The 250,952-nt window shown below is 40.7% G+C and overlaps 2 protein-coding genes, 1 long non-coding RNA gene and 4 pseudogenes across 7 annotated transcripts; 2 read left to right on the top strand and 5 right to left on the bottom strand.

Annotated features, from left to right (window-relative positions):
- Positions 1-9,322: 9,322 nt before the first annotated feature.
- Positions 9,323-113,653, bottom strand: SERTAD2 (SERTA domain containing 2). 5 transcript variants are annotated; one of them, XM_039886990.1, is made up of 3 exons: positions 113,033-113,653; positions 99,578-99,675; positions 13,251-14,647 (listed from the first exon to the last, which is right to left on the bottom strand). In XM_039886990.1, exon 3 carries the CDS (start codon positions 14,641-14,643, stop codon positions 13,699-13,701), a length of 945 nt encoding a protein of 314 aa, XP_039742924.1. In that variant the 5' UTR covers positions 14,644-14,647; positions 99,578-99,675; positions 113,033-113,653; the 3' UTR covers positions 13,251-13,698. The 5 variants fall into 5 exon arrangements, with proteins under 5 accessions (XP_039742920.1, XP_039742924.1, XP_039742923.1 ...); XM_039886989.1 differs by lacking the exon at positions 99,578-99,675 and adding an exon at positions 87,459-87,662; XM_039886986.1 differs by lacking the exons at positions 99,578-99,675; positions 113,033-113,653 and adding an exon at positions 31,347-31,636 and having other exon boundaries at positions 9,323-14,647.
- Positions 54,500-54,970, top strand: LOC120622146 (ubiquitin-like; annotated as a pseudogene).
- On the bottom strand, positions 64,411-64,529 carry LOC120622222 (uncharacterized; annotated as a pseudogene).
- Positions 113,654-127,439: 13,786 nt separating the features above from the next.
- LOC120622094 (uncharacterized) lies at positions 127,440-128,538 on the bottom strand. The gene is made up of 2 exons (XM_039888119.1): positions 127,755-128,538; positions 127,440-127,560 (listed from the first exon to the last, which is right to left on the bottom strand). The coding sequence occupies exons 1-2, from the start codon at positions 128,330-128,332 to the stop codon at positions 127,509-127,511; spliced, it is 630 nt and encodes a 209-aa protein (XP_039744053.1). The 5' UTR covers positions 128,333-128,538; the 3' UTR covers positions 127,440-127,508.
- Positions 128,539-185,992: 57,454 nt separating this feature from the next.
- Positions 185,993-187,369, bottom strand: LOC120622093 (uncharacterized). The gene is made up of 3 exons (XR_005658421.1): positions 187,250-187,369; positions 186,951-187,055; positions 185,993-186,328 (listed from the first exon to the last, which is right to left on the bottom strand). It is a non-coding gene; the product is annotated as an uncharacterized LOC120622093 (long non-coding RNA).
- An 11,529-nt stretch (positions 187,370-198,898) lies between these two features.
- On the top strand, positions 198,899-199,017 carry LOC120622348 (uncharacterized; annotated as a pseudogene).
- Positions 199,018-206,615: 7,598 nt separating this feature from the next.
- On the bottom strand, positions 206,616-206,734 carry LOC120622356 (uncharacterized; annotated as a pseudogene).
- Positions 206,735-250,952: the final 44,218 nt, after the last annotated feature.

The following is a 250,952-nucleotide window of genomic DNA, read 5'->3' as shown; positions in this document are numbered from 1 at the left end:
TAGAAAAAATAAATGTAACAAAGAGCTGGTTCTTTGAGAAGGTAAATAAAATTGACAAACCTCTGGCTAGAGTCACCGAAAAAAAAAAAAGAGAAAGGACACAAATAAACAAAATCAGGGATGAAAGAGGGGAAATTATGACACACACTGCAGAAATACAAAGAATCATACAAGAATACTATGAAAAAGTATATAACACCAAATTTAATAACCTAGAAGAAATAGACAAGTACTTAGAAAGATACAACCTTCCTAGACTGAATCAAGAAGAACTGGAATATCTAAATAGACCGATCAGCAGTATGGAAATTGAAACAATCATCAAAAACCTACCAAAAAGCAAAAGTCCAGGACCAGATGACTTCGCCAGTGAATTCTACCAAACATTCAAAGAAGATTTAATACCTATTCTCCTCAAACTCTTCCAAAAAAATCAAAGAGGAGGCAATACTTCCTAACTCATTTTATGAATGATACCAAAACCTGGCAAAGAGAACATAAAAAGAGAAAACTACAGACCTATATCTCTCCTGAACACTGACGCAAAAATCCTAAATAAGATATTAGTGAAGCGAATACAGCAACATATTAAAAAGATTATACACCATGATCAAGTGGGCTTAATCCCAGAGGCACAGAGATGTTTTAACATATACCACGTAATGTGATACACCACGTAAACAAATTAAAAAATAAGAATCATATGATTCTATCAGTAGATGCAGAAAAAGCCTTTGACAAGATATAGCATCCACTTATGATCAAAACACTTAACAAAATTGGTACAGAAGCAAAGTACTTTAACATAATAAAGGCCATATATGACAAATCCTCAGCCAACATTATACTGAAAACTAAAAACCTTTCCTCTAAGACCAGGAACAAGACAAGGCTGTCCACTATCACCACTGTTATTCAATATATCATTGGAGGTCCTAGCGAGTGCAATCTGGCAAGAGAAAGATATAAAATGCATCCAAATAGGAAATGAAGAAGTCAAACTGTCACTATTTGCGGATGACATAATTCTCTATATAGAAAACCCTAAAGACTCCACAAGAACACTACTAGAAACAATAAGCAAATACAGTAAAGTTTCTGGATACAAAATTAATGTTCAAAAATCCACAGTGTTACTATACTCTAATAACGAATTGTCAGAAAAAGAAGTGGAAACAATAATTCCTTTTGCAATTGCAACTAAAAGAACAAAATACCTAGGAAAAAATTTAACAAACATGTGAAGGACATATATGATGAAAACTATAAGACCTTATTAAAAGAAACTGAAGAAGACACAAAGAAATAGACAGATATTCCAAGTTCTTGGATTGGAAGAATTAAGATAGTTAAAATGACCATATTACCTTAGGCATTATACAGATTTAATGCAATCTCCATCGAAATCCCATCAATATCTTTTTAAATAAACAGAACAAAAATCATCGGATTTATATGGAAGCACAAAAGACCTCGAATTGCCAAATCCATCCTGAGAAAAGAACAAGGCTGGAGGTATCACTCTGCCAACTTCAAATTATACTACAAAGTGATAATAATCAAAATGGCATGTATTGGCAGAAAAACAGATACACAGACCACTAGAATAGAATCGAGAGTCCAGAAATAAATTCATATATATATATGCAAATAATTTTCAACAAAAGAGCCAAAAACATACAATGGAGAAAGGAAAACCTCTTCAATAAATGGTGGTGGAAAAACTGGAAAGCCACCTGCAAAAGAATGAAACTAGACTGTTGTCTATCACCACACCAAAATTAACTCAAAAAGGATTAAGGACCTGAATATAAGACCTAAAACAATAAATCGCATAGAAGAAAACTTAGGAACTAAACACGCAATGCAATATATATATGCCTCACTGCTAAATTGTACACCTGAAATTTACTGGGTTTCGTTAACCAATGTCTCTGTAAAAAACAAACAAACAAACAAACAAGAAAACCTGTAAAGAAAAGAAAATAGCAAAGAGTAGCAGAGATGCTTATGGCTGGCAGGGTCGCTGATACACAACTGACACATCACTTCAGTTCGAGTTGGGTTTAGCCATAAATGATTTTGGTGCTAAATTTAAGAGAAAAAAATCTTTCAGTTTTTAAACTTATTTCAGTTTTTAAGCTCTATTGAGGTATAACTGATAAATAAAAGTTGTATTATATTTAAATTAACTAATTAATTAATTAATTGATTAATTACAGGGGCTCAATGGCAGATTTGAGCAGGCAGAAGAAAGGGTCATTTAACTTGAAGACAAAGCAATCAAAATTGTCCAGTCCACTGAGCAGAAAGAAAAAAGAATGAAGAAAAATGAACAGAACCTGAGGAACCTGAGGGATATCATCAAACATACCCACCAATTCATTAGTGAAGTGACAATAAATAAAAAGAAATAGAAAAAATATTTGAAGAAATAATGACCAAAAACATCCCAAACTTGATGAAAGACATAAGTGTACACATTCCAGAAACTCAACAAACTCCAAGGAGGATATAAACTCAAAGAGATCCACGCTAAGGCACATTATAATCACACCGTCAAAAGCCAAATACAAAGAATCTTAAAAGCAGTAAGAGAGAAGCAACTTGTCACTTGCAAGGGAGCCTCAATAATATTAACAGCTGATTTCTCAAAAGAAATCATGGCAGCCAGAGGGTAAAGGAATGACATATTTAGAGTGCTGAAAGAAAAATAATTATCAACTAAAAATTCTATATCTGCAAAAATCCTTTAAGAATGAAGGAGAAATTAAGATACTCCCAGATAAACAAAAGCTAAGGGTATACACTAAGGGTAGGGCACTAGTAGACCTGCCCTACAAGAAATGCTAAGGGGAGTTCTTCAGGCTGAAATGAAATGAAACTAGATAGTAACTTGAAGCCATATGAAGAAATAAAGATATTGGTAAAGGTTACTATACAGGTAAATATAAAAGTCAGTATTACTGTACTTTTGGTTTGTAACTCCTTTTTTCCTATATAATTTAAAGACAAATGCATTAAACAGTAATTATAAATCCATAACAATAACAATATGAAGGGGAAAGGATAAGTATATAGGAACAGAGTTTTTGTATACTATTGAAACTAAAGTTAGTATTATTCAAACTAGGTTATTACTTTAAGATGTTAATTGTAATCCCAAGGTAACCATTAAAAAAAAATACTTTAAAATATATGGAAAAGGAGAGCATCAAAATGTTACACTACAAAAACATCAATGAAATTTTTTAAAAGGCAGGAACTAAGAAAAACATATAAGACAAAGAAAACAAATAAGAGTAAATGGCAGAAGTTAAGTCTTATCAGTAATTACTTTAAATGTAAATGAATTAAATGCTCCAATTTAAAAGGCAGAAATTGGCAGAATGGAGTTAAAAAAACATATAATCCATCTATATATTTTCTACAAGAGACTCATTTTAAATACAGAGACACAAACAGGTTGAAAGTAAAAAGATGAAAAATGACAGTCCATGCAAATAGTAACCAAAAGAGAGCTGGGGGTGGAGATGGGGAAGGCTATATTATTATCAGACAAAATAGATTTTAATTGTTATATCAAGAAGATACAACAATTATAAACGTAATATGTACCTAACAGAGCCTCAAAACTTATGAAGAAAAAATTGACAGAATTGAAGGGAGAAACAGACAGTTCTACAACAAGAGTTGTAGACTTCAATATCCCACTTTCAATAATGGATAGAACAATAAGGAAATAGAGGACTTGAACGACACCAAAGCCAGGCACTATTCTGGGAGTCAACAACAGACAAAAAATCCATTCCCTTAGGGACCTTACAATAAATAAACAAGAATTTAAAAGAATACTGTGTAGTATATTAGGAGAAAAATTAAACATGAAACAGGGATTGTCAGAGGTTGCAAATTTTACTCAGTGGGGATGGGTAAGACCTTACTAAGAAAATGGCATCTGAATAAAGAGTAAAGAGAAGTTCTACTTACCCTCAATCACCATTTATTATAGTACTTCAAAAATGTGTGTTACTAGACAAACTCCCCATCTAGCTGGTGGATCTGATCTCCTTGTTGGTGGGGACTATCTCCAGCTCCTAGCACAAAGCTTACAGAAGGGCTGTTCAATGGGCTTACTGAACACACAAATATATAGACACACCTAGCACTGGTTCACGGGGTTACAGCAGCTTATAAATTGCTACTCAATCATTTACTAACATCTTTACCCTTGGCCTGCCATAACAAATTAGTTTTCATGTGGTCAGTCCTCCAAGTCAATGAGCTAGGAGAAAGGAGTGTTTGCTCACTAATCCAGAAATTGGGTATCTCCTTAAGTCAACCATTAACAAGGCAAAAAGTCTCTCGGAATGACTTGTTCTCAGAAACTCATTAATTTGCCCTTAACTCACATTTTACACATAGAAACAGAGGCCCATTAAGAGTCAAAATTCTAGTTAGACATGGGAGTGACTCCTGAAAGGTCACTCTGGCTCAGACCTACTTCTAACCAGGAAAAAAAACTGAGGAACCCTCTCCCTCCTGACCTGCACCAAGCTCATTTCCAGCTGCAGGGCATCTCTCTCTCTCCGAGCTGTATCCAGCTCTCCTTCCAACCGCTGCACCTCAGACTGCATCAATGCCAGCTGTTGCTGGGCCTCTCGGGCTGCCTGGGCCTCCCTCTGTGTGTTTCTCTGAGAAAAAAAAAATCAAACTGAAGTACAAACCTAATTTCCTGTCTCCTGGTTACCTCTGTTCCCAATTCACCCCCCTATACCCTAAAACCCAAGCTTCCTTTCTCTCTCTTTACATTTGACCTGGTTCCTCATTTGTTTAATCTCACTCTTTGCCCTTCCATGTATTTGATGCCCTGTAGGGAGCTAAAGCTCCCCAAATTCAAAAGAGTGCATGGAGGCCTGCTTGCATAAAAAAGAAAAGGCTGGTTCTGTGGAATTTCAGGAAGAAGAAGATTAAGTATAGCCTAAGGGAGTGTCGAAGGGAGTGTTAATTGAAGGGTCAATTGCACCTCCATCTTCAGGATGTTACTTTTGTGTTGTTTTGGGATACACAGAGGAACAGATTGTGTTTAAAAGGAGGAGAAGAAATAAACTCGGAGAGGCAGTGTGAGATCTGCTCTCCCTCCTGCACCCTGTCTGTCTTCTCTTTTTTCTCAGTCCCTGCTCCCCCATTCAGGTACCCGGTTTGACTTGGTCGGCTGGCTTCCGACAGAGTGGCGCCCGAACAGGGACCTGAAAACGGGGGGAAAAAGCAAGGACCCACCGCAAGAAGAGTGCACTCGAGATTGGCCAAAGAAGCCGTGGGCGGTGAAGGTGAGTACGCAGGAGTTTTTGTAAATATAGAAACTGTAAGAGAAAATATAATGGGCCAAGGAAATAGTCGACTGCTATTTGTACATATGCTTAAGAATATGCTTAGAGTTAGAGGAGCTAAAGTAGCTCAGCAACAGTTAATTAAGTTTTTGCAATTTATAGAAGAAGTTTGTCCCTGGTTCCCTGAGGAAGGGACAATTGATTTAGAGACATGGTTAAGAGTGGGTAAAAAGTTACGGGATTACTATGATGACCACGGACCTACTAAGGTTCCGGCAGATACTTTTGGGCTTTGGACTTTGATTAGAGATTCTTTAGACCCTAGGCATGAAAGAGATCAGATTAAAGAACAAATGTCACCTGTACTTAAAACAGAAAGTGTTCATGAGTATGACGAATCTGAGGCTGCTGGGGTTGTGCCTTCTGCTCCTCCAATGCCTCCCCCTCCTTTCAACTCCATTTTTACTGATGAACAAACTTTTACAGTTTGCTAATATGCAGTCATTTATCTTTCCTCGTGTAATTAAGACCACCCCGATACAGAATGCTCTTAATATATTTACTGATGGTTCCTCTAATGGAAAAGCCGTGTATGCTGTTGACAACCAAAATCCTATACAAACATCCCCTGCATCTGCTCAGATTGTAGAATTGCGGGCAGGTGCTGCAATTTTTCAAATATTCGCTCAACAACCCCTTAACCTATATACTGATAGTCAATACATTGCTAAAGCTTTAATTATATTGGAGACTGTACCTTATATTGCTACCCACAATTCTGAAGTGCATTCGTTATTGGCGCAAATTCAATTGGCTATGCACAACAGAAAAGAATTCTGCTATGTGACTCATATTCGAGCTCATACAAATCTCCCTGGTCCTTTGTCTAAAGCTAATGCACTTGTTGATGCAGCCACCCACCTATGTCTGCTTGCTAGTAATGTTGAACAAGCACGACAATCTCATGCTATACATCATCAAAATAGTTCTTATCTAAGAAAGCAATTTCATCTCACCAGAGAAGCAGCAAGACAAATTATAAAAAGTTGTCCCACTTGCCCTCAGTTTTTTCATGTTCCTCATTATGGTATTAATCCCCGTGGTTTGATACCGAATCAAATTTGGCAGATGGATGTAACCCACATTCCTGAATTTAGTAAATTAAAATATGTACATGTTACTGTAGATACATTTTCTGGATTCATTTTCGCTTCTGCTTTGACTGGTGAAGCCACTAAACATGTTATTGATCACTGCTTACGCTGCTTTGCAGCTATTGGATGTCCTCAAATTCTTAAGACAGACAATGGCTCTGGTTATACTAGTGCCGCTTTTAAAGCATTTTGCTCTCAGTTACATATTGAACATAAAACTGGTATTCCTTACAACCCACAAGGTCAAGGCATTGTAGAACGTGCCCATGGCTTTCTAAAGACTCAAGTTGAGAAAATAAAAAAGGGGGAGTTATACCCCTATTCTCCACAAAATTATTTAAATCATGCCTTATTCATTTTAAATTTTTTAAATTTGGATGCCAAAGGGCACTCTGCAGCTGAGCGCTTATGGCATCCCACTACTACTTTTAATTATGCCACTGTAAGATGGAAAGATCCGTTAACTGGACAATGGAATGGACCAGATCCTGTACTAATATGGGGGCGAGGGCATGTTTGTGTTTTTCCGCAGGGAGCTGACGGAGCACGCTGGTTGCCTGAACGACTAGTGCAGCATGCCGAAAATGAACATCGAGATTATTCTTCTGATGGGAATACTGATTAATCCAACAGTTTATGCCGCAGTGCATTGGGCTTACATCCCAGATCCTCCGGTACTACATCCAACTGTTTGGTCTGGGCCACAGATCCAGGTTTTTTCTAATAACTCTAAACTTTTAGGATTGCCATTAGCCATGGAACAGCAATATGTATATGATAATTTTAATTTTTCCGGATCAGCAATAGGACTACCTATTTGTTTTCTATTCAATTCTACTTCCCAACCTGGGTGTTTGAATATCACGGAGCAGCCTTAGCATAAGAAAGGAGCTGTTATGCTTGGGGCTCCTGATGGCAAAGCTGTCAGCAATAATGATACAATTCCGTTTGAACTTTGTCACTCGAAGAGGCATCTGCAAAAAGATTCAGTATGGTGGCATCGTTGTCATCAAGAGAATGTCACTTTGTATCCAGTAACAGGATTTAATGAAACTGTTTGGGACTTCTCTCGGCCTTATAACACTGAGACTGCTTTATCTGCTGGACTCTGGAAAACAAGCTCTGGCGCTTGGCAGATTCATATTTGGAAACTGGCTGCCGGACTTGTGTTAATAATTGTCAGCTGTCTAATTGTGTTACTCCTGTTAACATTTCTGTTCTTGTGCTTAGATAACCACCATTTATAATGGTTCCTGTTAACCTTACAGGCCCTTGGTTTGATGAATATGGGTTACAGGTTTTACAAAAAATTAACACGGCCTTAGGAAGATCTATAAGGGCTGTGGCTGTTGTTGTGGCAGGTATTCTTGTAGCCTTAAAAGAAGCTCCCGAACTACAAATAAATACTGGTCAAACAGTGTAAGAATTTATAAAGGGTTTAAAAGGTTTAGTCCCTACTTGGGGACCATTTACTCATTTATTAGGATTTGTTATCGTTCTAGCCTGTTTCATCTTGTGAAATGCGTAATACAAGCAGTGCGAGATGTTGGTTCCGAGATACATGCAATAAAGTTAAGAAATAAAAGTACCCCAATATAGTGGCTGGTAGTCAAAGACGGGTAAGGACTTCTTGGAAACTGGACAACCTAAGACAGGGCATGTATGATGGAATACATGTTCCAATGACGGGTAAGCTCCATGTTTCGCAGGAAGCCACCTAAGACAGGCACAGTCTACTATAAAGTAAAAAAGGGGGAATTGTAGGGAGCCAAAGCTCCCCAAATTCAAAAGAGTGCATGGTTTATCTCAGGAGGCCTGCTTGCATAAAAAAGAAAAGGCTGGTTCTGTTGAATTTCAGGAAGAAGATTAAGTATAGCCTAAGGGAGTGTCGAAGGGCGTGTCAAAGGGCGTGTCAAAGGAAGTGTCAATTGCACCTGGATCTTCAGGATGTTACTTTTGTGTTGTTTTGGAATGCAAATAGAAACAGATTGTGTTTAAAAGGAGGTTAAGAATTAAACTCGGGGAGGCAGTGTGAGATCTGCTCTCCCTCCTGCACCCTGTCTGTCTTCTCTTTTTTCTCAGTCCCCGCTCCCCCATTCAGGTACCCGGTTTGACTTGGTCGGCTGGCTTCCGACAGGTGTTCATTGGCTTATAGACATATTACCCTGATTTCTGCCTTCATCTTCACATGCTATTCTCCCTGTGTGCTTGTCTGTTTAGAAATGTCATTTTTTTAAAGGGCCCTAGTCATATTAGATTAGGGTCGACCCTAATAACCTCATTTTAACGTATCTCTGTAAAGACCCTATATCCAAATTAATGTCACATTCTGAGGTACTGGGGGTCAGGACTTACACAAGTCAACGCATGACACCTCTCCAACACTCCCACCTCCCATATTCCATTGCTGATTGAATGGAACCTTCATTTCCGAGGTCCCTCATAACCAGGCGATTCCTTCACCAGCTGGTGTGGTGGCCCAGAATCACCTGGACCAGGCGAGGCTGGCTCCCATGAACCCATAAAAGATGGCCCAGCTGCCAAGGAGGTTACACAGGACCATGTAGTAGAAGTGGAGGCTCAGCACAAGATCTGGTCACCAACCAAACCCTGGAAAAAAACAATGTTTAGAGAGAGTTGAAGGAGAGAAGTGAGAATGAGATCGAGGAGGACCCAAGACGGGGAGAACCAGGTGCTCCTGAGACCAAGGTGGTGGGATAAGGTCAACAGCGCCAACTCCAGCAGAGGCCATGGGTGGACTGTTCTGTAAAATGAGCAAATTGTGACATACGAGCAGGTTATGCTCTCTGGTCAGAATGAAACTGCAACACGCCACTCTCATCTTTTAACTGTTTATTGTATAATATAAAACTACAAAAGTAAGACTGCTCATTTCCATGTACATTTAATCTGTTCAATTGTTTAGATTACAGCCCAAACCTACATGTGAATACAGCCATCTGGGTTCCGATGTAACGTCTGTTAATATTGCATAGAAAAGGCACAGCTCTCAGGTCTGTGGGGAAAAGGCTATACCTCCTTTTTTTTAATTTAATTTTTTTTTTTTTTGACAAAAGCCCTCCTGAAAAACCATGCACCAACTATGTACATCTTTTGCAAAATCTTAAGTTGCTTGCTCGTATGGATTACACTTCTCTTCCAAACTTGTTATCCCCAAAAGATGTCCAAAATTTTTATTCACTTTGTCTGCAATAACATTTGCTCCTGGCTAATTTTCAAGAACCATTTAGACTCAAGAAATTCTTAGAAGCACTGAAAATAATTGTACACAAGCAGGATGCACACACCTCACTGTTGTAGGCAATTACAGGAAGTTAACCATTTATAGCCAGAACAGGTTAAATATGTTCTTTTCAATATTTTCAGAAAATGTATAAAGGCCCAATTTGTAACAGCAAGGTTTTGAAATTAAGACAATTCATGTAGAGAATAACAATCGCTGCACAAAGTAGAGTCTTAGGTTTTTTTTTTTTTTTTTTTTACATCTGTCACTTAAGAAGGCTGCCCTGCAGTATTCATAATTCATTGTTTACCACAAAGGTGGTTAATAAATTTAAGCTTTAAAAACGATCCGTAAGTTGATACTTTGGCTCTTTGGAGCTTATTTATTTAAGAAATTTTCCTTGATTGACCTCAGGGCAGTTGGGACACTCCAAGGGACTATGGCAATAAAAAGCTCAATTGATAAAGACACTCGAGGTGTATCGGAGGCTCTGGCTAGTTGTCACCCTTTGGTGTGAACAAGGGTGTCAGTGTGGTTGCCCCTTCTGTCATAAAGAGAAAGTGCTACTTAAAAACATTTAAAAATATCAACCCCTTGATGCTTGATTTTCTTAAAAATTTGGAGGTATTAAAACATTCCTCATCCATACCTTTTGCATATTTCAAATAGACCCATATTAGAGAAGAGAGTAAAAATGAATGTGGACTGTGCATACGATGAGAAGACCCAGGGGTCTGGCTTGGACCCCCTTTTAATACAGATTGACATTCCTACAAGAGAATACATTCCTACCATACATTCTGCACATGTTACGATCCAGATGTTGTTAGAGCTCCACAGTAAAATAAATATATTTACACAGAAAAAAAAGGAATAAATAACTTATGAAAAAAAAAATCACTTCAAATTCAAAGCTCTTATTATTCTGCTCTCATCTTGTCACTTCATTGCACATCACTGTCAATAATTGTCCTCTCCCAGCCCCACCCAGCACGTCTTTCTCATAAAGGCACCTCAAACTGCCTGCCTGACTCTGAATGCCACACGATGTCCTTTACAAAGGGGAAGGCACTGCTGCCAGGTGGCATCTGGAAGCACGTCCCACGCTCAAACTGGGAAGTGCAGATCACACACAGCCTCACATTCTTCTCTGTTGGGACATCACTTTGTAAAAATAAGACACAAGGTAACTTGAACACTCGATGGTTTTGTTCTTTTTAAAATGGGCCACTAATTTCCCATGTCTACCTCAGTAGACCTTGAACATCAAGAATTTATGGCAAGGGTGTCCAGAGTTAACAAGCATTTGCCTGCTGTTGGGGAGGGGGGTGCGCGGGGGAGCTGTTGTTTTGATTTTGAAGCCCAGCCTTAAAAATATGAGAGAGTCAGAGAACCACGTTTGGGCAACACTTCGCTGTGCTTATTTGAACTGTTGCCCAACATATGGGATTTGTTTAAACACACGATTTGCTAATCCAACCAAAGTACAGTTGTTCTAAGTTACTGTAAATCAGTTTTTAACAATGGCAAATCAACTGCCTTACCCTGTTATTGTTCGGAATAATCAACACTATTGTGTATGTATACATATGTATATGTGTGCAGCGTGTGGTGAGTTTGCCAGGTCCTCCAGTTATGAAAAGCATGGCGTCTGGGTGGACTTGTTCTCCATAGAAAAAGGAAGCTCTTAAAAAGGACAGGCACAGTGACACCAGAAGCATCTACAACAACCCTCACCTTAACTATATGGTCCCTGGTCCTACCAAAGGAAATGACACATCTGCAGCAGTAAGAGGTGTCCTGGTGGAGGCTGCTTGTAGGAGAACAAGTACAATTTGATCTGTTTCTCACTGCTCTACTGAGTTGATAGCCTTTAAAAACACATTCAAAGTATTGTGGAGGCAATGAATTAGAATCACTCAGATTTAATCATCATACACGAATCTTTTGATTAGATGAGCAGTTCCTTCATCACAAATCTATTTGTTTTGCCATGTGTATTACAAAAATAAAACTATCTGTGGCTTGTTTAAAGTGCCATTTTATAAAGCTGTCTTTTTTAATTGGCCAGAAAGACTCAATTTTATCCATGGCAAGAAGTGAGCAGAATTGGTGACTGAATATTGACATATGACTAACAACAAAGACGACGACAACACAAATCCCATAATTTAAAAATTCTTAAATAAATATAAAAGTTATTCCTAAAGAAGCCATCTGCATTTCAACAATATAAGTTGTAACCAGCTAAAGTACCATTGGGAGAAAGAAAAAAAAACCGAAAGGAAAAAGGCCATAAACAATTTCGGCAACAAGCATGATACATTGCAAACGTTTTAAAATTAAATGTACACCACTAGGAATAAAAAGCTACTTCTCAAGTGCCCGGGGCAGGGAGACTGGGGGCAGGGGGCAGGGGGCAGAGGGGTAGGCAAGGGGGAAGGAGAAGAAACATGCATAGAAAGTCCTGCCTGCGTATTTGGATAAAACAGCCTTGTAAAGTGTAGTTAAAGCAGTTGATTACAGAAAGCAACCAGATTGGAAGCCATGATGTAACGGGACCAACTCCAGGTTCAAGAGCTACAGATGTTACAAGAGTGCATCCCAGGCTGGGCCGAGGTGAGCAGAGCTCACTGTGGTGATCATGAAAAATGCCATTTTCAGCACTTAGCAATAGAGGGAACGAAAGCTCTAGGGAAGGAAGCTGGAAAAGACAATTGAGCAACATGACAGGTGCCTTCTGGGGGAGATTTTTTTCTTTATGAGCCCTAAGCACTGCATCAGGGTTTAGTTCCATGAAGAAGTTGGTTGCTTTTCATAAAATTTTGTTCGCATGTAAAATTTCAGGTCATAAAAATTATGCCAAAAAGGAAAGATGTGAGTTTTTGTTTAAAAAAATAAAAACAATTAAAAGCACGAACTTGGCGTAAATAGTATTCGGTAGCCTTCCCCTCGAGAGAGGGAACTAAAGAGAACCATCATTTAAACCCCGAGCTCCACAGCCACCTCCCGCCAACTGCTTAATGCAAGTTTGATGAGCAGACATGGCTCCGGCTTCTAGCTTTGGAAGTCACAGTGTTGGCGGGTGTTCATGCCAAGGGGTCAGTGCTTGTGAAATTTGGGTGTGATATCGCCTGGCCCTTTCTTAAAGCGCTGTGAGTGAGTGAGTGAGTGAGTGAGTGTGTGTGTGTGTGTGTGTATGTCTGCATTTGGGGACATCAACTGCAGATTTGATCCAATTTTCTCTTTGCACCAAACACATATAAAACATTACAATGCTATAAAAGTACAAGTGCAACTTGTACATCTGAAGTTTGCAGGAACTATGTGAGCAAATCCTATCAAAATAGCTATCTCATATGTATAAACAGCATTTGTTTTTAGAAAAACAATATCATAAACTGCAGAATCTGTACAAAAATATAAAATAAATTTGGGCAGCAGTTTCTAAACAGCCATGTAAATGCAACACTTACGAGGAGTAGTTAATGCCTCTAAAAAGGCTGAATTGCCAAGTCAACCTATACAGGGCGAAAATGCCAGAAAAAGTACTGAGATTATCTAAATAATATATATATTTTTCTTTTTTTTTTTTTACCTCTTGCAATAAAACTTATAGAAAAAATAGACAAATATGCACATGCAATTTACAGCTTTCCCAACTTATTCCTTGTGCTTCACTTGAACTGTTTATTTTTGCCATTTGATATAGCAATATTGTCTTCAAATGTAGTCCCTCCTACTCCAGGGTAGGTCTCTGAGGAACCACTCAAAAAAGCATATTAAAAGTGGTCATACTTGGATGAAGGCACTCCAACTCTGCTCAAAGCAAAAACTAGTGTGATCCTTTTGTAAAATGTTCTTTTTCTCTGAAAAAGGCAAGCAAGGGTGCATGCACAGTGCGGAGAGCTGTCAGGGCGCAGGGGCACTCGCAGAGCCTGGGTGGGCACAGTCACCGGGTCCCGAGCTCTTAGGACCCGACGAGCACCTCCATGATGTGGTCCAGCTCTGTGAGGTCCATTTTGAAAGGCTGACTCGGGGCGACGGGCTGGCTGCTGTAGGGAGCGAGAGTCTTGAGGAGGTCGTCCGCCGACACGGGGGCCATTTTGGAGGCCGTCCCCGACGCGGATGTGCAGGGGTCAAAATCATACATCGACGTATCAATGTCGGCAAACAGGATGTCGTCCAGGGTCAAGTCCGTCAGAAACCCCGTGGACGTGGTGATTTCAAAATTCCCAGGCAGAGAGTCCATCAGTTTCGGGTCGTCCGGGCGGCCCTCTGGCAGCCCCTCGGGTTTCTGAACGCTGGGCTCGCCGGCGCCCCCTTTCGCGCTGTCAGTCGCTGCCACTGCGGCCTCGGTGGAGGTAGATGTGGGACAGAGCTCCTCGATCTCGTCCAAGGCGGAGGAGAAGCTGTCCTTCTCCGGTGCGAGGGCTGGAGGTGAGAGTTTGGTGGGAGCCGCAGGCTGCACGGCCGGGGAAGTGCAAAAAGTGTCATCGTCGTCCTCGAGCAGCGAGGCCGGGGTGAGGCAGGCCTCCAGGGGCGTAGTGCTTCCGAGGTCGCAGGGGTGGGCCGGCGCGGGCGCGGCGGGGCTGAAGGCGGGCGGGGCCTCTCGGTAGCTGTCGCTCAGCGAGTCGCTGGGCTGGGAGGAGGGGGTGAACACGGGCCTCAGGCTGCCTTCCTGTTTGAGTTCCTCCTGGATCCGCCGCAACATGTTGTTGATTAAGACGGTCTTTTGCAAGCTGGGCTCTGTGAGGGGCCTGTGGTTGTAGAGTTTCATAAGGGAAATGTTGAAGATAGTCTGGCGCTGTAAGGTGTAAGACACCTTGGATGGACCGTCAGAGGGAGACAGGATTTTGCCTTCCAGCCCATCTTCATGCTCATCAAACTTCCGTTTTCCTCCTTTACCCAACATATATCTGCAAAGGAGAAAGGAAGGAAATGGAATTAATCACAGGAAAACTAATTGCTATCGTAAAAAAGATGCTGATTCAGAGTTCGGGACATGGAGTTCTGTTGGTTCCTTGCCCGGGCTTAGTCAGAACTGATGAATTAATTGGGGGAAGACCTTTTAGAATGAGAGAACGGGGGAATACACCTTTGTATGCCTGTGGAGCAATTTTTCTCACTAGGTAGTCTGGAGAATGTATTTCTTGAGAAATGTGTACGACCCAGACAAGTTAAACGTTACCATGGAAACCGTGATTTTGACTTTCTCAGCTCCTGTGCTTGCTTAATATCACCATGCAGGTTCAATTTCCCTCCCTCAAACAGATTTATTTTTAAAGCCCAAGAAAACACTTACAATGCTATGGCCTAGACAGATAAAGGTGTCATAGATTAGAGCTTTAACACATCTTGAACGTTTGAAAGAACCAAGTTGGAGGAGGGAGAACATGTATAATTTTGGTAGAACGGTGTGTGCTTTCAAAATGCCTCTTCCTTCCTCATTATGCATAGAGCCTTTCTGCCCGTTTGGTGACATGTGGTCAAGCCCTTGGCCTGTGTTAAATGACCACAGTGACTGAGCTGCCACCACATTTCAGTATAGAATCCAGAGGAGGAATGTGGATTTCCCAGCCCAAGTTTTTCCATGGCTCAATTTCATCATATACAGTTACGTCCGGATGCAACTGGATTAATTTGAAAGTAATTTACTCTGATTATAAGCATTGCTGTTTGGGTACTTGAAAACATTTTTTCATAACAAAATACTTACTGTGACTCCAGACATATATATGTATTTCGAAGAAATGTCAAACTCATATCTCAGATCTTGAGCATTTGGGCACGAGTTGAATTTTAACTCCTGCCCCACATTGCCTGATGCTCATAGCCTAGGCGGCCTCCTCACCTGCTCTCGCCTTAGTGAAAACTTTATTCTCCGCTGGCTGTACTTTCTGGAGAGTGGTCCTTCCTTTCGGAACATCCACTGTCTAAACAGAACAATTCCAAGCCATCGGCCTTTGCCTCATAGACCTCACTTTCTAACTGTTTAATCAGGATAGTTGTCCTTATGTAGTCCAGACCAGGAGACATGGCTCTAATTAAGCCAAGCTGGTGCTTGCTCTCTCACCCCCTTTACAACACCCACGGATACGTGGTAATCTTCTCCCTGATGCCACTCACTCTTCCTGATATCTTTATGTACAAGCAGGTGCTCTGTAGTTATTCAATTTTTCTTCTAACAGTGACTTGCCTTTTACTGAATTACTTCAGTTGATTTTGATAGCACCTCATTCAATCCCTTATTAACTCGTTCCACATCTATGCTGTCTTGGGCACTCCGCCAGGCAGTGGGAGCCCCACAGAGGAATAAAGCCTGGTCTTCAAGGGGCTCAGTAACTTCTACAACTCATTATTATTTTGAATGAGTTTCATCTCTTCCTAAAGCTAACCGTAATGAAACTTCACAGAACTTCCTTCCAATGCTCTGTGTGTGTGTGTGTGTGTGTGTGTGTGTGTGTTTCCTTTATAGGGGAGAACCAATGCTTTGTTAAAGAAAGCCACTCTGCACAGACATGCAGGTGGTCACAGAGCCTGGCACACAAATCCCACTTGGAGTGACTACCTTCATGTACCTTGGTCTCAAGTAGAGAAAGACAAAGACAGCTGCAACCCATCAATGTCAGAATCAGCTTGAGAATTTGTTAATGCTTATAAAAATGTGGACTTACTTGTATGAAACGCCTTCTCTCATTTTGTAAATATTAAGAAAATGGCTGTCAATCATTAGGACCAAAGACCAGCCCCATAATTAACTGTGCTTTGAGGCAAGGAAGGTATGATAGTAACAACTTGCTTATCTAATACCTCACATAAGAGAAATATTTCCTACTGCTTAGTGCTAAAAGTCTCATTTGTATATACACTTTGCACATAACATTTCCTATCTATCTAAAGTACCTGTGCCCATTTAAACTTGAGTGTGAATCAGAGAGGAAGTGATTTCATTTCACATTACAAAACACTTTCTACTTTATGCATTTAGATGTTACCGGGACAACTGTGTTTTGAAACAGGTAACCGTACTCACAATTATACTATTTGTATTTGCTTACAATTTAAGCGTTTAAATACTCACGTCCAGAAAAATTACACTTCTTGCCAAAGAGCTCACTAACTGCATTTAATTCTCATCTAAAGTTGTTAGAAGATCTATGTTACACGTTCTGTGATCAGACCCAGTACATTTAAACGTGTGTGAGAGAGTACACAAATGCATACATGTGACAGAGTGAAATGCTTGGCCTCTCTGACTCCATCTTGTTCAAGCCTGCTTTGTTCCCATGCCCTTCAGGCTAATAGCTTCTCCTTGGTCTTGCATACAGACATGTTCATCATTAGAGGGATTCTGCTTTTGGCTTGAGTTTTACAAAAATAGCCCCTTACCAGAAAGTGCCACTCCTGAGGAGACGAGGAAAGTATGTACTGTTTATCATAAATTTGCACTAACCTCCTGACTGGACTCACATCAACTACGGTCAACAGACTAAGTACAGTCTTCCTCAGACACCTACTGGGGCCCAGGTGACTGCCGTCCTCAATCACCTCCTGCCCCTCCAATTTCCAATTTCCTCTTCCCTGATGTAAAAGAAGCCTGAACTCTGTGCTTTCTTAAGATGGATCTGGGGCATCCTCTCAGCTGGCACTTTTTGGATCAATAAACCTGTCCTTACTCCAAACTCTGACATTTTGAATTTTGGCCTTTCAAAGTGTCGGGCACATGGACTCTGGATGGGTAACAGACACGCGCACACACACACGCTCACTCTAAAGCAGTATTTCTAAAAGTGTAGTCCATAGATGGTGCCAGTCTGTGAACTGTTACTGGTCCATGATGAGGTAAGTAGATACTCCATTATTTAAAAACTTTTATAGCAAATTTACAATTATATGTCTGTAAATCTAATAAAAATGAGGCTTCTATTTTTTACATCTTTCTACTTTTATTTCATTTCTCTGGTAATTTACTGAAGTATTTAGTCAATGAAGGAGGAATAAAACAAACAAGATGGTCCTTCATCACAGAAAGTTTTAGAAGCACTGTCTTAAAATGTAAACCAAATACACTAAAAACAAATTAGTAATAAGCTCATCGCCACTTTGAATTTTATCAGTTTTCTTGAGGAGAGGTAACACTTAGATAAAACAGTGTAGACTTTTTCTTTTGTTGATATAGAATTGTCTTTTAAAGACTTATTGCCAGAATGAACAACGAGACTTAATAACTCACATTTCTCTAGAAATAATCGCCGAATCTATAGGACTCAAATATTTAAAAAGCGTGCAGTACTATATGCATTTATCAGAATTCCCATAGCTGAAAAGAGATCTGTGGAGATGCTTTCAGAAAGATTTCAGTGTGAAAAGCACCTAATTTCCAATTAGAATGATCCAGCTGGTCATAGCTGTGTGATAACCCTAATGATTTAGGAAAAACCTGATTAAGACACTTGTAATGCTGTCTGGAAGGGGAAGGAGGAAGGCCCGTGTAAGCAAAATCTGTGAGCAGGAATAGCTAGACAGATCAAATCTTGGATGCTTTTCAAATGTGTAAATAAGGACCCATGACAGAGTATGTCTCAAAGCAGGTTTGCCTTCATTTCTCTATTTTATTTGATGAGGCAAAACTGGCTCTACACACCCATTAAGATTGCAAAATGCACACAATCTTGATTTGTAATCCTATTTCTATCTAAATTCTTATAGAAAGGAATAAAATGCAACATATTAAAATTCAGTCCACATTTTTACTTAAAAATTAAAAACACTTCAAAAAATTTTTAAAAAGTTAGTTTTCCTAAAGTTTGCTTACACACTGTTTAACATCAAGGCTTCCCACTGACTTTTTAGAAGAGGCCTCCAATTCCTAGAAGTGGGAGGCAGTGAGAAGAACTCACTCTCAGTTCAAATGAGAAAAGACAAGCCTCTCAAGAACCTGAGGGCAAGAAGCCAAACTGTGTCTCTGGGCCTGGAGCTCAGGCTGGCCAAAGCCAGAGTGGCAGTCTCCTCAGAAGGCTCTTTCCTCAGGCACTCTAACGAAATAACAACAGCTCTTTAAGCAAGCTATTGGAGAGGCACGTGACCTTTTAAAAGGCCTTACTAGGCTGCAGCTAGAAGATGAAGCAGAAGCTGGAGCTCATTACGGGCTTCCAGGTAACACAGGGAAGGGGGTGCTCTGCTGTTCCCATCTGAAAGGCCCCACGGCTGTGAACGACAACCCGGTTTCCAGGCCACCCGCAGGCTTGACACCCCACTTTGTCTCCTTCCTCATCCTGTGAAGACTCAAGCCCAAAGCCCATGTTTTCTACCTAATCTTTCAAAGACCCAAAAGAGACCCTGAGATTCAGGGCTGATTAGAGACCCCCCAATTGGAGGAGGGAGGTGGGTGCTCCCTCCCTTTTCTGCCCACCCAAAAGGGCCTAAAACTAACTACAGGCACTCTTGCATTCAATATTCACTGGCTCTTAATATAACGTTCGCAATAAGACATCCTCCCTTCCCCATTAAATTGTTAGAAACAAACTCAGAATTCTGATTTTCTTAACATAACTTTTTGCAACTATTAACTACAGCAAATCAAGTTTTGAAGGTAAGGAACAAAACCCATGGGTAGTAATAAAAATGAAAATTTCTCTTCCAGAGCTTTCCATGGAGTTTAATATCGAATGAAATTATATACCAAACCTGGCTTTCAGTTGTGCGGCTTTCATTAAGAAGGACCCAGTTGCCCTCAAAAGCTACAATCCCCCTTGGGCAGATGATCAAAAGTAACAAATGTCACTAGGAAAGTCCTCAGAAGAGAAAGGACTGGAGGAACAGGAGATGGCATTCCCTGACTATTTCGAGGTTTGCAGCTTCTGAGTGTCTCCCACAGTGAGGAATCTGAGAGGTTGTTACGGACTTGGATCAAGAGACTTCTGGAGTTAGGATGTGAGATTTATATTTAAGGTGGGATTGTCTCTCAGTGTCTGTTTCCCACCCCAGAGAAGCCCCATGAGGGCACAGACTATCTTTTTTGTTTACCTCTGTATCCTCAGGACAGGGCAGCCTTTGACACACTGAAGATGCTCCTTAAACACTCACTGAGTAAGTGAATGGTAAATGGAAAGAATGAGAAAACACACTGAAGGGCAGCCAGAGAAGAACTATAAACAAAGAGATGCATGTGTCTTTGACCCTGTGTGGGAACTGCGTATGGGAGGGAGGGTATGAGGAAGGGGAGAGGCGACAGCTGTACAGGGCAGACCTGGCTAAGGAAAAGCGCTAGGACCTGGAGCACAAAGGGTGGGCAGGGGAGTTTTGCTCAGAAACCTCCTGTGAATGCCTCTGTCTTTAGTTCTCGAATATGGGTGAGCATCACACACCTGGAGGGCATGTTAACACAGAATGCTGCCCCCCACCCCAAGACGCTCATTCAGCAGGTCTGGTGTGGGGCTCAACACGCTGCATTTCCGATTGAGTTTCCAGGTGATGCTGGTCTAGGGACCTCACTTCTGAGAACCATGACTTCCTTTTTTTCCCAAGTGGCCATTTCACGTTTAAGCCTGAGAATATCTTTACTCAATTAAGCTTGAGTCTGAAGTTCTTCTCTATTTGTGTCTAAGCAAGTAAGGGGGCGGGGGTGATGGTGGTGGGAAGAACAGCGTTTTTGTGATGGCAACTGACAAGTGACATTAAAAGAAAGACTACGCAGAATAAAGATGTCTTCAACTAAATTTGATAAAGCTCAGCTTCTCAGACTGACATTAGATCTCATAGGCTCAGTAGGGCCTAAATTCTTCTTGCTGTGATCTTAAGAGTGAATGAATGGCAGTGAGTCCTTATCTCAAGGTCCAGAAAGGAAATGAAATCGTAACTATGTTAAAAAAGTAACATTTCACAGCTTTTATATTTTTAAGGCATAAGGGGAAAAAAATGCTAACATTAAAAAAACAAGCAGCCAAAAAAGTTCTCTTTCAATGTTTTTCAACTAAATAATTAAGGTGTCTTTAAAAAAAAATTTAAACCCCTCTCCTTTAATGTTATTTGAACTGCCAAAATATGTTATAATTTTAAAATTGATAATAATAAATCTCCTTGTGCAAACTACCACGTCTGTCATCCCCACTGCGCTAACCTGCAGGCTCGCCACAGCCCTCGGTGGCCACTAGCGCTTTCTAGAGGCCCAGAGCCTGGTGGCCACTGACTGACAGTCCCCTGGCGGAGCTGTGATGCTCCTGTGGGAAGCATCACTGCTGGGGCTTGTGAGAGGCCTGAACTGGGAGCCTCTTTAGTCTGCCACCAAGGCTGCCTTTCTGGCTTTCTGACTCTGTGCTGGTCCAAAAAAGATGTAAATATTGTACTATGCTTTAATTCAATTCATCGCAAACAACAGTCATTACCCCAGACAGAAGGAAAAACCCTCCATCTCCTCCTACTCAGTATCTAGAGAATTCATGCTATGAAGTCTTTGAAAAGGGGTCAAAATTGATAGCTTGCTCCCAAAAGGGATCCTGTAAGTTATTACTTCAAAACTCCTCAAGGCCCAACTGGTTCCTACCTGTGTACATACTCAAGAGCTTGTTCCAACTTTCTTTCGGACTAGTAAATGACGACTAAAAATCCAGTGTCTTCCCTTCTCAGGAGTGTAGCAAGCTTCACAATGAGGTGACATGTTGTTTTAAAAGTCACTTAACATGGCAGAAGTAAGCCATGGTGTCTACAGCTGAGGAAGGGTGGTTACTAGTAGAGCACGAGGCTTCTGGGAAGCTGGTCACATTCTACGTCTTTACCTGGGTGTCGAAGACACTGGGGTTTACTTTGGGTTAAGTCATTGGCCTGTACACTTAGGATCTGTATGCTATACTTTAATAAAAAATGTTTTAAAACTGGTAAATAGCTCTCAAGAAAAAGGCTCCTAACTCAAGGGGAGCTTTAAGAAGCCACATCCCTCTCTCTTCAACTGCACTGTCCAATGTGACCATGGGTGTGATCACTGGTTGAAGAGTCCAGAAATGCCAACGATTCAGAACAATGATTCGTCGCCATGGATCTACCTCATCTGAAGAAAAAAGAAGCTAAAAGAAGATGTGTGACGAATGTCTTCAAAGAGGCTAGCGGAGGCTATTTCCTCACTCTGACATCCTGTGCTGCCCAACCCACAGCCCTTTAAGTGGAAACACACGCATTCTTTCAGTTTCTTTTGGGGGCAGTAGTAGGAGAAAGGAGTGCCCCTGGCAAAATTATTGTATGTGTGACACACTTCCAAGACCAAAAGACAGAGGCTGGCCAGAAATAGTTTTGTGACAACTTCTGAAACACAGTCTCATTCTCATTTCTCCTCTCTTCACCCCATACACTTGCCTTAAGATGCATTTTGGATCGTGCTTTTGAGGTGGTCCAAAAGCAGAGCCTGTGTTTCTAACAAAAGACACCTCCTACCAGCCACCAGCAGAGCTCTGAAAAATGATTCTTCTAATTGTTACACTGTCACACAGCAACTCCTAAGCAGGAAGGAAAAGCCTACTTCAATGGGGGGAAGTCACGTTTGCTTAGACAACTTTCTACACTGTTAAAATATTACACCTTAAACAACAAACAGGACTCAGAAATCTGATAATGTCTATGCTTTTAACACCCTCCCTCCTCCAAGTAACAACAAATCACACTAGGAGAACAAGAAGGCCACCCCTAAAATGACGTGGTTGGGGGTGGTGCTGGGAGGATCAGAGAGAAAGCTAAGAAACAGGCCAGTCCTCCAAGGGTTTGCTGTGCAGGGGTGCAGTAGCAGTGCGTCCCCCCAAGCGCCTGGGTGTCGATTTGGTGAGCCTCCCACAGAAGGGGCGGGGGAGCCAGCTCTCCCAAAGGCTGCCTTCAGACCCCAAAGTGACTGCCTCTGGCCTAGGGGAATGGCAGAAACAGGGACAAAAATTCCATTGGGGGAAAGCCTCTCTGCTTATTTACAGACAAGGGTAAGGACTCCCAGAAGACAAGGGGATGTTAGTAAAAGAACCCCTAAAGTTGCGCGGATCCGGGAAGCTTTTTTTTAAAAACCAAAAAAAAAAACAAAACAAAAAACCAAGCAAAAAACAAAAAACACCAAAGCTAAAGCTCATTCAGGATGAGGTCCCAGCAGCAACATCCATGCTAATTGGTAAGTAAGACAAAGCCTTCCCTAACAAATCAGCAATGTCATTATGAAGCCAGTCACTAGATGAAGCCAGTTAGACGCGCCCGGGCGCTATGCTGCAGCTGTAACCCGACACCACTGTTTGCGGCGGCGGCGCCTCCTCTGGCCTCCCCCCTGCGCAGGGGGCTCGGGGCCGCGGGGCACTGCGCTGGCTGCTTATTAATCATCAGACAATGACTTTCGAAGGAGACCAACGGGAACAATCCTTTTTGCTTTCTTGACAGCATCTTGAAGCCTGGAGATAAACTGAAATTCGGCCAAAAAGTCGACCTCTAAGTAAACTCAAAACAAAAACAGAACAAAAACAAAACAAAAACTTTCACTGTTTGGGGGAGTCTTCTAAAGTCCACATTTTAAGAAACTCTAGCTTTCTCCGAATTTTTACATACTTGTATTATATTGAAGACAGTTTCTGACACTATTGGTTTGTTAAATATAATCTTTTCTCTTAGAAAAAGAAAAAAAAAATAACGTTGACACCGAACTGCATTTAGTAAGCAAAACAGTCAAATTCTGGGAGATATTGTTTCAAGTAAATATTTTTTTGGAATAAATTATGGCTTGGTTAATAAACATCTGGAAAGAAAAATGGGCTTTTAAGAATGTAACTGTAATGTACTATAAAATGTTTCTAATATCTTGTCTTATTGGTTCTCCCAACAACTGGGAATTTGGGGTTTTAAACCAAACTTTTTACGAAGGTAGGGACACCAGTCACCGTCTTCCAAAGACAGTGGAAATGCTAACAATTTTAAAAACTTTACCTAAGGATTTTGGCTGAAAGCACCACACACTTAAAGACTGGGCAGAATTAATATGGTTTCTGAACTTAAGTTTAATGAAAACATACTCAATATGACATAACGCCTGGAATTTGCTTTAAAATACTCAAGGCAAAAACCTGGCTGTGTATATGAAACAAGGTTGACAAAATATTGATAACTGTCGACACTGGGTGATGAGTACAAAAGGGTGCACTGTACACTTTTCTTTGCTTTTGAGTATATCTGGAATTTTCCATAATAAAATTTTTTAAAAATACTACGCACCAATACATAAATTTTAAAAAATCAAATAAGCACAATAAATAATTTACATTCTCACCGAGAACTATTATATTAACTTGATAGGTTATTTTACACACAAGAAAACTATTTATGCTTTATGTAAACAAGCATGCCCAGTAGGAATCGGAACTCCTTTTAAGCTCTGAAAGACGGCACTCCACATCCAGCCACAAGGGGGCGAAGCGGAGCAATAAGGCACTCCTGATGTCTGATTATTCACTGCAATTTCTACCTACCGATCTTTCAGAGTATACACATTTCCAACACTGTTTCCAAATTCTGGTCTCCTCAGGACACTGCTAACCAAGCCAAGAGCCTTGCCAAGACCAAACTAAATTATATCATGCTATGGTTCAAATTCTGGAAATATTGTGTGTAGAAAAGCTTGTTGCTTGTAGATGAGAAACACTAATGTTTCAAAAACCATGGTTAAAATTCCTGGAGGATTTCTGAAGTGAGGGCATACACGTAACAACAAACATACAAACTCAAGTTATAAGATGTGGACTTGGAGGGGCCAACAGTTCAGAATTTCTACCGGGGGTCCTAAAGTGGATTCCCAGCCACACAATGAATCTTAAGGTAAGCACTAAGAATTTTCTAGTATAGAGGAGCCTTCAGTAACCCTACTTGCTTCTTAATAACCGGAAATTACCTCCATGCTGAACAGATATGGCTTCGGTCAGTTATTTGGGAAACTTCATAAAGACTACTGGGGAGGAGCCATTTAATAATAAAATGCAACAGTTAAACTGAGATAATGAAGCAAGTTACTGTTTAACAACTTGCTGGAATTCTTTCTATTCAAATTACAAATTCAGGTTCTATGATGTTGTATGTTCAGTGATAATGTTCATAAGAGAGGAACTACTGTTACCAGACTTTCCATTTGAAACTCGGTATATATGAACATATTATATTGTTTTATAAATAATATACTATAATCAGTTAAATGAAGATGCTACTTCATATTAATTTGATGTCAGGAACATATTTTTAGCTGAATCTAAAGCACCATTAACATTAAGGGAAGAAACTCTTAGATTTGAATTTCTTTCCCTTAAGATTATGGACCTATAAAGACTAGCCAGCCTCACCCCACCCCCATACCTGTGCATAATGAAAATATTTTTTCTCCAGCATTTATAATTGCTTGGATGAGATTCTGGTTCAACCCTTATGTAGCATCTTTTCCCCAAAGATACCTTGTTTTTCCCCTCACACTATAGAGACCTTTAATGAACAATGCTGGGGGGTGGGGGGTGGGGGAGGGATGGCTTAAGTAGAAATCAAATGCTTTGCCAAATGTATGTGAGCTTTTTATTTTTTAAAGGGGGCCATCAGATATATAAAAAGTCACATTGAAACAGGTAACTGTAATTTGTTAGAGCAAATCTGTAAAAAATAAAATTGTATATTAGTTAAAACAAAAGGTTTCCTTTTAGGTTTTGTTAGCCAAAACCTACTGGCCACTGAATAACAGATAAAAAGTATGTTACATCAGAAGTGTTTTTTATGGAAGTGTTTCTTAAAAACGTTATATATGATTCGTTTTTAATCGTTGCTTTCAAATTTGGAATGCTTTATTACTGTGAAAGATCACTTAAAAGAAGACATAAAATATTCCTCACAAACACAGAATATATTTCATCTTTTAACTTCCACATTCAGTCTAAAGAGAAAAACCAGAGAAATGTTATTTCTTTATTTACTTACTGAGTGAAACTAAACATTGAATTATATGCTCTAAATCTGGATTCCTTAAAAGAAAACTATATGTATGTCTATAATATGACATACAAATATAAAAATTTAAGGTATGTGATAATAGACATACTTAAGAGACTTGTAAAGGGGAGGAAATAACGCTTCTATTATGTAAATACTTGTTCCATTAAGCGACATACATATTCAGAATGTTTATTTTGGTTATTCCTATGAATTAGGCAGGTTAGCGATCAGGTTTTACAAAGCCAATTTAAACTTCATATCATATACTTGAAATAATTCACAAAATAGAAAAAGGAAATGAGGATACAAACTGAACTTGAGGGCTTAGTGAATGATAGATACTTTGCAAATGTGGTAGCCATTTGTTTTTATTTACTTTGGGGCTATTTTGACATCAAATGTATTTCTTCTAGAGTACTTCTATATATTGATAATTAATGACACATAGAACTTTACAAAAAGTCATTTAGTCAAATACAATAAAAATAGAGCACCACACTAAATGTAATAAATATTTATTTTCTAAGGAAGCCACCTCTTAATACTTCAACTTCAATGACCTTCAAAGATCTTTAAAGAGAGTCTGCCTCCAACCCACCCCACTAGCCACCCACTAAGATTCCGTTCATCCTGCCTATCTTACTTGAGGAATCCACATTTTGCAACAATCATTACCAGGTGAAATCTATTTTATATTTCTGGAGAAGGTAAAAATATTTTTAAAAAATCAATCTGTTTTAATAACTGCTCAGAAAAGACCATCACCAGGTTCATAATTGGTAGAGAGGCAGCGCAAAAATTTTTTCTTCGGCTGCAGACCAGGGCACTCAAATTCCTCTGCCAGCTCAGTTCTCTATGACAGCAGGGAAGACACAGAAGTACACACGTACATGGAGGGTCCCTCCTCAAAACAGGAAAGAAATCTGAAAAGCAAATCTGTATCATGTGTTATTATAAAATGGGATAACCAGTCGGGGAGGATCAGTTTAAAACAGTCGCCACCTCGTTATCTTGTTAGTGTGGCTAGAATTTTATGCAAACCTGTTCTGGTGTAGAGATGACCTTGGGACTTTCAGATTCCCCGAGTTTAACTCAGGCAACACTTCTATACACCAGGGTGGGGTACCCCAGCAGGCCTGCCCCAAGCCCCAAGAGCGTGCTGTGGAATGATAAGCAGCCGGAGAGGAGAGGAGAGCAAGGGGCTAAAGGTTGATGTGCAGAAAAGTGACGTTTCGATATTTAATTTTTTGATTATGGCATTTTCAAGTAGAACTTTTTAACTTTTGTTCGACGGGTTCACACAGCCAACTATAAACATGAGTGTGAGTTTGCGTGCACGTGTCTGTGTATATAAAATGTCCGTTAAGAGCCAGAAACCTTTTCTCTTCACTGTTCTATGTGAAACTCCTCAAAACTGAAATGCTTGCTTTAGCATCTTCTTTTCAGTTAACTGCCTATGAAGGTTTTTACAGGAAAAAATCTTAGAATTAAATAGTAACTCTGCAAAGCTACAGGTTTTCGCAGAGTGACAAAAAGATAGTAATACAGACATGAATTCATTCTAAGAACTTAGGTTTGCTGCTACCAGGAGTTACTAGAGAAACAAAGCTGCCTTTGGGCACCTAAAACTAGTCAGACCTGCTGTAGCAGTTGCACAGTCGGCTCCAGATCTGTGCTCCACTCTCCTCCCTCCAGCCCCCACCCCACGCATCCGCATAGCTCACTCCACTCAGGGCGGTGCCGAGCCAGGCACACTCACCCCTCGTTATGCCGTCCCTGCTCAGACGCAGGGCCAGCTCCGGACACACAGTGTGCAAGTGTGAGAGGAGGCCAGACAAGAGAGCAGCAGATGCCAACTCCACTCTAAACTGAAAGCTGCAGTGGGTGCAGAATACAGCTTATGTGATACTTGGTTTCTAAAATAGATAAATCAAATGTGGTGTTTGCTTCAGTGACTTCTGGCAGGTATTTCCAATTAAGTTCAGATGAGGGACAGAAGATCTTGAGAGGAGACAAACGAGCCCTTCTAGCATTAGAAGCCCTCAGACCACAAAGAGCAGAATTTCCAACAGGGAGTTTGCATTGTGGGTATACAGTGCTTGTTTAAATGATAAGCATCTGTTTTGTCCTATTAGAAATCATTTGTTTTTAAAGACATTGTGATGTTTTTATTTTTCAATTTTTATTTGTATTTCAAAGAAAATTTTTTGACAGCCAAGCATGTTTGGTCTCGTGATCTTCAAGAAACAAACAAACAAACAAAACAAGTTGTCTATTTATTACCCAGAATAGGAATGTTGTCTTATTGGCCTGACATATGCCATTCACAGATTCATACAAAGAATGAACTGCCACACAGAGCTCATGGAGAAAGACACTGCTCTACACAATGAGTGATGGGCGCTCCAGGGGACAGTTCTGTTCACAGGGTTTTCCAGCATCTGCACAGAGGGCAGAAGTTTGCCTTTAACACCAATTGTACTGGCCATTGGAGACAACACTTCTTTTTAAAAAGACTTGCCAACTTTGGTTACTAGCTGTTTCCTTCAAGAATATTAAAACTAAATTAAATATCCACACACTTAAGCAGGAGTCTGAGCTTGTGAGTTTCTGTCAATTGTTTAAGGAATGATTAACAGTGGGTAGAAAATATATGATTCGTGCATATGCAGTGGCCACAGCATTTTTAGATTTTCACGTTCTGCTGGTCAGTATAAATTAAAAGAAAGACCTATAAAGGTAGCTTTTCCCCTTACTGCAAAACCATTTTCACTTAAAACTGGAGTTTGCCTTATGGTGTCTTTAGCATACACCTGATCTTTGGACTCAGTAATCAGAGAGGGAGTAAGTCAGTTTCTTTCTCTCTCCACCCACACACCCTCTCTCTCCCTCGCCCTTGCCCAAAAACTAAAGTAACTATAGCTATCTCCTATAGGATATGCTATAATAGTAGAACTTTGCTGTAGCAGTTTAAAAAAGTTCTACAAGTGAATCAAAGTTCACATTCCTAAATACCATATTTATCTATACATATTTTTAATTCCTATATAATATTGACAAAGTCACCTTGATTTTTTCTGATGTAAACGAAATACAAGATAGAACTTCATGCTTTTACTAGTGTTCTTGAACAAGAAATCACAGAAAAAGAAACCTCTGAAAGTTTCTATTGTAGCTTTTACTCTTGTTAGCTACTAAAGTGTAAAATGTTTTGGCTGAGAGTAAATTTTTAGTATAATTTAATACTGATATTTTGTAATCTGCTACTTTATTAATAGAAAAAATATTTAAGTATTTGTATGTATATATGTATGTATCCTCAATCTCCCCTTATACCTTTTTGATCTGTTTTGTGTGTGTGTGCGCGTGCGTTCATGTTTCTGAAGTAGTGCTGTAACTTTTATTCTGCCGTTAGAGCGCTGTTTAAAAAACTGAATGCCAAAAGCTATCAGTTGCTATATAAATTTAAGTGAGTTTTAAAATAGCATAACATATACTATTTTATTATGCTCATTATTAATAATCAGAGCATGGCAACTGAGTAAAATTTATATTTTAGTTTCTGAATTAAATAAAACAGGTTTCAAGGGGGACGATTCAGCAAACAGCAGTCTAAAGATTTTCTAAATCTGAGTTAATATTCTTCTCTTAGTTCTTAAAGGGAAACAAGCTCGAGCAGCTGTTACCTAAGAAGCTGTGACACTCGCCTGACAATAAAACTGTTCCCTAGGACACCTCTTGTCTACACTTGGTTGGTGTTATAAAATGTGAGTCCTCTCTCCTACCTATGGTAATAAAGCAAGGAACAGAGGAACAGAGCAGAATGTTTAAAACAAACAAAAAAGCTGTCAAATCCATTTCAAAGGATTTCTCATTTGAGAGCAACATGGTTATACACATTTTAATTAGGAGAGGAAAGAAGTAAAAATTATTTTAAAGGGTGCCAAACTTGATGAATGACATAAACAACTTTACATTAACATATAATACCTCTAAGTCAATCAATGAAGCTAAAGGAAAACCTGCTAACATTTTTCTTTTTTTTCCCCACACAAAGAAATTGATAAAATGAAGAGGAAAGCAGAGGTCCATGAACAAGCTATTCTCGCTCCTGCCAGGAGCCGGGATCTTAGAATGGGTATTTTCATCCTCCTGCACACCCTAGCACACTCAAATCAGAATAGACTGCTATAAAAAGGGGGAGGAGTGGGAGGAGCTCTTGGGGTGAGACATGCCTTCTGGTTAGCTGAGCAACTATCCCCCACCCCCAACAGCAAAACAACCCCGAGCTTTCTCAGGTGGACTGTCCTCCAGGGGTTGAGTGGAGCCAAGAGCCCACTTCACTCTTGTCAGAGGTAGGTCCCTAATTATAAAAGGCTACTTTGAACATTTAAGGCCTCAGGGATCCCTATTGGCTACTACGACTTCCAGGCTCTCTACGCACGTTATGGATATTTCTTAACATACATTGGGAAATCAAAAAGCATATTTCATGAACAAAGCTTGAAAACATTTACGTACTACCTTTCTTAAGACTAACTGAGGCTGCTCAATTCGATTCAAATAAAAACTGCTATAGTTTGAGGCTGGATGTCTCACCCTGTTGATTGCCCTTCCCCATTCAGTGCCTGTAAAAACTTACTTTCCACCACCTGAAACATCCGGAAACTAAACCAGCTTTAAAGCAAAAAAGTTATTCTAAGGCAAACTATACCTAATCTTTTCGTGAAACTTGAGACTAAACCCAAAACTCTACTCCCATCTCAATCTATTATTATCGTTACTTCTGTTAAAAGTAAGACAGCTCATGACCAAGGAAAAAAATAAGAACAATTTGTAATTTTCTCTCGAAGCAATGGCCCTCTGACAGCACCCTCTGTCTTAATGGTACAAAGTCCAGGGTTTGAGACAGCTGGCTCCCCTCAGCCCCCTCCCTTTCAGTCATAGGCGGTCTCCACCAAGATGACTCGTAGATTTCTAACTTAAAAACCAATGAGACATTAAGCTTAATATACATATGTATTCAAAATCAATTCACTTGCGCACCGGCGAAAAGAGAGTAGAGAGGGATGTTTTTAAGCCCCAAATACAGAAAAACTCATAGAAACACATTACAGCAAGTTGGATGCAAACCCGGCCACGGAACTCAAAAGTGAAGCAGCCTTCGCGGCAGCAACCCGAGCCTTTAAAAAAAAAAGTCTCGCACATTCACAACAACACAACCGCCACAACACGCACACACATCCCAGCTGTAAAAGCGACAGCTCCGAGCTCCCTCGGCCCCACGGCTAGGCTCCAGTTAGCTCCCGACCCCCTCCTGACCCCGTCCGTGACTGCCGGTCCCTTGCCCTTCCCCCAGCAGATCTGCCCTCTTACGCTGGGGGGTGAGGGGGGGGGGTCCCCGGCCCTCGCCCCAGTGGTCCAAGGACGCCGGGCCGGGAAGCAGTGGGAAGGAGCACTCCTCCGGGTACCTGCTCCAGCCCAGGTCCCTCTCGCGGAGGGGTCCGCGACCCTCGCAGCCGCCCAGGGCCCTCCTCCGCCCTCCCGGTTCTCCCGGCTCTTGGCCGAGTCCCAACGCCGCCCCCCGCCCATCCGGAGCCCAGCGCATCCGAGGATCCCCTCCTGCCCGGTGCAGGGAGAACTTACCACATGCAGCTCCACCTGGGAACTAACGCATCAGGAGGGGTTTCTGCCCACTCCTCAAGCTACTCCCGCTCCATGCGGAGTCCCCCGCTCCGGGGGCCCGAGGGTGGCGCCGGGGAGCGGGCAGGAGGCGAGACCGAAGCTAAGAGTCCGCCGTCCTCTGCCTGTGCGCTCCGAGCATTATACAATGGTGGAGGCGGCGGCGGCAGGCAGCGGAGGAGGAAGCTGGAGGCGAGCGGAGGGGGCGCCCTGACCGAGCGAGCGGCAGCTCGTGCTCCAGCACTCGCCGTGCAGGAGTGACGTGCGGCCACCGAGCCTCCCGCGAGCTCCGGGCCCCGGGCACAGCAGGCCCCGCCCCCGCCGGCCCCGCCCCCTCCCCCGGCGGTCCCGGGAGGCGTGATAAACGCGGAGCGGGGCCCCGGCAGCCAGAGGAGCAGGAAGGGGCAGGCGGAGCACGCGAGACGGCGGTGGCAGTGCGGCCCACGGTTCCCTCTCCCGCCGGCGTGCCCTTAATTTTTTCTTAAGGTTTAAAGGGATGGAGAGAGGAAAGGAGACAGACACTTCGGCCAGGCAACCACTACTGACCACCAATAATCCCCCTCTAGAAAATACTCATGCAAATGACGGAGCGGCTAGTGACAAAGGCGGCGGCGAGTGCAGCGCGCGCACAGCCTGAGTCGCGCGACCGCAAATATGACAAGCATCTGAGCTATTCGGCAACTTGGGGCCGGTCAGCAGGGCGGGCAGGGTCCCGCGGGGGTGTGGTGGGGGCAAAAATACGACCCCGGGGCGCGGCGTCCACGTTACCCGCGGGGCTTTCGAGACTGGAATCCCGGGAGGGCGCGGGCAGCAGCGTCCGCAACTGGGACACTTCCATATACCCCCGTCTCAGGTCTCACGAGTGACCCACAAAGACATCCAATGGCAAGATGGGGGATCCAGCTGGAGCCCGGGATAGAAAATGCCCCGTGCGCGCGGTGGCCACAGCTCAGCACTCGAAATGGGTCACCAAGTCAGCAGTACTCTCCGAGCAGGACAGAAGTAACCGAGTTGCATCCCTTGGTAGCAGGCTGCGCCGCGGTGTAGACCCGGCACCCGGCACCCGGCCGCCGGCCCTGAAAAAGCCCACGCAGCTAGGGAAGCCAGGCCAGAGGGTCCGCCCTCTGCCCAGAAGTTTCAGGTTGGTAGCTTTTCCCCTCTCCTTAAGAAAGCTTCTACTCTAAACTACTTACATTTAGCAGGGATATACTAGGCTGCGTGTATGCCTAAATGGTGAAAATTTAAAAGCACAAGGAAAAGAAAGACAGCTCCCCTGGAAAATAAAAATTTTATTTTAAAAATTACATGAGCGTTCAGTGTAAAGACGTTATAGAAAGTAATTCAGTCGCCTTAAAAATCTGGCTGCCACTCCAATCAATGTCATCTCAGATCACTTCGGCATTTAATGGTCCACTATACTAGTTACATTGAAGGATAATAAAGCTTTAAGACCTAACATAAAGGTGATTATAAGTCGTTAACATCAAGACAAGTTTAGACCTATTCGAACTGTTCTGTAATGATTTGTTATCAATCAAATTGATGATCTTATTGAAATTAAACCTGTGCTAAATGTTGGTAGAAGAGACAATGTTTCTTGTTTTATCTTTAAGGGGAATGAAAAATGTTTTTACTGGATCCTCAGTATAATTAAAATCTTATACGGATTTTTCTTTAAGAATAACCAATGCCAAAAGCTAATTATTCGTAGATATCTTTGGAAAGTCTCATTATAATAGTGTTCCAAATTACACATATGGAAGTAGCGCTCAGGGCCGTCTGCAGGTCCTGCTCAGTTTGTGTCTGGGTGGCATAGCATTCAAACATTTTGCCGGGAAGCCAAGATATTTTTCATTTCCAGAGTTCTGCCTTTCAGAGAGACACTAACTACTAACAGTTTCCTAACCACCCACTCACTTATACTTTCCCCGCTCAATTTAAGGAAAAGCCATTGTAACAGAAGCTGCAATAATTTCTTCCTGTGATATCTTTGTAGCGGAGGCCAGAGGCTCTGTTAACTTTAAAATGAATTTAAACTGTTATTCATGAATTGAAGTTAGCAAGTTAGCTGCAGAATTTTCGTGACACATATTTTTCTCTGCAAATGGATTCTCACAAAAGAATTAAAAGCGAAGTGACAATATTTGTGTCTCCAGAGTGTACACGTGATTCTGCTAAAGCACATATTCTGTTCCTGCTTAGTCAAGGTCTGAGTTCTTAGGAAGCAACCTGTGTTTTGGGGTGAAATGATTTTCACCTTTCCACACTTTTGAAGGTTGTAACATCCCATCAATGCATGTGTTATACACGAGTCCCACTCTCCCCACTTTTAGATTCTGGCATCTTTCACCAAGAAGTCAAGCATGAAGTGGCAGCTTCAACAGCTGCTGATGTGGTCTAACACCAGGTGGTTAACACCGCCCCCCTCTCCCCACCCTCATGCCCAAGTCCCCACAGGGGTAACACAGGAATCTCGCCTGGCCCCAGGGATCCAAGTCCACCCGGATAAGGAAAGGCCCTCGCAGAACTTTTGAAGTCAACCTCCCTTCAGTATGCAATGGCATGATTAAATATATATATATATATATATATATATATATATATATATATATATATATATATATATATATATTCAATGGTATGATTTAATATTCATATTTGCTCATATATATACATGAGCAAATGAGCAAGAAATGTTTAGTGAACATGTAAGTGTGATTTTCACTCTCATTCTCTGGGACATTTAAAAGCTCTATTAAAATAGTCCTACTTTAGGATTTAGAGTTAGAGTTTCTCCCTCTCACTTTCACATATAAGAAATTAGGCCAGTCATCCACATTTAACTATGAGGAACATACCTGTTTAGGGAAAAAAGAAATATTGCTCTTCTAAGTATAGAATGGTGCCGGTAATTTTTTAAAATATTCATGAGTTTAATTTCAGAGAGGCACTTCTCAACACTGCTTTGTAGTTCTGGGTACTAGTTTGCACTTCAGTGCTTCTCTTGAAAGTTTCTGTGCCTTCACATCTTGCAAACTACTAGACTGCTGCACTAACTGAAGGCCACTTTTAGCACTTAATTAGCATGCACCAAAGAAATGACACAAGGACAAGCTGACTATATAAACTGAGAAACAAAGATTTTAAAATAGTGTTTAAACTTTAATTTTTCTTTCTCCTTTATTATATTTTATCTTTCTGGTTCCACTCGAAATATTGGTAATAATCATCCATCTATACACCTCGAAAATATTGGTCTTATGGCAAAAAAATATAAACATTTCAGTTATAAAACACATTGCATACAGCTGGCTGGGCTAAATAACCTTTTCATGGAAAATATAGAGATCCTAACTCAAATGTGTACTTCCCATTCACTGATAACTAAAAACTGTGAATAAATCTTCAATATAAAATTCTGGAAGTCACATCACCTAACTGATTATCAAGGAGTTGAGACAGGAGACAGTGATTTGGAAAACTAAGTACTCTCACGGACAAGTTCAGTACTTTTCAGCCACTAGCAAGTTAAGACTTCACTATACCACAAGTTAAATCATCTGCTTCTGCAAACTCTTCTTTATCGCTTTTTCCACTTGCTTTTGTCAGGTTTTTTTCCCCCTGCTTTCTTTCTGAAGCCATGCTTCACACAGTAGAACTTCAACTTCAGTGAAGGGCTGCTTTTGCGAAGTTTCCTGTATTGTTACTGGACTGCTTTGCAATGACGCCTCTGATGTTCTGAGACAGGGTCATTCTTCTGTTAGAGATATACCTTTATCTCTTTTAAAAATCTGACAAAATTAAATTCTAATTTGGAACAAAATCTTAATGATAATATTTGAAGAAAATGCTTTTAAAACCATTTTCTTTTTCCTAGCATTTTTGATTAGTCCCTTCTAACCATTACTAGAGAAGATGGCTTTTATATGGGCATTAGTTTCCTTCTAATTCCGTTGGCCACTATTTTCCGTTAAAATCCTCAGATAAACTTTGAGGTCCAATTTGGAGCAGCCCTCCTTAAAAGACTCTAGCTTTTGCTTTCACCCTCTCCTCAGCTGGAAAGCCAAGCCCCTTCCTGGTGACAATTCCAGTGTTTCCTTCCTGCCAGGTGCCACTCCACAAAGACTGCTGATCGTTTCTCAGAAACAACTCTTCTTGTCCCCCGTTCCCCACACAGCACTACCTCGCTGGTGGCCTCTGCATGTTGACTTTGCATTTCCTGTCTATAAACCATCCTCCCTTCTTGAGGAGTTCATTTTCTTCTCAAGACACTCAGCACTCCTGGTTTCCACAGAAAACTTCAATGGTGTGAGCAATCGCACAGCCACCAGGTCTTCCTTGTCCCTGGGAACCAGCTTGGTGAGATGAAGAGGCCTGGAGTAGGAGTTTAAAGATTCTGTACAAATAAATCACTTAACTAGGATTAGTTGTTGACGTTTTAGTTTCTTAATCTGCTATGTCACAGATTAAAGGTCAGCATTGGTTACAGTGAAGAGAGCATATGCTTTTGGTCAGGAGGTTTTGGATCTAGTGCCTCAGCTACAGCCAGCAGTGAGGCTGAATCAGACCCTGGACATCACAGGGGCTGCTTCTACAGCCCACAAAAGGAGGAGCTCGGAGTCTATGAAAAGTGACTACGATGGGGACTACCTTCTTCACGGAGGAGTTTTAGGGTTCAAATGAGATAATTTGCTCGTATTGGAAGAATATAAAATCAATCTCACATTTACGCATTCCTAAAAGAAAGGAGCAGTAATAATGATAGTAGAAATAATGATAATATGCTCCCTTCAATAGGATATGTTCTTTGAATTATTTTTCATTGAATTATTTTTTATATCCTAAAGACAGATTTGAGCAGTCCTATCCATATTCTCTTGGGTTTGTTACCCATTATGGTTCAAGTCACCTAGCTGTGACATCTGTAATACCGCTGGCCCCAATATTTGTATAGAAGCAGGACGGTTTACAAGGCATTTTCATATGGATTCACTTGTTTGCTCTTCATAACACCTTCCCTGTGACACTGGCAAGACAGGTACTACTTCCCATGTGTTACAGTGAGTAAACAGAGGCTTGGAGAAGGACCTGCCAATTGCACTCTTTATCAAGCTGACTCCCAGGGAGGTCTGCAAACAGCGAGATTTTTAACATTCATTGATATATTATGTGGAGTCCAGGAAAGTCTCAAGCGGAATGTCTTGAGAAGAGTATGAATTCCTCAAGAAGGGGAGGATGATTTATAGACAGGAATTAGAGAGTCAACATATAGAGGCCACCAGGACGGTAGTGCTGTACCAGAATCTGGATACCCCTTTGCTTCAAACCCTACACTAGAGTCATGAAATAACAACAATCCTATTTCTTACACATCGAATTCTAAGCCTGCCTGTCCTTGGCTTTGTTAGCATCACATTTTAAGCCACAGAATTAATAACCCACAACCACCACAGCAAAAAAAAAAAAAAAAAAATAGAACTCCTCACACCTTCTAGCACCTCACTCATCTCCAATATGGTTCATAAAACTGTCATTCTTGTCACCACTCTATCTCTAGCCTCTAGAACAGTACCTGAACACAGTAGCATTTGGTAAATATTCACTGAATGAATAAATGAAGGAATGTTAAAAAGTTTATAACAGCTTCCAAAACTCAAAGGGTTAATCTTTCCTGAAAAAATTTTCCTCTCATTACCTTTTCACTAAGCTCTGCATATGTGTGTATACATATGAATAACTATACAGTATTTGGGAACTTTCCTAAAGAGAGAGGTCACTGTGAGTGATATAATATTATACTTATAACTGCTTTTCAGCATTTCTAAAACATGCCTTTTGGGTTTAACATAGTTAAAAGAACTAATGGGCACTTGCAAAGTACTTACTGTTAAGAGTTAATCCATACAGCCTCACTATTGGGGGAACAACCTTGCAGATAAATAAATTATCACCATAATTCCACTATCCCAAACTTCATTATGAAGATTTTCTCTTCTTACTTAAAGAAATGAAAGTTTCAGTTAAATTACATTTAAATACAGAACAGCATTTGATAATTACAGGTGAAAAAAAAAAAAGATTTGCCTGTCCAACTTTTCAAGTGATTACTTGAACAGTTCAAATGACCATTTATTACCTTTGTCACCTTCATGCCCTCTTGGTCATGGAATATAAAAATATGCCAATAATCAAAAATGTTCTGAATATCATCGACCAGTATTAATTTCCAGGAAAACTTTGCAAAATAATGTCAGAAAAAAATAATTTTTTTAAAGTATTATTCTAATGCCAACTACCTTTTGTGTTTCAAAACCAAACAAATGTATCTGCTGGCTAGACTAAATTCTATTTTCTGCTCTGTGTATTCTCACGTCTATTATAGAAACTATCTAGGATTGTGTACCTTTAAATTACCTATGAGTAAAAAGGTCATTTAAGAGAAGAATGGTGATTTAAGGAATGCAAATTATATATTTCAACCAAATTTTTTTGAAGTCCTAGCTATAAAAATATGACTTTGAGAAATTAAAAAAATTTAAAGCTATTAATGTGTATGAATGCCCAGAAAATGCATCAAACTTCAGGCTATGAGGGATCATTAGAAAATAAATATGTGGACAGAGAACACAGTTTACATGTCAACATAGTATACAATTAAAAATGAATCAGCTCTTTGCCACTTTGAATTTTCACTGGTTTTCTGAAGGAGAGGGTGACACTTAAGTAAGATGGTGTAGGCTTTATCTTTTCTTTTAGTCACCTGTGTAGAACTGCTTTTTAAAAACCTGTTGCTGGAATAAACAAGACTTTTCCAAAATAATCCAACTGACCAATAATACTAATCCCTTGTTTAATATTGAAAAAAAAATATATTTTTTTAAATAAAGTAATTTTATATTTGAAATTTCAGAAATACACAGATTAAGTCAAGGAGGGAAAAACTAAAGCAAGCATCTTAGATAAACACCAACGTCAATTAAATATGCACTTGTGTATCCAGTCAATTGTTTTTCTAAACATGTTTAAATATTGAACAAAAGATTTAATCTTGCTAAGTGATATTTCTTTCAAAACTGATGACTTAGCGAAGTCTTGTTTGAGTTATATGAAACTCCTTAAATGGGCAATTATCAGAGAAACTGGCTTTTAAGGAGAAAATAATAGTGTGAATGAGCTATATGTAACTTCCCTTTTTAAAAACAGAAGTTGAATCTGTAACACCAAATTTAGAAAGGAGAGTGGAGGGCAGCAAATACCGCAAGAATATCATCTATAGCATAGACGCCCACTGCCATTCTGTTCTGTTACAAATAAATATACACTTTATGATCTTCTGTTTGCTCAAACAGTGAATGTATTTAATCATCCTTAAAGATGATTCTTTTCAAAGAAAACATACATGTAAAAAAGTCACATCAAATAAAAAATCTCACTTAAAAAGAGCCAGCTTTCCTGACTGACTACTGCGATTCGTTTGGCCTCATTACACAGCACAGCACAGTCTGTCCTGGGGCTGTGAATAAATAGCTTTTGTGGGAATAATATTGATAATTTCAACACCCTTTATATTGCCTTTTACCTTCCTTTAAGAAATTAAAGCCCAAATTACAAAAAGGTAGAAAAAAATTTTAATAAAGCAGGTATTTATTGTCAACCCACTTTGATTTGTTACCACTTTAGAACTGTTAGATATCAGGCTTTTAGTTTTAGTAATAAAAATTAACGGCTATAAAGAGAAAGACTCCAGAATTACTATTTTCATGTTACAGCCAAAAATGAAAAGTGAGAAAATTGAAACCTTTCTCAAAGTTCATGAGATGAAAAGATCAGAATTAATGGGGACCTATATCAATTATGGACAAGAAGAATACTTAATACTATATCAAAACCAATCCCCCTGCCCCTAAACTCATCAATAAATGAAATGCAATTCCAACTTAAATCTCATTTTTTCCCCATGGAACCTGGTAAAGCAAATCCAAAAATTCATCTGGTATAGCAAAGGGCAAAAGATAGCTGTAGTAAGTTTAAAGAACAAGATAGAGGATGTGTCCTTTCAGATATCAAGGCTTAATATACAGCTCTTGTAATTGAAACAGAATGGCGTTGGCATAGGGATAAATAAATAGTGCCACAGAACAGAATTGAGAGTACAGAAATAGACCCACGCATATATGGAAGCGTAAAATATGACAGAGGTGAGATTACAGATCAGTGAGAAAGAATACACCTTTCAATAAATGGCCAAAGGTCACCTAGTTACCTGTATGAAAAAAAAAATTAGGTACCTAATAGTTTTTCCAAAAAACGCATTTTAGGTGGACTGATATTAAAATGTTTATGGCCTCAGGATAAGAAATGTGTGATTCTTGTTTGTCTCCTAAGATTCATTCTCTACTTGCCTCTCCTTTACCCTGTGCCTTGAAATGTTGAGCCCTCCTTTGCCAAGTAGCTTCTAACTGGATTCAGCAAAAGGAAGACACCAGAAAGAGATCAGTGGGTCAGAAGAGAGAAGGCTGGGGTGTTGTTCCATGCTCCTTCCTGTTTGGGACTTGTTATGGCAGTATCCATCCCTCTACAACCACAGCTCCTGCAGGTGGCCCCTTCTCCAGGGCACCCACTCTCAAAGATTCTAGAAACACCTTTCTCCCCTTTCCCCTTTAGGCCTAAGGAAAGTAACAGCTTCCTACAATTATTGGTCTTCCATGCCTCAACTTTTGTCACATCTCTGTAAAAAGTCCCTTTATTAAAGTCCCTTTAGTTGAATCATTTAATGGAATTCTGATACCTGCTGAGACTTTGACTATTAAGAGGAAGACACCCAATACACAAACCATGTAGAAAAAGGTCAATAACTCTGATTACATTAAAAATAAACATCTACTAAACAAAAATAATATGAAAAAGATAAAGGCAAGCTAAAGACTGTCGAATGGTATATGTGATTCATATAATCAACAAGATTAGTAGTATTCGGAATTAATAAAGAACTCTGAATTGATTTTTTATAAGCCATATAAACCCAACAGAAAAATGGGTAAAAGAGGAAACTCAAATGTCTAACATGTGAAAAGATACTCAATCTTATCCATAATAAAAAAAAAAAGAACTACAAATTATAAAGAGATCATTCACAGCTGCTAGAGTGGCCACTTTGGAGGTAATCTGGCATCATCTTGTAAAGCTGAAGATGCATACACCCTGCCCACATACACGCAGCCTTTCTCATCGGGGTTCCATAAGAAAATAAGCCCTACAGAAAATTATTCTAGTGACTATTTCCTCAATCCTCCCAAGGATGGTATAAAGTTAAAAACCAGTGGTGTGCTAGTAAATGATTAACAACCAGCTGAGGGATGGGGAAAGGAGCACTTATCTGTAGCATTTGTTAATTTCTGTGGTGTAAATACCCCCACCAAGGCTGACTGATTTTAAGCCTCTCAACTGAACTCAAGAATTAGAAAGAGGTTCACACAATCTCAATGAGGAGCAAACAAGCATGGGTCTCTAGCTCCAGCCCAACACGTGAACCATTCTAGACTTACAGGACAGAAATTAATTCATTATATACAATGGAAGCTTTAGGATATTGAGGTTTAATTCTCTGAGGGAATTCTGGATGAGAAGGGTTAAGTCTAGAATCTAAACTTCTGTTTCTATCCCCCACGGAGTCATAGAATGATGTTTGTGGCAGCTTTGCTTGTAATAGCTAAAAACTAGAAACAACCTTAATGTTCATCAAGATGAGAATAAGCTGATACACTTGAAAACTACAGAGGGCGAGAAGTACTAAAAGTATCATATAGTACATATATGGTTAAATCTCAAAAACATAATGTTGAGTAAAATAAAGCAAGCTGTAAAATATGTACTGTATAATATCATTATATAAAATATTTTAAAACATGCAAAACATGCTATATCTTGTTTACAAATACATATGCATGAAATTATAGAATAAAAATATCAGCGATAAAAAACTTCAGGAAAGTGGTTCCCTCTGGTAAATGGAGAGGGGTACTGGAATCAGGGAGAATCACACAGGTGGTATCTATTTTACATACAGTGTTTAATTTCTTTAAAAAAAATAAATAAACATGTTGTAATAAATAATTTGAATTTATTGTTTTAGATTTCATCAGGTTAAAAAAATGTTTTTTCTTTCTTCCTATAGTTCCCATTATATAGAACTTCATAAGGTTTTTTCCTACAATTTCTAATATATGTTAATAAAGCATTGGATAATATTTGTATTTCATGCATTTCTCATTATTTCAGTAATAACTTATTTTTTTCACTCATTTTGATATACTGTCTTCTCTCTGTCTCTCTCCCTTCTCAACAGGAGACTATAAAATTCAATGATAATGCTAGAAAGCCCAGCTGATAGGGCAAGTTTTAGAAAATAATTGGTTTAAAGTCTATGTCTGGGGCATATTTCTCACCTGCCAGGCTAACTTCTATCTTGCTAGAAAGGATAAAAGCTTCCTCACAAAATATGGAAGGCTTCTTGTTACTTCCTTAAAATGCCAAATATCACATTTAGCACTAAAAAGTGAAATCTTGTTGATTAAAAAAAAAAAGAACAGAAACACACTTTCCCCATGAAATATCTTTCACTTGGTGTTCAGGTGACCCCTGACTGCTATACCAAATGCATTTTGATTCTTCCTTATTTCGTGTCTCTTGATGTAGGGATCATAGGAATAAAGCCCATATTGATCTTCCCTCTCTTGACCTCTGGGAAAGTGATGTTGCCTCAATGCATGGGTAGTGTGACTTTTTTTCAGAGATTGTCTTGAAGAAAGCCTATGTTTTAAATACACACTTTTCTGCGCTAGCAGGCATTCTAGCTAGGTGGTTCTAAATAAAGAACGCTAGTCAACAACAGGAAATAACTCCCACAGAAAAAAGGGGCAGAATACAAACTCTCACCAACTCTTGTACACAGTTCACAACGGCCTTTTGTTCCCTGCACATTAAGCCTGAAATCTTTACTTTTCAGAGCATGTTTGGGCCTTTGCAGAGCAATTAAACCTCTTTTCCTTTTGCTGGTGTCCTTGCCTTCTCTCTCTCAGAAATAGTTAACCTTACCACTAACTTCTTACTATGAAGTAGCAAATCATAAAACAGAAGTTTCTATTCCAAAACTTAACATCTTTTTCTTTTTAATATTTTTTTCCTTAATAGAGTTTCTCAAGGGAAAACAAATCAATTCTCAGTTTAAAACTCACTTTCTCTTCTAATACATATAATACCATGTAAACACATTCATATATGTTCTAAAGGAATATGTTCATTTGCAGTATATGTTTCTAAATCTATCCACAAAGATATATCATATCAACCCACAAATCTAGATTGATGGGTTATCAATACCTTACCAGTGACATTTCGGTAAATGAATGCAACCAGAAGATAAATTTATATTCTACTCGAAGGCTCCCATCTTGAATCTGTAGTGAAAAAGAGGAGGGGGGATCTAGACCCCAAGTTATCCAAATAGAAAGGCATCTGAATGATGGTTTTCAACGTCAAAGTGACTCCTACTGGAACAGACTGATGTCATTCAACTACAGTACAGCACAGGTACCCATGACAAGAAAAGGGGGCTGGGAAAACAGTCTCAACATGACTGCAGCCTGGTATTTCTTTCCTCTCCTATATACTCAGCCTAGTCCTGTCTACTGGCTCCTTCCTTCTGTCAATACATTACAGACTCAACTGTCTTCACTTTTAAAACAAGAAACAATCCTCCCAGGCTTCAACACTGCAGGAATGCTGGAGGCTACTCCTGTTTTTACCTTTCACAGCTTCAGTCCCTCCTACTTCCTCTGGCTTCTGCAGAACAACTACATTGACCACCCCCAGGGAAGAACGCCAGTGTCCCCTAAATGCCAAAGCCAGTAGACATTTCTCAGTTCCTCATATTACTCAGCCTCTCTTCAGCATTTCATGTTGATTGACATCACTGACCACCCCCGACCATTTCTTTCAGTAACTTTGGTTGAACTATATAGTATACTGGTTCTTACCTATCTGGCCACTTTGTTTTGTTTTGTTTGTTTGTTTTTTGCTGGCTTTTATTCCTCTACCCATCCTATAAACCTATAGATCTTGACTTTAAAAAATCACCTCCAGTTGCAATATGTTACCAGAGAGGGTTACAGAGGTGAGTGGAGGATGGGGAGGGTTGGTTAGGATATCAGAATCTTCAGGAAAATTTGGAGACACAAGTGCCAGTTGATAATCACTATCTAAACGTCTGTGCTCCTGTGGCTTTGTTTTTGCTCCCTCTTCTCTTCTGCTCATCCTATAAACTCTCTCTAGGCAACCTCACCCACTCTCAGGGCATCTATATGCTAATGATTCACAAATCATTAACCACATTCTAGATCTTTCTCTTTAAGCTTCGTATCTGACCTTTATATGGAGGGAGACCATATATCCCAGTTTGTCAGAGTCATTCCTAGTTTATGTTTGTCCTGGCATAATTATTAATACTACCCTGTTTCAATCTCAAAAGAGCTCCTGGTTTGAACAATAAAAGTATATATTTCTATCCCATTGCTTATTAGACATCTCCACTCTAATCATAAAGGCATCTCCCACTCACAGCACATCTGAAATTGTTGTAATCGTAACTTCCTTAAAATTTCCCCTCCTCCTGAATGCTTAAATACAGTTGTGGCACCAATAAGGTAGCCTGGTGTCTAAGCTGGAAATATAAGATACAAAGTATCTTCCTTCTCCCCTTCCCTCATATTTAATGAGACATTAAGTCCTGTCAATTTCCTCTCTTAAATGCCTTTCAAATATGCCCCCAACTCTCCATTTTTCCCATCACTGTCATAGTCAAGACTCTAATCATCTTCACTTTATTACAACAATCCATCTCCCTACTTCCAGTCGTGGATATTCTCCTCTAATCCATCTATATCGCCTACTGTGTGACAGGTAGCACTCTAGGTACTAGAAAAACAAAATGAACAAAAGATGCTCCCACCAAGTTCACATGGAAGACTAATTCATCACTGGGATGCAGTGGGGTTACATGGTGATTTAGGGACATGTGCTAGGTGACACTGGACACATACAGAGCCTGGTCAGTGTGAAAGTAGGCAGGGAAGTAGTAATGGATCTTATGGTAAATGGAAGTTGGTCAAGGTCATTAAAAGCAGAAAGAGCAGCAGAGATGGGGAGGTGAGAAATAGCATTGGACATGGGTGCAGATCTGAAGTGTAAATCACAGGCAGGGAATAGCACTACATAAGATTAGAGAGTTTGGCTTGGCAGGTCTAGGAAGGCCTTGTATCCCACATTAAAGGGTCTGGCTTTTATATTCTGAAGGCAGTAAGGAGGCACTAAACAATTTTTCATGGGGGAGTGACATGATCTGATTTTTACTTTATGATGTTAACTCCACACCTACTCCTGACAAAATAATCTTAAAACCTATTTAGAATAACTGACAAAGAAAAAAGTAAAATAAATTTTAAAAGAAGATATTAAAAAGTTATAATCATTAAATAGCTGGGTTCTGGTAAAAGAAAAACATAAATGTATCTGCACTGAAACACTTGAAACAGACCTTAGTATAAAAATTTAGTATATTCTTAATATGGCATCTTGATAATGTGAAAGAAAGGTATTTGCAATAGTTTATTATTTAAGGGGGAAATGGATGTTTGAGCCTTGCCTCATACAATATGATAAAACACTAGAGATTAAAGAATAAACTACATTTTTTAAAAAATGTAAGAACTAGAAATGACAGATGAATAAATGATCTTAGAGGTAGACAAGACCTTTCCAAACATAAAGCAAAAAACCATAAAGTTAAAACACATTACACTAAAAAACTATATATTAAGAAACACCACAAGCAAAATTAAAAGAAAAACGACAAACTAGTAAAAAAATCTGTAACACAGATAACAAAGATTTAGTAATCTTTCAACCTAAAGAGGTCTAATTAATCAATTAGGAAAAAAACAATACACACTTAGAAAACACTGAAACTAAATTAGAAAAATGGGCAAAGGGCATAAGCCGATTATCATCAAAGGAAGAAATGCTTGAAAATACAAATACAAATTCATCTAATCATAGCAATACAAATTAAAAAGAAACGTAACTGCCACATATTAAGCTAACTACAGATATGTTAAAGCTGGTAACACAGTGGATTGGGTTGTGTCATGGCCACTGATGAAGAGAGTATAGGTGACCCCTGAACAACACGACACAGGTTTGAACTGCGTTGGTCCACTTACACTCAGATTTTTGTTAAATAAATATGTCCAGTAGTGTAAATAAATTTTCTCTTCCTCATATGATTTTCTTAGTAATATTTCATTTTTTTCTCTTACTTTGTTAGACTACTGTATATAATACATATGTGTGTGTGTGTGTGTGTGTGTGTGTGTGTGTGTGTGTGTGTGTGTGTATATATATAAAACCTAGAAAATATGTTTTAATCAACTGTTTGTTTATATTATCAGTAAGGTTTTCAGTCAACAGTAGGCTATTGGGGGGTAGCATCATAGTGTAGTGGTTAGCACGTCTGCTTTAGACACAGAAGGTCCTGGGTTCACAACCCAGGTGGAGCCACGGACCATACCCAGGGTGCCCCAGGCCCCGGGTGCACACCCGAGCATGTGGGATGGGATGCCCTGCCTTCAGAGATCCCCCCTCCTAAGAGGAAAAGGCAACCTCCATAGGTCAGGGGTGGAAGTGGCAGGAGGAGGAATTAAAGAGGGGGAAAAAAACCCAGTAGGCTATTAGTAGTTAAGTTTTGGGGAAGTCAAAAGTTATATGCAGATTTTTGACCGCGGGGGTGGGAGGGTAGCACCCCCTAACACTTTGTTCAAGGGTCAAACTGCAAATGGATTCAAACTTGAGAAGGCAGGGTTTGGTCATGCGTATTAAAAAATTTTTTAAATATCCATATCCTGTAATGTGGTCATTTCATTTCTAGAACTTTATTCCACAGAGCTAATCAGAGCTGTGCATAAAAAATATATTTATTTAACAAATATTTATTGAATGCCTTCTGTGTCTTAGGTTCTAGAAGTTGAGAATGTGGCAGCAAACAAAACACACAAAAATCCCTGTTGTCATGACTCTTATGTTCTAGTGAAGGGAAAGAGAGAAAATAGAATAAATTAGTAAATTATATGGTATATTAGCAATTAAGCGCTATTGGGAAAAACAAAAGAGAGAAGGAGGATGGGGAATATGTGCTCGGGTGGTTATGTACGAGGTGGGGTGCATTTTTGAAGAAGTGGTTAGGAAAAACCTCACTGAGCAGACATTTGAGAGAAGACCTGAAGGAGGTGAGGACTCGAGACAAGCAGAAAAGTTTTCAGGGCACAGGGAACAGAAAATGCAAGCAGGCTCTGAGTAGGGAGCACGCCTGAGGGCTCAAGGATGTCTATGGAGGGGAGGAGTGGGTGAGGGGGAGAATGGTAGAAGAGGGGGTATGAGGATGGGCAGGGCAGGTTGATGCAATGACTTTGACTCTTACCTTGAGTCAGATGGGAAATGATTAGTGCAATACTCTTGATCCTGAATTGTATGCTCAAGACAGTGGCCAGTGATCATTTAAAAAAAAACAAAAGTAAGATCATGTCACTCCTCTCTCCAATGATGGTGATTGTGTTGTAATGACTGATTTGTTTAGTGTTGCTTGAATTTTTAAACTCTTTCGATGTGTCAGAAATTCTAATACTATTTGAAAATGTGCTGCTAACACTAAACGAATGAGGACTACTGGGTTGGTGTAATGGTTAAGAGCTTGAGCTTCACAGTTAAGGCAGATCTGCCACTCAGGAGCTTTCCACTCGCGACTCTTGGGTGTTTCTCAATCTATGATTCTTAACTGTAAAAATAGGGAAATACTATCCATCCCACAGTTCATAAAGGTTAAATAAGATAACGCATTTTTTTCCCCAAAGTGAAGGGTGCCACTGGTAGTACACGAAGTGATTTTACAAGGTACAAGGATCTGGCACCAAAGTATCATGTTGGGGAAGGAAGTGTTGTTTGAGGAGATGCAAAGGTTTCCCAGGAGGAAGAGGAAAACAGGATAATGTTTTGGTTTGAGACATTACTTGAGGTTTCTTGCTGTCTAGCCTCCTGTGCTGCTGGAGATGGCCGGGTAATGCAGTTCTGGCTAACTGGTTGTGAGAGGAAGCCTGCTAGAAGCCCTGGGAAAGAATTTTTCCTCCCTGATTAATAAGTGAGGGACATATAGGCATGCAGGGAGAGCTCTCTTTCTTCTTCCTGGCTGCAAGAATGTGGTACCTGCAGGTGTGGTAGCCATCTTGTGGGCATGATGTAGGAAGACTAAGACAGAAGTCCAACATGCTGAATGAAAGTGGTAGGGTAAAGGCTGAGGTGGAGCCTGGATCCTTGGCCTTATGGGTCTGTTTGTAACTATGGGTCAGGCGAGGTCCAAAAACTAGAGGCCACTGAATCACCTAGGGACTAGTTTGACCCCACATCCCTGGATGCCACCCAGCTCTGCATAAACGTTATCTCTGTGAGTGGGTCTTAAGAATCTGCATTTTATACTTCCCGGCTGTATTGGTTTCCTGTTCTACTGTAACAAATTACCAAAAACTCGGCAGCTTAAAATGATACCAATTTACTCTCTTACAGTTCTGGAGGTCAAAAGTCTAAAATCACAGTGTTGACAGGGCTCCATTACTTCTGGAGTCTTTAAGGAGAGTACGTTTCCTTGTCTTTTCCAGCTTCTAGAGGCCATGTGCACTCTGGCTTGTAGCCCTTTTTTCATTTTCAAAACACATTCCACCTCTGCTTCTGTCCTCCCATTTCCTTCTTCTGCCTTTGACATTTTTGCTTTCCTCTTATAGAGACCCTTGTAATTACATGGAGCCCAGGATAATAATTCAGGATAACCTCCCCATCTCAAGAGCCTTAATTTAATCGCATTCACAAAGTCTCTTTTACCATGTAGAGTAACATGGAGGGGAGGGACTGCTCTGACCACCACATCAGTTGATTACGAGACCAGTAATAATCATACATTTAAGCCACTGTTTGTTGGTTTTTCTGCAACCTGCAAGTAAAAGCACCTTAATAAATCATTTCCTGGTCAGAAGAACTTAACCCAGTAGTTCTCAATGGGAGCAGAGGTGGTGGAGGGATGGAGTATGGGGAAAAGGGTAGGGAAAAGCTATGTACATTATAGTTGTCTGGGATCTTTTTTTTTTTTTCCAAAATATAGATACCTTGGTCTTGCCCCAAACCTATGGAAATGGGATATCATATATGGATGAACAAACCTTTCTGAAAAATTCAGCTGCAGCCCCTGGCTAAAATCCACTGACTAACCCCCAAATACGCATTAGTTTACTTGTCTGTAAAATACTCTCTATATATCTTTCCTATTTCTCATGATCATATGAAGATAAAGGGAGGCAGCGTATGTGGAAGCATTTTATAATTGGCAACAAGCTATTTAAGTATCGCCGGTGATTATTAGAAGCAACTAATGCAGACAGTAAACGGTGGTGTTGGGCAAAACGATTCATCCAGAGAGACTCCAGTTATTGAGAACTAACAAAGCAAGTAAAAATAAATTTAGGAAAAAGAGGAAATCACAAAGACTGTGCTCCAAACCTCAAGCATTATCATGTATTTCCTAACTGTTTATCTTAAAGATGATTTAAAGTAATTTTGCGCCAAACCATAAATTGTAAATGGAAATTAGAGGAAAGAATGAATTAAAAGAGGCAAGTCATGATACTGGGGGGGAAAAAGCTATCAACTAGAAAGGGGTGGGAAGAAAAAATGTTGGTATAATTCATAAATATCTGTGCACCTCTATGTTCATGGCAGTGCTATTCACAATAGTCAAGATATGGAAACAACCTAAATGCCCATCAACAGATGCCTAAATAAATAAGTTATGGTTCATATATACAATAGATATTACTCAGCCATAAAAAATGAGATCCTACCATTCGCAATGACATACATGGACCTAGAGGTTATTATGCTGAGTGAAGTAAGTTAGACAGAAAAAGATAAATACCATATGACTTCACTTATATGTGGAATCTAAGGAACAAAAAGAACAAACTAATCAAAACACAGACTCGCAAATATAGAGGACAATCTGGTGACGGCCAGAGGGGAGGGGAGTTTGGGGGGCTGGGAGAATGGGATGAAAGGTTAAAGAAGTACCAATTAGTAGTTGATAGATGGTCACAGGGATGGGGAGCACGGCATAGGGAATGCAGCCAGCAGTAACATAATGGCTATGTTGAGAGCCAGAGGGGTGATAGAGTAATCGGGGGGATCGCTTCATAAATTATATAAATGTCTAACCAATATACTATATACTTGAAACTAATAATAAAACAAAATAAAGTGCTTAAAAGAGAAAAAATAGAATTCAAAAAACTGGTGATGTGAAATCATTTAAAGTAGGGGCAAATACCACCATGCCCTTCACCTGCCCTGCCTTGAGACTCTGTGTTCCAACAGAATACCTCGGCAATCTAAATGATCCTGAATCATGAAGAAAAGGTAGCATTATGTTCAGTGCTCTCTGTGGGAAAAAGGTAATACCAACAACAACCATGATCATATAGGAAAAAATGTGTATCAAACAAGTTTACATTAAACAAAGTTGGGTGCTTTAAGAGAAACTTCAAGTATCTTTAAAATGCACATGTACAGAATGCCTGTATGCCTGTATGTTACACAAATAATATGTAACTGTATAAACTATAGCTGTTGTAAATCTAGACATAAGTTCTGCTGATGTGAAGGAAATCCGCATCCATCATAAGAGCTCAATAAATCTATGTTGTTTGGGAAATCGAAATTGACATTGTCGCCTTCACGCCTTCATAGAGGATGGTGTGAGATCGTTCCATCAGCTGGCTGTGGAGTATATGCTAGCAATACCACACCTTTAAGTCTGTATAATTACTTATTTACACATTACACAGCACGTCAACATCATCATCTTATTTGCTCTCCACTCCCTAAAGCCCCAAGAGCCAGCTACTACTATTCTGTTTTACACTTAAGGAATTGAGGTTCCAAGAAAACTTTCTCAGGATGCCACAATGACCAAGCAGTAAAACCTAGATTCAAGATATAGTTTCCATTTTCAAATTTATGTTATTGCAAATACCATGCTTCACTTAACCAGCTAATAAAGACTCTTTGCCAAAGTATATTGCTGAAAACAAACTCACACGGGAACTTCCAGTATGGATGGTGATCTATCTATCTATCTATCTATCTATCTATCTATCTATCTATCTATCTATCTATCTATCTCAATTGTCCATCTACCTATTTACAAAGCAGTATGAATCAGAAACATTTTAATATACTTTTAAATATATCTTCTCTCTCTCTTTTTAATATGCCCACACGTGGGCTAAGTTTCTATAAAGAGCTTTAAATTTTATGACTGAATCTTAAATACTTAAATAAATAGAAAATGCTAAGATAAAAGCTAGTAAACAAAATCGTTAGCTCTAAAAACAAAAAGCTCAATGTGTACAGATTTACTAAGTACTTGGTTGCCATATGAAATGGTGCAGTTATTTTACTGGTGTATTTTACTTTTATTTATACTTCTAGCGGACTACTGTGCAGAGCTGAGAATGCCATGATTCATCAAGGCTTCCACACTCGGGCAGCTCGATGATGTGCCCATCAGATGTGAAGCTGCACTCTGCGTGATGCACATTCTCACCCTTCTGCCTCCACCACGTACTGTGTGTGACTCTAGCAAAGCATATTCATCCACCTCCGACCCACCCTCCCACCTGAAGGAGAGGCATGCCACGAAACTGAGGTAAATAAAAATGGATTACATAAAGGCACTCTTAGTCAGAAACCATTTTTCTTTCATTAACAGTAAGAAAGTCTTCACTATGAGCTAGTCCATTTTTATACCATTACCTTTTGTTCTCACAGAGAAACCAAAGTACAAAATACAGAGTATTTTGAGATTATTTAACATGTAATTAAGCAAACTACAGTCAACATTTTCCGACATACCTAAGAACACTAACTTTGGGGTCAAATAGTCCTGGAACGGACAGGGTTTCAAGTTCCAGCTTGACCATGTGTTGGCTATCTGACCTTAGGCAACTTGCTTGAGCTTCAATTTCCTCAACTGTAAAAAGGGACTAGAACCAGAACCTGAGGCATGGTGATATTGTGAGGGTTAAATGAGATTATGCATGTAAAGGAATTAGCATGGTCTCTGAAAATGATAGACAGGGTAGCTGTTTTTTTAATTAATAATAATTTCTTAATTATATAATGCTCATTATGTTCAATACTGTGCTGGTATTCACTGGTGTTGGAAGAAGAGCTCCCTTGCTCACCTCAACAGGCCCAGTCATTGCTGCCAACTGTGATGAATCTTATGTTAGGGCTTGGAGTACACATTACAGCACACTGGAGGCTGGATGGCGCTCCACTCACTTAAGGCATTAGGTCAGACTGGAGTAAAGGAAAAAGACGTTTTTACTGAATAAATAGCATCTGACTAGCATTCGAAATGTGTCTCTGTTCCTGCAATTCAATATAAAACCAACTCCACTTTTTTTTCTTTGCCTAACATTTACTGATTGTTCAGTGTGCCCTAGACAAGGCTTAAGAAAAGATTCTCTCACAAATAACTGAGAGTGTCAAACCTCTGGATTCTTAATTATTTGTGATTCCTTCCTCCTTGTCTCTTTGCTTTAATTATGTTCTGATGGGAAAATGCGTACATAACATAATATAATAAAGACTGGGTAGGATCAGCTACTTTCTTCAATGGCTTTAAAATGTAACAGGAGCAGCTAGCATGGCTCTTCCTACAATACTTGCTTTTTCTGCCTAAAAAATGCCAGTAATGTTTGGCATGTGAACCCAAAGACATAGAAAATGTATACAAAAATGTAAAAAGCTTTAAGCCTCATTAGAAGCAGACATATCCATGTTTCTTTAATATCCACTGTACCTCCGTGCAGCTCAACCTCAGATCTCAAATCTCAACCTCTTGAGTGACTCTGAAAAATAATGGTACTCATCACAGACACAAATATCTCCATTGGTCCATGCTTCTACCTGCCAGGCTGGTGGATTATGGGCTTGAACTGTATATCGGGATTAACATTTGGCTGTGAGTAAAGACATAGTGACTAATAGAGGCTAAATGACCAAAGGTTTATTTTTTCCCTCATAAAGTTAGCAGTCTGGGATTAGGCTGTCCAGGACTGGAAAGATAGTTGAAAGATACCTGTTCTACCAAACTCTTGGTTCCCAGGGTCATAAGAAGGCTGCTATCCACCAGTTAGTCATCCTCATTCCAGGTAAGAATAAAGTCAAAAGCCTTGTCTTCATGAGGCTTTATCCTTTTATTCAAGAACGATATCCTCCCCAGGGACATCTCATAGGCCATAATTGAGCTAGACCGTAGCCGCCTCATCTATAAGTATGTCGGAACATTAACTATGTGAGCATGGCGCAGAGCTATCCCAAATAAAATCAAGGTTCCCTTAAAAAAGAATGAGTGGGAGAAGATTCTGGGAAGATGGCAGAGTAGAAAGCACCAGGAATCTATCTCTCCACCTAGACAACAATTGCACTGGCGGAATCTGTCTGATATAATTACTTTGGAACTACGAAATCTGTTGAAAGCTTGCAACTTCTGGAGGGTGGGGCTGAGACCTGTATGGTAAATTGCAGTAAAATTTAATTATTTTCAGTTCTTAGTACATTAGCAACTACTCATTCCCCACCCCCAGCTGTGCACATGCTCCTGAAGCAGCTTGCAAGTACCTTGTGGGAACTGGGGGGAGGGGACGGGGGGCAGGACAGAGCAAAAAGGCCTTGTCCTCCAAATATTGTGGATCTGTGTCCTGATTGTTGCTTCTGCCCATAGAGGAAGAGGTGGGCAGGATTGTTGTTGCATCTCCCCCATTTTTGCAAGCCCCCCTCACCTGAAGTGACTTCTAGGTGATTTAAAGGGCCAGCCTATCTCCCCACTCCCTTTTATTTTTCACTTTTCCCCTTTGTAGGAGCCAGATATCAAAGACTAGGACATTAAAAAATAACTGCATTATTCAGGAAAAATAAGAAAGTGACCATGCATGCCAAGAGAAAAGCTCAGAAAAGACCCAAGAAGACTTTAAGTTTACACCTCAGGCTAAGACAGAGACATACTACAACAATTTAAAAAAAAAAAAACCACAATAAACAAAATATTACAAAAAAACCAGCAAACCCTGAGGGAGGGAGAAAATATTCGATTTTCAGAGTTACCACATTATTAGATTTAAGTGTCCAGTGTTCAACAACAACAACAAAAAAACAGTTAAGAAACAAGTATAGCCCATTCAAAGGGGTAAAAAAAATCAATAGAAACTGTTCTTGAAAAAGACTCAATGGCGATATACCAGACAAAGATTTTAAAATAGTTGTTTTAAAGATGCTCAAAGAACTAAAGGAAGATGAGAAAGTGAAAAAAAAAAGATGTCTGAACAAAATGAAAATATCAATAAAGAGATAGGAAACTTAAAAAGAAACCAAAAAGTTCTGGAGCTCAAAAGTGTAATAACTAAAATGAAAAAATTCACTAGAAGGAGTCAATGGCATATTTGAGCAGAAGAAAGAATTGGCAAACTTGAAGATAGGACAATGGAAATTATCAAGTCCCAGGAACAGAAAGGAAAACAACTGAAGAGCCTGAAGGACCTATGGGACAAGTGAACCAACATACCCCTCATGTCAGTCCCAGAAGAAGAGAGAGAGAAAGGGGCAGCGAGACTATTTTAAAAAATGATGACTGAAAATGTCCCAAATTTGAGGAAAGGCATGAATATGAACATTCACGAAGCTCAACGAACTCCATGTAAGATGAACTCAAAGAGACCTACACCAAGACACATTATAATAAAACTCTCAAAAGACAAAGAGAAAATCTTAAAGGCAGCGAGACAGAAGTGAATTGTCACATACAAGGAATCCTCGGTAAGATTATAAGCGGATTTCTTATGAGAAACTTTAGAGGCCCTAAGACAGCGGGCTGATATATTCAAAGCACTACAAAAAAGAAACTGTCAATCAAGAATCCTATATCTGGCAAAAGTGAGGACAAATTAAGACATTCCCAAATAGTTTTCTTCAAGGAGGCAGCTAAGCAGTCTCCTCAGCAGACGCAGAGATGCGGATCTTCATGACGACCCTGACGGGCAAGACCATCACACTAGATGTCCAGCCCAGTGACACCACTGAAAAGGCCAAAGGTAAAATCCAAGACAGGGCGGGCATCCCACCTGACCAGCAGCGTCTGACTTTGCAGGCAAACAGCTGGAGGATGGCCACACTCTCTCAGACTACACCATCCAGAAAGAGTGCACCCTGCACTTGGTGCTTCATCTGGTTGAAGCATCACTGAGCCCTCCCTCCGTCAGCGCGCCGGGAAGTGCGACTGAAACAAGATGATCTGCCGCAAGTGCTACTCGCGCCTGCGTCCCCGTGCTGTCAAATGCCTCAAGAAGTGTGGCCACACCAACAACCAATGCTCCAAGTAGGTGGTCAAATAAGGCCCCTCCACCGCCTCCTCAGCCAGCAGGGCGGCCACCTGCCCAAACTCCTTGGCCCGGGGGTCTCAGTAAAGTTTCCCTTTCATTGATTGGAGTTAAAAACCACCAGAGCATTCTCGAATAAACAAAAGCTGAGAGAGTTCACGATGATTAGGCCCGTCCTGCAAGAAGTGCCCCGGAGAGTCCTGAAAGATGAAAGAAAAAGGCACTAAACAGAAACTTAAAGTCATATGGAGAAATCAAGAATTCGATAAAGGTAAACACATAGACAATTATAAAAGCTAGTATTATTATAAAAATGGTTTTTAACTGTACTTTTGTTTTCTACATGATTTAAGAGACTAACAGATTTAAAGAAAAAAATTATTATTGGTGTAAAAGCTAGTTATTATTGTAATTTTGGTTTATACTCCAAATCTTGTTTTCTGTACAACTGAGACTAATACATTTAAAAAGATTATTAGTTTATGTTTTGGGTCACACAATGTATAAAGGTGTAATTCTGTCATATCAACCACCAAAAGGATTTGGGATAGAGTTATAAAGGAGCAGAGTTTTTATATGTTATTGAAGTTAGACTGGCATAAATTCAAATAGAGTGTTATACCTTTAGGATGTTTAATGTAATCCCTATGGTAACCACAAAGAAAATAGCTATAGAATATGCACAAAAAGAAATAAGAAGGGAATTTAAACATTTCATTATGAAAAATCAACACAGAAGAAAACAATAATACAGGATATGAGGGACAAAATAACTCTTAAGTCATATAGAAAATAGCATAATGACAGAAATGATTTCCTTCTTATCAGTAATTACTTTAAATTTGTTGCATTTCTATATATGAACAATGCACAATCTGAAAAAAAAATTATGAAAACAATTCCACTTACAATAGCATCAGAAAGAATAAAATACTTAGGAATTAACTTAATCAAGGAGGTAAAATACTTCCACAATGAAAGCTATGTAACATTGCTGACAAAAATTAAAGAGAATATACATAAATGGAAATACATCCCATGCTCATGGACTGGAAAACTTAATACTGTTAAAATGTCAATACTGCTCAAAGTGATCTACTGATACAATGCAATTCCTATCAAATCATAATGATGTTTTCTTGCAGAAATAAAAAAGCCATCCTAAAATTCATATGGAATCTCAAAGGACTCTGAATAGCCAATGCAATCTCAAAAAAGAACAAAACTGAAGGATTTATACTTCTGGATTTGAAAATTTACTACAAAGCTACACTAATCAAAACTGTGATATTGGCATAAAGACAGACATTGAATAGAATAAAACAGAGAGCCCAGAAATAAACCCTTGCACATATGATCAAATGATTTTTGACAAGGGTGTCAAGACCTTTCAATGGGGAAAGGACGATGTTTTTTTCAAGAAATGATGCTGGGAAAACTGGATTTCCACATGCTAAAGAATGAAGCTGGACCCTTATCTAACACCGTATATAAAAATTAAGTCATAATGAGCCAAGGTCCTAAATGTTAAGACCTAAAACAATGAAACTCTTAGATGAAAACATAGGACAAAAGCTTTATAACACTGGATTCGGCATTGATTTCTTGGACATAACACCAAATGCACAGGTAGCAAAAGAAAAAATAGACAAATTGGACTGTATGAAAATTTTAAAATTTTATGCTTCAAAAGACACTATCAACAGAGTAAAAAAGCGATCGACAGAATGGGAGAGAATATTTGCAAATCATATATCTGATAAGGGATTAATATCCAGAATATTTAGAGAACTCTGAAAATTCAACAATAACAGAAACAAACAACTTAATTCAAAAATTGGCCAAGGATTTGGACGGACATTACTCCAAAGAAGATATATAAATGGCCAACAAGCACATGAAAAGATGCTCAACATCACTAACCATTAGAGTAATCCAAATCAAAACTACAAAAGGATACCATCTCATACTCATTAGGATGGCTACTATCAAAACAATAGAAAACAGCAAGTGCTGATAAGGATGGGAAAAATACTGGAACCCTTGTCCACTGTTGGTGAGAATGTAAAATGGTACAGCCACTGTGAAAAACGGTATAGTGGTTCTTCAAAAAATTAAAAACAGAAATATAATATAATCCAACAATTTCAGTTCTGAATATATAACCCCCAAGAACTGAACGCAGGGTCCCAAGGAGATATTTGTACATCAACGTTCATAGCGGCATTATTCACAATAGCTAAAACGTGGAAGCAACCCAAGTATTCATCAACAGGTGAATGGATAAGCATATACATATTCATATATATATATATATATATATACACATATAATGGAAAATCATCTGGCTTTAAAAAGGAAGGAAATTTTGCGGTGTGCTACAACTTGGATGCTAACTGAAATAAGGCAATCATAAAAAGACAAATTCTATATGATTCCACTTATATGAAGTACTTAGAGTAGTCAACATCATAAAGAAAGTAAAATGGTAGCTGCCAGTGAGTGGAGATAGGGGACAATGGGGAGTTATTGTTTAATAGTATAGCATTTCAGTTTTACAAGATGAAAAGAATTATGAGGATAGATGGTAATGATGGTTGCACAACAGTATAAATGTATTTAATATCACTGCACTGTACACTTAAAGATGGTTGAGATGTTAAATGCTATGTTACATGTATTTTACCACCAAAATAACACAAAAATAAACCAAAAAACCAGAGTGAGGGAATAAGAGGAATAGATATAGCATAAATATATACCTACATCAGTAGAACTTGCCATAAGTGGTTAAGAGACTGCAGCTTAAATTTATGATTTCATTGCAGGAAAAAATGAATTAAAATGTCGATTGATTATTAACAACTGAAATGGTTTTATATTGATTGGTAATTGATAGTAATAACCATAATTGCATCTCGGACTTATTCACATAGCACTTTTCTCTGAGGATCTCCATGTTTTCGACACATATTAACTATTTCCACCAAGTGAAATGATGAATTTTCCAGAGAAAATATGCATATGGTAAAGGAAAGAAACATAAAATGTAAAACTACAGAATGAGCCCTGTGCTGAGTACTATGCTACATGTGTTGATTATGCTGCCTCGTTTTCTTTCTCTTCCCAGAGACCCTGTGAGGGATTCAGAAAGGTTAGGTAGGCTTTTAAAGGCTCTTCATGAGAAATGCAGTCTGAGTCTGGTTAGGTTCGCCAAAACTGAGTGTGCTAGACCAAACAGACTCTTCATTAAGCTGATACTCACCCTTTATCAAAGAGGTTTGCAACCATACCTCTTGTGAGTAGTATGTACAGTGAAACAACAACAAAAAAAGCTCAATGTTTAGGTCAATGTATTCAAGCTGCCAGTGCCAGACTAAAGGAGTAAGGGAGGGGGAGAAAGAGGGAAGGGAGTAAGAGGCGAAGCTTTAACCACTATGAAACAACTCCCAAAGAGTTAGATGAACTAAAACCATGACACCTAAAATATTATTCCCTTTAATTCAAATATAAGTTTACAGACGGAAAGCTTTGTCCCCAGAAAATTAAACTCTCAGAGAACATGTATGCAACATATTCAAGCTCAGAATATATTCAAACTCAGGAGGGTATCATCTAGCTATTAATTAACATTATAATTTGCTCCTGAACATATAGAGTTTCTAACGCAATCAGAGCTTTTTTCTAAATCTTTAATCGTTCTGTAGACTAAAAAAAAAAAGTAGTATTACAACATTATTACTAAGCAAAATACTAAAAATACTAAGACACAATGAAAGCTATTCTTCTCTGAGTACATATACAACTCCCATTGTTATTAAGAGAGTTAAGCACACACTCGTTTGGAGAAAAAAAGAAAAATACACAGTAATGCCTCAGAGCTATTATAAGTGATGCATTAGCTTCCTAAGACTATAGAAGAAAAGCAGAGACTGGTTAGATTTACAGGTTTCAAATACGTACACTTATTTATTTTGTGTTAATTTTAATTTAAATAATTACCCCATATGAAATGGTTACATCACTGAAGGATTAGATCATTACACTCTTTTCAAAAAAAGCAAAGATAAGTTTAAGAAGTTTAAATAATATACTAAATAAAGGTTCCCTTTTCTCAGCCGAGAAAACACGTGAGTTGAAATCAAGTATGGGGAGTTCTGGAGTCAGTTTCATAATTACTTATGACCCCACAAGTAGTTAGAATAAAAATTCTTTGTAGGAAATTTTATTTTATTTTTTTTTTGTAATTCACAATTATTTGGTTGAGTACATATTCACCACTAGCTATGCAGATTATAAGGTCTCAAAAGTAAATAAATACACCCTGTTTTGAGACCTTGGTCTTTCTTTGAAGAAGAATGGGTGTGGTAGTGGGGGGAAGGGAGGCCTTAAAGCTGGAAGAGGCCTGGGAAGCTCATCCAAGACTCATTTTAAGTAAGATAGATAAACAAACCAACATTGGTCCATTTACTGGAATATTTGCTTGGTGGCAATAATGAATACATTTCTTTTACTGTGATGTGTGTGTGCTGAGGAGGTTGATATGATTTTTAGTTGTATATTACCAAAATGGGTTTACAACACTTTTTATTTTAAAACCAATAAAAAATTTTTTTTAAGTAAAACTTCTTTCCCTCAATGGACAAAGACCTGGGCCCTCTAATGGCTTCATAGGAGTTGGTTTTTAAAAACTGCAAACTGATTGGGTGACATTTAATCTCTGAGATTAAAATCACTTAGTGAATATTGTATTGTTCCACTGTTCTCACTGTCATTTTGGCATTTGGGGCCTTACTCTGCTGCTTCTGCTGGTGCACTTACCAGCTAATGAAACCTAGCCCAGGAGCAGCTGCCTGAATCTATGTCAAACTGCATCTGGCAGCCATCTATCTTCCAGCCATCTAAATTCACCTCTGAAATCATACAAAAGCAGCGCAGAGATCCCTGCAGCCACACCAACACACCAGTCTTTGTTTCATCAAGGCTGTAAAGCAATTTTAGACCTTTTTTTTTTTTTTTTTTAATTTGCCATTTTTAAAGTGGCAGCTTTTGAAAGGAATGGGGGAAAGTTTTTTTTTTAAATAATGAGAATATCAAGTCTTAAAAATATCCTGTTAAAATTTGGTAGACCATCATTAGTACAGTTTTGGCTGAAATAGTAAATTTAAGGGCTTGCCAGTAGAGACACACTGGTGCCGACAGATTCCAGACAAGGAGGCGAGTCTGCTTAAAATTCTTGAGTTGTCACGGTTATTAAATACACTGTGCCACAAAACCTGCCAGTACTCAAGGTTTTCTCCATATCAGCTCTGCTAAATTATCAAAAATGCTGGTTTTAGCAGGAAAATTATTTACATGTGCATTCGAGAAATATTTTAAAGGGCCCTTACATGAGAGAGAAAAGTTTCTTGAAAGAGAAGAGATAGATAGACAGACAGACTTTTTTTAAGTGAACTTTTTTCCAAAAATTATTATTAGTTGGATCACTCTGTAACAACCGACTCTCTTCCTGCCCTCCTAATGATAATGACCTATACAAGAGAATACTTTTTTTTCACTGCAAAGGCTAAGGTTTGAGCCATTACGAAAGGAGTGTAACAAACGTGTACTAAAGCAGAGGTCCTCAACTCCCAGGCCGCAGACCTGTACAGGTCCCTGGCCTTTTGGGAACCTGGTCACACAGGAGGTGAGCAGCAGAGAGAGAGCGAAGCTTCATCTGTACTTGCAGCTGCTCCCCAGCGCTAGCATCACTGCCTCAGCTCCACCTCAGATCATCAGGCGTTAGATTCCCATAGGAATACTGGTCCCTGGTGTCCAAAAAGTTGGGGACCGCTGTTCTAAAGGTTCTATAAGGAAAGCCAAGTCATAAATGATGCCTAAAGCAAACTTAGTTCTTAGATCAGAAATAAGTGGGAAAAAAAAAGCTTTTTTCCTCCTTCATTTCCTCATTTTATTAATATATATAATCAATTTCATTTTAGACAATTTTACCTGCATCCTATACTTTCTTTTTATTGCAGAATTTGCATTTACTACTCCAACCTTTTTAGAGTGTGTGATTCAATAGCATTAAGTACATTAATATTGTTGTTCAACCACCACCATTATCCATTTCCAGAACTTTTTCATTATCCCAAAGAGAAATTATGTACCCATTAAACAGTAACTCTCCATTCCTTCCTGCCCCCTGCCTCTGATAACCTCTATTCTACATTCTGTCTTTATGAATTCGCCTATTTTAGGTAACTTCTATAAATTGAGTCATAAAATATTTGTTCTTTTGTGTCTGGCTTATTTCATTTAGTATGTTTTCCAGGTTCACCTATGTGTAGCATGTATTAGAAATCGTTTCTTCTTAAGTCTGAATAATATCCTTTTGTATGTATACACCACATTTTGTTTATCCATTCATCTGTTGATGGACATTTGGGTTGCTACGACCTTTTGGCTACCGTAAATAATGTTGCTATAAACATTGGTATACAAATATCTGTTTGAGTTCCTGCTTTCAATTCTTTTGGGTATGTACCTAGAAGTGGAATTGCTGAATCAAAATTCTATAACTTTTTGAGGAACCAAAGAGTTGCTTTTTAAAACAAATCTAATTTTGTTCTTGTAATGAGCCACAGATTAGTTTAATGACTAAAATTCTTCCTCTCTGATGTATGAAGGTCATCAGTTCCCTCCATATTGCTAAATTCAGTGGTCAATCTGTCCTTATCTTACCTGACTTGCAAAGTTGATCAGCTGACTACTTCCTCTTCCTTCAAAAAACACTTTGTTCACTTGGCTGCCAAGATCCTACACTCTTGGTTTTTTTCCTCTGTCACTGGTCATATCTTCTCAGTCTCTCTCAGCTGGTTCCTCTCCCTGTCCCTGACCTCTAAAGGGTCCCTGGGCCTCAGTCTTTGGACTTCTTCACAATATGTACTCCTCCCTTGGAGAGCTCCTCTAGTTTCATGGCTTTAAATATCATACAAATGCTGACAACTTGTAAATGTGTATCTCCACTCTGTATACCTTGCCTCTGAACTCCAGACTGGGACATCTAACTGCCTATTCAACACCTCCACTTAGATGTCTCAAATTCAACATGTGCTCCTCACCTTCTCCCCAAAGCTGCCCTGTCCCTGAAATTTTTCCATCTCAGTTAATGATAACACCATTTGTCAAAGTCCTCAGCTCCAAAGCCTTGGAGTCATCATTGATTCCTCTTCCCTTCATACCCAACATCCAATGTGGCAGCAAATCCTGTTGGCTCTGTCTTCAAAATCTAAATACAAATTGATCATATCTCATGACTCTACTGCTACCACCCCGGTCCAAATCACCATCACTTCCTGCTTGGAGTACTGAAAGAGCTTCTGAAGTACTGTTCCTTGCTTTTACCCTATTTTTCTACTGTATTCTCAACACAGTAGTCAGAGTGTCCTTTTTAAAATAAGTCAGGTTATGTCCCTTCTCCACTCAAAATCTCCCAATGCCTCCCCATTTTACTCAAAGCAGGACCCAAAGACTTGACAACACCCTAAAAAGCTCTACTTATTCTGGACTCTGGTTGTCCCTCTAACTTCATTACCAAACTACTCTCCCCTACCACTGGCTTCACTTCCTTACTAGTTGATGAACATGCTAGACAGCTTTCTACCTCAAAGCCTTTGCACTGGCTGTTCCTTCTGTCTGGAGCTCTCTTCCTTCATATACCTGCATGGTTTTTCTCCCATTTCCTTCAAGACTTTGCTCAAATGACACTGTCTCTTTGTCTTTAAACCTTGTTTAAAATTGTGAATTCTAATCCACTCAATCCTGCAGCCTTTTTCATATCCTCAACCCCTAAATACAGCTTTTAAAAAATTTTCCATAGCACTTACCACCTCCTAAAATACTGTATAATTTATGCATCATGTTTATTATCTTCTGCCGTAGTTAAACCGTAGGCTCCATGAAAGCAGGGATTCCCCCACCTCAATTTTGTTCACTGTTGTATTTCAGCACTTAGAGTGATGCTCAATAGTTTTTAAATGAATGGCTCAGGCGAAAAATGCCCTTTATTTTGGGACGTATTGTCAGTTATGTGTGCTTAATTTGGTTACATTCGAATGTTCAGCCTCTCTCACATATGCCAACCCACAAACATTTTGAAAGCAACTTCTATGAGTCTGGCATTGTACTGGCTGCTGGTGAAATACAGATATCCCTTCACTCGTGGAGTTCAAAGTCCAGTGGCGTTCTAAGGAGCCCACGATTTTTAAATTAAACTTTTCATTTTGAGATAATTGTATTTTCACATGCTGTTGTCAAAAACAATACCGAGAGATACTATGCACCCTTTACTCAGTTTTCCCCAAAGGTAACACCTTACAAAACTATAGCACAAGATATTGACATTGATATAGTCAAGATACAAAATTTTTCCATCACCAAACAGATCCCTGTGTTGCCTTTTTATAGCCTTACCCACTCCTCTCCTCTCCCTTAACCCCTAAAAACCATTAATCTCTTCTCAATTTCTACAATTTTATCACTTCAAGAATGTTATATACTTGGAATCATACAGTATACGATCTTTTGGGATTGGCTTTCTTCACTCAGCATAATTCAGCTGGGTTGTGGCTTGAATCATTAGTTCCATTTCGCTGCTGAGTAGTGCTGAACACACCATAGTTAGTTTAACCATTCACTCATTGAAGGATCTGAGTTGTTTCCAGTTTGGGGCGATTATGAATAAAGGTGCTATATACATTTGTGTACAGGTTTTTGTATGAACTTAAGTTTTCATTTTTCTGGGATAAATGCCCAGGTGTACAATTGGTGGGTCATGTGGCAGTGGGATGTTTAGTTTTTAAAGAATCTGCCAAGCTGTTTTTCGGTGTCTATAATATTTTACATTCCTATAAGCAATGTATCTATGACCCAGTTTCTCACCATCCTCATCATTTGGTGTTACTAATTTTTATTCTAGCCATTCTGATAGGTCCGTGTTTATCTCACTGTGCCTTTAATTTGCACTTCCCTAATCTAATGTTGGACATCATTTTGTTATCTGTATATCCTCTTTGGTGAAATGTCTCTTCATGTCTTTTACCTAATTGGATATATTTTTTTAGTGTTTAGTTTTGAGAGTTCTTTATATATTCTAGATACTAGCCATTTGTCAGATATGTGATTTGCAAATATTTTCTCCAAGTCTTTTTATCTTTTCAAGATAAGTCTTGCATAGAGCTAAATTTTCAACTTTGATGGTCTAATTTGTCAATTCTTCCTTTTATGGATCATGCTTTTTGTGTGTAATACTATTTATTTATTATTTGTTTGTTTGTTTATTTTTAGGCGAGGCGACGTATTTATTTATTTATTTATTTTTAGGTGAGGTGACCCTTGGTTGACCTCACAGAATGCAAGGACCTTGTCAGCTTACAATCTCTTATTTTTCAAAGTTTTCACGCCTACAGCACCTGGTCTTCCTAGGTGGTCTCCCATCCGAGTACTAACCAGGCCTGACCCTGCTTAGCTTCTGAGATCAGACGGGATTGGGCTTGTTCAGGGTAGCATGGCTGTAGACGACAATTTATTTTTTAATGGGCCTAGGTCTTAAATGAGTAAGAGTTTGCTAAGTTGAGAAATGAGAAAGAATATTCAAGGCTAACGTATCAGAATGGCAACACTCGCTATGATGCCAGTTGACTTAAAAATAAGAGAACTGGAGAACCGTTTGACAATCCTATACTTACAATAATGCTCTATTTGTATGTAACCATAAGTTCTATACTCTTTATAGGAAGGTAAGAATGAAGAGCAATTGTTCTATGGTTATAATTTTAAATATTTGAGGATTGGTTAATATAGACACTTTCTTTAAAAACGAAGAAATTATAAATGCCAACCACTCTGAGACAATATATAATTTCAGATACCAGATATGGAACTCAGAAAGAATTTTCCTATACAAATAATGTGGTGGTAATTAGATAAAGGTGAAGAGTATTGTGAATAGAGGGGCCTCTCCTTTATTTGACAGGATCATTTTTATGGACTGTTCTACTTAAATGAATTTTCCAGATAATTGATGAAGACTACCTCTTTCAGAGTGCCAAAATGTTTTTACTTTTAACCACAATGGAGGACTCTGGATCGCCATTACTAAATCTAAGTATTTTACTATGTGGTAATGTTATTAAATGAGCAGTGCCTCAGGGCTACCAAAGTTCACAGGACTGGTTGCCCCTATATCAAATTCCTCTGAACTGCCAGCTTAGCTTTCGCCTCGGCCTTTTATATGTCCATATTTGTTACTGGACAGTCTGCTCTCAATTTTTGCAGCTGTCAAGAGGCCTGTTTCTCACTACACTTCCTCCTAATCTGCAGTGGTTTGGGAAGACCTATAACTAAGCCAGTAAGGGTTCTGTCTAAATTAAGAGTAACAGGCGCTGAATGGGGACATGATTTCACTTACCTCTGAGCAGAATGCATGAGTGCGTGGCCATGTGATACCCATTTAATGCTGCTGAAAGGTCTGCACAGAGACTTCCAGCTTCTTTAGTAATAATATATATTCTTCTTTTTTTAGCAATAATTTTTAGTTGAGCCCATGAGTACCTTACCAAAAGCTAAATCTCTTATCTTTTTTTTGTAGCTCGGTGGCCATGTTACTATATTCTGGCAAACAGAATATAAGCTGAATGTTGTTTTCATGCCTGCTAATACAACATGCATTCTTTAGTCCATGGATCGAGGAATAATTTTGACTTTCAAGTCTTATTACTTCAGAAATACATTTCATAAGGCTATATCTGTCATAGACAGTGATTCTTCTGACGAATCTGGGCAAGGTAAATTAAAAACCTTCTGGAAAGGATTCGCCATTCTAGACGCCATTAAGAACATTCATGACTCATGAGAAGAGGTCAAAATATCAGCGTTAACAGGAGTTTGGAAGAAGTTGATTCCAATCCTCACGGATGATTTTGAGGGGTTCAAGACTTCAGTGGAGGAAGTAAATGCAGATGTAGTGGAAGTAGCAAGAGAACTAGAATTAGAAGTGAAGCCTGAAGATGTGACTGGACTGCTGCAATCTCATACTAAAACTCAAACAGATGAGTTGCTTCTTATGAATGAGCAGACAGTTGTTTCTTGAGATGGAATCTACTCTTGGTGAAGATGCTGTGAAAATTATTGAAAGGACAACAAAGGATTTAGAATATTACATCAATTTAGTTGATAAAGCAGCAGCAGGGTTGAGATGACTTCAATTCTGAAAGAATCTATACTGTGGGCAAGGTGTTATCAAACAACACTGCATGCTACAGAGAAATTGTTTGTGAAAAGAAGAGTCAATTGATATGGCAAATTTCACTGTTGTTTTAAGAATTGCCACAGCCACCCCCAACTTTCAGCAATCGTCACCTTGATCAGTCAGCAGCCATTAACCTAGAGGCAAGACCCTCCACCAGCAAAAAGATTATGACTCACTGAAGGCTCCGATGATGGTTAGCAGTTTTTAGAATAACATATTTTTTAATCAAGGTATGTACATTGTTTTTTTAGATATAATGCTATTGCACGCTTAACAGATACAGTGTAGTGTAGACATAGTTTTATATGCACTGAGAAACCAAAAAATTCATGTGACTTGCCTTATTGTGATACTTGCTATATTGTGTTGGTCTGAAATGGAACTCACAGTATCTCTGAGATATATCTGTAATTACAATATACTGTGATATGAGCTCCAAGGTAATGGTGTAACTGAATGAAAGAACAAAAGCTCCTAGACCTGGTCTGAGAACCAAGAGAGAAGAGAAAAGGGAAAGCAAGTAAGAAATGGCTGCCACTATCTAAGGAACTGCCTTCTCGGGGAACCTGGAAGGTTTATCACCATATCCCAGCACTAGCAAAGTATTTTATTACCTGGCTTATTCCAGGTAATAAAAACTGAATGAAGAGAGGTCATTCCTCTTCTTATGCAATGTGACCCAGTAACTAAGAGTTCACTTTTGTCTGCAAAATTACAAAACCACTGGATGTGATTGTTGTCTTTAGTCTCTGGGATTAATTGATCCTTTTCTGGGGATTCCTATGATCTGATATTTCTTAATTCTGCATTAAATGTAAGCATAAGAATTCATTTAATTTAATTCAACAAATAATTGAGTGCCCACAATGACAGAAATCTATTTTACTGGAAAATTTATACATTTCATGAGACTTATTTTCTAAAAAACAATGTCTGCCAAATAAACCTTGTAAGAAAGGCTAGGTTCTAGGAAGGTCCGGGTTGTTTTGTTTTGTTTCGTTTTTAACATATAGGAAAGAAGTCCTGAGAAGAAATAATCAAGAACTCCCTTGCCTAGGATGAGCCATCTAGGAATAACAATAAGAAAGAAGGACAGTATAGATAGAGAACTTGAACTCAGGACAGAAAAAACACTCATTAAAACAAATCAAAAAGAAAAGTAAATTGAGTATGGATAGTCACATTCGTTTTATATCTCTCTGGTAATTTGTGATGGCTTTATATATCATCCTCTGCAACATTAAATCTTAGAATTCAAATTTGCTTGGTGTTTATTTCTCACTACTTTATAAATACAGCCCCCTCCACATACAAACCCTCCTACTAGAGATTCAAAAAGAGAGAACATTAGAGAAAATACAAAGTTACAGCTATAATACATTTACTTACAGCATTTTGAACTATAAAAATATCACTGATGCACAGCTGTCAAATACAGCAAACTCTAAAAATGTAGAAGGCAAGCATGCATACAGGAAACAAGAGTGCAAACAATTCTCAACCATAATGGGTGTAACTATTGCTCTGTCACGCTTAATCCCTGGGATTCACAGCACTTAAAGAATTCCTGGTAGCTGAAACTGTACAACAAGCAGGAAGAACAACACTCCTGTCCTTACAACTGGCTCTTCTCTGGGCCAGTCAAAAAGTCTCCTACAATTCTGAGCATCATACCCTATCTAATCAAACCATCATAATTCCCTCAGAAAAGGAATCCTTAAAAAGTTTTTCTTAAGTCTGCCCTATCAGTCTATTAATTCCAAGTCTTTTGCCTGGAATAAAAATTCATACTTCAGAAGAAAGATTATCCAAACAGAAAGAAAGCATTCTTTATCCAAACAGAAAGAAACAACAAGCACATTACAAACTATGGAATGACTAAATACAGATAGAAATTAGAATTTGAAATTGAATTCCATCTATAATCCTGAAATTCTAATTTTGGTTGTTTTATCATTGTACATCTTTCCTCTATCCCCATCTCCTACACCAAGGAACCTTTTAAAAATACTATTAGAATGTAGAACTGACTGGTTTGGTTTCAAGTATTTTTTTCTATGTCTGGGAGGCTCATAAACAGTGAGGTAGGTGTGTCAAACGATGAAGAGCAAAAAGAAACTGAAGGAGGGAGCTGGTTTATGTCATTTGATTCTAAGATTTCATAAGCAAAACAGAAAACCTGCATAATCCATGAACAAAATAATCCGATAATGAATAATCAAGAAAAGATATGAATTTACCAAATATCCTAGTGATTACTAGAATTATACTTGATTTTAATTTTTTCCTTGGGCTTCTATTCAGTATTTGCTGAAAAGAAAATTAAGTAGTTCATCTTACAATTTGGATAAAATCAAAATTTTAAGACCACTTTCTTTAAGGACAAAATTATTCCTTATACATTTTTACCTTGCTTCATCATTTTCCTTCATCAAAATTCTGTCACTGACTAACACTACAAATAGTAGCACAGATTATTTATCCATGGGTTTGATAACTGTTAAAATTATACATCATCATTTGGTAGGTTTGTGATTTGGTCTCTGTATAGTTTTATTTTGGCAGATATTTGTTTATAACCTACAGTACTGAATAATACTTCCCAGCAAATGTGTACTATGAAAAGATGCTTTTAGCAAATGAAATCTACAAATGTCCAACGTATGTTTTTCAATATATTTAACTGACTTTTCCTGAAACTTATGTTATTGGTCTTGATCTCAAACTTTTCAACACTGGCTTCATATTATTTTTTTTTGTTCAAAACTGAAAACAAAGTACAGCACTTAATGTAGAAACTGTGGAGGTTTTTTTCCCAAATACTATTTTTCCATAAGTATAACTAATTATCCTTCACAGGAATCTTTCTAAAATAGTTGATTATGACTAAACTTGTAACAAACACTTGTTTAAATAAGTTTTATTGTAGTTAAATACTAGGTTTCTAAACAAGGCCATGTACCTCAAGTAGAGGACAATTATGGAGTTAGCTTTTTAGTTTTCGAAATCCCTTTTAACAGTGTACTATATAGTGTGTTTTAATTTTTTTTTATGGTGACATTGGTTAACAAAATCCAATGTTTCAGCTCTACACTTTAACAGTAAGGCGCAGTGTGTGTGTGTGTGTGTGTGTGTGTGTGTGTAGAGAGAGAGAGAGAGATTACACTGTGTGTTCACCTCTCATAGATTTCTTTTTGTAACCACATATTTGACCCCCTTTACCCTGTCTACCTCTCCCAACTCCCTTTCTCCCTACCTTCTGGTAACCACTAGCCTATTGTCCATGTCCATGAGTCTCTGTTTGTTTGTCCTGTTCACTTGTTGCTTTTAGGTTTATATCCCACATATAAGTGATATCATGGGATTTTTTTCTGCCTGGCTTATTTAGCTGAGCACAATTATCTCGAGGTCCATCCATGTTGTCGCAAATGGCAGTAATTCATCTCTACTTATAGCTGAGTTAATATTCCATTGTATATATGTACCACAGCCTCTTTATCCAATCTTCTATCGTAGGACACTATCGTGTGTTTTAAGGAGGCAAAAATGAATCAGACTCACAATACATTTAATCAATTCTATTGTTTTTTGCAAAGAATCGGTTTTTGTTTCATGGTTTTTTAAATATTATTTGCCTTTTTCCTATTTTATAGATTGATTTCTCTATATTATTTCCTTCCTTCTACTCAATTTGGGTTTAATTTGTCCTTCTTTTTCTAGTTTATCCAGGCAGAAACTTAAGTCATTGATTTTGGACCTTTTTTCTTTTCTAGTGTAAGCAATAAATTTCCCTCAAGCACTGCTTTAACTGCATCTCACAAATTTTGATATGTTATAACTTCATTTTCATTCAGTTAAAACCACATGTCCAACGTCTTTTGGATATATGAAAAAGAATGCTATTGAATATGCTTGGAGAAATATGAAGTTGGAGAGAAAGTAGAAGGGTTAGAAGGAGTTGAAGTAAAAATTACCAAAGTTTTAGAAAAGGTGATAAGTACAACTTCTGATGTACCCTACAAACAGTTTTCAAAACTTAAGGTAATAGGTGGTAGCAAAACAATTGCAATTACTAGGTGTTAGGGAAAGCAGAATGCAATTGTACAACACTGGAATTTGACCAGGCCATTAGGGTCAAAAAGTTAAATGTAAAAGGTGCTTCTGATTGCCTAGAGCATAAAGATGGCTGTTTTCCAATGCATTTAAACTAAACTTCTAATCGCCCTGACTTCAGTTTTCTTTTTTCTTAATTCTAAAAGTAATCAATCACACTTAGATAAGCGGTACAACTGGAAAAGAGAAAATATCCCAAAAAAGTATATATGAGAAAAATCTTTTGATTAGTAATTTTGAAGTAGTTTAATGTATGCATTAATAACTGTAGTTCTGTAAAAAGAATATACCAACATTTAGTTTATGTTTTCACAAGTATATGCCGACTGTCTCATAATTAAGTACGCAGAGCTCAAAACTGCCAACACTACAGAGAGCTTACACTGTTAACCATTATAGAAGAGGTTGAAAGATATTTGCTAATGACTACCATAAAAGGGACGTATGACTAAGAACAGAGAGGATGTATGACTAAAAAGTCCCACTACAGTTCTTTGAAAATTCCCTGAATAACTAGGCATGCCAAATGTGGTTTGTCATAAAATTATCTGATGCTAAAGTCTGTAGTCAGACAGACTACATGCTCTGTCTGTAGGATAAAGTACCAAAACAAGACCATCAATAAGTGAAAGTGTTGATCAAATTAAAGTGTAGCCCAGTGTTCAAATTGCTACTGTGCCTGACTAAACTAACTCTACAGGTAATTCATTCACTTCCTAGGGTGCTGGACCACAGCACGGTGACCAGGAACTCTGGGCCACTGCTGTCCTTTCTCGCACTTGAAAAAGTACAGAAAGTTTCTCACAGATCCTCAAACACTAGAATAATCCAAGTCAGCACACCATAGTCAACCTTTGGTAAACCGACCTTTTCACCCCAAAGGATTACCACGACTATACCTAAACTGCAGAAATTGAAAGAAAATCCTAGTACACATTTGGAAATACATCATACTTCTTTCATATGCACAACTGTCTCTGATATGCTGACATGACACAACTGATTTTCCAAAAGAATGTTACTTTACCCGCAAATAATAATTCCAAATTATAATAGTAATAGTTACCATTGTTATATAAAACAATGCCATTTAATCCTTTAATTCTGAGTTTGCATTACATAATTTTTCAGATGGGGATACACACTCAAGGTCACATGATTTAAGGTCAGATTGAAATTCAACTTTGGCTGACACCAAAACCCATGTTTATTTCACTATACTTCACTTTTTCTTGATATTTTTCTATTTGCTACCCACACTTGTGGGAGAGAATACATTGAGCAAGTACTGACTCAAATAGGGAAGTAGTTTTGAATGACTGCAGAAATGTAACACACAGCAGTGACTTTTCATGCCATTTAATTGAGGGTGTATATTTTTTTCTTCTCAGTTTTAATATTTTTGGTCTTCTCAGTATATGCTGCTATCTGGATCTCTAAACATGTTTATAACACTATATCAGATTTCAGTAATATATGGGTTTTTAATAAAATGTACAACTCCACCATGTATAAATCTTGCATCTTTAAGAACCTATGTTCTATGTATACAATAAAAAAAGGCAGTTCTTTATTCCGTTATACAGCTGTCTTTCATTTAATATAATTAATTCGAAAATGAAGGAACTTACTTTCCTCATTAGTATTTAAATATTTCCTCTGCCTAGTGATGACCGATGTACAGTGAGAAAACTGATTTAATAAAAAGACATTTTAATTTTCTGAAACAATAAATTACAAAGTGGCATTTTGCTCTATGAAAGAATGCAGAATCCAGCATAATTAAAAACATCAAGTATCATGATTACAGAGGACACCTGTTGCCTTTGTTGCATCTATTTCTTTTGTTCCGTAATAGCAGCCCACTTTTCTGTGAGAAACCCTGTCCCCTTTCTCTCAGTCCACCAGCTGATTCTACCCTCAATACCAAGGATGGACACATGACTTAGGCCTGGCCAATCAAAGCATTGCATTCTCCCATGCCACACTGATTGGTTCACAGATACATACATGTCCCAAGAGAGGCCAATGAGATTTAATGCCAAGACTTTTGCACAAAGTGCCCTCTTTTTGCTAAAGATGCTGAGGAGACGGTTGCTTCTGGCTGTCTTTACTATCACCTGGGGACAATATACTTCAGAAAGAAGACACCACAGGAGAAAACAATGAAGAAAATAAAATCTTACATATTCCTGATGCTATTATTTGAGTAGGTTCAGGATGAGAAGGTTGGTCTTACCAGCCTGTCCCTGTCATATGGTCTTACCCTGCTGCAGGCCATCCAGCTCCTCTTGACTCCTTGTTTCCAGTCTTCTTGATAATTCTGTGAACACCTGATACCATTTTTGGCTTAAGTAGAATAGAGTCAGTAGAGTCAATGTTTTTGCAACTAAGAACTCTAACTAGCCCAATGGGCAAACAATTTTAAGATCTTGGGGTGGAAAAGGCCTACCTAGAAAGATAGATCTGTTTACATAACAATCTAAAAATGGTAATACGATAAGGAAAAATAAGTATGTGAATATGCAATTCACAAAAGAATACCAGTTAATATATACATTTAAGAATATGTAAATTAATGAGAAGAAAAAAATGAAAAGAAAGTATTGGTCTCCCGAAACAACAAATCCTGAAAAGGCAAAAAACATTTCTGTGTTGTTTATTACTGGAACTTTAGCATACACTGGCAAATAGTACACACTCAGATATTTATTAAATAAACAAATGAATCAGTTTAGAAAAGAAAGCAATTCGGTATAATAAACAGACCTTCTCATGCACTGTAGTAGAAGCACATACTGGTACACAGATATTGGAGAGCAAGTTGGCAGTATCATATCATAAAAGGTTTTAACGTACATTCTGCTAGACTCAGCAAGCCCATACCTACAAATTTATCTTACTGGAAAAAATTTTTTAAAAGTATGCAAGATATAAGTGATGTTCCCAGCAGTACACTGCTTCCAAGAGGACTGATACAAAACAATACAAATGTCTGGCAATAAAGGTTTATTAAATAAATTACTTTATATCCATTCACATTGAAATACTATGCTGCTGTTTAAAAAGATAATATATTTTGACATGGAAAGAGGTCCATGACTGAAAACAACAGAAAGCAAAATAGCATCTACACTATGACTTTATTTAATAAAGTTATTTATTTCTATATATTCCCTGGGGGAGTCTAGAAGCTTATCCATTGAAATGATGCCAGTGGATTCTGAATGCAGGGCTTAGGGAAGTTTATACACTCATGGTTTGGATCTTTTGAACAAATACGTATCTTTATAAACATAGCAAAAATAATAATAAATGACACATACACACAAACACACAGAATTAGTGCAATTTCCCAATGCATTACATTTAATATGTAGTCAGATAAAACATGAAAGAATCTTAACCTTTTCATTACGGCAATGTAAGGCTAAAAATTTACCAAACTAATAGGGAATAAAATCCTTCCTTTTCATTCTAGAGATGTAAGACCCCAGGGAAAGACATAGGCTAGAGCAGCTACCAGGTAAAGCACCCTGAGAAGAGAACTTGTTTAAATCTTATAAATGTTGCTCTTCTAAGTTAACACGAAAAGCAAAGAAACAGAAAAAGCTATGAAGGAACAAACCAAGGCCATCAGTTGTTCAGATGTTCATTACATCAATTCTGACCGGTCAGAAAACTACACTTGAAAACACATCCAAAATGCAATGAAATTATTTTGTCCGAAACCACCAGAATGTCTTTTATTTTGCTACAAACTCAAACATATTCACCCACTACTATACCCAAATCCTCAAACATATAATCAATTTTAAAAGTTGTAAGTAAATACATACATATTGGAATGTATGGAAGGCAAGATTGATGACAAGAAGAGGTAATGCAATACAAACTGTCAGTCTAGTAAATAGTACAACCAGAGCATCTGAAAATCTTGTTTCAATGGCCCGTAGTATTATGAAGCACTTAACAAGAATTCTATCTTTGAAACAGAAACCTCTCGGCAGGGTACCACAACTTGTACAATAAATCCAAGTTAATATTGTGACTGCTTCTTCACTCCTTTAAAAATTAAGGTCTATAGGGAATTCAAGCATGCTAAACTCCATCTCAGAATTTACATATTCAAGTATAGGCAGTGTGTATAGTGGTTAAGGCCCTGGGGGCAAATGGTATGAGTACAAGTCTTGGCTCTGCCACATATTAGCTATGAAATCCTGGGCAAAATAAGACCTGCTTCAGAGCTGTGATGATTAATTGAGTTAATACACACAAAGCACTTAGAACAGTTCCTGACTCAGAGAATGCTAAAAAAATATTAGCTATTACATGATTATGAGGCATAAAAATGATTCTAGTACTCTAATGCTGTGAGATAGCCATGGAACTAATGAAGTAAATTTAAGTTTTAAGACATTTTATAATTCAGCTCATTATGGCTCTGACTTTTTAAGGAAGTGGTTAATAATTAATTTTAATTATTTGAGTTGCTTTAAAACTCTGCATTAACTAAATCTTATTCATAAGATTATATAGCACGATAGTTTCTAAGAGCTCAGAGGTTTAATCGAATTATTTATTTTCTGAACCAAAATAAGATAATTTTTTTTCAAATAGATAATTTAAAGTGAATATGTTTATTGGTTGCAGGTTTTACTCTGAAAAAAAAAAAACCTACGCAAACATGACACATACACTTCAAAGAAGTGGTAATGAGGCATTTATGCTACTAATTACTATAAATTAGAAAGGGACCATTGCAAAATCCAACTATATGAAAAGCATAGTACTAAAAAATGTCTAATCCTAGATGTACTCCATCCCCTCCCATTCTAGCAAAATGAAGCTTCTTTCTTTTTACTTCTTTATCACTCCATTATTACCCATCCCTTAATTTCAATAACACATCATTAGATTTCATTTCATTCCTCCATTTCAATAGGGATGCTCTTTTAAAATAAATATCTCTTCATTTTTGCAAAAACTCGTGAAGCCTAAATACTGGCCAACTCATCAGGTCATTTCACCTAAATATAGCACTGCTGGTTTAGATAGAGACAATCTATAAGACTCACACTACTAGAAATCTACTATATCTCAATGTATTTACCATTTATCTTAGTGCGAAGACCATGATTTTGTGTCTTGATCGGTGTTATTTGTTTTCTTCTGAGATTTGACACATCTCTTTGTGGCAGGTTCAATTGTTTAAAAGTCATTAATACAACCCCCTTTTTTGGTAGAGAAATGTCTGAATTTTGCCAGCAACTTCTTTCACTTGGTCCTCAATTTGAAAAAAAAAAGATGGTCTACTGGGCCATAGCATACGCTCTAGCAAAAGTCTGATCTTGTGCTGTAAATTATAGTCTAACTTCAAATCACACATATGAATCAGCACATGCCACTGTCACTAAAATTAACAATAATTTCTAACAGTATTGTTTTCCATGTATCAACTTACTTAGTCCTCACAATAAACCAAAGAGGTAGATATTATTTTCATGATGACTTAAATATGGGAAATCTGAGGAAAAGAGAGATTAAGTAACATGACCAAAGTCACAAATGTTGTGAGTGATGGTGACATGATTTGAATCCATGTGGTCTGAGCCAGGGCCCATTCTCTTAACCATTCTCAAAAACACTTTTGGGCAAGCAAGAAATAAAAATACAGTGCTGTGAGCTGTGTCACCATGCATTTAATTTACCCAAATTCAACTATATGTGTTCAGTTAAAAAAAAAAAAAACAACAATAACTGGAAAATGACAATCTAGGTAGTATAGTCAATTGCCCTGTTTTACTCATCATATGCTCAGGATATAGACAGGAAACTAATGCTTATGTAAGCTTAGTCCAAGCTTAGTCCATTTCAGTACTTCTCTAATGATAGTATTTAATTAAGCTGAGTGTGGTTTTAGTGTAATGGGACATTTTTCATGTAGTATTAGTTATAGGCAAGTCGACTATTTCATCTGGTACTGAAGAAACAGTGATTATCCCATCGCTGCTGGGGAAAACCGGCTCTCTGGGGATATGGCATGTCAGTCCCCGCTGTGCACCTTCTTGAGGGATTAACAAGAGCAATTTTGACCAAATGCAATTTTGTAACTTCAAAACTTATCTCCTGCCTCAGATGCAACCCCACTATATGCATCAGCACTCTATGCATTACTTCAATAACAGTGAGTAACAGAGGCCAGATAATTACAGATGCAATTCACGCTCATCTAGGCCATTACTGGGGCTTTGCAGTTTCTTGCATTCCTCAGAGCATCTTTTCAGCTTTTCCCCCCACTTTCTACATAGTCAGATAAATCCACACCCCCACTTAGTTAGTAGCTGACAACAACACTTACTTTATAAGAAGATGGGGGCCATGCAGCATTAATTCTCTCCATTTAGTTTACTTTCACCACAAAACTGTATCCTCATCCAGCCCCTCTTGCTACAAACTAGAATCTAGTCTCCTCACTTTACTGAAACTGTTCTTTCGAGAGCCACTGATGACTTGATGCCAAGTCCAATCATGTCTCAGACTTCATCATTCTCTCTCTATAGCAGTGATTCTCAACCCTGGCTACAAATTAGAAGCACAAAGAAAATACTGATGCCAGAGCCCCACTCACAGATTCCAATTTAATTGGTCTTGGGTTGGCAGAGGGCTGGGCACTTGCTTAGAGCTCCTCAGGAGACCTTAATGTGCAGCCAGGATCAAGAAGCACAGGTCTACAACACTGACTCGGTTGACTAGCTCAACTCTTCCACTTGCAACTCCTGGTTGCCATAATATCCTGCTCACTGGATATTTCTATTTCTCTATTTGATATCCTTACCTGGAGTCTCCTCCTGTTCCGTTTGCACTGTCAATTGTTCATTTTCCTCTCAACCCTTAATTTAAGGTGTATAACACTCTCAAATATCCATATCTAATACTGAACTCAAGCCTCAGCTCTAGACCCTCACCTCACATAGATGTTGTCCCTCTAAATTCAGACTCCACATTTCCAAAATCATCGTACTGTTCTAGTTGCCTCTCAGTCTCTTCCCATTCACTGCTCACTCACTACAACAAGTTTCCATGCCACTCCATCCAACAGGATCTTACAGTCAGCAAGGGCCTCCTTGGAACTTAGTTTTCCTGATCTCTGCAGTACTGTATACTACTAACCTTCTATCCTTTTTAAATGTTCTTCCCCTGGCTTCCAAAACACCTTATCATCAAGTTCCCTCTACTTCTCTGGCCACTTAGTCTCTTTTGGAGGCTCTTCTCCCTCAAGGTATTCTTAGGGATGCTGTCTCCACCTGCTCACTTATATCCTCTCCCTGTACATTCTCATCTATCCTACAACATCGATTTTGCACTATCTGCTGATGCCACGTATTTCTCCACCCAGATAGTCAGTGAGATTCAGAGTTACAAATTCAAGTGCCACACTTTACTTCTCCTCTGAGAAGTCTTATCCTCTTCTCGTGATGCCGCTCCTCAAACCTGCTGCTCTTCCTCTTTCTCAGTGAAAGGCGTCATCATCACCATCCAGGTTCCCAAGCTGGAAACCTGGGCATCACCTTCATCTCCTCCTCTTTTTAAACCCACTACATTTCAGCAAGCACCAAGTCCTGCCCATTCTGCCCCAATTGCTTCAGTTCAGGTCAAAAGCTGAGACTACTTCTTGCTTGATTTTTACGGCAACAAAATCCTAACTGTTCAGTGTGATCTCTCTACAAACGCGTATCTGATCACGTCACTCTGCTGCTTAGGACCATTCACGGTGGTGCATTTTATATAGGCATGGGAATCCTCAAACAGATTTATGGGATGAAATAAAATTCAAAAACGAATACAGAAAAATAATTTTATATATGATAACATTCAAAGCAGCATTTAAAATCAGTGGAAGAAGATTCAATTAATGGGGTTGGGATAAATGACTATTTAGTTATGAATAGTGAAAGTTGTATCCTTACCTTATATAATGAATGGGTATAAATTCCAGATAAATTAAAGATCTAAATGTAATAAAAGAAACCATAAAAGAACACAGAAAAAATATATGAGACTGTTTTCATGAATGTGGGGCTAAGTAAGGCACTTGAATAAAATGTCCAAACTCTTCAGAAGAACATACAAGGGCCCTTGCTTATAACTTTCTTAACATCATCCCTCTCTATTGCCCCTACCCCTCCTCTCCAGTCATGGGAATTTCTTGCTTCAGGAGATGCACCATGCATGTTCTCGCGCCTGAGGGCCTTTGCAATGTTCTCTTTGTCTTTTCTCTCTAATTTACTGAACAGTTCATCCTCTTCTCTCTGATTGTAAATGCTATGTTTATCACATATTAAATTTGGCTTTATTGCCCCCCCCACCGGATTCTATTCCATTCTACTGATTTGTTGGTCTCTTCTTGTGTCAATGCCATAATGCTTTAATTACTCAAGATTTAAAGTAGATGTTTATGCCTGCTATGATTATTCCTTTCATTCTTCTTTATTTGAATTTTGAGAAACACTGGAATCAGCTTATCAAATTCTATTAAAACCTCCATTAGGACCTTTGGTTGTAATTGCATTGAATCTATAGATTGCTTTGGGAAGACTTGGCATCTTTTCATCTAGGAATATGTTTATATATTTAGTCTTTCAGCAAAAAAAAATTTTTATAACATGTCTTATGGAATTATTATTAAAAATTTTCCTGGGTACTTTATAGTTTTAATTAATATGATTGGGGCTTTGTCTTTTTTATATTTTCAAAGAGATCACTGATGACGTGTTTGTGCAAACTTACTTTGCATCTTGCCACCTTACTATTTTCCCTTATTCTATTAAGCTAGTTCTACAGGAGAGTGAGAGTATTAGGTTCCACAGGAAAGAAAAAGACAGGTAGTTGAAGCACCTTTGTATGCAAGATAATGAGATCCAAATATGAGAAGTTGAGTTTAAAGTGACAATGTTATACTTACCTGGAGATGTCCTAAAAGTATACAGAAATACAGAACTGGAGAAGAGGGGAGAGGTGAGGGCTGTACAGATGTAGAAGTCATGTGCATACAGAAAATGCTCCTCGATTTTTTACAAAGGAATCAAAAACATACAATGGAGAAAGAAAGCCTCCTCAATAAACTGTGCTTGGAAAATTGGGAAGCCACATAGAAAAGAATGAAAACTGACTGCTGTCACCATACACAAAAATTAATTCAAAACGAGTCTAAAAATAAGACCTAAAATAATAAAATCATAGAAGAAAACATAGGTACTAAACTTAGGGACCTTGGTCTCAGAGGGGATTTTATGAATTTGACCTCAAAGGCAAGTGAAGCAAAAGCAAAAATAAATAAATGGGATTATATCAAACTATAAAGCTTCTGCACAGCAAAAAAAAAAAAAAAAAAAAACATTGGTAAAATAAAAAGGCAACTGACCAAATGGGAGAAGATATTTGCAAACGATACCTCTGATAAGGGGTTAATATCCAAAAATAAAGAACTTATGCAACTCAACAACAACAAAAAACAAACAATCCAATTAAAAAGTGGGCAGAGGATCCGAACAGACACTTCTCCAAAGAAGATATACAAACAGCCAACAGATATATGAAAAGATGCTCAACTTCACTAGCTATTAGTGAAATGCGAATCAAAACTACAATGAGATACCACCTCACACCTGTTACAACGGCTATCATCAACAGGACAGATATGCAGTACTGATGGGAATGTAAATTGGTACTGCTGCTATGGAAAACAGTATAAAGGGTCCTCAAAAAATTATGAATAGAGTTACCATATGATCCAGCGATCCCTCTTCTGTGTATCTACCCCCAAAATTTGAAAACATTTATTCATAAAAATATGTACCCCTACGCTCATTGTAGCATTATTTATAATGGCCAAGACATGGAAACAACCGAACAGTCCTTCAACAGATGATTGGATAAAGATGTGATACATATATACAATGGAATACTACTTAGCCATAAGAAAAAATGAAATCTGCCACTTGCAACAACGTGAATAGATCTTGAGAATATCGTGCTTAGTGAAATAAGTCAGATGGAAAATGTCAAGAACCATATGACTTCACTCATATGTCACATATAAAATTGAAAGCAACAAATGAACAAGACAGACGAATGAAAACTCACACACACAGACAACAGTATAGAAGGAAAGGGGGTGGGAGATAACAAGGCCAAAAATATGGTGACAGAATAAGGTCAAAGATATGGTGACAGAAGATTTGACTTTGGGTGGTGAACACACAAAGCAATATGCAGATGATGTATCATATAACTGTACACTTGAAACCTATATAACTTATAATGAAGAAAAAACATCTTTGTATATTCCAAAATTCACTATTAAAAATAGAATGAAAAAGGAAGTTTTAAAAATTGTGCAGTGGTTTCATATTACAATTATTGAGTATAGACCTATACAACATACTTTTCCAAAAAGAATTTCAGGAGACTAAGGGTGGGTCTGACTGTAGGTCTAACTATTACAGTACTACCATGGGATTCACGTAAAAAAGAAAAAATGCTGGTGAACAAAAGTAAAGGCAGGAAACGGGTGGAGGGAAGGGGAAATGCTGAACTACAAGGTCATGGTCAGGAAACCAATTTGGCAAGGCATGTGGAAAACTAAGGCATATAGAATCAAGTACCACATACGGTGGTGCACAGTCCAAAGACAGCTTTGCTTTCAGTAATGGGACTCAAATGGCAGGGTGAAGGCCAATGTCTGTGACACACAAAGGGAACCACCTCAAAAGTCCCTGTCAAGCTCATATCCTTTTAGCAACTCTCACTACTGGGACACACTTCCAAATAGAGCTCGGACAAAGGCTGCCTAGGTCCTAAGAAACGTGTTAGTAATAATAAATACCTAATGTTGATTGTCAGCAATGTACATAAAGTCCCCTTTTCCTTCATTTCCATTATTATTAAACAAGTGGAAGAACAATATTTATAAATCAGATAATAAAATTAAGATATAGTACATACATCCAAATCCTAATTTTATAAAAGAAAGGTATTTGTGTGTATATACATTATATACATATGTATGTTCATATTATGTGTTGTGTCTATTCATTGTAAAAACAACAGAAGAGCATTTGTCAAATTGTTAAAAGTAAATATCACTAAATATCAGAATGTAGTTTTTATTTTTAACTTATTCTTTTCTATATTTTTACAGTTTTCAACAATGAATATATAATGATTTTGTAATAAAAAAAAATCAAAGATCTTGATAACATTTTAACATTAAACCTCCTTCAAATTTTCAGACTATAAGTAATAAATAAAGGAAGATGTACACCTGAATGTCTCCTTTGGAGAAAGCTTAAATAAAAGAGTCTTTTAAGGACTAAGTGTGAAATCCACAGAAGTGTAGCAGCATGAAAGGGAATGTAACTGATTCTCTCATTATGTTCACAGAATGGGAAAGAGGTTCGAGAAGATGAGACAATCATTTCAGAAATGACCCCTTTAAAACGGCAAGTGAAAACAGGATCATACTTTTGGAAAATGAACGCATCATCTCAAATCAGTGTGGTGCACAGCGTTAACTACAGGAGGAAGCTTCTTCCTAGGGCACTCACAGAGGAAGGGCAACATGGAAGCAGCTAAACCTGCCTTCCCTCAGACAGCTGTTTCCTGCTGGCTTCTTACCTTCCAGCCTTCCAGGTGTCTGGTCCTTTTAGAGGTCCTGTACCAAATCCTATGACCCATCCTCCCCTCCTGCCCTCCTCAGGACACAGACTCTTAAGGCTGGGAAAGCTGCTAAGTGGCCAAATTAGAGTCCTGTGATTTGAGGCTGGAAGTGGGTCCGCCAGAAGACAGCTGCCTAAAGCCAAGAGTAGTTTCCTTGTGACCAGATGTGAGAAATGGGTATGTTTATTTGCTCAACTGAACACATACTTAAGTATCTTCTATTGATGAGGCACATGCTAGGTGCTGTAAGGCATATAAAGAAAAACTACTTTCCTAAGGGAGCTAGTGTTGACAGAGGTGGTGGTAGGCAAATAAAGTTAAGTTATGAATTATGCAATACAATGAGAAGGAACACTGCATGGTGGGTGAGAGTCGGCTCTTGGGGTCAGAGGACTGAGTCCAAATCCCTGGCTTCCTAGCTGTGTGACCTTAAGCAAGTTACTTAACTTCTCTGTGTCTTAAGTTTCTTCACCTGTAAAATAATGATAATAGTGTTATCACCTCATAGGGTTCATGGGAAGAGTAGTTAAAGCATAAGGAGTGTAGAGCAGTACCTGGCACATAATAAAATGTATGCTATAATGTTGTGCCAACTATGTAACGATGTGCTAATATCTTATATTTTATACTACATAAGAGAGGCATTATTAGCCCTGTTTGTAGATGAGGAAACTGAGGGTCAGAGAATTAGGTAACCTAGATAAGATCTAGAGAGAGGAAGAATAGAGCTGTAATTGGAGCCCATATCTGCCTGAATGCAAAGCTTATGACTTTTATTACTACTATTATTACTATACAATAGCAGCAGCCAATATGTGTTTAGTATTTACCCTATACTAATTATTTTATGCATAATTGCAATTGATCTCATTAAGATACCATTTGACCCGTTTTACAGAAAGAAGAAGAAAGCCTGAGTGTAGAGAGGCCGGCACCCATGCTGGAAATCACTGAGCTGGTAAGTGCCAACAACCTGTGTCTCTGCCCTTTTCCAGTGCCAGAGCTCATCACCCCTGCTTAGTGGTGCTTCGACTGGGGAGCTTGAAAAAGAGAGAGATTTTAGAGGGTCCTTCCCCTAGAGGTTTCTGACTCAATCTGGGGTGGGGAGCCCAGGCAGCACTCTAACCTCCTTACCAATGGTTCTCATAAATAAGCCTGCAAAGGCATGTTTTGTCGTAGGTCTTTAATGCTGAGGTAAAAAGTTTATACTCAATTCATCTAGAAATGAGGAGTCAGTTAAGGTTTTTCAGTGAGGTTTTTCAGTAAGCAGTGTTTTAGGAAAATTAATATGGGAGTAATGAATAGGATGGGCTGGAGGGGAAAGAAAAGTGTGGCAAGGACCGACTGGCAAGGAGACTATTCTAAGCCACAAAGCTTATTTTAGTCTTAACACAGCTGTATATCAGACGCAGAAAATAAGTCCTTGGAAAAAGACTCACCTGAACACAAAATGACTTGCAGCTTGCAAAAAATAGCATTTTAATATTCCAGATCTATATGTAATAACTCTAATAAAAGTTGGGTTTTTCTTTTTTAAAATAAACAAAAGAAACAGACACATGTTTATGCACAAGTATCAATTTTTAAAAAATAAACTCTAAGACATACTAGGTATGTAAATATGATTGAATTGATCTAGCATATGATGGAAAAAAGAAAAATTAGGATTTTTTTAGGGATTTATAGTTTTTTTAAAAACAGTGACAAACTTTCTGGAAATATTGAAGGAAACAGAAAATAATGTATGGGATTTATTTTATACAATAAAGAATATAGCTTATTTGGATAATTATAAATTCAGGAACTGGACTTATTTTTAATTTAGATTACAAATGTAAACATATTTATGAGATGCTAAATATAAGGGAATAATAGTTTTTGTCAATTTGAGATTAAAAACTAAAAGTGTGGTAAAATAGGAAAGTTTTACAGTTTCTAGGTTTATTATGCGTGTTGAGCAGATACAGAAAGTATTCATTTTCAGAAAGGAACTGAAACAAGCACCATTCAGCTATCGTACCCTTGACTAAATAAATCTACTCCTAGGAATCTATTGTAGGGAAGTAATTGAATAAAAGCAAAAAGGCATCTATAGAAGATACACAATGCAGTGCTTCTCTAATACCTAAAAATAAGAAACAATCTAATAATGTAGCATTAAAGAACTGCTTGATAAATGATTTATAAACAGAATATTTATAATATTAAACACAATATAGAAATGCAAGAAAATGATTGTTATAGTTTAACTGCATATTCCAGATCATATCATTTTATAGATATTATTTAAACCTATATAAAAACATACATACATGGAATAAGGCAAATGTCAAAAGTAAAAACAGTAGTTTGAGGGTTGTGATTAGGTGTCTTTCTTAAAATAAAAACTTTTAATATTGTTCTATTGTCTTTTTATTGCCTTCCTATCCATATCAATTTTTCAATTTCTTTTCAGTGGAGAAAACTTCCCAAAGGAGAGCCACCTCCCATCCCTAATCTCACTATAACTTCGCCCATGTATGATTTTGCCTAATTAGTCTTATTTCTAAGGCAACACTAACAATAGCCTTTCGTATCATTCTTAATATTTGCATTAGTTAAAAATAACATCAATCACTAACCTTTCTCAAGAGTCTGAGTGCAGAGCCCTCCAGGCAAATCAAAGAGAGGTGCTGCCTCACCCATGTGCCTTCCTTAATTTTTAGATAGAAGTTCTGCAGCCACATGGGTTGACTTACAACAAAACCCTTCCTACTTCTAAATAAAAAATTTCTCTGTGCTCATAAGTGAAAATGCACTCAGATTCTCCCAAAGAGTTCATTTTATCTGGGACATTAGGTAAATAATGCCTGACGAAGGAAGAATGAGATTCAGGGAATTGAGAGTTGCAGATGGTTTTCCAGAGAAGTCTTTCTACTGCCAGGTTTTAGAAATAATTTGGGAGGAATCAACAGTTATGAGCGGGTTGCAACAGAAACATTTTATCTTAATTTTTCCAGTCTTCTACATTCAATTTCAGGGAGGAAAAACAAAAACAAAAACAAAAACAAAAAAACTCAGAGAATAAAAAGGTAGTTTTTTAAAAAAAATTTCCACCTTTTGTCTGTACCTTTGCATCTCTAGGGATAATCCAAACGGTGGTTTGAAATGGGCCGACATAGATTTTGCAGAATAATATGCAGACATTTGGCAACAGTGGGTCAAGTAAAAGAAGGAGTTTCTTCTCCCCTGATCTGGCCACCTCCCCTCCCATTTCTCATTCTCTCCAGGTCACCCCACCACCATTGTTCGTTGTTCAGCACATGCTATTCCCTTACTCCTTCACATAGCCTCTTTTCTTCAGAAAAGACATATGTCTACGAAAACACATCTGCTTCCAGTCCTCTCCCATCAGTGTACCATCAGATTCAGCTTCCTAAGATCAGCTCTATCCACATCACCCTTCTCTTTGAATCCTGCACTACCTTGCCAAATTCAACTGCATGAACTTCAGCTCTCTCCTTAGCTGGTCTATCTATTGTTCCTATGTGTCTTGAGCTTTCCATCTCCGAGTTTTGCTCCTAACATTCCCTCTCTCCGAAATGCCTTTCCTCTCTTCACCCTCATTGTCCAAAGTCCTACCCATCCTTTATGATTCAGTTCAGATTGCACTTCTTTCAAAAAGCCTTTCCTGCTGGCACTCATGAGATGCTTTGTCCTTCCTCTGAACTGTCATGCCAATTTATGCCTCCATGATGGCATTCATGAGATCTTGGAAATTTTTAAATTATTTATGAATAAAGCTTATTTCTCCACCTTAACAGCATTGACAATAGCATCTCTTCTACACCCCTCATGACTGTTGAATCAATGAAGGGCCAAGTTTTGATGAAGTTAAGACTGCGTACGCACATATATGTGTGTGTATGTGTGTATAAAAAGTTCTCACTTGTTTAGAACTTGGAATGGGCAGGTTTCCAGGCTAACCTTCACAAGTGTACTTAACCTACATGAGGTGCTGCTGGGTCTTACCCCCTAAGAGATCCAGATTTAAGGGACTGGGGCAGAGCCCAAGCATGGGTACATTTTTAAGCTCTGCAGGTGATTCAATGTGCAGCCAGAGGGCAGGTACATTATTAACAGTGCCTGCCTGAGTTTGAGGTCCTAGCAGCAATGTGTATGTGGTTCAATAGGGAGGAGGAAGAATAATAATCCTCCCCCTTTTCTGGAGGAAGAATGCACCAGTCCCACTTTTTAGTCTTCCTCTCCCCATTTCCCAGGACATTATGATGCTCTAAATCACCTTGACCTGCCCTTTTCCCTAGCACCTCCCTGCTAAGAGTTCCCTACTGTCCTACCCTGTCAAAATGTCAGCTCCTCCAGGGAGTAGAGTTCAATTAGATATCTGGAATAAAGCACTGTCATAAAAATAATTTACACTGTAGGGATCATTAATGAATCTTTTAGTTGTCTGCATGTGTGATAAAGAGCTACCATCTACTGAGAGCTTACTATATCCCAGGTGTGGAGCAGCCATGTACACTGTATATGGGAATTAATTTAATGCTAGAGTAACCCTGGGAGGCAGGTACAATTATTTCCATTCACGGAAGACAAAACAGACTTGCCAGGCGGAGTAAAGCAACCTGCTCAAAGGACACAGAGCTGGGAGGTAGTAATGCCCAGTTTCAAGTCTGAAGTGTCCAACTCCAAACTCATGCTCTTATCCTCCTTGCAATATGTTAAAGACTCTTGCTGCCCTGCACTTGTTACTCTGTTCAATGGCACTTGACAAGGATGAAAAAGAAAAGGCACTTTGGTGGTGGGCGAGAGGACAGGAAACCACTACAGGATGACCAGATGGGCTCTGTTTCTGGGGTCCACATCCCTGGTCACTGTTTTCATAAACTTTTCCTCCTTCCTCCACTCTGACCCTCAGATTCTCTATGAGCACTGACAACACTTTCCATGGCAGCAACATCTGGGCCTGGTTAGAAGCGGGAAATTGGGCAAGAGCAGAAGCCATTTGTATATAGGGGTTGCTTATAATTAGACTGCCCTATTTGAAATGTATCAGGAAAAATGCAATTAGTAGACTCATTTCTTAGATTTCTGTTATATTTCACTTGTGAAAATACTTTGATTAAGACCCAAATCTTATAAATAAGATACTGGTAGGAGCTAATGAGAAAAATATTGACCAAAGTGGATCCTGGTTGTGAAATATAGGATTTATAATATCAAAAAATGTTTTTATTTACTCAGGGACACTAACATCCAACGAAGATAAGTATTACTTTAAAAAAAAAAGAAAAAGAAAAGAAAGAAAAGAAAAAGATTAGCCCGGACAAACTATAAAAAGAGCCCTAATTTATTTCTAATTACCTCACTCTGCTGCCAGAGATTCTTAGTCGCTTTCATGAAGATTTCGCACATCCATTTAAATCAGAGCTGGTTCTATGAGCAAGTCACTTCACACATCCTGCAGAGTCCAGGCAATCTTTGCCTGATCTGTTGCAATCAAGCTGGATAATTCTTTTCTCTTAGTGCGCACACTCTTCCACACACAAATCCTGAGTGTGTGAACCTCTGCCAAGGAACAAAAGGACAGTCCTGTTGGGAGATCGGGTACATCTGAAAGTGAATCAGTTTTATCTGCAGTCCAGCTCCACCACTTTCTGGTCGTCCTGACAGCTAATACGTGGAGGATAAATACTCCTCTTGCTTATATGGCACGTGGGTTCATGTGGAAGGCTTTGATTAGTAGCATCGAATGCACATCTCAGTGGACTCAGTTTCTAACAGACAAAATTGAAATTGAGTCTTTGTGGTTTTCTAAAGGTTCTCATTCCATCTCAGAACATCAGGAAGCACAGTAGATGGTGCTCAAGTCTATTCAGAACACTGACGTTCCTCATCCAAAGTGCGAGAGCTTGGCTTATGGCAGGAGGACCAATGAGGCAAAGAAAAGATGTCCGAATTTTGATGACTATCTTGAATCTCTTACAATTAAACTTAGCTTCATGGGAAAAGCAAATTCTAGGAATCATGAAATCAAGACTACTCCTGGCTTTGCTACTGAATTCCTGATCTTTTCTGTGCCTAGGTTTTCTTATCTATGAAATAGAATTATGAGTACATGTTGTGCTTAATTCAGTGTTATAGAGATAAAATTAGACAACTAAAGTGATAAATGTTCTAAAAGCATGACCATAAGATAATTCAGTAATGCCAAAATCTTATTACTATTTTTTATTTCATTTACAGTGACCATAGTCTAAAAATTTAATAGTGGCAAAAGTTAGAAATGGTTTATTCTCCATTTGTGTCCTTATTCAAGTCACTTTTCATTTTGTTTCCCCCTTCCAGAACATAAGGATATGGGAACAGCTTCGATGGTAAGTTTCCTAAGTCTCAAATAACTAAGTACTATGTAAAGTTTTGAATTAAAAAAAAAAAAAAAAAAGTTTCCCACTAATTCTCACTGCTTCCTATGTTAGTAACTGGGAGCGGGGAAATGCACTGGAAGTAACTGAATTTCTACCTTAACCAAAGCAACCACAACCCAAAAAGCAGAAAAGGTTGGAGATACATCCCGCATGCAATACAAAAAGGCAAGCATAAAGGGTTCCTGCCTTCTCAACACTCTTTATCTCTCTAACCCAGAAACAATGCTAATAAAATTAAGAGAATTGAACTTTTAAATAATAGAAATATAGAAAAGTGCATAAATATAAAAGAACAAATTCTCATAATTATAGAACAAACGTTCTACCCAGGCCAAGAAACAGAACGCTGTTAGCGTCCCAAATGCACTCTCCCCACCATGTGCCCTTCCTTGATCATATGCCCTTCCCCCACCCCTGCTCACATGCATTTATCCTGATGCATCCTGGTGTACCTTGGAGCACAGAGCTGTGCATTCTCTAGGGCAGTAGTTCTCAAGCATGGTCCAACTCCTGGAGTGGGGAGGGGTCCTAGGACCCCTGGGGAATTCTAGACCTCTTCAGAGGGCCCACAAAGTCAAAACTATTCTTATAATAGTTCTAAGATATTATTTGCCTTTTTCACTGTTGGATGAGTTCAGAACGACATGAACAAAGGCTGTAGAACCAAACTGCGCCAGCAGTCCTTGTATTCCTCACCTCTACATTCTGAACAAAATATGCCAGGTTCATGATAAAATGTCCTTAGTGAAGCAGTAAAAGTATTAAGTCTGTTAAATCTCTGCCCCTTTAAAATGTACAAATTACCAGATATAAATACAGTCATGAAAATATAAAGTACAGCACGGGAATATAGCCAACAATATTGTAATAACTATGTGCAGTGTCAGATGGGTACTAGACTTATCAGGGTGATCATTTTGGAAGTTACAGAAATGTCTAATCGCTATATTGTACACCTGAAATTAATATTACATGCCAATAGTAATTTGAAAAATAAAAAAGTTTAAAAAAATCTCTACCCTTCAGTACATGTCTTTTTAATATTCTGTGTGACGAAATGAGAGAGTACACATAAAGCACTTCTGCTACATACCAAGGTACAAAGGTTGCCTAGAGAAAGGCACTTGAGCAATTGTTTGCCTTTGAGCTGGGTGACTGTAGCTGCCTTTTTTAATGGGACACCATTTTTACTGAAAGAGTGACAGTCGGACAAACTATGGTTATTCAGACTTGAGTATCTGGCAGACAAGTCAGCCTATCACTTCAAGAAAAACAACTGACAGTTTGGGTGCCAGTGATAAAATTTGAGCTTTCAAGTGAAAATTAGAATTTTAGAAAACTTGTATCTGCCACTAAGTGCTTGACAGCTTCCCAATACTTAAACACTTTTCTGATGAGATCAGTAGTAAAGTTAAAGAATGTGACATTTTAATATTGTATAATGAAATGTGTCAACAATGAAAAGATTCGCATAACTGAGTAAACCAATATTTCCAAATTATCAATGTATGATGTTACAAAGTCATGCATGAGTAAAAATCTATTCAACATGCACAGTAAACTAAAAGATTTTAATGTAACAAAATAATTAAAAGTTTATTGCTATGGTTTCAGATCATAATTTTACATTGCTACCAACCTACCAAAGAAACTACCATCTGCAGTTTTAGTTGAGTAGCAAGGAAGAAAATCTACTATTGTTTGAAAAGGTTTTTAAAATAATCCTCCTTTTTCCAACAATAAATCTGTGTGAGGCCACATTTTCTTTGTATACTTCAACCAAAACAACATACCTCAACAAAAGCAGATATGAGAATCCACCTGTTTTCCATTAAGGTAGACATCAAATAGATTTGCAAAACTGTAAAACAATGCCACTCTTCCCTCTAATTTTTTGTTTTGATAAAATTTATTTTTCATAAAAGTAAGTTATTTTAACACGCAATGAGGTTTTTAATGAATATTTCAAAACTTCTCTATTTTTAATATGGTAGATATCAATAAATATGATCCACATAAACAAAAACTCTTTGAGGTCTTCAACAATTTTTAAAAGTGTACAGTGGGACTGAAAGGTTTAAGGAACTGCTACTCTAAAGTATAAATCTAGGAGTGAACATCCTGGATCGCAGGATATCTTATCCTCAGCATCACTAGATACTGCCAAACTTTTTCCTAACATGGTTGTACCAATTTACACTCCACCAATGGTTCTTTATATATTCTGAAGTCCTTTGTCTACTAAATGTGTTCTAAATATCTTTCCCAATCTACTGTTTCCAATCTTATTGAACAAAAGTTCATCAAGAGTAGTCAGATTGACCGTTTGCAGAAAGGAACTCAACCACTCTTTTCTGCATCTTCTTATGTCTCATTCAAGAGTCATCCTACACTACTGCTGTCAAGTTTCATCTGAATTTCTCAGTTCAACTTAAGAGATAGAAGCCTGAGGATTCAAATGTTTCAATAGAAGATCAAAAACAAGAGACCTTAGGTTTTCAATTGACTCTTAGATAAGTAAAGCTATTATCCAATCCTTCATAGTATTACGATGATCAGAAAAGCCACCCTTCAAGCTGCCACAATAAAGTTTTCAAGAAAGTAGTGCCAATGTTTTGTTTTAAGACAGAACCGAAAGCACTTTGGGGAATTTTCTAGGTCCACAGGATTTCAGTATTTCTCAGCAAAAAGTGAGTCCAAAACAGAGTAGAGTGCGCTGATTGCATTTGTTTTACTAACTTTGCAAAAGGCTGGGAAGTAGCTCCAGAATATTCCTCAGTAGAAAATGCACAGTCATGTCTACCGGGAGAACTGAAAAGGGCATTTCTGTCACATATCTGTCCCCCGTTGAGACCCTAGCATCTTTCTAGAATATAAGTTATTTCTTCAACAAAACTGAATACATATCCATGCCCAAATGTCTATTTATACATGAAGTTACCTACCTGCTACTTTTAATGTCTAGCTTATTATTTTTCAAACTATAGACCATTATCCATTGAGTTATACAATTAGGTGGATTATAATCAGTATTTTTTTTAATGAACTGCAATAGGATATAATAAAAAATATCAGAATGCCTCCACATAGTGAAGGTGAGTATTGTTTCATGAAAATTTTTTTTCAATTAACCACGTGTGTATATGTGTGCCTCAATGTAAAATGTATTTTTCATTATAAGTTTCCATCAAAATATTTAAAAGGCACTCGTCTGACATGTAGTAAGCATACATGCTGGGGGATTTTCTTCCCAACAACCATCTCTTATCCTGGGAAGGGCCGCTCATTTCCATTCGTATGGCTAAACACACGTGTTGCCATGTTTCTAAGTGATGCCACCTCCCTGAGCCCTACCGAGTGACCCAGGGATTAACACACGTTCCATATTGATCTGAGGAGTTCCTTGCCTATAATTTTCTTTTTAAATCTGACATCAAGAGAACTTTTCAGGGACAGAAGCTATAAGACAAACTGTTGGTGGCCATGTTTCCAACCATGTGGAAAAATGGTCTGCCCTGTGAAGGAATGAAGCAAACATACAGATAGAAGCCGAGATGAAAGATGGAGAGTTCTGGCTACGTTTAGGCCAAATGCAATACTGCCCACAGTTTGGTGGTCCAAGCCTTTATTAGCTTCTGTTAAGTCAGTAAGTCTCTGTTTGCTAAGATAGACTGATAGGTTTCTGACACTTTCAGTCAAACCGATAGACATGTGACGCCTGTTTTTCTCCTAAAGTGATGAATTGAAAATTTAAATCCCAATGAATAATTAATTGGGTTATTGCCCTAAACTTGATGGAACTAACCCCTGCTCCACCATTTATCATCTAAGAGGGAAAACTGGCGCAACTCATAAAAAGCTACAAATATGAAAAGATTGTTATTGAAATCAACTTTGGTCTTCCCTATCAAAATGAAATGAAGGACATTTTGGGGTAATCATGGTAAGTGGAGGTCGGACCCTCAAAGCCTCTTCAGTGGAGTTCACATATGCACCATTTATAATACTCTGCTTCTGTCTTTGGCCTGAAATAAAAGCAGTGAGATACATCATGGTAAAAAGTACTGCACAGACATTAGTCAATGGGGTATCTGTTTCTTTTTTTTTTTTTAAAGCTAACCCCAAACCATTCCATCAAGTTCCAAAGCCCTGAAGAACGGATGAGGGCAAGATCACCTCATTATAACCAAGTATATGCTGAGTATGATTCAAGGACTTTGAGACAGAAACGTGAGAGAATAAACAGAGTTTGACTGAAGAGCACAACCTGGAGATGACAGAGGTGGGCACAATCCAAGCCAAGAGACTAGGAAAACGGAATGCAGTTTTTAAATTTCAGAGAAACCTCCCTTCTTCTAAAAATATAAATACAGCTTCCTCCTGGATCTGCTTTCCTGGAGGCTTGCTTGCCCTTGAAATTTATAATTCAACCGCCTCTGTGTGTACCTTTGTGAATATTTCATGCAGAACACTGCAGAAACTGACCCATTTACACAATGTAGCTTGTTCAGCTTTAGTGGTAACTACTGAGAAAGACGAATTTAATTCTGGTGCAAGTTAGGTCTGTAAAGGCATTCCGTGAGTATTTTTTCTGGCAAAGTGATCTCATATAAAATGGAACTTGTAATTATTCTGATCAATTATTCTGCATTCTCTATCAAGTCAGCTTGACTTGGAGACTGCCCAAATTATCAGGAGTTTCAAAAAGGCTTTCCAGGTTGTAGGCTGAACAGCTTTTACAGAAGGCCAGCAAGCATGTGACTTGCTTGCCACCAGCTCTCTGAAAATTTACACCAAGGAGTTAAAAGTTATTAGCAGAACTTTTATAACAAGGCATGAGTAATACATGATTTTCTCAGTCAAAACTTCTAGGGACAATGCCTAAAGAGAAAGCTGTTGTTAACAATCACAATTTAATTTGCTTTTAATCTTCATACTTCAGTTTCTCAAGGATGAGCAGCATTATTCTGAAAGGTTCCAAAATGGTCACAGTTGTCATTTTTCTTACAAATAGAAGGTCAGAAAAGAAAGCGCTTCTTCATACATGTTTCCAGAAGACTGAGACCAAATCTGGGTTATCCATGAAACTATCTATGACATTCTTAGTCTTTTAAATGGCTGAACACTTAGCACTGGGTGCTTTTTACCCTGGATTAAGTCTCCCCTAGATCCTAAACTCCTGCAGGGCTGCTTCCAGCACAGGGCTTTGCAAAGGGTAGACGCTCAGGAACATCTGCTGGAAGCTCAAGTCAAATTAGCTCCTGGGATGAGAACTGCAGCCTCTCTTTAAGCAGGTGTCTTTTTCAAAAGAAAGAGCACATTGGTCTGAGTCTGGGGAAACGGGCCTTAGTCGCTCGCTGCATTGACTAGAGTTTCACTTTCCTTATGAAGGGCTTTACAGTCTAGATTTTTTTTAAAAGGTACATTGAAACTAAATGGTCCTTAATTTTCATTCTGTGCTACTATTCTGATTCTAAATAAGAAATAATAAGGCTTCTCTTTTTTTTATTGGATTATTAATGTCCAAGTCAATCAAGAAGCTGCTCTTTGATGATGTATAAGTGTTTACTGTGAGTAACATGACTGGTCACTAAGCTGCATTTGCTGACTGTGGTTTTCTGTGTAGCTATGAGCGAGAATGCAGAAGATCATAATGCCGGACGTTATCAATGTGCTCCTTCCTAGCTCAATGAACGGAATAGTGGAGCGGAAGTCAAAAATCGGGGATTCTAGTTGCAGCTCTAGTTGTGAACTGCTTACTAGCTGTGTGCCATTCAACAAGTCAGAATTCTGTTTCCTCATTTATCAAGGAGAAGGGCAATATCTCACAAGGTGGCTGCAGCTGCGGCTATTAAATAAAATAATGACCCTGAGAATGTTTATCCACTGCAACGCACCATACAAATCCAGGTGGTATGCCTATTTGTAACATATCTGCCAAAATGATATTGTTCAAACTCTAAAGAGTTAAAATAAAGGGCTAATGCTTTTATGAAGGGTTAAAGTTAAAATTCTACTTTGTTTTCTGCTCATATTATATCCACTGTGGAAGAGACAGGAAGATGATTACCTAAGAATTAAAATCTAAGCCCTACTTGGCTCTCCCACGGCTCTACCGCTGACTTCAGTTATCTCACATCTGTCCTCTGCCTGCCCTACTATTTGTTCACAATTACAAACAGCCTCTTGCAGTAGTGAGAAACTCCACTGCTGTCAAATGATAAACGGAGACACTTTAGGCCTCAGTTTTTTAACTTAATGTAGGGTTGGGCAGATCTCCTGCAGCCATTCCTGTAAGAAGTGGGTGTGGGTTTCCCCCAAGGGCAGTGCTGGGGAAGCCCGGGGTACACCGCAGGGGCAGCGCACTGCAAAGGCCGTTCCCTCCTGCAGCCTGCAGCCTGCAGCCGACCCAGGACCCAGACGTTGAGACTTCCCTGAACAACAGAAATGAGGGGCTTGGACTGGCAGCTGTTCCTCGTTGCCTTATTCTTTGTCACTCACTGAAAGAAGTGAAAGATGGGGGAAGGTCGTGACTTGTTTTCTTTGTTAAAGCAGATTTTTATGAATTTCACCTCTCTAGTCCTTCAACCTGTTGTAATTTTAAAAACCAGCAGTATTGTCTTTTAAAGACAAAAGTATTTTTTTCCATTTAATGAAATCAAATAAAAAAGAAACAGCTCTTTTAGTTAATTTTAAGTTATGCAATAAAATGTTTCTTTCAACCCCAATGCACTTTTTCCTTGGGTATATTTTAGTCAACTATTGTATGGATGCCAGCTTATTGAGGTTGCTAATATGGTCAACTTCTGATTAGCACAGCTTTGTTTAAAATTCATTTTTGAGTGCTCACTGTGTGCCAAAATGCAGTTTTAGAAGGCAGTTTATTTATTTTTTATTAGCTTTCCCTTTTTAATACTTAAGGTTTTAACACATTTTCTGTCAGGGGTAAGCTAAAATCAACATTAATTTGCATTCCCTAAACATACACCTCAAAATCAGGGGAGCTGGCTGAAGTTGGGGCACTGAGCAGAGAAGTTAAAGTCCTAGTAATTTACTATGGATAGTCCACACAGATCTAAACACCTGCCCTCCTACTCTTAAGGTCACACTGAAAAACCAACTCAGAGTCACAAACAGAAAACCAAGAGTTATCTACAACCTGAAGTATTCCTGAGCCATATATGCAACTATAAATCATAGGAGGTAAATGTTCTTTTTCACTTTTTATAACTGCCTGAAAATAAACTAGAAGTAGGCACGTGAGAACGACAACTATTTTATACAACAAATTAAGTTATGTTTTAACCAGTGGCTCAACTCCTCCCTCCTTCCAAATAAAATTCTGATTTCTAACTAATAGAACAGTCCTTTCATGTTGATTTTGTCTCTTCCAGTTAGCAACACAAAAGAATTACGATCATTAATCCTCTCAATTTTATGTAGCTTTCAGAGGCCAAATGAAGAACAGGATCATCTTGTTAATAAATCTTTCCCATTAAGCTTATGACTGTAGACTTAGGCTAGATTTTTCAAAAGGCACTCTATGAGCCAAAGGAGTGGGTTACCTTATTGTCTAGCAGTTCCCAAATGCAGTAGGACTATATCTGATTTTAATGTACAGATGTCTTGACTGGGAGGGGGGGGGAACCTCAAAGATCATAATCCCACACATTTTAGATGGAAGAGGAACACTTACTAAAGACATTATTTCATGTAATGAAAAGAGACACAAAACAGTGTTTAGAAGGCCTGAATTTCAGTCATTCCACCACTTGCTAACTTTTTAATTCTCTGGAAGAACTACAATTCTCCTGCTCATCACGCAGTTTTCTTGCTAGGATTATATGCGAAAATTCAAGGGTAAGTACTTTACAAATAGTTTTAAAGGGCTATCCCAATATTCCTGACATGAATGAATTACTCTGCATTGCGTTTGTTCAAGTGTGACTGAAGATGATCAAAGCCAGTTTCAGGCCTTCAGCAGCTCTGCCAGTTGAGAATCTCTAAAGTGGGTCCGCTATCATTGCTGCAGGGGGTGACGTCAAGCTGTTGTTTACAGAAGAAGAAAGAGCTGCCAATTTCCACTGAGCAGAAGACCGCAGTGGCCAGCCTCCTTTGGCTGTGTGTGAGCAAGAATGGACTATTTATGTGTGGCATGTGTGTACATGCAATGGTTCACATGCAGGGGCACCAAAACAAGAAAACTGTTTTGTGTATATGCACCAGCACACGCTTTGGGGCTTATGTTTTCACTAAGAAAACTAATCAAAATTGATCAAAATGCAACTTTCACTTTTGTTACTCTCTGAAGGAGAAAAAAAAAAACTGCCCCTCTCAGAAACTTCATTCTCAGTTTGATTTTTTGAAAGCATTTTTAAGGTAGAACAGTCAATTCTACTTTTTTACAGACTCCTCCTCAAGTTCTACAAACATTCACTAACGAAAAGAATATGGGACATGTATTTCAAAGTACAAAATATCTTCAGACTGCAGTAGCCAAGTTTTATAGGAATGACTTCATTTTCAGAGTGGTTGGTGTTGCTTCCTCCTGTAAGTTCAGGAAGTACTCACTCTAATATCAACACACTCTAACTGAAGCCACTTTGGGGAGATATTTTGTTAAGTTTACGACTATAAAGGAAAAAGTATCTGGCTTATTAACATATGCCCACTCATGAAATCTCCTGGCTGAAAGCAACCTTATATTGAATCAAATTCAAAAAGGCAAAAGGAAAATAGGGGCTGCGTTCATTATTCTTTTTCTTTCTACTATCTATCACCTCTGGGATAGTAGTCAAATCCTGAATAATATGGGAACAGATCATGTGCATAACTGGCACTGAAACTTTACTTCAGACAATAAGCCTAGTGTAAATCCTAATACTGGAACACTGAAGAAGAGAGATGGGGAATATTGTTGGTATCTGGAAATGTACTTTCTTCAGTCCTGTCGTAAATATATCTGAAAAGGAGAGAAACTATGGCTCAGTAATAAAATGAAGTTGAGGAAGAATCCTGAGTTGTATTTGGTTCTATAGCTGATCACAGCATAATCCTAGGTCAAATACTTAGCCAAGATGTGCCTTATTCTTAGTATCTGAGAAATGGGAGTATTAATAGCAAATATTATTTTCCAATTTTTAGGAGAACATAAGAAAAAAATAGTAAGTGAAAAGTCTTTAGGCAATATTACATTAGAGGAATTAGAAAATAATAGAAACGTGGGCTGAGAATCCAGCCTGATATTGACCAACTCTTTTGAGAGCTGGGAAGGATAATATGCTAAAAAAGTAGGAAGTGTTATTAACACTTCCCACATTTTATAGTGAGACAAAACAGCAGTGCAACAAATATGGCACCAATTTGACTTTTCCAGGGCCAGTTCCAGCAAGTAACATTGGCCCCATCTTCTTAAACACATCAAGAGACTTGAAGGGCCATCCTGGGCTCCTTCTTACCATGAATACTCAGAACGGACACCAGAAAACCCTGTAGAAAAATATGAAAGTAATTTTAGGTTGTACTTGAAAATTGCTATTACCAGCTTCATTCCTTCATGTGGTGAAGGACACCTGAACACACAAGTCAATAATGATGCAAAATAATGATACCAAAATGGCAGCATGTAGGAACATTAATAATCTGACACTCGAGGATGTTTTAAAAGTGCGGGAATTTTATTGACTGAACAGAGCAGTGACTAGAGCAGACTTTCACATATCCCGAGACTCAGTAAAGTTCATGAACTTTATTTTTAATTTAAAAGAAAGAAAAATTTACATAAAGCGATAAACTTGTCAGTCAAAGCAATCAGCAAGAGGAATAGTAAAAAAAGCCAAATTGATGATAATCGTCATATTTATTATGTTCTCCTAGCCAGCTTACTTAAAATTCTAAAATCAACTATTTGGACTTTATTTTCGTTACCCTTCCTGGCTGTCTAACTGACAGAATCACTATAAAGCAATTATAAATGCATGCCAAGAAAATGAGGGCATATGAAGAGTAGAAATTTATAACTGGATTAACCAAGTGCCTGAGTTTCCACTTAACACATCATGGCTTACCGGCTGCACTCCAGTATACCAAAACATCTGCTCTAAGGTACGCTACTTAGAAAAATCATAATATACTTGCTCGCTATGCATTTGCTTCACAAACTGCCTCCTTGGGAGCACAAATTGCTCTAAGAACTCACTACACTAACACTCGTAAGTGACTACTGAATCACTTCAACTTCAAAGACATACCTAATAATAATAAAAAAAAAAACCTCCATTTCAGTTCCATTTCAGTAACTGGCTGAACAGGACAGAATTTCTCTTTGCCAAGAACTTTTTCTTGGTCATAAACATTTATTTTTTTTTCCTCATCACATAATGGTGTGCTGAGTTTGCACTAATATCTGCATCAGAAGTTGAAGGATAGATACTCCAAAGTGCATTTCATTTTGTATTACTAAGATAAGAAGCAAGGATACTGCTAGCTGGAATGTCAACAACTTAGACCAAAAAAACAACTTAGACCAAAAAAACAACTTGAAAGCTTTCAAAAGAGTAACTCTCACACCAAAAATGTCTTTAAGTGTACAACTGGCTAATATAAGATGAAGCAGAAGAACCAAAGAAAAGGCTTCCACTTTATTTTAGAAAATTAAAAAAAAAAAAATTCATTTAAAAAAACCCTTTTTATTCTTATAATCATTCAAAAATAAGTCACAGTTTCTCCAAAAGAAGTGAAACATAAGTCACCAGAACACTCACCAGCTATCATATGAAATGATTAGTAGATTACACAGATGAACCAAAAAGGGTGGCAACAAGCACCTCTCCTCTATCACCCGTCAATATAGATATTTTGCCCACCTCCCTGTCCAGTCATCACATAAAAGCAAAACAAATAAATACTAGTCGAATGTCTTTATGTCTCTATTAGTGATCTTAAGTTAGCCCAAATAGAAAATGTTTCATTTTCATCATATTGTCCTTATAATGCATAAGTGCTGCAAAAAACAAAACCAAAAATTCATGACCCATGTCAATCAAGTGCACTTACCAGTCAGAAATCAGCGATAACATGTGAAATGGGCTGCATTGGAATGCGACAGCAATGCTGAGAAGACAGGAGCGTCCCTGTACCACAAGTTTTTCATGCTAAGTTAGGAAAGATGAACTGCATCACTAGCAGAGTCCATGACTTCGTCCATAATAAGACTACATTGATGGCTAATTACAGACAAATTTTCTACTATCAAATTTTTCAACCATAATACAATTCTAATAATATCCTCAAACTACCCTTTGCTTTTGTCCAGTTGCATATTTTTTTAAAAATTACTTCTCAAAACTCACGTTGACTAACAAATGTCCCCAAATGCTTCATGCCTCAGTCACACGGCATATAGTTAAAGATGCACAAATTGAATGGCACAATGATTAATATGGCAAAATGGGACTTATGGCCTTAAAATTTCCCCATGGTATTTGGGTCTTTCAAAAATAACAAAAATCATTCTCCAAGTATAATCTTGTTTCCAAATAATTTTTTTAAAGCTACCATATTTTTCTTAGCTGGCCAGCAATTGTTCACCGGTTATGATGCAATTTTTAGTCAAAATAAGAACTCCTTATGAAAAATGTAACCAATAAATGATCTGGGACAAAAGCAGTTTGCCCTTAGAATCCATTCCACAGAATTTTAGACCCTGCCCATAGCTTTAAGATGGAACACAAAAATGATCAAATCAAGAAAGAAACAAAGACAAAGCTCTGGCAATTACTCTATCATCAGAATATAAGTCCTGGCTAATGAGAGGCAGATAATACACTGCTCTCCAACCCATTGTCACTGGGACATTTTTTCCATTCTCTCAGGGAGACTGAAAAGTAGGAGAAAGAAGCACAGTTGACATTTTCTCTGTAGGAAGATAAAAAAGAAATTGAATCAGTCCCAACTGCTTAGCCCTGATTGGTTGTTACCTGCCTGACTGTCCCCAACCCAACTGCTAATCCCAGCAATCAGTAAGGCCAACTGTATAGCTATGTACAAATGTTTCTTACACATGACTTTTCACATCACGGCAAAGCCAGCCTTATTCTAGTTAGGAAATTAGATTTTAGTGTGAGCTTTTGGATTTTGATCTTTGCTTTCTTTTCATTTCTTTTTTTAACACTGGTTAGTGGAAATAAAAATAAAATCTGGTATTAGATGGGAAACAACAGCCATTTCACTTTTCATTTCAGCCTCTGAACCACTGGTGGCAAACTTTAGCTAAACAGTAAAAGTGTTTGTTACACAGCAAAGGAAATCTTGTCCAAAAAACTTTTCTGCAAGGTATTAAAATAAAAAAATTTGCCCAAACAAAACCAAACTTCGCAAGTTATAACTATATGCCATCGCTTCAAAAAGTAACCAATAGCACTTCGAGGAAATGCAATATAAGTTTCAAACTTTTTTTCCCCCAAACCCTAGCACTTGTAATTAAAATTATAGCCACAATGTCCCTTCTGTGGCTTCTTTAATAAAACTACAACTTATTTCAGAGTTCTGCTTTCACTGTGCTGCTTCATAATTTAACATTTACAGAACCTTCATTTGAGATGTGTAAGAGACATCAATACACACCTAAATGGTTCCTTAAAAAGTATCCCTCTGGAAAAATAAAAAGTATCCCTCTGCTTAAAATGATTCATGCCAGCAGAAACTCTGAATTACGGATGGAACCATTCAAAATCTGAGTATTTTCAATGTTCAAGAAGTTTAACAGCTCAATAGATATCTCATCAACATTAAATCTAAAAGTTAAAGAAAAAGGGAAAAAAATGTAATTGAAAAGGGACAAGCCAGTCAGCATCTTCCAGGTCAAGAAAGACACCAGACTTTTCACCCTTCTATTCTCCTGCCATGGAGGTTGGTGAGAATTAAATATTTTACTTCAGGGGCCAAGAAGGTTAATAACTCTCCTTCAAGAACAACCTTGTTGTCTAGGTAGAAATTTTTTTTAAAAACTGAAGATCTTCCCATGTGATTGGGTTGTGACAATTTTGCAGGACTTCACAGGTATTTCCGGAGTGTTTTAGAAATCCCATAGGGGAAAAACAATGGCAATCCTTCTTTACATATTTTGCAAAGGGCGTGCCTGAACAAATACCCTCCAGTGTTCATACATATTGGAAAACACATCTTTAGCAGATGACTTTCTCATGGTGAGTGAGAGAGGGTTCAAGAACAAGCAATACAAAAGAGACTTGCAGGTAAAATTGAACACAATTCTTTTAAGAAAGTAAGTTTTGGAGAAATCAGAGCAGCTGAACTACCACCGTAAGCCTATATTTTCCCAAAGTATCAAAGGCTTGGTCTAACCTAGGCAAATAAGATACTATATTTCAAATAACATTTTATTTTGCTGAGTTTTTCCTAGGTTATGGTGTATTTCTTTTAGTAAAAAGAGTAAATCTATTTCAACTCTTGTTGTTTTTATGGATAGTGAAATTAAGGAGATTTTTGTTCACATTTGATCTGGAGCTGGATAAATATGCACACACTGCCAACAGTATCCCTCCGCGGCTTTGGAATACTGTAAAGTGACGCTGACATATATAAGAAAAAATGAGATGGGCCAAGACAGATTAATGGATGTTATCTGACCAATTTGCAAAGTATACATAAAATGCTATGTCCTAAATACTGAGGTAAGAGGACAGGTAAGAGCCCACTTAAGGGAGCCACTTATATATATGCTTACTAGTATGGAGTATGGCAGTAGCAAAGGAATACAGAATTTTCTATAAGATGGAAAAGAGAGAAGAAAAATAGGAATTAGTATTTATTCAATATCAGCTTTGTGTTTGTTGCTTTATCTACTGTATATTAGTTAATAATCATAGCAGTAGATATCACTGTTGCCATTTACAGCTAAGAAAACCAAGGCTTAGAGCGGAGTAATGAACAGTTAGTGGTAAACCCAACAGCCTTTCCTCTCCCTAAGAGAACCCCATCCCCAAGTTACTGGTCCAGACAGGGCAGAGATGCCCAATCAGACAGAAAGACTGACAGTCCATGTCTGTGAAGAGACTTCCTGACTTCCTCTGAATACCATATGAATGTGAACCAGCTTTAAAAAAGAGATAAAACAGAAGTTGGAAGCCAGTAAGGAGTCTGGCGCAGTATAAGATGCTAAGAATTGCATTTGAGCCACAGAACTGACCAACTCTGAAACCTACCCTAACTCTGGATTTGTTGTGAAATAATAAATTTCCTGATGATCCCAGTGAGCTTAAGGGTGGTTTCTCAAAAACTCCTAACTGATATAAGAATTTAACTTCTCCAAGGTCACCTGCAATAAGTGGCCAAGCAAGTGTATGAACCAACATTGTTCTAGCACAAAAATGAGCTTTTTCCACTAAACCACACTGTGGCATGAACTTTGATAAGTGTTTTCTCTAATGATATCTCATGCGATGTTAGAGCTAGAAAGGATCTTACCTCACCATAATAAGAAAATGCATTTACCTCATAAAAATGTTTGAAATAGTGGCTTTATTGCTAACACAAAGAAACAGATCTTTAACAAAAAAATTCCCAGAATTTCACATTCTACAGACCTTCTCACTTCATATGCATTTAATTTTTAGTAGAATACGAATTCATATACCTTTAATAAATGGAAGTGAGCTCTCGAAAAGCATTCTAAGTTATTAATTTTCTTAGGTGAGATAATGGTATTGTGGTTATGTAGGAGAATGTTCTTATTCTCAGGAGATGCATAGTGAAGTACTTAATGGTAAAGAGTCATGATATGTGAAACTTACTTTCACATGGTACAAAAAAGTATACATATAGAGCAAGAAAGGGAGAGAGAGTCATAAAGCAAATACAGCAAAAGGCTAACAATTACTGAATCTAGGTAGAGGGAATATAGGTATTCACTGTGTTACTCTTTCAAGTTTTCTGCATGTTTGAAAAGTTTTACAATAGGAAGTTTGGGTGTAGGGGTATCTGGTGTGGGAAATAGCGCTGCAGAGTACAATGTGGCTATACATTAGAATAACCCGGCAACTTTTAAAATACTGAAACCAGGGCCTCACCTCGGGTTGTGGCCTGGGCGTGGGTAATTCTAAGGTGTCCCACTAATATGGCAGAAAGAGCCTTAAAGCCACAACTCTTTAATACTCTCATAGTCCCATACAGATAACTGAAAAGTTTTCTAGACTATTTTTTATTCATGAAAAATTGCCAGTGTTTTCAACTTAACATAAGCATTAATTCCAACAATGAAGAAACTTCCCTGAAACATACATTGGGTGACATAAGGAATATTCGATTAATATTAAAGCATCACTTTAGCAAACCTATATTAAGTGTCCTGTGCTGTGCTCAAGATGATGGGGGCAAGAAGAATGGAGCAGACTTAGTTTTTCCCTAAACAAATCTATTCATAGATTCTACGGTCTAACATGCCAAAATAAAAAAAATTAAAAAAAAAAATTTTAATTTGAAAAAAAAAGAAAGAAAAAGAAAGGAACAATATTTAAGAAGCATTAAACCATTTAACCTCCTGAAAAAAAGTTTTACTAAATCATGCTCTTTACTCCGTGCCAAAGATGAGTCACAATCTGTTAAACTATAAGGAAAGGAGGATTCCTTGAAAAATATACAACTCCAATTCTCCAAATTCAAATTTGTGCAAATTACTTAAAGATACTCCAGTGAGCCTTACATATGGAAAAAAGCTCTCTAAGGTCCTATATCTAAATTTCAACTGGCGTATGGGCCTCCTCAGTTCTATTTGTCTTTCTTAAAATATGTGTGTCTGGGGTATGAAATGGAGGTGAATAAATACTAGATAAAATAAAATAGAGAAACAAAACATAAATGACAAACTTTAAAAATATAATTCTTATAATAGAGATTTTTATCTTGAAAATATACCTTACAACCTAAGCTTTTTAAAAAAAAAAAAAAAGGTTTTTTGATATACAATAAATGGACATATTTAAAATGTATACTTTGGTCTGTTTTGACATATGTTTTGGTATGTTTTGACATATGTATACACTTTTGAAAAAAATCACAGCAATCAAGATAATGTAATGACCATACTATCCTAGGTGGACCTTTGAATCAAACAGATATGTATAGCACAGATATAGTTTTCAGGAAAAGAAACTTTTAAAAGAAATTGTTATTTAAATTAAAAAAAAAGACATTTACGGCCATGTCACCCTGAACAAGCCCAATCCCGTCTGATCTCAGAAGCTAAGCAGGGTCAGGCCTGGTTAGTACCTGGATAAATGGAAGACCAGGTGCTGTAAGTGTAAAATAAATAGATAAATAAATATAAATAAATAAAAATAAAAATAATAAAAAAATTTAAAAAGAAGAAGTAGCCATACAACTGTCCAAATACTTTCACCAACAGATAAAACAAACATTGAGGCTTTGGATTTTTTCCCCTCTAATTTAAATCTAATAGACAAGCATATATTGTGTTATTCTGTGTTAGACTTAGGCCCAAATAAACAAACAAATGTTTTCTGGAAACAAAGGGAGTCTTAATATTTTCAAATATCCAGAAAAATAAAAACAAAAGCCATAGTTACACAGAATTATGTTTGAGAATTTAAACATTCACACATCAGGAATTCTGGCTAATTCCAAGTCAAAAAATTTAGAAAGATTATACCTATGTATTATAGCAATATATACAGATTTTCTAAATTTGGTATATTAGGCCCAGAGGTCTCTCATTTCACAGGCAGGGCTGCTCCAGGCAAATTGAAGAAGAAAGAGTATGTCCTCACACTGTCAGAGCCTCCATCTCCACTTCTTCCCTTCACTCTCAGTGTTTCTTCCATATTTCAGTGAACTCCCTTTGTCCACAGGGCCTCACCGATGTACCACGCTTATCGAAGCTATGGAGTAATTTTTGTTCTCAAGAATCTAAAGCACATCCATGGTGTGTCCATACATCCTATTCTCAGGCTCAGAGTCTCTGCTTCCCATGGGGATAGCTAGCTAGGGAATGCAGTACATGACCAAGATGTGTGCTCCATTCTCTTTCCCTTCCCTTCCTTGCTGAGCAGTTGCAGCAGCTGGAAGAGAGACTATCCTACCCTGCGGTGCCTCAGGCACAAAGAAGGCCTGCTAACCATCTTTGCCCAAACTTGAAAGAAAGGATGGACCTCCAGAAGGCAAGTCCATTTGACCCAGGACTAAGTTTACTGTAGTGGCCTACACCAGACTTCCCATCAAACCAAATCCAATATTGCTTAATACAAGAGATTTCATTTTCATGTGGGGATCTTTTGTCTCTGCAACTAGACTGTGAACACCATTATGGACAGGTGCCATGTCTTATTAGTCTCTGATAACAGTAAGCACATGGGACATGTATTAAATACTTATAAATAAAAAGAAAATTAATAAAAAACAATTATATTATATTGTATGACTGTTTTACTACAAAGATACTTAGATATATCTACTTTAATATTTGAAATGGAAATGTACACTTAAGGTTCTATTTCTTTGTTTAGGAAATTACATAGTTATTATAATCATAGAAACAAAATATTAGTTCTTTATATATACTAGACAAAGCAAATTTAAGATTTTCTTGCTAATTGTGCAATATTGAGATGACTCCATTTCCGTTGTGAAATTTTCAGTGTTACACATTTTTTTCAGGCTCTGTTACAAAGAAAACAAAGCAAAGGGAGAAAACAACTTTAAAAAGTGTAAAGAAATTTCAGACCATGTCCACTGTCAGGTTCTGCAAGATTCACAAATGAGGATGATTTCAAATTTCATTACGTTACATTATAGGTTTTTAATCTGAACTCAAACTCAAATTAAAATTGTTCATTCAAAAGGAGTTTTGTTTCAGGATTTAGGATTCCTTTTATACCAAGTCTAAGGGCATTAAATCCATATAAAGAAATCTTATTTTTTTTTTCAGATCATTACACAACGTGTAGTTATGACTACTTAGAATAATAGATAACAAGCTCAGTACATACCAATTTGTTTGGAATATAATTTCTACAAGGATGAGAATAGTTGTCTCTTTTCTTCACTGCTGTAATGTATGTGCCTAGTAAGAGTGGCTGGCACACAATAAGTGCTCAATAAATACTTGTCATATGAACTGTAAGAATAAATGAATGAAAGCCAGGAATGAGATACAGGTATGGGGGAAAAAAAAAAAAAGCTCAAACTTCTTCTATGAAGCACAAATTTTATAAAGTACAATTTCTGGAAAATATCTTATTTAATAGACTCCAAAATTCATATAATCTTATATTCGGACTGTATAAACTAAAAGTAACAACAGACAGTTTTCTAAATCAAAAAAAGGATTCATTTTGTTTAATCGAATGGAAAGTTTTCCTACTACTGATGGTTGAATAATGTCAGGTATTTTGAGAAAGTATTAAACATTCTCTCCCAATCAATGGATTTTGGTGCTTAGGAACACTTTTTCCTCAAAGGACTTGTATATAAACCTTTTATGTTTAATAATACATATTCATTTTCATACCCTTTCATTTCCTTTTCTTTTTACCATATTAAATAAAATATGGTAAAAGGTGAAAAGAACCCTTAAAATCAAAACAAAAGTTAACTCAAAGGGATACATTTCATTTGTGTTTAAGACATGGAAGACAATAAAGCTGATGGTTACTTCACCAGGAATCATTAATCATTCAACAATGGTAAACCCTGGAAAACCTCACAGTGGACTTGATCTGGTGTTAAGTCTGGTTTTAAGGAGTTCGAAACAAAACAAAACAAAGAAGCTGCTCTTCATGTCTAATGTGATGTGCTCAGGCCAGCCACCCCCGGTCAGGTAGCTATGGTCAATGCTAAAACAGCCCTCGGAGCTCGCCAGGCTACTACTGGATATGGAGTAAAACAAAGCTTTGATGTTTGAGATGTTTCAAGGTAGCATAACCAGAAAAAAATTCTGTGGGTATCCCATCATAAAAGAGGTTAATAGAAAAGCTATAAATAAACATCTATCTCACAGTTTTCCCTTTTACCACCTCATTTAGGGTAAAACTTGGTTTTAGGTTTACAAAATGGCCCCTTAAGTTTTGTGTAGATTAGATGATCACAGAGCTCATCTTCTGAAATAATGCAAAGCAAATTTTCTATATAAGAAGACTTGGCCTCAGTCTCATAAAAGCAGACTAAAATAAATAAAAACTACTATCTTCATTCCTTATACAGAGACAGAGGCAAAAGACAGTTAAAAAAAAAACAAAACCCTGCTATAATCAAGAAAAAAGAATACCAACGTCAAAAGAAGATAAGGTAAAATAAGAAGGTGTGTAAAAAGAAAAGACTCATGTGGAAATATTAAGAAAACTGAAGAAACAACGGTAGAACAAAGAGAAGAGCGTTGTGAAAAATAGAAAAAAATTAAATTACAAATGGGCTGTTTGGGTCATTTTATTTAATATGGTAAAAGTAAACATTAAATACACTAAAGAGTTATACATACCACCACACAAGACATAAACATCAATGTGGATTTTAATTCTAAAGCAGAGAAGAAACCTGCTTATTCTAAGTTTCTGTCAGTCGGATGAACAGTAAGGATAAAAGGACGGTATAGTTTTAAACTTGCTTTCTGCTTAGCATCCTCACATTAGAGGATTAATGTTCACTATACTTAATATTAGTTGGAATAAATAATATTTCTTTGTATGCCCACTTGTTTTGATAGGTCTTATTCTGAGTACACTAGAATTTCATTTCCACTGAAAAAAGTGAGTAGCATCACGAGGCTGCGACAATTCTTCTGCTAGGAACCAGAAAGAGATAAAGCTGAATTCAAGTAACTTACGTAATGTGCTAACTCTGGGATTTTGACTTTTAAAGACTTCTCATGTTTAGGGACAAGAGAAAAAAAGGCTAGTTTCTTAATATACAGCCTTTCCACAGATGTCTTTACTCACCTTCCCAAATAAAAGATTAGCTGTAATAAATGAAATCCCCCAGCCGCTATATTCTGAAATCTGCACATTTTCATTGCATTCAAGGTACAAAATAAATGAGTATAAGCAAGAGTCATATAGCCAAATAATCCTTTTGAAATTTGAAATTAAATAATATGATTAATTTTTCTCTTTAATATACTGCTAATGGAATCTGCTATATCTGAATATTTTTTTCCTGCAATACACATGCATTTTCTTTTAGATACATAAAGTTTGTTCTTACAATATCAACCTCTGTTACAACCCAGTTACAAAACTCAGTGTTAACATTTAAAATCCCATTCAAAAAACCAAAGTTCCTTGCCTCTTTAAAAGGTACCATATACATTCTTGTCAACATGCAAGAAAGAAGTCTCTTCAAACGTAGTTAAAAGGAAAAAATGTCCTTCAGACAAAAGATCCAAAAGGTCACAATTTTTAAATAAGGATAAATAAATACCCATTTCTAAATGCTAATGTATACTTTGTATTTGCTTGCATTTTGTCTTTCTCCAATGCTTTTAAAAAGCACTAATACAATGTCATCTGTGAATGAGGGGAGGGTAATCGCCCTTGCCTCTTCCCACTGAAAGGATATGAACATGGAAAATCATGGAAATTAAGCGTAACGCTCAAGGTCACGTGCCAATAAGTAGCACCGCTCAGTCTAGAACTCCATGGACCTTAATGCTACGTTTATGTCAACAGATAACAGATATATTATTTTCAACTCTTTTTGATTACTGACAGTACAGCAAGTCCTCAAATAATGTTGTGTTCATTTCGTCATTCCATTACGAAGTTGATGAGATGCCATAGGAAATTAACTCTTGTTTATATCAATTAGCCTATGGTAAAACTGATTTCATTTTACATTATTTTCCTTAAAGTCGCAGAACCTATCAATGATGTTAAGTGAGGTATTACTGTATAGTTATCCATTTTCCTAATGTTAGAAGACAGAATAGAAATCACAAGCCCTAAAAGTTATATCTATCTTGCTTTCCCCTTATTTCCAAACAATTCTTCATTAGAAACATTGCTTTCTTAAAAGTTGGAGACATCATATATGTGTGTAAAATACTAATAAATACTCAAATGTCTTCACAAAAATGTTAAATAAAAAGAGATAAGAGATGTGAGCTACAGAAATAATGTCATGCTAAAATGTGTCAAGTGAAAAATAAGTGACCTTCTATCGTGCAGACCAGACATTTAAGTGTAGTTTCTAAATAATTATAAATTAATTTTTAAAGTTTCATTTTAGATTGCTGCTTTAAGAATATATGAACATAAAAGAACAAGTTTTCTAAATTAATTGTTTTAGCTGATAAAAATGCAATATATTCAACTAAACTGGGTAACCAGGTTAAACAAAAGATTACATATACAAAATTATCTACATTATAATACATAGTTTACATATTTGAAAAGTTTTAACAGTGTTATGGAACACTGTAACACTTCTGAGTAAGTTAATATTCAGATTTCATTACTGGGGATATCACTTTCATAAAAGATTCTTGGATTTTATAATTTCTGGGGGCATGATAATTAAACTGAATTTTATTGACAAGTAAAACAGTGATTCTATAAATGAAGCAAATGGTAGGCCCTATCAATTTTGCTTATTTATAAAATATAGATACCCCAATTATGTAAAGCCTATTAAGTGTATAGTGAAGTTTAAAGTGCTTTATTTGCTAATTACATATACCTCCTTTATGATTCCTATTACGCTATTTACTACAGCTATTTCAAAAGCTAATTATTTATTAAGACAACTCAAGAGAAAGTTTCATTCTTGAATGGAAAGAAATAAAGCTTTGATCCTTAAGGAAAGGATGCCGTTTTGATAATTTTCCTAGTGTTAGTTTGATAAATTCTCTTCATTATTATTATATTCTGAAGCCTATAACATCACAGCTTCACTTGAGACATTCGAAATCCAACTTGTAAAATTCGTATTAATTATAATAACATCCAATTTAGTGACAGAAAGTTTGGGAGTCAGAAAATCTTATGATTAAAATGGACATGTCGGGTATCAAAGGAAGATATTTGATATATATTTTTGAGACTATTTTAAGTTTAATCTTCAAAATAAAAAATATTTTCTTAATAAATTATAAGTTATACTGTAATTCCCCTCATTTATCTTCTATTTACAAAAATAATAGAAAACGTAAAAATTCAACTCAGTAATACAAATAGTATTCTCCACGATATCACTTACAATGTCATTCAGCTACTCATAAATAACTTGAAAATAACATTATTTATAAATAACTTGAGAATAACATTATTTAATTCATTCCACAGCATTCACTAAACTTGTTTTTTTATTAAGCTTCTTTATGTACCAGGCACTCTGCTAGGCACTGGAGATTAAATTATGAATAAAACACTATTCTTATACTCAAAGAGCTTTCTGTTTAGTAGAAGAGGAAATTACAGATAACAATAAATGTGATAGGTATCATTATAGTAGAGGTATGTAGAGCCTATTATGCAAGTAGAGGTACGTAGAGCCTATTAAGTAAAAGAGTAACCAACTCAACTCATCAAATAACTAATTTCATAAAGAACCATATAAATTCTAGTTTAAAATTATAAATCCCATAGATCATGCATATTGATAAGAATTCTGCTTATTTTGACAGCGATAATTCTTTACCTTTACAAAAATTTTACCCACGTTTCAAGACTTACAAGAAGTGTAATTGAGAATTAAACTTTAAGAGATGTACCAAATGGTAGTCAAGATCTTTGCATATATTAACTCATTCCACCCTCACAATAACCCTGTGAAGTTAAGTAGAATGGGGCTTCTGTTATCCCCATTTTACAGATGAGGAATCACAAAGACCGTAACAGGAAATGCTGGGACGTGAACTTACAGAATCTGATTCTAGAGGGTCCACTCTTAATCACTACACTAGACATCTTCTCTAAGGGTGGTGATGATGATGGAGCAGCTAACACCAAGTGCTCTGTAACATGCATTCTCATTTCCCTTTACAGCAGCTCTTTAAGGAAAAGTCATCCTTCCCATTTACAGGAGAAAACCAGCACAGGCCAGGTTTGAAACTGCCCAAAGTCAGCCATCTAAGCATGGTGGCAAGATTCAAACTCAGGCAGACTGGCTCCTGTGCTATGGAGGCCTCTCAGTGATTCACTCTTACACTCATGAAAAAGGCCACATGATAAAATTTATTAAACAATTCAAAAAAGCTTTGTATAAGTCTTTCTCAAACACTTTGCAAGGTTTGGGAGCTTATGACAAACATTTCCTTACAACAGCATTTACATTTGAGTCAACTTTACTACTTTGGGCTGATCATAAACACATTTCTGCTCTTTAAAAAGAAATCTTTCTGAGGAAACTTGGCAGATTTCAGAACAGGAACAGTCTATTCTTTAAAATTAAATTTAGTAACAACTTATTCTGATTAGTCTGAAAGAGGAGAGAATGAACTACTAAGAGGCCTTTCCTGTACTTTAATATTTCAAAACACATTTGGTTTGGCCTAATTTGAATCTGTGGACAACTAGACCAGAACTTGATTCAAAAAGATTAATACCATTTTAAATAGACTGAATTCTACAAAGTGACCTCTGAAGCCAATTCAGAGTAACTACTTTTCATATTTTTTACTTAATCTCGAATTAAAGATACATATAGCAAGAGTCTCATAAAAGCATATATGGGCAAGTATGTGTACTTTTGAGCTACCGATAATCAAGAAACTAAAATTTTACAAAATTCTTAGCATGACATTGTTTAAGAGCAATCAAAAATACAAGAGGGATATCAAAAGAAAAAAAATCCATATTTATCCTTAATACACTCCACTGTGCTCAGTGACTGAGAAATAAATTCTGTGTTGTAGTTTCTTGTTAGAATAGAGGTGAACTAAAGATGAAGAGTCAAGCTGGATTTTCATCTTAGCTTGCTTTCCTCCAACAGGTTCAGAGACTTCAAAAACCTTTACTTAAATACTGAATTCATATTTTTTCAAAAGGAAATATGTAAAACTATTTTAAAATAAAAATAGTAAGCCATGCCACTAGGCAACCTATCTTCCCTTGCTCTATCACCACACATTCAAATTAGAAATACCTTTTGTTTTGCCTTTATTGAATAAAAGTTTAACTTTGATTTGAAGGAAAATGTACCCATTAGCCGTGTTACACTTTTTGCAGGTCATAGAATCTATCAGATCACATTGCCGACCATTACCATTCACTAAGCATCCTAAAGACAGAAAGCTTGTCATTACCGCTCATTTTATAAGCGTTATAATGTCCCGATGGTGGAAGTCTGGCAATACCTAGAAATACAGCAGGGCTGGTGAATAAGGAGTCGAGGGGCGGGGGAAGAGGGAGCGAGGGAAGGAGGCAGTCGCCACCTCAAATCCACGCCGGACCAGGAGCCTTCTTCCCACAATGTGATCCTTGCCCTCCCCAAAGTGGACCGGCTACATTTTCCCAGATTCTCCCCGAAACCCCACATGGTACTCACCCTTCCGCGAAGAAGTCACCACCGGGTCCAGCTCCGAGACGGGTCCGGGTGGCAGCGAGGGAGGGGACGTCTGGGCTGTGGGCGGGGGGTGTCGGTGCGTCACTCGAGTGCAGGACGGTGAGTTCGAGGGGTGGGAGCGGAGAGGAGCAGGGAAATCAAGTCACGATCGAAAAAAGAGGAGAAATGGGGGGAGGTGGAGAGCGCCCTCCCTAAAATAAACTCCCGGCCCCTACGAACCCCTGCCCCGGGAGGGAAAATAAATCAGGGGAAATAACAAATTGATAAATAAATCTCTAAAACGACGAGGAGCAAGGAACAGACTTTAATTTAACGGGAGGAAATTGAGCGAGGGCTGGAGGGGAGACAGAGAGAAGTGGCTCTGGGTCTATCCCATGCCTTTGCAGTCCTCAAGCAGAGGAGGCTGGCTGAGGGGAAGTTGCAGCGGCTCCTGAGGAGGAGGAGGAGGAGGAGTAGGAGGAGGTTACACCGTAACAAGTACAGACAGACAGCCATGGATCAGAGGGGCGCTGCGAGCAGGGGCGGCCGCGGCAAAGCGAGCGGCGGTGGCGGCAGTACCGCCTGCTCAGCTCGCTCAAGACATTTAATTGGATTGATGGGTTGTGCAGTGACTCACAGACTTTACAGAGTCGTACAGCAGTCCCCGCCCAGCTGGACAGGGGAGATGCAGCGGGGACGGGCGGGGAAAGGGGGCCGTGGAAGAGCGGGGAGGGGAGGAGGCGACTGAGAGGGCGAGGCGTTAGGGGGCGGGGAGTGGAGCGGAGCCACCCAATGGTGGAGCCCGCGGTTACGACGGGCGTGGGCGTCGGCCAATGGCAGCGCGGCTCTATAGACGGCTGGCTTCGCCCCGAGCCCAATGTGTCTACTAAGGACAGTGACACCACAAGAACGGGGCGGGGAAGTGGAGTGGGGTGGGAGAGGTGGGTGGACGCTGAAGTGGGGTGGAGGGAAAGATGAGGCGCCGGAGACCGGAGGAGTCACTCTGCCTTCCTTGCTCCAGAAGTGCGCCTTCCGCCAATCCAAGGGCCGCGTGGGGTGATGGACGCAAGTGTTTGACCAATGAGGAGGAGAAAGTGTCGCAGCGAACCAGAGGGGAAGGAGTAGGCGGGCCAATGCGCCCCCTCCCTCCAGCGGCCGGGTCCTCCCTCCCGCGCGGCTCGGGTCAGTCACGCAAATAACAGTGTGAGGGCTGGGGCCGCGCGGGGGGGCCGGTGAAGGGGCCGCGCTGCTGGCGGCGTGACAGCGATATGGACTGGCTGTGCTGCCGACTTCGCGCCGGCAGGAGGAGGCGGCGGTGGAGGTTGGCTCCTTACTCAGCCTGCAGGCGGCTGCTGCTGCTGCTGCTGCTGCTGCCACCGCTGCCGCTCCTAGTCTCTGTCTTGCTCTGCTGAGGAGTCCCTGTGCCCAAACCCCACACCCGAGGGGCAGCCACATTAGGAGTGAATCAGATCCAAACTTTGCCCACGTTCATGCAGTGCCCACTCCCGGAGACAGCTCTGTGTGACGTCCTGTGGGGCTGTGCTCTGCGATCTGAGGAAGCTGGAAGCCAAAGACCGGAGTCTTGGCAATGGCATTTGCCTCCTTGCTTGCCTGTCTTCTGGGGAAGTCAGGGTAGGGTGTGGACAGGTTGAAACAGCTCCTGAATACATACCATTTCTTTACTGAGTTCCTGGAAAAGGCACTTCTTAACCTAGCATGAGCAAAGCTGGATGGGCTTTGCTCTTTAAATGCGTGAATAGACCTTAGCTTCCTCCAACCATCTCTTCCGCAAAACTCTCTCTCCTCTGCCCACCCTCCTCACCTACAACCCGGTGGCAATGCTGAGGAACATTCACTATTAGATCTCACTGCTTATTCCCAGGAGCTATGGCTTTTCTCAATGTCTTGTCTACTGTCCAGTCATCATTTTAAGAACCTTAACTCTTTCCACGTACGCATCTGTCCTTGGAAGTAACTGCGGTTACCAATAAACCTGAATAGAGATGCCCACAAAAGCAGTTACACTGGCAAAATCCACCTTCTTTCCCACAAGGTGCATTTCTGCACATTATTTGAAATTTACGTCAATTGCTTCCAATCAAGAAACGAAGGAAAGTCAAATCATCTATCACCATTCCCACAAAAAGATTTTCAACCCTACGTAGAATACTCACTATCCATTTTCCATAGACAAGTTAGCTAGAGAGCTAGAGCTGATTTAGGGTCTTGAAATGAACACGATATTTTTTCATAATTACAAAATTAAAACCTATAGTGGTGTGGAAATCAGGGGAGAGAGAATAAGTGAACATGGAGGCTACTCTAGTCATTTTGAGGTTATCGTCATTTTAGGGTACAATTCTTCTCCTAAGCTGTAATTTTAACACTCAGCCTGACACCTCTTTCCTCTTTCCTTTCTCCATGATTTCAGCCTGTAGTCCTGAGTCTACCTAAGAAAATGAGCTATGCTGCAAACTTTTTGCAATACCTAGCTTGTGTATGCACTGCCCCTCTGTGTGTTGAAACTCCTTTGGATTTCAGCAGTGCAAGGCCGGTGTCCTCACCCCAGGACATAGTGATCCACAGAAGGTAGACCGTGTTCCCTTAGTCAGGTCACCCTGCGATAATATAGACAAACTAAATCTCTCATTTGAGAAAAATACCTCCACTTCTAATGTGGGTTGTTGTACTACATTTAAGAATGTGCTAATCATGCATTTTTGAAAGCCCTTTTCTTATTTTTCCCTCTGTGAGGTCATCTTGTGGCTCAGGTAAATATAACTGGTTAGAGTGTTATCTTACAGTAACTTATTTGTAAGTTGTAAGTATTGTAAGAGTACTTATAAAATAGAAGATTTGGAGTCTAGATACAAACTAGTATCTTTCAGAGGTTCTCCGAATACCCAGGGTTAGCATCCTGTGGCAGATGTTGCCCCCTGGTCAGTTGTTACTGGCACACCTCCTGTCCCCACCATGTGTCATTTTCTAATTCTGTGCTCTCCCTATTCCAGTATTTTTTAAATGGTTGTCGAAGGCCCACCCAGATTCCTGGATTTGCTCTTAGATCTATTGAATCATCATCTCTGTAGACTGGACCTAGACATCTGTTTTTTAAACAAACACACCAGGTGACTTGAATACATATTAAAATAAATATTGGATTTGAGAACCCCTGTTTATTCCTTCCTTCTTTTTCTTTTCCTTCCTCGCATATCTGTTTCCTTTCTCTCACATTTATTTCCTTTATTCTAAGTCTTTTCTATTTCTTATTTTTGTGATCACTTCCCTTTCTACCTGTCTTATAGGTAGGCCTATGTTATATACTTGCAGTGTGAGCCCCCCAAGAGAGGATGGAAAATTGTCTTTCATAAATACCATAGGCATACCTTGTAACTACAATTCTTAGAAGTACAGGAAAATCAATTAATTTTATAAGCTTAAAAATATCATTGTAGTTGATGTTACATATGAATCTATAATATGTAGCAAACTTACTAGTTTATGATTTCAAAATACACAGAGATATTATTTTTCATATTTGGGAACCATACTTCTAAATGCAGATTTCACCATACAAATAATACAATTTTGTATTGTTAGTGTCATTTTTCTTCTAAACAGTGTAGTGAGACTGATGATGGACTAAGAACTACTATGATTACAAAAAAAAGTACTGCTGGGATTTTTTTTTTTTGTCTCAAAGAGCTTACAATCTACTTGAGAGGCTTAAAAGTACACACACACACAATATTTAAGTAGGAACTTGAGGAAAAGTCTAGGAAGATTTTAAGTGAGTTTTTCAGAGACAGGTAGGATTTAGTTTATTTTTATCTTCCTTTTGCCTTATCTGTACTTTCTAATCTGTTATAATTACGAGTTACACATATAACTTTTTAAAATCTAAAGTAAAAAATTTATAAGCAATATGTGATAATAAAATATTTCCTTTTTACTGCTCTTTAGATATTTATATGATTGCAGCTAATCTTCTCAATTAGATTATAAGCTTTTTATAAATATATTTGAATATATACTATGTACATGGACCAGGAAGCAAAAGCAAATCCTTTATTGAGGACAGAAGATTCAACCCAGACCCCATTAGGATTCCCACACATAGATCCTAGATAAATGTGAGCTCGCAATCCAAATTACAAAACAAATGAAAAAAGCCATCACTTTCAAGAGGAAGCAGAGGTAGGAAAAAAAAAAAAAACCACAGCAGAATTAGATTCTAAATCTGAAAAATGATAGTTCAAGAAAAAAAATAGGCCCATTTCGCTTATGAATATAATAAATATAAAAATTCTAAGTAAAATATTAGCTAACTGAATCCAACATACTTACTCTGGTGAAGTAAGAAAAATGTTGAGATTCATTTCCCTGACTTTAGTATACATCTGTCTAGCTACCTATCTAGCCATTTATCATGTAAACATGATAAATCAAGTAAGGTTTGTTCCAGAAATTCAAATATGATTTAACATCATAAGGCATCAATTTGATTCATCTTGAAAAGACTAAGAGAGAAAAAGCACTGGAGAAAATACATCACTTATTAATAATAAAAACTTTCAGAAAATTAAGAAGAGGAAGAAATTTACTTAACTTTATCAAGGACCAAAATGTACAGCATAAATATTACTTAATGGATTAACTTTGAACACATTCCATTTAACTGTGGGACCAAGACAAGTTTGCCACTACTGTTTAACATGATACTGAAAGTCCTGGCTAACAAAATAAGATTTGTAAAAGGAAGAAGAAGCTAAATAGAAGAACCAAAAGGGAAGAGATAAAACTGGAATTGTTTGCAATAATATGATCAACCACAAATACATGCAGTAGAAACAACAAACTATTAGAAATAATAAGAGAAGTCAGCAAGGTAACAGAGATCCTTTTCTCCCCTTCTCCATGGTACAGTACTAGTTTTTGTTTTCGTTTTTGTTTTTAACAAGGCATATGGCCAACCAGAATAAATACAACATTTGCCAGCCTCCCTCGTAGGTAAGTATTGCCATCTTCCAGGTAATGGGTTAAAAGCAGAATTGGTGCACACTTCCTTAAAGAAAGAGGTGAGCCTCATCCTTGAAATGAAGACATATGTCTGAAGCTTCAGCAGTCATCTTAGACCATGAGAAGACCTTTGGTATGGAAGCAACAAGACAGAAGGCATCTTTTGTACCAGCCCCAACCCTAAAGTATCTACCTCCAATCTTCTTGAACTTTTTGAATAAAACCTCTATATTATTTATGCTATGATTATTTTAGTTTTTGTCTGTGTGTGTGTCTTTGTTGTTACTTGTAGCCACACCTAATTGTAACTGCTACAGCAAGATTCTTAAATACAAAATCAACTCATGAAAACCAAAACTATTCCTACCTACTAGTACTAACAAACTAGAAAATACAACAAAACTATAAGATCTTCAGGAATTGATCTAAGAAAGAATGCACAAAACCTTTATGGAAAAAATATTAACTCTATTAACAGATTTCAAAGGGGTATAAATAGTGTTTGTGGATAGGATGATATGAAATTATTAAGCTATAAATGACTTCTAAGTTTATTTATAAATTCAGTGTAAACCATTAAAACTGTAGCAGGATTTGAGGAATTTAAACATTCTAAAATGCATATGGAAAACTAAATTCCATTATAATTTGGTCATTTTTGAAAAAGAAAACCAGAGGGGAAATTTACCCTCCTAGATAATAAGACATATTATAAGTTATAATAACAGACATGTAGAACATTAGAACAGAAGAGTGGACTCAGAAACAACCCTTTTACCTCTGAGAACTTGATATGTGATAATGGTAACATCACACACAAATCTATGAGGAAATCATACTGAGCTAGTCAACTATTGCTGCATTAATAACACTAAATAACAAACAACCCCCAAATATTTGTGGCTTTTAACGGCCATTGTTTTTACTCCCTCATGGGTCTGTGTGTGAACGAGGATTCTGCTGATCTCATCTGGCTCATCAAGTCTTGTTTGGGCTCAGCCAAGTTCAGCTGGGCTTGGCTCCAGGACACAGGTTAAATTCAGGTCTTTATCACATGTCTCATTCTGACAATGACAGAAGCTCAAGAGGTGAAGCCAAAGCACTCAAATGCATTTAACACCTCTGCTCCCATCACATCTTCTAACATTTCATTGGCCAACTAAGTCACATGGCCAAGTCCAATATCAATAGTAGCAGATGCTGCAAAATCATACGGCAAAAGGGCCTGGGTATATAATTCTACAGCAGAAAGGATATGAAGGATTGAGAACAATAACCCAGTCTAACACAGAGGTTTTGTTTCATAGATAATGTTGGAAAAATTGGTTCACTGTGGGGAAAAATAAACTTGCATCCATATATGATACCATATGCAAAGGTTAGCTCTCAATGAATTTTTAAAAAGAACTAAAAGTGAAAGGGAAAACTATAAAGTCAATAGAAATTAAAAGCAGAAGGGTAGTCCTCGGAAAAGACTTCTTAAATAAGACTCTGAAACATAAACGATAAAATCAAAAAAATGATGAACTTAACTACACCAAAATTAAAGTTTTCTGTTTAACAGAGAACATTATAGACAAAGTAAGAGAAAGTTGATAGATTGAGAAGTATTTCCAAAGACTAAAATCAACAAGAGATTAATATCTAGAATATTCTAGGAATTCCTGCAAATCATTGAGAAAACAAAACAAAACAAAACAAAAAAAACAGGAAACATGATAGAAAAATAGCCAAAGGATAGGAACAGGCTCATTCACAAAAGGGAAACCTGAGAGAACAGCAAGTAGGTAAAGAGATATACAACCTCACTTATAACCAGATAAATGTATATTAAAACAGGACATTCTTTATATTTATTAAATAGGCAAAAACATGAAAGTTGGATAACACAAAGTGTTGCCTAGGATGAGGAGAAGCATGGACCCTCACGCACTGCTGCTAAGAGTTAAGTCCTGGTACAGTCATTTTGGAGTTATCTGGCAACGCTTAATGAAATGTAGCATGTGCTTTCCTGATGCCCCAGCAGTTTCACCCCTGAGAGCATATACTGCTTAGAAACTCTTGCACAAGTCCATAAGAGGGCACAATTGAGGATGTTCGTCCCAGCAGCACTTGAGATAGCAACATACTATAGGCAAACTTAGTACACATCACCTGTAAAATGGTAAGTAAAACAGCAGATGCTCTGGAATAATATGCAGCTGTTGGAAGTAATGTACTAAATATATATCTTGCAACATGGATAAATCTTTAAAAGATTTTATAAGTGAAAAAGGGTAAGAAATAGAAGAGATCACGTAAGCCCCAGACCTTGGGATGTTTTTCATTATAGGGTGCATCAATGTGTTTTTCATTTCTGCTCTTAGCTGGGGCACTTAGAGGGAAAGATAAGGAAGGTGCTATTACAACTCACTTCTGACTCAAATATTTCCTTCCAGTTTTCACATGAAGTTGTGGCAGGTTTTCATGCAGGCCCTCCCCTTACACCCATGACTCCTTTCTGCAGGCCCCACAGCTTCTACCACCATGGCATCCCCCGTCACCTTCCTGCTCCCTGATACATGCTTAATATACATTTATCTGGTTATAAGCTTCCTTCCCAGGCTGGGTGGGAGATGAATGATGACTCTCAAGCAGTGGGCCAGTCAGAGATGTAGAATACAATCTTGCCACTGTGCTACTCACACCTGCCTACGTCCCCATTTCCAAGTAAGAAACACCCAAACATTACTGGATTTTAGAAAGCTTTATTTCAAGACTGACCTAAATGTGTGCTTGCTTATGTATTTTTATATACCTCCTAGGGTGCTGTCAGTGCTAATAAACCACAAAGATGAAACAATAACAGTAACCGTAATATTAGCTTTGTGTCAGGAGAAACAGAGGCCTTTTAAAGTTGACTGAGAGGGATGAGATGAAAAAAGATAATTAGCTGTAGAGATTTAGGTTAGATATCAGAAATAGATCCTTGAAATCAGGGTTGATAAATAAGAGAAGAAGTTACCAGAAGGTTTAGAGATAAATGGGTAGCATTCTGAAAATATTTAGGGGTTTTCTAACCCGAAGACAGGGGAATGGATATGATGGCTCTTGAAATTTCTGCCAGCCCTGTCAGGTTATGAATCTCCCTACAGCAAACATGTTAGAAACTCAAATGTTTCCCACAAAGGTACACTGAGAGTAGCCCCTGCTTAGATTATACTGCCTTAAAAGCCTGCCTCTTCCCAAAGCTTTCCTTAATGGCTCATTACTAGCATATGAAATTCTGACCCTTAGTAATGGCTATGATTTCATGGCCCTCAAACTCCCCTATGCAAGAGCTCTGTAGGGTGGTAAACGAGGCCCAGCTGCCCGCATCCCTTCCTGGTGGACCGAACAACAGTTGCAGGCTTCTCTCCAACTAGCTTTGGGTCCTTGATTTCTGCAGAAGCCAGAATGTGATCCTATAGAGATGACTGTTGTCAGGATTACTTATCTTATGATTCCCATTTAGGGTCTGTAACATTCATTGCTAGCTTCCAAAATTGGGGCATTCATGGTAGCTTGCATCCATTACATAAACCTAACCCTAAAAGATATAATGATTTATCCATTTGCAGTTTCTGTAACTCCTAGGAGCTACAGAATCACATCATTCCATATTTGTTCAACAATTACTTATTGAGTTCTAGGCAGACTTGGGAGATGTAATTGGAAAAGTTGATTGAGCTCAGATTATAGAACCTTAAATGCCTGGTTAGAAGTTTCAATTTATAGGATAAGGCAATAGGAAGCTTTGAAGATGTTTTGAGAACTGGAATAGCATGATGAAAAGAGTGTTTTAAATTTAATTGAGTACTTATTGGGGAAAAAACATACAGCTATTAAGTTCTATTATAGGAAAGTGCTATGGTAAGCACAGGAAAAAGAAAGTCCTTGCCTTCAAGGAATTTATAGTTTCTAGGCGGTAGGTGTTGTTCCGTTTCTTTTTTTAATATCGGGGGTAGCATTTTGAGATTTTAGCCAACGTAGTTTCCCTGCATTTTTTATACCCTAGTCCATCCCCTCAGGGTATGTATATTGCACGGCAGAGATTTAGAAAGAAAGAAGGGTCAGCTCTTTACTTCCAGGTCTTGAAATAGATTTTTAAGAATTCAGAGCAGAGACAAGAATTTTAGAGAAAAGGGCTGGATTATCCTAGCTACAAGGCAATGTAAATCACAGATTTGGAAGCATAATTTGTGGGGCCCAGAAGAAAGTGCTGTTAAAGGCACTAGAATATAAATGTTTCTCCTTTCTTCCACAGTCTCTCTCAACTTGTCGCGTTAGGTTTTTTATTTGTTATTTAATGTCATTCTAAGTAAGCAAAAATTGAAATTATTAGCCTAAGTTTTATTATTCATTTTTATACCATACAATATCTGTTTTAAGTGCAAACATAAGAGCATATAACTTATAAGCAAAATCACTGAAATTATCCAATTCATTTTGTAGCTTGTACGTGCATTGTATTTTATGCTTACCTCAGTGGAACACTGGAAATGCTGCATAAAACTAAATTGTTTTTCTTTTTCGCCTCTCAATATGTGCACATTCTACCAACACTCTACCTTCACCTTATTGATGAGTAAGGAATGACTAAAAGGAAAAGGAACTATGAGATGCCTTGTAGTTCTCTTTCTTTCTATGTCTTCATTTTCAGCGTATGTGTTTGGCTAATACAAAGAAGTATCAAAAGTAAGAAAGGATATAAGATTCCTTGGCTGTTGATGTTTTTAGAATGCCATTGCCCTTTTTCTGCGTTCAATCAAGTCCTGGACTGAATGGAAAGTGTGACCTCTCAGGGCTGTCAGCTCCCTCACTTACTCAAAGATGGAACACACTTACGTCTTGCTGAACTTCCAAGCCTGAGAGACAACCAGAATTCTACGCTCATGGGGTAGCAAGAACAGCAGACATATTTCGCATGCATAACCCTCGGTTCATGCTCCACTGTCCCATTGGATTTCACATACAAAACATAGGTTCAAAAATAAAAGAGATTTTGAAGACAGCACAGCAGTAGAGTGCCCCTCTAATTGTGGGTCCTATGCAGCTATCCAGGTGGCCCCGACTGAAAGAAGGGCCCGGATGTCCTGCCATAGACAAGTTAAAGATGCCCTGAACTAAGGGCTGGAGGGAGAGCCAGAGACTCTACATATGAACGTGTCACTGAGGAAGGGGGCTGTGTCCTACTCTTCTGTGTCCCACTCCCACTTCCCCACCAGGTAACATCCTAGGAACCACTGGGAGGTGGGAAAATAAAAGCAGGGAAAACCTGAACCTCGCTTCCAAGGCCTTGAAAACTTGAAAAATATAGAAAATCACAAAGAAAAAAAATTAAACTATCTACAATTTTGCTGTTCAGGAAGAGCCATTGTTAAAACTTTGGTCTATATATGATTTGTAATATATGTGTACAAAGTTTATAAATGTATAACAATATATGGTAAACATTTCTCATGCCACTGAATATGTAAAAAGAGAGTCTGGTCAGAAAATAAATGCAAGAATCCAAGAGGGGATCTGGGCTGGAGGTTTGCAATGGGGAGAGAAAAGGGACTGGATGAGGCTCAAAATAGAATGTTGAGTGAAAAAAGCAAGTCATCAAAGATTCTATCTATTTATAGTTCGAAAGGCGGAGAAAATGAAACACTCTGTTATCCAGGAATACATACATAACCATTACAACTATAAAGCAAAACACATTCAGAAAGGTAGCTCCTGAGGAGAGGCCAGGGTAGAGAATGGGTTTAGAAATAGGCACTCAGGGGCTTCTAAGGCACTGGTGCTGTTCTATTTCTTAAGCTGGATAGTAGACACGCACGTGTCCAATTTATTATTTTTTTTAAATGGTACACTTTCATCTGATATATTCTTTTGTATGATATAATATAGGCCAGTATATCTTAGGCCTATTCCACAAGATAAGGTTTTCCCCAACCTCACTTCTATATCCTGAGGCTTTGCCAGACAGGTTATACAAACTGGCCTCTTCCCCTGAAACATCCCCACCTCCCTAACTACTCACCTAATTTAATCTTGTCGTTCTTAAATAGTTGTCTGGAGTATATTTATCTGAAAGTGTTATTTCTGAGCTGAGCCCAGCAGCAATGCAAGCATACACCGGAATATAAATACACAGACTCACACACGAATATATGCAGGTCTACTCATGCATGGCTACAAGCGGGAAAAGCTTTCTGCTCTGAAAGTGTCTGCTTTGCAACATGAGTAGCAGGTGCATATCATGCTTTTCCAGCTTCCAGGGCAGCCACCCCAAACCAAATCTAAGATTCTGAAGGGCAGAAGTAGCTGCCAAGTGTCTCACAGTGTCCTCTTAAGGTTATGGCAAGATTGTCAAAGACAAACAATTATGTGGTGACCTCTCCTTTCCTGCATCCCAACTGGTAGACATGCTACATAAGGTACTTTCAGCAGGTTCACAGACAGTTTTTATTCTATTATTATATACATAATATATTTTATTCTAATATTATATGCATATTATATATATTACTGACACCTAAAAGCAATGATTAATGTTTAGAGCAAAGCTAAACTAAAGGAGAGAGCAAAGTTAGCTTGAATTAATGTTTTATAAAACTCTATGAATAATTGTGTAGCTGGTGCTTAAAGACAGTACGAATCATGGTGGTACTTCAAGGTGGGAAACATTGTACAGGGACTTCTTGGTTCTTAAGAAAGTGGGCTATGGGCAGCCCTATCCTGTGACCCCAAACACAACTTGTGAACCAAGAGGCTATTGTAAACCTTCCATTCCAATAATAATTCTATTTTGAACCCTTTTTATCTGCCAGACTCTGGAAAAGTGCTCTACGTATATTAGCTCATATACGTGTAAACTTGCAATATTTCTGATTGTTCAAAGATACACCTCCTCCTTGTCTCCATCATCATCTCATCACAAGGCATTGTTGCTGGTTCCTCTGATGAAAACCACCCTGGCAACACCAATCCTGCACCCATTCCTATTGTTATACTGAAGAGTAACAGCATATACTGATATGAACTTATGTAAGAAATACCTACATCATTTTGCAATACGTAAGTGTACTAAATCAACACATACACCTTAAACTTACACAATATTATATGTCAATTACATATCAATTAAGCTGGAAAGAAAAAGAAAGGTGAATCTACAATGGAATTAAAAATATAAATAATTTGGCTCACTGCTGGTATTACCCCCATAATGCGCACCTCTTGTCTACCTCAATGCCTCTGTTTTTCACTTTTGTAACAGAGGCAGAAGCACTCTGTGCACATTACGCCACTAGAATATTTTGAAATCTAACCCCTTGATCTCTGGTATAGAAAGTCATTGTAGGAAATATGAATTCTGATAAACAGGACTTTGTTTTAAGTGATAGAATGGTGCAAAATAAAATGGATGAGTTATAAATCTCTTTACATAATTACTTTATAATAAGTACTCAATAGACTTTTAAATCTGCCATTACTCCCATTCATAACATGCCATAAGCATAGAAAAAAATATCAAAAACAGAGTGCCTTCTTTAAAAATACTGGTAATAGAGTTCTAGCAACCTCTGGGCAACGCATTTGTATGATTCACAGATCAGGTAGAGCAAGGTTAAAAGAATGCTGAGGATAAACTCTTAGCTTAGTTTTTTTGTTCTGTTTTGTTTCATCACAGTAAACCTCTCTAAAATGACAATAATCCCAAATACAGAACTTCTACAAATAAAAGAGACATCTATTACATGTGGGTAAATGTAGAAAGAAATTTAAAGGTATTTTTAATTTAATTTTTTAAATATATGATGCATGCTCATAGAATAAAATTCAAATATAAAAAAAGTTAAATAATGGGAAATAAGTTTCTTTCCTGTCCTAGCCTCCCAGAATCTCCCAGGAGGTACAAATTGTTACCAGTTTCATAAATAGCTCCATATATATGATAAATATAAAAGTTAATATAGACATATATATTTATTTTCATAATGTAAATGATAATGTCTTATATTGTTTCTATATCTTTCCTTTTTCACTTATCAGTACACCTTGGAGATACTTCCCTATCAGTACAAAGAGGGGTTGCCTTAATCTTCTTCAAGAGTATGTAATAGTTCATTATATAGATACACCATAATTGTAGAACATTTATATTGTTTCTAACCTTTTGTTAGCACAAAGGCTGAGACAACCAATGACTTAACATGTGTGTACAGCATCTGTAGCATAACCTCTCAAGAGTGGAATTGCTGGGTTCAAGGGCATGTGCATTTTATAATGTAATGGTTATTGCCAAATTGTCTTTCACCAGGGGGTCTTACCATCAAATGGTATTTCATTCTGCACTGTAACAATTACTACTGTCATCATTCTTTAACTTTATTAAGTACCTCTACAGTACTAGGGCATAGCACTCTCCACAGGAAAATCATGTTATAATACTGTTATTACAGACACCCCTCACTTTATAGACTAGGTGTTAGCAAGAATGCTTGCCTTTTGTGGCCTTAGAATTACTTGCATGGTGACCATTCATGGTTTAGCTAGGCCTTCAAAAACAGGCCTACACAGAGTTCGAAGGATTTTTAGGGCAGTGAAAATACTTTGAATGATATTATAAAGATAAACATATCATACATCTGTCCAAATCCATACAATGTACAACACCAAGAGACCCCTTAGGTAAACCATAGACTTTGGTGACTATGGTATTTCAGTGTAGGCTCATCCTTGGTAAAAAATGTACCATTCTGGTGAATGATGTTGATAATGGGGGTGGAGACTATGCATGTGTGAGGGCAGAGGGTATATGGGAAATCGCTGTACATCCCTCAGTTTTGTTGTAAACCTAAAATTGCTCCAAAAATTAGCCTTTTAAAAAAGTCCTATATCTACATATGGATTTTTCTTTTTTTAATAAATCTAAACGGCAGTATTTCTTTGGTCAACTCTGGAGTTTAGAAAGTGAAACTGAATAGAAACCAAGATGAAAGATAATCATCAGGCTTCCTCTTTAGCGTTGACTGTAGCACAAACAACCCAATTATGAGAAATAAATTACAGTTTTAAGAAATTCCCTGTTTTAATTACTGCAAATGTTAATGTGACTAGGTAAGAATTATTTTTAATCACCTATAATTACATGAATAGTGTACATCTAAAAGCATAGTCAGTATCCAAAATCCTAAGACAAACTTTGCTTTTGTTTGAAATTTGCTATGTTTTCCCTTTATATGCTCTTTCGCTCAAATAAATTGTACAGGTTAGAAATGCTGGTTTTTAGCAAATACAGAAAGCCAGCTAGAAACAGCCTTTCCCCGAATTCAGTGGTTTTGCATCTCACCCATTTTGACCAAATCCTTAGCGAATATTTCACGAACTCACAAGTGACGAATTTATTTGATATGTTCAGGAGATGTAAAATAAGTTGAGTAGGTTTTCAAGCTTCAGAAAATTGGGGAATTCCCTGTGCCAGAGAGAGCTCACCAGACCTGCAATTAATACAGTAGTTGGAATTATAATGGAAGGCACGGAATAGAATTCCTCCTTATCATTGTGTATTAGGATCTTCCATTCTAGGAAGGATTTTTCGTTCCCTCCTTCACGATAAAGGGAAGGAGAGCGAGGGCGAGCTAGGTCTGCGGTCGAGGAGTGTCTATAAATAGAAAGTGAAGTGTTCTAATACCGGGAGGGTGCGTCATAGCGTCTCTCTCCCGAGCTGAAAGCGCCCTGGCGGCCCGGGGAGCCACAGCGCGGCACGAGGACGCCTGCACCCGGCCCGGCCGGTGTCCCGCTCCCTCCCGGGAGCTGGAGACCTGCAGGAAGGTCAGGGAATGGGTCAGGGGAGGTACCCGGAGGCCCCCACATCACCCCAGCCTCAGGTCGTGTTGCATCAGACCTACTCTCGGGCGCATGGTCGTCAGCGGAGAGGCGGGGCGCCCAGCGGACCCGCGCCCCTGCTCGGGTGGCAGCCGCGCGCCGCCGCCGCCCTCCTCCAGGCCGCTTCCCCCACCCCATGCCACTCCGCCTCCCTGCGGGTGATGGGAGAACAATAACCCGAGCGCTCCAGGGAAGCAGAGGCTGCTCCGCAGACATACAATGCAAGGGGAGTTCCAAGGGGGCGGTCCCCGCGCCCGCTCCCGCCCCGCCTCCCCCGCTTTCCCGCGGGTCAGCCCCAGACGCACAGTAGAAGGCCACGTGGAAGATGATTTCAAAGTGTCTGTTCAAGGCCGGGGAGAATTTCCTCCAGGCTGCATAGAACATTTTAACATGGTTAAAATGCAGACAGACAGCGTGCGTATTTGGGTCCTTTTCTATTTCGGATTTGAATCTCTAAAGTCACTTGTGGAATTTCCACAGGCCTGTCTTTTTGTAAACAGATTGTTTTGGGATTCCCCACCCAGTCTCCTGTCTTACTCTGCCTGTTCTTCCACCTTGACCCTGTCTAGTCTCTATCTCTCTCGCTCTCTCTTTAGTGTGTGTGTGTGTGTGTGTGTGTGTTTTCTGTAGTTCTTTCTCCCTTCTGATTGGCGCTTCTTTTGGGTTCCCCTGCCCTTTCCTGTGTGTTGATTTTATTTTAATCTCTCTCACAGTTAGCTCCCTCCAATTCCTTCTTTCGTTTTTCTTTCACAGGTAACTTTACATTTGCATGGTTTTTCTCTCCCTTCCTATTGCCTTAAGTTCTGTCACCGTAAGGACTCAGGGGTTCCTGGGGGAAAAAAAACAAGAGGATTTCATGGCATTTTATCTTGGGTTCCCCTCTCAGGGAGTCTGGGCTAGCTGGAAGGTTTATACTTATTTATAGGTCAAGCCATCTTAGCTGAAGAAATCAGAAACTTATTTTAAAGCAAAATTTTGATCATACAGTATTTGAAAGTCAGGACGCTGGGATCTTTCATTCATCCATGAAGTGCCATCTTTTTTTGCACTTGTTCTTCTCATATGTGTAATACCTGACCACTTGGCTCTTTCCTCTGAGTCTGGGCTGGAGTACAAAGTACAACCCCTTATCAACCACACAAATTAGAAATAGCTCCTAGACATGGGACCTGGAAAAAGCTAAGCAAAAGAATGGTTTAAGGTTTGGAGTGTTTTGGTTTTTGTTTTATTTTGTTTTAAGCATACCTTTTGTGGCTAAAATATTTGGTGGTGAGAATAGATGTGAGTGGTGGAGGTGAGGGAGGGATGGTGCAATCAGTACTCAGTCCCAGGAGGCATTTGCTTCACTGACCCTCACATTGGGTGGGACCTGAACTTAGCACAGATCACATTTCTCTGCAGGTGACATCGGAAATAAACTTGGTGCAGCCGTGACAGGGAATACAAACAAATGAACAAACAAACAAACACCAACATCTAGAGGAGAAGAATCACCTGAATAAGGAGAGGAAAGTGGAGGGGAACTAGCAAGTTTGCCTTTTCAGCACCAGCTGTGAATGGGGGCCTCTCCTCTGCCCTGTCATCACTTTTGCCTGCCTTTCTGAGTTACCAAACCCACTTTCCTCCAGCCAGAGCCTAGATTGAAGGTAGATCAAGAGCAAGCTATAGGTCATGAGCAATCCTGTTCGAATAAGCTACCCTCACACTCTTCAAAGAATTGTTGGGGATTTGGGGGCCCAAAGGTCAGGCTCAGCCACCTGGGTTAAGACTTAAAAATAGTATCATCATTTACTGAAATTTATTTTATGCTAGGCACTCTGCTATGAGCTTTAACATTGTATCTTGTTTGTTCTTTATAAGACTTTGAGGTAGATATTACTATTCTCATTTTATACATAAGAAAATCAAGACACAGAGTAGTGGCTAAGAGCTTATTTGTCCAAAGTCACAAGGCTAGTGAACGGTAGACCAGGAGTCAAACCCTGGTCTAATTCCAAAGCCTAAACTATATAATCCCCACTCAACGAGGGGAAGAGATAAAGCCTGTGCCCAACTATGAGGTCCTGGGAACTCATCCCAAGGTGGGGAGAGACTTGTGGTATCTTTCCCTGGGTGCCACTTAGGGGCCTAGGTCTGTATTTATAGGTGTTTGCACAAATCCGTGTAGGAGGCACTGTGACAATCACCTTTGTCCCTTTGAAACTTGATTCTGGTTCTTCTAAGGAAAACTTGTCAACCTGGAAGAGCAAGGCTTCCTCCCTCAACCTTGCCATCAAGGATGGGGAGCAAACCTCATCCACTGGGGTCAGAAGAGTTGGCTCTCTATAGCAGCAAGAGGACAGACCCATTGCCAGGAACAGCCACAGAAGCAGCATCTGTCAGCAGTGATGAGGCAGGCCTGGGGCAGGAAAGGACAGCACAGGCAGCAATGGTAAAAGAGAAGGGTCAGAGGGCAGTAGAGTTGCAATGGGAAGAAACAGACTGACAGCAGAGATGAGCCAACTTTAGGTCAAGGGGCATCTGCAGAATCCCAAACACTAACAGGGCTTAGTGCAGGAGGCCACAGGCTGAAGGTGTTTATCTGGGAGGGAGTGAATTACAGTTTTAGAGAAAGGGTTCTGAAGCCAAACTACCTGGGTTCAAATTCTGCCTCCATCCCTTCCCAACACTATAACTTTAGAGATGTCAATTAACTTTTCTGTGCCTCAGTTTTCTTATCTGTAAAATGGAATGATAATGCTACTAATGTTTCTCTCATAGGGCTGCTGCAAAGGATTAAATAAGACAAAGTACACAGAGCACTTAGAACAATCTCTGGCACATTATAAGTCTTCTCTCAGTGTAAGCCGTTATGATAATCATCCCACTTGACACACAGGGTGAGCCTCCTGAGACAGACAGGGGCAGAAGGCAACAGGGGGATTCCCATGTCAGGTGTACATTACCCCAATAAGAAAATGAAGCAAAACCAGACAACAAAAAGACTGGTTAAAAAAAGGTGGAGTTATAACTCCAGCAAAAGAATTGAAAGAAGTTTAAGCATAGCTCATGAGACCCTTAATTCCATCCCACTCCATCCCCATCCCCCTGCCTTCCCTGATGAAAGAGCTTGAAATGAGGATTCCACAGAATGAGCTGCAGTGTGGGGTAGTGTGCCAAGCCTCTGACTAGGTGCTAGATGAGTTGAGTTTAAGCACAAGTTGTAACCTTGAGTAAGTCATTTAATTTCTCTGAGCCAAAATTTCCACATCTGTATGAGTCAGAGTGGATTTTTTTCGGGGGGTGGAGGTGGGGGTGGTGTCTTCCTATCATCTTCCTCTTTCTTCTGGGAACTGTTTCTCTCCCAGGCCTCAACTATTAGGACCGCCATCTTCTTACATGACTCCACCTCCCTGGCCAAAGTTGATTGGTCCAGGAGTTGTTATATTACCCAAGCTGGACCAATCAGAGTGCTTTCCTGAGATTTTTGTTTTTTGTTGTTGAACTGGAACTGGGAAAAGAGAGTCAGCACCTCTGGGTGGAACGTGTGGAGCGGCACCACTTGGCAGTCCTATTTCCACAGAGAAGCTTATAAGCAGTAGAAAGCAGAGATAAGAGACAAATCATTCTGGCAGCATTTGGATCAGGTGTCTCTGAGGCCCATGTGTACCCCTGCCTTGCTTGCAGTTAAATGAGATACTCAGATTGATTCCAGTTGATTCTTTTTTGTGTGTAAGCTGGTTCAAGTTTGTTTTGTTACTTGACCCCCAAATACCCGATTGATACAGATTATTTATAAGATCCCTTTAACTCTAAATGTCTGTGCCTTCATACAAAAAAATAAATGAATGGTGTTCAAATTATGTCTCTAAACCTTGGATAACTGTGTGGAATAATCAAAGATTAAAAAAAAGAGAACCCTCATTTAACTCACTTAAAAGCGTAGAGTAGGTTCAAGACTCTTTATGATCTTTTATTATACCTAAATGAAGGCAATAAATAGGTCAAGAGCTGGTGTTTTGGTGAACTGTGAGGAAATCAGCCATAAAATTATAAAAAATTGATTTCAAAACTGTTGACGTGGTGACCTGGTTTTGAAATTGAATCCATTTCCCTCGCCCCCCGCCCATGCCCAATATAACAAACACAAGAGGAAGATTAGTAACTTTGGTTTGATGAAGATCAAGAATTTAGAAAGACTTGGTCATAGTGTGGCTATTTTAGCCTAATTCCCTAGTATGTCTACACTACCTACTTAGGAATAAGTGAGTGAAATCTTTTCTTTCTTTTGATTTATACAAATAATGTAAATAGCTACCTGAGTCTCTCTCACGTCTGATTTCTGCTTCAATCCATCCATCTGTCTGTGTATTATTAAAAATAACTTACATTTTAGCTGCCAACAAATACAATTTTTTTTATATTTTGGTTTCCTGAGCATTAATGGATTTCAATATATAAAATTTTGTAATTTTGCCCAAGGTAAAATAACTCAGGAATATCTGGTAACTAAATCTTTCTATTTCTAATGATATCTTCTCAATATTAAATTTGACTTGTTTGCATATGTTTCTATATATCTGTTTCATTCTTCTCATTCTACTATAGTTAATTCTTGATCATTAATGTTATGAGACATGGTGCTTTCATGGATAGTGTTAATTGCAATCTACAGAAAATTATGAGCTCTCATTTTTTTTCCTAATATTGTTATTTTTATCGCCTCCCCGGAAAAAAAAAAAATCTTAAACCAGAGCTTACATGTATAGTAGTAAAACCGTTTTGAGTTTCACAGACTCTCTTGGCCCTTGGCCCACTTCTTTTTTGATTGAAGACCTTATAAGATGTAAAATCATAGGTAAGCGAGAAGAACTGAGAAGAGGTAGGGAAGGCTGGAGCTTGTATAAATCACTACTGATATTAATACATTTGGATTACAAAAGATTGGTGATAGACCCAGAATATCAGTGGTGCTGACTCTGAGATCAGGAGCCCAGCAGGAACCCTGCTATCAAGATCACTCCTAATGAGAGGTTGCAGCCATGTGTCTGGAAGACTTCCACTTTATTCCCACTTGATAACCCTTGTATAATCCTTCCTATCAGGAAACTCCAAACCAGTGGCCCACTGAATTCGGTGACGAGGTGTGTGGTCTAACCCATGTGCACTATGACCCAGTCATCCTCTTCTTTGTCCAGTGTGCTTTCCTGCTCAGGCACCTTCTTGCTCTGTCCTCCTGTCCACCATGTCTTAACTACAGAATATCCTGCCTCAGTTGACTATTTCCTTCCTTACTTCTTGGTACCACCTCATTATAATTAGAGGTCTATTGAGGATCAGTTTTCTAGGAGACAGTAGGTGGGTGGAGTCTGTTTAGGGAGCTCTTCCAGATACTTGGCTGATCTTGGCTTTTAATCTTCTTTGACTCCGATTATTGTGTGTGGCCTCTGGTGCCGATCAGTTGTGCCTTTTCTTGGTACAGTTCCTGCTTTGGCCAGGGCCAATTTGGCTCACTTCAGTTCCCTTTATCCACCCTTTTCTCCTCACAGAACTGGAGAGAGATACTCAGCTCTGTCTGATGGAAATATACTCTATAGATGATGTGAAACCACTGTACACCTCAACAGAGTTACATACCTTCACTTTATAGATACATATATCTATATGTATCAATATGTATCAATATTGTATCAATAGTGGCTCTCTTGCATTTTGTTCAAGCCAAGCATCAGAAGACTGACTGCCAATAGACTATCATCAGTGCCCTGCAAGTGATGAGCTGCAAAACCTGCACAGGTGGATGCATTCAGACTAATGTGTAAAATGTATTTTTGCTACAACAAAACATACAACCACTACAACAATGTTAGACAACAAGTATTGCAACTTGGTATAGACCTCTGTACAACTTGCTGGAAATGTGTTAAATGCTAAAGAAGTTATATCAAATGCTAGAATGTAAATATGTAGATGTATGGTCAGGTCAGTAAACTGATGGATGATACCACTGTGGGAATTGTAGATAATTTTATAGTTACTATGGGACATTGCTTTGTAATCATTTTTCACTTCTTTAGTCCTACTTTGCATCTTTTAATCTCTTCAAGTGCACAACCAAATTTTCAGGAATTTTAAAGTGTGCCATGAGTACAAAGACAGTGAATTATTAGAACAACCGTAATTAACCATATGGTATGGACTAAAACCAAGAGAAATCATGTTAGGTTTGATGAAGTGGAACAGGGAAAGTGGAGACTGACAGGTGTTAGGTAAATAATCACTGCAGATCTATTTTCTGTAATGATAACGGACATGCAGACAAAGTCCCAGGCCCGTCAGGGTAGGCTCCTTAACCTATGATAAGAGTAAGGACTGTGTCTGAAAAATTATTCATTCGTACATTTAAAAAATGCAATCAATAAATATTTACTAGGCACCTAGGATATGTCACATAATGTGTCCTGGGAGATAGACATGCAAATACATGTCTCTGCCCTCACTGAGCTGTTATTCTAGTCAAAGAGAATAACAAAAATGAAGCAAACAGAGAAAATGACAAGTGCTGATGATGTGTTATGAAGAAAGCCAACAGGGGCTGAGATAGAATGGTATGTTTGGGAGGAGAGACTCTCTTTACAGAGTGATCTGGAAAGTCCTCTCTGAGAACAATAAGACTTTCAGCTCTTAGCAGCCAGCAATGCAGCCTCTGAAGTTACATGGAGACTTCAGGGAAAGCAGCTCTGTGTGTTGCCCTGTATGAAGTAAGCTCTTTATAGTTTTCAAATGAATAAAGAATGGTATGGAATTGCTATTGAAGTATAGAATAACTTAATGAGCAGAGTTCAAAGTCTTTCAGAGATGAAAGAAAGAAAGTCTATTACTTAAGAGAACCAGGAGTGGGCAATGTCAAAGAGGAAAAGGAAGGGATTTCAAAGATGATCACAAAGTAGAACGTGTTATGGGGCATACGAGGGGATAAAAATTTAGCAGATATTTGCTGAGCATCTACTAGTTGCCAAGCGCTGTTGGAGATGATATACCAATGAAGCCTGAAGTGGCCCCCCAACCTGTTGACAGGGGTCAGACCTGAGTGCCATGAAGGCAACTGGATACCCGAAGCTCAGGATGGGCACCCCGACAGTATACCCAGCACTAATTCATTTGCTAATGTGGTACAGAGATAATGAGCAGGGTTTTGGGTTTTTAAAAATGTACTTTGTTTTTCCTCCCTTAACCTCATCCTCCATAGCCCAGATTCTGTGATGGATTAGGCTCTCTTGGCAGAGAAAAAATTTCCATTCAGTGCTCAATCTCTAGGCTCTTGGTTTTGTTTTTCCTTGAACACCAACAAGTTTCCAGGCCTCACAGGGCTTACTATCTAGTAAGGGAGACCAACAGGTATTAAGACATAGCACAAAAAGATAAGAGCAAGTTTATTCTGACCTAATGTGAACACTGGCTCCCACAGGGAGCTGGGGTTCAGGTGACTTTTATTGCCTCTCTGTCCTTGTAGATAATGTTCCAAATTGTTGTGAAGAACATGCATTATTTATATAATCAGAACAAAAATAAGTTACATTTAGTATTTTTAAAAAGGGAAAACACAAATACATGCTGTATAACTGTGGGAAGAGTTATGAAAAAGAGGTTCATGGTGTTTGGGAAGGAATCATAGGAAAAGACCTGCTCAGAGAAGTCTGAGAAGGCTTCCTGGAGGAGAAGGTCCTCTGCAAACAATGACTTGGGAACAAGAGAGGGTTAAAGGCTAAAACTACATATAATAGTTGTAAACGGAGATGTGCACAGTCATCAGCTTAGGGTAGAGGTTCTTCATCTGGAAGCCGATGCATAAAATTCAGGGGCTCGATAAACATGAATAAGGAAAAGTTACATATTTCTTTTCCTTGACCTGTAATTGAAAGTTAGCATTCCATCCCATTTTGAATGTAAACAACAAACTACAGTAGTATCGGTATTGACAAAGTAACTGTGACTTTGTCGACAATAGAAATCCGATATCTTCAAATCATATTGTTGTTGTTGTATATATCTTGAAATACCTTTAACACTCATATCTTTTCAAAATTACAGTGATTATTAGACCCACCATTAGCTCATGTTAATTAATGTTTTAATAAAGAAGTACATACATTACTATATCCCAATTTATATGTTGATATCTGTATTTGGTTTCCTTTGTCATTCTATGCATTTTATATTATGTATTTAGAAACACTATTCCAAAAAGGGGCCTCCAAAAAGGGGGTGTATAGGCTCTACCAGATAACCAAAGAGGCCCATGGCATAAAAATTGTTAAGCATTTTTGCCTCAAAGAGCAGGAATGGCCCCAGGTCTGATTATATATTGTATAGAAAGTAGCAATCAGTAATAGAATTGATGAAGCAATGGGAAACTTTGAAAAGAGAGAAGTAACATCACTTTTTCAGCTCACAAAACCAAAGAGTTGATTTGAGGACAAAGGCCACCAAGACTAATACCAGTCATTAAGATGTATACAGGTAATTCCTTTTGTCCAGCCTTCCTTTTCTCCAAGCAATCTCCTGGTTTCCAGATGGCTTCCTGTGCAGGTGTGCAGAGATAGAAATTCATTCAGCAAATGTGAGTCTATGGTCAGTTTGTGAGGGATTCAGATTTGTTATTTTAAATCTAAGTTGAACAACACCAAATGCTGGTGAAGATGTGGAGCAATAGGAACTCTTATTCATTGCTGGTGGTAATACAAAATGGTACAACCACTTTGGAAGACAGTTGGGCAGTTTCTTATAAAACTAAACATTTTCGTGTTATATAATCCAGCAATCTTGCTCCATGGTATTTATCGAAATGAGTTGAAAATTTATGTCCACATAAAAACTTCACGTAAATGTTAATAGCAGCTTTATTCATAATTGCCCAAACTTGGAAGCAACCAAGATGTCTTTCCATGGTGAATGAATAAAAAAATTTTGGTACATCCAGACGATGGAATAATCTATGGTGATAAAAAGAAATGCACTATCAAGCCATGAAAAGATAATGGAAGAACCTTAAATGCATATTACTAAGTGAAAGAAGCCAATCTGAAAAGGCTACAGACTGCATGATCTCAATTACATGACATTCTGGAAAAGGCAAAACTATTGAAAACAGTAAAAGGGTCAGTGGTTGCCAGAGCTGTGAAAAGGGAAGGAGGGATGAGTAGGTGGAGCACAGAGAATCATTAGGGCAGTAAAACTATCCTGTATGATACTGCAATAAGGGATATGTGTCATTGTATGTTTGTCAAAACCCAAAGAATGTACAACGCCAAGAGTGGATCCTGATGTGAATTATAGACTTTGGGTGATTACAATGGGTCGATGCAGGTTCATAGATTGTGACAAATGTACCACTCTGATGTGGGATTTTGATCGGGGGAGGTTGCATGTGTGTGGGTCCAGGGTATGTGGGAATCCCTGTACCCTCTGCTCAATTTTACTATGAATCTAAAACTGCTCTAAAAATTAGTCTATTTAAAAAAAAATTCAAATGGAAATGTTTACATCAGTCATTATGAATGGGGCTAATGTGAGTCTACTGCTGAGAGATGAAGCCCCACCTGAGTGCCAGGAGGGTCAGCCTATCATCCTGAACTGAAACGAATGAACCTATGTTGTTCTCCCTGCTTCAAATGCTCTTCTCTTCCACTGAGGAACTGCTTCTCATCCATTAAGGCCCAGGCATAATGTAACACTCTCTAGTCTCCCACCCTGGCCTTGCTAAAGGGCTCCTTCTGCTCTCTCCTTGTGATTAGCAGAGGTTGGGTCCCCACTCTGGAGTGGCACACATTGCCTGGTACCTCAGGTCATTACTTTTGTGTGTCTCTCACTGGACCGTGAGTTCCTCAAAGGAAGGGATCAGCTTTTTGTCATCGGCATCTGGACATCGACGCTAGAGAAGTGACAGTATCTGACCTGTGTTTTAAAGCAATTACACTAGCAGCGATGTGAAGGAAGGCTTGGGAGTGAGAGATGAGGGACAAGGAGAGCCTTCCAAGGAGCTTGGCAATGCTCCCACTGAAAGACGATGAGGTTCTGCAGGAAGTCAGAAGCAGAAATGATGGCAAGGAGGGAATAAGGATAGAATCATTAAAACTTAGCAATGGATTAGATGGTGGGGAAGAAGGGAAGAAGGACTAGAAATCTGAAAGCTTCTCGAGTCTCCTAACTGGTCTTTTGGCATTAGCCCTTGCTCTCCTAAGAACTGTAGTTGACCTGGAACAACATGGGTTTGAATTGTGCAGGTCTTTATTTACACGCAGATTTTTTTTCAATAAATATGCACAGTACTATAAATGTATTTTCTTCTTCTTTAAGATTTTCTTAATAACATTTTCTTTCCTCCAGCCTACTTTATTGTAAGAATACAGAATATAATGTACATGACATACAAAATATATGTTAATCAACTATTTATGTTATTAGTAAGGCTTCCAGTCAACAATAGACTATTAGTAGTTAAATTGATGGGGCGGGGGGGTGGGGCAGAGTGTCAAAAGTTATATGCAGGTTTTTTACTGTGTTGGGGTTCAGTGCCCCTAACCCTTGTGTTGTACAAGGATCAACTATATACAGATTATTCTCAACACAGTGGCCAGTGAGCTGATTAAAAAATTACAATCATTTTCCTCTTCCACTCAAAGCTTTCCAATGACTTCTTGCTTCTTTCCTGGTAAGGCCGCAGTTCTTACAATGATCTATATGGTTCTACTTGCTCCGGCCCTATCTTTTGCCTTCTTTCCTCTCTGAATTCAGTTCCTACTACCCTCTCCATGCTTCCTCTGCTCTAGCTGCACATGACACATTTCTATCCCAGGTTCTTTGCACTTGTCATTCCTTGGTCCTGGAATCCCTTCCCCTAGCTAGTGCCCTCACTTCCTTCATGTCTCTACTCAGTCGTCACCTCTTTACTGAGGCCTTCTTAGGCCACCCTATTTAAAAGTGCAAAAACCTCCATTAACTCCTCTGTTCCTTCCTCTCTTTACACTATTCTCTTCTCTCCTGCTCTATCACATGCCATGTATTTTGGTCATTTTTTGTCTGCCCCGTTAGAGTATAAGCTTTATGAGGGCAGACATTTCTGTCTGTTTTGTTCACTGTTCTGTTCCAGGGCCTAGAACAGGCCTTATTCAGCACACAGTTGAATGAATGCTCAAAAAACAGTGGCTGATCGACTGACTGGTTTTTCATGACTCCACTCCTGAATAGATCATAAGTGCCTTGGACATAAAGATCCTCTTAATATCCCATGCAGCACCTGGCAGGTGCTAGATATGTGGCAGGTGACCAAGTGGACCCTGAGGAGTGGGCTGTATTTCTAGTGTCTTGAACCTGACACACACACACGCACGCACGCACGCACCCCACCCCGGCCAACCTCCAAGGGATCCTTTTATCTCTTATATGACCACAACTTACTGACCTGCTTATATCCTAACAGGAAAACAGTCTGGATGGATGACAAGCCGATATCCTATAAAGAATGAGCACATACTACTCAGTTCAGCAAGAACATCACTCCCAGGGTGCTATGCAAGTCACACTGAAGAATAAAGTCGCTATGGGGCCAGGATCACTTCTTTGAGAAAAGAAGCTGATAAAGTCTACCTTGCAAAGTCGTTGTAAGAATCAGGCATGATCAACGTGACACATCCAGGGTGATGCTTGTGCATCGTATGTGCCCAATAAATGAGGACTCTTAGAAGGTGAGATGGGGTCGGTGCTCCCCGCCACCACAGCCAGTGCAGCGGCAACATTGATGGGAGTGAATATGTGACTCATTTTAAAGTCCAGCATCACTTGGCCACCTTACCTGTCGCAGGTTCTGAGGCCACAGTTGTTTCTTAAGGCTGCAAGACCTTGGCAAGACCCACTTAGGCACTTCATGCAGCTCATTTCCTTCCTCATCCAGCAGCATCAATGACTTTAGACATTAAACATTAGAAGAATGCATCTGTGTCATACTTTAAAACTTATTAGGAATGGGTCCAAAAATAACGTCAAAAGAGTTCCCTAGTTCCTGGGTAATAGCCAGTGCTGTGAATTGTTATATTACCATGGTTAAAACAGGAAGGTGTTGTCATCTTTTCTGGCAGAGTGATTTCTCCTCTTTATATATGGAGAAAATATTGTTGTCTCTACCACTGGTGAACTGAGAAAGCGAGCAAACCATTGATCAGCCCCATGAAAGTCCATATTCTGACACTGCCTGACTTTTCCTCCGAAAGTTTTATTTTTCCTTTCCTCCCTTTTGCATTTCCAAATTTCCCCTCCAGTTATTACTTCCACTGGGCTCCTGTCTATCATTCCACTTTCCTGTTTGCCTAGTTTTTTTTTTTTTTATTCTGTCCTTTACTTTTCTTCTCTTTTCTTTCCATTTTTGCTTCTCTCCTCCTTGCCTTGTGTACTTAGCCTCTGGTGAGTTGCTTTATTTTGTCACCTGCCTGCCCCAAAGTTGTTCCATCTTCCTAAGCTCCCTTCCCTTCCTGCGTAATGGCTCGTTTGGTTTTTAAGATACAGTCGATGCCATCTTGGCTCAGAAAGTTCCTAACTTCTCTTTTCCACAACATCCACTGATCTTGAAGAAGCATTGTTTCCTTCTATTTAAAGGCTAAGGGCTTAGAAATAGTGAGACTAGGGAAAAGGCTTATTCAGTGCATACTTGTTCCCTTAGAGCCTGAAAGAGCTACCACACAAATAGCACTTTACAAATACTCAGGAGAGACTGAAAGAGCTAGGGAAAGAGAGTTGCTGAGGGTTGCTCTCTCCTGGAGAACAGTAGTGAGGCCGAGAGCTCAGAAGCCCTGGCTAGTGTGGATAACCCACTGGCCGCAGGCCGCAGGCCCTACCACTCCTCCTCTTGTTGCATTCCTCCACCGTCACCTACCCAAAGTGCCCAACTCACCTGGCCTCTACTGCAACCCCTGAGCGAACCTGGCACACCCAGCAGAACTGGACCTTGCTCCCTGCTTCTCCGTTGCCAACCATCTAAGAGAACACCTGCTTTTCATTCTCTTCAGGGGAAGTGTGAATTTTTCCCTTGGGGCTCTAACCTGCGCCTGTGCTATAACCCTTCTCCCTGCTTTCTTTTTCGACATCTTCTAGCCTAACTCCGGAAGGTGTCTGAGTAAGCCCCAACATCTGCTCTTCGTGGTCCAGAATCACCCTCGAGGTTCTGCAGTCAGTGAGGGAGGGTCCATGGTAGACAACTTGCCTCTGCGGTTTTATTTTCCTTAGTCTACGTCTGGTTGGCATAAACACTTCTGAAAAATGGGCTGCAGCTGATGTCTTTTAGTTTGGTTCCCTTTAACGAGGGGTTTCTAAAACGGCTCTTACTATGCAGAACACATGTTCTCAGTATACAGTTACTTGATGGATTGAAACAGTGCTGAGGGAGGCAGAACACATGTTTAAAAATATTCCTAAAATACTTAATTACCCCATGGACCAATCGGGTATGTAATATATATTTTAATACATCATTTAATTGCTGTTTACCTAGGAGACAGGAACCTTTCTGGTCTCTTGGGTTAAACTACAGATTTTTAGAAACTGTCTAAAGACATATTTACTTGATTCATTCTGGTCTCTAGAGTGAAGAATCCTTTCCAAAGAAATGACTTTACATGCAAAACAACAGAATTAAATGCTCTGAGGTGGTGGCTACTAGTGAAAAGACAAGGCTTTATCTTTCATGATTCAGGGATAATAATTCCAAAGCATAGACCCAAGAGCCCTAAAAATAACCCATATCAGTAATTCCTCATCACTGAAACTCACCCCTCTCTATGCCTTAATATTTTTTTCATCAACACTTTCTGATAGACAGGCTTAAATTACATCGTAATTTAAAAAAGAACATGAAGGAGATGTGGCTAGAGAACTCTGTCTCTCTAACCCGGGTCCAAGGGAGAACTCGTTCTCTCCCTCCCCTCAAAACCTGTTTCTCCTCCCATGTTCTCCATCACAAGAAATGGCACCAACATCCACCCGCTACTCGTATCAGAAACCAAAGTGTCCATCCTTTACTCTTTCCTCCCTCCCTCTCTCTCATGCATTCAACCACTCAGAAACCATTTGGGCATGTTACTTAGCTTCTCAATCCCTCAGTTTCCTCATCAGAAAAATGAGGATTATAATAGTGCAGACCTCATAAAGTTGTCACTGTAAGCTTTAAATGTCAAGTGCCTAGAACAGGGCCTAGCACATAGTAAGTGCTATGTGTGTTCTTTTCCCTTTTCCCTTCTATATTTAATATCTCTAGAATCTGTCCACTTCTCTCCGTCATCACAGCCAATGCCCTAATTCAAGCTGCCATTCTCTCTTACCTTTGTCCCCATCTGGTTTCTGAGAATTTACTCTTTCTGACTCCACTCCCATCCATTCTTTACAAGGAAGCCAGAGCTGTCCTCCTGCATTTAAATTTGAGCCTGTCAATCCTATACTCAAAGCCTTTCATGTCTCCTCCATCGTTCTTTGCATAAAGACCAACTTTTAGACATGGTTTTCAAGGCCCTTCATGATCTGGCCCCAGGCTTCCACTACAGCCCTGTCTGAGTTTTAAAAGGTTGGTTGGGCATAAGAGAACTAGGTCAAAAAATAAAGGCTGCAACCTGACATACCAGGGAGGCCAGCTTCAGTGAGGGAGTGATCACGAGCAGGGCTCACCGGCGTTGCTGCACCAAGGAAGAGCTGAGGCAGATGGGGACTTTTATCCTGGCACCTCAGTGATTCATTCTGCCTCAGGCAAAGCCTTTAGTTTCCAGAGGTCTAGGATGGAACCCGCCAGCCTTGAATTCTCTGAAGGAAATGTCTCCCTGCCCAACTAGGAACAATGAGTATCTGTGTCTGTGTTATCAGCAGGGGCCGCTCACCCTTACATTGGACTCCTATTCTCCATGAAGAAGACTGGAAACGATGGGTTCAGGGGCCACAGTGTCAGCTGCTGTCACCCGCACGTGCATGAGAGAAGGTTTTAATGGTAGAAAGATAGGCAAGGGAGAAGTAAAGGGAAAGAGCCCCCTACAAAGTGAGCACCTGGGGAATAGGAACAGACAGTAGGGAGATGCCTCCCCTCTGTGGCATCTGTCTCCACGGTGATGGCACAGAAGAGGAGCAGAGGTCCCACTGATACCAGGACTGTATTGCCTGTTCCAGGTCAATAGGGAGACCCAGGAGAAAGGTTGATGTTGGCCTTGACAATTACAAAGACTTTCTATTTGCTATAACAGCAGAGGGCAGGAGTGCCCATTCAGAGCCCCAGGGAAGAGTTGAAAACCACCATTCATGACTGTAGATTTTCTAGCAGAAAGTGCCAGGCAAGGTCAGCTTATCTGAGCTGGGGTGACAAATGCTGGGCCAAACCCACTAGGGTTTAGGAGAATGATTTTGGAGGCAGAGGGAAAGTTAGTTAAGGGGTTGAGACCCGGGCAGATGCAGCCACTAGAATGGAACTGAGGGGTCTTTTCCGGCACAAGGCAAGTGAGACAGCTAGAGCCACATGCTCTTCGAGACAGCCAGCAGTCCAGTGACCAGGGAGGCCACTTCGGTTTCCAGAGATGTCTAAGAGGTGACAATGCAAAAGTTAAGCTTATCTGGTGCAACCGCTGACAAAGTTCCCAGCGGAAGAGCTGTATGATCAGACTTACAAGGATGCTAGTAAAGGCTGAGGCCCAGGTAGTGGCGATCTAGGTTCAAATCCTAGCTTAGTCACTCACCAACTGAGTGACCTTGGGCAAGTGACTTAAGCTCCCTGTGACTGTATGTCATATTTAAGAGAGAAAAATAACAGTACTTACCTAATAAGGTGGTTGTGACAAAGACACGAAATAAAAATCATGTGAAGTGTTCAGCATCTTGCCTGGTGTATCGTGAGCACTAAATTTATTATTATTATTGTCAAAAAATAATGTCTATGACATATTAGTAAGTAAATAAATAAAACACATGTATGGCACAATCCCATTTATGTCAAAAAGAACCACTGTATTTTCCTGTGTGCGTGTTGACAAACATGTAAAGAAAAGTCAGGAGGGATCAGACTGTGCTGAGCGGCCTAATGCGGACTCCATGTTGTCTCTTCCAGAATTTGCCTGTCACCATACCCTTCAGATGCCAAGCTCTACCTGCATTGCCCTTTCAGCTGGCTGTGTCTCGCTGGAGTCTGTCCACTCCAGGAGGATGATTTGCTTCTAGGTCCTGATTTCTCACCTTCTGTTGTATCCTGCAGCAATTAACTGGGATGCCTGACTGTGTCCTGAGATGGAAAAGTTGCCTGGCTCCTGGCAGGAAACACACCACATAAGTGCCACGTCTCCCCTGACACCTTGCTTTCACCAACCCCAAAGACGACAAGAGTTTATGCCTGCAGCATCAAACCAGTGAATAACAACCTTGGACTTTAGTAATAGCGAGATATTCCATTGTTTCATGGCTTACACTTATGTTGATTTTTCTTTGCACAAATTTACAGCGGATAATGTATCATCAGATACTGATGTTGGCTTAAGGATGTGTACTGCTTTAGGAACATAAATTTTAAATTTGGAATGTGCACAGGCCTCCTGTTAGGTAAAGAATCACCTCAGCTCATGGTGAGAAATGTGCCTGATTAACTCTGAGCTGCAGAAGGAAAGTCACCCAGTGTCCTGGATTAGGCAGCTACTATTTATTTATGCAAAACATTAAGACAAAGTCATTAAAGCCCCAATTCCTGATAATTGTCTCAGAAATTGCATTCCCTGGCCTAGCAATTAGTTTTATACAAAGCAAGAAGATATTTGGGTTAATAACCTTGAGTTTTTATGACTCAATCAATATTTTGGTTGCTGCAAGCTGCTTTGCTACTGTAAATTTTGAGTACAGGGCTTTTGGGGTATATAAATGTTTAGCTAGTCATTGAAGCATCAGTTAATGAAATCATTTCTTCTGTTCTTTAATTTAGAAGATACCGTTGGCAGTGTTGTGGTGTGAAGTGTTTGTTTTAGCTGTTATCATAGATCGGGAAACTAAATTACTATTGTGCTGTCTGGTTTATTACTTTGTCACTTTGCATATCTGTACTGCAAGCATCTCTTTTTAGACTCATCTCCTTCACATAGACCTTGAATAACCTAGTCACTTGCTTCAGATGGTTTTGACTTGACCTTAACTTTACAACCATGCTTCTCTGTTTTGAGATTTGCAGTTGTGTGTGCGTATATGTGTTAATATCACAGAGGTACCAGGAGTCACAACCAAGACTGATTACTAAGCCCTTCCTTTCAGAATGCGATGACTTAAAAAAAAAAAAGAAAGAAAGAAAAAGAAAAACCTACATATTTAGAGTGGAAAGCTATAGCCACTAATAGCAAAACAGTTAAGTAAAGTGAAGCCTCTTTCTACTAGTTGTTTTGCCTAAATCAAGGTTTCCCAACATGTGTTCCTCAGAATAAATATTTTTGGGATGCTAAAGGATTCTATTTTGTTTCTATTTGGAAAGTTAAGTGAGGGAAAAGAAAAAGGTGGAGCAATCTAGTTATCAGGCTCTTAACTAGCCAAGAAACATCTTGAAGATGAAGGACTGAACATACTCTGTTCTGTGTTTTTCAGGCTGAGTTATTATGAAGGTTTAAAATCTTTAACAATATTCTTAAAAAACTATGAACTATTGTACATTTTTCTAATGTGCGATTGCTTGGTACTAGTACTTGGTTCTAAAACTAAATTAATATAATAAGCAGAAAATTCCAATGATCTTTGCTAAGATAGAGGCTCTGATTTTTTAGATAACCAGGAACATTGAATATGAACTGGATGTTAAATTATATTTTAAAATATTTTAATCTTGTTAGGCATAATGACACTTTATGTACGAAAATCTCCCCCTCCCCACTTCTTAGGGATATACACTAAAGTATGTAAGGGTAGAATAGCATGCTGTCTGGAATTTCCTTTAAAATACTTTCGCAAAAAAAGAAAGGGGAAAAAAATGGGCATAGAGGAAACAAGTAGGGCAGAATACCGATGGTTGTCGAAGCTGGGTGATGAGTTTATAAATGTTCTCATTGTCTCTACTTTTATTTATATTCAACAATTTTTATAATGCAAAATAAAAAATACTTCTGTGGTTAAAAATGTTTGAGAAATCCTAATTTTAATAAAATTAAATTAAACATGTTTCTTTAGCACAAGCCTTCTGAGGACCTTTATTTGTTAGTGTGTATATAAATCTTTTAATTTTGTTTTTCAAATCTCACAGGACTAATATGCTAACACTCTTTAGGAAATACTGGTCAAATTCCACCTAAGAACCATTTGAGATTGAACTGTCTGCACTGATCGCTATTGGACCTTGTGATAAAAGTGAGTGGCGTATGCTTCTCTTCCCATTGCTCCATCCATTTCAGCCCTAGGCAGCTGATCACCAGGATTGAGCTATTATAGACATAGCAGATGGCCTGAGATTCAGACCTTGGCTCAGCCACTTACTAGCTCTTTAATCTCAGGCAAGTCATTTAACCTCTTTGCCTCGAAGATCCTTCATCTGTAAAATGGGGATAATTATAGTACCTACCTCACAGAATTGTCATATAGAATAAATAAGAATGCCTGTAAAGCTTTTCATACATTGTCTGCAACATGGTAAGTCCTCAGTAAATCTAAGCTATTATTGTTATAATTTATTCTTTAAAGGCCAGCTTAGACTGTATCCTCTTTGTGAAGCCTTCTGGGTTTCCTTCATTCAGAATTAATTCCCTTTTCTTCTGTATTCTGTCAGTTTTTTACCTCTAATGAGTGATTAATTGTAAATGCCTCAAGGATAGTGACTATATCTCATTCATGTTCTTATTACACCAGCATTCTAACACAGGCCACCAAACCCAAAAGGATGAGAAAGGGGCTTATACTAGCAGATTCAGCTTACTCTAAATTCTTGAAAGACCCATCAACAATACCATTTACATATTGCTTAGCTACATCTAGCTACAAGAGAGGCGGAGAAATGCAGTCTTCATTCCATGCCTCTCTTTAGTTAAGGTAATGCTCTATTTATCTATGTATGGATGTGTGTGTATGCATGTATGCATTCATGTATGTATGTATGTATGTATATATGTATGTATCTATCTATCTATCTATCTACCATCTATCTACATATCTAAGATGAGCCCGAAGGGTCATGGCTAGTCCTGCCAAAGGCTCATTGTCCACTCTCTGGTGAGTTAAAAAGACTCTCCCTGCTTTTAATATAACAATTTCAGGGTAAGAAAGCAGCTTCCTGATGTTATAAATATTATTGTGTCTTTGTCACACAGAAAATATCTTTGTATTGACACACTAGAATACTATTTAGAAAAAAAGGCTTCAAATCAAGAAAAAAACAACATAAGTGCCTCCATAGCAGTAATGTCCCCACTGAGGCACAGCGAGCACACGCATTGAGCATTTCGACAAGAAAACATGCAGATATTTACTTTGGCAATAGCCAGATTTTACAGTTATTACTTCCCAGGTCTAAACTATACAGCATATGTCTTTCAAAAGAACTTGCAGGAGGAGAGAAGAAAATAAGAAATTTTTTTCTTCTGGATTTAATCAAATTATACTTGTTTCTTTAGCATGAGCAAAGCTCTCTGTTATCTCCTAAGCATCTTTGCATTTCATTTTCTTTATGTGGTATATGTGCGAGAAATCAGGTTAACCCAGCCCTGAGGACATGCAAATAACAGAGACCTGATCTAAATAAGCTTTGGGCAGACAAACCTTACTGAGTGAGTATTTTTTCTTTTCTACTTAAAGTAGAAAGGAGTTAACACAATCAAGAACCCACAACTCTTCAGTTCCCCTGGGCATAACTAACTAATTCATGGAGAAAAACAAAAAATTCACAGATGATCTAAAACCATCATGTTGACTGCCAGATTTGACTTTCTTCTTTGATGAAATTTCACTCAATGGCCAATAAGTAAAAATGATTACTGATCTATTTTCCCTTTGTCCTCCTTTCCTTTATCACTTAGGATATTTCTTTTTATCGAATTTAATAAAAAATATCAAGTATTTGCTGTGAAATGTAAGAAAGACAAACCATATAAAGGCACTGCTCTCACTGAGTTTGATTTACAATCCAGGGGTTTTATTTGTAGTTTTTATTTATTTTTAACCCAAATGGTGATATACTATATAACTACTATGCATCTTGGCTTTTTACTTATATATCGTGGAAAGGGTTCCATATTTAGGCCCTTTGGAATATTCCTACAATAGGAATATGGAATAGCCAAATTAGAATATGGAATTCAAAAGAATTGAACTACCTCCTTTTTAACAGCTACATAATATTCCATGGTATGAAAATACCATAATTTACTTCTACAGTCCTTAAATAATACACATTAAATCTTCTGCTAATACAAATAATGCTGTAATAAATAACTATACATTCTCTTTCTCACTTGGGCAAATATATCTGCAGGATAAATACCTAAAAGTCGAACTGCTGGGGTGTGCCTTTGTGATTTGGTACCTATTACAATCAAATAACTATTGTCAAACCGTCTTCCATTAAGAAAGACGTTTTATATACTCTATAAACACTCATTTATTTCCTATCATATATTTGGCACTTTTTTGTTGAGTGCCTCGTTAAGAGAAAAAATTACTAAATTTTGTGAATTTTGCCAATTGGAAAGATTAAAAAGTCACCTCATATTTTAAATTTGCATTTATTTTATTATGAATGAGGGCGAGTACTGTTCATATGTTGCAGCAGGTATTTAAGCCTATTTTGGGATTCTCTATTTTGTTTCCTTGATCTGTCTGTTATCTGTCTTTTTCAGAATTAAGAAAGATGATTCTGAATTTAAAAAGAAGATAGATGGTACACCTGAGCTCTATTACTGACTCATTAGCTTTGAATGAGTCCCTTAATCTTTTTAATCTTAGCTTTTCCATCTATAAAACAAGAGTGCTGGATCTGAAGAGTTCGTTTACTCAGTGCATGTTTGTAGGCTCTGTGCTACAGATGCAAAGGAAAACCAGAGCAGAAGTCCTCTCTGCTCACATGGAGTTTACAGCCAATGTGGAGAGGGGAAGGACATTATTCAAATCCTGACATAGATCGTTGAGAGTCCCTAGCAAAGGAAATTTAGGAGATGTAGAGGAGGAGGGAGCAAGGAGAGAGCTGCAGAGATTTCCTTTGGAAGGAAGTGATGTGGAAACTGAAATCTGGTGGAAAAAGAGTGAGCCAGGGGGTGGTGGAGAGGAATAGTTTTCCAGATAAACTTTTTGGTATGTGAGGAGTGGGCACGAAAGAATAACTCTCTACTGTAGCTGGTGATAGAAAAAATGATGGGAAAGTGGTATAAGATGAGAGAGGCTAAAGAAGTAAACAGGATACAGTATAAGGAATAGTCAATAATATTGTAATAACTATGTATTGTGCCAGGTGGGTACTAGACTAACTGGGGGAATCACTTCATAAATTATATAAATGTCTAACCACTATGCTGTACACCTGAAACTAATATAGAATAATATTGAATGTCATCTGTAATTGAAAAAAATTTTAAAGGGGAAAAAAGGTGAAATGGAATAAGAGGTTCAAATTTCCAGTTCTAAAATAAATAAGTCATAGGGATGTAGTGTACAGCATAGGGAATATAGTCAATAATATTGTATTAACATTGCACAGTGTCAGATGATTACTAGCCTTATAGTGACCACTTCTTTAGGTATATAAATGTTGAATAACTGTGGTGCACACCTGAAAGTAATATAATATTGTATGTTAGCTATATTGCAATAAAAAATTTTTAAAAATAAAAATGTCAAAAAATAAAAAAAATGACTAAATTATATATATATATAATGTGGCACTTACGTGTTCATATATATATCAATCTATAGAGTCTTGAACGAATATTTTGGTCTTTACTCTAAGCATTTGTCTTGCCTGGGACCTCTAGGAAGTAGAGTCTGAATTAAAGTGGTGACACTTTATTGAGATGCGAAAGCCCAGGACAGTGAGAATGAGGCAAAAGGGAAGCGAGGCAAGGAAAGACGTGAGGCCATGCAATGTTGTACTGATCAACCTTGTCACTGGGTCACAAGTTGCTGCAGCTGCAAAGAAACACAGCCGATCAATTACCAGGTATGTTCATTCTGCACTCAGGATTTCTCTAGGAAGCTTTCAAGGAAAATCATATTTCAGAGCAATTCTTACCAGGGAGAAAGAAGAGAGTAATTTATCTGACATAATGTCCTCTTATCTTCTGTTGCTCATTGTTTGTGTTTCACTCTACAGAAAACTAACTCCCCTGCTCTTCCAGAATGCATCACCCAGCCCCTCGGTAGTCATGCCGAGAAGCTGAGGTGTGGGTGGAACACGAACATCCAAACCTGGAAGCTGAGGTGTGGGTGGAACACGAACAGTGAGAAAAAGAAGGATGCAGTCAAGGAAATTTGAGAAGCACATGGAATTTTTGCCCGATATACCATTAAAGGATTCCATGCGACAGAGTGACATAGTTTGGCAACGTTGTGGAGAAAAGCTTAGAGAGGGTTGAGAATGGATGTATGGAGACCAGCTAGGAAGCTGTTGCAGTGGTCCAGAAGAGAACAGATCGTGTCTGTAGTTGGGGTGGTGGATGTGGAAATGAAGAGAAGAGAATGGATATGAGAAATTTTAGGAGGTAACTTTGCCAGGGCTAAACGAATGGCTGGATTTGAGAGACAGGGAAAGATATCAAAGATGTTGGGTTTCTGACCGGAGCAACCTGGTGGATGGTGGCATCGTTGGCTGACATAGGAATCTGCGGTAGACCACCAAGCTTGGGAGGAAAGATCCTGGCTTGGGGTTTGGACTTGTGCCTATGAGAAACTCAACTGGAGATTTCAATTAGGCAACTGTATATGTAAGTCTGATTACTGGAGCTGTAGATGTGGATGGTATGTATTGAACATAGAGTGAGAAAGGGAAGCTTAAATATTTAATGACTCTGTAGAGAAGGATGGGCTTGGAAAGAAGATAAAGAGCAGGCAAAGGGATCGGAGGAAAACAAGAAGAGCTTTGGGTCCTTGATGCCAAGGGAAGAGCATTTCAGGAGGGAAGGGTCTCAGAGGGGCCAGAGGAGGAGAGTACGGAGTCCTTTGCTTTCGCAACACGATGATCATCAGTCATTTTAGCCAAAGTGATGGTGTTGAGGAGTGAGAGTTGCTGATGAAAAGGAAGTGTGAGCAACTCATTCGAGAAGTTTCAATGGGAAGGAGAAAAGAAAAAAAGCAGAAACAGGCTATGGGTTGAGACAGGTGTTTTTGTTTTATCTTAAGAGAAACTCGAACGTGTTTAAATGGGAAAAGTTCAGTGTCAGGGAAAGGCTGAGTATACAGGGGAGGGGAGACATGCTATATAGTGTGAGGCTCTGGAGAGAGAAGGGGCTGGGCTCCAGAACACAGGGCCTGACCTCGGGGTAGGAAGCATCTGCTGAGAGACAGGAGGAAAGGCAGGGGAATGACGCCAGGGAAAGTGGGGGCTGTAGCAGGAAGCTGAGGGTCTGATTCAATAGCTTCAATTTTTAAAAAATAGGAGGCAGGTCACATGCAGACATACATGGTTGGGGCAGGAAGGGTAGGAGGAGAGTGGAGAGGGTTTGAAATAGAAGAAACTCTCAACTTAGTGATCGGAAGAGAACTTCCTTCATGGGCAGTTTAGAGGAAAGATAACTGGATGGAGGGAGAGGAGAAAAGCAGCAGGAAGAATGAAGGGAGTCACATCCAACTCCCCAACTTCTGCCTCTTGCTTGCCCTTTAGCCAACCTTGGCTCTGATCTCCCAGCTCACAGGCAAGGAAGCCAACAAGGTGGGTCTCAGATAGCGATTCACAGTTTTGGGCATCCAGATAACTAAGGGGGTGTCATTTTTATGACTCACAAATATTAGCTTAACACAAGAAACAATCCATTTTTGAAAACTCTTGTAGTGGCATCATGGTGATACTTCCAAAGGTTGACACTGGAAAATAAAATATGGTGAGCATCCATTAAAATTTTAACACAGAAATATGTTAAAAGTCTTTTGTTCCTTAGGCTTTTCTCTTCAGCTAGAACAGGACCTAACTGTTTAACTTGTGGTTAAGGATTATTTGTGCGGGGCACCTTGGTAGGTGAAATGTAGTGGATTTGGCATTTTGCCCATGGAACACTGGGCAGGAGCTCCAGTTACAAATTGCAGCTGTATAAAATAACAGGAAATGTGGGGCTTTGAAAGATTCCACTGGAAAGATTAATTATTTGGAAAAGAGTTATGCAGCAGCTTCATGTGTTTTTGGAGAAAAGGTGGCCCACGCCATTTTTAATAGTGCAAAAGAAAATTCTGCTACTAGGCTAAAGAGGGAAAGAGAGGACCTCTTATTTCCTGCAAGGGCTCACATTTAGTTTTAAAACCATCTTTATTCTCTTTGTTAGAAGACAAGGAGTTAGAAATGAAAGCCAGATGGAATCCCCGAAAGATCTGAGGCTTATAAAAGAAAAGATCTGGATTTCCTAATTCTCTGAGATGACCTCCCTGTTTGTTTTTTAAAAAACTTTTTTTTTTCTCCCTACCATCCCCCATCCTGCCCCTAAACATCTAGCAATTTCCTATACATCGATCCACCATGGTCATTCATTTTCCTGTAGACATAAGAATGATATTCAGATAAACTCACAACTTTTGGGTGGACACTGACGCTGGCTTTAGCCACCCTGTGATGTCCAGAAGGATAAACCAACATTTATTGCACAGCTGGGACAGCCCCAAATGATCAAACAAACTGACACTCAGATGGATTTGAGCACAGTTTTCTGAGAACAATGTGTTTCTACTTATTTGAAGTAAAATAATTCAGTCTCCCCAGTGTACTCTGTGAACTGCCAAGACATTGTAGGGGAGTCGGTTTGTTGGGGGAGAAAAGGCATTTTCTTGAGTTCCTGAGACATCTGTCTATAAATGTATATAGAAAAAGAGTATGTCTCTTGTAGGTCTATCATTTTGTTTCATCTTGACCATCACTCATCTGATGTCGGCCCTGGAGAGATTTATTTGGAGGTTTTATTTACTTGAGCAATGAAGAAAATTTTCTCCCTTAGTTTCTATATCTTTCATAGCTGAGCCTGACCATCAAATATGAGAAATGTTTGTTATCTGACATGAACAGGAAATGAGACGTTAAGGTTAATGAATTATTTGGATTGATAAAGAGCAACCATCTGAAGACTTTGTGTGCAGTAATAGGTGCTTCACACCAGTTCTGTTCCAATGCTGTGGAAAGACTTTCTGAGACGACCAGGACTTCAGGACCCAGAATCTTTCAGTGTTTTGAGTCATTTCATGGAAAATCCATGAGTCGTAAATTGGATATTTCCAGTTAATAGGAAGCCAGAAAAACGAAGCTTTTACTGTATAGTTCTGTTAAGTTTCTAATTGAATTTTTAAGTCAGAGAAGTGTAGTTTTGGAGAGATTATGATGGAAGTGCATGATTTCCCTTCGTTCCTAAGATCTAACAGCTCAGTCTCCGGGCTGTCGCAGATATGAAGGGAGAGGAAGAGCATGAACCTTGTCTGCTGTGTCCATCATCTCTATTTTCCGTGCTCCTTCCCCCGACCCCACCATCATCTTCAGCACACCTTGACTCTGGTATCCATGGTCTCTCATCCTCTTGGATAATAAACTTTTAATGGATTTTGTGCTAAGAATTGAGGCTGAGAAGAGACACAGTCCCTGCCCTCCGGGGACATTCATTTTAGCTGAAGAGACATAAGCATCATTTCAGGGAGGTGGATGCTGGGAGCGAAGAGCTCAGCTTAGGCAGATTTTCCAGGCCAGAGCCCGGAAGGAAAGAACCTAGAGGGAGAGGCTGGAAGCAGCATTGTCAATTATCAATTATCATTGTCAATTATCTTACTCTGATTGGTCCAGCTGGGCCTGTAGCTGAAATCTGAAAATGGCTTTGCTTTTGTCACCTCTGCTATGTTGGTCCCCTACCTCTGAATGATATCGGAACAGAGCCCACCACTTTTCCATCCTTACTCAGATGTTGCTCGAGTCTCCTGCTAGCCCAACTTCAGTCAAACCTTCACTCTCTCGCTCAGTTTAAAGCTTCTCTCCCTGCCCCAGGCTTGGAAATCTTATATATGCCACATTTTTCTACCTATTCTTTTGTCCCTCCTCCAGCCTCTGGCTCAGCAAAGACAGGTAAAGCACAGAACCTGCCTACCTGACTGGAGCTATCATAAGGAGCCATGTGAAGTGGCACGGGTGACCCCTCATGCTTTGTTAAGTTCTTTTGAGACTTGGGGCGGGGGCAGTAGACATGCACTCAGTGTTCCTCAGCAAAGGTTGTGCCCTTGCAGCCCACCATTTAAACCTCACCTCAGCACCAGCTTTTGTTGAGAGAGCACCACACACACATATGCCATCCCCTACGCCCACACTGTGGTCATTTGCCCCAGCAAGGAGAGCTTAAATGATCTTAAAAAAGATTTGAAAACAATTCATGCCCTCTCTTTCCCACCATGTGCATTCTGGCCCCACTCTGCAGGAGAGAGCTTCTGAGACCTTCGGTGGGACTAGGCTCTACAGCACTCGCTTAGCCTGGCCTTCAGGAAGAGGGGCAGCCAGCACCTGTCTTCTCAACTCTTCCAATCTTCCCATCTGCAGGAAATCCATGTTGACAGGTAGCCACCTCTGGGTCCACCTCCTGGGTCTGCTCACTTGGCTAGAGGGGAAGGGAAAAGTCTGGGCTCCAGGGCAGCTCCCTCCCTACTATTTTCACCACTCACATTTGGAATGAATAACTTGAGTCTCACGAGTGATAGACTCAGAAAGACAGAACTCTGTTTTTTGGGGTTTTGTTTTGTGTTTTTTTTTTTTTTAGTCTTGCCCACAAAGTCCGGTACCTTTCTTTAAAAAGAGGGTGTTTTTGTCACCTATTTTATCACTTTAAGGGGACTCAGTTGTGCCTAATATAACAAGAAAAGTTCTGTATTACCTCTCTGTTATTCTTAATAAAAGTAATATGTAAAGTTTGTGTAGAATTTTCCCAGGGCAGCGTTAGATACTGTGTTCCATGCGGATGGCACCCCCCTGAAGTTGTGTAGTGCACAGTTCTCACAGCTGAACTGGCAGCCTTGTGCTTTATGGTTTTAAGAGAAATAGGCCCTTTCGCAAATACAGTAGTAGAAATTATTATAAAAAAACATAACTACCATTTGTTTAGCCTGTAGTATGTATATCAGTATTATTATACAGTAATGAGTATACATTATACTTAATCTTCACAAGAAGCCTAATTTCAAATGCAGAAACTAAGACTCAACTTCATGTTCAGTGATAAGCAGCTGGGATTTTAATCCAGTCCTGTCTGTCTCCTCAAGCCAGGCTCTTTGGATCCAACCACTGGTTTTACAATTGAGCAAACGTTGGCTCAGAGAGTTTACAGGGCTTGTTCTGAGTCACACAGAGTCTTCCACTTTACTTCACAGAACTTTTAGGAGTCTGATGTATCTGCAAGAAGGTGGCCTTAAAGGAGAATCTCAGGGCAAAACATCATAGTTTTGAACACACACACACACATATGCACACACAAGACAAGCTGCTCTTTGGGGCAGCTTGCTCTTCCTTTTCCTTTATGTATAGTTCTCTGGGCATTTGAGGGGCAGGTGAGTGGGGCAACAGGCAAATCCTGAGAGAGGAGAGCCCTGAATGTACTACCCACAGGCAGGTGCTTCGGTTTTCTTAGCCTGGATCAATAAGGAAGGAAAGGAGTTAAATGTGAGGTGGGCTCAGTGCAAGTCTGGCAAGTGAAATTGGAATTCTGTAGCCTAATAGTTGTAGGTTTTCAAAAATGAAGATTTACTATTTTTTTCTGATTAAAGATAATATATGCTCATGTATAAAATTTACATGATATTACAAAGGATAAAAAAATGACTAATGGAGCTTGTTTGTTTATTATTTTAAAGCTAACGAAAGAAAATTACACGTTTATTTGCTCCTGTGGTTGTCATATTGGGGCTGAGGTTACAGGTATTTTTAACACCTTCTCAGGAAGTAAGCAAGAGGACAGAGAAGACTAGATAGAACTCACACTGGATAACAGGGAGATCGGCCTACAAATCCTGAATTCAGTGCTGTTTGCAGTCAAAACTACTTTTTCCTCAGTCTTTAGTTAAGTCAGTCTCTTCTCGCTTAGTGCAATATTAAAAGTGACTCATAAATTTGAAAAAACAATTCCTCCATTGTATTGGAAGCTTAATAAATGTTCTCAGGTGAAATGGAGTGAAATAGATGGACAGAGGCATCAAGGATTATGGTCTTAGATTTTATAAAATCTGGTCTGATTAAAGAATTAAGGCAAACACATGGGTGGTTCAGACAGATCTGGTTCTGCCCTAAACTTTCCAATGGGGAAATCCACTCATAATATTTTGGTGAAACTGAGCACATAAAACTTTTAGTGATGTAGATAAAATTGTGATTTGCTTATTCAATTTATGAATTTAGTTATACATACATGTTTAAAACCATTTATACAACAGAATAAATTAATTAATAAATACTGCTTTTTTTTCCCCCTCACTCTCACATTTCATAAAACAAATGTATTCAATGTCTTCATGTGCCTCTTGGTCATCAGCATCCTCATTGTCCCTAGAGCCATTTATTAGGCATCCTCACTTCCATCTGGATTGTTGCAGATTCTCTTGGACCCTGTATGGGATGCTGTCACTGGAAATTTTATCCCAAACCACAAAGTGCCCATTCGCATAGCATTAGTCAGTTCATGTTTTCACTGGTCTTTCCAACATAACTACTCACTGTTCTGCTTTTTAAAGCGATCATAAAAGGCTTGTTTATAGCAACTTACAGCATTGCAAATGTGAAGTCATATTCCCAGGAATAACTAACAAACTGTGTTACATTTTCTTACCTCCTTTTGTACTGAGTCGGTGATCTCCCTAAGCTTCCAACACCAGCATTAATTGAGGTCATTTGGGGCTAATGTCTTCCTCAAACTGTACCATGGTTGTTAAATGCGAAGAAATTTAGACGGCATTGGTGTAACATGAAGTTGACATGGTGTAATGTTGCGAGGACCCTGATATGTATATAAATGTGTATATTTATATCACATGTAAATATTGTGATTTATATTAAGAAATAAATATATTTGGTCTCCATCTCCATTTCTGGAACAGAGTTCTAATACCCTTGAAATTTCCTAAGTGATAAGAACCATAAAGATGAAATGGGTGTCTTTTGTTGTTTCTATAACAAGCCCCTTTCAAACACACCCAGAGTTTATCTTAATGAGGTAATTTTTGGAAAGCCCCGAAATAACCTAAGGACGGAGGCTAGTTGCCAGGAGAACCAACCATGGGATTAAATGGTTGGAATTTTTGGTCCCACCCGCCTGACCTCTGGAGAGGGGAGAGGCGCTGAAGCTTAAATCAATCACCAATGGTCGATGATTTAATCAATCGTGCCCAAACCAAGTAGTTATTTAAGCTAATGTGTCACACCCATGACAATACTGCAGTGCTTGGAGGAGTGGTCCATACTTATGTTCAGCTTCTTGTTCAGACAAGAAGCTGATTTGAATGCTGCCACCTCCACTCCCTCTGGGCCCAGCCCCATAATTTTCCAGTTCTGGGGCCTGTACTATGTGAAGTCCCAGCTGAGGCAGAGCAGAGGTTTGCTTTGGGAGACCAGTCTGGGCCTGGGGCAGAGGTGGAAATGCTGAGGCTAGGGGGCCAACATTACTAAGACAACATCTGAGAATAAGGACTAGCAGCCAAAGTAAATTTGAGTCCAAATGCCAAAAAAGTATAGAGGTTGGGTGGCAACTCCATGGATGGGTCAGAACCCAGGCAGAGAGAAATCACAAGAAAACTAATAACCAGTTAGGACATGGGCAGAAAATCAAAATAGAATTCGTATTGACTTAAATGGGTATTCCTCCACTATCCTGTTTATTAAGGGGGCTTGACCACAAGCCGTTACGTGCATGTGAGTATATATGCGAGAGAGAGTTGTGCGTAAAATGGGGTACAGGGGATGCCAGCTTCCTGCTCTTAAGGGGCTGAAAAAATGGGATCAATGCAAAAACAAACATCTGTTGAACACCAAGCAAGCCAGGCACAATAGTGCTCTGGCTCAGTTGTCAAGGGCCTAGATTGGAAACCCGGCTCTCCTGCTTACCAGCTGCCTAACCCTAGCCTGGTTATTAACACCTCTGCTCTCAGTTTCCTACTTTCAAATGTGCGTACTGGTACCCACCTCTTGGGGCTGTTGTGGGGATTGCATGAGTTAATGCATTTTGTGGTGGGTTAAAGAGAGCCACCAACGCTTTGCTGTTATTCCCCTTAAATAGTGGAGTCTATTTCCCCTCTCCTTGAGCCTGGTCTGTCCTTATCACTGGTTTTGATCACACAAGTGGCAGAATAATGACAGCCTTCCCCACAAAGTGTCCATGTTCTAGTCTCCAGGACCTGTGAATATATCATGCTACATAGCAAAGGGGAATTAAGTTTGCTAATCAGCTAACCTTGAGGTGGAGAGATAATCCTGGATTGTCCAGGTAGTCTAATGAAATCATAGGGTTCCTTAGAAGTGAAGAGGAAGGCAGGAGAGCCAGAGTCAGAGAGACACAGGGTAAGAAAGACTTAACGGGCCATCGCTGGCTTTGAAGAGGGAAGGGGCCACTAGCCAAGTAATGTGGGCAACCTCTAGAAAACAGAAAAGACAAGAAAATGTATTCTCCTCTAGAGCCCCCAGCAATGGCCACAACCCCGTTGACACCTGGTTTTAGCCCAACGAATTCTATTTTAGATATTTGACCTCCAAAACTGTAAGATAATAAATTCGTGTTGTTTTAAGCCACTAAATTTGTGGTAATTTTTCGCAGCTGCAATGGGAAACTAAGTAAGATAGGCCAGTGAAATGGGACAGTTATGCTGTGTAATATCTAAGGCTGGGCCTTAAGAGATATACAGCTTCCAGTTTCATGCCTTTTGGAAGTCAGCTGTCATGTAAACAGTCCAGCTTTGCTAAGTCACCATGCTGTGAGGAAGCCCAAGCTTCCACATGGAGGAGGGTCAAGGTGCCAGACATGTGAGTGAAGCCTTCTGTGTCCTTCCAGCCTAGCCCAGCCACCAGCTGAATGCAGTGGAATAAATGACCCCAGCTGACACACGTGAAGCAGAACATTCATTAAGCCTGCCTGGATCCTAACCCATAGAAACATGAGCAAATAAAAAAGTTGTTTTAAGCTCTCAAGTTTTAGGATTGCTTTTTATACTGAAATACATAACCCAAACTCCTGTAAAACACAGAAAGGTGACTGCCACATAAGAAGCATTCAATATATATTTATTATTATTATACTAGTTTGGTTATACATGTATAAATGTCTCAATAACGCTGCTAAATGGGTATCTTAGTCCATTTGAGCTGCTATAACAAAAACATCATAGACTGGGTGGCTGATAATCAAACAGAAATTTATTTCTCACAGTTTTAGAGGCTGGGAAGTCTAAGATTAAAGGATCAGCAGATATCATGTCTAGCGAGGAACCACTTCCTGGTTCACACAGATGGCTGTCTTTTCTCTGTCTTTACATGGATGAAGGGATGAGTGAGCTCTCAGGAATCTTTTATAAGGGCACTAACCCATCCATGAAGACTCCACCCTCCTGACCTAATCACCTCCCAAAGGCCCCACTTCAAAATACCATTAAATTGGAGATTAGGTTTCAACATATGAATTTTGGGGGCCACAAGCATTCAGTCGATAGCAGTAGGTGTTATCCTACCTGCGACAGTTGAGGTTCTTTCATTTTCCCCGCTCTTTAATTGCCCCCACACCTTCACCCCTGACCTATGGATGTTGCTGTTTCCCTTTAAGGACAAGATCTCCTCCCATACGCTCTCAGTGTGCACCTGGGGCCTGGTGCACCTGGGGCCTGGCGCACCTTGGGTATGGTCCATAGCTCCACCTGGAGCATGAAACCAGGACCTTCTGCATGTAAAGCAGACGTGCTAACCACTACACTATGGAGCCACACAGTTGGGATTCTTGTTGAACAAATATTCACTCCTCTTTCCCTCTCACTGTGAGCATAGTATACTTCCTAGGCCATTGATGCTGGACTGGGCCTTGTGATTTGATTTGGCCAATGGGATGTTAGCAGATGTAACACACACGGAGGCTCTAACTGTGCTCACACAGTGGGGTTTCTCTACTTGGGCTTCTGCCATTGCCACAATAAAAATGCCCTGGAGGCCTGTAGATCTCAGAAGAGCAAGAGACATGCGGAACAGAGCCACCCAGCCACCCCACAGACCTGAGAGCCTGGTAATACATGCTCATTGTTTTATGCCACTGAGTTGTGGGGTAGTTTTAATGCAGCAATAGCTAGCTAACTGGCACACAATCTTTAGGTGAGAAATTTGAGGCCCAGAAAGCCTTGTTTAAAAACAAGATAAAGCCCATGGAAATATTCATAATAAAATAACCTTTTTATGTAGAGAGCCAAATGAGAGGCCCTGTACCAGTTTCCTAGGGATGCTGTGACCACAAACTGGATAACTTAAAACAACAGAAATGTATTCTCTCACGGTTCTGGAGGCTACAAACGTGAAATCAAGGTGTCCGCTGGGCCATACTCCCTCTGAAGGCTCTCGGGGAGAATCCTTCTTTGCCTCTTCCTAACTTATGGTGGTTCCTTGGTTTGTAGACATATCACTCCAATCTCTGCCTCCATTGGCACATGGCCTTCTTCCCAGTGTGTCTGTGTGTCCGATTCTTCCTCTCCTTTCTCTTAGGACACTAGCCATTGGATTTAGGGCTCATCCTAATCCAGGAGGACCTCATCCTAACTTAACTAATTATGTCTTCAGAGACCCTCTTTTCAAATAAGGTCACATTCTGAGGTTCTGGGTGAACATGAATTTTGTGGGGGACACTACTGAACCCAGTGAAGTCCCTCTGTTTAATACTAGAAAACTAGAGATACTGTTAGGCAGGTTATGTTCAAATGAGAGCTTCAGGCAAACATTCAGAGAGAGAATAGTGTAAATTCTCTCTTGAGGAGAACAGGTTGGGAAGACTGCAGGTAGAAAGTAAGACTGACATTTCATAAATCTCTGACAGTTTTGGAGCTACAAAAGAATGTTGTTGAATGCTGTAGCTCTGGGTCAACCATGAAGGTGAGTGTTGTTGGTTGCTCACTTTGTATAAAACTTAATGCCATTTTAGCTCACACAATGAGGCGCCATTTTCTATTCACTGGTTTTCTTGTCAGTACCTTTTGTGATGTGTTTCTGTCCTGATGGCCCCTCTCTGGAGGTGGGGAGCCCCTGGACACCTTCTAATACCTGCTTTCCTCTGGGCGGAATGTATTTCAGAAGTTTGGTGCCCTGTGAGTCTCAGCAAAACTAATTTCAAATGCCTACAATCCATGCGTGGGCAAGACCAAGCTTGTAATCCTCAGCTAAGACATTGTACATGCCAAGTTCAGAAAGTGAAAACACCACTTCTTAGGCTAGTTGATCCAAATACAAAATGGAATATAAAACTTTATTACTATCCTAAGTCCAGTGGCTCAAATTTTCTTTAATAAGCATAGGCTCTGGAGTTAGGCAAACCTGGGTTCAAATCCCATTTCTGCTAGTTGATGTGTACTTGTTCTGAGTCTCATCTTGAAAATCTATAGAATAATCCTAATACACTCATCGGAGGGCTGCTATGAGGATTAAATGAAAAAGAAAAAATGCAAAATGCCTAGAACAGTGCAAGGTCTGCAGTAGAGCCTCACGGTGTTCAAGTATTCAGGTCTGTGCCCTCATTTTCCTGCACAGACAAGGATGCCCATGGATAGAGATGGGTTAGCTGTCATTTATCTCAAGAGCATCCCAAGTGTCAGGATTGTGCATCCTTCTCTTCTACCACCAGACTTTGTCCTAGGTACACATGAAAGGTAGAGGCAGGAAGACACCAGCGTTGGGAGTTTGGGAGGAGATGAACAACCCAAAGACTAAGGTAAAAGAGACACAGAAGCACTCAGAAAGGAAGCTTTTTTTTTTTCCTTTTGTTTGCGGTGACCTTTTTGCCCCTCGTGAAATATGGGCGAGGCAGTGATGATCCTGCAGAGAAAATGGAAGAGCCAAGGCTTCCAGGCAGAGGCAGCAGGCGTGAGGGAGGGGAGCAAAGGGCTCTGCAGGGACTTGGAAGATGGTGCAGGCAGGAAGAGCCTGAGCTGTCTGTCCCCTCAGGCCCAGTCGGGGGAGCAGACCAAGTCAGACCAGGAGAAGTGTAGTGGTGACAGAGCTAATCTAGAAGCGGGGCCGCTGTGTCTGGGCCACCTCACATAATAATTAGAACTAACATTTATAGAGCCTTTACCATGGCTATATATCAGTTCATTTAATCTTTATGACAGCTCTAGGGGGGTTACTGTTGTTATCTACCCTGAGGCCCAGAGAAGGTGTGGCTGCCAGTTCTAAGAGGTGGTCCCCTAATCCTTACCACCTGTTGTTACACCCCTGAGGACTTTCCTGTCCCCCACTAAGCTCCAGTCCCTGACACATGCCTATGACCCTGCCTTTGTTGGACATGTTTCTGCAGCTCAGCCTTAGCACCCCTTTGCACAAGTTGGTGGCATTTGTCCCTAGGCTATAGGTAACAGACACTGTGACCTCACCCTGAGGTCCTAAACCAGCCAGGCCTACCCCTTCTGGCCTGACCTCTGAGGGCCGGGAAAGGCCAGGCAAGATTCTGGTAGTGAAGGAAGGAGGCAAGTAGACTGCCCCAGCCCCCAAATATACAACTGTTCCTGGTGTCAGGGAATCAAAAAGTCTTAAGGAGATGAACCTTTTGTTCTGCAATTATGGTAAGAAATTTAAAGGGCAAATGCCCCTAGGAAAAAGAAGTTGGCACTGACTTGAACTCACACTAAGTCTGAATGATTCTGAGATCTGAGTTCAGAGCAGGAAGAGACCAGAGATTGGGGCCCAGGTTGGAGGTAGGGATGAAAAGAACTCACAGAAAGAGGAAGAGGCAAGCAGAAAGGGAAGGCTTGGTTTAATCAAAACGAACAATAATTGCTCCAACTAGTCCCGTCTGGAAGAGCTTGTAAGGTCCATCTTCTGAAATCTTCAGGTTTCAATTGGAACAAAACTGGGTAAGCAGATGCCTGAAGGGAGGGGGTGGGTGAAAGTAGTTGGACTCATTCACCGGACATCAATTTACCAGAAAAGGAAGTGGGGGTGTCAGGGACATTATTTCCACTTCCTGGATACACATTCAAACATGGAACAACTGAGTCCTAACAGGACAAGGCAATAAAACTGGACCACCACAGGTAGTACCACACCCAACACATTTCAGAATAGAGTAAGAACGAGTAGTAATATTTTTAAGGCTTCCAGAGAGTAGTGCTTAGTTGTCACCTTAAATCTAAAAGACAACAAAAATACCTCAAGAATACTTAAAAAAAAAAAAAATCCAGCTCCAAAAAGGCTAGACACAACCTCTTCGCCTTTTAATAAGGTTAAATAAATTATGGTACATTCAGACAATGGAATACTATATGACCACTAAAGAAACCTGGCTGCTTTCTATGTTTTGGTACAGAATGATCACCAAGATAAATGTGAAAAAAGCTAGAGGCAGACAAGTCCGGATAACATGCTACAGAATGTGCAAAAATACATTTTAGTACATTTGTACAAAATAATAACATGTCCATATTCTTGTATATGCATAGAATGTCTCTAAAAGAACACACATGATGTGTATGAGCTACTAAAAATAATAATGGAGTCATAAGTCAGGATAGTGATTCTCCTTTTGGGGGTACATGGGGGGCTTCTGGGTGCTGCTAATATTCTGTTCTTGTCCTGGGCTCTGGTTACATGATGTGTTCCAAGTGTAACACTCATTCGTCTGCATTTATGATTTTTTCTTTTTTCTGTTATGTAATGATACAAATTTAAAAAAATAATTTTGAATGATAGATAAATAATATGAAATAAAATTTTTTAATAATTTTGAAAAACAATGAACACATAACTCTAAACTCAGGCAACCTAAGAGGTTGTCAGTCCCTTTCCCAACAGATTCATACTGACTCTTACTCACACACTTAATCCAGGACAGGGGACAAAAGAAGTTTAAATTTCAAAGTTCCCCAATCCGGCCTCACTTACTCTTTTTCCTTCACACCGATCTCAGCCTCTCGTTTATCAATTGTTTCAGGACTTTTTTCCTTTTTTAAACAAATTAAGCCACAGTTGTTCACCTGTTCAACAAAGTTTGCCCACTGTGCAATCTGTGGCTCTCCAGGGCTGGGGTGCTGAAGAAAACCTGCGGGCTATGAAACAGAAGGGAGTTGTTTTATTTCATGCTGGTACTTTTCAGTGTGAGCAGGCAAAGTTCTTGTTATTTAAAAAAAAAAAAATTTTTAGGTGACAAAAACAATTTCTTGACCCCTTTAACTGAAGAGAAAGAAAGGACAAACAATTTTTCTGATACAAGGTGGTGGTATTTTTTGTAAGGTGGGGTTACAGGTTGCCCTAGAAAGAAAAAAATCAAGTGCTTTTCAACCCTATTTTAAAATATGATCCTAAACACTCCCTTTGAGGAAAGTTGAGTGTTTGTCCAGGAAGTTCAGGGCAGTAGCCAAGATTTTTTCACACCTGGGATATATAACCTTCTGGAGCAGGGGCAGGAAGAAGCCCGGCATTGATCGAAGGCCTACTGTGTGCCAGACACTGTGCTAGGCACTTCTACCATTATTATATTTCTATCACAATAACTGTGATGTAGATTCTGCTTTTTTAGTCCATTTTACAGAAGGAATCCAAAGCTCTGAGAGGTTAATTATCTCATCTGCTATCAAACGCTATACATACCCCAACACTTTATGGTTTAAAAGAATCCTTTATTATTATTGCTTGAAATTCACTGGAGCTCCCTTGGGTGGTTCTCACTTGGAGTCTCTCAGGAGTTGCAGTTAGATGTTGGCTGTGGCTACGGTTATCTGAAGTCTCTGTTAAGCTGGATGTCCAAACTCAACTTTGTTAAACAAATGCTGACTGGGGCTGTCACCCAGAGTGCCTACATATGGCCTCTCTGAGAGGGATTATCTCAAGAACAAGCAGTCTGAGAGACACAGGCAGAAGTTGTATCTATCTAGCATGACTTCTACTGCATCCTCTTGGTCAAAGTGAATCACAGGCCCAACCTAGATTAAAGAGGAGGAGGAATAGACTCCATCTCTCAATGGGAGGAGGAGTAAAGAAGAATTCGTAGCCAACTTTAATTTACCACATCTAGAAAGTGGTGATAACAGAATTTGAATCTAAGTTGGCCCGACTCCTTCCTTTACAATCACTTCAGACTTAATTATGAACCTGCTCAACTATTAGAAATGGCCACTGTTGATTTCTGGTGTTCGAAAAGGAATTTAGGTGGCAATATTAACACTACTTAGACACCTGTTGGTAAAAAGGCCAGTACGGGCTGCACCAGGCTCTACCAGGAAGGACCCCAGTCTTCCCACAACCCATAGGAAACTGCTGTCTTATCTAACAAAAGGTGAATGTCTTGGGGTGAGCTCAATGTCTGCAAAGCTTCTGAGGTGCCGGGTGTCCCTTCTTCGGAGGTGGCTGATTCTTCCACTATAAGATGATGGGCCTTACTTGAACCTGGACACTTGGTTAGAAGTTCTCTGGGGATTCTCCAAAAAGTGCTATTTGGAATAGCACTGACCAAAGGTCTGTGAGCTTCAAAAACAACTTTACTATGGTTCCTTTTAGAAATGAGAGCCCCAGCCATGTTCCCCTGCCCCCTCATGCTTGGCTACTGTCCCTTAGGAAACCCACCCTCTCCAAAGACCCATTTGCATAATCGTCCTTGGCTCACCTCTCTTGTTGTGTCCAATGCCTCTTTGGGTTTCTCTGCTGTGCTATACAGGGCTATGAGACGAAGGTACAAATGGGCTTCACTGGGGTCTATGAGGAACGTCCAGTCATCCTGAGGTGCTGAGGTTCAGTCAGGCAGGGCAGCGAGAGAGCATTCTATGAAAAATTGGGGTATTCTTCCAAGAGGGGTTTCATTCCTTTAGTACCATTGCAGCTTCCATTCCTTCCTCAAACGCTTCCTTGGTGTCCGAGCCGAACCAGGCACTGCCTTCACCCTCTTCTCATTCTAAGCACCTCTTCCCTAGACTTACCTACCTTATCTCCTCAGAGAAGGCCCCAGACTCCACCTCCAAGGCAGAGCCTCCTGCTTCATGTATTCACTGTATAAAGAAACTTTACCATTAAATTTTAGAAAAAGATTTAAAAGTCAACGGGAGAGGAAGTTTAAAGAATCTGAATGCTGCAAATTGGAGATTTTAAAATTGACTTACTTTTTAGATGTGAGCCTCGAAATGGCCTCAGGCAATATTTATTGAATGAGTAAGCAAATTTTACATTCACACTGTTAGTAAATAAAAGGATTTTTCTAATAAGCTAATCATTAGAAGAATTTGCAAAAGAGAGTTTAATTAAGAGGATAGCTTTCAAATCTATTGTTTTATCCATTCCAAATAATAGGCTTCGTACTAATCTGAAGTGTGCTTTAGGTATTTGTTAAAGAAAGTCTAAGCCTTGTCTCCATTAGTCAGTTTTTCATATTGATTAGTTTGTGTTGGCACTTAGAAATGTGGACAAAAAAGGGGGGTTTTATGGAAAGTAACTTCGCAGAGTGATCTGACCATAAATTCCTAACTGGGCAGGTCATGGTGGGTAGTCAGGCCCCAGGCATATAATTTCTTTAGTGAAAGGGTTTAAGCCAGGCCTGTCCATTGTTCTTGTGCATCTAGGTTAACCCACCTTTGAAATACCAGAAGTAATGCCCCTTGACGGGGGGTGTTAACCCTCAAGAGAGCACACTAACTTGTTCTGCTCTTCCTTACGTCCCCTCCTTAATTTCAAATGCATAAAAGAAGCTGAAAACTTGTTAATTTGCAGAGCATTCGAGATCTTTTTCCCTGGCATATATTATCGGTTTGGTTCAAATAAACTCATAAAAATTCTCTACAGGTTTGGATGTTCTTATGTTGACAAAAGTGTCAACAGTGAATGTTGTTGAAACAGCCCTTCTCTGAACTTTGTGATGATTCAAGATGGTCTTTACTCCTTTCTTCCACCGTAGACCAAAAAGTGTCCTAGCAAAGTAGCTCTTAAGAATACAATTTAGTGTTTTAACCTATCAAGTAGATATAGTAATGGCACCTCTCTAGTATTATAGAGCGGTCGTTGAGAATTAAATGAGATTGTGACAAGAAAGTATTTTGAGACATTTGCATGTCTTTTTTTACCCTATATTTATTTCCTAGTGTCCCTTGCCCAGCTCCCAATTCAGTCTGCTATCTTTCCTTGTCTCCTTGAAGTCAGTAGCATTTATTGCCTTAGGGGAGAAATGATAAGGCAGAAAAGCCACAAAAACTACTTAAGAATGGTAATAATGAGGCCTTTTGACCTGCAAAAATTTAACCTTTGAAAAACCGGAAGCGTCAAGTGTGTGCCATAAATATTAGAAAATGGAAAAACAGAACTTGGCCTATAAGAATTACCAAGACTATGGAAGGGAGAAGAAAGGCAGAGTGGAGGCGAAACGTTGGTAGTAGGGTCACAGAGGAAGGGGCTTGCCCCCAGAAGGTGGAGAGATGGTGTGCCTCCCAGCTCCAAGGCAGAGGAATTTGTCAGGTAGAAGAGCTGAGCAGGAAGATGGGAGTTTAGCTCTTTCCAGGTGCTGGAAATGGTGGGAGTGGGAGGTTTTGAGGTAGTAGGGAGAACAATGGCTTTGAGGTGTGGAGCACAGGCAGGGGCCTGATGGAATGTCAAGTCTGGCAGTTGGTTCGGTAAAGTTAATTTGTATATTGGGACCCACAAAATGGAGACCGCCCATGAAGGCATAAATCTAAACCTAAGACAGCATGCACTTAAAAAGAAACACCAGTCAAGGAAACCGAACACACCAATCACAATCTTCCAACTCAGCTTTAGCTTACCTTATGTTAGAAAATAGGATCTATTAGCTTTATAAGAAAATCCCTGATCTCCTAGCCAATCCTGCCCTGAGTTGCTAGATACTTCTAACACTCTATATAAAACTCACTCTTGCACAAGTATCCCCCTGGAAGAGTGCTCTACTTCCCCAGTCCATGGATTGTTTTCTGTTGAATAAAGGACATCAAACTCAAATAGTTTCAGTTTTGTCATTTGATAGTAAGACGGGACATCACTTGTAAATTCTTAATCTTTTAGCAGGAAATGAAATGAGACATCTCTTGTAGAGTTAATCTTTTTGGTAAACCTAGTTAAGTTTTCTTCCCTCCTTTCTTTGGGAAAAAAGCCCTCTCCCTCAAATCTTGGTAATTGCCCTGGCGACTCAAATCCTCTGGCTATTGATAAGGGTCATCAGCCCATTGTTAAGTGGAAATGGTGTTAAGCCAGGCAGGGCCCTTAGAGTCTGAGGTGGGGGGACTTTAAACCAAAAGTCTTTTTTTTAACTCTTTAAGAAATGTATTAACCAAACCTGTTTCCCTTTCCTCACTTAATAGGCAAATCAATAATAGAGATTAATAGATGTATGATTTAAATAACAAGTTTTTATTTTCTCTTCCTTGTTTAGGGACTGATGCAGCACTTCAGCAGGAAACCCAAGACCCTACCCTGACTGAGGCAGAAAGGGAAAGCTCCATGAAACCCCTGTAGACAGGGACTAAGGCCATTCTCAGCAGGAAGCAGATATGGAAGAAGAGACCTCCTGTACCTCAACATCCATACTAACAATAAGGGGCAAAAGAGGCTCTTAGAAAAGAGGCAGGAAAGTTAGTTAGGGGGTCTGCCTGCAAAGACACTGATGTCGTCCTATCTTCGAAGGGGTCCGCCTTAATCTGCCCACAATTAAGCAAGCCAGAAGGCATTTTTTTAACTCACACAAAGAAACCAGTAGGCAGAGATTTAGGTACCAGTTTAAGCCAGTCACTTGCACCTGCACAATGAAGACCTCAATGACCTTCAACTCACCTGAGCCTCATTATGCCATCATTATAATATAATGCATATGCCCGGAAGTTCATTAATATCATTATAACAGACTGAATTCTGGGAACAAACACGTGCAGAAAGCAAAATGATGAATCGCTGAGTCTTGTCAATCTTAGTTGTCAATCAAGGAAGCCCACCCCTCTAAGAAAAGTAACCACCCACAGCAAAAAGGGATAAAAACCCTGAAGTCTTTGTTACCAGGCCTTTTGAGCCATGCTTCTCTTGCTCGAGGCCCCCTTCCAGGTCTGGAAATGTACTTTCTTTTCTAATGAAACTTTTCTTTTCTACCTTATTTCAGTGTCTTGCTCAATTCTTTGTTCGTGACATCAAGAACCTGGACAAGGCGCTGGGAGAGGACCCCGCTCTCCAGGAACAATAGGATATAATGGCAGATGCCACTATTGGTAGATGAATGACAGGACATCAAGTCTCACTCCTTATCACCTGAGAACTTAGACAAAACCTGGGATAGAGCAGGAGCCAAAATCAACTGAAATTAAGTTTCTGCTACCCAGAAGAATGAGCATTCAAAATAAGAATTAAAGCCATTTATTTAAAAAAGTAAATTAAATTGCATTATTTAATTTCACATATCTCATCCAGACCTTGAGATTTGCTCCCCAAGATAATGCATGTAAGTGCCTGATGCATAGTATATGCTCATTAAATGCTAGTAACTATTATTAATAGTATTATTATTACCTTTGATCCCAGGACAAGTCAGTGAAGAAAAGAGTGAAAATCTCAGCTTCTCTGATTCCATCTTGTTTGAGCTTGCTTTATCCCCATGGCCTCCAGTCTAACAGCTTCTGCTTACTCTTGCATATAGACATACTAATCATTAGAGGAATTTTGCTTGCAGCTTGAGTCTTGCAAAAAGAGCCCCTTACCAGAAAGTGCCTCTCCCAACGTGATAAGGGAGTTATGTATAAAAATAATGATTGTTTATCAAAGATATGTAGGAAGATCATGACCAGACTCATATCAACTAGCACAGTCTTCACCAGACTCCTGCTGACAGCCAGATGTCTGTCTACAGTGGTCAATCACCCCTTGCCTCTCCCATTCCCACTTCTGTTGAAATAAAAAAAGCCTGAACTCTGTACTTTGGGGAGATGGATTTGAGGAACCACTAGGTTTCCTATCTTCTCAGTTTGGTGCCTTTTCATTCAATAAACCTTACTCCAAACTCCGACATTTTGAGGTTTGGCCTTTTGAAGTGTTAGACACATGGACTTTGGACCAGTAATACTATTACACACTTTAAGAAAGTCCTATCGCCTTCTCTTAGAGAACCAAAGAAGGAAAGGGACACTCTTTATTCCTGCCCAAGGACATTCTTTTTTCCTACCAAGGGATACTCAAGTTAGAATGCTGAACAGTCATGGTGGGAAAATGGGCCATCACAACCTAGAGAGGACAGCAGTGGAGAGTCTCCGTGACTGGATGAGTAAGTTTCCTCTTTACTTTTCTTTGTTAAGATTGACTTGACTATGTATGAACCTGTATTAAAAAAAAACCACTATATATTTATCAAAGGCAGTTTCTTTTTGGGCACACAGTGAGTCTACATATCCTGGTTTCTCCTGGGAAGTTAGGTGGGATCATGTGACTGATTCTGGCCAATGGAATGGGGCAGAATTAAGAGATGCCATTTCTTGAACCCTAAAAGCCTCTCATGTGATCCTCTACGTCTGGAAGCAAAAGGCTCTGAGGACCGATGAGACACGCAGAGCCACAGACAGGAGGAGCCCATGTTCCTGAGAAGCCCTGTGGAGGAGAGTCACAGAACTAGGACGCTCGGGCTGGACTGTCCCTAAGTGAGAAATAAGCCTTCCTTTGGGTTAGGCCATTGAAACGTGTTTGACAAAGCGGTCATCCCTTATGCACAGAAAGATATGATAGGGTGTGACAAACGTGATTGTGACTCCTACCTTTGGACCCCCACCTTCAACCCCTGTGACCTTCCCAGAAGTCAGAGAGTGTGTGAGTAGAACCATAGCTTACTTGCCTCCAAAATGTTCTTTGGGATTTAGGCATGCAAGAGTGAGCATGAGAGGGTTTCACTTTAGGAACTTGAAAATCCTAGATTGAGAGAATTTTAGAAATGGAAGGCCCATTTGTAGTCGTCTGGTTCAACCACTAAAACAAATGAGGAGGAAACTGAAGACTTGCGGGGCAAAGTACTGACTTAAGGCCATAGGCTGGATAACACCGGAACCAAAATTAGCACTCACTTTTTCAGAGCTCCCTTTAATATGCTTGTCGATACATCTGGATGTCTAGCATAGCATATTAACAACTCACGCTTTAGAATTAGACCAAACTGGGTTAAAATTCTGGCTCCTCCTCTTACCAGGTGGACCGTCTCAGGAATAGCATTTAACATCTCTAAATAGCATTTAACCTCATCTGTAAAATGAAGATAATAATAGTAGTAGTTTCCTTTTAGTGTCGTTATATCAGCTAAACAGATTAATGCATTTAGAGTGCTTAGCACACACCTGACCCTAATAAAATTTTATGATGTTAATTTTTGTATCATTTAACAGAATTCCAAAGTTGGTATTCTTTTAAAACCACTCGGCAGCCTTAACAGAGCAATATCCCACACAGCTTGAGGGTTACTTCCTCTGGGAGCAGAACTCTGCATTCTCTACGGATGCTGTCAAAGGAGTTCAGGACATGCCACCCCAAAATATGCTGCTTTTGTGTATTGATTCTAAACAGCAAATGCAGGGAGAGGCTTTCTCTGAACTCCCCTTATCTGTTTAAAGACAGATCCTCTGGAAAAAAACTCAGTTGTCATAAATCTCCTCCCTTCTCCCCAGGAGTTTCATCAACCAGAGATGATTGACTATTATCACAAGAGAGGAGACTGGAAGTCCACACCATATCCAGACAAACTTTTGTCACACCCTGTCATATCTCCCATCTATTCTTCTAAGGGCACATTCATCTTTCCTAAAAATTATTTACTCTCCCTTAAGTGACCTACATCCCCTCTGCCCTTCCCCTAACAAGATGGTATGTAAGCTCTCAAATCCGCTACTTTTTGGGGTATTCACTTTTTTTTCGATGCCCTTGCCCACATGATATTAAAAACCTGCCTGTTGTCAGCTTATTTCACAGACTCAGCTATCCAACCCAGGAGGGTAGAAGGAAAGTCTCTTATACTTTATTTGAAACATAGGTTCCGTACCTTATATGCCTGTCTTCTGCCAGCTGGTAAATTTTTGTCACCTAATCTCTTTCTGAATTCCCCAGGGCATAGGAGTATGACTTGAACGAAATAAGTGCTCCCTTGAAGTGGGGAGCAGAGCCTGGCATGGGAAAGGTAAATGTAAAGAATTTGTGAGTTTCTCATACCCCATTCTTGGCCAAGGTAGACCAGGCCCCACACCTGTCTCCCTTTTCAAGGCTCCAGTTCCTGCTTTGATGAAGAGAAATGTGGACCCCGATGTAAATGCTGAAAAGGAATTTATCTGCTGAGTTGGACTCTCCGCGGTCAACCAAGGGCTCAAATTTTATAAATAATAAGCATCGAGCAGTATTGCTGACAGGGCTCCTCATGTACTCTGTATACCTGGAAGAAACTCAGACTGACTCTTGGCTTCCTGCTCAATGCTCCTGCCATCTGACTCAACCATTATTAGAGAGTTCCTTGTTTCGTCTCTCACTCAATGGACCAAGGCTTGTCCTTCCAATCAGAACTGCACAACTCTATCCCCATTTGCATCTACACTAACCAATCGCTGCTCTCTACTGACCAATCGGAACACATGATACTAAATAATCAGAACTACATAATTTAGACCAATCAGAATTTGGAAACCTCATTTGCATAAAATCGGACCAATTGGGAATCTGAGAGAGAACTTTCTCTGTAAAAGACAGCCTCCCCTTTGTCTCAGGGGAGTGCAGTTTTGATATTCCATCAGAAGCTGCATTTCTTTGATTTGCAAACTGTTTCGCCTGAATAAAGTCTTTTCTTTTTGGCACCTTTTTGGGAATTTTGATTTATAGACGGCAGCCACTCCTGAATAGCTATATGGCCCTTATTAGAAAAGACCTCGACCTTGATAAGCTCTAGAAAAGGTGGTAGCCCCAGAAATGCCTGACCAGTTCTGGACTCCAGCAGGAAGACCTAATTTATTGGGCTCTTGCTATCTATCAGCTTCATCCTCAGTACAAGAACTGCTTTGTGAAAACCAGAAGTCTGGGAAGTCTTGATAAGTCCAACTCTTTGTTCCAGGCTTGCAGTTCCCATTTGCAAACACCCTGCCTATAGAGGCTGACCTTTCCTTCACAATCCTGACCATTTCATTTCATATCAGCACCCCCAGAGCAGGAAGAGTTGGGGAGCATGAAACTCAAACTAAACTGACTATAGCTCTGGGAAATGGGAAGATTTGAAACTGCTTCTCTAGAATCAGCCACATTGCTTGTTGATTGGAATGTGAAAATTATCCAGGTGAATCAGAATTTTCCAAGTCCTTTTTGGTCTAGAGGCCCTAAGAAGATTCATTAGCAATAAAACCTCAAATTTCCTTGGCTTAGTGCCCCACTTGTATAACACAGAACCTCAACCTCCTCTGGTGCAGATTTAGGAGACCCCAGAGGAGCACGTGAGCTCACTGTCTTGGCCCTTGAAACCAAAGCAAGCATTGGCATTGCCTCTCCTGACAGATGCTGAGGTCCCAACCCAGGGCATTGACCCTGGGATACTTGGCTGCCAGCTTTGCAGTCTTTACCCCTTGAGGTCCTCACTACTTAGTGAAAGCATGCTGTGAACTCCGTGGGGGTGAAATGGACATTTCCCCAGCCCACATGGCATAGTGGCCCCTATGCACCCAAGTAACTTCTGGCCATGCTCTTCTGTGCAGTTCGGACCGAAGGCCAGATCGTGTCACCTGGCAGGCCTGTGAATACAGTGGTGCTTGGCTAAACAAAACTGGTACTTTTTTAACCCTTGAAGCAGCAATTTAAGGGCTGCCAGCTGCTTCCGGGGTTTGGTGGAGGCAGGAAGTCATCTTGGAGCAGATTTTCTTTGTTCTAGGAAGGTACTTGGAGTGGCTCCTCTTGGTCAGATCATGTAAGTGTAAAAGCTAAGATGTGTTCCATGCTCTGGGGAAAAGGATCCAACAAGATCTTTTGTGGAACACAAAGGCTTCTCTACCACCCTTCCTATGCAGAGCTGATCTCAAAGACAAGGAGGGACAACTTGCAAAAAGGCCCAGAAACTTCCTGGAGTTCAGGGATGTTGAGGAGGCTGATTAGAAAGAAAGTTAGAAACACCAACAGGAGCCCACCTGTGGGGAGGCAGCACTGGACATCATCTGCGATCCATCGGAAACCCTAATGGTACAAAGCCTTGCCTGATTCGGCCGCCTCTCTTCCCAACTGCTCTGCAAATATACATAACGCCTGACTGAGTACAGGCGCAATGTACGAACCTCCAGACCCGTCTCAACCCTGCTGCATGCTAAAATCAGCAAAGGAGCATCTAAAAATTATGGAGCACTCCAACAGCTATTTGTACACCAATGTTTATAGCAGTAGTATTCACAATCCAAAAGGTGGAAATATCAATGTCCCAGATAAATGAAATGTAATACATCCATTCAAATGAATATTATTCAGCCTTAAAAAAGAGTGAAATTCTGACACATGCTACAACATGGATGAACATTATACCAAGTGAGATAAGCCAGTCATAAAAGGACAAATACTATATGATTCCACTTATATGAAGTAGGCAAATTTATAGAGACGGAAAGTAGAATGGCTGTTCCCGGGGTCGGGAAGAAGGAGAAAGGGGAATTATAATTTGATGGATGTCAAGTTTCAGTTTGAGGTGCTGAAAACTTTCTGTAAATGGATAGTGGTGACGGTTTGCACAATGCGAATGTATATAATGTCACAAACTGTACACTCAAAAATAGTTAAAATGGTAAATTAAAAAAATGGTAAATTTTATGTTTTGCATATTTTACAGTGCCAGGGAGGCAATATGGGACTTTTCTTGTTGTCTTAGGCACACCTGAGGCCCCCAAGTTGAAAAAGTAGGTGACAAGAACACCCTTTTTATAAAAAGGGGCTGGACCTTGTAGGCAGGACTTTTAAAATTGAAAAACAAAAACCAAGGCGGGGAAGGGCCAAAGCCCTAAAAACAAACAAACAAATGTTAAAAAACAAAATTAACCAAGTAAATTTGAAGGTCTAATTGGCTCTGTTAAGCAACTTACGTATTGGGCAGCAACCCATCTAGCAACTCTAAGGGTGTTCCAAGGGGTTGTATAAAATGGAAGGTTTTTATAGGAAGAAGAGAGCTATTAACAAAAGAAAAGAAAGGGTTATCTTTGGGTGGAGACATCTACTCTTTTGGAGGAGAAAAGGGGAGAGTTTTTATCATGCAGATTGCATCTTCTTTCTATAGGTGGAAAGGGAGGATGGAGAGGGCCCACGTGACAGAAGACCTCATTGGTGTTGACCAGAAAATTTGAAACTGGTTGATTAAGATTAGGCATTTGAAAGAGGTTGAAATAGCAATTAAGTCAGGTATTAAATCTAGGTTTGGTATAGGCTTTTAACACCATTTTGGACCTATGGTTTTCTCTTTAACAACAACAACAACAACAAAAAAAACCCAGAGTTCTGCCTTTATGAAGCCATAAGGTACTCATCTTCAACGATTTGTTCTAAATGTTATTAGTAAAGATAGAAATAGAATAGCCCTGGAGCCCTGGGCATTTCCTTTCCCTCAGTCTAAGAGAAGGGACCCAAGAGGTGAACCCAGGGTACTAGACTTGGGTTTCCTGAGGAGGGTAGCAGAATACACCATCTCAAAATATGCACTTTAGCATAAAGATTAGTTTGAGCTGAGGGCAATTGAGGAGGAGCAGATATAAGAAAAGCTCTCCATCCTCCCCCTATTTGCCTAAAAAAAGCAGAACATAAATTTGTAAAGGTATACCCCACTCCCCTCTCTATCGGGAAGAACAGAAGTTAATCGTGGTGACTACTTTTGACCCTCATCTGCACCAGAGAAATCTACATAACAAACCTTGCTAATCTCGCCCTTATCTACCCTTAGTTTCCACAAATATTTGCCTTCTCACAATTTGCCCATAGAAGTTCAAAGTCTTTTTTCCTTTATCTTGTCACTTCCCTAAAAATGTATTGTTCTTTTGTCATCTGAGTGCTCCATGTGTATGTGCAGTGAACACGTTAATAAATTTCTGTTTTTCTCTTGTTATTCTCTTTTGTCAGTCTAATTTACAGAGCCCCAGGCAATGAACCCACATGACTGAAGGGAGGAAAGAAGTTTTTCCTCTCCTACCCCAGCAGTGGAGACTAGGAAAGTTCAAAAGAGAGGTGCTAGCTGCCTCTGCTCCTGATTGGATGGGCCTTGATGTTGTTCTGCCTGTCTGTCTGTCTGTCTTTCTCTCTTTCTGTCTCTGTTTCTCTATATATACATATACACATACACATACACATACACATACACATACACATACACATACATATACATATACACATACACATACATATACACATATACATATGAAAGAAGAAGCTTTTGAAGAGACTGGAAGCTTTTTACATCTTGAATACTAACGTTGGTACAAAGATTTATCAAGCTGTATACGTAAGATGTGTGTGCTTTGCTATTTCTAAATTATAGCTCAATTAAAAAATACCAATGGCCAAGCTTACCCCCCCAAAAGTCTAGATTTAAATTATATGGGGCAGGAATCAGGCATCAGTATTTGTAAAGCTCCCCAGTTAGTTCTAATATGCAGCCAGCATTGACAAACACAAGTAGGAAGGGATCTCACAGCATATCCTTGTAGGGGCTGGCCAGTGACTTGTCTGTGCCTGGTCTTTGGAAGCAGGATTAGTCTCTGTGGACTAAGTGACTCCAGGGGTTATAGGACAATTCATAGGGTGGGGGAGAGGAGCATTATAATATGTGAACTCTGACCTATTCCCCTTTATCATTCTAAGACCTCTGTCTCCCCTCTCCCCATACAAATCAGCTTTGCAAATCCACTCTGCAGGCTATCCCCTAAGGACTCATTAATTCCACCTAGATATCTGAACCCCAGGGGCAAGGCCCTCCCATAGTAACAGCTGAAAGTCCAAGGTTTCAACCCCCAGTGCCTCTGGCCAGAACATCACCTCGTGGTAAGCCAGGGAGCCAGAAGTTTACAGCTGCAGGAAATCGGGGACCCCAGTTTCAACCTGGCATCTAGAAAGTGGCCTGCAAGGAAGTGGGTGCACAGTGAGGCAGGTGATAGGGGGACACAGACATTTCCAAGGACTCTGGAGAAGAACGAGCAAGACAATTTTGGCTGGGGAGCCCTGAGTAAATGCAGTGTAAAAGCTTTGTGACTATGGCCTGGGGAGTCATTCAAATGAGTATTTATGGTTTTATTTTTCATTGAGCTTGGCTAGAAGGCTTCAGAAATGAAAGATTCTTTGGCACCAGAAGCCTCATGCCAACCAGCGTTATCTCTAAATTAAGTAGTGAAGCAGACAATTTCTGAGCTACTGGACGTTACTTTCGTGCCTGGGCATGAAAATTCAAGCTTCTTAGAATGGGCTCTTGTAATTAGACATTTAAAAATATCTGATGAATACTAATGGAAAAAAAAAGGAGTGATGTCTACTTAAGTAGCTGTTTAATGGTGGAAAAAGAGTATAGGATTCATCTGCAGGGCAGCCAATGGCAGAGACCCCCGTTCCCTTTCTTGAAGGTCAGAGCCACTCTAAACCACTTCCAGTTCTCCAGAACTACTTCCCAAAGCCTCCTAAGCAGTCAGGATACATTTGAGACATCTCCAATACCATTCTCAAATCATCCCATCTTTACCTCAGACCCCAGATATAAAAGCCAGACCCTCCTCCCATTCCTCTAAGCCCTCACCTTTCTCACTTTACAGTCTCGGTTCAGCCCTGCCAGCGCCCCTCAACCCCATAGCAGTTTCACTTCTCTCATTCTCACTGTTTTCTTTCTCTTTTCTTTGTCTTCTTCCCTTTTCTTCTCTACTTCAATCTCCAGTTCAAGTCATTTTGTGACACCCTGGTGATTTTTGCATATCCTAATATTTATCTTTTTTATATTGACTGGTATTTTTTACTCTTTACTCCCTTTTAAAAAACTAATAAAATTACTTCTAAAATAAACTTTATATAATAGAAAATCAGTATTCCTTGCCATAAATTATAAAACAGTGAAATAAATACAATGGTATTAAATTCTCCCAGCTGGATACCGTTGGTGACTGAAGGTTCTGAGCCAGAGGCCTACCCACCTTTGGTTAAGAGAGGAGATAGGAAATGTAAAGAGAGGTGTTGAAGTAAGACTAGACCGAACTGAAGCTTTCTCCTTCACATACTCAGAAGTGACAAGGGAATAGCCTCATCACTGCGTTATTTGTTTAATTCTGTGTCCTTAAATCATTTTGTGTGGCTCAGGAAATCATGGTAGGAAGAGTTTGTTCTCTGCACCCTACTCTTTGTTCTCACTCACTCACTTCTTCCCTGTTTCCCTGTCTGTCCCCTCATATCCTCCCATCTCCTCCCTTTCCCCTTCCTTTTCAGTGGAGTAAGCAAGATCTTCTGTTATCTTCAATGGGTACTAACTACCCATGAGAAAAAAGGGAAAATAATTCAAACCTAGAGAAGACGACCTAGCTAGGGTCCTACCCAGGCTATTTCCCTGCCCCATGTAAGCTTTGCTTCCAAGGACTAGCTCTCTACTTCTCTTCCAAGCTGGCCTCCTGCTTTCAGAAGTGGATAGTGTTATGGCGCGAACGATTCTGAGACCCATGGAGACAATTGAGATTAATTATGAGCCTTTATTAGCTGGCCAGCGACTGACTCTCTACCACGCAGGGCTAGAGGAGATCAGCCCCGAGCTTTCAGAGGAGGCAGCTGATAAAACTTAAGACCATATCCTGGTGGTCTCCTGAACAAGCAAGCAGATTACAGAAGTGGAAGTTGGCTGTTAGCATATCTTTGTCCAGAACAACACCCTTAATTAACAAGTAAATGGATTACAGAAGCAGACATTGGCCATCTTCATATCTTATACAATGCACTTCCTAAACCACACACAAGCAAGTAGGACAATTTCTGGTATCTAAAGATATTTCTTCCCTGTAGTTGACTTAGCTAGTTGGCTCACTTGAAAATTTTCCACCTTTAACATTAGGACTCTGACATAGCTTTGGGATACAGTGTCAAAAGAGGAATGCTTATCAGTGAGTGGGGATGCAGAGCCCACTCCCTGGGCCAGCCTTCACTGCCACCCCGGATATATTGTCCTTCCCCCACCCGATATTCCCTCCTCCCTTCCCTCCCCTCCCCAACAGTAAACCCAGAGAAGAGTATCTCTCGTTAGATTCATTTGGACACAGAAGCAGACTCATCCCACAGCTGGTCACCACACCACACAGTGAAATGGTTGGGCCTGTTGGCAAGGTATGACAATGTTATTAGGTAAAATCATGATTTACATAAAAATGTAAAAAATGAACATATGTTAAAGAACTTATTTTGTTCAAATGATATGACAGAACCAGGCAGATAGATGTTATAACTGGTTCAAAGGAAAAGTCAGAAAAACAAAAATTTACATGGAGTAAAAGAATGTTGAGATGGCTGAAAATGAAGACAGAAGTATTTTTTTCCCCTACCAATGGGCTAAGGGTGAGAAGAAGTCAACTCTTTATCAGATAGGACAGAATTTATATATCAATTACCTACAATTTGCAAAGTTGCAAAACAGCTTAAAGACAATGAAAAGGACTTGAATCTCATGACCCTAGAGGGTATGCTATAGATGATATTGTGAGGAGAATTTTCCCTCTATCCTCCTAGGTTCTTTTGGCTGCTCTAATAATTAAATTGACATCAAACAGAGTAACAAGAGAAAAACAAATTTAATTACATATGTACAGGGCCACATAAGAATTTGAGACTTACAGGAAGTCAGGCAGTTGAGGCTTGTACTCATCCTGAGCTAAGGAGAAGGGGCTAGGAGTCTGGAGCTTCAAAGGGGAGAAAGACAATTCACAGGAAGCTGGGAAGAACAAATGTTTGGTAAACAAATGTTTGCCGTGTCATTCGGAGACAATGGGACGCAGAGAGGACTTTGATGTCCAGGCCCTGGGAGGTCTCCCCAAAGCCCACTACACCTAACCCATACTCTTTGTAGTTATCTCTGGAGAGAGTTCTCTTTCTGGGCAAGATCCTCTCTCTAAATTGTTTTAGGTAGTTAAGGAAGAGGTAAAAGTTTTTCTGCCGAGTCTTTATTGCCTTCACCTTAAAATAGTCCGCATGCCAAAGTGGCACATTTTGGGGAAGCTCATTTGAACCTCTTCGATACATAGAGATGATTCAGTTTTTCACTGAGAAACAAAATTGTTTCTACCTAAAGTTCTTAACCAAGAGAGACCCCATTCATTTGGTTAATATTTCTTAACACCAGTTCCTTTGAGTGTACACCACACCCTCTGCCTCCCCACTAACCTATTCCACCTGGCAGGGGAGGCTAGGAGCAGACACTCATTTGATAACAGGTATAGGAGAGTTGGGGGACTTACTTGGGTTCCAGGTGTGACTCATCTTTAACAGCAGGAACAGCAGAGCTTCCATCAAGTCACTTAATCCTCTAGGTCTAATGTTAAAATGAGAGCCGACAACTATAGGTGCTCTGTAAGATTTCTCTAGCTCTAAAGTTCTAAAATTCTGGGGAATAATAGTAACCTGATGTTCATAAATTTTTTTTCTTTTTTTTTTTACGCCTATAGCGCCTGGTCTTCCTAGGTGGTCTCTCATCGAAGTAGGAAACAGGCCCGACCCTTCTTAGCTTCAGAAATAGAGGGGATGGAGCTTGTTCAGGGTGGCACGGCCATAGACTATGTTCATAAATCTGAAACTAGCTCAAGGACTAATGACAAGTAAGTGGCAACCCACTCCTTGACTGATTCATGCCTTACCAAGTCAGTCACTGCCCGGCGGGTAAATGACTAGTAAGACAATGTCTTGCAGGTTCTTCCTTTGTTTGTTTGGTATTCTTACCCACACCCCCTTCCCGCCACCACCCTAACATCTTAGGGCTCCTGATCAATACTGTCATTTTGATCGACCGACTGAGATCTCTTTCCCCATTTTTACGTGGTTTTCCAAAGAAGTGAGTGGCCGCAGAGTGAGACAAGTTTTTTGTGCAGATCTCTCTTCCCACTCCAGACTGGTGTTCTCCAGCTGGGGGCCGGGGAAACGACTATAAACGTGCTGTGGGGACGGGGAGACAAGCAAAGAAGGCTCAGAGAGGTTGCGAGGCTGGCTCGGGCCACACACTCGGGCGAGCCACGCACCACACCACGCCAGAAATGGCCAGGGCACATGCCACTTAAGGGCTGCGCCCAGCAGGGCCCACCGGGGTTCCTCTTTGGGCCCCCACCGCTGCCCCAGTAGGGCAGGAAAAGGCTGTGAGTCACCCTGGAGGCGGGGCTCGCCAGAGGCGGTTTGCTCAAGGAGCAATTAACATTACAACTCTCCATTACTCTCTGGAGGGCCTTAGGGGGTGGGGTGGGGTGCTGGGCCGCGGTGGGGCGCACCCCGGGAAACAAAACAAAGTTCGGATCCAGAGTCTTAGCTCTGGAGTCTCGGCCCCAGATGAAGGAGGGGGAGGAGCCAAACAGGAGAGGGAGAAAATGAATCTAGTTTCCCGTCTCATCAGTCCTAAATTCTCCCTGAGACTGCCAGAAAAGATGCCAATGAAAGACCGATTGTGTGGTCCGAGTGTTTTTTTCGGACAACTGCCCGGGGGACTGGATAGGAAGCCCAGAAGCAGTCACCAGCTCCATCCTTATGGCAATACCTTTTGCTCCATACTGACCCCTCCTGGGGGTGATAGGGACAGCTAGTGGAGCTCTGGGAGGCAGCTGAGATAAACTAGACCTGGACACTGCTATTGATGGGATTCTTAAACCCAACATCTCTTGGGGATAGATCCTACCTAAACTTCTGGTCACAGATTTATCAAGCCTTTCCTTCAAAGAGCCCCAAACCCTTCACACAGAACTCTTTTGCTTGAATCTTCATAATATTTTGTCCTGGGGAAATGGAGGGGGCATTGAGGACCTTTGGAGAATGAAATAAACATAGTCAGGTTTTAGCAATGTCACCCTAGCAGCAGAGCAAAGGGTGAATCTGGGAGCAAGGCTAGGGTCAGCCAGGTCCTTGACAGTTATTTACTGATGTCCTAGTAGGTGAAAACTCCAGTTGGGGGCTGCAGCAGTAACCCCACTGGAAGATCTGGAGGGGCTGCAGGAGGACAGGGTGGTGGTGGAGAAAAGAGGCTGGACCTCCTTAGGGATTGGATGAGGGAGAGCAGACTCCATCATCTGGCCCTCCCTTTCCCCTGGAGGGATGGTTTTTGCTGACAAAGTAAATGCTGTCGTCCTTCCAGCAAAATGGGATGCTAAGCAGAAAGGCAAATGTGGAGTCAGGAAGGGAGAATTAATTTTTATTTGAAGCAACAAATAATCAAGACAAACAAACAGAGACTCATAGACATAGACAATGGACTAGTGGTTACCAGAAGGGGGGGAGCGGGGAGGTAGATGGGGGGAAAATTTTTAATAATTTCTTCAATTAAACAAACAAACAAACAAACAAATAAATAAATAAATTTAGAGGAAAAAAGAAAAAGAAAAGAATATGGTTGAGAAATTGGTTAATCGTGGTGCTAAGAAGAAGGGCTTTGGTGTTGGTCTGTTAAGAGCCTTGCTTGGCCGTGACTTTACAGAATATGCTTCGTCTTTCAGCCTCAGTTTCTTCACCTGTAAAGAGAGAATACAACACCTACCTCATAAATTTTGTTTTGTTTCATTTTTAATAATTAAATCACATAAGTCGCTTAGTGCTTAGCAATTCAGGAAAAAAAGCTTTAAAACAAGGTGAGTAATAGGTTGCATTGATTGTTAGTATGAGCCAGACATTGTTCTAAGCACTCTATATAATCTCATTTAATTTTCTCAACAATCCTATATGGTAAATTCATTATAATTTTGGGTTTACAATTCAGGAAACTGAAGTACAGAGAGCTAATGACACCCTACCAAACTCACACAGCTAATAAACAGTAGAGCCAGAACTCAAGCCTAGATCTGTTTGATTCTAAAATCATGGACTTCAACAATCACACTGATGGCTTCACAGCACATTCAGGTCAAAGCATAGAAGAGAGGTCTTAGCCTGAGCTACAGATTGAGGAGCTGTCAGAATTTGATGATAGTTGAAAGTATGGTTACATATAGAATCATCTAAAAGAAGTGTATGCAGTTGAGAAGGACGGAAGGAAACATCATTTATAGTACAGATATAGGAAGAGAAGCCCTAAACAAACTGAGCAGGAACAGCCAGAGAAGTAGGAGGGGGTGAATTTAAGGGACCAGGTCAGGCTTCAAGGAGGGGGTGGCTGACAGCAATATACTGAGCAGCCAGCTGTGGCTTGAGACGAATCCAGTAATGGGTCCTTGAAAAGCTTGGCAAGAGCAGTAGTGGGGCAGAGGCCAGGTGAAGGGAGAGTGAGACAGCAAGTGAGACTTGTCATGGAGGGAGGGAGAAAGGGTGATAGCAAACTGGGAGCAAAGGAAAAGAAGGGCAGCCTCTGGATTCTGACGAATGCCCTGGAATGGAGAAAGGCTTCCTCCAGCAGCAGGAAAGGAGGTGTGTTCAGAGTGAGAATGCAGGAGGACGAGGGGCTTCATGGTTAATAATCTGTCTTTTCTCTGTGCCTTTGGAAGTCAGCTGGAAAGGGAGTGCAGTGGGAGTTGCGTAGGCAGTTTGAGAGCCATGGGGGAAGATTTGAAACCAGCACTGTGGTAAAGGGGGAGAATAGTGTCAGGCTAGCCAGTCTGGGTAATAAGACTGCCAAGATTGGAGACCCAGCACTGGGAACGGCCATTGATCACATTGCTGGGTGCTTTCTCCAGCAGCCTCACCAGCCCACCATAAAGTCACCCACCATCCCAATTTGCCAGGACAGTTCCAGTTTTAGAATCTCAGGAAGCCCCTCAGTCTCAGACAAACCTGGACAATGATTTGTTACCCTGGCTAAAGGATGGGAGAAGCAAAGGTAGAGTTGGATTGACCTGTGGCTGGGGACTTAGTGGGGAAGGATACTGGGAGTGGTGGGAGTGAGGATTGGAGGGAGTTAGTAAAGGAAGGGTGAAGGTGAACTACTGTAAGGATTCTGGGATGACGTTGAAGACAAAGATGACAGGAAAGAGTAGATAGAACTGGAGAAACAAGAAGGCTCATGGGACTAGTGTTTCCGATGTGAGTGGAGAGTGGGCTTGATAGGAAAAAAAAGGGTTTCAAGAGCTGGGAGGAAGCAGTGAGGATGCTTTGGGCTACAAGTAACAAAAATGTGACTTGAAGTAGCTTAACTAATATGGAAATGTATTATGTCACGTAACAAGAAGGGCAGGTTTCAGGACGGCTGATTCAATGGCTCAACCATGTAATTAGAGAATCAAATTCTTTCCATCTCTCTGCCTTACTACCTTCATCATTGCCTTTATCCTCAGACTAGAGGCAAAGCGGCCACCTACAGTCATGACAATCTCTTCTTATGAGTTTCTTTTAGAAAGAAGGACATTTTCTCAGAGTTATCCTAATAGACTTCCCTTTACCTCTCGTTGGCCAGGACGGGGTCACGTGTTCATTCTAGAATCAATGCTTGCAAAATAGGCTGATCAGACCCACCCTGAGGCATGGGGTGGGCCAGTTTCCCTTGAGGTATATGGTTGCATGGGGGATGGAGCAGACCGTGAAGAAAATTGGAGTTCTGTTAGAAAGAAGTGGGAGTATTTGCTGAATGCAAAACCAACAGTGTCCGTCACAGAGGCAGCAGCAGTAGGATATAAACACTCATGAAAGCTATTCGACTTCAGTTTTTTACCTGCTCAAATTCTCACTGGCTCTCTTCTGCCTATAAGATACATTGCCTACTCATTAGCTCTAACAAATAATGCAGTGAACCTTCTATCATTTCGTTATAAAAATCCTCTGCTTCGGCCAAGCATGTCGGCCCCAGATCCCAGAACACACCTTGTATTGTCTCACTTCCTCACTTTTTCTAGTCCTTGGAACATAACACTCCCACTCCCATACCACCTAACCTGTAACACCTTCTAACGGGTAGCCAGACCCTACCCGTCCACCAGGGCCTGGCCCAAACCCAGCTGCTTAGTCTTATACCCAAATAATATTAGTGCCCCGAAGAACCTTTAAAACCATCCAGTCCAGAATCATCTGTCTTCAGGGACCTCCCAGGGACCTCCAGCTCTTGGAGAATGGGTCCAGTTTTACACTTCTCAGGGGTCTTCTTAGCCCCCAGCACAATGACTGATACACACAACAGATGCTCACTAAGTACGTATCGACTGACAGATTAATCAATAAATGCTCACAGACTGAAGAATGAGTGTAACCCTCCCTGCTTTTGAATCTGCAGACTGGCTCTCAAGAGAACTGAGGAAGGTGGAGAGGAGAGGCTGGCTATGGACCGAAGATACACTGCTGGGCAACCCTGGGATTGCAGGGTGGGAAGCAAGAGCTTTTACAAAGCTGAAAGGCATAGAAATGATTGGCCCTCAAAGGAACACGTTAAATGACAAATTATAATCCTTGACTATCTTCTAAAATAAAGTTTAGTATCGTCTCTGCTGAAGTGAGTGTTCCTGTTGCACTCACTTCCATTTTTATCCTAGCCCTTAATGTCGGGAGGGATCTTTGGTGGGAAGAGGGAAATGAGCAGGGCCCTTGAAATGGCCCACAGAAACCTTTGGGTAAAAGCTGACTTTCCTTGCCCTGGGTGAGGTGGAGGGGAGTGTCGGGTGGGGAGAGGTCATTTTCATTCTTGATGGCAACCACTGCAGTAGGTCTGAATTACCTCGATTGTTTTTTATTTTGTTTTTGATTCCAAAGAGCCTGAAAGATCCCAAGAATTCTGGATCTGCTCTAATCTTCACTCATTCCTCTCTTTCTAGTGATTAGCTGTCCTGGCCAGGTTTGTTGGTTTTGAGAGTCAATCAATTGTTGAGTAAACATTTACTGAGAGTCTGTTTATTGGGGGACACCAGAACAAGCATAAGAGAGAATCCCCTCTGAGGAGTTCACAGTGTAGTCGAGGCCTCAAGGTTTACGAACACCTGCAACGATTAGCAAAGGATAGGACATTAATGATCTGTGAGGCTCGGACTGGCCCCATCTTCCCAGCACCATCTGCCTCCAAATTCTCTTCAAAGACTTCACACTGGGGTGGACACCACTAGCCAGGAGAAGAAGAGGTGTTTCTCCTGGTTAGAGGTTGTAAGGCGAGAAACTGAAAGAAGCTAGGCCATGGTCTAGACTTAGGGGGAAGCCAGCTTGAGAGACGGAAATGAACCTAGAGAAAAACATACTGAGTGTGCCAGGCAGGGACAGCTGGTAGAGTTTAAGTCCTTAGTTAACCAGGGCTCCCTGAGGCTGCAGGCTCTGGCGTGGAATTTTTCTATTTGGTTATGATGGAGTTCAGGACACATACCCCCAAAAGATAACATCTTGGCATACTGAATATTTTAAGCTGAAGGTGTTTTAGAAAACAGTCACTCTGACCTTGCTCCCCTCACCTACTGCACCCCTCTCCTCTGAAAAAGATCATAAAACTCTCATGTGAGAGGTGCCCACCCTGTACCCAGAGGAAAGGAGCATCCTTATCTTGGAAGATAAAGGGAGCCAAGAAGAATCTGACAAACAGGACTTGCTCAGTTTCCCTTAGTTTGCTATGATTACCTCATACTCCTTAATCTCGCCTGTTCCTTCATGACTGTCCACTCTTCATCAAACCTTGCATACAATAAATATTCAGGTCTTCATTTCCTTATGTGACACATTTTCCTGTAACACATAAAACTTACGTTAAATAAATTTCTCTGCTTTTCTCCCATTAATCTGTCTTCGTCAAGTTTAACTTTCAGACCTGGCCAGAGACCCTAAGAGCACCGAGGAAAATGTTTTCCTCTCCTACATTTACATGAGCCAACACATTCCCCTCCTTTTTTTCTTCTAGCTAGTGCAGGCCAGGTCCCCACCCTGTGCAGTCAGAAGATCCCCAGGAATGAACATCCAGCTCTGTTCGGTGAGGGCTGAAATAATTCCAGAGGGTGGCCTTGAAGGATGGAGAGGAGAGAGCCCAGGAAAGAAGGCTCTAGGTAGACATGAGCAGGGAAAGCATCCAGACAGGCCTGGGATGGTGAATGCGGGGTGGGGGGCCAAATGAGCAGAGTGTATGAGTGAGCACTCTCTGCAGGGGTCCCTGGGAGGGGAGCTTGGGCTTCTGCTGATGGAGGTGAGGGAGGGGTGGTTCGGGGGTGGCTTGACTGGCCAGCCCGGCCTCAGAGCTCTCGGCAGGAAGCTGGCAGCTGTCTGACTGGCCCTGGCCTCCAGCACACTTCCTCTCCACACGATAATCCCTTTCCACTTTATGAAGCAGAGCTGGGACTGCGCACTCAGATTACACCGTGATTAATCCGCACCACCACCCTATAGCTGGCTTTATTTCATGTTCATTTTTGTCCACATCCCCTTCAATCATTTGTACTTACTTCTAACATTTAGCTTTTCTTATTTCCCATTTTTAAAATGTCTAAAAACTTGGTCACCATTGTGACTCTCGCTCTGGGGAGGAGGAGTGGCAGCTAAAGGACCTTAAACCTCTCCTTTTCAGAATCCATATTGGACAGCAGCTTCTGAATTGAAAACCGGACAAAGGCAAGGTTCTGGATATTCTCAAGGCAACTCTGATTTACATTCCAGAAGGAGCCTTCTGGATCATCAACTGAGTCCTGGGTGGTTTTCACTGGGCAACGTTTGCATCAAAGGCCTGTTTGCCAGCCACCTCAGAGATCTCCTGGGGCCTGACACAGCCTCCCTTCCCCTCCTTGCCCCACCCAACCTCTGACTCCTCCACCTTGCTTCTTCCTGCTGCATGGAGGTGGGGCCAAGCCACCCTCCCCCTCTTGGCCTTCTGTGACTCAGTGGAAGCCAGTGGCCACTTCCCCCCAACCCACCCACACTCACATTCCAATGGCCAGCTCACTCCATTCTTGGCACTTGACCCACACCCACCAGGCCTCTGCCTAGAGTAAATAGTCATCTCTTTATGGGACGATTTGTGACCAGGGCCAGCCCCGTATCGGAAGGGGGTCACGTACACGTGTCTTAGCCTCAGAATGTATATCTTTCTTTCCACAGCTAAGAGCTGACCTCTGTGAATCTTCCTTTTGACCTGTGGCTGACCTGGGACATATTTAAGGGAATTAGAGACTTATTCTTATACCTAGCACAGTACTGGCTCAATATGTTTGGGAAAAAAAAAAAAAGTTAGAAAAGAAAAGGGAGATTAATAAATGGAAAGTAATTTAGGGGGCCCCCAGGCTCCCCCAGCACCTGACAGATCCTACCACCTTGCATAAGGTCTTATTGAAGCCAAGTTAGAGGTGAAATTGGTGATGTCTGAACTGAAGCCCCAGCTCTGCCAATCCAAGGTCTCAAGTGGGTTGTATGACCCACCCAAGCCTCATCTGTATGCTAAGGATGATAGTTTTGTATCTCATCAATTCCAGAATGTACAGTTTTTCACCTTTTAATATGTGAAACCAGCATATGTCTTCTAACCAATACGGAAGTAGGGAATTGTATTACTGTTGGTTGCAGTGACCCTTCCTACAGGAGGAGCCCATATCCTGCCTGCTGAGCTCAGCATTGGTCATGTGACTTGCCCTAGCCAAGGGAGTATGTAGGGATGTGACATATATCACTTCCAGTCTGAAGCTTTAAAGGGCAGCCATGGTTCACCTCAATAGCCAGCAAAGTTCCAGACAGAGGATGTTTCAGATAGAGGCTTCATTTGATCCCACAGTGAAGATAATGTGGAATCTTCAATGGGCATTTAAGAAGAGAAAAACATAAAACTTTCTTCTTTAGCCATTGAACTTTGAGGTTCGATGTTTTGATAGCACAATCTAGCAAATCCTGACTGGTCCTGCATCTTCCAGTTAATCGACAGACTTTTTTTTTCCTCTTCATTGTTCATAATGGTGCAACTCACAATCAATGGTATTGTTGATTCAATGAAACACAGTAGTACCTCTCACCAACTGAAGGAGTTAATCCAGGTAAATCACTGAGCACAATACCTTGCCTACAGTAAATGTTTTATTTCTGTTAGCCATTGTTATGTTTTTAGCCCTCTGCGCATAGCCACTGTTCCTTGTGAGTTCGGAGTAATGACCTGATGACACAGAAAGCTGTCAGCCCTCTCAGATCCCTTGTGGAATGAGAAAGGGTATAAATAAGTTTGAGTAAATAAAATGTGGTTTTGGCACTTGCTGTTGGAGGCTCTTGGAGGGTGGAGGTGTTTCAGATGGCCTTCTCAAAAGCCAGCCTTTGAAAAAACCACTTGTCTGGGTAGTAACTAAGAATGCTGATTTTTTTTTTCTTCATTAATTAACAGTTAGTCATCTGGGACATGAGAAGGTGGGAGAAACTACTAAATCATGAGATGGCAAACTATTAAATCATGAGTGCAACAGGATAAAGAAAATCCCTACTCTTAGACAAAGCAAAATATAAGAATCTTGAATTTTTACAGAATTAGGTATGGGCCAGAGATCTGGTCTGAAGATAGGAGATATCTTTACCTTCTGTGTTATACCCTTGTGCTTTGGAAGCGCTCTCTCCGGGAATTGTATAGCCAGCCCCTGCAGACCCAAAGGCCGTGAGAGGGTTCCACACACTGAGCCGGGCCTTGGTACAATTGTGATGGCAACTAGGTCTGTCTCTGACTTTCACAGCCACTGTCCACCCCTTCGACATCTGCTCCCCTGAAACTCAGGTCACTCGCCTGCCTCCTCCTTCACTTCCTGCGCTTAGGAAGATGATAAAAGTCGTTTATCCTGACGTATTAGTGACTTATGTATTATTTCCTCAGGAAAATCATGTTTTAAAAAGGAAACTAAAGAATGAAAAAGGAAATTAGGAAATTACAGGACAGTATTTGAGGTTGTGTTAGGAGTCTGTTAATTGCAAGAAATTAAAATTCAGTTAAATTGGCTTAAGTTTTTTAAAAACGGCTTATTATCAGGAAACTGGAATTCACATGAAATTTGGTTGCAGATAGTACAGTGTGTCCTCAAGGTAACTGAAAAATTCCTCGTAGCTAACTTCTCGAACACTCTCTCACTCTCTGGGGATCCATGCTCTCTCCTCTGCCTGTGTCCAACTCTGTCTTTTCTCTCAGCACATGCCTTTCTTTACTTAATTATCAGCTCGCATGTGGCCCCATCACGGCTGCCCTAAAATGGTGGCCCCAGCGTCCCATGACTATGTGACTTTCTATTTCAATCCCCAATACAAAATAAGTAGAATTTTTCTAATCTAATTGCTAATCCTTGAGAGGAAAAATCTGGCTTCATCCACCCTATAGATGATTCCATTGGAGTCTGTTGACCACACCAGAGTCAATCAGCTGTTGTGCTGCCATTATCGGGCCAGTCAGTTTCTTTAAAAACACAACATGGTTGGCGTGTCATACAGAATTTGGTTCAGCTGCCTGTGGCAGAATACCCGAAATAATAGCAGTTTAAAGATGGAAATGTATTTCTTTCTCATCTAAGAGTTGAGCAGTCCAAGACTGGTATGGTGGCCTCTTGATCACTATTTTGGTATATAGCATCTGTCTTCAAAGTTACCTCATGGTCCAAGATGGCTGCTAAAGCTCTAGTCATCACATCACGTTGGGTTACAGGCTAGAAGGAGGAAAGGAAGGAAGACCGAAGCTCTCTCCCACTTTCTGAGGAGTCACCTCCTCTCAAGCAGCCTTACCAGGAGTCCCACAGAACACTTCCACATATATCATTGCCAGAACCTAGTCATGTAGTCACAGCTAGCTTCAAGAAAGCCTGGGAAATGGATTTCTTTTTTAGCAAGACACGTTGCCACCATAATATAGTCAGAATTCTGCCAATAATATCAGCACTCAGTGGGAGGCTGTATGCAGCTGCAGCATTAACACACACACACACACACACACACACCACACACACACACACACACCACACACACACACAGCAAGAATGGGTATTTAGGGACACTCAGAATCTCAGCAGCTGGGAGGGAAATATAGGACATCTCTAGAATGTTTTTAAGTTTTCTTTTTCTGTAAGAAAGGTGTGTCACTTTTACTAATTTTAAAAATTAATAAAAGAATCACTTTGGGAAAAAAGATAAAAACTCTGGAAAAGAAAGGTCAGTGTTTAACTCAGAGGAATAATTTCTGGAGGTGGAATTTCAGGCATTGGAGAGATGGTGGTGTTTTAGCGGTGGGGTAGAGACCTTGCCACATGAACATATGGAAGCCCTACCCAGGTCGTGTGAGAGTTTTGTAGTCATGGATGTCAGTTAGCTTCTAAACTTGAAGCCACAGTTGGTAAATATGACTGTTCACCCCTCTCCGTTTCACAGCATCACTCGCGGTGGTGAAGTGTGAAACTCACAGTCCACTCTGGTATAGTTCTCTTTTTTTCTCACTGTGATCACCTCCCATGCTGTTTCGATCCTTTTCAGACTCCCTAAACAAAGCAGGGAAACTCCCTCCCTGTGGAACCCTTTCTTTTATTTTCAGCCTTGCCTTCTGCCTCTTCCTTATCCCCAGATCTAGCCTCCAAGAAACTTCTGTCCCCCAAGATGCCCGGCCTTCCCTTTGCGTAGCTAGCAAACTTCTACTTTCTCCACAATACCCTGCTCAAAGCCACCTCCTCTGTGAAGCCTTCCTTGATTGTTCATAGGAATGGGCCTTTCTTTTTTCTTGTGTGTTTCTATGTGTGTTTCTATGTGTGTTTCTATGATGCTTTGTGTACTCATCTCTGCCAGGAGGCCTGTCTTCTCTCCCAGAGAATGAACTTTTTTAGGGCAGGGACTGAGCTTTATTCTTGTCGAGATCTCGGTGCTGAGCACAGAGCCTGGCATGAACTAAGGTACCCAGGTTAAGGCAGTTGCAAATCAGTAGAGCATAATAGTTCTGAGCAGAGACTCGTGCTACCCCACCAAGTTCAAAGCCAGGCTCTGCTACTTATAGTGACTTAACTTCTCCATGCCTCGTTTTCTCTACTTGTAAAAAGGGGATAATGATTCTTCTTACCACACAAGCTTTTGTTGAAGTTTAAATAAGGGAACATATACCAAGGGCTTGTCACCCATTGTGTGTGAGTTATTACTATTATCTTTATTGTTTCTGAATAAGGAGCTTGTGTAGCAGAAGAGGCACAATAGCTCTGCTCCTCACCAGCTTGATGATTTTGGTCAGACAAGATTATCTCTCTGAGAGATGCAGACTGATGTTACTTAAAAATATTTTGTGACAATGACACATTGGCATGTCAACTTCCTGGAGAAATTCAGGAAAGTTACAAACACCATCTCTCTGCTTGAAGGATCTTGCATATTCCTCTGCCCTTGTCCATTTGCAGAGAGCACATTTAGTAACCCAGAGTGTTGGAAAAGGCCTGGCTGGAAAGGGTTAATCCCAGAGCCTTAGAAGGAACTGGGCTTTGGGGAAAGAGGGGTTTCAAGGGTTGGTGGCCAATGAGGCCTCCCTGCCTCCATCTGAGGCACTGGGAGTCATACTATGGTGATACAGAGTGTGGGTCCACTTTGCATTTATGTGGGGCTTTTTATTTCTGCTGTTCTGGTGAGTTACAGTTGAACTGCATTATGGAGAAATGAGGCACAGAGAGAGGGAAATGCTTTGTTCAGCCAGGGTAGCATGGGAAGTCGTTGGAAACGTGAGGACTAGATCCTTGACTCGTTCAATTACAAATATTTTTGGAGCCTGCTCTGTGCCAGGTTCAATTCCAGGTATGGAGGAATCAGCAGAAAGCAGGGCAGACAGGGTCTCTGACTTAATGGAGACAGCAGGCAATAATCAAGGAAGCAAATATGTGCCATATTTCACTGATTCCAAGATGTACCCCCCACCACCACTTAAAAATCTCTGTAGTCAGAGTGGATGCATCTTACAATTAGTGATATGTCTTGAGATCATTTTTTTTCTTTCACAGTGATACATAAAATAATGCTGCATCTGAGATTCGATAAACTATAATAATATGATTCAGGCGAAGGCATCCTAACCTTCCATGATACTGATTTATTTTCCTTGCAAGCAAGTTACAGTAGTAGAAACTTGGAGCCTGAAATGAACAATGATTTCTCTGAGCCATTCCTGAAACTTCTTTAGAAATGCTCTGTCCTCTCAGTTTATTTCTATGACTCCGCTTTCCTTTGAAACACACAAGGATCTTGCCTGTATCAGTAAGACATTTGTTTGGCTAAAAATAAGAGAAAATCCAACCAACCATAAATTATACTAACTTGCATAACCTGAGGGCTGATGCAGCTGCTCAAATAAGTCACCAGGTACTCAGATGTCTTCTATCATCCTCAACTCATGACATTAACCCTCATGGTCACAGAATGGCTGCTGCACTTACTGGCCTCACACCTGTGTTCTAGGCAGGAAGGAGGAAGAAGGGCAAAGGGGGCAAAGGGATCATCAGCTTTTTTTTTTTTTTTTTAAAGTCAAGCATTTCCAAGCTTTTTCCAGAAGTCTTACTTGGCCAACTTTGCCTACAATCACAGGTCAGTGTGATGTCACATGCTCACCCCTGAGTTAGAAGGTAGCTGTTGAAAAGAGAGTTACGGATGAAGATGAAAAGCAGCAGTGTCTGCTCTGCTGAAGAAACAGGACAATGCAGCTCTCACGAGTGCACTGGGTACATGTGTGTAATGGCATTGGTGGTGGGAATCAGAAGGAAGAGGAGACACCTTTCCTGCTCCTGAAGAAAAATCACTAAACAGGTTTATCTCACCTGAAAATGTGACAGAAGCCAGTTGGCGCACACTGAGACAAAGCCTGGGTTTCTTCACACTCGTCTGCAAATATCTAGTCAGCTCAAGGAACAGGATGATCTCATGGACACTGTCCATATGTTGCGAACCACTTACTAACTCCCAGATAAGAGGGCAATAAACATTCCAGATCAGGTATAGAACCCCCGACTCTTGCAGCAGAAATTCCATTCTGCCCAGAGAGACTGAAATGATTCCATCGAGAAGATAAGTAGCTCACAGGGGAACAGAATTGCTCCATGGGGAGCCAGAAGATGGAGAAAGTCTCCTTAACCTCGCACTGGTGTCCTGAGGGCAGGACTCTAGTCTGGAGCAAGGCCAAGCCAGATTCTCACATGAAGGGAGGGGGAAGTGGGGCTGGGTCAGGGGAATGACTCTGGCGCAGGGAGCGGTTGTCTGTTGGGGGACAACACATTAACAAAGGTGCCGCCCGTTGACTACTTTCTTTACCAGTCTGATGGTCTGGCTTTTCCATATATCTTTTCATCTTAGGTCTGTCAACTAAACACATCAATAAAATTCCTTCTGGAAGTGGTTGAAAACTATACACACTCGTAGAATTTATTGGTAGATTGCAAAAAATGGCCATAATCCTTCACTGCTCCCTTATGCTTATTGCTTGCGAGATGACTTTGCGGCCCCTCCTACCGAAAACAGCAGGCTATTTCTCCATTTCTCAGAGTCTGGCTGCCCTGGTGACTTGCTTTCCCCACTAGAATGCAGTGGGTATTATCTGTGCTGTTCTGAGCCCAGGCCTCAAGAGAACGTGCCTATTTCTCTCTTGGAAACTCATGTGCATGGGCCGGGCTAGCTTGCTGATGAAGAGGGGGACAAAAGGAGTAGAGAAGCTGCCCCAGCTGAGGCCATCCTAGACCACAGAGCATGAGTTCGAAGCTGACCGCAGAGCAGGAGCCAGCCAGCCTCAGTACGACGATGTGCAGAATCCTGAGCTAAATAACTGTTGTTGTTTTAAGCCCCTAAATTTTGGGTGATTTGTTAAACAGAAAGAGCTACCTGATACCCTTACTATGTGCCAGACACTGGCTACGTACTTTATGTAATTGTCCTATTTCTCTTAACTATATTAGTACTTATCAGTGTGTAGAATGTGTGTTCGGGGGGAAAAACAGCCCCCAGCCTGCCCCTCAGTTTCTGCCTGTTCTTCCATTCTGATTGAATTTCCATGTAGTCATTTTCTCCAAGGAGCTTTCAGGCTCTGACAAAAGGACTGGAATTTTCTGTGATAATCCTCTATCATTCCTCAGTCTCCTGTCACTTAAAGGTGTATGGGGTTAGGGAGGTGGCACTCCTGTTGGAATCCATCCAACTTTTCATGCTGCAAGCAGCTTTCCTTGGAGCTTTCTTGCTGTTTTTAAGCATCTGTAGGTTCCTAGATGCCAGAGACTAAGAGGTGATCCTTTAGTGCATTTATCAGACACTCCTAAGGCATCAAGGGAAGAATGTAAGATATTTGATTCTTTCTATGCAGAAAGAGCTGGGGGCAGATGGAAAGTGGTAGCTTAAAGCTCTTGGCAGGATGACAAAAGCAGTGACCATGAGAACTGCCAGCCTAGGGCAGCCTCATGCCAAGGAGGAAGGCGCAGCCTCAGGCCGATGGCGCGTTCCTGCCTGGCTAGCTGCTCTCAGAAGTGGAAACGCTTCTTCCGGATCTTATTGTGGGATGCGAGACACAGTTTGCTGCAGCCCCTTGGGGTAACAGACACTTACTTAAAGTCAAGGTGTCTGCCAAAAGATAATAGCTTTAAATGTAAAATTACAAATCATTATGGGTAATGTGATGCAAATTGCAACAGAAGCATTGGCAGTATTTTACTTTGATTTCGGTTTTGCGTTTCTTTTCCTGCCAGCCTTGTCTAAAGTTGCTGCTAGGGATGGACACCTTATTGACACATCATTCACACTTCAGCTATGGCATTGATATTGAGTGGAGGTCAAGCAGATTACGGAGGAGCACTCCTATCCACACAAACTGTGCTTATTTCTCAGAAACCCATATTTAATAACTTTTTAAATATCAGTTTCTTCATTTACCCTCTGGGTAGCGCCTGGATGTGTTCAATTTCCATTGGAAATTGGAATTGGAAGTCAATTTTAATGATTAATCCAAAAGTCATCATTCATCAAATGCTTAGCGAAGGCTTTAAAATAACCAGTTGGCTGGATTTGTTTTCTTTACTGTTCATGGGCCTCTGCTGGAAGAGGAAATACTTGTAAGCACCTCAGTCCTTAAACAGTTCAAACTCGAGTTCTGTGTTCTTTCTTGTCCAAGGGACATAGGACAATTGAAAAGTGGTCATTTCTCAACTGCTTCCCCTTATAACCATGGGGAGGTAGGTGTAGCTGATTTTAAGGTCTATCTCTAAGCAGCAAAACCAGAAAAGAAAGAAATAAGCAGCAAGAAATATGGAAATGTTAAAATACTTTTTTCGAGTGTTTTATATCAAACTTCTTTCAAGGAAGGAGGTTCAAACTGGCTAACCCTTTGGTCACACAGAGAAGCGCTACCAAGTATACTCCCCACTACAGTGGGTGTCTCGAAGGGCTGACTGCTGAGAGAATTTTTGATATAGATTTCCGGAGCCTTTAGGTTGAGAACTGTCTCCTTGTGGGTCTGTGTGGGTCTTGCTTCATCTTCCTCTTTTTCGGCTCTTCTGTGGCCACCTGTTTCCGAGGAGCTTGATGCTTGAATCACAAGGAAACCTAGAGACTGAAAATAGAGCCCATTTCCCAGAATCTCAGGTACCTAGAGGAAAGAGGGGTGGGGACTTCTTGGACATGAGGTCACATTAGCTGACAAAATGCAGCTGTCATGGGCCCCACAGCTCTATCCAGCTCCTGGTGACAGGGAAGGAAACCAGTTTCACTGGGACATACTGCCGAGGTTTTCACTGTTTTCATGAGTGAACTACCACACACTGGAAACGTGGGCCAGACTCAAATGAACCTATGGCTGGGACCACTTTCTCTACTGAAAGTGCTCTGTCAATTCCTAACTGTGCGAACTGCCTTAGATCAACAGCCCCATAACTCTCATTTTGATGTTTGTCACCCGAGAACTTGAGGTCATCTGTGAATGAGGTCTGTCAGCCCTGGCATCTGCTCCCCGAGACCACTGGTTTCTGAAGCATACTGCAGATTGGTGTGAAACTTAACATTTCAAAAGAAGCTTTGTAGCGTGTCCAGATGGTCCTAGAGTACCCCTTATACACAACCTATGAGCCAAGTGTCCTCAGTTATTATACTGTTCACAGCACACCTGAGTCAAAACATCACCTTTCTCAGCTTCTGTGCTCAGGTTACTGACCCAAGAGAATAATAATAGCAAACATTATGTAATATTTCTCTATTGCTGTGTAATAAATCACCCCTGAACTTAGCTGCTTCAAACAACAAAAAACATTGATTATCTCACAGTTCCTTTGGGTCAAAAATTCGGGAGTAACTTAGCTTGACAGTTCTGATGCAGTACCTTACAAGGTTTTAGTCAAGATCTCACCTGAGGTTGCAGGTATCTGAAGGCTTGACTGGGGCTGGAGCAGGAGTTTCCAACCCCTTAAGCTGCCGCCAACCAGTACCCATCCATGGCCTGTTAGGAACCGGGTTGCACAGCAGGAGGTGAGGAGCAGGTCAGAGAGTGAAGCTTCATCATCTGTATTTGCAGCCGCTCCCCAGTGCTGGCATCACCTCCTCAGCTCCACCCCAGATCATCAGGCATTAGATTCTCATAGGAGCACCGGTCCCTGGTGCCAAAAAGGTAGGGGACCGCTGGCTGGAGGATTCAGTTCCAAGATGACTCCCTTACTTGGCTGGCAACTTGATGCTGGCTGTTGGTAGGTCTCAGCTCCTAAATTATGTGAAGGCATTACTTTGATTAAAATTTAAAACTATGTATTAAATTAAGTAAATAAATACACACTAGGAGGGATCTAAACCCAAATTTCCCTGCTATTGTAATTTTGTCTGCACTTTCTCATGCTGCCGCTGGTCTCCTCTGGGTACATGTCTATCTTCCCCACGGAGCTGCGTGCTCCTCAATCAGGAGCCTTAGGTTATTAACATTTCCAGTGCTCTGCCACCCCATGTCCCCACCCAGCTCCTCTTCTTCCACTGCTCAGGAGTTAGCCCAGTATGACACAGACAGAAGGCGCTCAACACGAAGAGAATTCAGTAGAGTCACTTTCTACCTGAAGTACATTCCACAGTGGGAAACACACTAACTCTGAGGTGAATCTCGACCCATGTTCAACCAGAGTGAGCAGAAACGTGGATCTCAATTGCTCTGATCTGATCCCCGCAAAGTGGACCGATAACATCAGGGGTGTGGAGAGGGTGGATGACAGGTAATAAAGGAACAGGAGCAGAGGCCCCAATAATTTCTTTTCTAAGCGGGCCAGGGCCTCACTCTACCCGGAATCCTGGGCAGCATGATTGTGTATAAAGGTGGCTGGCCACCCTCAAACATGGTCCTGAGGGCCGACCTGGGGCTCATCACAATGGAGACCTGGCAGAGCTGTGGGAGGCTCTTCTTGTTTAAAAAGAAAAAGTGTATTCTCTCCCACTCAGAATACTCCCTGTTGGCTCATCTCCGCACAGGCGATGGCAGGAAGGGGAGAAAAAAGAGAAAGAGGGTGGAGGGGCATTTCCTCTCGTGGACTGGGTTGCCAAAACAGCTGCTCTAAGATTCCTCTTTTCTGTGGGTCTCCCTGACAGTATGGCCCTGCTACTTGAAGATACTTAAAGTATGCAGTTTAGTCTACAGCCATGCCACCCTGAACAAGCCCGATCCTGTCTGATCTCTGAAGCTAAGCAGGGTCGGGCCTGGTTAATACTTGGATGGAAGACCACCTAGGAAGACCAGGTGCTGTAGGTGTAAAAAATAAAAAAATAAAAATAAAATAAGGGATTGTAAGCTGACAAGTTCCTTGCAAACTGTGAAATCAACCATGGGGTGCCTCGCCTTAAAAAAAAAACAAAACGTGGTTTAAGTACTTTCGCATGTGGCACTCCCACTCGAGAATGTACTCCCTCCCTATTTTCCATATCTGTGCTGCTACTCACCCACTCTCTCCAGGCAGAACATCTCCTCTCTGCACCCCATTTTGGCCATGCCAGTTTGTCTTTCAAGGCCTGAGTAGCTCAGGTCTCCTATGGTTGCCCAGGAAAGAAATCCACTTCACATTAGCTTAAACTGGAAAAGGAACATGTGGACACGGAGTTACCATATGACCCAGAAATTCCACTCCTAGGTATATACCCCAAAGAATTGAAAACAGGTATTCAAACAAATACTTATACAGGAATATTCATAGCACCATTATTCATAATAGCCAAAAGGTAGAAGCAACTCATAGGTCCATGAGAACAGACAAAATGTGGTAGGTATATCCGTATAGTAGAATATTATTCAGCCCTCAAAAGGAATGAAGTACTTAAACATTCTACAACATACATTAACTTCGAAAACATCATTCTAAGTGAAAGAATCCAGACACAAAAGGCCACGTATTATATGATTCCATTTATATGAAATTTTCAGAACAGCTAAAGCCATAGAGACAGAATACAGACTAGTGGTTGCCAGAGGTTCAGAGAAAGCGGGGAATAGGAAGTGATTGCTTGTTGGGTATAGGGTTCTTTTTGGGGTGATGAAATGCCTTGGAGCTGGATAGAGGCAATGGTTACACAACACTGTACTCAATGCTGCTGAACCACACACTTTAAAGTGTTCAGTGGCTAATTTTATGTTATATGAAATTTAGTAAAAAAAGAAACAACCCAATGCTTAAAAAAATAAAATTCAATAGCAATTTGGTGAGGAGCGGGGCAGAGAAAAGGAACATCTGGGCTCATATAAACGAAAAGTCCAGGATAGGACCTGCTGGCTCCAGATGTGGCTGGATCCTGGGGCTCAGTGATGCTGTCAAGGTTTTGCCTCCATCTCCCAGCTCAGCGTCATCTCAGCAGTTCTCACATGATGGGAGGAGAGAGTTACTGCCAGTTCTGGTGTCACATGATGCTTAGCAGGCAAGAGAGACTTCTTTCCAGGTTGGCAATGTGTCTTTCCTTGGACCAATCATCCCAACTAAGACATGGAGACTTCTGACGGATCTCGATCCAGTCATGTGGTCGCCCCTGTGGCCAGCCCAGGATGGGAGTCGGGGCGAAGGTGTCCACGCAAAGCTCACGGGCCGAAGGGGTTACCATGGAACGAGGAAAGGGTGATTCGCTAAAGGAAAGGCTGCTAAGTAATGGTCCATACAGCCTTCACTGGGCTTTTTTAACATCTTCCCTGGAAGACTCTCCCCTCTCTCTCCACCATATGCCAAGGCTCAGCTGCTTCCCTAAGCATTTCTGCCCACTGGGCCCACTGAGACTTCCCTTGCCAGCACTACTACATTCAAGAGCAGAATCCAGCCCTGAGGTTGGCTGTGTTAACTTGTTCAGTCTTTTCAGAGAGCAACTTGGCACTGTGCACTAAATTTTGAATGCTCTTATCTTTTGACCCTGTAATGAGGCTTTTAGGGATATACTCTAAGGACACATTCGGCAAGAATGCAAAGACATACACACAAAGAGGATAGCCTCTGGGTAATTGTTGACAACGGTGAACATGGAATAACATAGAGATCCTCAACAGGGGAGGAGTCAAATAAATTATGGTGAAGATGAACCGTGAACCACCATGCAGCTGTTTAAAAGGATAATACATATCTGCATTAATTGACTTGACCATGAAATTAAATTTTAAAAAAGATATGAAAAGGAAATATAGTGTGACCCCATCTTTCAAAAACATAACCCTGGTAATGTTTTTACCAGGGTTCTTCCAAGAATCCAACATTACCAGGGGTCTTGCCTGGTAAATGAGAGGGAAGATAGATCATAGGGTTCAGTCTCTATATAGATGTAATGTATAGATTAACGGCCAAAGTTAACACGAAGTAAATTCTATTACTTAATCACGTCCCTGGAAGAACATTAAAAGGGCTCCAAGTCATAAGCATATATCAGCCTATCGCAGAAGCCCATTCCTCCAAGCTCAGTTCTCTCTGCCCTGCAGCTGCTCACCTCGAATGTATTACAATCTGAACATGCTACTAAATTCCAGTCCATGAGGCTTTTCCCAACTCTGGACATCTTCCTCTTCCCACTGCATTCCTTTATTATGTAGATCAACTTAGCTCTCCTCAGCAAGTAATAATTCTTCCTCTCTTTAGAAGAGAGAAGTGAGAGAAAACTGAACAGGCAAGCTCCAGATTTTCTTCAGTGGGCAGGGGGAGAGAGAAAATTAAGACCACTCTTTCGTTAATGATTTTAACTCATGTAAAAACATATGTCTGCATGCATAGAAAATAGTACTTGGAAAAATATACAAAAGTCGCATCAGGGCTATCATTGGGTGGTGGGATTATAGGTGATTTTTTTGCTCCCTCCTTTATACCATTTGTCTGAATTTCTTTTTATAGAGCGTGTTCTACTTTTATATTCAGAAAGCTTAAAAAAAAACCCCTTCATACTGTGGCATATTTCTTTTTATTCCTTCCCCATCCCAAGATCCAGCAAAAGATAAAGAGACTTGAGACACTGAATCCATCCTCAACACAGAATAATTTCTTTTTCTCTTTAATTTTAGAACTTTAAAAAAGTACCCCACCCCCTTCACACTTAATAAGAAATATGAATAAAAGAAAATTCCTTAGTAGGTTCATAAGTTTTACCCCTAACATGCTATTGTGCAGATTCATTTTAAAAAAAAAAACGGGCTGAACCTGCAGTGTTAAGGACTGAGGTTGTCCTGAGGGCCAAGGTCAGTGCCTCCACAGCATGGGGCTGGGGGGAAGGGCGCTGCCCTCCCTGAGCAGCTGCCCCAACAAACTCCCCCTTTTCAAATGGAAGCTGACCCATGCAGCTTGGCCACTGGGTTTTGACAACTCCCCACTGCCACGTTGGAGTTTCCATAGCCCCTCGATGAGCCTCCAGCAGGTCTGAGCGCCCCTGGCCGTGTGCGAGGCCAAGCGGGAACTCCCGCCTCTGCAGAGCTGCTATATGAAAGCCCTGGAGTCTGAGCAGGGTAAAAATTACTGCTGCCTGCTTTCCTCTTCCTGCTAGGTCCCTCCCGGCCTCCTCCGCCACTTCCCCTGGGTCCCCTCTGGCCAGCTCTGTTTCTGTGTTTGGGCCAGGCAGGGGAAAAAAGTGTTTGGCTCAGCTCCTTGTTTGTCAAGAATCCAACATTACCAGGGGTCTTGCCTGGTTTCAAGTATTTCCCGGTGCCTTTCGTTGCTCCGTAGTCAAGTTTCTAGCCAGGATTTCTTGGCTCTGGGAAAGATTGAGTGCCTGTCTGAACCTTCTAGGCCTGTGTTTCATTTGCAGCCGCCTGGCTCTGACTGGGTGACAGTCCCAGCCCTCCCTGATCAGCCCAACCCCTTCTGCTTGGCCAGCAGAGCAGGCAGGCCCTTTGTGTTGTCCTGGTGCGTCAGAGGAAAGAGGCTCCTAGTGTCCATCCCACCCCTGTGTCCTGGCTTTACTATAGCCCCATCACACCCTCAAGGGTGGCACTGCCTTCCAAGAGCCAGCAGTTCCTGTCTGCTTGCAAAGGCCAGAATGCCAACCCCAAACAGAGTAGCCCCTAACTCTTTCTAAGTCATACTGGGACCTGTTCAGCACCTGGTGCTTTCCTGCTAGGAATTTCCAGCTGTTCTGATCTTTCACACAGGGCTTGGCAAGGCTGAAAAGGTCTGGAAGCAAATGAATTCAGGAAGCCTGCAGAACATCAGGCCTGAGCTGGTGGGCACCTCTCCCTCTCCCTGCTTAAGGACTCCTTCTGTACTCCCAGTCACTTCCAGCTTTTGGATTCATCTGGGGCAGAGGCCCTGAGGGGGCTGCAAGGCCCTGAGGGGGCTGCCTGGCCCTGGAGTCCAAGCTCCCAGAAACAGAGAGCGGTTTACTGGTGTGATATTGTGCTCCAGGCAAGGTGCTTCAGAGTTGCCAGCTCAGTGCAGAGAAAGGGGTGAGCTGTGGCTGCAGGTTCTAGGATACAACTTGGGAGCCTGTTCAGGACATGGACCCAGAAGCAAAGAACTCGGTGGACCGCCTTGTGCTCATGCCTTTCCATTGTGGAGGTGTGGGGGAAGCTGTAAATGTTAAAATAATGCTTCCTGGACAAAAACTTCCTCTCTTCCTCGTCTTTAAGACTATAAAGTATTTCCTGAGCTCTCATTTGCTTTTCTTTTAGGTACCATGATCAAACATATGGATAAACACAAGAGTATTTGTAGCCTGTGTGCTGTTGTAATCATTGGAGAAGGGAAAAGGCATTGTTGGTGAGGTTTTCTTTTTTACATTTCTGACACTCTAGAAAGTTATGCTGATAAAATAGGTAGTTGGAAAGGTGCCTTTCCTGCTCCATCCTGCCAGCCCAGCACATATTTCCAGCTCTTTCCCCCAGGATTGCTAAACCCCAGCAGCTGACTTCAGCCTTGGGAGTGAGGAGCTGCAGGAAATGTGTTACTGGGGGTGTTAAGGAAAGCTATGTTAGGCTCTTCCTTTGAACCCAGGGAATTCCCTGGATGGTGGGTGGGACCCAGGATGGGGGACAGGAGGAGCTACAGATCCCCTCTGCTGCAAGGGCGGGTGGTGACAGGTCACAGTGACTTCAGTTCGGCAAGTCCTCTGGCTCACGCAGTTGGACTTTCCCACCCTTCACCGGGTTGGGTCCTCACTCAGACGTAGATAAGAACTAGTCTCAACTGCAGATGAGGAAACTAAGGCTCAGAGATTCCCTGACTGCCCAAGGTCTCTCAGGTGGTAAAAAGTTCAAGCAGGGGCCTAGAACCCAAGTGTCCCGACCCCTGGTTTGGCTTTCTGGGTGCCACAGGCTGTGCAGATTGCCTGGGTCCCCTGGCCTAACGTTTCTGCCTCTGGGGCTTGAGGCAGAATGCGGGATGTGTCTGGGCCCCGCGGGGGCTTGGTTGGGTACCTAAGTTAGAGGTTGTGCCTAAGTGGCAGACGGGCAGGCCTTTGCCTCTGAGTGCCCCAGCTCCAGTACTGCGGGGCTGCGCCAGCAGGGCCCCCGCGGCTCCTGGCAGCTCTGGCCACAGCCATTGGCCACTTGGAGCCCTGAGTAGGGAGGGGGAGCGGGCCAAGGCGTCGGGTTACTTGGAATGAGCGCTGTGGCCTCAGGGGGAGGGGCGGGCACGCGGCAGCTGGCAGGATGGAGGTGGGGGTGGGGTGGAGCAGGGGTCTCAGACAGAAAGACCCCGCCCTGCTCCACCCCCAGGACAACCCCATTACCACGTCTGTATCCAACTCAATCTACAAACATTGGTGAATCGTCCATGATGTGTCAGGTGCAGTGTTGGATTGGAGCTGGTGCAAAACAGCATAGCTAGGGTTCTGCCCAAGCTTGCGTTTATTTGAGGAAATAAATCCACACGCTGAAGACACAAGGAAGTAGATGATATGGACTAACTGAGAATCATGAGTAACCAAAGTTATAGAGGTTCCTGGAAAGGAAGTCTATCCCCTCCCCACTCCCTTCGCTGGTAATCTGAGATTCGGCAAAGGGGCCAGGTGTGGACACCATGAAACTTCCTTGGTGCCTCCAATGGCCACGAAGAGCAATCCCATCATGCCCACTCACCTCAGCCGCATCCCCTAGCCAACTCCTCCTTCCACCCCTTCCTACTCTCCCAAGCCTTATGTGCCTCTCCTCTCAATCTCCTGCAAGACTAGGGCCCTCACTTCCTGGAGCCTGTTTGTCCCCTGAGGACACTGCTGTCCCCATAGTCCTCTCCAATAAGAGACTCTTTCTCCCTTGCGTCAAGCACCTGAGGGCCTGAGGACATCCTCAGTCACCATTGAATCTTTTAATCTGTTTCTTCTACCTCCCCAAACCCCAGCTTTCTTAGAAAGTTTACCACTTCTAGTTAGTGTCTCCTTATCCTCCTCTTGGTCACTTTCTCTTTCCCTTGATGATTTTAGAACTGGGCTCTTACTCCTCCACTGTCATTATTCTTGTGATTTCAGCATCAATGCTGATGACCCACCCAACACCTGACCCCTAAGTCCCTTGACTGGTTTAGCCCTAGCAATATATTTCTCCTGCCCCGCCTTAGCTTCCTGTTGGTACCCTGGACAGAACCACGAATGTCCACATCGTCTCTAAAATCTCAGATTCAAAGATTCTACCACCTGCCAGCCCTCCGGCTCACTCACTCCAGTCCTTCCACTCTACCAGTTCTCTCACCCAAGACCTCCAATCCGTCACTCTACTGTTCTTTTCACTATTTATCTCCCCTCAAGTCTTCACTTCTCAGCCAGCAGAGATTTCCTGATCCAGTGTGCGAAATCTCCTTTGCAAACACTCAACTTTCTTACACTGGTGTCTCTCCATTGTAATCACCTGGCACAAACTCAGCTGTGGTTAAATCAAACCGTCTACTTCAAACCTGCAAAGAGGCAGTTGAACATCGCTGAAGAAAATTACCCAGCTTCCCTGGATGAACTCACTTCAAATTTATGGCCAGAAATTTCAAATGGGCATTTGAACTGCAGGACAGTCTTCCTACAGTTTCTGAGAAAATTCCTTTCCCTCTCCACAGTGCAACAATTTCACACTTTCTCCTCTCTCTGAATATTTTCAACACTCCTTCCTCTTTCACTCTCAGTCTGACCTCAGACTGTCCTTCGTAGAGAAAATAGGTACAATCAGACCAACTGCCTGATCTTCCTACCACCAAAGCCACCAGCATGCCTGCAGCTCTGCATTCTCTCTGCCCATCTGTGACCAACCCCTCCATCTGTGCCCTGGGCCCCTTCCCCTTTCACCACTACAAGTATTCCCTTTCTTTCATGCATCATCGATTTCTTCCTCTCTACTAGATTCTTCCCATTGAAGTAAAACAAGACTGAATTCCCGAAATTTAAAACATATTAGCCTGAGCCTCACATCTTCTTCAGGCTACTGTACTATTTCTTTCTGCTCCTCTTCAGAGCAACTGTTCCTGAGAGTTGTCTATATAATGACGCTCTTCTTCTTTACCTCCCATTCTCACCTCCACCCATTCCAATTGGGCTTGTATCCTTACCATTCTGTTTTAAATGCTCTTACCAAGAATGCCAGTGACCTATATCTTGATTAGATTAGTGGCCGGTTCATGGTCCCTGTCTCATCTGGCCTCCAGTGCCGTTGAACATGTTTGATCACTCTGTGGTAGACTGAATTGTGTCCATATCTCTCTCTTTGTAACATGGCAGTCCCTCCCACTAGAGATGGAGTATATTTTCTTGCCCCTTGACTTTGGGCTTTGCTGAGTGACCCATTTTGGCTAATGGAACGTAGAAAGAAGTGACACGGTGCCAGTTCTCTTTTTTTCATTATTTTTTATTTTTTAGGTGAGGCAACCCTTGGTTGACCTCACCGATTGCAAGGACCTTATCAGCTTACAATCCCTTAGTTTTTATTTTTTACACCTACAGCACCTGGTCTTCCTAGGAGGTCTCCCATCCAAGTACTAACCAGGCCCAACCCTGCTTAACTTCTGAGATCAGATGGAATTGGGCTTGTTCAGGGTACCATGGCCGTAGACTAACATGGTGCCAGTTCTAAGCCTAGGCTTTAGGAGAGATTTCATATTTCTACCTGCCTACTTGTGCCAATGTTATCACTATGGGGAAAAAACAAACAAAACAAACAAACAAACAAACAAACAAACAAACTGCCCTGACTAGTGCAAGGATGATGAGGAACCTGTACATAGAGCAGACTCAGACCCAAGTGCAGCTTGGAGTTGCCTAGCCAAGGTCAGCCACATCTAGATGAACTTCAGCTGACCTACAGATGTGTGAGTAAAATATTACTGTTATAGGCCATTGAAATTTTTGTGGTTGTTTGTTACGCAGCAATAGCGAACAAATACATCTTCCTTGAAATACTTTCTCAGCTCAGTTTCCTCCATCTTCACAGGTTGTCCTTCTCAGTCTTCTGTGCTGGCTTTTCCTCTACCAGATATCTAAATGTTGGAGTGGCTTCAGTCTCAGCCCTCTCTCTCATATCTTTACTCTTTCCCTAACTGGAATTACCCAGGCCACAGCTTTGAATACCATCTACATGCTGGTTCTCAAATTCAAGTCTGAAGGTGAGACACCCCTGAACTCCAGACTCAAACCTGTCCACACGTATTCATCTGATGTCTGATAGGTCTTAGCATGGCCAAAACAGAACTACTGGTCTACTCCTTCCCCCCAACATAGGCATCCCATCCACCCAGTCAGCCTAAAAATGGAGGTGTCATCCTCAACTCCTCTCTTCTGTCACAGGTCAGATCATCAGTAAGTCCTGTCCACTACACCTCCAATATTGGTCCAGAAACCAGCACCACATCTCACCCCCTCCATGGCCCCAACCTGGTTTTTATTTCCTTTTGCCAGGACTTCTGCAACCACATCTTAACTGTTCTCCTCAGCTCCCAGACCATGCTCTGTGGAGAAGCCAGAGTGATACTTCTAGACGATAAATGAAATCTCTTCACTACCAGCTTAAAACTCTCCAAAGATTTCCTATTGCAACTAAAATAAAACCTCTACTCCTTACTTTGGCCCATAAGAACTTGATAATCTACTCCTTGCCTATGTCCTCAGAGCCCCTCAAATCTGTTTACATGGCTCCAGCAACAATGGCCTTCATGATGTCACTTGAACAAAAGAAGCACATTTCTGGCTCAGGGCTTTTGCACTTACTATCCCTTCTGCTTAGAGCACTCTTCCCCTGATCTTCAGGATGGGCTCCTTCTCATCCATAGGTCTCAACTGTCACCTCTTCAAAGAGGACTTCCCCATCTAAATAAAACACCTTCAGCCTCTCCCATGCCCCTTCCAACACCCCTACTCTATCACATTTAGTTTCTTTGTACTACTTATCAACATATAAAAATATTTGACTTTGTGTCTACTCTGTTCCCTCCCATTAAAACCTAAAATCCTTAAGGGCAAGTATTAGTCTTGGACTCCGATGTGTTCCCAGGGCCCAGAACATTCCTTGTGCATAGTGAGTTCTCAGTAAATGCATGTTAGCTGATTGACTAATGCCAGAACCCAATGGAGAAGAGATGTGACTGGCTAGATCGTGAAGATGTGGAAAGTGCCCCAGGAAGGCAACTGCAAAGCCAGAGAGAGGGAGGCTGGAGAATTCAAGGTATATCCAAAGGACTATGAGAGGCCAGGCTGGCTACAAGGGAGAATGCATGTGGCAGTGGGAAGGGTAAGTCTGCACCGTCGGAGGGCTTGAAAAAATCTGTGTGGTGGGCTTGATGGCTGTCTCTCCAAGTCCTCTGAATCACTGCGTGCTGCCGACAACTGTGAATCAAGGACGTGATACGTTCAAAGCAAAGGTTTTAGATGGTTAATATGGTTAAAGGATATATATTTCTGAGTGTCCTTAACTAAGTACTGTCCCGTGGGAGCAGAGAATTTCAGAAGACAAAGACATCTAGAAGAATCTGGGAGCCCAGGGGAGCCAAAGATTTGTCCCCTTGGATTCCAGATGCAAGAAAAACCCATTACCCAACCTTTTAGGGCTAATATTGAGTTCCCAGTTTTGGAAGGTCTCCCTGGGTAATTATGGGTTTGCTGAGCACACAGCAGGCACTCACAACATGAGTTAATGAGCTGGTGCATCTTGGGCTCCTTTTCATTACCTCCTCCCTGTATGCCTGGCAAGCAGTGCGCGGCAGTGCACGCTGCGCGCACACACACACACACACACACACACACACGCATCTATCACACAAAGCCCAATTGCTTTTTTTTCTTCACCCAGTGACTGAACACAGCTTCACCATACCCCCACCCCACAGATACACCCTGGACCGGGCTACTTGCCTTCCCAGCCCCCTCCACCCAATTCCATTGTCAGAGCTGAACAAAGGCCCAAGGCATCCTGGGTTAAAGGATTTTAACTCTGCCAGTCCCAGGAGGCTCCAACAAGAAGCAGCTTCCTGCAGAAGAAAAGTGACTGAGAAATCTCCCCAGGGGACAGAGGATTTTTTTTTCTAGTCTGAAAAACAGAACCTAGCTGCCAGACACTCCCCCTGAAGCCTTCTCCCACCCAGCTCCCCCCCCCCACTCCAGAGATTAGAAGAGATCTTCCCGCAGTCAAACTGGCTTTAGGTCTTTCCGCTGATTACTTCGATCTGTGGCAGTCGGGCTATTTAGATTTCGCCCAAGCCCGAGGAAACGTCCCCACTCCTCCCATGGGACAGGACTCCCCATTCCTCTCCTCATCTTCCTGCCCTCTGCCTTCCTCCTTCCCCCTGCGCCGCGCACTGCTCCCGGAGCTCCCGGACTGTCTTCCATCCGCGTGGCGTGGCCCTTGGAACCCCGCCCCGCGCCGGTGCTCGCGAGGCGCCGCACGCCGCCAGGGCCACGGCGGCAAGTCGGGCCTCAACCGCCAGCTCTGGGCCCGTCTAACCGTTCCGGGCCGCACGGTCCCCCTCGGTCACTAGCTCGCGAACCGGGCTGGCTGGAAACGATGCTGTCTCCTGGAGAGGAAAGCCCGAGAGCTTGCCGGTTCTTTGCTAGAGCAATCCCAGACGCTTGGGTTCGGCGTGTTCGTTCCAGTGTGCCTCTGCCCTAACCCGGGCGTAGGGAGTTGCATGTGGGGAGCCCTTGCTGGCTGCTCTGCCATAGTCCCAGTGGTTTCTGGAACAAAACTAAATTTGGCGTCAACTCCCTATTGCCCACCCTAGAACTAATATTTAGCATGCACTTTTTTTTTTTTTAAGTTGTTCACGTAGAAGGGATACCGGATAAATTAGAAACGTGTTTGGGAAAGGAGTGAGCAGTAAACGCTGGCATTTAAACACCACAAAAATGCCCAGGCCAGGCCACACACCCAGGCTGCGCTGCGCACTCGGTGACAGCGCAGCGCCCTCTGGCGGCCCCAAGGGGTTGGCTGTACCCCGCCCCACGCTCCAGAGCCTGGAAGAGAGCCGGTCCCCCAAGTCTGAGAAGCACTGGGACAACTTTGGAGGAAGGGAATGAAGGGTATTCGACGCCAAGGTCCTGAAAAATGTTTTTTGTGTTTTCGCGGCTGGCGCCTAGGCCAGGAGCCCGGGGGGAAGGGGCCAACAGAAAAGAAAAACTCTTGTTTCACCCTCAATGGCTGCCAGAAATTCTACCAATACGGCATCATCTCTTTACCAGCAGACTTTGATTCTTCTTAAAATTCAAGTGCGTCAAGGAAGGGTAACCCTTTAAAACAAGGGCGGATGGCAGACAATGTCAAAAAATTACCAATGTCATCACCAAAAAGACATGATTATACCATAATATGTACATTTTATATGGCAATGATGGTGATGATGTTTAAATAATTATCATCTAATCCCCTCGCCCCCACTTTTAATTGCTAGATTATCCCTTTATACTCTGAACAGCGGTGATATTTAGACTGCCCTACCTCCACTGGCCGCTCCATTCACTTCAGTTGGCCACTAGTTTTCTTGTCCCTTGTACATCCTAAACATTTCTCTCCCTTTCCACTTTGTATTTTACAGCTGCTACTTGAGTTTAGGCTCACACAGTTTGTTGCCTGGATCACTGCTACCCCAATAAGTGTAGCTGGGCCTTTCTATGGCACACAGGATCCCAGAAAGAGGGGGCTCTCAAGTTTTCTCTCTCTGCTCAACATGCAACACCACTGTATCTGCCAAGTAGTAGCCACCTTGTGTTGGTCAGGGGACTCTTCCCAAAGTCAGCAGAGTAATCTCCCTTTTACCTTCTTCTCTATCTGGACTTCCTCTCCAGAAAAATTTTGCCGTTTCTCTATCTGGTGGAAGCCAGAAGAAGTGGGGGTGCTGGATTTCTGAGGAACCCAGGCAGTTTCTTCCCCAGCCCCTACTACTTTCCTCTGAATTTCTCTTGGGGTTTCTACTTATCCATACTGTCTGGTGGGAATTCCTCCAACTTCATATCTTTCTTCTCTTTGAGGTATTTCCTGCTGTATTTATTGCTACAGAACAAGCCACACAATGACTTAAAACAATAAACATGTATTTATTTGCTTGTGTCTCAGTGGGCCAGCTGGACAGTGTCTGGTCTGGCTCTGCTGGGCTCTCTATGTGTCTGTGGTGAGCTGGCAGGTCACTGGATGGTTTAGGATGGTCTCACTCACACATCTGGTGGTTCGCAGACTGTCAGCTGGGGTGAAAGGGGGACTGGGCCACGTGCCTCTCATCCAACAGGCTTCTTCCGGGGGCAGAACGATTTCAAAGATGGGGAGAGCAGGAGCCACAAGGCTTCCTGAGGCCTAGACTTGGAACTGGCACACCCTCACTTCCACCACATTCTCTTGATCAAAACAAGTCACAAGGCCAGGCCAAACTCAAGTCGTGGAAGAATAGACTTCAAATCCAGATAGAAGGAACTACAAATGGTTGTAGCCATTTTTGCAATCCGCCACACTTGCCCTCTTCTTTCTTAGGGTGCAATACCAATAAAGTAAATACACTTCAAGATATCCCATCCCTTATACACACCTAAGACAGGCAGCCTTGCACAGTGCTGAAGCGCAACAAGCCTAGAGACAAGCCTAGCAGTCGACTTGACTCCACATTTATGGGACATGTGACCTGGGAAAGTTATCTTGCCTTTCTGAGCCTTGGTTTCCTAACCTGTACAAGTGTGAGTTGTTGTAAATATTAAAAAGTTAATCCATATTAAGTACTTCGGTGATGTCTGGCACAACATAAGTGCCCAACAAATGTCAGCTATTATGCCACGAGGTGACGGCTGGCTGCCCACCATTGATTGCCGAGACCATCAGCACCATCTCCCACAGCTGCTCCAAAGCCCCCTCCTACCACTGATGACATCTACAGCCCCAAGCTGCCAGATCTGCTGGTGGCATCTAGTGTTTACAGTGCTCCATTGAGATTTTCTCGTCAGTTTTTACCAGCTCTTTCACTGAAGCCATCTCTCTAAAGCTGGGACAGGTTAGCTGTTACAAAAAGGACTCTGAAGTTAGTTAGACAGACCTGAGCTTTGCTTCTAGCTCTTCTTCTTGAGGGATTTAGACAAGTTAATTCATCTCTTTGAGTTTTAGTTTCCTTGTCTATAAAATAAGAGTGATAGCAGTGCCTCCCACAGAGCATAGAAAGCATAAGGTAAAGAATTTAAGAGCCCGTGTTTTAAAATGCCAGCACTCACTGAACACAGAACCCATGTTGTCCCTGAAATTGCTCCTGCCATGGGAGCTGAGAAATTACCACGGATGAATACTTTTCCCCCAAAATACCCTTAGTCACTCAGAGCCCTCCCACCCTCAGTCCACCAAGCTGGGTCAGGATCCTGGGGAACAAGCTGAGCTCTCCCCGCAGTTGTTGGTTTAATGTTTGGTCCCTCCACTAAAATTCCTGAGGCTTGGACCTGTGTTTCATTTGCGAACTAGTATCTCTAATACTTAGCTTATGACTTAGCATGGTATGTGCTCTATACATGTTTGATGAAAGAAAAATGAATGAGGATGTAAGAAAGGAAAGACTTTCCCTCTACTCTCCTAGGGTTGATAGCTGAGTCTGTGAAACAAAATGACTCCAGGCAGATTAATAGGAGAAAAGATATACGGATTTATTACTTTTTAATATTATGTGGATGGGGACACCACAGGGGGTAAAAGTGAATACCTAAAAGAAGGATGAGATTTCAGAGCTTCTCTACCCTCTTAATTGGAGAGGGGCAGGGTGGTGGTGAATGTAGACAATTTAGGGGAGAGTAAATAATTTTTAGGAAAGAAGAATGGGCCATAGAAGAACAGATTGGATATATAATAGAGTGCGACAAAGTTTGTCTGGGTGTGGCATGGACTTCTAGTCTCCTCTCTTGTAATAAGAGTCAATCATCCCTGGTTGATGAAACTCCTGGGGAGAAGGGAGGGGATTTATGACAATGAAGTTCCTTTTGGAGGCTCTGTCTTTAAACAGATAAGGGGAGTTCTGAGAAAACGTCTTCATTTGCTGTTTTTCAAGCTCAAAAGAATCAATACACCAAAGCAGCATATTTTGGAGTGGCATGTCCTGAACTCTTTCAAGGACTTCACTTCATTCCGATAGTTTTCCTTTTCCTCAGGCGAAACCAACTTCTTTTGGATGACTTCAAAACCAAGTCAACCCACGAAGGCAGAAGGGAAGATGTTCCCCCAAAACTGGGAGTGGGGTAGTGCTCCTCAACTTGGTTGCTAGTTGCAATCCCCAGGGAAGCCCAGGCCCAAGCCCAGGATTCAGAGGCGATTGGCCTGGGAGCAGCCTCGGTGCCCAGACTGGGAGATATCCCTGATCTGTGCACATTCATCATTTTCACCATGTCTCCTAGAATTGAATCTTACAGAGCTGACAGTGAAGAACTCCAGATTCCGCTGATGGTTCCCATAGAGTTCAGACCACAGCGGAAAATGAATGAGGCTGGGCAGGGATTTAAAAGGACACCACAAGCCCACTTTCGTTACGAGGTGATTGGTGCGTGCCTAGACACATTGGGAAAAAAAGCCGCTCATTGCAACTTGATGCCTTAAGGGCATCATGGAATGAGTTAATATTCACAAACATGTATGTCATGCAGAGTAAATGTGGAAGTCAGAGGCAAAATGAGAGGACAAGGATGGCTAGCTGCAGAACTGATTTCAGGGCCCCATGGGCTATTCCTTGCGAGCCAGGGTCTAGGAGTCCTGTTGAGAAAATCTATTAGCCAGTCAGACAGATGGCATTCAAACCAGTCACCTGGGGAGGGGGTGGGGGGAGAGGTGAAGCAGCCCCTTCTGTGATGATGGGACTAAAATATATCCTACAAAATTGAGAAGGCGGCAGCAGAACTCCTTGTGTGAAGAAAGCTGAGTTCATAAATCTGTTTTTTGTTTGTTTATTTGTTTTGCCTGCTGCATCTTCAGCTTGGCTTTTTTTGAGAGATGGATGTGTAATCATCCACATTGACCCACCCCCATTTTAGAAGAATAGCAGAAAAGTGTGGAGAAGGCAAGGGGGTGCTTGTGGGCATGTGGGTGTAGGCAGCGCTCAAGCAGGAGCCAGTTTGGAGTTTAAGAAAATGAGGATCTTCTTCAAATGCATAGTTTGGGGAGAAGGATTGTCACCTTCATCAAATGAGATCTGCGAACACTGAAATTTAATTTTAGGCTCTTAAGAAGGGGTCTGATTGTTCAAAGGATAAGGGAAGTAAGGCGAAATTTGTGCCAGATTCTAAACTGGGCCTTAGAGTCTCTCTGTGACACACACACTGCAACACACAGGCTGCAATAACACTTGAGGCAAAGGGTTTTTTGCAGCAGAATGGAATGGGCCATTTGTTCAGAACTTGGTCCAGGGCCCATCCCAGATCTACTTAATCCCTAGGTACTAGGCTCGCTAGGGATTGGGCCTGGGAAATTCAAAATGTCAAATACGTGCCGTCAGGTGATTCCAGGGTGCCCAAGAGCCTTTGTAGAGCGGGTAGATGGGGATAAGGAGACCAGTGGCTCCCAAATCTGGGGGTTTGAGAATGGACCCAGATCTTGAAAAGCTGACCTCTACCCCTGGTTGATTTGAGGTGGGCCCGGATATTAGTATTCTTTTTATTTTTTATTTCTTTTTTATTTTTTTTAATTAAGTTTATTGGGGGTAACGTTGGTTAATACAATTATATAATTTTCAGGTGTACATTGTAATTTGACATCTGTATATTCTATTGTGTGTTTACCACCCAAAGCCCAGTTTCCTTCAGCTACCATATATTTGATCCCCTTTACCCACTTCGCCCTCCCCTTACCCGCCTATATTGACTCCCTTTAGCCAGTATACCTCCCCACTCCTCTGCCACTATTTACCCTCTGGTAACCACTAGTCTATAGTCCATGCGGAAATGAATATTCTTATGCCATTCCTCAGATGATTATGATAATTGTGCAGGTTAGGTGTTCTTGGAGGGAATTAACTAGGGAGAAGCTTTCCTGATCTGTTACTAGACTCTGAAAGTCTGTACATATCGCATCTTCATTCAGGCTGGGGCATTCTGCACAGACCCCCAGAGCAGACCCAGGGGCATGGAGATGCTGTGCTGTTGTGGTTTTCTTCCCTCCAGCTTTAATGAGATATAATTAACATATAACATTGTGTAAGTTCAAGGCGTACAATGTGTTGATTCGATATACTTATATATTGCAAAATTACTACCACAGCATTGGCCAACACCTCCATTGCGTCTCATAATTACCAATTCTTTTTTGTGGTGAGAACACTTAAGATCTACTCTCTTAGCAACTTTCAAGTATATAATACAGTATTATTAACTATAATCACCATGTTGTATATTAGATCCCCAGAACTTGTTGATATTATAACTGAAAGTTTGTTCCTTTTGATGAACATCTCCCCATTGTACCCACCCTTATCATTCTGTCTCTGTTTTTATGTGTTCAGCTTTTTTAGATTCCATATATACAAGTGATATCATACAGTATTTGTCTTTATCTGACTTATTTCACTTAGCATAATGCCTTCAAGGTCCATCCATGTTGTTGCAAATGGCAGGATTTCCTTCTTTATCATGGCTGAATAATATATATATATTATATATAATATGTATAATAATACATATTATATATTATATATAATATATAGATATCTGTATATCTATAGCTATAGATATATCAATATAGACATAGATATCACATATTTTTGTTATTCATTTATCTGTTGATAGATATTTAAGTTGTTTCCATATCTTGGCTACTGTGACTAATGCTGCAGTAAACATGGGAGTGTAGATATTTCTTTTAAATCCTGTTTATTCTTCCTTTAGATATATACCCAGAAGTGAGATTGCTGGGTCATATGGTAGTCCTATTTTTAATTATTTGAGGAACCTCCATACTGTTTTCCATAGTGTCTGCATCAATTTACATTTCACTAACGGTGAAGTTCCCTTTTCTTCATATCTTTGCCAACACTTGTTATTTCTTGTCTTTTTGATGATAGCTATTCTAACAGGTGTGAAGTGACTGGGGCCATTGTTTCGAAATATTTTAGGATTGATAAGAACCCACAAAATGGGTTCAAAGTCAACAGAGTATCTGAATCAGAAAACAAGGCCCTCCCCAAGGAAATCAACTTTCTCATATACTCTTGGCTTCAAGAGAAGGAATCTGGCTGCCATTCTGCCAGCTACAATTCAGAACAGCAGGCAGTGATAATCAGCTGTAGTAGATGTCTAACACAGGATGTGAGTGGACACACAATATATATGTCTGCATCAGCTGAGGCCCTGCTTTCCGGTTCCACTGGCCATGGAGGCCACATTTTTGCCAGTGGGTGAACTTCAAGGCAACCCGGCCCTTAGACCTCACCAGGGGCAACCTTCCTTTTACAAGAAGCCTCTCAATTCTTATCCAGATAACACCGTATGCAACTTATACTATATTTAATAACAAAATGGCAGGGGCTCCACAAGGTCAAAACTGTTTTAATAATAAGATATTATTTGCCTTTTCACTCTCATTTTCTCATGAATGTACCAAGCTACATGCTTTGGGAAAACTCAGTCTGATATCACAGCAGAGTGAGTCCAGAAGCAGATACGAGACTCCATCTGTCTTTTATTAAGCTAAACATTTAAAAAAATTGCAGGAATGTAAAATGGTGCCACACTTCTCACTAACATACTTTTATTTGGGAAAATGTAGTTTTTAAAAAATTGTGTTAATGTTTGTTATTGTAATTTTATATAAGAAATTAAATAATTTTTTAAATTTCTATTTTAATTTCTTCTTTAAAATAATTTTTTATTTTTTTAAATTACAGTTGATACACAATATTATATTAGTTTCAGGTGTACAACATAATTTTTAGACATATATATAACTTACAAAGTGATCACTCCAATAAATCTAGTACCCACCTGACAGCATGCATTATTACAATACTATTGACTATATTCCTTATGCTATGCTTTACTCTCCATGACTATTTTGTAACTACCAATTTGTACTTTTTAATCTCTTCACCTTTTTCACCCTTTACCCCCAACTCCCTCCCATCTGGTAACCATCAAAGTGTTTTAATTTCTAATATGGTGAATATTGGGAGGTATAACCTATGTAAATAAGAAGCTCCTTGAGGTCCTCAACAATGTTCAAGAGTATAAAGAAGACCTGAGATAAAGTTTGAGAACCACTGCTTTATTTCTTCCCCAAATCCTAGATTGTCGCTCAGGCTCCACCCCAAAGTTTTCAGGTGTAAAAGCTCCTCCTCTCCACCAAAAGTTTGGGCTTCACCTTGGTGACGATCTGACTTACTTCTTTACCAGAATAGCTGCCTCAAAGCTCCCCACGGCCCTTCACATCCCCTCTCCCGGTCCCTCATGCCGGCCTTCTAGAGTGAGAATGCATTCCTTTGACTGGGCTTAGCAAAGCCAGGACGTGGGCAAAGGTCTCACGTGCAATCAGGGAAGCAAGGGACGAAACGACAGTCACTGTCCTCAAGGAACTTTTGATTTTGTGGGAGATACGGACACGTAAGCAGCTGCCCAGAAGATGCCCGTCATTTCTGTTTGCCAGTGAATATCTCGCGGGTAGAGAGGGTGTTGAGCAGTCCTCCTGCCGCCCCGGATTCCCGAGATCCCGGGCCCCGCGCGCCTCCTGGTGGACTTGAGTCGTCAGCGCAGTGGAGCCGCAGGACGCTCACTTAGGGTAAGGTTTCAAGTCTTGGGATCCCACCTCTTGGACTCCACCACTGTGAGGATCTATCTCGGTCCTCAGCGGCCTTATGTCTGTCTCCACGCACGTTTACCCCTTGATGGCTAATTCCACACCTGCCTTTTATGGGTGCCTACACTAACCCCACTAGTGGGTGACAGAGAAAGGCTGTCACGCTAGAAATAAAATGCGGTGCGAACTGGACCCAAGTCCAAAGAACGCGATGCCAAAGTTCTGCTTAGTGATATGCCCGATAGCAAATAATCTGACGTCTAAAGCAGCCCTGGACACTGGTGGTTGATGGATATTCTACGTCGGGGTCAAGTTTCTTCAGGAGGGGGACAGTGAGTGTGGACCCTCTGAATCTCGTTGGTTTAGGCTGTATTCCCTTTCTCCCCGAGTGAGTGGTTGTACTTTCCCCATTCTAACGTGGGGATCGATACCGCAAGATTTCCACCAGTCCTTCTAGGGCTTTCTTCCAAGGTCGTAGGAGTCTGCCTATCGTAAACAGGACTGGAGTAGCCATCTATAAAATCCCGGAACTCCTCAAAGTGAGCCTGCAGATGAGCATTTGACTCTGGTTTGCCCTAAATGAAGTTAGCCCTAAAATCGAGGAGGGAAACGTCAAACTGTCTCTCTCTTTTAATCAAACCTTAGAAATTCAGAATGAGAAGAGCCTCATACTGAGAACAGTATTGGGGATTGGGAGGGAATTTGAGAGATAGCAAAGTATCCTCGGGGACTCGCCTAAGGGTTTCTCTTGCAGTTCTGACTCAAAGTCCATTAACGGGAACCTCACTGCCCCATAAGCAAACTCAACCATCTTAATGCAGTGGTTTCCATGGTAACCATCAAAGAGTGGCCCCCTTTTCTTTCCTACAGATGTTCCTCCCACCCTCCCCCACCAGTCACTCTCAGACATGACCTATAACTGGCTTCTATACAAATGGTATTTGCATAGGTATCGTTTCCCTTTCCATCCATGTTTTAAGAAAGTACAAACTGTTTCTTTAATTTACACAAGAATACCCTTTAAAAATAAACTAGTAATTTCAGGTACATGGGGATTTGTTTTATTATTCTTTTTACTTTTGTGTATGCTCAAAATTTTTTATAATAACATATTTTTTAATTAAAAACTTTTTAATTAAAAAGTTTATTAAAACTTTATTAAAAAAATTTTTAAACAAAAAAGAAACATTCAAAACATTCTTCTTTCAACATTTCCGAAGAAAATCTGGTCTTTGCGAAGAATGGTAAGAGGTTATGACATAACTACCATTTTCTACTGAAGGAAATCATAGATTGTAAGCCTCAATCCATACTTGGGGTATGATGAAGATAGCATAGCCTAAGACTTTCATTTTGAAGCACAGAAAGAATATAAACAAACTTATAGTGTATAATGTATAATATAGTAAAACAGATACTTAGGGGAGAAATCTAAAACTCAGTCACAATGTCCTTCTTCCATCTTTCCCCCATGCGGTCCCCTCGCCCTTCACAAACTTTCAGACTTCCACAGTAAGAAACCCAGCAAGTGTGAACACCTGTTGCTCTGGTACTAAGACAGTGGTTGGGTAAACTCTGGTCCTTGGGCCAGTTCTGGCCCTTGGCCAGTCAGCTAAGAATGGTTTTTACATTTTAAAGAGCTATAAAACAAGCAAACACACAAAGAAGAATAAGCGACAGAGACTAGATGTCCACCCCCTGGCCATGTCTGATCTGCGAGCCATCTCTGCCTTAGGCTGGACAGAGACTAGATGTCCACCCCCTGGCCATGTCTGATCTGCGAGCCATCTCTGCCTTAGGCCGACCAGAACCCTGGTGAGCGGTGGCTTTTCTTCCATCCAGGCAGCAATGAGAAGAGGTGCAGCCGGGAAGTTGCCATGCCGACAGGGAATTCAGTTCTTAAAATAGTCAACTGCGCTCAGGCATTTTTGGGGTGGGTGGATTTTGAGAGAGGTGGTTAGGGAGAAGGGTGGGGAGTGATGATAAACTAATGAGTCAGACCCAACTGATGACAGCTGTTTCATCATCCTTCTGGCAGTGCAAGGTGGCAAGGGGACAGCTCTCCTAAGGAAGGTCTGAAAGAGGCATTTTCCATTCCAAGAGTAGGGATAGTTCGGTTTCCTCACACTATTTTCCTGCCTGACAGAAGGAAATCCTCCTCTCCACCTCTCCTCCCTCCTGCCATTCTGTAGCCTCCTCCCCGTGGAGAACGGAAGTAGGAACACGCCCATCTTACTTAGACTCTGCCTGATTCAGAGGGACTGGGCGTGCAGGGACTGGGAGGAGCTCGCTGTCCCACGGGGAGGCCTCAGGGCTCTGTCCCTGGGAGGCCCGGCATTCCTTCTCATTGTCAGCGTCATGGGATTGAAATGAAAGTGTTTCACTAAAAATGGGTCTTTTATCCAGATAGACCAATCAATCAACAATCATTCTTGGAGAATCTCCTGTCACCCCTTTGTGGTTCCCTCGATGTCTGAAAAGGAGAACAAAGTCCATTTTGTTTTCTATTGTAATAAAATATACATAACATAAAAATTTACCATTCTAACCCTTTTTTAACTGTACAATTCAGTGACATCGAGTACATTCGCATTGTTGTACAATTGTCACCACTGTCTTCAGAACTTCATCACCTCATATTCTGAAATCACACGTAACTCACCATTCCATACCCAGCCCCTCAATCCCCACTATTCTACTTTCTCCATAAGTTTGGCTATTCTAGGAATCCTATATAAGTGGAATTATACAATATTGTTCTTTAGTATCTGGCATACCTTCAAGGTTCATCCATGTTGAAACGTGTGTCGGAATTTTATTTCTTCTTAAGGCTGAATAATATTTAATTGTCTGTGTATATATATGATGTTTATATAATATATAAATGTTTAATTTATATATATAAATATATATATAAAATGTTTATATATCTGCTGATGGGCATTTGGGTTGTTTCCACCTTTTGGCTATTGCGAATAATGCTGCTATGAATTTTGGTGTACAAATAGCTATTTGAATCCCTGCTTTTAATTCTTTTGGTGGCTAAGCCCATTTTCAGAAAGGAAACAAGCAGAGTGAGATCCTACTCATGGGGCAGAAGATGCTACAGCAGCGTTTTATCTTTCCATCCTATTCATTCAGAATTCATCTCTTATGAGGCCAGCAAGACCCTTGTCTCCTGTCCTCCTCCACGCTCCAGTCTTCTGCTTTTACTGCCCATTACCATGAAGTCAAGGCCCTAGGAACCTCTGGTCTCAGATCCTTCATCAAGGACAGTGGGGAGATTTAAGGTTGATATTTAGCTCTTTCATTTTTTTTTTTTTTCCTACAGCACCTGGTCCTAAGTGGTCTCTCATGCAAGTACTAACCAGGCCGACCCTGCTTAGCTTCCGAGATCAGATGAGATGGGGCGTGTTCAGGGCGGCATGGCCGTAGGCTCTTTCATATTTTTTAGCATTAAGCATCACTAAAGTAAAATTTTTGAGGTTTAATACCAGTTGTATCTTTTAGCATGATTTCCATGTGTTTTTGTACGAAAGGACCCATTTCCCCCCAGGGACAGAGATGGGAAGAACTCAGTGGGTGACATATCACCAGGCATTTTTTGGTTAGGAATGAGCACATGGCCTCAGCTGGCTCACTCAGGCTGAAGGGAAGGAATTTTATTTCATGGCTGGGCAAGATTTTGTTCCCCCTCTGGAAGAGTTCCGCTTGATGCTGATTAAATGAAAGTGGGCTGTGGATAAAGCTGACATCTAGAGAGGAAGGCAGAACTGAGAGAATATGGTGGTAGAGCCCTGGTTATGCAGTGCCTGATGCATTTATTAGCTACCTGTTAGGGAGCTAATAAATCACCTTGCATTTTAAGCCCATTTTGGTGGGGCTTTCTGACCCCCAGGGCCTAAAACATCCTAACAGACTCAGTCTGCATGGTTAGGATTTTGGTTTTTTACCCAAGAACAATGGAAAGTTATTAGGTATAAGCAGGTATAAGCAGGAAGAGTCCAAGGAGAGAGCGACATGATCAGGTCTACGTTCGAAGCATCACTCTGGTTGCAGGGTGGAAATGGGTTAGTGGCGAGCTGGAGTGGTTGCAGTTAGGGGGCTACTGGGCTAGTTCTGGTGGGACGTTACGGCGAAGGAGAGAGGGGGACAGATCTGGGAGATTTTAAGGAAGTTAGATGAGTTCGATGGAAGTTAGTAAGGTTAGTAAGGTTAGTAACCTTAGTTAGTAAGTTTGTAAGGTTAGTTAGTAAGTTAGTAAGGTTGACAAGCCTCGATGGTTTGGAAAGAGGAGAGAGGTGTCAAGGGTGACCTCTAGGTCTGTGGCTTGCTCAGCTGGATGAATAGGGGTGCAACCTACCATCACAGGGCTGCTGTTGAGGGGAAAAGGTCGAACACTGACACTGTCAGGTTCTTGGAGGGACTGGAGTTAAGTGGGAGATATGACAGTCAACATTAGCTCAGTGCTAGCCATGAACCAAGTGTGGTTCAAAGTGCTTTACATGTCTAAACTCATTAACACAACGACCTCAGTCCCATTTTACAGATGAGGAAACTGAGGCACTGAGAGGTTAAGTAATTTGCCCAAGGCTACACAATCTGCTAGGATATGAGGTTTGAACCCAAGCAGTTTGTTTCCAAGAAATATACGTACTAAGAAGGCTCTAACGAGCAAATAGTAGGTAATATAATACTATTATCCGGGGCCTGGTCCCCCAGATCCAATGCAGAGAACTCTAGGAAGCTGAATTTTAATTCCTGGCACAGCCCCCCTTTCTTAAGTCAGTTAAAACTTAAATGGCTTCTGCCTAAGCACCTTGGGAGGTGTGCTCAATTGCACAGCCCCAGCACCCTAACTTGAGTGTCAGATCTTGCCACAGTGATCACTGAAGCCTGACCCAGTGGATACTCAGTAAGGCCAGGATGAGAGGCTGCACGCTTCCTCCAGTGCCTGGGGCTGACCTGGCCTAGGGCTAGTGTGCTGCCAGCAGGGAGGAAGAGAGCCACACCAAGAGAAAGGCCTGAATGAGCCTGCTCAAAGGGAAGGGCCCACCTATACTGGTCCCTTGGAAAGAGGAGAGAGAAGAGACAGCTACCCTCGTGCGCTCTGTCTCCTTGGAAAGCACCACTGCTGAAGTCTGCATGCTGAAGTCAGATCGGTTCTCATCTGCACAGATGGGGATATAATTCTTCATCATAGCTTCTCTTGGTCGACGCTCAGTGTTGACCGATGTCCTCAACAACATCCTTCCAGTAACACAGAGAGGAGCTTCCTAGAGCACTGACCTAGTAGAGAGGTCAGTAGAGAGGACTCCAAGGGTCAACTCAGCACTAAGACTATGGAGGGAAAAGGAAGGATAGGACAGCTCTGGTGTATCTTTATCATCACCACCACCATCACCACCTTCCTCGTCACCATCCCCATAGTAGTTTCAATTCACTAAGTGAATATGCTGAGTGAGACACTTCATGCTCACTTTATTGTTTCATATTGTAACCCACATGTCAAATGGGGGCTGCTTTTCCCTTGAGATCTATATGAAATCACATTGATATTCCCCACACACACAGGCACACAGATTCCAAAGTCAGTGGCTATCCAAAGCCCCACACCATTTCTACTAATTTTGGGGAGAAGGGATGAGGTTTCATTTCTCATGGTTGTTTCTACCTCAATGGCTCCCACTTCTAAGAATGGTTTTATTTGTTCTTCCAAGTCATTGCCGGTAGGAAATTTAGTCCTTCACTAGTGTCCACAGAAGTAGCCCCTCACGTAGACAGTCCTGGCGAGGTGGACTCTGCTCGGACGTGAGTGTCCAGATGAGCTCGCACTGCGGTCTCCTGCCACATGGTCTCGTTGCTTTGCTTTTCCTCCTCCTAACTTTGTACTCAGTCCCCTCCCTCATGGGTTGCTTGAGAAGCTCCAATTTTTCTCCTTTTGTGGTGGAGAAAAATTCAGCTTCCCCAGCTGTTTCCCCCAAACTCGCACATCTGACTCAGAAGAACAAAGGGCCTCCACGGGGCATAGTCCAGTCTCCTTACAAGCCTGGTGGGTTACAAACAGCCAGCATTCCCTCCGTGCCATCCTTAGAATGCAGATACTTATCTTATCTTGTCTCTACTGGATTATAAATTCCTCGAAGGCAGGGACGAAGTTCATTTTTACTCTGTAATGCCCACTACACCCAGCACAGTGCTTGGCTTACATGGGCACGTGTGAAACAGGTCAAAGTCCCTGCTTGTTCTGAAGGAGCCTGGCCACAAGCCGTAAGCCAGATAAATCCAAAGTGTCTTCAGGAGGACGAGAGGTTTAGAGACACTGATTCATTGATGGCTCCCTTGCATAGGAAAGAACTTGACATCATTTCATTAAGCGAATATTCGTTGAGCATTTCCTGTGTGCAGCACATGGTGTGTGGCGCTGGGGCATACATACGAAGATGAACTCATCACTCTGCCCTCAAAGGAGCCACCATAGAGGGGAAGACCTACATACACTGCCGGTGGCCAAGCAGTGGACCAAAGGGGTATTACCGAGTATGGACAAAGGGATCTCAGAAAGAATGGATTCTATTTTGGGGTGAGAAGATGGGTAGAAAGGCCTTACAGAGGATGTAACACTATTGCGGGCATTTAAGGCAGAAATGGTGAGGCGTGAAAGTGCCTAGACCACTTAGAGAGTGGGGAGTGGTCAGCATAGGAAGTGCCTAAAGCTGGGACAGAGGGGAGGGAGCAGGCTGTTCAGGACTTTTCATGCCTCGTGCAGGAGTTGTGGTGCTTTCCTGTAAGTAACGGCACCCAGCAAGTGCTGTAGCTTGATTCCTTGTGTCCATTCCTTCTCCATCCAAGCTAGGAAAGAGCAGGGACCCAGATGAGTGAAAGTCGCTAAGATGTTTGTTTCCCTCCGTCAGCCCCTCCAGTCCCTTGACATCCTGGCTCCCTGGAGTCTAAGAGGGAAGAAAAGAGTAGATTGAAAATGAGAAAATACTCGCGTGAAGGAGGAAAACGCAGCTGGAAGTACAACACTCATTTGGAGATGGAATGAATAAATGAGATAAAATCCTAAATAAATATCTTTCATGGTACTAATTGCATTTTAAAAGCTGCCACTAGAGAACAGATAAAACGATGCTGTATTTCATTAGAGGCTTCCTTAATTCTATGGCATTTGCCAGCAAGCCTTATTAAAGTACTCTGTAATTAAAGACCAGTTCTGGGTCCTATAATTTAGAGCATTATCAAAATATGGCAAGTGACTGGAGGTAAGGACATGGAAACAAACACCACTTTCCTGAAGTCCTTGTAGATCACATGGAATTTTAAAAGCTCAGCCTTTGTACCGCCCCTGCCAGAGGGGTCTATCCACATCGATGTTTTCCATTTGACAGGTGACAAGTCATTTTTTATTATCCCACAGGAGTGTGGATGGAGAAGTAAACTGGTTCTCTTTCTTAAATGATTTTTTTTATTGCGATATAATTCTCATAACATAAAATTACCACTTTAAAGTGTACAATTCAGTGGTTTTTAGTATACGTGATACAACCACACCAGAACATTTTCATCAACCCAAAAAGAAACTCCATAGCTATTAGCAGTCAGTCCCCATTCCCACCCACCCAGTGCCCACACTAATTTTCTTTCTGCCTCTACAGATATGCTGATTCTGGACATTTCATATAACCAGGATCATACGGTCTGTGGTCTTTTGCGACTGCCTTACCTAAAATATTGTCAAGATTTATCTATGTTTCAGTACATCATCTATCAGTACTTCAATCTTTTTTATGGCTTAATAATATGCTGTTGTTTGAATATGCTGTATTTGTTTACCATCTGTTGACGAACATTCGTGCTGTTTTCATTTGTTAACTATTATGACTAGTGCTGCTGTGGACATTCATGTACAAGCCTCTGTGTGAACATATATTGTCAGTTTTCTCAGGTCCATCCCTAGGAGTGGGATTGCTGAGTCACATGACAACTCTACATTGGACCTTCTGAGGAGCTGCCTGACCGTCTTCCACAGGATGGCAAAGAGCAGTGTGTGGAGATTCCAGTTTCTTCACAGCCTTGTCAACACTCGTTATCGTCTATTAATTTTTATTATAGTCATCCTAAAGGGGAGGAGTGGTATCTTACTGTGGCTTAATCTGTCCTTTAACCGTGCACATAGCTGTTCCTTGCCTTTGTTCTTTGTGGTAAACCATGAGTTCGACAAGTGGGAGACAGTCTGTGATCCTGCTTCTCTCACTCTCGCCATGGGGAACTGGCCCAGGGACCTCATCCTGACGCAGATACTACAGTGGGTGGTGAGGGAGAGTCAAGGAGATGGAGTCCTAATCCTGGTTCTGCCACTTATTAGCTAGGGTGACCCCGGGAATGTTATGAAACCTTCCTGAGCGTCCTCTCTAAAGTACTCTAAGATATGTCTCTTTCACATCTTACCATCTCTGAAATCGGGTTGTCTTAAACTGTATGTTGGTGACGCAATTGTCACTGCCAAAGTATATGCATCAAAACTTGCCTACTGGGTGTCAGCTGCCTAGGAGAGCACCCCCGAGAAAAAAATGGAGCCTCTTCTTAGCAAAGCTATATCACTTATGCTCTTGGCACAAAACACAACATTGTGGGGGAGCAACCAGGGCCTCCATGACTCTGAGTCAAAGGGTAATCAGAAGAGTGGACCCCAAATGGGAGAAGTCTAGGGATACTATAACCAATCTATTTCATTTGTATTTTTCTTTTTATTTATGCACGGGAGTGATAGATGGCAAACATCCCTGTTTAAGTAAATCTAAAAGATAAAATAAAAATTCTAAGTGCTAAAAAGTCTTTGTGTCAATTAATTGGCATTTTTTTTTTCTTTTTTAGGGGAGTATAAAATTCTGACGTATTACAATCAGCGTTGACATAAAACACAGGTACCTCTTTCCACAATGAGAGACTGTGGAGAGAACCGGATGGGACAATGTGTATGAAACACTCACCGCAGGGCCTGGCAGAAAGCAGTCATGTTATCAATGCAGATGGTTAAGAGTGTTATTAATAATAATGCACCTACTTAGCTAGTATGCCATGGATAACTATTGCCCCGCTCTTTATGAATGACCTCTTTCGATCCATCGCCGGATGACAGCCAGGCCGGTAGTGGGCTGTGTGAGGCGACTCGCTGAAAGGAAGTGGGTGGTGAACCTCCAGATTCCATGGCTGCACTGTGACAGAGTCCTGGGAACTGCAGGTAAACCCCAGTTTGGTAGAATCTGAGGAGCACCCAGAATGTCCATGAGCAGAAGAGTCACTTTACCCACCTGCCATCCTGAGAACCCCAACGTCTGGAGACAAGGGCACAACCTGGGATTTTGCCCTTTCTCCCTGTTGTCAGAGACCCTCTCAGCCTGCAGGCGGCAAAGGAGGGAGAAAAAGCCACCTTTTCCAGGCAATCAGGGAGATGGAAGAAAATGTGATGCCTTCTGATTGTTTATGCATCGTGTTTGCTTAAAATGCCAGACATACACATACAAACACCCTACAAAATCTTTTTATCTCTCTATGATATAAACTTCTTGATATCATGATGTATAACACCTCTGTGGCCCTTGGGTGCCTAACACCATACCTGGCACACACATGGATATCTGCTCATTTATTCCTTTATTTTTTTATTCAACATTTATTGAGAACCTATGCTTATTGCTAGCAATAGAACGGGAAAGGGAAGGTATGTGCCTTTTGTCTTCCAGGATCTTGCTGTCTGCAGGGGTGGGATAAGAGAAGCTTCTGTGGGGCTCATACCACTCCAAATTCAAAGCCCTGTGGAGCGAGGCAGGTAACATGGGCAAGTCCAGTGGGCAAGTGTATAAGACAACAGGAGAGCTGGCAACTTTGGCAGGACACCCACCGTGCCCCATCAGAAGGCAGCAGCTGTCCTACTGCCTTCTGAGAATCCAGCCCACTGTTGCCACATTGCCCATTGTCCAAAAGGAGTAAGAAATCTGGATTTTCATATGAAACATTCCCCAAAACACATCTCTGTGTCGGTTCAGTCCAAAGGTTGCCGTTTGGAGCCTCTGTGCTGTTGGCTCTCTCTCCCTGGCATTTTTCTGCAGATCCATGTGTTGCTTCTTTAGGAATTAATTAGCCAGAGCTTTAGAGAAGCTTTAAACAAATAACTTAGCTTTATTAAAACACTTCTTTGGCCCAAAGAATAAATATTTTTAAAATCCCAACCCTAAGTGCTTAATCTGCTAAAATGTGCAACAAATAAAATGAACACTTTGAGAAGTGCTTGCTTCCTGTTTCAGAAGAGCCCTCGTGGCTTCCATGGTCTGATTACAGAGAATTGGCCTTATGACAAGAAGCCACAGGCAAACCAAGTCATAGTTTGAGAGGACGTAGCCAGCAAGTTGCATTAACTGCAATTTCATTACCTCGAAAATGAGCCCCTCAACTGGAGACCTAGTGACAGCCGTTGGGGCTGATTCCTTTGTCTGGGCTGTCCTCTGCATCCTGCTGGGGTCACAAAGTTGTAGTGGAGCTGCAGTTATGGGAGAGCACACACGACCTGGCAGGCATCCCATGAGAGACAGCTCCCTGAAATGCCTTTGCACCACGTTCCATGTCCGGGTTGGAGGACAAACTCGGGTGGCAGTGTATACAAGCATGATGTATGACTCCCTCAGGGTACGAATACAGTCACATTCCTTATTTTCACCATTAATAAGGCCAATATTCCTTTGTTACCAAGAAAATGTAATCATTTAACTTTTGAGGCATCACTTAAACTTTCTAAGAATCCTAAATTCTTAGTCCAAAAAAGTCAACATTGCATCTCAAGTCCGCTCATCAGCACTGTTGTTTCAGTTGCTGCCACAAGGTGTCGCTGCTGAAGGCTGGTTTGGGTCAGGCCAGCCTCACGAACTTGCCCAAAACTGTGGTGATACCTTTGCTGGTGCAGGCCCTTGTCAGTCCACAGTAGTGCCACCTGCCAGGCTCTAACGTAGCGATACTTTCAGTTAACACACATATGTATTTCTAAAGCCTCACACTGCCAGGGTGGCTGCCGCCATTTCGCCTAAGTGTGCTCGCTCATAGGGAGGTCGCTATCCCAGGGTTCCCTTAGATGACTTCCAGAAGACTCCATCTGTGTGACCTTGAAAGTAAATTTTTTTATTTGTTCATTTTGGTTGGGAAGAAAAGCCGGCCAACCGCCCCGCTTTTGGTCCCAGGGTGCCCTTTCCTAACATCAGACTTAGGTCAATGATATCCTAACAGGCTTGTGTAAGTTTAACTCTCAGAGTGAGGGGTAAGGAGGTCTTAATCCCTTCCACCCTTTGAGACTCTGAGATGGTTCTGGAAATGTGTCTCTTCCCTCTTCCTCTTCAGAACTCTGCATATCAAGGGGTCTTAGAGAGGGACTGCCTTGCTAAATCAAGCAAAAAGTCCTGCTAATCCGTTTAGTTATCAAAGATAAAGATCTTATACCTAGGGCAGGGGGCCTGTTTGAGACACACACACACACACACACACACACACACACACACACACATTTTTTTAACTAAAATAGCAGCTCTTCTCATAACAAAATGGCTTGTTCCAACATGACTCTCTCCTAACTGTACAGAGAAGCGGTTGGTAACTTCTCATTAAAAACTAATTCACACCTTGCCTCACAATGCCCCTGTTCCAGGTTGTTGAAGACAAGAAGAGACAATTGACACTCAAGGAAGATAAATAAATTGCCCAAGATCATACAGGGACTGGGAGAAGAGCCAAGATATAGCCCAGATCTGTCTGGTTCTAAAGTCTGAGCACTTTCCACCACTCTACCTCCTTTTCCAAGAGGTTCTGTAGACAGAAGAAGGAAGATCACCAGAAGCCGAGGTGGCCAGGAAAATTTTAAGAGAGAAGTGGAATCTTGACTTGAGCACAGAAATAGGGGTTAGGATTCTCCTAAGACACTGGAGCGGCAAGTCCCTTGCATGGATTATATTTAGAAGGCAGGGACAGACCAGGCAGCTGCAGAAGGTTCCCAAGGAAGCACCTAGTGAAGGGGCAGCTATACAGGCGTCAGAGGTTTCTGTGGTCAATCCCTACATCCATTGTACCCTATTCCTTAGTTAAAGTCTTCCCAGAATAATGCTTACTTGTCCCAGTCTCCCTTTCGGCTATGCGTTTTCATGTGACTTGGTTTTAGCCAATGAGATATAAGTAGAAGTGTTTTGTAGAAACTCCTCAGAATCCCCTAAAAATAGAACAAGTTCCCCTTTAACCTTTCTTCCTCCCTTCTTCTATTCTGGGAGATGTATGTGATGGCCGGTCCTCTAGCCATCGTCTGAGATCATGAGGACAAGGGCCACATTTTAGAAATAATAGAATGATGAACCTGTAGCCTCTGTAACTACATCGAGCTGCCATACTATCCTGGACTGCCATTCTGTGAACTTCATTTAGATGTCAGGCAGAAACTTCTGTCTTGTTTATGTCACAGTTATTTTGCAGTCACATGCCACTGCATCTGTTCCTAACTGCTGTAGCCTGCCTAGCTTATCGGGGAGCCCTTGCATTTCAGGCCAAGGTCCAGTTTTTATCCCACGGGCCTATGGGGAGCAGGAACGTGTCATGACAGAGCCATGTTTTAGTAATGTTCATTTGGCATCCACTAGTGAAAAGAAAGTCCATGGCTGTAGACCAGCTGGAAGGCCCTTATTGTCATATGGTTGTTGGGACGGTGAGGGAGTGGAAGGGGTGCCTAACCTTTTTTCTCAACTGGTCATTCTGAGATATCAGGCTGACCACCAGAGTTTTGTTTCCATAAAGTCTCCATAGCTTTCCAGAAGGGTGGCAAAGCTTTGGGACCGACAGGTGCTGGCACATAAGGGTGAGCCCTCCTGGGCTAAAAGGAGGCAGTAGGCAGTGGTTAAGATAAGTTTTGGAGTCAGATACCCATAGGATGGGGAAAAGCGACAAGGAAGATGGGGAGCTCTTCCTTATCAGGGTATGACTTCCATTCACAATCCAGTGGGCCAGAACTTAGGGACAAGGCCACTCTTCTCAGCAAGGAAGACTGGGAAATGAAGCCATTATTCTAGTACTGAGCTAAACTCAGAGGCTCTGTTACTACAGAAGAAGGGAAGGTGGATTTTGGGTACAATGAGCACCTTCTAACACTCCATGCCACATCTCCTTCGGGTCTAGCCAATCCCCACTCTCTCTTTCTCAGTCTAACATTTCAAAGGAGTTGTCCACACTAATTATCTATGTTTCCTTCTTGTGTTTATTGTCCATATGGGTGAGGGCTTGTAAAAGTGCTTTAGAGAAAGAAAGGGTGAATATTATGTAAATCCATTCCTTGAAGGTGGGGCATATTAAGGGTAGAGGCGGGCTACTTGAGAAGAACGTGCGTGGGAAGGCGAGGTCAGGGGAGTCACGAGAGGCACAACTGTCCAGGAATATGCTGAGCCAAAGAGCAGACTCGAAAGCACAAGCAGGCGGGAAACCAGGCTGGAGGCTGAGGGAGATGAATCTTGTCACACTGAAAGACGGAGGTGAGAGCCCAGTGGTGGACAGGCCACGAGGTGGGCAGCCAGGAGTGGTTGGGAGAAGGGTTGGATGGGCCGGACAGGGGCTGGTGAGGGCGCACCTTGCCAATTCTTAATCTTCCAATTCTTTGAGTATATCGGCGATGGAGTTTTCTTTTCATGTGGTACCAGCTGTGCTTTCCCAGAATGGGGTAGCTCCTTAAAGAAGTCACACGGAGTAGGACAAAAGTCGTAAGTGCAGCAATTCCTTTCTGCTTATATCTATTTATGGTGTTCGCAAGGTAACACATTCTCAAAGAGAATGTGTAAAAATTGTGAAATCTATGAAAATATAGCATTGATATCAATACAAAGCACATGTTGAGATTAATCTGGATAATTTCTGGAGTCACACTATCTGGAATCAAGTCCTGGCTCCTATGCTAATTAGCTCTGTGGCTTTAGGTAAGTGACTTAACCCCTCTGTTTCTAATTTATAAAGAGAGAATAATAATAGTACATTTAGTTACAGTAAGTTTGGTTGGTTGAAAGCAGAAAACCCAATCCAAACTGACTTTAACAGTAAAAAAAAAAGTTATAGGCTTATGTACCTCAAACAATCTAGTCAGGTGTCCTCCCTTGGCGTGGTTGATCAATGCTCTGGCTCAGTTTCTGTAAGATTTCCTTCAGCTTTGGTCACGGTGGCAAATTATGTAAGAATTCAGATTCACCTTTGCACACCATGCCTTCCAGAGAAGAATGTTTGCATCTCCGATTTCCTGGCAGAAGCTCCAAGACTTACTCTAGCAGGATTGAAGTGATGATGGAGGGGCACTCGTTACCGTGGCCAGGGCTGAAGGGCTCAGCATGGGTCCTGTGTGGTACCCTGGAGGTGGATAAGGAATAGGCTTCTCTGGGGCCTGCTGCACATTTCAAAGTCAGAGACTGTTGGGAAGGAGGAAGGGAAAATGCGAAGATGGGAAGCAAGCTGGAGGAATCTGCTGTATCTACAGGCGTCGTTTTGGTTCAGGGCCTTTTCCCCTAGCAAAGAAAGAACCAGTTTGTTGTAACTAGGGAAATTTTGACATGCTCATAAAGGAAAAAGACATTATGGGCGACACAACACCATGCCCACACTCATCCTCGGGAAGTGCACTGTAGCCCAGGTTGACAGCAGCTATGTGGTCCTTTCTCCAGGGTTACAGTATGACTTACCATGGGTCCCAGGCACTTTTGACTCCACGGTCCCCTTCTTCCATAAAAAATATTAAAAATTGTATCTTATTACTAAGTTGGTATAAAGGTGACTATTGCTACTATATATTAAAACATTTTGTCCAACTTTAAAGTTCATTTTTTTCTCCCAATTTAAAAAATAAATTAAAGCATTTTTGTGGATCCCTAAAAGTATCATGAGCCCTGGGCACAAACCTATTAGGCCCTGTACCTGTTATGTCTAATGGATGAGTTGGCCCTGCCTTTAGCCCCAGTGAACACACCATCGGAGAAAAATTTTCGCTATCCACCTCTCTGAGAATTTTGTCTTCTTTATGTCGCCCATCTCAGCCCTTCTGGAGCTCCTTCTGCCATCTTGCTTTTGAGAACTCCAAGTTGTCTGATGTTTCCGTGGCAGAATGAAGAATCCAGATCCCTATCAGAGCCATAAAATTTTATAGGCAAGATAGAGGCCTGGGAGAGACGGCCTGAAAATATTAGCTGGACTCACCTAAGGGTGGAAAGAAAAGTGTCCTGTGCAATGTGCAGGCATTGGAGCTATTTTGTTTTAAGACAGCTGTGACCCCCGGCCCGTGAATGAGCAGTGGGGAAAAACCCTGAAAGGGTCTGACTACCTGCTCACTTTCCTCCCTTTTGTTTTAATGATAAGCTTCTATAACCTTGAGGATGTTCATCCTTTAAAAAAATTAAATCATTCAGAGTATGTTAGGTTATGCTGTGCTAACAAACAATATCCCAATTAGTGCTTAAAACAACAAAGATTTATTTCGTATTAATTCTACGTGTCCATCTCGGCGTGGCTGGGGGCCGTCCTCCGTGGTCCTCAGTCAGGGACCCAAGCTGATGGGGTAGGTGCCATATGGAATGGTGATAGGAGCAGTGGCAGGAAGAAATAAAATATGACAAATTGTGAATTGGCTCATAGAGTCCACCACCTGGAAATGACCCATGTCACTTCAACTCACTTTTTCTCGGCTTCCAAAACTCACATGGCCTCATTGAGAGGGTGGGGAAATGCAATTCTATCAAGTTTTCAGGAGAGGGACAGTAAGAACACGGGTGGCCACAGCCTTAGTGATTATGATTTTTCCACTGAATTCTTATAAAACCTGTACATAGTAACTAATTGGTCCATTTTAGGGTTGAGGAAACAGGCTGGGTCGCCAACATTGCTGGGTAGAGGAAATGTCATCCACCTGACATGCTGCAGGTGACATCTTGTGGTAACCAAGAAGCAGCTGACTTCTGGAGGAGGAGCAGGTGACCTGCTCTCTGGCCTCCAGGAAGAGTTATCAGGATAGCACTGGCCTGCTGAGCGGGGGAGGCCCAGGGCTTGGGGACTTGGGGTTGTAATAGATTATAATAGGGCCAAGGCTTCTGGGGAAATAAGGGAGGGTTTCTCCTGGTGGTTCCATGAGACATGGGGTCTTTGAAGAGTAGAAAAAATGTGGCCTCATTTTGTACTCAGCCTGGACATGTCATAATGTGTGACGCTGTATGTGATGTCATGACGTGTGGCACTATACGTGATGAGAGACTTTGTGGACAGGTTTAGGAAGTATAGATAATGACATTGCATCATGTTCATAATATAAACTAAGGGAAAAAAGCAGGATACAAAAAATGCAACAGTAAACTACACTTTTAAAAGAATGTGTGTGCACGATATCACTTACATGTGGGGCATAAACCTAAAAGCAACAAACAAACAGGACAAACAGACAGAGACTCATGGATATGGACAATAGACTAAGGGGGAGGAGGAAGGTAGATGGGGTAAAAGGGGTTCAATATGTGGTGACAGAAAGAAATCTAACTATGGGAGGTGAACACATAATGCAGTATATGTATGTCTTACTGTTAAATTATACACCTGAAACTTACTGGATTTTGTTTACCAATGCCATCATAAAAAAATTAATTAATCAATTAATTTTTAAAAAAGAAGAAAAATAATTTGGAAAACAAAAAATAAAAAATAAAACAATGTATGTAGCAGGTAGGAATCTCAGCTTGCAAACTATATGAGTGAGAAGTATTTAATTCCTTTATTTCCTTTTAATCAACTTAATTCTGCCTCTGAGCCCTCCCTTATCCTGGTGGGAATTTACCCTCGAGTGATTCTGAGCACTCTCTACCACCACAGGTGTGCTGGGGTCCGTGATCCTTCGCAGCCTGCGATTTTTGGTCAGATGTAAACACTGCAGCCTGCCCCACACCCCCGTCCTCAGCTCAGTCCCTGTGGGCTTTAGCGCCTGGCCCGGGCCCAGGGATCTTGGAGAGGCTGGACTTGCTTCCTCTGACACGCCATCTGAAGCATCATCATCACCTCCCTCCTGTTGTCCTCGCTGTTCCTTTCTCCCTTCATCCCTAACTCTCTCTGCCATAAGCCCCACCTCTCTCCTAACCCCTTGCAGAACTCTTAATCTCTTCAACGGGTTTAAGTTTTTCAAAAGGAGGTATATGAGCCCTGCTAAAATATTTGAATAAGGGGATTACTAGCAAAATGGAAACTATACGATTTGAAAAAATTTCTCACTACAAATGCCTAGAAATGTTGAGCTTTCAAAAAAAAAAAAGAGGAAAAAACCCTTCAGGTACCAAGTCTAGAGCCAAGATTCCATCTTCCTTCAGGATGCAAGAAGCAATGGGTAGACCAGTGGGTAAATCTAAAAATCATCATAATAATTTAAAAACTTAATTTAGGGTATATAAAAATGAGATGGGACTAAAGTACTAGTTAACAATAACACATAACATGAGAGGGTAATGACCTGATTCAATGTTTTAATGTCATTGAATTGTTTAAGAGGGGAACAAAGACATTAACTCACTTTATATTTTATAACACCAAATATGCATGTTCAAAATTTTGCATATCCATTAAAATAACGTAAACCGAGTGTGCATCCTACACGAGGGAAGGAGGTTAGACAAAGCCTGGATTTTCATCTGAAAAGGGAGGTAGAGGTAAAATACACTGAATAATATATGCGTTATGAGTCAGGAAAAAACTCTGCCATATATGTGTGTGTGTGTGTGTGTGTGTGTGTGTGTGTGTGATGGAGAGAGAGAGAGACAACATAAAGGAATTACCTCCCAAGGTTATGGGAATCATTTATGAAAAGTGAGGGGCCAGGTGAGTTTTATCTTCTTTGTCATACTTATAATGAGCAGCTTGCAAAGTGGTCCCCACCTCCTGGCACTCACACTTGTGTAGTCCTCTCCTACAATGCAATAGGGTTATTCTCGTGACAATAGAACACGACAAATGTGATGGTATAGCACTTCCTGTTGAGGTTACAAAAGACTGGTTTGCATCTTGGGCTCTCTCTTTCTCATTTTCTCATCATTTGTTCTTGGGGAGGACTTTGTCATGAGCAGTCCTATTGAGAGGCCCAGCTGTGGCCTCCTGCCAACAGACACACGAGTGACCTTGGAAGCGAATCCTTCAGCCTCACATGAAGCTTTCAGATGACAGCAACCCTAGAGTCCCTGAGTCAGAACCACGTGGCTACGCTGCTCCTGGTAACTGAGAGATAAACGTTTGTTGGTTTAAGCTGTTAAATTTGGGAGATAATTCATTATACAGCAATGGATAATGAATACAATATTTTTTGTGTGATTTTCAATTTCTATTTAATGTACATATATTGCTTTACCACCAGAAAAAATGTTTTTAAATGACCAATCAAGCAAATCCTTCATTCCATGTGCTAAAGAACAACCTGTTCAGTTACCTCGTTACCAACGATGCCTGGCACACCTATACCACCCAAAGTCAACCATATCTCCAGTGTGAAGAGACCAGCCACACCAGTGGGCCTGAACAGGGGCAGTCCTTAATTTTGGTTTTGCCAGGGACACTGAACTTGCAAAATATCCCATACAAAGGGAAGATTCTTTTTGTGTAAGCCAGGTCTTACAAATGTAGCTAAAAATCAGTTTATTTCCTTGGGAAATTGGATAACTTTTAAACTTGGCTTTCTGCCTTGTATGTTGTATAAACAACATTCCATTCCAGTGTATTAGTTACATTGTTGTGTACACAGAGTTAGTTTCTAAATATAGAGCATTGCACTTTGGGAACACACATTTTTCTTTTGAAGGCAGACAGGCCTAGAAGAAAGTGTGGAGTGGTGGAGACAACTCTGTGCTAGTTCTCTGGCTCTGGGACAAGTTGCTTTGCCTCTCTGGGCCTCATGTGTAAAACGACAGGTTGGAGTATACAGTCTCCCATGGAGTATATAGTCTCCTCTAAAAATCTGTTTAGTGATAGTCCTGCCTTAACCTCCCTCCCACGGAATTTTGAGTCTTCAGTGACAAGCCATCCCAAAGCCGACCTTAGCCTCCCGCGTGAGGGACCCTGCTCTATCCAGGAGGGAAGACCCTAGCTGCAGGGGGCTCTTTAAATTTAAATTAATCGAAGTTACCTAAAATTAAAATTCAGTTTCTCAGTTGCAGTAGTCACATTTCAAGTGCTCGATCGCCCCACGTGGCGAATGACCAATGCGTTGGGCAGCACGGAGTTCGGACACGTTCATCCTCCCAGAAAGTTCTCTTGGACAGCATTACTCCAAGGTCTTGCTTCTGCTTGTGGTCTAAGAACCAGCACCAGCATCGCCTCATCCTCAGAGATCAAACCTGCATGTTAACAAGATCCCTGCACCCAGCGAGTTTGAGAAGTAGGGCTTTAAGGAGCCTTCCCCACCCAGCAGGTGGCTAGGAGGACAGAGTAGGACTTAATTGTGTGGCCTCTGTGTAGAATCTATGGACTCATAGCTCGGCTCTCTTTTCAGCTGTGTGACCTTATCTACCACATAGGAAAATCTGAGAGTATAACAAGATACAGCAATAATCACGGTGCCTAGTAAATGCTCTTTAAAGGGCCCATGTTTGGATTTGATGCGAGACCGACCAAGAGTGGCTCTTCTCTCTCACCACCACAGGGTGGCACTGTGTCACAACGTCCTTTCTTCGGCAGGTTTCTATTCTAACTTGCTGCCCCACAGGAAGCCAGAATTTGTCCTGAGACTTCCAGGTCTCTGTTTCGGATTACCAAGCACGACCCGGCAGGCTGGACACCAGTCCAAGCATTCATCTGACAGATAATGGGAAAACAGGCCTTAGGTTTGTGCCCAGTTGGAATGCAAAAGAAAGGTCAGCACAAAGTGTTGAATGAGGACTGTGTGAAAGTCGTGCAAGCAAGGGGCAAAGCTAAGGAGAAGGAATACAGTGATTTGTAAATCAGCTTCTGAATGACTTGGGCTCTTCACCACACAGATTCAAGCTATGGCTCTTGGCCAAACAAACGGTGTGAGACAGAGAGAGAGAGAGATTAGGCAATTAGGTGTAGGATGGTGGGGGATTTGTTTAAGGGGTCGATTTCTAAAGTTTCTCAAACTTTAGTCTCCATCGCAGTCACCCGTTAAAACACAGATTTAATCTGTTAAAACACACATTGCTGGGTTTCATCTTTAGAGTTTCTGCAGTTCAGTGGGGTGGCCTGGTCATTTGAGTTTCTAGCAGATTCCTAGATGATGCCGAGGCTCTGATCCGGGACAGTTGTTTGAGCATCACTGCTTTAAACTTCTGAAAAGCTCTCTTGGCATCCCTCTCTTGGGAGGTGGGGAGGGGGTTCCCTGAGTGTGGTTTAGCCAACAGCCTCCCCTTCTCCCCCAAGGCAGCTGGGGCCCTTCGCAGCCCTTTCCAGTTCAACACCAACAAACTACTGAAACTTGCTGCAAAATCTTGGCTAGCTGGGCCTGTATTGATTTTGTTCTCAAAGCCTTTCAAGTGGCCGCTGCCTCTGTGGTCTTCCTGTAATGCCCAGTTACAAAACCCAGTGGCTTCCATGATGGTTGCTTCAGACTCTTGTCCTTCTGGAGAGAAACCTGGACTCCCAGGCCACTAGGGTCAGCCTTGTGTTTATCTTGAAACCCCAAGGTCTCAGGGGTCAACACCTTTCACCGGCTTATTTAAAAGCCATATGGATAATGGCTAAGGGGAGTGGTCAAGGACTTGGGTCTCATCTCTAACTTCTTTTCCACCAGTTAACAAATATTGATCATGGCCCTGCTATGTGCAAGTGAGGAACAAAACCATACACAGTGTTCTCAGGACCTTTTCTAGTTCAGCACTGCTTGTTGGCTAGGTCAGGGGTAAAGGAAGTGAGATAACCTCAGCTGAGCCCAGCACCATTCTTGCCAATATTTAAACCAGGTCAATTCTTCCAGCCTAGTGCACCATTTAACTCTTGTGGTAGCTGAACTGTTTGCTAGTCCTGGTGGCTCAGTGAGGCCTCGGGAGGGCAGGAAGTTCTGGAAAGAAACCGAGACCCATGAGCCACTAGGGTCAGCCTTGTGTTGATCTTGGAACCCCAAGGTGTTAGAGCTCAGAAGTAAACATACTAAAGCAAGGTAGGTGGCCCAGCCAGGAGCCTGCAGCTGGGTTCCAGCTCCTACTCACCACTAATTGGCTGTGCAGCCTTAGGACAAGTCATTTACCTCTCTGTGCTGTTTTTGTTTGTCATTTTCTAATTTTTGTGGAAATAAGACCACAGTATCAGTGTGTTTTGAAATGTCACTTTTACAGTTTACTAAAAATTCTGCAGGCAGAAGTGAGGGGAGAAGCCACCAACCCAAAGTGGTAACTACTTTTTCTCAGTTTTTAAGCTAGCCTTTTACAGGTTTTATTTACATAAGAAATCCCCCTGCAAGATCCCCCACATACACCCCCACCCCTCACATCCACTTTTCCAGAAATAGGTTAGAATTCACAAAGGAGGGAAATCTTGTAGTTACAAGTAAATAAACTTTTATTATATGTTTGAAAAATGATTCAAGTAGATATTTCGTAAGCAAGTGGAATAATAGTAAACAAGGTGAAATATATACTCTTGAAAAGAGATTTTGTATAAAACAAGGAGAATCTCAATAAACAAGGTAACACACACATCTACAAGAGCTCAGAGATACATTACAAATTTAATTTAAAAAAGGGATCGTGATCATTAGAGAATTGCAGATTAAAACAACAAGATACCAGTACACACGCCTAAGAGAATGGCTAAGATTCAAAGCACTGACAACACCAAATGCTGATGAGAATGTGGAGCAGCAGGAACTCTCATTCATTGCTGGTGGGAATGCAAAATGGTACAGCCACTCTGGAAAACAGTTGGCAGTTTCTCACAGTTAAGAATATTCTTACCATGTAATCCAGCAATTGCGCTTCCATAAATTGAAAACTTATGTCCACACAAAAATTGCATATAAATGTTTACGGCATATTTATTCATAATTGTGAAAACTTGGAAGCGACCAAGATGCCCGTCAGTAGATGAAGGAATAAACGGTGGTATATCTAGATAACAGAATATTGTTGGGCTCTAAAAAGAATTGAGCTATCAAGCCATGAAAACACAGGGAGGAATGCTAAGTGCACATAACCAGGTGAAAGAAGACAATCTGGAAATGCTACACACTGAATGTTTCTAAATGTAAGACATTCTGGAAAAGGCAAAACTATGGAGACAGTAAAAAGATTAGGGGTTGAGGATAGGGATGAATGAATAGGTGGAGCACAGAGGATTTTTAGGGCAGTGAAACTACTCTGCATGATACTACAATGGTGGAATCATGTCTTTATACATTTGTCAAAACCCATAGTATGTATAACGCCAAGAGTGAACCCTAATGTAAACTATGGACTCTGTGCCAAACTATGGATAATGTGCCAATGTAGGTTCTTAGGTTGTGACAAGTGTATCCCTCTGGTGAGGGATATTGATAGTGGGGGAGGATGTGTGTAGGTGGGGAAGGGTGGGGCAACAACAGTGTATGGGAACTCTGTACCTTCTGCTCAATTTTTCTGTAAACGAAGCACTGCTCTAAAAAAATAAAGTCTATTTAAAAAGGAGGGATCGTGGTATTCAAAATTTTTAACTTTTTGAACATCTGCCATAAAGTTCTTTTAATTATGGGGGATTACTTATTTTCATCATTACCATGTCTTGAAATACTCTTTTAAAATATTATTTTAATGCCTGTATACAATGCAAATATATAAATGTATCAGGATCTCTTTAATTATTTTCTGAATTTTGGATATTTAATTTCCTTTGCACGTGTGTTGCTATTATAAATAATACTGCATTCATATCTAATACTTACTGAAGGCTCGCTGTGTGCCAGGTACTATTAAAAGTACTTTGCAACTATTAACAAATATTTAATCTGGATAACATCCCTAAAATGTTTTACAATGCCCATGTGTATCAATGGGGAAACCGAGGCCCAGAAAAGTTGAATGGCAGAGCCAGGATTTGATCCATGCAATCAGGTTCCAGTACCTGTGCTCAAATCCAGCGTGCTAGGTTTAAATGTGTTGCCAGTCATTCCTTCTATTCTGGAAGAGGAATTCCCAGATGAAAAGGACATGGATGTTCTTCTCATGGCACTTAATGTACGTGTTCGACCTGCATTCCAGAGAGCGTCATAGTCCCCCTCCTCCTGCAGGGCTGAGGGGGCGGGCTCATCCCAGCATGGCCCACACTATTATATTTGTTCACATTTTTTAATCTGATAGGTTGAAAATGAGATTTCATGATGGCTTGAATTTTCATTTCTTTGATTTCTAGGACACCTCAGCATTTCTCTTAGGTTTACCAGTCATTTGTTTGTTTCAGCAAATAAGCTGATGTGTCATTTGTCTTTATTTTCCATTAAGATTTTATTTTAATGTTTTTCTTAGAGAGCTGAATAACTCGATATACATTGACTAGCAAATCTTTGCCTGTTATATTTATTGAACCATTTTTCTCAGTTTATGAAGTTTCATTTTATTCAAAGTGTTGTTTCATAATCAGTCATTTTTCATTTTTTATAGTAAAATCTATTCCCCCTCCCCAACCCACAAACCGTGCTTTCTTTATTCCTTACTCCTTAGAAAGTATTGGGCCCAAGAGAATCAGTTTTCCCCTGGATCTAGGGCTTGTAAAGCAGGTCCCATAACTTCTTCCTTCTCTGGATCCACAAGTCTCCAAAACTCCACACAAACTAACATACAAACCCTATCCAGAAGTTCCGGTGGCAGCCCGTGCCGTGATGCTGAGCTCAAGGCTCCCCTCCTTGTAAACCAGGTATTTGTGAGTTGGGAGCTACCTATGTTCTAGAAAGGTTTTAACATAGACAGTTGAAACAAAAAAGCATGTTCATCCTTTGAGGACCTGATGGGCATGAAGGTCAACTACAGCCCTAACTACAAGAGAAGCGGGGAGAGAAGGCCTGACCTCAGCAGTGGTCTTTGCATTCCACCAAGTAATTGTTGCCTCACATTCATGTTGGATGGGATTTCCCAAGGAGAAAGGAAAGGCAGAGGCTGGGCAGCCAAAAATTCAACAACCATCCTTTACAGAGGAAGGCCAGCCAATCAGTCTCTAAGGCTGTGCTCACTGACCAGAGGTGGAAAGTGTTCAAGGGGCAACAGGGGGCTTCAACCCATAGTAACAGGTCTCCAGGAGGCAGCAATGGAGGCTCTCAGAGGAAGCTTTATCCCAGTGACTCCTAATCAGGGACAATTTTGGCAATATCTGAGGACATTTTGGGTTGTCACAACGTAGGGGAGGGTGCTATTGGCATCTAGTGGGTAGAGGCCAGGGATGCTGCTAAACATCCTGCCATGCACAGAACACCCTCACCTCCTTGCCTCAGACCCAAAGAATTATCTGGACCAAAATGTCAACAGTGCTGAGGTTGTAACAACTGCTTTGTCTAGAGGTCCTCACAGGTCATGTTAGCTCACCATACCTGTCTGCTTACAGAGGACAACAGCCCAGGCACTTGGCCAGAATTCAGGGCCAGACTCCACTCCCACAGCCAGGGTAGGAGAAAGGAGCAGTGATTGAAAAGGGGAAGCAACCATCCTAAGCAACTAGAGCTCCTGTGCAGGTTATGATGACTGAGACAAAGGAATGAGACTGGATAGGGATGTGTTTGCTAACTTAACTAAACACAGGATGCTGGCACAGGCAGATGCTAGAGATCGGGCAGGATGGCCCAAGAGGCCGGGGTGGGCTGGGACCAGAGGTGAGAATCTGTGACTTCAGCTCCAGAGAGAAGAGAGACGAAGGATAAGGAACTGTAGGTGAGACTGCTGGTTTCCAGTCAGAACTTGAAATCAACCACAGTTTAGTCCTTGAGTCTTGTCTCAGTTAGGTTAGAATTTCCTTAAACACACCATGGAGGGGGGGGTGGGGGGGGTCAGGAGAGCAACACGAGATCTCCAGTGTGGCAGGAGTTTGTATAATGGGGAAATAAGACAAATATCTATTTGTTTTCAAGCAAAAATTAAAGCTCAGCATAATCTTCTTTTGGAGGAATATCATTTTAAGAAGTGTAGAGAAGCCTATTAATAGACTTAACTCCTCCAAGTTCTCTCTAGTTTCTGACAGGTACAGATGGTGCTAATTTTTATGGCATACCTTACATTTGCAAAATGCTTTTTCATAACACTTTTCAGAGTGCTTAGCAAGTTTTAGCATCTCAGCAACCCTACGAGGTGGGCACTAGCATTCCCATCGGACAGGCAAGGAAACCGAGGCATGGAAAAGCCACGCTGCTCACCTACAGCCACAGGTTATCTAGTGACTGCTGTGTGCCACCAGAGCCCCCTTGTTCTCCTTTTATAGGAAACATCGAGGTCAGTTCCAAGGGGCTTTTGAGAACACTTAGGCACTGTGACCTGGGCATTTTTCCCTTTCTGTTGTTTTACTTGTGGTGAGCATACTCTTCTCCTCCTGGCTGCCCTCTCACACTTGAATTTGGCACACTTTCCCCTTTGGAGAAAAACAATCTCTTAGCAGTCATCTACTTACAATTTGTCTCACGTGGCCAGGAGCTGCTTAGCAGCTGCTGATTTTTGTGAAAGGCTGAATTAAACCAAAGGAGGAGTTTGCCTTAGGAGGATTCAAGTGTGGAGAGAAAGTCCCAGGAATTGGCTTCCATTTGAGGAGTAGTAAACTGTCCTAACCTTCATTTTACTAAATTGGTGCTAAATGCTATTGGGAACACATTTGTTTCATTTTTTTCTCCTTGAGATGGATTTCTTTTAATTCTAGATTTATGTTAAACTAGTGTATAATTGTTTGGAATTTTTTTTTGGAATTATTAATAATCCATTCAAGATTGTTCAAGGGGCAACTATTTTAGCATTGGAAAATATTTATATATATCTTAGGGAGTTATTATTCTGGATACAACTATAAGTAAAATAAAACTATAAGTATATAGTTTTAATTACAAGAAATATATTCTAAACAGCAATTGTACATTTATTCACATTCTTCTTGATTTTTGAGTCAGATTCCCTTCAAGTTTTCCAAATATTTTACATGCCCACCAGCAGTATATAAGAGTTCTAGTTACTCCATGACCTTACCAAAATTTGGTAAGACCAGTTTTTAAAATTTTAGACATTCTAATATGTGTGTAGTTCTACATCATTGTAGTTTTAATTTGCATTTCCCTAATGACTAACAATGTTGAGCATCTTCTCTGAGCATATTTGTATCTTCCCTAATGAAAGGATTGCTTAAATCTTTGCAAAAGTACACTTTTGCACAGTGATCTGGTGCCCTGTGTGATTGATTTGTCAACAACCATAGTGCCGTGACCTGCTGGTTGAGACGCTGATTCAACCCCTCTAAGTGTACGATCAAATCTTAGTATTGATAAAAGCTAACATTTATGGGGTGCGTATGACATGCCAAGCCCTGTGCTAAGTGTTTTATGCATGTTAATTCACAACTTGACCCAGATCACACAGCCAGTTCAGTGGTAGAGCTAAGACTCAAGGAGTTGTGTGGGGATGTGGGAGAGAGGAACAGAAAGCAGCATCAGTGGGCAGCGTTGAGAGTTCATCTGTGGTTTCTCTATACCTTAAGTAGACAGGGGATAGATGTTGGAATTGACTCAGAATCCCAAGTTTCGCCAAGTGCAGAGGACCAGTGACTGACCTGGTAGAAGTGATTGATGAAGTGGCCTTGGCTGATAGAGAAGGGGCTGAAGACAGAAGGGAGAGGAGCAATGAAGGTATTGGAGAGCTCTGAAAGGGCAAGAGAGTGCTGACAATATGGATGGCTTTAGGTAAAGGGGGATGTAGGAATTGGGAAATTCAGAGGTGGTGAGGTTCCTGGTGCTGATGGGATCCAGGGCACAAAGAGGTTTGATGATAGGAATCAGAATTGGAGGGAGGTGTCACTGGATGGCTTGATTCTCAAAAGATATATTCACTTATCTTTGTTTTCTTCTAGAGAAAATCCTGACATTTAGATGTACTTGAGCTATTTCCTATTTTTTATTCATATATTATTTTTACTTAATAAAATCTATCAATCCTTTCCCCTGGTTTTGGGTGATGCTTTAGGGTGATCAGCTATCCCAGTTTGCCTAGGACCATCCCAGTTTTAGCTGAAAGTCCCACATCCTGGAAAACTCCTCATTCCTGGATGGTTGGTCATCCCTAAAGCCATGGATTCTCTCTTTCTTCAATGATTACATATAGCGTTCCAATTGGTTCTCTTTTCATTTTCATCTCTCTTCTCTCCTACTGAATTTATTCTGAAATCCAGCTCTGATTGTTCTACTCCTTATTAACTGCAGCACAAAAGAACGAACCTCACAGACTGGTAGGAACTTAACTCTTCAATTCTAATTCCATTACTCCCTTCAGGTGCCCAATGTTCTAGCCACCTCGACTTAAACATAATACCCCAAACACTCTTCACCCCAGGCTTTCCTATCTCAGGCATCTGTTCAAGGTCTTTTCCTTCTCTGAATTGTCTCTCCCTTCCCAGCTTGCCCACATCCCATTCTTCCTTTCAGATCCTTCTTTGATGTAACCTGGTCCTGAAGACTTATTCCTTAGATATTCATAGAACTCTGAGCTCCTCTATTAACTATAACAAGATAGCAAGTGATAGGCTATCAGGCACCAACTGGCTACAACAAACAAGCAAAAAATAGTCATGGGTAGATCCACGTTCAGGCATGGTTGGATTATAGGGACTAAACCAAGCCATCTAGAGTCTGTCTCTCTTCTTCCATCTCTCACCTCCAGGTGACCTCTCTCCTTGGGCAGGTTCTCCCCTCATAGCTGTAAGACAGCATCAACAGCTTATTGGGCTTCATTACTCCAAGGAGTGGAAAAAGAGTGGGCATCATTGTTCCAACATCCCTAAAAGAAGTCTCAAGACATCCTCTGATTGAACTACCTTATTGCATCACTAGCCAGAAGGATAAGCAAGGTCACGTGGTGGCACAGGTGGTGGGTGTACACTGCACAACACTGGGAGGCCCCATTCACGCAGACTGCACCACCAGCTGCAGGACTGAGAAAGTCCCTTCACATTTCTGGGCCTCAATTTATTCTTCAATCAGGCAAGAGTGGCAGATGGTTTCGGTAACTTCCAGTTGTACAGATCCACTATTCTATTGTTCTGTGACTCTCTCAGGCTTAATAGTATTTTATTGGCTTAGCCTCTTAAGCTCTTTTTCCTCTATGGTCATCTTCTTCCAAAAAAAAACAAGTGGGTATGAGGTCTTCTTTAAAAGAGCAAGCAAAGAAGCCCAAAGAAATTAAGATGTGAAAATTCTCAATTTCATATAGCCACTGGTTGTATTCTGTTTTGGGCAACAAGCTATGATGTGGCCACAATTTGCATTATATGCTAAATGTTCTATGTGTATTAACTGGTCTGGTTTCTCCTAGCAACTCTTATGAAACAAGCATACTGTACTTGTTATTTCTTCCCATTTTTTAAATCAAGTAAAAATAAAGTCTGGAAAGGTGATGGAAGTTGCTGAAGGCCACACATTTATTGGATTTGAACCTATGTTTGCTGGGCTCCAAAGGTTTGCTCTGAATCAATATGCAGAATCACCCACTAGTCAGAGTCGGCATTGGAGCTCGTAGATTCTCAGCCAGGGCTCCTATCCTTAGAGAGTAATGTGTCCGTGTGTGCAAGAAAGTGGATGTTTTCAAGAAAGATTCAAGTTTATAACAATTTTACATTTGGAAAATGTATTTTTATAACAAAAAATACAGAAAATAAAATTCAATAAAATATTCTTGGCAAATGGGGATACACAGATGAGAAGTGCTTTTGAACGTATCAGAATCTTGGGTGGGGAGTAAACTTGAGATTTTTATGTTGATCTAAAGAAGACATAGTTTTTTTAAAAGTTAAGAAACACAGATGCTTTCTCTCAGTCTCTGTTTCACCGCCCAGGGCTATGTGTGTTCTAGGAACCTTTCACAGTGAGGCCTGGTTGAGCAGCGGAACCGGCCTCTGGAGGGAACAGTGCATGGGCTGTGAGTCAGGCAGCCTCTTCCCCCAGCACCGTTTACCTGGGTCTTTGTTCAACCCTGGTGTGACAGGAACCACACAATGCAAACATGATCAAAGAGACCTTCCTCTGGGTCACTGCAGAGAATGAGAACTTTTTATCTGAAAACATCACGTTAAAGAAGGGGCACCATGCAAGCCAGTGGAAGACTCTTCTGAGGCAAAGAGAAATGAAGGCAGTCTGCGTCCTGGCCGTGGGGCCCCATCTCTTCGTGGTTATAGAATCATGAATAATTTTCTTGTATTCCAGCTCACTGGTCAGCGGGTGGTACACTGACCTATTTATTTGCAGACCTAGATTTTTCTGTATAAAACTGGAGACTTTATTCTGGCCTTGGCTTGAACTGGTACTTGCTACCCATAAATCCTACCTGAATTTGTCTATGAATTTGGTGGGAGTCATTGTGTGATCAACCAGATACCTTTAGTACTCCTCCTGGCACATTAGGATTATACTTCCTTGCCCCTTGAAGTCAGGTGCGGCTACATCTCTTATGCTGGTGAGTAAAAGTGAACAGAACCGAGGCATGTCAGTGCCAGGTAGAAGTTGTAAAAGCCAGTGCACAGATTCACAGTCTCACTCTGGCAAAGCAATAGGCAACATCTGAGGCAGGGCAGCTCGCTCCATTGGCTTGGGCCCCTGAATGACTGTTATGAGCAGATTCTCCCTGCTTATACCTGATGGACGTGCGACATGAAAGAGAAACAAACCTCTGTTCCTTCAAGCCACTATGATGCTGAGCTTATTTGTTACACAGCATAATCTCGTGAAACCTGATTGACACAAACTCCTACTCACTCCAAGACTGGTACCACCACGCACCTCAGTAATTAATTATATAGTGGTTTCCTTTAATTTATCATTATTTCAGGCATTTTAAGCTTGCCCCTACTCATTTGAAACCAAGCTTCACATCTTATATTTCCACACCTTTCACAATAGTTCAGGGTAATGGTTAAGTATTCTGGCTTTAGTAGTTTAGTGGTCCAAATCCCAGGTCTATACAGTGTAAATTGCATATCTGTGATCAAGCCTCAGTTTCCTTGTTTCTAAAATGGGGATAACAAGGTCTACCTCCTAGAATGGCTGGAAGATTGGAAAGTGCCTGGCATACCGTAAGAGCTTGATTATTTAGCTATGACAGTGCTGACCACACAGGAGGTGCTGAAATGCTACCTGACTGGCCTTATTAGCAAGATTTTCTAACTTTGGGCCAGGAGCCATAGCAACTTATAAGTCCTCCCTTACAACTGACAAGTCCTCAAATATTTGGAGACAGCTCTCATGCGCATTAATCATATTCTTTTAATATAACAGCATCAATCAAAGCCACAATGAGCTACCATCACACCTACTAGGATGGCCATAATTAAAAAGTCAGGAATAACAAGTGCTGGTGAGGATGTGGAGAAACTGGAGCTCTCACACACTGCTATGGGAATGTAAAATAATATAGTAGTTTTGGCAAACAGCCAGGCATTTCCTCAATACGTTATTATATGACCCAACAATTCAAATCCCAGGTATATTTACGGCAGATTTATAAGAGCCAAGAAATAGAAACAACTCAAAAGTCTATCAGCTGGTGACTAGATAAGCAAAATGTGGTATATCCATACGATGGAATATTATTTGGCCATAAAAAAGAATGAAGTACTGACGTAAGCTACAACATGGATAAACTTTGAAAACATTATGCTAAGTTAAAGAAGCCAGTTACAAAATTGTATGATTCCATTTATATGAAATTTCTAGAATAGGCAGATCGTAGAGACAGAAGGTAGATTGCCAGGGGCTAATCTTGGGGGGCTTGGGAGATAATAACTTGGGGGGGCTTGAGCGATAATGGCTAAAGGGTAGGGGGTTTCTTTATGGGATGATGGAAATGTTCGGTGAATTAGTGGTGATAGTTACAGAATATTGTGAATATACTAAAAGCTACTAAACTGTATACTTGAAAAGGATGAATTGCATGGTATGTGAATTTTATCCCAAATTAAAAAATAACGTTGTCATCATCAAAGCACAGGTAGGCTCCTCTCTGCATGAGGCTTTTCTAGCTGCAGGATATTTAGATATTCATATGGCATGTATGGTTAGAAGCTTACAACAAAAGGTAGCAATGAATTGGGCAGACATGGGTGATCGGGTAAACAGCACTTCTCTAGAAGAACCTACTTGTCAGAAAGGGCACCTTGGAGCCTCTCAGAAAAGCTCTGCAGGAAGCGGCCCAGTTCTGACCTCTCCGGGAACCTGGGAGGTGGAGTCAGTGACCCCTCAACTGAAAATCTGTGCAAACACACGGATGGTTCAGCCAGCAGTTTCTGAAGCCAGGTTCTTTTATGTGGCTAAAGAGGAAGGCAGGTGGGATGTTGGAAGTGGGAGGATGGCAGAAAGGGCAAAGCCAAAATAGATGACACGTTAGCCACACTGAGGTTGCCTTTGAAAGTCAATGAATAAGGCAGTCAGTGTTCAGTGGTCAACTTGCCCCCCTGCATATTTTACAGTGCTATATCCTGGGATGGCAGACAATGCCGGCTGCCAGCTGTTCTCAAAGTATATTCTCTGGTCATTGGCATCAACTGGGAAAATGGTGAAGGGGAGGAAAAGGACAAATCTGAGATTTAACAAGCACTCCAGGTGATTCTGATGCACACTAAAGTTTGAAAACCACTGACTTATACACTGTCTGTTTTTACCTTCTCCCTCACTAACAGACCCTGGTTTTGTTTGGAATGACATGTGCATGTTTTGCAGCTGGAGTCACCATGTCACATAGTTCCGTTGAGCGAGATGCAAATTAAAGTCACTGAGCGGGGTTTCTGAGAAAGTTCTGCTGGCCTGCGGCTTTTACCCATTGCTTTTCTTCTTTTTCCTCCCTGGACTTTGGATAAAATGCTGGAGGGTTTGCATCCATCTTGGGAGCATGAACACAAGGGTCACATGCTCAGGGTGGGGGAGCAGAAAGACTGAAAGAGGCGGGGCTACTGAGAACATGAAGGGTGGCTGTACCTGCCCTCGCCTGCTTACCTCTAGTCTAGACTTGTGATGTTAGGAAATTTAAACCCTTAATTTGTATGAACTGTTCTCCAGATTCCTGTAATTTGCAGCTGAAGCCAATCTCGAACTGGTGTACCTGGGGATAGGGAGTTCTGAAAACACCTTTGAGAAGTGTGAGACTTTTCTCTTGCTGAAACCAAGCACATGGGCTGTTGTATAGATGAGGTGCCAAAGTTAAGAGCTAGATTTCTGGTTTCACTTTCCCAATACCTGTAGTTGGCAAGCTGAAGACACAAGAGAGCCAATGGTGCAGTTCCCATTCAAGTCTACAAGCTTGATAACCAGGAGAGTTGATGGTGTAAGTTCTAGTCTGAAAGCTGACAGCCTTGAGACCAAGAAGAGCCAATATTTCAGTTGGAGTCCAAGGGCAAGAAAAGACTAATGTACTAGCTCAAACAGTCAGATAGGAGGAGTTCCCTTTTAGTCATCAGAGGGTCAGCTTTTTTGTTCTATTCCGACTTTCAACTGATTGGATGAGGCCCACCAATACTAGGGGGGACAATCTGATTTATTCAGTCAATTGATTGAAATGTCAATCTCATCTAAAAAGACCCTCACAGACACATCCAGAATAATGTTTGACCAAACGCCTGGGCACCCCGTGGCCCAGTCAAGTTAACACATAAAATTAATCATCACAGTACCTCATAAGCTAGCAGGGGGCCAGAAGTAGAAATGAAAGGCCCCACTACTTCCTCATCAAAAACCTGGTCCTCATCCTTGACCTTTCTGTGAGCACACAGAATTGTCACCTCTCACTGCGTAATCAGTTACTAGGTCCTATCAATACTTTCTGTTCTTCTCACTCCAACTCCAATGCCACCAGCTGGGCCCA

Source organism: Pteropus medius, unplaced genomic scaffold (genome assembly GCF_902729225.1).
Source record: "Pteropus medius unplaced genomic scaffold, Ma_sr-lr_union100, whole genome shotgun sequence".
NCBI lineage: Eukaryota > Metazoa > Chordata > Mammalia > Chiroptera > Pteropodidae > Pteropus > Pteropus medius.
The sequence above is the reverse complement of the archived record's forward strand: the minus strand, read 5'-3'. Positions and strand labels throughout refer to the sequence as shown.

What these genes read in the sequence shown, in the direction of transcription:
- SERTAD2 (XM_039886990.1), bottom strand. Translation starts at nt 14,643, where the DNA reads ATGTTGGGTAAAGGAGGAAAACGGAAGTTTGATGAGCATGAAGATGGG.
- LOC120622094 (XM_039888119.1), bottom strand. Translation starts at nt 128,332, where the DNA reads ATGTTCTATGCAGCCTGGAGGAAATTCTCCCCGGCCTTGAACAGACAC. An exon ending in CGCTATGACGCACCCTCCCG is followed by an intron (nt 127,561 to 127,754) that starts GTATTAGAACAC and finishes TATTAATTGCAG; the next exon opens with GTCTGGTGAGCTCTCTCTGG.